This window comes from Musa acuminata, chromosome BXJ3-5 (genome assembly GCF_036884655.1).
Source record: "Musa acuminata AAA Group cultivar baxijiao chromosome BXJ3-5, Cavendish_Baxijiao_AAA, whole genome shotgun sequence".
Taxonomy (NCBI): domain Eukaryota; kingdom Viridiplantae; phylum Streptophyta; class Magnoliopsida; order Zingiberales; family Musaceae; genus Musa; species Musa acuminata.
In genome coordinates this window covers 35,962,519-36,213,724 of record NC_088353.1, presented here as the reverse complement: position 1 = coordinate 36,213,724, position 251,206 = coordinate 35,962,519, and the positions used below count along the sequence as shown (strand labels likewise).

The 251,206-nt window shown below is 38.5% G+C and overlaps 24 protein-coding genes and 1 long non-coding RNA gene across 43 annotated transcripts; 14 read left to right on the top strand and 11 right to left on the bottom strand.

Moving 5' to 3' along the window:
* Positions 1-6,385: 6,385 nt before the first annotated feature.
* Positions 6,386-13,649, bottom strand: LOC103985785 (protein S-acyltransferase 10). Its single transcript, XM_009403616.3, has 11 exons — positions 13,485-13,649; positions 13,286-13,400; positions 11,242-11,316; positions 11,061-11,132; positions 10,835-10,969; positions 9,871-9,904; positions 8,866-8,975; positions 7,995-8,081; positions 7,674-7,757; positions 6,753-6,818; positions 6,386-6,653 (listed from the first exon to the last, which is right to left on the bottom strand). Exons 1-11 carry the CDS (start codon positions 13,567-13,569, stop codon positions 6,479-6,481), a joined length of 1,038 nt encoding a protein of 345 aa, XP_009401891.2. The 5' UTR covers positions 13,570-13,649; the 3' UTR covers positions 6,386-6,478.
* Positions 13,650-14,200: 551 nt separating this feature from the next.
* On the bottom strand, positions 14,201-15,375 carry LOC103985968 (uncharacterized). The gene is made up of 3 exons (XM_009403820.3): positions 14,947-15,375; positions 14,676-14,861; positions 14,201-14,588 (listed from the first exon to the last, which is right to left on the bottom strand). Exons 1-3 carry the CDS (start codon positions 15,373-15,375, stop codon positions 14,292-14,294), a joined length of 912 nt encoding a protein of 303 aa, XP_009402095.3. The 3' UTR covers positions 14,201-14,291.
* A 1,392-nt stretch (positions 15,376-16,767) lies between these two features.
* On the top strand, positions 16,768-34,928 carry LOC135638123 (ubiquitin-like domain-containing protein CIP73). Of its 3 annotated transcripts, none has more exons than XM_065151088.1 (18): positions 16,768-16,953; positions 18,380-18,500; positions 19,641-19,758; positions 21,771-21,878; positions 23,498-23,616; positions 23,740-23,820; positions 23,907-24,056; positions 24,129-24,198; positions 24,285-24,439; positions 30,050-30,214; positions 30,299-30,370; positions 30,445-30,562; positions 30,628-31,275; positions 31,373-31,497; positions 31,577-31,822; positions 31,962-32,597; positions 33,811-33,963; positions 34,479-34,928. In XM_065151088.1, the coding sequence occupies exons 2-18, from the start codon at positions 18,381-18,383 to the stop codon at positions 34,551-34,553; spliced, it is 3,159 nt and encodes a 1,052-aa protein (XP_065007160.1). In that variant the 5' UTR covers positions 16,768-16,953; position 18,380; the 3' UTR covers positions 34,554-34,928. The 3 variants fall into 3 exon arrangements, with proteins under 3 accessions (XP_065007160.1, XP_065007161.1, XP_065007159.1); XM_065151089.1 differs by having other exon boundaries at positions 31,571-31,822; positions 33,811-33,958; XM_065151087.1 differs by having other exon boundaries at positions 16,769-16,953; positions 31,571-31,822.
* LOC135638125 (uncharacterized) lies at positions 19,769-21,191 on the top strand. Its single transcript, XR_010496513.1, has 2 exons — positions 19,769-20,201; positions 20,267-21,191. It is a non-coding gene; the product is annotated as an uncharacterized LOC135638125 (long non-coding RNA).
* A 718-nt stretch (positions 34,929-35,646) lies between the features above and the next one.
* LOC135584265 (uncharacterized) lies at positions 35,647-42,736 on the bottom strand. Of its 4 annotated transcripts, XM_065152748.1 has the most exons (12): positions 42,542-42,736; positions 42,222-42,441; positions 41,621-41,821; positions 41,474-41,544; positions 41,196-41,358; positions 40,021-40,614; positions 39,332-39,712; positions 39,127-39,202; positions 38,983-39,046; positions 36,610-36,745; positions 36,022-36,135; positions 35,647-35,951 (listed from the first exon to the last, which is right to left on the bottom strand). In XM_065152748.1, exons 1-12 carry the CDS (start codon positions 42,661-42,663, stop codon positions 35,886-35,888), a joined length of 2,208 nt encoding a protein of 735 aa, XP_065008820.1. In that variant the 5' UTR covers positions 42,664-42,736; the 3' UTR covers positions 35,647-35,885. The 4 variants fall into 4 exon arrangements, 3 of the variants coding, with proteins under 3 accessions (XP_065008820.1, XP_065008819.1, XP_065008821.1); XM_065152747.1 differs by having other exon boundaries at positions 42,222-42,721; XR_010496833.1 differs by lacking the exon at positions 36,610-36,745 and having other exon boundaries at positions 42,222-42,721.
* A 17,087-nt stretch (positions 42,737-59,823) lies between these two features.
* LOC135638395 (E3 ubiquitin-protein ligase ATL23-like) lies at positions 59,824-60,237 on the bottom strand. Its single transcript, XM_065151512.1, has one exon. The coding sequence runs from the start codon at positions 60,235-60,237 to the stop codon at positions 59,824-59,826; it is 414 nt and encodes a 137-aa protein (XP_065007584.1).
* Positions 60,238-73,316: 13,079 nt separating this feature from the next.
* Positions 73,317-75,524, top strand: LOC135638248 (uncharacterized). Its single transcript, XM_065151285.1, has 5 exons — positions 73,317-73,484; positions 73,608-73,891; positions 74,216-74,318; positions 74,916-75,077; positions 75,173-75,524. The coding sequence occupies exons 2-5, from the start codon at positions 73,623-73,625 to the stop codon at positions 75,305-75,307; spliced, it is 669 nt and encodes a 222-aa protein (XP_065007357.1). The 5' UTR covers positions 73,317-73,484; positions 73,608-73,622; the 3' UTR covers positions 75,308-75,524.
* A 2,907-nt stretch (positions 75,525-78,431) lies between these two features.
* On the top strand, positions 78,432-82,186 carry LOC135639102 (probable 26S proteasome non-ATPase regulatory subunit 3). Its single transcript, XM_065152876.1, has 9 exons — positions 78,432-78,564; positions 78,659-78,772; positions 78,872-79,062; positions 80,156-80,293; positions 80,367-80,503; positions 80,626-80,680; positions 80,758-80,868; positions 81,075-81,314; positions 81,390-82,186. The coding sequence occupies exons 2-9, from the start codon at positions 78,694-78,696 to the stop codon at positions 81,900-81,902; spliced, it is 1,464 nt and encodes a 487-aa protein (XP_065008948.1). The 5' UTR covers positions 78,432-78,564; positions 78,659-78,693; the 3' UTR covers positions 81,903-82,186.
* A 19,380-nt stretch (positions 82,187-101,566) lies between these two features.
* On the top strand, positions 101,567-110,106 carry LOC135637786 (la-related protein 1B-like). 2 transcript variants are annotated; one of them, XM_065150580.1, is made up of 6 exons: positions 101,567-102,263; positions 102,525-103,053; positions 103,145-103,292; positions 103,384-103,474; positions 108,914-108,985; positions 109,310-110,106. In XM_065150580.1, the coding sequence occupies exons 1-6, from the start codon at positions 101,805-101,807 to the stop codon at positions 109,619-109,621; spliced, it is 1,611 nt and encodes a 536-aa protein (XP_065006652.1). In that variant the 5' UTR covers positions 101,567-101,804; the 3' UTR covers positions 109,622-110,106. The 2 variants fall into 2 exon arrangements, with proteins under 2 accessions (XP_065006652.1, XP_065006651.1); XM_065150579.1 differs by having other exon boundaries at positions 101,568-102,263; positions 102,465-103,053.
* Positions 110,107-110,640: 534 nt separating this feature from the next.
* Positions 110,641-113,740, top strand: LOC135637787 (glycerate dehydrogenase). Of its 2 annotated transcripts, none has more exons than XM_065150581.1 (13): positions 110,641-110,909; positions 110,997-111,080; positions 111,179-111,319; positions 111,521-111,642; positions 111,745-111,826; positions 112,100-112,172; positions 112,267-112,358; positions 112,487-112,561; positions 112,655-112,762; positions 112,888-112,965; positions 113,065-113,109; positions 113,303-113,417; positions 113,504-113,740. In XM_065150581.1, the coding sequence occupies exons 1-13, from the start codon at positions 110,787-110,789 to the stop codon at positions 113,524-113,526; spliced, it is 1,161 nt and encodes a 386-aa protein (XP_065006653.1). In that variant the 5' UTR covers positions 110,641-110,786; the 3' UTR covers positions 113,527-113,740. The 2 variants fall into 2 exon arrangements, with proteins under 2 accessions (XP_065006653.1, XP_065006654.1); XM_065150582.1 differs by having other exon boundaries at positions 113,303-113,425.
* A 27,256-nt stretch (positions 113,741-140,996) lies between these two features.
* Positions 140,997-144,132, top strand: LOC135637785 (protein kinase STUNTED-like). Of its 4 annotated transcripts, none has more exons than XM_065150578.1 (11): positions 141,000-141,627; positions 141,692-141,777; positions 141,852-141,970; positions 142,055-142,170; positions 142,246-142,677; positions 142,749-142,997; positions 143,070-143,230; positions 143,292-143,371; positions 143,457-143,604; positions 143,674-143,746; positions 143,894-144,131. In XM_065150578.1, the coding sequence occupies exons 1-11, from the start codon at positions 141,471-141,473 to the stop codon at positions 144,019-144,021; spliced, it is 1,749 nt and encodes a 582-aa protein (XP_065006650.1). In that variant the 5' UTR covers positions 141,000-141,470; the 3' UTR covers positions 144,022-144,131. The 4 variants fall into 4 exon arrangements, with proteins under 4 accessions (XP_065006649.1, XP_065006647.1, XP_065006650.1 ...); XM_065150576.1 differs by having other exon boundaries at positions 141,001-141,627; positions 143,674-143,823; positions 143,894-144,124; XM_065150577.1 differs by having other exon boundaries at positions 140,997-141,627; positions 143,457-143,746; positions 143,894-144,132.
* Positions 144,133-144,241: 109 nt separating this feature from the next.
* LOC103985793 (uncharacterized) lies at positions 144,242-148,161 on the bottom strand. Of its 2 annotated transcripts, XM_009403629.3 has the most exons (3): positions 147,881-148,161; positions 145,709-146,030; positions 144,242-145,611 (listed from the first exon to the last, which is right to left on the bottom strand). In XM_009403629.3, exons 1-3 carry the CDS (start codon positions 147,941-147,943, stop codon positions 144,575-144,577), a joined length of 1,422 nt encoding a protein of 473 aa, XP_009401904.2. In that variant the 5' UTR covers positions 147,944-148,161; the 3' UTR covers positions 144,242-144,574. The 2 variants fall into 2 exon arrangements, with proteins under 2 accessions (XP_009401904.2, XP_009401901.2); XM_009403626.3 differs by having other exon boundaries at positions 145,709-148,161.
* A 3,607-nt stretch (positions 148,162-151,768) lies between these two features.
* Positions 151,769-154,501, top strand: LOC135637788 (probable L-ascorbate peroxidase 4, peroxisomal). Its single transcript, XM_065150583.1, has 9 exons — positions 151,769-152,054; positions 152,655-152,779; positions 152,865-152,914; positions 153,125-153,190; positions 153,270-153,318; positions 153,692-153,774; positions 153,866-153,945; positions 154,015-154,117; positions 154,201-154,501. Exons 1-9 carry the CDS (start codon positions 151,942-151,944, stop codon positions 154,393-154,395), a joined length of 864 nt encoding a protein of 287 aa, XP_065006655.1. The 5' UTR covers positions 151,769-151,941; the 3' UTR covers positions 154,396-154,501.
* LOC135637789 (actin-depolymerizing factor 5-like) lies at positions 154,431-155,552 on the bottom strand. The gene is made up of 3 exons (XM_065150584.1): positions 155,271-155,552; positions 154,925-155,184; positions 154,431-154,723 (listed from the first exon to the last, which is right to left on the bottom strand). The coding sequence occupies exons 1-3, from the start codon at positions 155,289-155,291 to the stop codon at positions 154,573-154,575; spliced, it is 432 nt and encodes a 143-aa protein (XP_065006656.1). The 5' UTR covers positions 155,292-155,552; the 3' UTR covers positions 154,431-154,572.
* A 1,877-nt stretch (positions 155,553-157,429) lies between these two features.
* Positions 157,430-160,144, bottom strand: LOC135638316 (rhodanese-like domain-containing protein 17). Of its 2 annotated transcripts, XM_065151403.1 has the most exons (6): positions 159,959-160,144; positions 159,741-159,818; positions 159,569-159,642; positions 159,414-159,484; positions 159,261-159,314; positions 157,430-157,656 (listed from the first exon to the last, which is right to left on the bottom strand). In XM_065151403.1, the coding sequence occupies exons 1-6, from the start codon at positions 159,973-159,975 to the stop codon at positions 157,567-157,569; spliced, it is 384 nt and encodes a 127-aa protein (XP_065007475.1). In that variant the 5' UTR covers positions 159,976-160,144; the 3' UTR covers positions 157,430-157,566. The 2 variants fall into 2 exon arrangements, with proteins under 2 accessions (XP_065007475.1, XP_065007473.1); XM_065151401.1 differs by lacking the exon at positions 159,959-160,144 and having other exon boundaries at positions 159,741-159,951.
* Positions 160,145-164,335: 4,191 nt separating this feature from the next.
* Positions 164,336-166,378, top strand: LOC135638896 (trans-cinnamate:CoA ligase, peroxisomal-like). Its single transcript, XM_065152446.1, has 2 exons — positions 164,336-164,610; positions 164,692-166,378. Exons 1-2 carry the CDS (start codon positions 164,413-164,415, stop codon positions 166,243-166,245), a joined length of 1,752 nt encoding a protein of 583 aa, XP_065008518.1. The 5' UTR covers positions 164,336-164,412; the 3' UTR covers positions 166,246-166,378.
* Positions 166,379-166,720: 342 nt separating this feature from the next.
* On the bottom strand, positions 166,721-168,682 carry LOC103985798 (thaumatin-like protein 1b). Of its 2 annotated transcripts, XM_065152447.1 has the most exons (4): positions 168,544-168,682; positions 168,311-168,460; positions 167,507-168,218; positions 166,721-167,063 (listed from the first exon to the last, which is right to left on the bottom strand). In XM_065152447.1, the coding sequence occupies exons 2-4, from the start codon at positions 168,369-168,371 to the stop codon at positions 166,838-166,840; spliced, it is 999 nt and encodes a 332-aa protein (XP_065008519.1). In that variant the 5' UTR covers positions 168,372-168,460; positions 168,544-168,682; the 3' UTR covers positions 166,721-166,837. The 2 variants fall into 2 exon arrangements, with proteins under 2 accessions (XP_065008519.1, XP_065008520.1); XM_065152448.1 differs by having other exon boundaries at positions 168,311-168,604.
* A 3,861-nt stretch (positions 168,683-172,543) lies between these two features.
* Positions 172,544-173,468, bottom strand: LOC103985800 (chaperone protein dnaJ 11, chloroplastic-like). Its single transcript, XM_009403638.3, has one exon. It carries the CDS (start codon positions 173,397-173,399, stop codon positions 172,884-172,886), a length of 516 nt encoding a protein of 171 aa, XP_009401913.2. The 5' UTR covers positions 173,400-173,468; the 3' UTR covers positions 172,544-172,883.
* A 13,643-nt stretch (positions 173,469-187,111) lies between these two features.
* LOC103985801 (uncharacterized) lies at positions 187,112-195,049 on the top strand. Of its 5 annotated transcripts, none has more exons than XM_018826426.2 (9): positions 187,113-188,394; positions 188,512-188,846; positions 190,624-191,149; positions 191,234-191,814; positions 191,888-192,043; positions 192,171-192,504; positions 192,589-192,659; positions 192,748-192,870; positions 194,197-195,049. In XM_018826426.2, the coding sequence occupies exons 1-9, from the start codon at positions 187,500-187,502 to the stop codon at positions 194,569-194,571; spliced, it is 3,396 nt and encodes a 1,131-aa protein (XP_018681971.2). In that variant the 5' UTR covers positions 187,113-187,499; the 3' UTR covers positions 194,572-195,049. The 5 variants fall into 5 exon arrangements, with proteins under 5 accessions (XP_065006691.1, XP_018681971.2, XP_009401916.2 ...); XM_009403641.3 differs by having other exon boundaries at positions 191,231-191,814; XM_009403642.3 differs by having other exon boundaries at positions 187,114-188,394; positions 190,624-191,458; positions 191,549-191,814.
* Positions 195,050-196,499: 1,450 nt separating this feature from the next.
* LOC103985802 (brefeldin A-inhibited guanine nucleotide-exchange protein 2) lies at positions 196,500-209,602 on the bottom strand. Of its 2 annotated transcripts, none has more exons than XM_009403643.3 (11): positions 208,183-209,602; positions 206,617-206,934; positions 206,162-206,507; positions 205,643-206,065; positions 205,270-205,556; positions 204,868-205,141; positions 202,381-202,871; positions 201,943-202,264; positions 201,426-201,807; positions 200,521-201,209; positions 196,500-197,330 (listed from the first exon to the last, which is right to left on the bottom strand). In XM_009403643.3, exons 1-11 carry the CDS (start codon positions 209,382-209,384, stop codon positions 196,719-196,721), a joined length of 5,346 nt encoding a protein of 1,781 aa, XP_009401918.2. In that variant the 5' UTR covers positions 209,385-209,602; the 3' UTR covers positions 196,500-196,718. The 2 variants fall into 2 exon arrangements, with proteins under 2 accessions (XP_009401918.2, XP_065008753.1); XM_065152681.1 differs by lacking the exon at positions 196,500-197,330 and adding an exon at positions 199,876-200,387 and having other exon boundaries at positions 208,183-209,578.
* A 562-nt stretch (positions 209,603-210,164) lies between these two features.
* LOC135638998 (ATP-dependent Clp protease ATP-binding subunit CLPT1, chloroplastic-like) lies at positions 210,165-214,448 on the bottom strand. Its single transcript, XM_065152682.1, has 6 exons — positions 214,164-214,448; positions 214,063-214,098; positions 213,831-213,940; positions 211,433-211,612; positions 210,645-210,772; positions 210,165-210,566 (listed from the first exon to the last, which is right to left on the bottom strand). Exons 1-6 carry the CDS (start codon positions 214,352-214,354, stop codon positions 210,534-210,536), a joined length of 678 nt encoding a protein of 225 aa, XP_065008754.1. The 5' UTR covers positions 214,355-214,448; the 3' UTR covers positions 210,165-210,533.
* Positions 214,449-216,123: 1,675 nt separating this feature from the next.
* LOC135638792 (enolase-like) lies at positions 216,124-221,907 on the top strand. Its single transcript, XM_065152202.1, has 17 exons — positions 216,124-216,280; positions 216,520-216,583; positions 216,926-216,990; positions 217,494-217,541; positions 217,648-217,734; positions 217,822-217,902; positions 217,991-218,092; positions 218,179-218,259; positions 218,338-218,412; positions 219,953-220,015; positions 220,116-220,196; positions 220,331-220,525; positions 220,620-220,670; positions 221,079-221,167; positions 221,240-221,291; positions 221,393-221,449; positions 221,544-221,907. Exons 1-17 carry the CDS (start codon positions 216,215-216,217, stop codon positions 221,622-221,624), a joined length of 1,338 nt encoding a protein of 445 aa, XP_065008274.1. The 5' UTR covers positions 216,124-216,214; the 3' UTR covers positions 221,625-221,907.
* A 2,527-nt stretch (positions 221,908-224,434) lies between these two features.
* Positions 224,435-227,690, top strand: LOC135638479 (very-long-chain aldehyde decarbonylase GL1-10-like). Its single transcript, XM_065151598.1, has 5 exons — positions 224,435-224,829; positions 225,221-225,543; positions 227,111-227,258; positions 227,342-227,374; positions 227,481-227,690. The coding sequence occupies exons 1-5, from the start codon at positions 224,500-224,502 to the stop codon at positions 227,529-227,531; spliced, it is 885 nt and encodes a 294-aa protein (XP_065007670.1). The 5' UTR covers positions 224,435-224,499; the 3' UTR covers positions 227,532-227,690.
* Positions 227,691-244,342: 16,652 nt separating this feature from the next.
* LOC103985806 (IRK-interacting protein-like) lies at positions 244,343-246,496 on the top strand. Its single transcript, XM_009403647.3, has 2 exons — positions 244,343-244,718; positions 244,797-246,496. The coding sequence occupies exons 1-2, from the start codon at positions 244,635-244,637 to the stop codon at positions 246,213-246,215; spliced, it is 1,503 nt and encodes a 500-aa protein (XP_009401922.2). The 5' UTR covers positions 244,343-244,634; the 3' UTR covers positions 246,216-246,496.
* A 3,190-nt stretch (positions 246,497-249,686) lies between these two features.
* LOC135637873 (uncharacterized) lies at positions 249,687-250,879 on the top strand. Its single transcript, XM_065150729.1, has 2 exons — positions 249,687-249,843; positions 249,943-250,879. The coding sequence occupies exons 1-2, from the start codon at positions 249,790-249,792 to the stop codon at positions 250,528-250,530; spliced, it is 642 nt and encodes a 213-aa protein (XP_065006801.1). The 5' UTR covers positions 249,687-249,789; the 3' UTR covers positions 250,531-250,879.
* The last annotated feature ends 327 nt before the right edge of the window (positions 250,880-251,206 follow it).

Sequence of the window (251,206 nt, the reverse complement as noted above, 5' to 3'; positions counted from 1 at the left end):
TTACCTATTAATTGATAAAATATAAAAAAATAAGTAAATAAAATAAATATTTATTTAAAAAATAATTATACATAATTTGAAAGTATTTTATACATGATCATAAATTTTTAAAACAAGCTAATAACTCCAATATGTACAATAATACTATAATAAATCTGACTATCAATGTGAGTAGTTATATGTTATCAATGTCATATTCTTTTTATGTATCATAATATTATTAGTCTTTCCTTATACAGTTTATAATGATTCTATAATTTATCTTATTAAGATAATCTTATTATTACATTCAATAATTATATATACATAAATATAAATATGATAATAAAAATAAATAACTTTAATTATGTAAGAAAAATAACAATAAGAGTATCCACTTAATATACATCACTCTATTTTTTATGACTTGCTTACGAGGCTCATTCTAAAAATATATTCTTTAAATATTTTAAGTTATAATATTTTAACAAATGGATTAACAATCATCAAAGTAATCTCAAGTTCTTAATTAACATTTATTGTTTCTAGGCTCTTTCTTTAATCACCTAGTTTTATCTTAAAGCCACTAAGGCACTTATCAAAAAAAAAAAAAAAACTACGGTATTATCATAAAATATCTTTAGTGACATGATAATTTAGTCAACCATATCAAGTTGATAAAATTTCATAATCATAAAGTTTGGATTTATGATCTTAAAGCATGTCATAAATTAAACTTTTATTATTGATGATATAATAAGTAATTATTTTATATTTTTTTTTAAATTATCCCTCCAATTGAATATGAATTCTAAAATAGACTTTCTACTATTGAGGTAATTTATAAAATCAGTATCTAAATATCTCGTCACTTTGATTTAATCTTTAATATATGAGTATATAATATTTCACTTCCTTTATATATCTCATCACTTTCTTCACAGCTCTAGTTATGTCTTGATATGTCATCTATAAATATAATGAAATACCTCTGAATATAAAGTGGTTTACATATATCAATATAAACAATCTCAAATAAGTTTTTACTTCTTGTGTTATTTTACTTTATATACTTAGTTTGCTTTTCGCAATATATGCAAATATCAAATCTAAATCTTTCAAAATATGACTTTACTAATCTTTTAATTCTTTTTTTTAAATATATACCTCAAACATTTGTGCCATAAAAGATTTCTCATCATTGAAACTATGTTTTGATCCAATATTTGTTTGTAAGGTCACTAATATCTTTATGAACTCAAAATTCAAATTAATTCTATATAAATCATCATACAGCATTTCATAATTAATTTTTATTAAATCATAAAATATACTAAGTTTATTATTACTAAAATAAAGATAATATACTCTTTTTAATTCTAAATAGAGAAACTAAATTTTAAAAAAATAATAGAAACATAGCATATGTTTGCAAGATCTATTAGATGACTTGTCTCTAGATGTATGTGATAAATTATTACTTTTATCACTTTTACTCTGAGATGATTCTTTATAACAATGAATCTTTTATATTTTTTTGGTTTACAAATTATAAGAAATCCCTATACAATATTAGAAACATGAGTTGAAATACCAAAATGAATCTACTAAATGTTAGAAAGAACTTCTATAATATTTGATTCTAAAAATACAAAGGTTGGGTTTATACATTTTTACTACGAAGGCTTTCTTCTAATTAGTCTACTTAGTATTTCCAAACTCAATAAATTTATTTGGTGGATGATACTTAAACTTTCTCTTCGTACTACCAACTTCTCAAATAGTAGTCAAAATATTATAAAATCTTTTATGTCTTATCCTTAATTCTTCATAAATACATATACTAGTTAGTTCATTCAAATCTCATTTATCTTTCTTTGTATTATAATGAATCTTGAATAAGCTAAATTGAGGAGGAAGAGAATTAAAAATAAATTGTACGAGAAAAGACTTATCCACAAATATCCTTAATACTTTGATTTTCATAATCTTATTAGTTATATTGAGGATGTGATCTTGAATCCCTCGAGTATTATTGTACTGAGTCATAACAGCTTCTTTATTAATGTGCTAACCCATGACTTATCGGTAGATAAATATATCTTTTGTAGCTCTAAAAAATTCCTATGCACTAGTTATAGGTGGTAATAAAGTTTTTCTGTTATTCACAATTGTCATTCTTATAAACATTAGACTAAGTCTATTAAATATTTTTCCAAATATTCATTTTATTAACTTGTTCTATAACATTTTCATTAATTAAGTTTACAGGCTTTTCAACAAACAATATTAAGTCAAGATCTAATAAACTCAATGTAAACTACATATGCTTTGACCATTTTGAATAATTTAAACCGGAGAGTATAGAGACATTAGAAGCATTGGAGTGTGTGGAAATAGGGATCATCATAAAATATAAAACAACATTAATATTTTAAGTTTTTGAAATATGATAAACTATTGATATCATTAATATTTCATCTAAGGGTAAAATATTGACATAGTTAGTGTTCACTCAAAATTATTTATGAAGAATGAATATCATCCTTATGGAATAGTATTATTATTTTTAAGTATACATTCTTAAATTATAATGATATTTAAAATAGTATTATCCTACCCCATTGCATACTTATTCAAAGTAAATTCTCTGATTATCTAAATCTCATAATTACATGTATTATTATGAATGTTTTTAATATTATTTAAGGCTAATTCTTTAATATAATTTTATGAGTCATTAGTCTAGGTCATCTTGGTGGTTACAAGACTAATACAATAATACAAAATATAGTTTAAAATATTATATAAATTATAAAATATTTATTATAATTTATACCTCATAAGTCTACCATCCTAGGCCATTTTAACAACTACTAATCCAATTAAACTTATGGATATAAGTTATAAATAATATATTTTTTAATATTTTATTATCTAATTTATATAAAAATAGTTTAATAATAATTAAATATTAATCATAATAATTATTAAATATTAATCAATATAAAAAACTTACATAACAATTTTTGTCATGATAAAACATAAATCATATCTTTGTATAAAAAATAAATATTATTTCATAATTTTAAATATATGTATATGAATAAATACACAAATATCCAAGAATAATAATTAAAATTTAATTATCACAAACAAATTTTTTTTTAATATGTTATATGAAAAATTATAAAAAATTATAATTTATATTTTTTTATTTCGTATGGAACCCTATTAGACCAATCAACCTTATTTAATCGATCAAGTCTAGAATTAAGCTACCCAAACATAGGCTAACAGATTTAGACTAAACATCAGCCCAATTATGCCGATCAAAATTAAATTAACTAAAGTCAAATTTTAACTTTTTCTAAATTTGGTCATGAGATTCATCAAATCTAAATCTAATCAAATAGTCAAAATATAGTTAAAATAAAGTTTGATAAAAATATTTAATTAAAGAAAATAAATTTAGTTAATTTTATAATTAAGGATATAAGTCAAAAATATTTGATTTTTGAACGATAAAATTATAGTTTTGATAAGATATATAGTAAAAATATTTGATTCTGAAAGGCAAAATTGATAAGGAGGCATCAACTAGAATTAAAAGGGTAAAATAGTCTTCTAATGATTGAAAAACACTTTTTCTCCTCAACCGTTGTTGTGGGAGGCATACGGTCACCGTGGTGCATGGTTGCTTGTCGCTTATGCACTATTTATGGTCGTCATGGTGTGCAACAGTCCATTGCCTCCAAACTGCCTATGGTCATCATGATACACGGTTGTTCTCCGCTTGTGCGCCGCCTACTGCCATTGTGATGCATGGCCAAGTGGTGACCCCTATGGTCGCCACATTATGCTATTGGCTCGAACTCTCTTCACAATCGATCGGCAACCCCTACAGCTATCGTAGCATGCCATCGCGCTCACACACATCATTGTAATGTGCGACCAATCCGAACTATCTCTGTGGTCGACTGACAACCCCTTATATTCATCGTAGCATGCCATCGCGCCCACGCATTACTATTCTCACTACGCACAGTATCCATAATCGACCAATAACCTTTATAGTTATTGTATAGTCATTAGGAACTAAAACCTCCGATGTCTCATTGATGCACATCGCTACTAGCAACACCGCCACAACCTTTGTGAACTACGGCCTACTTGCTTTGTAACCAGCGATCAAAGGTAGTAGTGTTGTTGCTTTGTTGTACACATAGTGACATTGTTGCGTGTGCAACGTTGGTGACCAAGGCAGGTCGCCATAGCATCGCCTAGGTTGTTGTACACAAGCAATCGTTGTTGCATACAATGATGCTACCATATGTGTAATCATTACCCACGACTAGATCGATGACTAATGGAGGTCGTAATCGCATCGCTCAGCCTTCTATGACCTTTGGCCTAGACGTTCGACAACAACCTACCAATGGCAGTGTTGCACATCCTTTCATCCAACACCCGTATCCTTCTATCGTTCATAGATCACCCATGGGAGGAAACGTGCATCGCCCACAAGCAGCCAATTAGGGCAAACATGACAAATGACTAGATCGATGACATCCTTTCACAAGTGAAGAGTGCTTATAAACATATATAAATACAGATATGATACTTTTCTATGATCAAAGTATTTGATTTCAAAATTCTAGCTTTGATACCAATTATAAGAATAAAAACTGTAATTATAATATTGTTATGTGAAAACTTTAATACCAAAATTAAAATTAAATAATCATAGATGAAGATCAAAATTAAATACCTTTTGATATCATTTAGAAAAACTTTATGTGATATGCAAATGCATTATCATTGAATCCGAAAACTATGGTGATGTTGATCTATTAAGAGAACTAGACTTATTTTTTCTTCTCTTTTTATTATTTATGGTATTACTATAAATAATAGAATAAAGACTAATAGAGGTTAAAAATAGATTTATAATTATAATTTTTAATGATTCATTCTTAAAATATTTTATCTTTTTATAAACAAAAGTTGATGGTCTATTATGATAATTAAAAATATTCTTTTCATCAAGATCATATCTTAAAAAAATTGACTATATATATATTTTTATTAATCGATAGTTTTAATTAAAGGTTAAATAAATTTATAATATATTTTATCTAATTAAATTAGATTACAGAGCTAATTATTAGACTGGTAAAAAAAAAACGTCCTGAAAACTTGTAGAGATTATCTTATTGCTGTTGTGGAGGCTCCTTGGCACCGGTAGTACATGAGAATAATGGAGAAGAAGACCATAAAGGCTACAAAGGTTAATGGCAATGACACCACTCTCCTGCACAGAACCCAACATCTGGTACGTCCCAAATAATGTAATGCAACGTGATGGAAGACGTGGGTGGGTAGGGGCTGAGAAGCTTCTGCATCAATAAAACCCAGTCACTCCAAATGAATGGAGAGAGAGAGAGAGAGAGAGAGAGTAGAATGTGGTGATCGAGTTTGAGTTGGCAAAGTAAAAATGCTGGCTGGATGGGTTCTGCGAGATTACAGTCGCGGCAATTACGGCGTTTCGTCTGTTGTTATAGTTTCTTGTTTGTCGCGTTCATGCTCGATGAAATGTCGATGAGAATCCAACGTTTCTATTGGGAGTTCGTTTAGCAGCCAGGCAGGCTGGCTGGGCTCGGTGTCGGCACGCGATGTCGGCGTCGTCGTCGTCCTCGTCACGCACGCTCAGCGGCAGCGGATCTCATCTCTACTACTCTAATAAAGCCAGATCTATAGTTAGGCCTTCTTGAGTATTTGTCGGATGCCACATCATCATTAACGAGTAGACCTGTCGATTAAAATCTAGTAAAAAGTTAGTATTTAATTGGTTTCGATCACCGGATTAATATATCTAAGATGGCCCACTACAGTGATCAATGATAGCTCTTTAACGATCGACAAATAATTACATTGACCCTCCTTTATCAAAATTATATCATTAACATGTATAGGTTAAAATCTACCAAAACTCGAATAAAATAAAGTTCAACCTTTATTGGATCTTTTTACAACTGCAACAAAGTTAAAAATCTCAATTATTTAGGATCAACTTCATGAATCTTTTATTAGATATTTCTATTATATATGAATATATATATATATATATATATATATTTATTTATTTATAAATGATCATACATACATACATACATATAAACATCAATGACCAGGCCAAACATAGAAATGATCAGAAGCAAAATCACTGGTAAATGACTCTTTTTGTTGTGCTTTTACTTCGTCATTCAATCTATGCAGTCTTTTTTACTAATAAAAGTATAATGGGGGAAGAGACAGTTATTTGGCTAACTAATCCTCTCACCCATTTTGATAAATATCTAATGTGGTACACATTCTAACATTGCAAGCAGATGTTTACTAAGTGTTTCAAAAACACAAGGAGAAGAAATAATAAATGAGAGAATTACAGCATTTGATACAGCAAGTGCAGGCCAAAGAAACATCAAACAAGAATTCATCAACAACACTTGCAAGAAATGATGTCCACACAAGTGTAAGGTCTGGCTCTTGCTTCCAATTCCTCCATTGGTGGGACAGCTTCCAGAGTGTACATGCTGTCCCTGGAGCAACAAGATGTATACAGGTTCTTGCAAATGCCTCTGCTAAATGGATGAACCTTCTTTGGGATTCCCCTACAAATCATAAACATTCAGTATCTGCTTATAAGTACAATTAGCAATGAGATGTCATCATAATAAGCTGAGGTATGGAAACCAGAATAGTGCTCATACCTTAGGTACAAAATGCGCCGCCTTCTCGCCATTTCATAAGTAGTTTGATTTGTTATCATTAGGTAGCTGGACCAAAGATCATCAAAAAAGAAAAATTAGTGAAACATTTGGGTTTATGATGCCATATCATAATTCTTCCACAAAGTATTATATGCAGATGGTAAGTGTGAATATCAAGTGAAATCCTGATTTCAACCAATCTTCAACCTGGAGAGAAAATCTCATCCAAATTCACAATGAGGTGCCGTCACAATCACAACAGACCAAGACAAAGCAAATAATTAGGTCCTAGTAAACGATTTTGAAACAAAAAAATGAAAAAAAAAAAAAATGCTAACTTCTATGGTAATGTGCCATTTGGTCCAAGTTAACTGTAAGGAAAAAATCTAAGACTTGTCACAGGACCAGATTGATAAACATGGATATTGATCAAATTCCATGGGTAACACAAGGTCCATAAGAATCTAACTTCATGCCTCTCATGAAAGTAAATATTGTTATAATCAATGGGCTGCAGTGATCAGAGATATGTGGAACTAAGTTGAAATTGAAAGGGAACTTTAATGAGCAGAAGAAGAAATATGAGCAAAGTTGTCGATCATTTTATTGAGAGCATACACAAAGAAGTGGAAGGAACACGACATGGCTGAAAACCTATCTCCCAAATAGAAGTATCCATAGCTGAGAACTTCGATTCCTTTACATGGCAAAGGGAACATATTTCAGGGAGCATTTTCCTTTTGCAGACCCAATCTCATTCACCTAATTCTCCAAAATACTAGCTACATAAATCACTAAGAACGTTTAGTATAATATCGGATTTTGCTTACATGGAGAAAAATAGGTTAAATGCATACTGTAATGAACTAAAAACACTACAATTAAATGTAAAATTCCAACAATCATGAAATCTGATCTTACCTGTGGAATAGGAGCAGTACAAGAAGAAAGATGAGAGAAAACACCAATGCAGTTAACAGTACTATGGCGATTAAATCCTTCCACCTGAAAAGGCCATTTTAAGCAGATGTTGTGCTAATTTTCCAAAGAACGAGAACAAGGGCTTAGAACACAAAATTAATTGTCAGAACCCTCATATTCACATTTCTCCTGTTAAGGGACGTAAACTAATTGTTAAGGTCCACAATTGTTAAGACTTTTAAGGACATGCAGTTTGAACAAGGGCTTGAATCAACTACTCAATTTTAGATACTACAAGTTATTCGATGGGAGAAACCATACCATGTCTTCATGAGTTTTGAGCGCAAGAATGTGATATATAATACAACAGTCCAGATGCAAAGGATTGTTTCTACAAAAATGTACCACCTACCAATAGATTCCCAAAACAATTCATTAGTTTTTCACCTACAAAATCTCCATAAAAGAAAATAATACAACAACCAGACAAAATTACATATATACATCACTATGTGTTTCTTTAGAGAGTAAAGACGCAAGCAAAACAACCAAGTCCAGCAAGGAAAAAAGTTATGTATGAAGTAGAAGAATAGGAAAATGCTTGATGCGCTTAGATGATATGAAGCATAATCCCAGTAAGCTTTGCATGCCATGAGGCATTTAAGATTAGAAAAATTAACATGGAGACTAAGAAAGACAAGAACAATATTAAAAATAACAATTTATAAATATGAAAGATGATCTACTCACAACCTAAGGAAACAGAGTCCAAGATACAAGTCAAATGATGCTAGTATCAGAGGTCAGCATTTGGCAATGTGGTGTTAAATAGCCAAGTTGTTCACAGGAATCAGGTCACAGGACTCGATTGTGGATGCATGATGGCAGCAGTTGCAATTCCGATATTCAGTTTGGCAAAGGATTAATCAATCTCAAAAAGTGGCTTCAAATATGCACAAGAAGCATGCAATTTTATGCTTTGTTATCATGTAACTAACTTACAGCAATACATGAATAAAAATATAATTGATCAGCAAAAAAACATTAAATTAACTGGACCAGAAACTACCACAAGTAACATTCTTTTTTTCAAGTAATAAAATGTTCTTTTTAACATAGAATTCCAGATACAATGGCAATCAATGAGTTTACATGATAGCACCATAAAAATCCACTTTTGGAGTGAACTCACCAAAACCGGCAGTGATTCCTTTGCCCAATGCAAGTTCCTAGCCAGACACAGTGATGATCAAATTGAAGGACACATTTATCACAATCATGACAGTGTTTTGAGCGTGGAGGCTGCACATATGTAGCAAAGCGTTTAGTATATATTGCAAACTTAAATAGAAAGTACAATTGGATGAAAACAGAGATGCTAGCTTGGAACATGTAGGTTAAATGAAAATATTTCCATGGATATTAGCTTAAACACAGATCAGTGCTACCTTTGTTCAAAAAATACTATAGCAATGTAACCAAATTCAGAAGTCTCGGGCATAACCAGGCATTTAACTAATACAAATCAAGTACAAAGCGAATCTGTTTACAATTGCCTGAATTTCATCATTTGAATCCAGAAGCAAGCTTAAGTTTAATATCTAAATAACTAAATAAATATAAACACAACATAGAATAAAGAGAGAGAAACAGAGAGGAGAGAGAGCTGAGCTAGTATTTTTCTAGAAGAATTGATGCTTCAATTCTTCGGTTTGAAAATCAAACATGGAGTTCAATATAGATGATCAATTTAGGTGAACATGATTTATTATATAATAGATGGAAAGGTATTTTAAGAGCACAGAAAACATTTGATATTGTAAACAATTTATAAATATCAAAATACTTTAAATTTTAGCATGCATGCATTTAGTATCAATTGAAACAATTTCAAAATAGAGTCTAGTTTAGAATGGACTAGAATATGATGACTTTCATCATACAGTTGATCAACAATATCGATTGACTAACAGACAAAATTGACATTAAGCACCGGATAAGTTTGCATATTTATTACATGTGCAAGTGAAGTGTAAAATAGTGACAACAAGTTTGGAACAACTAAAGGACAAGAAAGCACTGAGAAGCAAGTACCAGTATTTTATACAGATATATTAAATAAAAAAGCAATCTAGAGATTGATTTTCCAAAGCAGACTTCTTGTTGAGTGAGGTACTATAAAAAAATCAGATATTACCTGAATGATATTACAGTAAGTGCAAGTCCAGTTCCTGTAAAACCAAAATGATAATGCATAATGAAATTGAAATTGGTCAATTATTAAATCTTAAATAAGAATACAAATTATGTAGACACTTCACTTTACATAGCATGGGCTACAGTATTACAAGATGCCACTCACACCATCTATGTAATGTTGTTGACCAATTTGGACCAATACCAGTCAACTCTCTAGTGAAACAACTCAAAAGTCATTAAATCAAGATAAAAAAACTAGGGCTAGAAAAGGACTCTGGTTAGTCTATTTGTCTTTGGAGCCTTCCCTCTTTTTTTGTCCCTAAGTGGTACAATTCAGAGCAGCATATCATACAAGTTCAAGAAGGGAGTAATATGAGACTAATATGTGAAATTTCAATCAAGGTTCGTCGTACCGTAACATACTGCTCAATATGAGTGGTGCATACCGATCTGACAAGGGACTGGTATGGACGGGACATCAATATGCTCCCATTTACTATGTGTCGATATGCTCGATATGGCTCGGTACAACTCGGTATGTACCATACCAATAACTGATCAGTACACCGGTATGGACTAGTAAAGTGAACCATGATTTCAATATTTTGTAATAATTATAAATCCTCAAAAATATTAAAAAATTAAAGATATTCTAGCTAAATTTAAGCAGAGAAAAGATTACTTACAAGTTATATCAATTAATCTAACATTCAATCTAACCATATTTGGTCATGGTTTGTCTTTACACATTCCACTCTTCTCCATTGTTGTTTTCAGTGACATTCCCTCGGCGAATAGAGGGTAGTGACATCAGATCCAGTTACATGTATTGTACTTTTGCTAGTGGGCCTTTTCTTTTTTCCTTTTTACAATTAGTGATCTAAGAATATAATATAAAGATGAGCTTGAAATAGTTATTATTATAACATTATATGCTTCTCATTGCAATAATAATAATATACCTGATGGCTGATCCAGGAGGGTAGAGTTCCATAACTAGCTTTTCCCATGATAATGAAGGCAAGCGGGAATTTTGCCTTTCTAACTGATTATTCCTTGTGGAAGAAACTAAGTTCCCATTTCTTGCATTAGACTGTCTTTGCTTGAACATTAGAAAGATAGAAAAATAAGATGCCAACAAAACTTCAAGTCCATATTAATACAATCATGAAATGACTATGATCTTACTCTACAATTGCTGGTGAGTTTATAAATGTAGTGTTGCTGCCATTTTTCACCCTCATTGCATCAATGATGTATCTAACAAGCAGGAATGTAAAAAAGAGGCACCCATAAGGCACTTTTGCTCTGATGGAAAACAGTATGTGATTTTTCAAAGGACAATCATGATAAGCTTAGATGTCATTACCCTGGGAATGAGCCAGATGTAAAGAAATATTGAACTAGAGTAACCAGAAAAACCATCAGATAAACTGTGATATACCTACAAATGGACCACATTCAAGGTAAAAAATGGTAAGTAACATAAATTAACTAAAGCAGCAAGCAAGAAGTGTAGAGAATAAAAGGTAATACAACTAGAATGTGACAGCTATAAGTATTTTTGACCCAAAGAATATTACGATAATAATGCAGATGGCCTCATCATTAAAGATTGAGAGACAAGAAATAGCAAAATTGACAAAGTTCAGATAATAATGCAGAAATTTTCATCAAACAAAATAAAATAAACTAATTAGTAAGAACACATCAAGCTTATTTATAGCATCAAATAAAAATCACTACCAAAACTTATGTACAAATTATAGTTGGAAGGAATCAAAGATAAATGCATGAGATTCAACACAGTAAACTTGCAATTTGCATTCCAGATGAAATGTCATCAGTGAGAGACACATGAATAAATAATAGGAGAATCAATTATTTGTCAAGCAGGAAAGATTCACTACATTCTCATGCTGAAAACAAGGAAAAGAGAACTCATACAGACAAGTGGCGACGAGGACCTAACAAGGAGCAGGATAGAAAAAGACCATGGTTGAACATAGATAATATCAATGTATTTATGTAGTGCACAAGGCAGATAACAAGTGTCAAAATTCTAATTCATCAGAAAAGAATCGAGTTAATTTCTCAGTGGAAAATATTAGAATTCCAATCTCAGAGAGAAAACAGCTTTTAATGAAAATATTAACAGCCTTCTGAGAAGATAACATCAAAATGCCCACCATGACATCCATAAAGTGTTACATAACAGAACATTACAAGTGCAAGCAGGAGAGAGGCTTTATTGGATGTTTTTTAAATTTTATTAGATGTTGAATCATGAATGCATGTTCACTCATCAAAATTATACTACAGTAGGATTCTTATGCTTTCGACTTGATTATAGGGTTTTGACCTGTTATAAAGTTTGCTCTCATTACATTGCTTTAAAAGGAGAAGAAAGAGTTCTCTAGATAGGTTGTTAGGAAATTTTGAAAGAAAAGCCTAAATCTTGAAGAACAATATAATATTTGAGCCAACTCTCTTCAGTTATCAACGCAGAGGTGGCCAGCTGGTACAGCATCGCCAACCCCAGATGATATGAAAATATTAACAACCCCGTCATTGTTGCCTCCTACAGTGCATGTGCCTCTCTGTGAATAAAAGAATGACCATTATGACAAATTAACAATCATATGAATACCATATTTGCTCACAAATTTACTGTCACTCATCATGGTCCACATGGAACATTTAAAACACCAGTTAACATCATTGATGCATGCAAAAAGACAGGGAATATGGTGCAGTACGAGCGGAAGTAAAGAGAAAAAAGATTTCCATAAAACTCAGATATCTAGGATACTATAATTGTCTGACTTGCTAATCCAATAATTTCCACAGAATGGTCCTAGCCATATACGGTGGCTGTTATTAGTCAATCAAGTTATAAATAAGCTTATTCTTTCTGTACTTTCCCAAGTGAGACAATGTGATGCTACAATCTCCACTCAAATGCCTCACAGTCTCAATGGGACATCACATTCAGAGATACACCAATTTGGCATTCATTATTTATACCATCTTGATACATGCTACCCAAGTAAAATGCCTAAAAGGTCAATCAAAATAACCATTCACAGAGCCCAAAACTACTTGACAACAGTTGAATGGTCAAAACACAGAGAGTCTTGACAACACCCATCTTCGGTGCAACCTAAAGCTAAAAACTAGCGTAGAAACGGTTTCGAGCTGACAATAGTTGACAAAGACACACGAGCTCCTAAAATTTGAGCTTCATTTATCACAAAACGAAATCTACAAGTCCGCCAACTCAAAACCTTTCTTCTTCTCTTCCACATAATATCCACAAAAATTACATCTTTGCTACACCTAAACTGACAATCTAAACAGCAAAAGAAATAATGATGATAGCAACAAAGAGGGAACGGGATTTCATAGACTACCAGGGCTCCTCCCTTGACTTGCGTATCAAATTGGCATCGAAGAGGAAGATAACGCCTACGAACGTTATATGTAGCAGCACTATCACCGCCTTCAATCCACAGGAAGATCTACTCGCTGCAAAATACCCCAAAACATTGCCAACCAAACCAACAAAGAAACCCACAAAGATGGGGTCTTTTTGGGAGAAGCAGGTCGTACCGCGATCGAAGAGGCCAGGACAGAGCAGAGAACAGTTCTCGGAGAGCTTCTCGCGGGCGTAGGAGAAGACGCCGACGGCGGCCATCGGACTCAAAGCAATCCAAGATTCGCCAGAAGAGGCGACAAATCAAGATCGGGGCGGCACGGTCCCTCCGTTGGTTCACGTGCTGGAAACCCAAAACAAAAGGGTGCAACGTGAGCCTCGTGAATCGAGGGCCCGCGCAAAACAACTCCTCGTGGGGACGTGTTCGTTAGACTTGTGGTACCAAATGGTGTTTGGTGTTCGTATAAAAATAGAATACTCTAAAAAGGGGTCCGCCCTCGCGTCGGGCCGGATGACGGTGCGATCCGGATCATGTCTTGAAAGACCACCAAGCGTTAAGTACTAAAGCCAATGGAATCAATCCACGTTTAGGAAGAGAGGAAACATAAATTTCATCAGCTGAAGTGTACGACGAAGATGAATGCTTCGAGCTAATTTTGCAAGTGATCGTTGCACGGGATCCTAATAGGATTCTAAAGTAACGCAAGAAATAAATAAAAAAGATAATTTTCTTTGTTTATCTCATCTTGATTACTATTTTACCATGTTGTGTAATAGTGAAAGTTTATTAGGCGTGTCTGCGTTGAGGTTGAAGAAGCATACAAGCGACGCTGAACTAGACGACAAGAGAAACGTCACGGGTTTGGAATGGCCGACGTGCCAATTGCCCGACGACCTTCGATCGAGGAAACTCACGTCCCACGCCACCCGTTCGATTCGGATCTCTCCTTCCCGCCCTCTCCAGAGTGTTCGAGCTTGGGAACTCATCCGTCACGGTACTCGCAGGCCTTGGCGAGCGTGAGGGGCTTGCCTAGCCGTTCCTCGCGGAGGGTTACGGAGCACCGGACGCGGTGGTAGAACTTGACCTTGACCAGGTGACCGAGGACGTGGGCCCGCGCCCGGACCGTGAAGGACAGCTCCAGCGGCACCACCGCTGGGGCGCCGCCGTCGTCGGCACGGCTTCTCAGGCTCGATCCGCCGCCGTAGAGTGGCACATGCACGCCGGCCACTGCCACCACCACCACGCGTCGGCTCTCCCGTGACAGATAGAACTCCTCCATCTGCATGCGCATCGGAGAACGCCTCGAGCTCGGTGCAACTTTGGCCTTGATTCAAACAATGTACGCGAGAGGAGGAGGAAAGCTTACGTGTCCGGAGGCGACCTTGAACTCGGAGTAGTGTATCTCCAAAGGCGTGGACGAGGCTTGAACGCCGAAGAACGTGGCCGGGTTGCGAAACGCGATCCGGACCGTCGAGTTGATGGAGATCATATTGGTGGGCACGCCCGTGATGTCCGTCCCCGCGTGGAGATCGTAGTTCCGGAACACCACGTCCTGCACATCAACAGTGTGGAAGACGTTGTTAGTGACGGGGAGCGAGTTCCGGTTCCAATCGGGATCGGCTCGGGCGGGCAGGGACCTTGACGATGACTTGGGGCTTGTAGGACAAGCTCGCGCCCCAGAGGATGAGGGAGAAGAGGGTGAAGAGCAGGACGAACGCCAGAACGAACCAAGTCACGTAGCAGCCCATTGAGCCGCGACCGTTGTCGTCGTCAGATTCGGAGGGGCCGTGGTGGTGGGTGGGGAGCTTACGCCAGGAGGAGGAGAGGCGGGCGTTGGACTCGCGGTAATGGTGGATGGGGGAGCTGCTGTACCGCTGGTGGTGATAAGGGTCGTAGTAGGGGTGGACCGGGGAGGCGCCGGGCGACGAGTGGGAGAAGGAGATACGGATAGCGTCGTGGTGGGAGTGGACGGGACTCGTCACGTAGTAAACGGGCCGATGCAGCGGCGACTGTGTCGCCGACCACGACGTCAGGCTCGTCGCGTCCGACTCCCTCTTCGGCATCATCGCTTCGTCTCCTCCGCTCGCTATCTGCTCATCTCTCCCTCTCCGTTCCCCTTCTTTGTTGTAGTTGTAGGAGATAGCGAGGAAGAGGAAGGGAGAGAGAGGTTTAAATGCTTAATGGCTCCAGATTTAGAGGGGTTTGACTTTGACAGCAGGGACAGTAAATATCTGGTCAACCGTTTCTTCTTCAGTGCAAAGGTGCGTGCGATTCGCGGGTTTCAGTGCGGCGCAGAGAGTCGTACGCAGTTCGGCGCGCCACATGTAACCCCTTTTATGGTTGAGGAAATGCGGGGTCCATCGGTGACTGCGTAGGTAACGGATTTTGCGTCACGGTAGAAGAGAACGACGCAACCCTTTATCAACGCTGGTCCACCACTGGCAGAGTTGGTCAATCATAGTGGGTGTTTTAACATCATTAAGACTTTCTCTTTTTTACCACCATATGCATGGGCTACTATTCTATTTCCTCTTTTTTTTTCTTAACTTTATAGAAATAAAATATATTTTTTCTATTTTTATTTATAAAAATTGACCACTATATTCTACTTATAACGACATTTTTTAAGTTTGTAAATGGCTCAATTCCCCCTCTTCTCCTTTAAACATTGACATAATATATATATATATATCTTCAAATATTTAAAAGTTATCAATATATAATTATAATTTTAAATATTAAAATTCTCCATAAATATCACTCTCCATAATATTCGTCCAGCTATTATGTTAATCTTTACTAACTACGGTTACCAATGTGTTTATAAAATATTTTTGATTCGACATATTTCACTAATCTTAGAAATAGTAACAATTTGAATATTTTTGAATTAAAATAATACCATTTGAAAAAAAAAATATTTTAAATTTTTTTTTTAAAGATCTCTAAACTATTCATTTGTTAATATATGAATATTTTTTTCTTCAACCTCCCCTCATCATCATTACCTTATTCTCCTCCTCAACGATAACTAATAAGAGGTTATAGAAAAGAAAAAAAATGATATTATAAATAGTAAACTAAGATTTTTATTTTTTAAAAAGGATTATAAATAAGAAAAGGATTGTGAATAATAAAAATATATGAATAATAAGCTTGAGAAAAATTAAAAATAATAATTACCCTATATATAATATATTTGAAAGAATATGAATGTAAAATCCCATTGGGATGACATTAAAATAATAATTATATATAAAAGTTTCATAGCAAACCATAAAGGGATATATTTATACACAATTGCGATTGGCGGATCCAATATGTACCGGAGCGGATACGATCCGCTTTACTGGACCCACGATCCGACCCGGTCCAGGACACATGCTTGAGATGCTCCGCATTTCCCGTATGATATAAGTATGCGGTGATAATGGTGTGGGGTGAGAGGCCCGCAGAGTGCGTATCGTACGAGCGGAAACGCCTTTTAGACCCTTCCAGAGACACCGGTGGCGGTGAGAGGCGGGCGAAGCAAGGCATCAAGAAGAGAGGCGGAAGGAGGAGCCGATCCATATTGTTCTGCGGCGATCCAAGCAAGAACGAAGCGGGGAAGGAGGTTCTCAGTCCGTCTGCAACTGCGAAACAGGGTTCGATCCGCTTCTCATTTTCGATCCGGTCTACCCCTTTTTCTTTGGTAGATACCGATACGATTTTCTTGGTTCTTATTGTTTATCCTCCTATGAAAAGACCAACTATTCCAAGAACGTGGAGCATGTTCCTCCCTGCGTGTTTTATTCGACATCTTAGATTGAGTATCTTTCGTCGTTCGATCCAAATGTGATACAGCGTGTTGGTCGCGTTTTCTTGGGAAGGAATCGGGATGACGGCGCGTTTTGGTGTATCGAAGAATCTTTTGGGTGGGTTTGTTAAAGAAAAGGGTTGCATGTTCTGGAATCGTGTTTCACGGTTATGGAGATGTTTGTTCTGCACGACATAACAAAAAGGCTGGGTCTTCAAAGGCTGGATAAATATGCGAAGCGGGAGGGTAGAAGATTATGGAGCTACGTTTGCGGGTTATCCCACCATGCAAGAACGCTTAGCTGGAAATATTTCTCGAGTTTTTTCGGTGATGGTAATGTTTTTTCGCAAAGGACGTTTAGGTAGGGTTGTTGAGCAAAGGGTTGGATGGTTTCGAGTTGTGTTTATTTGAGAGGTTTAATTTGCAGAACATAAAAAAATGTTTGGTCTCGGAAAACTTTCTTTGGGTTACATATGCAAAGCTGTCGGGCATGGTATGACTGGAACATGGTTCTCCATTTTCAGTTGCTCCCACTGCACCTGAACCACAAGTTTTTTTTCTTCTTATTATTTTCCCACGAGGAGCTCTTTTTCTTGTCTTGGTTACCTAATTTAAAATATGTGCTTATTATTTCTTGAAGTTTTTATAAAAATGTGATGTCATGTATTGTTCTGACTCTAGAAAATAGCATCTTGAATTGGGATATTTGGATTTTAGAATTCATATAGTGATAATTTTGGGGCCCCAATATGTTAAAAGTGTTTTGAAAGACAATATAAGCATTGTCATCTCTTGGAGTTTACGGATGTCCATCTACTGGAGTCTACAAATCTTGACACTTGTAAAGAAAAATGGTTAGTCATAAATATTCATACACTTATTTCCATTTTCTGTCTTAGCTTGCTAATTGTGACATGTTATTGCCTTTAGATATAAATTCAATTTCTTATTTAGTTGGCTCCAAAGTTTGTGGCAGTGCATATATTTTTGCAGCAGTAGAAGATGTTTTTGTTTTATTTTTTTATTTTATGTATCTCCATCTGTAAACATATGCCCTCGTCCGGAATATCATCCTTGAACTTGGGACCATAGTTTACTTGATTGGAATGCGAAATGCACAAAATAAGATATGCATCATATTTGTCATGCGTAACGGATTATGTGACATTTGTTTATGCGCATTGTATGATATGATTTATTTTTGCACAATTGTCTGTTCTTCTAGTTGTGAGATTTTTTAAACATGTTTTTTTCCCCCCTTTCACTCTGAACAGGATGGCTGGTGACCAGGGCAACTGTTCAGTCCAAGGAATTGGTGAAAGTTCGGATTCAACTATAGAACTTAATGTCAAGATGCTAGATTCACGGGTCTACACGTTTCGTGTAAACAAAGATGTAAGGCTATTGTAGGTGTCTTAAGTAGTTCCTCTTGAGGTTGAAACTTCTGTGCTGAATAACTCCAAACATAATATATCTGTGAAACTGGTACCTGTTGTTAAACTGGTTTTGTATCGAAGATGATGGTAGTGCATGCTCTGAAAATCTTGTTATTTTATTTTTTTGTTGTGAGAATGATTTAATTTATGCGTAATAAAATAATCTTCTATCACTTGATGGTTTTGTTTCCGCTAAGTTTTTTTGGCCTTTCATCACCTCAAACATGCTTAATTCTACATGTGCTGGATCAACTCATTTGGTTGAATGTGGTTGAATTTTCTTTATGTTTAGGTTTAAGATTAGGAACGGCAGTCTAGTTTGTAATGCATATGATGTAGTTGAATGTTTCCTGTTTATGGTTATTTGTTGGTTATCTTTGCATATTCTATGAGTTAAATAGTGTAAATGAAGGTCATATGATCTCTTTTCCGTCTTTGTGACACACATTTCATACATGCTCACAAGTGCCAGTGCAAATTACTTTCACACATCCACCCTTGTGTTTTGTGTTGGAATACTCGATGTTGTAAAATCTGATAGTTATCAAATTTTCTTATTGCTTACAATGAACACAAGTATGTGACGGAAGCAGCCTTGTTTTCTTTTAGGTTGTGAGGCTTCTTAAAGATTCAGCTTGATATTTCTTTTTGCATTCTTAAGCAATGAAAGATAAGTGTCGCAAACAATAAATCATAATCTTTAAAGTATCTGTATTACCTTTTGTCATCTTGATGGTTGCTGCATCAACGAATGCAAGTTGATTTTGAATCTTGTGCCCATGTGTGTTCAATTCTTCTTGAAATTCTTATGAAACTAAGCTGAGTTTATTAAGGACTAGAAAAGAGCTAGTTGTTATTTGTTTTATTCACTTGAGGACATATTTGTCTTAGTTTAATGTAAGATATTAATTAGTATCAAATGAATATTTATATTTAAGGGGTTAGTTTCTGTATCAAACATTTTTATGCTTATTCCAAGTTCTTGTTTTTTTTTTTTTTCATATTGACATGTACATGGAGTGTCTAGTTACTTTCTTGAGGGAACATGTTTTCTTATGTTGGTATAGCTGTCTTGACGTTATTTCTGCTATCCTTTTAGACACCAGTTCCTTCACTGAAGGCAAAAGTAGCAAGTGCAACAGGTGTTCCTGTGGAGCTGCAACGGCTAATTTTTAGGGGGAAAGTCTTAAAGGATGACCACCATCTTTCAGATTATCGTATCCACTATCTTAATTTTTCTTTAGTTTCAGTCTTTGCCTCTTTCACATAATTTTACACAAGCTAAGTGCTATACATTTGGACATTGTAAAAGCCTTTCCTTTGATCATCCTGGAATTACAAATAGGTTGATGCTTATTGCCATATGTGCTCCATTGGAGTATGATCACAAGAAGGTTTGAACTCTACATGGAAGTCATTTTTTTACTAGTTTGGTATGAAAGTATTTTCAAGTACATGGTTTGTTGTAATTTAGGCACAATGGATTTGGTAATGCCATTATGGATGAATTTTTTCCAAGTGTGATTTTTTTTCTTATTTGAAAATCAGCTTATCTACTTTAATGCAAGGTTTTTAATTTCCACTGGTTTGGTATGGTTCAGCGAGTATTACCTGTCTAAACAGTGACTGAGGCATGAACCACTTGAAATCGGGCAGTCTGGTATGCTTCACTTAATTTTTTTTCTTTTAAGAGCGTACTACTCATGAGGAGTTGCACTGTGCTAGGGCTCATGGAGTCATGTGATTCATCTTCACCATCACTGCCCATGCACTGTGGCCTCAGCTTCCACACGCTGTTCCCTTCACCCATTCTGGTACATCTCTTTCTTCACCATCTCCTCATCTTTCTACCTTCTTTTTTTCTTCTCTTCCTCTTTCTTCTTCCTTTTGCACATTCTTTCTCCTTTTTTTTTTTCTCTTTCTTCTTCCTCCTCCTCTCCCTTCTCAGCGGTATCACTGTACATTCTTCGTACTATGTGTCAGTATGCTAGAACGGACCAGATCCATGCTGGTCGGTTCCAAAATTGAAATCCTTGCTTTATGATAATATCAATTTGAAATTTTGGATTTTAGAGCTGTTTGGAAGATTACTCGAGTCCTTGAGCTTTAATCGATACACAGATTTGGATTTCAGAGCTGGTCTGGAATATGCGTATACAGAGCTTCATTTTTCTTCCTGAAAACCATGATAATAATAAGACTAAGGTAATCCATGTGATGACTGTCATCTGGTGTAAGTCATTGACATTAATTGGTTTTCTTGATCCATTTAGATTAACCTTTGCTAACAAGTGTGCAAGACATCTTGTATATCTCTTTTCCTATGCACAGGCTGTAGGCCTATCAAGCCCATCTTTGCCTTAGTTTGAAAGGGTCAATTGGTGGTAAGTTGCACAGTTGTTGACTCACTCCCACTACATAGATGACAATCTAAACACTGTGCTCAGCTGTTAGGTGCCACCTGCAGAGATTAGAGTTGCACAAAAATTATTTGTAAGATAATTTTCATTATTTTGATGATTCTAAATTTGGGTCAACTTCTTTTTTTGGGCTTGATCTTCAATCCAGCACATTACTTGTATTCTTCTTTTGGCTAATTTTCTTATCTATTTTTTCTGATAGATCACCTGAGGTAAATCACATTCCAAAATTATTCCAAAGACAAACAAAATGCTAAATGAAATTGAGATGTCGTGATTCTTTGTAGTAATTAAAAATTCTTAAATGTTAAAGATCAACATGCCAAATAGGTTTAAGTGACAATTTGTCCTAATTTATAAGGTTACTACATGTTTGAATTAAAATTTAGATAGCATCAAAATCTCATGCTTAAATATGCTTTATATTATTCACGTAAAGAATCTTGTATTGGATGCAGAGATCAAGCAGGGAACAGTTCTTTCACTTGAAATATCATGTAGCTTTTGACTGTGAAGTTTGGATATTTCATGGACAAGATTACTATTCCTGTTCAATATCTAGGGGTGCAATATCTGGTTGATGTCTGGATATTCTAATGTATAAAGATCAATTGAACTGCATATGCTCAAGTACTTTAGATTCTTCTTTGACTTCATAAACAACTCAAGTGGATGGAGGATAATGATGCTGTAGCTGATTCATAAACAAACGGTCTTAGTATAAGATAGTGATCCTGTAGCTCTTCATATATAAGCTACAATTTTGTGTATACTGGACCTGCAAATGTTGTACCTTCACCATTATATAGATTTGGATGATGGTCATACACTGCATTTGGTTGCTAGACAGCCAGTTCAGGCACAAACTCAACCTGGGACAGTCGCAGGGGATTCCTCTCGTGTTAACGACAACCAAGGTATGAAGTAATTTGTATCTCTTCATATTGTTGGCCTTTCTATCTTCTGCTGATACGGCTTAGGATTAACAAATATTTTTTGTAATGCCTTTTCTTAGCCAAAATGTTGAGTAATTCATTTTTTTATTGATGTTTTATGGAGTAAATGTGTAACTTTAATTGTTACAATTCCTGCCTGACAAAAACTTCATACTAGTTTTATATTTTTCAATCTTTACTTTTGATAACACCTGACTAACCTTTATTTTTGTGTGAGATGGTAAATGCAAATACCCCTTGAGGTCTAATGCTAAATTTATTAAATGCTAACCTAATAAGGAATACAAAGCCATGGAATGATTATTGACAAAATCGCTTGTTATGAAAGTGCATCATGCCTATAAGATGTTAAGTGTTGCATGCATTATGCTGGATAGTTTACTGTATACATATCAGATTTGCAATTGGAGTTGCCCAAATACATACGGAGATGTTCTTTGAAGAATCCTTGTGGTTTTTAAAATTATACTGAAGATGCTTGTCTGACTTTGCAGAAATTTTTTGAAGATGCTTCTTGACTTCTTGAGAAGTTCTTTGTTTTCATGTTTTCTATCTTTTAGTGATATTGTCATCTCGATTTTTTTTATTTCTTTTCTAAGCTTTGGTAGTGAAAGTGAAAACAGCCCTTTTTTTTGGGTTAAATAAAGCAATGATTATTGTTACACATTTTTGTTTGTCGAAGTTGGAGCAAGAGTTCTGAAAAAGTCACAGATAACATGATGTAAACATTATATATCTTTGCAGTGTTTCTTCTGTGTTCTTTGGAGATTATTTGTGTTTTGATGAACTCAATTAACACATATTGGGTCTGGCCAGGATCAATCTTGATATGCCTAAATGTTTGGGTTGTTCCACTAGCTTCCACCAGTTAGATAGTTATATAATGGCTGAATTTGGCATACTTTTGCCAATCTAGATTATTAAGATTGGTTTCAGGCTCCTCCCAGCCCATCTTCTGTCATTACAAAAGAAAATCCTTGATCCCACAATTCAGTTGATTTGGATTATCCTGATGATAAAACCCATGGCCAACACTGAACCTGATATCGATCCTGTTAATTTTGCTTCATGTTACCTGCACTTCTGAGGTACAAATATCTACATATTTGTGTCCTGTGCCAGTTGTTTTTTTTTTCTGCTTATTATTAGTCAACAGGAGAACTTGTTAACATTTGCACTGTTGTTTATCGATGTTTCCTCAACTTCTGCTATAGATTTTTTTTAGTTTTTTGCACTAATGTCAATATCTGCTTCCAGTTTACTCTTCAAAGTTTTCTTTTCCAGATCCATTATGTTCTTTTGTCTACAGATATAGGCTACCTCATTACTTGGTTAATAAGCATGCCCTTTTTATTGAATATGTGTCTACCGAGGGAATTTTTATGTTATAGCTTATTTTACTTTAAGGCACTTCGGTTTATATATGATGGTCCATGCTTTCCATTTCTCACCTAATTTTAAGTCTGTTACCTGTGGATGGAATGGTAAAAGGCTGTTTGGCCTTTTGTTTTTGCAGTATATGTAACCATTTTTTTTGCATTTACAACTTACAACATGCAACTAAAGTTTCTGTTTTGCAGGAAGTGACTCTACCAGCAATGCTCCTCATAATAGGATTGGACAAGTTTCTCACAGTGTTGTTCTTGGAACTGTTAACATTGGTGATCAAGGGGAAGGGGTGATATCTGATATTGGTCGGGTATTTTCTATGCTCTGGAATTTGTATAATTTTGTCTCATAATAGTTAATTTTTGGAAGGAAGTTCATTTCTTGCGATGGGTTATATTGGAGGTTTACTTGTAATATGCTTTATGTTCTGAAGGTTGTAGGGGCGGTTCTGCAATCTTTAGGAGGAGGGATTCTGACTCCTGGTGTCGGAGCTAGTAACACTCCCTCTGCTGCTGTAATGGACCTTTTTTTTATATCTAACATATTTCGAATTTTGGGTTATCTCAAAGGTTTAACAGGGATGGATTTTCCTATTAACAGAATCAGGTGTCCCCAGGTGGTGAAACAGAAGGCTCCCGTAATGTGAATGGCAGAAACCAGTTAGGTAACCAAGCACAACCAGCAGTTACTGTTGTCAATCAGCCTTTTCAGGTGCAACTTGCTTCGCCAGGGAGTGTGCCGCGGAATATGGTAGAATTGTTATTTATTTTCTTTGGTGCCAATTGTGCCTTATGTCATCTCATATTTTGGTTTGTGCTTCAGGTCATTCCTGATTCTATGACGACTCTATTGGATTTCATTAACCGCATGGAGCTAATTCTGCAAAATAGTGGTGATTTTTTGCTATCAAGTTTCTTGATTTTGTGAAAATTTACGACAATGATTAACGGTTCTATTCACTAATATTGAAATATGAAGGTTCTCAGTCATCTTCACCTAGCAATCTGCGGGACCCTCCAAGATCAGATAATGCATCCTTGAACGTTAACAGATTACCAACTCCTGATGTGTTGGCTTCAATAATCGAGCATGCTAGACTACTTCTCAGTGGCAATGCAGCAGCTGCCTTTTCTGTATGTCCTGATTTTTGTTCTCAAATGATCTAAGTACAATCATCATTTCTTTTAATCCATATAACATGTTTGAACAGTTACTTTCTGAAAGAGTTTATAAATGGACAATCAAATGTTGTCCACCATCTTATTTGGTGAGTTTAAGATTCTTGTTTGCTGGAGTTTTTAACTTCGAGGCAACATCCATAAGATTTACATTAGTTGGCTCTGTCAATTGGGCTGCTCTTGATTTTGGACTACAATTAGAAAGTTCCTCCAATTTGTAGTCATCTTTTTCTGTTTCAAATCAATAATTTTTTTTGAAAATATACTTAGAGAGAGCAAAAGAGTCATTAACTTGAGGCCTTTGGATAGTCTGGGTCAAGTCCTGGAAGCCCCTGCTAAGTGGACTGAATCTGAATTATTGTTCAGTCTTTTGGGTCCACTTGTATTTTAGATTGGTTCATGAGAGCCCAGTTAAATCAGTTTTAGTAGTGAGTATGTGGGCCTAATTTGTTTATTCTGTCATTTTTTGCATTTTATTTGAGTCAAAATATAAAAATTTGGAAGGTAATGATTTGATTATCTGATATCTAGTTGTGGCCACCCAATAGATCATTTTTTGCATCACATTTAAGATTATTTAACAGTTGAATTTATGTAGAAGGAGGTGAAGTGGGGCTATGCTGGTTCTGTTTACAATTTTTTTGGGGGAAAAGATTTAGCGTTTTCTTAGGCTGTTGACCTGCTTCCCCTTGTTGTCTATATGTTCCTGATGTTTTTGATTTGCTTACTTACATTCTCTCACTTAATCTGCTGTAGAGTGATCAAAAACATCTTTTACTTCTTTAAATGATCTTGAAATTATTATATATATATATTTTTATTCCAAGGGACACATCATGATCACACAAAATTCTTATCGACTTGTTTTAAGCCTTCATTAATCACTTCTTTGTTGACTGTTACTTATAGTATCATTTTGTTCATCCTTTTTAATTATATTATCAATTCTTCACTTAATATTGTAAAATTGCACTTCCCCTTCTCTGTCTTGGTCTTACCTAGTATAAATCCTATAGTTTCTAGCATTTTGTCTCTATAATTTGAGTTTAGAGTTGATCCTAATTAAACTCTCATTAACAATATCAATACCATGAACAAACAATATCCACCAACGTGGTCCATCTTGTATATAGACTAGTAGTATGTATTATTATGCCAAACGTATGGTCTTAGGAACACTAATGGCTATGTTATATTAATATAACTATTATATACTCTTCTTTTCTAAAACATGCCAGAATGAATCTCTAGGAATGCTACTTATGGCTTTTTTTCACTCAGTAACCAAATTTATGAAAGTCATCCTTTTTTACCCTGTATTTTTTATCAATTGTTTCAATAAATAAATTACATTGGTTAATCATAATGGATAAATCCAAACGGATTCATGAAAATATTATTTTTGCATCTTATTTTTTCTTCAATCATTCTTTCATGAAGTTTTATAGCAGTTTAAATTCTTTATAACTAGAGCAATTTTGAGTATTATACTTCCTGTGTGGATACCAAAATACTTATCCTTCATCCAACAGAGTCTAATTCTTAAAATTTTATAGTTTATTAAATTACATTTTGATCTTTAAAATTCTTCTAAACTTATATAGGTATACCATCACTTTTTATGATTTGAAAATTGATCCCTTTTTGTGCATGACTTTGACTAGTCATTGATTCTTAAGTTCTATTTGTTGATTCATGAAACAGAAGGGAATATTAGAAGAATTTCTTTTAGGAATATATTTTGTTGATTCTTTTGCCAAATATTTCTTTTTGACCTTTTTTGTTATTTTTAAAATTCTAATGTTCTAAATCATAAGCCAAATTCAATTGAAGTCAATCCAAATCCTAATAGGTTGGTTGCAAGCAGAAATTTTTTTTACCCAATTATAAAAGACATGTTTGTGTGAGTACCTTTGGTCTTTGGGTCAACCAAAATTAACCTGACAAAGCCAGGTCAACCCAACCCACCTTAATGGCCACCAGTATGTCTCGTGGGATGTAACTTCTTGTTTATTTTTCTATTTTCCATAGCTACTACTCTTGATGCTTCCCCCTGTAAATTACCCAATTGCAGTATCTTGATGGTGTGCCTCCAAGGTCACCAGATCATTGATGGGGAAAAAGAAGTACTAGGGAAAATGTTATATCAAATTTTATTAAGAATAAAAGTATACTGTTATTATTATTATTAACATTATAGGGAAAATGTTATATCAAAAGATCATAGATAACAGACATTTCTTTATATCTTGTATATGCACATCTAAAGTTCAGATCAACGGTTATTGTGCTACTCTGTGTGCACATGTTGGGTAGTACAAGTTCGGTTGCCACTCAAACATCAATTCTATTGCTTTCTGTCGCTCAACTGAAAGAATCAATGCCATAACATTGGTTTAAGTGAAATTGGATCTATCCATCCTTCTGCTATTTAATGATTTCTGTTTGGCTATAAACCAGAATGGAATAAGTCGGCTTATCCACTTTCCACTTTTCAGTTAAGAACTGTGTTGTGGGTTAAGGTAATGCACTGCTACAAAATATTTTGCTTGACCTAGATGATGCTTTCGAAGATGCAAAAACTTGACCAACCATTCCGCATATCACACCCTTGCTCAATTGTAACTTAACCTCCCATTTATGTAGATCTGACACCTAAAACCAATGTGGTCCATCACCATTATTTAAATTTTAGCCTATTATTCTTGTCCCTTCTTGAGGCTTCTTTGGTTCTCTGCCTGTTTAACTGTTCTTTCTAATATTGTCATGTTGGCAGAGTAGGCTAAATTCTGTGGTTATGATGATAAAAAAAGGTGGTTCATATTATACACCATTAGTCCCACATTAGCATTGGGATGAGGTTGTATTCTTTATAGGGCTACAGGACTTAGGTTTAAGTATTTTGAGTTATCTATCGTTTTGCTACCGATGAATGATAGGACTAGATATATAGGACTAGATGCAAGCACTATCGTTAACTTAGAAGTTTAAGCATTTTGGATCATTTTGTTCTAAGTAGATCAAGTTATTAGGTTAGTTGTCTCAGTGGATTGAGTCATGATAACAAGTACTGACGTAGACCTAGTACTAGGTATATCTGGTGACAATGATTTGAAAAGCGCTAGGTGCTAAAAGGCTCTAAGGTTCCAAAACGTCGAAGGCGCTAGGCGTTCGTCCGACCAAAGTAAGATGCTAAAATATAAAAAATATTATATAATTAATCAATATAATTATTTAAATAAAAATATGATATTAAATTAAGAAAATCTTAAGTATAAAGTCATAATATCACATTAATAAAAGTCTCAAAATTCAAAACAATAAATAAAGTTAGCAGTATTAAAATCAAAGTAATATATTATTAATCTAATAAATAAAAAATACTGTTAACAGTATGCTGATAGTGTTGCCAGTATGCTGAGTCAAGTGCGAGAAGAGAGGAGACCAAAATAATGCAATTGTAATGCCTGATGGGGGTGATGGATAGTCCATGTAGGAACCATCGAGCAATTGGCAGGTAGTGTACAGAGCAAGAAAAAATAAAAGTAGAAACAGTTGAGAGAAGGATAGTTATGCAGTGATGGTGCAAGGAAGATGTTAGGTGAATACTATTCTAGCAGGTGTGAAGAGAAAAGAGTACTGCAAGCTAGCAACAGCTTTGGCATGGGTAACAGATTTAAGAAAATACGATCTTATTTTCAATGCAATTGTAATGCCTGATGGAGGTGATGTATGGTCCATGCAGGAACCATCGAGCAATTGGCAGGTAGTGTACAGGGCAAGAGAAAATCAAGGTAGGAACAGCCGAGAGGGATAATTATGCGGTGATGGTTCAAGGAAGAGGTTAGGTGAATATTATGCTAGAAGGTCTACGATGGGTGTTTTGTGAACAGAAAAGAGTGCTGCAAGCTAGCAACAGCTTTGGCATGGGTAACAGATTTAAGAATATAAGATCTGAATTCTGGGAGCATACAACAATGTTGCTAGATTTTTTTTTTGTTTTGGTGTCTTGAAGACAATGACATGCAAAGCTGCAAAGAGTGTATATTAAATGAATGTCTACACAAAAATACATAGTGTATGTTCATACATACACATCTTTTTGAATGCTTGTGTTTGAAGTTCTCCACATGGCAATCTTGTTCATCTAAGCTTTTGAAATATCATCAGAAGCAAAATGAAAATATCAAATTGGTTGATCAAGTGCTGCGAAGGATTAATGGCGACACATTAATTGGGTTATTTGCTTGGCATTGTTGTCCCCAAACTTATGCTTAGATGTATCTGTTTATTATGTCTGTTATTAGTTGTCCAGTTTGGCTTTTGTTAAGGAAATAATGTGGATCAAAAGTTGTTTCACTCAGATCGTACATGCCTGGTGGTGCATACGAGTCTGGGCTTGATCTGCAATGTGGACTGCCAATTTTTGGGCGATCCAGATACATAATAGGACTTGCCACTCGGTAAGCCCTATAAATTGAGTGCCAAATGTGGCCTATTTTGTTAGATTAACCTGTCATGCCACTCAGTAAGCCCTATAAATTGAGTGCCAAATGCGGCCTATTTTGTTAGATTAACCAGTCATCCCTCCATCTCTCTCTCTCTTTTGACTTCTCTAGGCTTGCCTGCCTCAGGTCACCTGCTGACATTGATCTGACTGGTACTCCTCTCCTCTCCTCCCCTTCCCCTCTTCTTCCTCACAGCTGCCGCCTACTTTTCTTTTTCTCTTTTCTCTCCTCTCCTCCTCTCTCCCTTGGTCCACCACCCTCCCACAGTATGTGCCAATGTACCATGTAGTGGACTGAGATTGGCATGGATCCAGTTGCCAAAATGTAGAATCTCGATGTTGTTTGGTGTATTTTGTATTAAGATCCTTGAAAAAGGGAAACAATACTGGATAATGTGTAGAAATTTTAATTTAGTTCTTATTACTGCCCTCACCTCTGGGAAGGGTGTTTCTGTGGTATTTTCTGTAATAACTGGATTTACCAATATTGTCAAGTACCTAACTGAAATCCTATTTTCAATGTTAAACAAGTGGTTGGATGAAAACCTATCAATTTGCCAGGAGCCAGTAGTAAAGTTGGTAGGCTCATTAACCTTTCTGTGGGGAAAAATGGAGATTTCGTTTCTTATAATTTATAATACCTTGTTTGGGAAAGCTGTGAATTTGTTTTGAATATGTTCATTTGTCTTGTGGGAGGGTTTGAATGAGAACCTTATGTGTTTTCTCTGCTTAGTGCCAAAAGGACTCCTGGAGCTCTTTGTAGTACATAAGAAATTTGGTTGTAAAAATACATGTTTTGTCATTGATGCATGGATCTATTGATCTCACAAGCATCAAGTTCTTTGTTTTGCGTTAAATGATGGGTTTGAGATTTTGTTGATACTAATTGTTGTCCTAATGTAACAGAATATGTATAAATAGATTGAGTGCTTTCGACAATCTTTGAACAATGTGCCATGAGTACCAGAATATTTAGTAGAATATTTCTTGTAATGTTCATTTCTTTCATATTCTTTTCAGTGTCAGATGAAATAAATTTGTCGTTTGCTGCTTTGTAGCGTATGGTTGAACGCCTGAGAAGAGAAACCACTTCTGCTGATCCAATGATACGGAGTCAGATACAGTCTGATGCAATGCATATGGGTTTAGTAATGCAACATTTAGGTGCTATGCTTTTGGAGCTTGGTCGTACAACTATGATGCTACGGATGGGACCATCTCCTGTATGTTGTTTTTAGCTTGTTATGGACATTGGTGATTAGGCTACAAGTTCAACTAAAAATAACACAATGCTACATGTGATGCAGGATGGTTCTTTTGTGAATTCTGGACCAGCTGTTTATATATCTTCCACAGGACCAAACCCCATAATGGTTCAGGTTACTTCAAGTTCTTTGTTGTGAATAAAGTTTTTGTTTGACCTTTTGTGTATAAGCAGGCTTTTTTGTTGCAGCCTTTTCCTCCTCAAATGAGCCCTCTTTTTACTGCTTCCTCCCCTTTGGTTAATGGACCTTCTATGCCACTTGCTGGTGGGGACCCATTGAGAAATATCAACATCCATATACTTTCTGGTAAGAGAGCATAATTTCACCCATTTTCATTTCTTTGCAATGGCTAAACTTTTATCTGAAATCAGGGACTTCGTTGGCACCTGGTGTATTATCTTCTGGTGGAAGGGCTAATACAGGGGATGCAAATCGTAGTGAACGCCAGAATGTGGAACAACCAAGGCAGAATGGCAGTGGTTCAGGCAATGCAGATCCAATGCGAGGAATACCAGCAAGAACAGTTGTTGCAGCTATTCCAGCACGTCCCTCTGGTGAAACTGCAAGTCAGGTCCTTAGTGTTGTTTACCCTGTTCATGTAAGGTCTCAGCAGTCAGGTCCTCCACATTCAGGTTCATTTCAAGGGTCCCATCCTCCTGTGGGTAGCGGAATGGAACCTAACACATCAGTCATTGTTCCACATCCTTTAGAATCAGGTAGCATCCCTGCGATAGTAGCACAAGTAAATGCGCACATTGATGGTCCATTTGCTGGCAATGCGCTGGGTCAAAGTTCTTCATTTACAAGTCAGCAGGCTGCTGCAGCTCAAGGTTCTCATCCAGCTATGAATAGTGAGTCACAATCAGATATGAATGTTCAACTTCCACAAGGCTCTTCAGGAATGGATTCTATTTCTGCAATTGTTAGGCAAATAAATGAACAAATTGCTAATGTGATCTCTGGAAATTCCCCAAACCAAAGCTCGTCAAGCACAGCAGGGCAGCAGCAAGTTGCTGCAGGTAAAATATATACATAGGCTTAGTGTGTTTTCTACATGTGCATGAATACTGTGCTTATAATTCATTGTTCTCCTTTGTGTCTATTTTCAATTTGGAGGTTCGTTATCAACCGATACTGATGACAATTTTGCGAGTACCCATGATGATAATGATCCTGATTCTAACAACAAATTGTTTGAGTCACAAATTTCTGATACCACCACGCGAGGTGATGGGAAACAGGTAGTGTTCCATGGGCATTTATTGTATAATATTCGTCAGAAGGAGATATTCACTGTACTTGTTTTGTTTCTAGCCTCAGCTAGAAGGAAATGGTTTTTCTACTACTGGGGGCCATCAAAGAAGTCCTAATTTGGAGGAATCTTCGACTGCTGGTTTGATAGGACTCACAAGCTGTGGAAGTGACACTAATTCAGCTACACTGGGGAAATTCGCAGAGAAAACACTGATGTCTGGTGTAGCTTCACATGATTCATCATCAAGCCAGGCTAGTGGGAGTGGTAGGTCCACACCTTTGGGGCTTGGACTTGGAGGTCTGCAACCTAAGGTGATATATAACTTGCTTTATTACACATAGGAGATGTACTGATTTCTTGCTTATTGCAGCTGAATCTCTGTTTCCGTTGATATATATATATATATATGTACATATTAACTAAGTTGATTATTTTTCAAATTTTACTTAGAGGCGGAGTAAGTCAACAAAGCCTGTGGGGAAAGACAGAGTATCCTGTGATGCGACTTCAGTAAATCAGAATCAGGAATCTATTTCTAGGGGCCAAGAAATTCTCAGATCTATCGTCTCTCGGAGCTCTGATGTTAACAGAGTAAATGTAAATAGTCCATCTACTTCATTGCCCTCTGTTCTTGGTCAGTTTGTGGATGGCATGTCTTTGGGAGGGCAAGGTTCCCAGGAACAAGTAGATGCTGGCGGCATGATCTCTCATGTCCTCCAGAGCCCTGTGTTTAATAATTTATTGGCCAATGTGGCTGGGCAGACTGGGCTAGGTTCCCCTGCTGATCTTAGAAGCATGATGGAGCAATGCACCCAGAGTCCAGCAATGAGGAGTGCCCTGAATAACATTGTACAGCAAGTGGAAGGGGAAGGTCAAGATCATGGGAGCATGTTACTGGGGTCTGGAAGTAGTGAAGGTGGAATTGACTTTTCAAGAATGATTCAACAAATGATGCCCATGGTATCACAAGCTCTTGGCAGGGTGTCATCTCGCTCTCCGCCTGTTACTGTCATGGGATCTGAACATCAGCCTCAAAGTAATAACGTGACCCACAACGTTGAGAGAATGCAAGATCGAAATGTTCAGGTGCATGCTTGTTATCTTAATGTCAAGCTATTTTTCTAAGTCCTTTTAATGTTTTTTAGATGTACTCGATGCATGATATGCCTTATATCTTGTAGTGACTGAAAAAAATGTGTGATGGTGGTTTTATTTGTTCTGGAGTTTCAAAAAATCTGTTTGACGTATTGTTTCTACTAAACGGGATGTGGACTAGAAATTGCTACTGCTGTGTTGAAACATGGTAAAGACTTAGAAGAGAAGTAGGTATAAAAATAATAGTCAATCTTCTTTTTCTTGTAGCAGGAAATTTTTAAATGCTAAAATTTGCTGACATTAATTAGATAGTTAGTGTAAAAAATTAGCCAGATTTCTGAAACAAAGCCAAGGGATTGGTGATACGTCTAGTTCAAGTGGCATGTTTTATTATACTTAACCCCTGATATGTATGATTGAGGAACCAAGTTGTGGATATAGAAATTCCTGCTCTGCTTATCATAATGATTCGAAGCCCTTGCTTTCATTTGTTTACAACTTTTGCCATCTTACATTTTCATATCTAAAATGAAATACCACCTCACCTCAGAATGTAAACAAACTGAACATGAATGTATTGACCCTTGTTGGTGATTGGCATAAGCATGGGAAGGTTTTTCATTATCTAGTAGTTGAGCACAAATTGGATATGAATTTAAGCTGAAGCTGTTAATTATCACCAAATAATTTCGATAATTCTAACCAGAGCAGAGAGGGGAAGAGATTGGGGACGCTGTTCAGCAAAGATGGTGGACAAGAATGGAGGACGGGGGTGAGTATTTATTTTTGAACAATAGGGAAGAGCGAAGGATAAAGAATGGATGGCAGAAATGGAAGGGGGTTTAGGATAGGAACTTAAGCTACATATATATATATATACACGATTTTTGATGAATTTCATTCAGTTGATCATGAATGATTATCTTTAGTTGGTGCTTCAGTAAATGAAAGTGTTAAGATATACTTATCTGATGTACTGTATACATTATGTTCCTGTTTTTGATTAATGATTTTGCTAGTATGATGTTTTCTGGATTATATTTCATTCTGGAGCTTATAAGGGATGACCGTGCTGACTCGAGTAAACAGTCATACAAATCCATATTATGGATCTCAGTATTAAGGAACTCTACGAGCAGCTTAAATTGTTTCCAAGGATGGAACTGATATATATTTATTTTCTTTTGCTTATTGGATTCTTCAGATTGATCTTCGTGAAGCGCGGGAAAGAATTGAACAATGTGATTCTTCTGGAAATATTTTTCGTGCCATGCTTGAAGGTTCAGGCAATCTGTATGGTGAAGAGATGAGTTACGAAGACCTTCAAGAACTTGGAGATGATGCGGAGCTTGGTAATGTATGTATTCTGTTTTTTATTAGACTTAATGCTAATCAAACCAAGTTTGACTACTCGAATCTTAATAGATCAATGAATCATTCTGTAGATATTATAATTACTGTGGATGATAAAGTATTTTGATTTGATTGCGACTATTGTAAACAAATTATTCTGATAACCTTTATCCACTTAACTGATTTTATTAAGTGGTCAGTGAAGAATTGGGATTCAAGGAAGAGATACTGTATATGCCATGGAGATGGGTAAAATTGTAACATGCTGTTTAAATTTTGAGTCTTAAGACTTCAAAGTTCTGTTTACTCATTGATATAGTTGTCAATATGGAAAAGTTTCATTTAAATGTGAGATTAACCTTGTAGTTGTTACAACTAGCCTTTGGGAATTTAAGATGAGAGATTGCATTGGAATAATATATGCTGAATCCACAAAATGAGGTCTAGTTGGTCCAGCTATCAATGATCATTGATGGTTTGAATTTTATTTACAACCCTGTCGACAATCATGTTTTGCAGGAATATTTGGAGATGTTGCAACGTCATATTCGTGAGAGACTGCATAAACAATCCAATTCGTCGGAGAAGTCCTGAATCGACCTGGTGGAGCCTCCAATGATCTGGGTTGATAAATGTAGAAAGGCATGCGGCTCCATTTTGGGTATTAATGGCAGTGCAGTCCACTATATTGTTCATGGAAATTTTATAGACTGATTGATCGTGTACTGAAAAGTCTCAGCTGGTGGCGTCCATGATTTTGAAGTCATCTTGAAACCACCAAGGTGACTTGACTGTTGTCACTTCTCACGACACATTGCCATTATTGTCGTCACTTTTGACACAACATTATGTTGTCATATATCCTATACCCCGTGCTTGGGAAATGCTTCCCTGTTTCATGCATTTTGTGTTAACTCTTTTAATGTTTGTATTCTATGACTTTTGTTGATTGTATTACCTTTCTCCTTCTTTGTTTGCTTTGACACGGTGATAAGATTGTTCTTTTATTATTATCATCTAGCATGCTCCCTTGTCATTGCTGCTGCGATGGTGGTTGATGTGGTCAGTCACCGTTGGTGAGGGAGTCGGCCTCCCTCGACGTCTCCTTGTCTCTTTTCTCGATCAGCACGGGGAGCAAACGAAGGAGGTTTTGGATTCGTTGGTGCCTCTCGCCTCCTGGGTGTACACCTGTCAACTCTCGTGGACGAGGAATCCCAACTATTTGGTGAGATGATTGAGTTTAGATTATCAAGCTCGTGAGAGAGTAACGCGGTTGGGTCTGGTCTCGTGACTCGTTGCCTGAAATCGGATGATGTAAGAATTCGTGGTTTGAATGGACCTATTAGAATGGTTAATACTATTAAGAACAGTAGCCCTGTTGTGAATTATTTTTTTTTAACCTGATAGCTGCATTTTGGTTCTCCACATGTATTTCAATCGCACATCATAGTGACGACGTATTGAATGATCTAATTTTTGATAGGTCTGATTTGATTGAAAAACACCAAAACAGATCCATTCTATTAATTCTTTTACCAGTAAGCGGAAGACATCAATTTTAGAGTGTCCCGAGCATACAAACAATAAATAAAAGAAGAGAATAGACTCTACAAGGGGTCTCATCACTCCGAAATAATTATCTCTAAATTATTGTCACAAATCAAAATGTCAACAACAACAACAAATGTAATAAGAAAAATGCATGCAAACATTGCATTTATTCATAAATAGCACCATTCAATCGATTCTCAGGGAACCCTCGAGTATTTATTTTCCATATCACCACAAATACAAGAAGCTGATTGGATTACACAATTGAAGCTAATTGAATAATTATTCTAGAGAAGAGATGACAATATGGTAAAAATAAAAATACAAATAGCATTTCCAATTGCACGAGGAGTTCATCGATGCCGAGCAATATGCTTAATCGATCCAAGAGACCCCTAACACCTTAGCCATGAAGCTATAGCGATCAGCAGCTTCATCGATCTGAGCAAATAGAAACTTGTTAGATTACGATACACAAGTGGAAGAACTGTGGTAGAGTACAATGACGAACCAATTTCTGAGTAGGTCGCCCAGCTCCATGTCCTGCCTTTCGGTCAATTCGGGCAATTATTGGGTTTGTCTGTGGACTGTTCTCGACACCGTTGCACAGTATATACTGCATAGTCTGTCCATGACAAGACATACTTCAATCATCAGAAAATAACATAATTTATTAAAACACACTGAAGAACATTGTTATCGCTGCTGCCACAATGCAAGAGCTAAGGAGCATTTACTTGTAGTTTCTTTTGCTTTGTCAACACAGTCATGCTTTGGCAATTCGTATTGGCAGGTGATATTGTCACATATTGTTCACTAAAAGCTATATTATATGCACTATTGCGGTTATAGTAGAAGCTATCTGGTTCACATGATATTTGACATGTATACCAAAGAAGCTGATAATAGTTCTAATGACAAACTTCAAAGTTCAAAGCACAATATAGTTGTTTTAACTGCTCTCCTACATATTTAGAGTGTACAACTGGACAAGTATATAAGATAGGGCACATTTAATGAAAAAAAAGAAAAACACTGAAACATAATAAGGATCAACAAGATGCAGAACTACCAACTACTACTAAATAGAGTAACTTACTGCTAGTAATTTCAACGAGTGCAAAGGCACAACACGATCATCATGATCAGCTGTCAGAAGCATGGTTGGTGGGTACTGACAAGATTGGCCAGAGCCTTTTTCCCATGGTCTTTTTATGTTATGCAGTGGAGAGTATCTGAAGACAAACATGTACATGTGTTGGAATGCAATGAATGAACCTGTATATATATATATATATATATATATATATATATATATATATATATATATATATATATATATATATATATATGTATCTTTCGGTGATTGACTGAATCAAAACGTTAATTGGACAGATGCCATTAACAACATCCAACAAAAAAATAAATAGAACATCCCAAGAAAATGCTAGTTGTGAATCCTTTTCCTCTTTCAAACATCAAAAAGTCACAAAAGTCGTGACAACAGCGTCTGAAAAGGCATCCAGCACAAGACTCGGTTGTTAATCCTACAGTAGAATGGCAAAACTAGTCTGTACATGTTATTGAAGAAATTGTTCCAATCAGTATGTAATGATAAGGAAAATAAATAATTTCTAGTAAAGAAAGTAACAGAAAACATCAGAGACCAAGTTTAAAAGAAAATAGAAAGCTCAAGCATAAGTTTAGGCAATACGTCAAAGTCCAATAACAATATGGCCTCAATTCTTTGCTTGTAACCTCATAACAAACCTATACAATCAATTCTTTCTTACTGGTATACTAGGACAGAATGAGCCATCTACCTATGCTGGCAGGCATGTACCACACTAACAAAGCATCAGCATCGAGCATGGTGGAATCCAACACACCAATGGCTGATGCATTTTAAAAACGTTCAGAGCATGTAAGTATAACAACACATCAATGCATGATACCCTTTTGGAAAAGAGGCACACTCGATCCCTCATAGACCCTTGCTCCAACCTAATTTTATATTACAAGAAAGATATTGATGCCTTCCTTAAGTAAAGTAACAGTGGCGCTTCTACTGCAGCAAATATTCTCTCTCGTTGGGTCAATAAATGATAACATCTACAGAAAAGATAATGAGTTTTACTGATTAATTTGAAACAAATATAACAGTGACAATATAGCTAGGTGAAAAAGCTTTTAGAAGGAATATAGGCCACAGTTTGTGATGGCAAAAAATTTCAACTATAAGAACAGTATCAGAATAAGGCATTTTGGACAATTTACAAATGTTGAAGAGGGTCAGGGATGAGAATGGCTTGCAATAGACAACTCTCATGCTATTTCACTTTGTTTTCCTTTTATAAAACTGAAGTTCAAAGTTCAAACAACAAAATCATCGGAAAAAGAATGATGGCAGAACAGCATTAATTTAATTAACGAACAAGATATAGGGTTAGCCATGACATGATACACTGTATAATATGAGCAAAGCACTATCCAGAATGGCAATCCTTGGTTTATAGGGCTATTGATATCCAACTGATTTCAGGGGATATCTACATTTTAAGAAAATTGTAGTGAAAAGCGTAACAGTATAAAGCGGTAACAGTATAAAGCATGCACTACATTTTAAGAAAATTGTAGTGAAAAGATCTCTCTTCAACTGCTGAGCATTTTAAACAAAATGAAGAAGACATGGTGCAAAGAACACAACATTCAGGATCTTGTTTACTTTTGACTCATATCAGGTATCACAGAGAAAAAGACAATATAGCATGGTGAGCAGCAATCAGAAAGTAGGTCTTATAAACAAATGGATACTCAACTTTAATAAAAGAAAATGGCACCAATTTCTAATCTTATACATATAGCATTATGATATTTTATTAACACTAACCTGAGAATGGAAAACCAAATACACCGAGTTAAATAATATAAAGCCATTTTCACTATTTCATTGACCAAGGTTTCATCCACATACAAAAGGATCAACACTGGCAATCACTGAAGTGGTTATCAAGTGCTTGTTAAGAGGTCAAAGCATGCAGGAGATGGCCTTATTGAGCTTTAAGTACAAGCCATCATTAAGGTGATGCATGCAGTAACAACTATAGGTATGCCGTATGCACTAAACAATTTATGGCAGGCATTAATAGAAATATTAAATAAATACAAAGAAAAGAGATAACTGCATATACTATTATTTATAGTTGTATAGCATGTCACGAACTATACATGTTCATAGGTGATTAAATTCTATGAACTTTGATAATTGTGATGTAGGAACTAGGAAGTAATTGTCAGATAATAACACGTGTTATACATTAAAGCTGTTAAAACCTCATAAGCAACTAGAGACTCTGGCTCAACCAACGTACCATAAATATTTAACTAAAACCAATAATCAACAAAATTATGATGTGGCACAAGTCAAATGTCAAAATTCAAATTCTATCAATGAAGGAATGTTGTTTCATACTTAATAAGCCAATGAAACTCTTCCTCATTGTCTGAGCAACCGTAATCGGAGGTCCAAGCATGACCTGAATAACAAGTATATATGAATCAGCAGAGAGACAAGGGAAATGCATAACCACCAAGAAGTTGAAAAAATTGGATTAACCAATGGTGAACTTGTGGAATCGAAGCATGTCCATAACGCCAACATGAGCAAGCACACACCCAAAAAGATCTGGACGCTGCCATTACAATTTTATGGTTAATACTTATAAAAGATAATAAACAAATACAGAAAGCCCCAAGAGTGCTCGAATAGTTTTGACATGAAGCTCACAGATACAAGCACGAAGGTCTTTAACTACTTTTACCTGATTCATGCAAGCTGCAACGAGAAGTCCACCATTGCTACCTCCCTCGATACATAGATGTTTAGGGTTGGTATAATTATTTGAAATGAGAAATTCAGCAGCAGCAATAAAGTCATGAAAACAATTTTGTTTCTTAGAAAGTGATCCTGCTTTATGCCATTCTTCCCCATATTCTCCACCACCACGAATATTGGCTAAACAGAACACAAAACCTAAGTTCCTTGCCAAGACAACACGACTCACATGAAATGAAGGTTTAAGGCTAATGTTGAAGCCCCCATATCCATAAAGTAAAGTTGGATTTGATCCATCAAGTTTAAGATTCTTCTTTGACACAATGAACATGGGTAACCTGGTAGCATCCTTGCTGGAAACAAAAACCTGAGAAACAAAATAAATTAAGGGAAAGAAAAATCATAACTTGATGATCCAACTATTTAAATTGATCTCTTCATATGCATGGATCATCAATAACAGAAAGGATTATAATAGCTAAAATGTAACTTTTTTATACAAGTCATTTGGAGAACATATTTCTTTAAAGTATCATATAACAAAACCTATCCACAAAATTTTTAAAAAACATTGCCTTAACAAAACTTAACATGAAACAATTAACAAGTCTTAATTTTTGCCTCTAAAAATAACTCTAAATTAGGTAGACTGGAAGAATTTTAGTGTAAATTTACCTGTTTAACATCAAATTCTGTTCGATCATAACCAGGGATAGAAATTTCTCGAAATATTTTCATCTCTTGGACTTCAGTTGCTAAGTTGCACCTGTAGATGATTCCTGGAGAAAGGAAGCTAGTGAAGCTTATAAAGATCTCGCTATTTTCACGTCTAGCAGAAATCCCAGAGACACTACCAACATCTAATGGTAAACAATGTAGCAAATCTCCTGTACTCATGTCCCTTATCTGCAAAATATGCTTGACATCACGAAGATAGCACACTAAGATCTGGTTGCCATTGACAGCATAAGCTGATTCCAGTACATCCCTTTCATGCTCTGGCAGAATGTCAGTCCACAAGTCTGGCTCCTTGAGGTCTACCCTTACTAACTTACATCTTGGAGCTCCTTTGTTCGTCAAAAAGGTAAACTCACTATCATCATTTGCCACAGCACTATAGCGTGCTTCAAAGTTATCCACAAGCTTGACAAAAGGAAGCATTTCATTGCTTCCTCTAAAACCTTCAAGCCCGTTAGGCAAAGAGCACAGATCACAGTAGTACAACTTGTTGACAGGATCACAACCTTCCGTAATGTGTAAAAGAGCAAACTGCAGATAATAACAAGCATTGACAGCTCAAAGAAACTGATTTGACAAAATAAAATTTCATAAATTATTCATGCTAAAGCAATCAAATTCTTGACCTCACAGCATGAAGACATGTCAAAATTAGCCATCACTATACATGCTGATCAGGGTGAAATCAACAGTTTACATGAGCTTGATGCCAAATTAGGGTTATGGCACTACACCCTCGGTGCACGCAACCCCTCATGTTACTATGTTACCAACATGAACTTGAACTTAAATACATGAAAACAATAACAATAACATATGATGGACATTCCGATGGGCAGTTCATATATGTGTTTTGAGTTAACACATCACACATTTATAATCATATTATACATACAAATGGCGTAGATCACATAGGTGTTAGTCAATAACATTGTGAAGTAGGAATCAGAAATGTGGTGATGAATGGATATAAAACTAGAGCAAGGACTATAATATTGTATGCAACAAATTGTACAACAGCTGAGAGTTGCATAGTAGTTAATTGAAGAGAATCAAGAGTATTTTCTACATTGCTAAACAATATAGAACATGACAATGAGGCAGCATCTTACCTTTCCATCATTAGTGACGGAGACTCCAAAGATATACTTTGGATACTCCGGGTCTCTCCAACATAATATGTCCTCTGACTGATGCGTGCCTAAAAAATGATAGTAAAGCTCATGATTCAGATTGATTTTTGTCTCTGTCCCCGCATCCAATTCAACCCCTTCTCTATGCATTAACAGCAATAAACACAAAATACAATTGACAGAGCAATTACAACTAAAGATTTTTTTTCTTCAATAAATGAAAGTAACAATTAGAATAAGGAATCTGCTTCACTTACTCAGGAGGTGGATACCGGCCATAAAAGAATCCTTTTCCATCAAGGGTCCAGCTAACTGATGAGAACTTCACCTATAGTTGGAAAAGAAAACATCGGGAAAATTGGAGAACTAACCACAAAATGCATGGAGTATAAAAGGACTCTCACCCATGATATTGTGTCAGATTCTGGTGTCTTATCATCAATCCTCATCACCTTGATTGTAACCCAATCACTTCCACTCTTGCTAAGCCCATAAGCCAAATACCGGCCATCCTTGCTGACAGAAGCCATCGAAAGTGCAACAGTTCCATCCTCGCTAAGTATGTTAGGATCCAACAGAACCTCTGCCTCTCCATCCAAATCTTTCTGCAGCAAAGCAAAGGGTTCATAATGAAATCAGTGTCAGAAACGGAACCATTGAAATCTAAACGATTCTACAATAAATTAGGACATTCAGATTTAATTTGGTAATCTTATTCCAAATTAAAAAGAAAAAAATTCCAAAACAAAGTAGCAAGCATTTCTAGGGAAAGAAAGATCTAAAATGGCAAATTTCTACAAGAAATTCATATCATTTTACATGTGCCTTAAGGGATAATTGATGCATAAACAAATCAAAACAACCTATCAATCACACATAAGTCAACAAACAAAGATCATGAACTTATTTAGCCTAGTTTTACGAATCCTTACCCAACCAAAGAAACAAAATGGAAAATCCATTAGCACCACCATCATGATCTAGACATAAGATAAAGGAAACAACCTGAACGTAGATAACACTTTGCGCCTGCAGACCGGTGTTATGATAGTAGAAGTACTTCCCGCCTCGCTTGAACGGCGTGCTATACCGGGGGTGATCAAACAACGCCGTGATCTGGCGCCGCAGCCTCTCCCTCTCCTCGCACCTCGCCAGCACCGAGTCGGTCAACGCAGCCTGCCTCTCCACGAACTCCTTCACCTCCTCCGCATCCGGATCCTCCAACCTGGGTACCCCAAAAGAAACACAATCTTCCTCACAACGCACCGAACTCGAAAAGATTCGATCTGATTGGGTTTTTGAGCAAGACGGGGCCCGCGAATCACCATCTGTAGGGGTCGGCCACGCGGACGCCATGGTAATCGTCGACGACCGACTCGTCCCGCCGCGCGGGTGGGTAGGGGAGGGGCGGGAGGGACTCCGACGCCGCGGCTGAGAGGGAGCCCATCGTGTCGATGTCGGCAGCAGCTCTTGAATTGGCTTCGACGACAAAGAGATCAGCGCACGTGAGGAACGCGGGACGAGCCCAGCGAAAGCCCCTATATATATATATATATATATATATATATATATATATATATCTCGAAGTCTTTTTTTAATTTTAAAGATTTTTTATAAAAGTAAGTGATGAAGATAATATTAGTATTTTGTTATTTCTATTTTTGGGTATAAGTCTTACGACGGTCTCGAATCAATATGGATCCCATATCATTTCAACATATGAATATATGTTTCTTTGCAATATATCCAATGATAAAAAAAGAAGACGATAATAAAAAGAAAAAAAAAAAAATATAGAGAACGAGGGAACTCCTCGACTCATCATGAGCCCTCGTGAATCATAACAATTAAAAGAGAGAAAAACAAAATTAAAGAACCAAATTGTATCATCCACTTTTAAGCGTGATCGATAAATATTGATTGAACCTTATCAAATTAATATTTTTAAAAAAATAAATAAGATTTAAAACCATCAACCGATGGTTCAAATTAGTGTAATGTTTGTCAATATTCTAAGGTTATAACAACTACGGTTGAACCGAAGTGACAACTTCAGTCAAAAGCTGATCTAAACTGATTTATTTTCGACTATAAGAAGATCTCTTCCTTGACAAAGAGTTCAGTTCATGGCTCCCTTTTAATAATGCTACCACGGTTGGATGGATGCGGCACAAGTCAGCCTTTAAGAATACTAATGCGGTGTTGCTTTCTCTTGAAGTTTTCTTGGTCTTATATTATATCTATTTTGGATTTAAACTAGTATGGTCGAACCATCTAGAAGATATGAAAGGCATAACTTAGTCAAAAGAACGATCTAAACTTCATGGATTCGGTAATTAATTGTTCTATTCCTTGACTACAAGTCATTACCATTACATCACCTCCACAGATACTATTTATTAATATCTGAGTTGGATTGGCTTTGACCTTTACCGAGTCAGATACCATACAAGCTGAGGTTGCACTAGTCAATCTTGATAGCTAAGTTTTGGGTTTTTGCGTTCACTGGTTTGCATTTATCTTCATGTTGGCACTAACATTTAGAATATAGCTTGTCTTTGTTAATTTGATCCAAATGCTTTATTGTGTTTAATTGTTCCATGAAATTAAAATTTCGATTCAGTTCTTATGATTATGTTTATGCTATGAACGATCTAATCTGGAAGCTCTCACAAGAAGTAAATGTTAACATTTTTGGCACTTGTTTCATATTCTTATGACTCGGCTGATTCATGACCTCGAAATAATTCCATTTAAAAGCTTAAGCTTACACTAATGATTCATATTCTTATAATTAACCTTATACTATGAACCATAAGATCTTGTCCGGAAGCTCTCACAAGCAGCAAACAATTATACATTTGTTTCTCCTTTGTCATTCTTGTGTTTGTATTGATGCTTGGAAAATATGGAGTGTTTTTGTCCCTCCACCAACTCGTACAGTATCACTTCTTCAATGCTATGTATATGATACATTCCATATCGATACAGGATGCATTATAATGCTTCCCAATGGTCACATACATCAGATGACAGGTAGCTGTCATTGCTTTTACATCTGACGGTAAAAAAAGGGAAGGAGGAAAGCTGTAGAATTAATGGAAAGCTCGCAGTAAATGGCGTCAGCAGAATCAAACGGGTGGGGAAGACATTAATATGGGAATCTCCGTATGACTGTCGCGACGTGAAGACGAGCATTTACGTGCTTAAATGCAGCTTTACTGTTCAAATGCTTTGATGTTTGCTTTTCTCTCTCATTTACGTACGTTCAGTTAATCCTCTTGAACCACTTGTTCTCCTTCCTTGGTCATCTGTTCCTCGTGCAGGAGATTAAACCCAATGAAGAGATCCATTCCCATGCATGCAGTGTGATTAGCAACAGTGCTTTTCTCGTGCACAGATTAATTGGCTGGCATGAAATCCCACCTTGTTATGTTTCGTGATGGTAGTGCTATAGTGATCATTGTATCAAGCCACAAAGCTAAGAGAAATAGTTAGGGTTATACCTCTTCTCCTAGACCTGCAGCTTTCACGTTGCCTTAACTTGTGACCTGTAAATATTCGTACAATAACAGAGAGAAGTTGTGATCAAGCTTGGAGAAGAAGAAGACGAGAATGAGCAGTTTACTGTTAAAAGTAGGCAGCCTTGACTGGGTGGGATGAAAGAGTACTAAGATATTGGCACGGCTCAATCAGATAACAAGGTCTTAGGGCTTTGCATTGCCCAAAAATGGTGCACTCTGAGTGAGCCGGGCCAACATCATAGTAACTATTTCATGGTGATCTCGTCCTCCTCCATTTGCAACTGCAGACACTGCTTTCTTCTCCTGGCGAGAGGTGCGGAAGAAAGAAAAGAAGGAAGACGACTGCAAAATTGAGCAGCTTCTCTCTTCTGACGAGAAGATGGGAAGCTTGAGAGATGAGAGAGAGGTGGTGGAGGAATGGAATGTCTTGGAATTTAAGGAGGTCGAAGGGTGGGGATGGCATTTAAGGCTCCCGACAACCAAAGGAGATAGACAGGCTGCAGCATTAATAGTAAACCTCCCTCTCGATATTATTCTCACCCTCCAGTCTCTCTCTCTCTCTCTCTCTCTCTCTCTCTCTCTTCTCAGAAACATTGTTTACATCTATGTGACTTTTCTTAATTAATAAGATGACATTTTTCTCGTGACGAGAAACGAGCTTTGGTTCCCTTCTCTTACTTTTCATTTATATACGTGCATCCAAATGGTACACGAAGGTATCACTCCAGCAACAGCTTTTGAGATTTAGCTTCTTCAGACATTAACTGATGTCGTCTGACCATTGAAGGCTACATCATGTGAAGAGAGAGAGAGAGAGAGAGAGACAGAGAAGGGGGGGGGGGGGGGGGTAAAACTTGTTGCGTGCATGCAAAGACAATGGAGCATAAATGTTACAGATGAGACGGTGAGTCGACTAATTAAATCGCTCTTTCCATTGAAGCTTTATATTATGGAGAAAATGAACAGACACCATATAATGTATACTCGAGATAAACACATATACAAGTGGAATCAGCAACAACAGCAGCAGCAGCAGCAGCAGCAGCTGCTACTGGCTTCTGACCCCCTCTCCCTGTATCACATGATGCTGCATGTTGTATGCAGATCAATTAAATGAAGGAGTGGCTCTTGGGAGAAGAGAGATGCTTCATCGCCTGAGGTGTGGAGTAACTAATGGTTGTAGATTTCAAGAGGGAGAAGGAAGGAAAGGCGAAGGTGTGGGGTGGCGATGGGAGGAGTAAATGCGATAGGGGGAATGGGGGGGTTCGGAAGAGGAGTAAATGAGGGGGAATCTTTGTCTGACGCACCAGCATCGATGTGTATAAATGCCTCCCCTCTCTTGTCAAACCTGTTTTAGCACGCTGCAGCGACCTCCACCTTCTCTCTCTCTCTCTCTCTCTCTCTCTCTCGCGGGATCATTTAATCCTTGCCAACAACCTCTCTACGGGCCAGGAAGTGCACTGCTGCATGTCTTGGCTTGAGTCACGGCTTACGAACTGGAGTGGTGACATGCATGCAACGCACATTTCCTCATGTCTCGACTTGAGGCACCACAGGCTGATATAACATGTCTGTGTGAGAGATCTCAAGTATGAGATACGTATGCCAAGCAAGATACAGGGATCCAACACATATATGGATATGAATGTAAAGAAATATATACCTAAAACATTAATTTATACTTAAAGTTTATTTAAATTAAGAGTTCAAAATTTAATCGTGTAAATAAATATTTATATATAAAACGTCTTAAAATTTGATTTGATGATGATATACTAGACTTACATACCGAAGATTGTGATATTAGCTAGTATACATGGTAAAAATTAGTTTGATGGTAATATATCGAATCTCACCTTCGTCATATACAAATATTTATATACTAACTCATCTTAGAAGTGTAAGATCTTATTTTATAAATTTTATATACCTAAAATTTTAGTATGATGAATAAAGTTTGAGACCTCATCATAAAATTTATCACTTATGTTGGTTTTGAATAATGTATATATATTTTTTTATATAAAAATATTAGAGTTGATAATGCACTTGATTCACTTTCCTAATATTATATATGAGATACTCTCTTAGCTTTTAGGTCTAAAATCTCTTTCTCATAACTTTTTTTTATAGGTCCTATCTATTAGAGTTAGCCCCAAGAAATTTACCAAAGGGTAATTTTAGTAACTCAACAAAGACAATAAAGCGAAAAGATAAAAGCGACAAGAACACCATATTTATGTGGTTTGATCAATTAATCTTGACCTATATTCACGGACGAAGGAGGAGCAAATCATTACTATAAAAGAGACTATTACAAATGCCTTAAGAAGATATTCTTGGGCCATAAAACACCCGAAAATACTAAATAAGAAAAAACCCAAACTATAAGCCCAAACTATTTAACTGAGTGTGTACTTAAACCCAAAGCAAACACTTAGGTTTTTCTTGTGGTGACTTCAAAGCCCAGGCCTTTATTTATAGTTCCAATAGGAGATAACAAGCCTGATTTTTCTGATGTGGGATTATAGAAATTTCCAAACTAACAAATCTCCACATTGACATGTCCAAACAAAACTTGCTCCACCTTCTTCGTAAAAGCCCCAACGGGCAATCACCAATAATGAACACCAACTAAGTTCAAGCACTGCTTGAACTTGTAAACCGAAAGAGGCTTCATAAGCATATTGCTAGTCATAAGTGCCCAGCAAGCCAATCACGTGAGTGATGGCACGTGTGACTTGATACAGAATCTTTTTGCTTATTATATTTTGGCGTATATCACTTTATAACTATTGCATAAATGCATATATATTGTGATGTCCTTGGATTTGTGCAATGGGAATCAGATCGTGATGAGATCACGATAATGAGATCGATTCACCTTTAAACACATATCCTAAATAATCCCGGTCATAGGTTACTCGAGAGGGACATCGTGATAACCGGATAGACTGGTGTGCTGTATACCCGTCCATATGATGGATGCAGCTGGTCTCATAGCTGCTCGTGTAGGGACACTAGGGATACAGTACAGGTGCTCATTGGAGAATGAGTTCACTGATTGATCCGCTTACGGAATGCTGGATGGTTAATGATGCCTTATTGTCAAACAACGATTCCGTAGTCCTAGTGGTGTATCTGGTTCTTAGACTTGAGACACCAAGGATGTCCTGTATGAGTGCTCCACTCTTTGATACCAGACTTATAGGTTTGGCTGTTCCCAGATCTAGTACAGCTGGTCATTGGGAGTGGTAGTCGACCTTACGAGGGCTATTGAGTGTCGATAGAGGATCATCCACTCTCGGTATCATGAGAGGAATATCCCATGTGTTCTTGCTCAGACAAATCCCTGGCCAGGGTCATTCGGGTTGAGAGAGAAAGAGTTCTCCGGGAGAATCCGATTAGAGCGAGACTCGAGTAGAAACCGTATGGGTCTGACAGCACCATGCTCGATATACGGTCTCTGGGATATTAGATGGATGAGGGACTATAGGTACATGGTAACTGAGGACAGACAGGTCCAATGGATTGGATTCCCCTGTATCGTCTGGGGACTACGGCGTAGTGGCCTAGTACTTCCGTAGTCGACGAGTCGAGTGAATTATTACAGAGATAATAATTCACTGAGTTAGAAGGAGTTCTGACAGGTATGACTCACGGCCAGCTCGATATTGGGCCTAGAGGGTCACACACATATGGTAGGCATTGCGATGAGTAGAGGTTCGGATATGAGATATCCGACGGAGCCCTTGTCTTATTGGATGCAGATCCAATACCCACTAGGGAAAGGACCCATTAGGGTTTTGACACGGGATCTCTATAAATAGGAGGGATTCACAGCCTCATAGGCTAGAGTCTTTGCTTGCCCTTCCTATTCTCCTCTCCCTCTCCACCTCAGAGTAGGCCTGGAGTTTTGAGGAGCGTCGTCGCAACCCTGCTGTGTGGATCACCGCTAGAGAGGAGGACGCTTGACCTCCTTCACCCTCTCCTAAGGATCTGCAAGGAAACAGGGATATACGATCTCCCTAGGTAACACAATCTCTATACGCAGTTTTGTGTTTTTGCGGATTTTGCGCACCAATCTTCGCACGACGATGAACATCTTTTTGGGAATCGGGGATTTTTGTTTTCTTGTTCTTCCGCTGCGCATATGATGTCGCCCCCTATGATTTCCCAACAGTGGTATCAGAGCCAGGTTGTTCGTGCGAATGATTGGTTTTTGAACTGCGTGTGTTGTGTTTAGGAAGAATATTGACGTCAAAATCGTTGACGCAAAAGCAAGGAAGGGCAGCAACAGTTGCTGCCCTCGATCTGCATGCCTGCAGCCAGCCGCAGCCGCAGACAGGCAGCACAGCGCCGGCGCATGTGCAAGCGCTGTGCCTGCAGCAGCCGGCCGGCGGTCTGCTTGCAGCAGGCTTGCGGCCGGCGGGGCTGGCAGCCCGCTCGGTAGAAGCGCCTGCGGCCACTGAGCCCGCGGGCAGAGGCGCCGCGGGGCAGCAGCGCGGGCTGAGGTACCGCAGGGCAGCGGCGCCTGTGGCTGCTGCTCCCACGGGCAAAAACCCCGCAGGGGCGGCCGCCAGCGAGACAGCACCACCTGCGGGCGCTGACTCGCGGGCAGAACCGCCCGCGGAGGCGGCGGCGCCCGCGGGGGCGCCCACCTGCAACGGCAGCGACCCCAGCGGGCGTGCCACCTGCAGGCGAGGGCAGTGCCCTCGCCCTCGCCGCACAGGCCGCCGCCAGCAGGGTGGCGGCGGCGGCGGCGCAGCAGCAAGGGGGAGAAGGGCATTAGGGTTTTCTGGGCAAAAAAAGACAGTTTTGCCCCCTCGGAATTTGAGAAATTCCAGTTTCTGTCTTTTGTCCAAATTACGAAAATACCCTTAGGAATTGAGAAATTCCCTATATATCCCTGATTTCAGAAAATATTAATTAATTAAAAGGTTTAGTTGATTATTATTTTTATTATTATCTAGTAGTCCTACATGATGATGATTATTTATACATGTGATGTATGATGAGTGGACGGATGATCATAGACCGTGTGATGTGTGTACTTGTGATTATTATTATTGAGGTCTGCGAACCTCCATTATATTTCTCGTTTATTGTCGGGCCTGCGTGCCTATGATTAAGTTGTAATCACATGAGGAGGCGCAACGGGAGCGTGGATGCCATAGCGGGACCCACGAGACAGACGATCGTGATGCATGGAGATGCATCAAGATGTCGACGGAACCGACGAGGACGAGATGGACGATCACAAGGCATGGAGATGCACCGTTGCACACATAGATCTTGATGTGAGTGATTAGGCCTACTGGCTCGGGCCTAATCATATTAGGTTGTGGTCCATGATCATCTGGTGTGATTGCTTATACACATACTAGATATGTATATATATTTGCATGCGATGTAGATATATATTAAATATGTATATGTGTGACATGTCATATTAGGAGACCAAATCATAGAAACATCTCTCGATAAAATTAAGTCGGTAAACGTGAGGCAATTAGATTGACCCACGTGGCCTTCCATCGTTATGAGTAGGAACCGAATCCCGGTGTAGGTTGAGTTGGTCGAGTCCCTCGAGACTCACCTATATCGCGATTCGCTATCTTACTTACGACATAGAGATGTCACCGGTGACCTGAGGGCATGATATGCTTGGTCGAGTCCCTCGAGGGTATATCATCAAATCAGACTCATCTTGTAACGAAGGTGTTGACTTAACCGAGCATCATGGTTGGTCGAGTCCCTCGAGGCCATGGTGATTCGGAGGCTGAACAGGACGGGAATCACAAGGAGTTGTGATCGGCAAGAGTTGTCTACCTTTTAGGCTTAGTGTGATTGGTCGAGTCCCTCGAGGTTACACTAAGACGCTGATTGGATCCTGATCCCCACTAGAAGTCTGCCGGAGACTTCCGTTTCACGTGCTGAGGGTGTCGCGTGACTCGTTAGTAAAATAGTGGGAGCATATTAAGATAGAAGTCCATATCTTGATAGTTTATTTCTTGCAAAATCTGCATGTTATTCATTTTTGCTACATCTTTATTTTCAGAAAATGTCGCTTTCAAATCCCTTACGTGGCATACTTGATGTCAACCGCCTCACTGGTCCAAATTATACGGATTGGCTCCGTAACTTGAGAATTGTTCTCACAGCGGAAAAAATCATGTACGTCCTTGATACAGTGATGCTTACGCCCGAAGAAGGGGCAAGCGAGGATGAGATCGCTCGCTACGTGAAGTACATTGATGACTCCACTCTTGCTCAGTGCTATATGTTGGGCTCTTTGACTCCAGAGTTACAGAGACAACATGAAAAGATGGATGCCAGATCCATTCTCCTACATGTCCGTAAATTGTTTGAGGAACAGGGAAGGACTCAACGATATGAGATATCCAAGAGCCTTTTCCGCGCTAGGATGACTGAGGGGACACCGGTTCAGAACCATGTCCTAAAGATGATTGAGTGGATAGAGAAACTCACAGGTCTAGGAATGGTCCTAGAGGATAACTTGTGTGTGGACATTGTACTTCAGTCCCTACCAGATTCCTTTTCACAGTTCATAATGAACTTTAATATGAACAAGCTTGAGGTGACTCTCCCAGAGCTCCTCAATATGTTGAGGGAGGCAGAGAGTACTATTAAGAAAGAGAAGCCAGTTCTCTACACTGGTGAGACCAGAAAGAAAAGGAAAGCAGAAAGGTCCCTTAAGAAGGGAAAGGGCAAGGGCAAACAAGGTAAAGCAAAGGTTGCTAAGAAAGACCCAACAAAGGACAAAGGCCAGTGCTTCCACTGTGGTAAAGATGGGCACTGGAAGAGAAACTGCAAAGAGTACCTTGCAGAAAGGGCGAAACAAAAGCTTGATGAAGCTTCAGGTACATTCATGATCAGTCTCCATTTGTCAGACTCTTATGATAACACATGGGTATTAGATACCGGTAGTGCTTATCATATATGTAATTCGTTGCAGGTTCTGGCAAGGCCTAGGAGACTAGAGAGAGGCGAGATGGACCTCAAGATGGGTAATGGAGCAAAAGTTACTGTATTAGCTGTTGGCGAGGTCACCCTACATCTGCCTAGTGGAGCTTTTATTGCATTAGATGCATGTTATTTTGTTCCTTCTATTATCAAAAACATTATCTCCATTTCATGTTTAACAGTTAGTGGATATAAATTTGTTTTTGAGAACAATGGTTGTTCGATATTATTAGATGATAAGAACATCACGAGAGGAACATTGCATAATGGTTTATTTATGTTAGACACCACTCCACATATCATGAATATAAATGTGTCCAAAAGGAAACGAGATGAGTTGAACAGTGCATACCTGTGGCATTGTAGGCTAGGTCACATCCATGAAAGAAGGATTCAAAAGTTGCTAAATGATGGATATCTAGATCCATTCGACTATGTGTCATATGCAACTTGTGAGCCTTGCATTTGTGGAAAACTGACCAACTCTCCATTTAGTGGAATTGGAGAGAGAGCCACTGAGTTGTTGGAACTCATACATAGTGATGTATGTGGACCCATGTCAACTCATGTCATTGGAGGTTACTCCTACTTCATTACATTTACTGATGATTTCTCAAGGTATGGATATGTGTACTTAATGAAGTACAAGTCCGAGGCCTTTGAGAAATTCAGAGAGTATAAGAATGAGGTGGAGAACCAGACTGGAAAGAGTATCAAAACTCTTCGATCAGATCGAGGAGGTGAGTACTTAAGTACAAAGTTTACTCACTTCCTCAAGGACCATGGGATATTATCCCAATGGACACCTCCTTATACACCTCAGCTCAATGGTGTCTCTGAAAGGAGAAATCGTACATTATTAGATATGGTACGGTCCATGATGAGTTTCGCTGACCTACCCATCTCATTCTGGGGATATGCCCTAGAAACCGCAGCTTACCTTCTGAACAGAGTTCCAACTAAGTCGGTGGTGTCTACACCATATGAGATATGGAAAGGGAAGAAGCCTGATCTTAAAGTAGTTAAGATTTGGGGCTGCTCTGCCCATGTTAAAAGACACAACCCCGATAAGTTAGAATCAAGGACAGGGCGATGTAAATTTGTGGGATACCCCAAGGAAACTTGTGGGTATTACTTCTATCATCTCGAGGACCAAAAGGTCTTTGTAGCTAAGAGAGCAGTGTTCCTTGAGAAGGAACACATTCTTGACGGAGACAGTGGGAGAATGATAGAATTGAGCGAGGTTGGAGAACCAAGCTCAAGCACCACTCTACAGCCCGAGTCTGTTCAGGTATCTAATACACAAGTTTCAACTTTACGCAGGTCTGATAGAGTATCCCATCCTCTTGAGAGATATGTGGGACATATTAGAGCAGAGGATGTAGAGGATATTGATCCTCAGACCTACGAGGAGGCTATTATGAGTATAGACTCCGGGAAGTGGAAAGAAGCCATGAATTCTGAGATGGATTCTATGTACTCCAATAAGGTTTGGAACCTAGTTGATGCACCCGAAGGTATTGTACCCATCGGTTGCAAGTGGATCTTTAAGAAAAAGATCGGAGTAGATGGAAAGGTAGAGACCTATAAAGCAAGGCTAGTGGCTAAGGGGTATCGTCAAAGGCAAGGTGTTGACTACGACGAAACTTTCTCACCCGTAGCAATGCTAAAATCCATCAGAATTCTATTGGCTATTGCAGCACACTATGATTATGAGATCTGGTAGATGGATGTGAAAACCGCATTCCTCAACGGGAACCTGGAGGAGGAGGTGTATATGATGCAACCTGAGGGATTTGTGTCCAAGAACTGCCCAGATAAGGTGTGTAGGTTGCTTAGATCCATTTATGGACTAAAGCAAGCTTCCCGAAGTTGGAACATAAGATTTGATGAGGCAATCAGATCTTATGACTTCGTTAAGAACGAAGATGAGCCTTGTGTATACAGAAAGGTAAGTGGGAGCGCTATCACCTTTTTTGGTGTTATATGTGGATGACATCCTCATCATTGGGAATGACGTAGGAATGCTATCCACAGTAAAGACTTGGTTATCTAGACACTTCTCCATAAAGGACTTAGGGGAAGCATCCTATATCTTGGGGATTAGAATCTATAGAGATAGATCTAAGAGGATGCTTGGCTTGTCCCAGTCCAAGTACATAGAAACCATTGTCAAAAGTTTTGGCATGAAAAATTCCAAGAAAGGGCGAACATGGATATGATACCTTATGCCTTAACAATAGGGTCTATCATGTATGTCATGCTATGTACTAGGCCTGATATAGCGCATGCTCTGAGTGTCACGAGCAGGTATCAGGCGGATCCAGGCTTGGAGCACTGGAAAGCAGTAAAGTGTATCCTTAAGTACTTGAGAAGGACTAAGGATCTTTTACTAGTAAATGGAGGTAATAGCCTTAAGGTTGAAGGCTTCACTGACTCATGTTTTCAGTCTGATGTCGATGATAGCAAGTCGAATTCAGGGTATGTGTACACCTTGAATGGAGGAGCAGTGTGCTGGAAGAGTTCCAAGCAAGATACTACTGCTGACTCGACCATAGAGGCGGAGTACATTGCTGTATTAGATGCAGCAAAGGAGGGAGTCTGGGTGAAGAAGTTCATCACAGATTTGGGAGTCGATACAGATAGCGACAAGTCGACTTCCTTATATTGCGACAACTATGGGGTGATTACTCAAATAAGGGAACCCGGGTCTCATCAGAAGTGTTCTGAGGAGGTTCCAGCTTATCAGAGAGATCGTAACCCGAGGAGATGTAGCAGTGGAAAGAGTTCCATCCGAAGATAACATTGCAGATCCACTGACAAAGCCGTTGTCTCATATTGTCTTTGAGCGTCACAGGGGTCTGATGGGGATCAGACACATAGGTGATTGGCTTTAGGTCAAGTGGGAGATTGCTAGTCATAAGTGCCCAACAAGCCAATCACGTGAGTGATGGCACGTGTGACTTGATACAGAATCTTTTTGCTTATTATATTTTGGCGTATATCACTTTATAACTATTGCATAAATGCATATATATTGTGATGTCCTTGGATTTGTGCAATGGGAATCGGATCGTGATGAGATCACGATAATGAGATCGATTCACCTTTAAACACATATCCTAAATAATCCCGGTCATAGGTTACTCGAGAGGGACATCGTGATAACCGGATAGACTGGTGTGCTGTATACCCGTCCATATGATGGATGCAGCTGGTCTCATAGCTGCTCGTGTAGGGACACTAGGGATACAGTACAGGTGCTCATTGGAGAATGAGTTCACTGATTGATCCGCTTACGGAATGCTGGATGGTTGATGATGCCTTATTGTCAAACAACGATTCCGTAGTCCTAGTGGTGTATCTGGTTCTTAGACTTGAGACACCAAGGATGTCCTGTATGAGTGCTCCACTCTTTGATACCAGACTTATAGGTTTGGCTGTTCCCAGATCTAGTACAGCTGGTCATTGGGAGTGGTAGTCGACCTTACGAGGGCTATTGAGTGTCGATAGAGGATCATCCACTCTCGGTATCATGAGAGGAATATCCCATGTGTTCTTGCTCAGACAAATCCCTGGCCAGGGTCATTCGGGTTGAGAGAGAAAGAGTTCTCCGGGAGAATCCGATTAGAGCGAGACTCGGGTAGAAACCGTATGGGTCTGACAGCACCATGCTCGATATACGGTCTCTGGGATATTAGATGGATGAGGGACTATAGGTACATGGTAACTGAGGACAGACAGGTCCAATGGATTGGATTCCCCTGTATCGTCTGGGGACTACGGTGTAGTGGCCTAGTACTTCCGTAGTCGATGAGTCGAGTGAATTATTACAGAGATAATAATTCACTGAGTTAGAAGGAGTTCTGACAGGTATGACTCACGGCCAGCTCGATGTTGGGCCTAGAGGGTCACACACATATGGTAGGCATTGCGATGAGTAGAGGTTCGGATATGAGATATCCGACGGAGCCCTTGTCTTATTGGATGCAGATCCAATACCCACTAGGGAAAGGACCCATTAGGGTTTTGACACGGGATCTCTATAAATAGGAGGGATTCACAGCCTCATAGGCTAGAGTCTTTGCTTGCCCTTCCTATTCTCCTCTCCCTCTCCACCTCAGAGTAGGCCTGGAGTTTTGAGGAGCGTCGTCGCAACCCTGCTGTGTGGATCACCGCTAGAGAGGAGGACGCTTGACCTCCTTCACCCTCTCCTAAGGATCTGCAAGGAAACAGGGATATACGATCTCCCTAGGTAACACAATCTCTATACGCAGTTTTGTGTTTTTGCGGATTTTGCGCACCAATCTTCGCACGACGATGAACATCTTTTTGGGAATCGGGGATTTTTGTTTTCTTGTTCTTCCGCTGCGCATATGATGTCGCCCCCTATGATTTCCCAACACATATCAGTTGGATTGTCCTTCGTATGAATTTTCTGAACAAGGACATTTCCCTCAACAATAGTATCTCATTTGTATCCAATAATTTTCTTATCCGAAGGCGGCTTCATAAGATCTCAAGTTCTATTCCGATGGAGAGATTCAATTTCTTCATTCATCGCGATCAACCACTTAGCGGAATTATCACATGAAACTACATTTGAGTAGGAAGTAGGCTCACCAACTTCACTTGTTTCTTTTGCAACAAATAAAGCATATGCAACCAAATTTGTATATCTTTGTGGTAGTCAAATATTTCTCCGTGATCTATCCTTGGCTATGGAATATTGCTCTTCCTTTAGATCAACTTTGTCAGTAGACTCCGGACTATCTACTGCCATTCTTTGAGTAGAAGAGTTTAACTTAAAAGAATTTGAACTACCAATCTCAAGCTCCATCTGCTTCTGCGTACTATCATTTATACAACTAGTAGATTCTTCTTTAGAAGATAACATAGACAATTCATCAAAAGTAACATCTCTAGTGATTACAAATTTCGGGGATTTGGGATCAGAACACCATAATTTGTATCCTTTCACCCCAGAAGCATACCCAAGGAAAATATATTTTTTAGTTCGAGACTCTAATTTTCCTTCATTTATATGCATGTATGCTGGACACATAAAAATTTTTAAATCAGAGTAATCAGCAGGAGTACCTGACCAAACTTCCTCCGGAGTTTTAAAGTTAAGTGTTGCAGAAGGAGTGCGGTTGACAACGTAACAGGCCATATTAATTACCTCTACCCAAAAGTCCTTTGTCAACCTTACATTTGAGATCATACACCTTGCTCTCTCCAAGAGTGTTATGTTCATACGTTCGGTCACACCATTTTGCTGAGGCGTCATCCTAACAGTGCGATGGCGAACGATTCCTTCATTTTTGTAAAATTCATTAAAGTCACCTTCACAAAATTCCATGCCATTATCTATTCGAAGTCACTTAATCTGTTTACCTGTTTGCTTCTCAATCAAAGCCTTCCATTGTTTAAAGGTTAGAAAAACATCTTCAGAAAATAAATCCAAATTTTCCTGGAATAATCGTCAATGAAAGTCAACATATACCTAGCACCACCCTTAGACTAAACATGAGCTGGACCCCAAAGGTCTGAATGAATATAGTCAAGAGTACCTTTCATTTTGTGAACTGCCGGAGAATTGAAGCTGACTCTTTTCTACTTTCCAAAAATACAGTGTTCACAAAAATCTAGTGGCCCAGTACTCTGTCCACAAAGTATACCCCTTTTGCTCAATATACTCAAACATTTTTCGCTCATATGACCCAAACGCATATGCCATAATTTGGTGACGTCAAAATCAGACAATAATGATGACGAAACTACAACCGAACCTATGACAGTAGTTCCCTGCAGAATATATAAGCTACCAGACCTACAAACTTTCAAAACAACAAAAGCACTTCTAGAAACTTTCATAACTCCACCTTCAGTTGTGTATTTATACCCAAGAGCATCTAGGGTGCCTAAAGAGATGAGATTCTTTTTTAAATCAGAAACATGTCTAACATTAGTGAGCGTCCTCACAATACCATCATGCATTTTAATTCGAATTATTCCTCTATCAACAACATCACATGCTGCATTATTGCCCATCAAAACAATTCCACAATTACAAGATTCATATGTGGAAAACAAATCTCTATTAGGACACATGTGATAAGAACAACCTGAATCTAAAATCCATTCATTTTTAGACCTCGTCTTGTCATCAATAGCAGAGAAAATATTTCCAACATTCTCATCAGTTGCTACACTAGCTTCAGCAGACTCAGTAGTTTTCTCAATAATTTTTTTCTTTTGCTTTAATTTATTTTTCAATTTAAAGAAATCGGCCTTAATGTGCCCCATTTTATGACAATATCTACACTCCAAATTTCTATGTCTGGATTTAGATCTAGATTTAGATCTACTATTGTCAAATTCCCTTTTATCTGTTCTCCCCTTAATAATCAGACATTCAGCCTGATTTTCTCTACTTTCTCCAGTAATATCCCTGTCTATCTGCTCTTTAGATTTTAGTGCATATTTAATTTCCTGATATGAAATTATTTCTTTTCCATAAATCATAGTATCACGGAAATGCTTAAAAGATTGGGGAAGAGAACACAAAAGTAATAGGGTTTTATCCTCATCATCATTTTTTGCATCTATATTCTCCAAATCCATAACCAAGGAATCAAATTTATCAAGATGTGAGAGTATAGATATACCTTTAGTCATCCGAAGCATATACAAACTCTGCTTTAAGTAAAGACGATTCTCTACTGTCTTATTCATATACAAGGCTTTAAGCTTGTCCCACATGCTCTTAGCTGTAGTCTCTGTAGCTACCTCCCGTAAAACCTCGTCAGAGAGATTTAGAATAATGTTGGATCGGGCCTTCTTATCCATACCCATAAAATCTTTCTTTGACGTACTATCTGGAATGTTTTCAGCCTCCTATAGTGTCAAATCAACTCCGTCTTGAACCAGAATGTCCTTCATCGATCCCAAACCAGGCTCTGATACCAATTTGTTAGAGCTAGCCCCAAGAAATTTACCAAAGGGTAATTTTAGCAACCCAACAAAGATAATAAAACGAAAAGATAAAAGCAACAAGAACACCATATTTACGTGATTCGGTCAATTAACCTTGACATACATCCACGGACGAAGGATGAGCAAATCACTACTATAAAATAGACTATTACAAATGCCTTAGGAAGATGTTCGTAGAGCAAACACTTAGGTTTATCTTGTGATGCCTCTGACTTCAAAGCCCAAGCCCTTATTTATAATTCTAATAGGAGATAATAAGCTTGATTTTTTCGATGTGAGACTATTGGACTTGTCAAACTGACAAGATTTCATCATGTCAATGTACATATCATCATAGGATAAAATGTCATCGTCACCACTATATATATAAGTATAAGAGACATTGTAAGGTAAATACCGAGGATATTCCAGAATACCATCAAAGGATGAGCCTTTGGTTCTGTTGTGAATTAGGAGGCTAAGTGGGGTTTGAGTCTTTGGTTCTGTTGTGAATTAGGAGGCTAAGTGGGGTTTGAGGTGGTACGTAAACGACCTCTCTATAATATAATAATACACTGACTCTTCTAGACTCATATTACAGATATGCTAGCAATATATTATCTTTATTTTTTTGCAAAACACATCCATTTGAGGTTTGTAAGTAGGCAATGCATGTCCAGGTATCATGGACAAGTAGAAGATGAAGAGCAGTATATATCATGTTCTGATTGGTTTACGTGTTCTTTGCACAGATTCATTCGAGGGCAGAAGCTGCTAAAGAGGCTATCAATAAAGCTAACACAGTTGACGCCCCGAAACAAGAAAGCTTGGATTCAGTATCATTCATCTTAAAGAAAATTAGAGCTGATATCTCAACATTTACTTCCTAGCAAAACCTCATTGAAAAGATTAGCCAAACATTTGTACACAAAAAAAAGGAAAAAATCGATAAGAAAATCTAATAATTGTGTTTGCTTATGTATAGCTTAATAGCTAAACCTACTGAATCAAAAATTTCAAATAGAAAAAGGCCATTAATCTAACCTAAATATAAAAGAAATAATGTATTCCTAACGAAGATTAATGCAAGAGAAGACGCGAGCAAAGCTGGAGCGCTCTCATGCAGCCACGACCACGTGCACGGGGACCGAAGGCGGAGCCAAGGGAGGCGGAGGGGGAGGGGGAGGAGGAGGGTGGAGTTGGGCGCGGCAGAGGGGGCAGTCCGGGTGCGCCGAGAGCCACCGGTCGGCGCAGAGGCGGTGGAAGGCGTGCCGGCATTCGGGCAGCACCCGCGCCGCCTGTCCCGCCTCGATGTCCTCCAGGCACATCGCGCACTCCTGGCCGGCCACCGCCCCCCCGTCCGCCTCCCCGCCCAGCCGCTCCAGCTCCGCTGTGGACAGCCCCTTCCCGCTCTTGTTCCCCTCCCCGTTCCGCAGCATCGACGACCACAGCATGCACATGTACACCATGAACACCACGCCCATCCCGAAGCACACCAAGAACAGGGCGACGAACAGAAACAGCAGTAACATCATTCCCTCCCCCTTCCTCTCCCTCTCCTCTCTTTCTTCTTCACTCCTTTATCCGTTACGGACACCCTAATTAAAGTGGGAGGAGGAGAGACGAGACACTATGAATAGGGAGGAAACAAAGGAAGGAACGTCTCGAGCTCCTCCTCTGTTTCTCGCCTCCTGGGGAACGGGGTTCAATGGAGTAAGCGGGTGCTACTTTTGGCCAGGGGAGGAGTGGGCGGGCTAATGGAGGATGGGAGAGGGAGGAGCGATCGGACGGCCAGGTTCTGTGGATGGACGGGTTGCGCGACACCTGTGCGGCACTGGCTCAGGGGGTGAGGAGGAGGAGGAACGGCAGGCGGAGCCGATTCGTCGTCGGAAGGCTCGGGGAGGGGCGAAACCTGTGAGGTCGGCGTGCGCCTCCCTCCCCCCGTCCGATACGTGTGTGCTTGGCTCCGCCACGGGCTCACGTTCGTAGTGCGGAGGAATGACGCGCGGCTTGGGCTCGTGGCGAGGCCACTCCATGTGTGGGCTATGCGGCTATGCAGCTATATGAGGTCAACCACGACGCAGCGTTGGTATATGATGTGGCAGCATCATACTAGAGGATTGAAGTGGGTCCCGCTCGAATTATGTAACAAGCATGTTGGTCGATTATGTAATAACTGTCATCTTTAATTACAGTCAAAGGTATGAACAGTTTGACCTCGGGCTCTTTGAAGGCTGAAAGTAGAGCAACAACAGATTGCAGTGCTCTTCTGATAATGTGATCAATCTTAAACATTAAGTTGCATGAGAATTTGGATGATGGTTTTTCAGGAATATAATTTTTCCGATCAACAGAAATGAAGCTCATTCTGCACATATCAAGAGAAGTAAAAAAAAGTCAGAGATTGTGATTGCCTTGTGAATAGTGACAACAAAACCAAGCTCTTAGGAAATAACGTCGGCATCAAGTTCCTACGGGCAATCCTTTCATTTACGATGCTTTCTAGGGTGTTTCTGATAGTCAATCAAGTAAAGAGTTCTATCTTGTTGATTAACTCATATTGGTGGAAGATGATCAAAGTTAACCATATTCTCTGTATTATAAATTCTGATTATGATTATTAATAAATAAAAATAAATTAAATTATGATAGAATTTCTTGGAGGAACTCACATAATTACCAACTTAGACTTTTTACACTTGCTTATAAACAAATAAACAAATAAGATATCCTAAAAATAAATAATTAGTTATTGAGATAATATATTTATTCTCAATCTCCCTTAATCCCTAAACCATTGCTCATATTGATCCTATAAAGAATATAAAGAGAGGAGAAATCAACTATAGTTATTCATGCAGATCGACGTTACTACAATTTTTGAATCCAATAATGATATAGTTGTAGATCAGATAAAAACTTTCTTAGTAGCATTGAAAGTTACATGTTAAATATGAGATATCATTATTCAATTTTGGTTTCTGATATTAAATATTTTTATATAATAGTAGTATAATCATAATTTTTATGCTTATAATTAGTATCAGAGTCATATTTTCAAACATTTTAAATCGTAAAAATATTTTAAATCGTAAAAATATTTTAAATCTATTTTATATTTAAATATATTTATTAGTACTCTTCGCTTACAAAAATATGTTATTTAATTTTGATTTATGATGCTTATATGATTAGTTTATATTATCAATTTGCTATTTAATCTAGTTTGCCCTATCACTTGCTTGCGGGCAATCCAAAGTTTCTCATGCTTGATCTTTAAGCCACTATTGACAATTTGTTATCAATGATAGTTTTATCGAGGGTGATGGCTTATAGTGGTCGTGGGCCCAATTATAGGCCGTGACTACATACACAATGGAAGTGTCGTGCGATAGTTGATGATGATCACAAGCACGATTGCTTGTGTGCAATACCCTTATGATGACCAACCTACCTTAATCATAAGCAACTATAGTAGTGCCATTATGTATGGTGACTTTAGTAGTATCGTTACTTGCGATAGTTACGACGACTACAGGACATCACTGTCTTTGATCAACAGTTGTAGTACCGCCACTACAACATTTGCTTGCTAAGGTTGGTGTTGATTAGACGTTGAAGTCCATGTTTCCCAATGGCTACACGACGGACTTGTCAGCACAGCCGCACACCACAATGATTGTGGTGGTCACCGGTCAGTGTACAACCATATGTAGGTGTGGCAACACGACATGATGATGGTGTGGCTGCCAATCGGTGCACAACCATGCATGGGCGCAATAGCAATGTGGTGACAATGAGGCATTGTCGGTGAGCCATGTGAGAACAATCGTGCCACCATGAGTAGTGTAAAGGTTGCGGATGGTTGGTATGTAATTAGCGACACCTATGCGCGTGGGTGAGGTGGAACACAATGGTGGCGACGATTACGAAAGTAGTTTTAGAGTTTTCTTTATTATTAACTAAAAAGATATTTTTACCCATTAAGAATTAGATCTCGGTCTTTAATTCATTTTTTGAGTTATGCTATTTAGAAATCATATATTTCTATTATATATCTTATAAAAATTATAATTTTACCTTTCTAAAATTAAATATTTTTTATTTATATCCTCAATTATAAAATTAACTAATTTATTTTATTTTAAATTAAATATTTTTATGAACCTTAATTGTGACTATATCTTGACTACTTAATTGGATTTAGATTAATTAAGTTTTAATCAGAATAAAAAATTTAAATTTTGATTATTTTTTATTTTGATCTAACTTTAATATTTTGACAAACTTAATTGATATGATATTTAGTTTGATTTTGAGCTTGCCCAATTAAATAAGGTTGACTGGTGTAAGGGTTTCATGTGAAATTTAAAAAATATATAAATTATAATTTTCTTTTATAGTTTTCTCATATGACATATTAATAAAATTTTACATGTGATAATTAAAAATCTTGAATATTTATTTAATTATTCCCATAAATATTTAAAATTTTAAAATAATATTTATTTTTCACATAAAGATATAATTTATGTTTCATCATCGTTGTAATTATATAAATATATGTATATATATATTATATTTAATATATTATTTTGATTATTATTTTATTATTATAAACTATTTTAGTATATATTAGAATGAAGAAATTTGATGATTATTACTTGTAACAAATATATTTAATTTTTATTTGATCAATAGCTACCAAAATGGCTTCGGAAAGAAGACTTCTATGATGTAAATTAAATAAATATTTTATTATTTATAAGATATTTTAAATTATATTTTAAATTATTATATTGGTCTTGTAGTCGTCAAGTGGTCTCGACCAATAATTTATAAAATATATTTAAAAATTTAATTTTAAATGATATTAAAAAATAATATTCACAATAGTATACATAGTTTCGAGACTTAAATAATCATAAGAGAGAATCTACTCCAAATAATTTGATAATGAGATAGGATGATATTATTTTGGATATCATTATCGTTTAAGGTTTGTATACTTAGTATTAGTAATACTATTCTACAAAGATGGTATTAGTCCTCTATAAATAGTTTTATGTTAATATTTTATCCAAAAGTGAAATAAAGATAATATCAATAGTTTAATATTTATTAAAAAAACTTAAAATATTAATATTATTTTATTTTATTATATTGATACTTCCTTCATTATAATCTTATAACTATCCATAAATTTTTTTAGATTAAATTATTATAAATAACTTAAGCATATGTAATTTATACTAGTTTTATTAGTCCTTTATCATACTAGTTTAAAAGATCATAAACATAACTACTTAAAATTCTATGGAATAAATAATTAATATAAATTATTAAAAAAGTCTAAAAGACTCAATTTTATGATAATTACTAATACTATTTAAATTTCATTATAGTATACAACTATCACACAAAAATATTTAAAATTAATTTAAATTTATTGATAAGTCATTGGTTGATATATTAATAAAAGAATTAATTGAAATTCAGTTTGATAAAGAAATTCAAGATTATATTTTCAATATGGCTAATAACGTTGTAAGATCAAAAGCATTAGGCATGAATATAGTTGAATCTTTTCTTGTATATTTTTTTTTTAATTTTATTTCTTCTTAATTTAACTTATTTAAAATTCACTATAATAAAATAAAAAATAAGTGAAATTTAAATGAGGTGACTAGTACTACCAAGGGAGTAGATAATAATAAAAGGTTAAAGCATAGTTTATTAAATAAATTTACTGAGTTTATAAATACTATATAAACTCATAAAAAAAATTTCATAGAAGAATACTACTTCTATGATAAGAAATATCATATTAAAAAGGATTATAAGATTTTGATTCAAAAGGCAAAGATATAAGCTTGATTTTTGTATATTTTGAATCCAATGTTATAGAAGTCCTTTTATAATACTTATTAGATTAATACTAATATTTCAACTTATGTTACTAATAATAGAGATCCATTTTAATATGATAACAAAAAAAAAGTATGAAATATTTATTATTATAAAGAATCATCTTAAAGCAAAAGTGACGGTAATTGATATTTGACTATGCCTAGAGATAATTTATTTAATGAATCTTGAGGATGCATGCTATTCCTATAATTCTAGAAATTTAGGTTCTTTATCTAGAATTATCAAGATATTAAGTTTTTTTGTGGTTGTAAGCTCAATATATTTATGATTCAATAAAAGTTAAATATTAAATTATATATAATAGTTTATACAAAATGAATATGAATCTTGATATTCTAATGATTCTGTAATCAAATATTGGAATGAAATATAATTTCATAAACTCTTTGAGATTATATATGTTTATATTTATGGGTCACTATATATTTTCTATTTTAGTGTAGAGAGATATTTTATCATATTTATAAATAATCGATTAAGATATAACTATATATATCTAACTCATGTAAGATCTCATACTATTGACACCTTTGGTGTATATAAATACAGTTAAAAGATAATTAGATATACAAGTTAAAATTATAATATTTGATAGGTGATAAATTTTACGGTAGTAATGATAAACTCGATTGAAATTCTAGTTCTTTTGTTAGACTCCTAGAAAAGTGAGGTATTCAATATATCTTTTAGGTCTATCATACTATAATGAGATTTCAAAAAGGTAAAATCATGTTATTAAGAGTATGATGATTTATTTTTCTATATTTGAATCAATATAAGGAAAATATCTAAGGACGGTTATGTAAATCTTGAACAGGATTCGTAGTAAGTAAATTTCATCGACTTCTTTTAAGTTATAGATGGGTAAGAAACTTGAGACATTTACATATTTATGATTGTCTTAAAAAAATAAAGGTCTTCAACTCACATGAAAAAAAATTAGATTTAAGGATTATTTTTAGATATTTTTATTATTTATTTAGAAAAGTTCAAAAGGGTATTGATTTTATTGTCATGATCATAGTACGAGGATAGTAAAAATATGATAATGCAAGATTCTTAGAAAATAATAAATCAATGAGAGTAAAAATCTCGAAAGTTAATCTTGATATTGAGAAAATATAGTTTGATACTCCTTTATGATTTAAATTTGAGAGATTATCATTCCAAGTTACTAAAAGAACTGATGAAAGTAAATAATGAAATAGTATTAATAAACTCTCAAATGATGTTGATGTCATCGCTAATGATCTTATAGAATAATAATATTTGACAGTTTTAAAAAGATCTAAAAAAGAAAGGAGATATATCATTTCTAATTATTATGTGGTATATTTACAAGAATTAGATTATGACAGAAGTATCAAAAGATCCCTCATTATTTTCATAAGTTATGAAAAATAATGATTCTAAAAAATGATATAATGTGATGAAAGTAGAGTTAAAATCAATGGACTAAAATGATATTTGAAAACTCATCGGATTTATCAATAATTATAAAATAGTCAATTATAAATGAGTCTTTAAGATAAAATATGACTCAAATGATCAAAGTGGGTTTCGCTCAAATTATGGAGCTGGGCAATATTGCTTCCTCTTGACATGCATGGCATGCTGAGTATGGAAAAACCTATTCCCAATCTCAATCATAAGAGGGGAGCATCACTTAATTAAAATAAGCGGGTTGGTCAGACTTTATAATGACTAATATCTTCAACTATAGTTAAAAGTATGAACAGTTTGACCTTAGAGCTCTTTGAATACTGAAAAGAGAGCAACATTAGATTGTAGTGCCTTGCTAATACTATGATCAAGCTTAAACATTACATAGATGAGTTACATGATAATTTGGATGATAGTTTTCCAAACACAATCTTTCCAATCAACTGAAATGAAGCTCATTTCTGCACATATTATGAGAAGTCAAAAAGCCAAAGACTATGATTGCCTTATGAATAGTGACAACAAAACCAAGCTCTTGGGAAACAACGCAGGCATCTTTTCATTTACGATACTTTTGAGGGCGTTTCTGACCACTAATCAAGTAAATAGTACCATCAAGTTTATTAACTTATATTGGTGGAAGATGATCAAAGTTAACCGTATCCTCGATATTATAAATTTTGATTATAATTATTAATAAATAAAAAATTAAATTAAATTATGATAGATTTTTTTGGAAGGGCTCTCATAATTATCATCCTATATATATGTTGCTTTTGCTAATAAAAGGATATGACCTATTAAAGACGAACAATTAGTTATTGAGATTAAGATATATTCTCAATTATAGTTAATCCCTAAGTCATTGCTCGTAGCGGTAATGCGAAAGATAAGAAAAGAGGAAAAGATGAGTCTAGTTATCTTTGTAGATTCACGTCCTTACAGTTTTTGAATCCAACAACAATGCACTTGTAGATCAAATAAAGACTTTATGAATAGCATCAAAAGGTACACATCTGATCTATCATTATTTGATTTTAGTTTCTAATATTAAATATTTTTGCATAATAGTAACATAAACATAGTTTTATGTTTATAATTAATATCAGAGCCATATTTTTAAATAATTTAGATCGTAAAAGCATTTTAAATATACTTCGTATTTAGATATATTTATCAACACTCTTTTGCTTATAAAAATATATTATTTAGTTTTGATTTATGATGCTTAAACGATTCGTTTGTATTATCAATTTACTATTTAATCTACTTCGTTTTATCGCTTGCTTCTGAGCAACGTGAAGTTCCTCGTGCTTGATCGATGAACCACTATTAAAAGCACGAGCTCAATTGTTGAGGGTGGCAAATTTCAACTGTCACGAGCTCAATTGTGGGTGGCAACTACTCATGCAATAAAAGCACCATGGGGTGCGATAGTCGACAATGATCATATGCAACATCTTTATGGCAACCAACCTACCTTGGTCACAAGCTATTATAGTAGTACCATTGCCTACGATACCTACACTAGTATCGCTGTATGTGGCGACTATTGTACTGTCGTTACTTGTGAGAGTTGTGGCTGCTTGAGCAACATCATTGCTTGTGACGGTTGCAGCGTTGCGTTTGACCAATAGCAATGATAACATCACTGTAGCATTTGTTGGCTAAGGGCGATGTTGATTGGACATCGAAGGCCGTGGTACCCATCGATTGCATGATTGAGTCATTAGCATAGCCGCACACCATAGCGATTGTGGTGGTCACTAATTAGTGCACAACCATGGATGACCTTGATGACACGACACAATGACAATGTGGTCGCCTATTGACATAGATACACGTGAGCATGATAGCACAATGTGATGACGGTGAGGCATTGTTGGTCAACCACATGAGAACAATTGTGTCACCATGGGTGGTGCGCAAGCGATAGATGATCGGTGTGCCATTGGTGAGACTCGTGCGCATAGGCAAGGTGGAACACAATGATGGTGACAACTGCGATGACGTTCTAGAGTTTTTTTTTTTATTAACTAAAAGAATATTTTTACCCCTTAGAAATAAGATAATTTCAATCTGTGTCCTTTAATTATATTTTTTAATTATGCTCTTTAGAAATCGAATTTTTGTATTATATATCTCATAAAAAAAATTATAGTTTTACAATTCAAAAATTAAAGATTTATGACTTATGTTCTCATTTATAAAATTAATTAATTTAATTGATTTTCATCAAATATTTTTATCGGACTAAATCGTGACTATATCTTGACAGCTTGATTAGATTTAGATTAAGTTTTAATATGATTAAAAAAAATTAAATTTTGATCAATCTTAATTTTTTGACTAACTTAATTGATATGATGTTTAGTTTAATTTGAGTATACCCAATTAAATAGGTTTGGCTGTCTAAGGGTTTCATGCGAAATTTTAAAAATATAAATTATAATATTCTTTTATAGATTTTTTATATGACATATTGATAAAATCTTGCATGTGATAATTAAAAATATAATAATTATTTTTAATATTTATTTGATTATTCACATAAATATGTTTAAAATTATTAAATAATATTTATTTTTTCATATAAGGGTACAATTTATGTTTCATAATGATTGCAATTATCATATGAGTTTTTCCTTATGTTTATTAATATTTAATAATTATTATAATTATTATTTTATTATTTAATTATTTTAGTATATGTTAGATTGAAGAATTTTAGTGAATATTATTTATAACTCATATCTTTAAGTTTTATTCTGAGGATGATAGGCTTATGAGATATGAATTATAATAAATAATTTATCATTTATAAGATATTTTAAATTATATTTTAAATTATTACATTAATCTTATAGTCCACAAGTGGTCTAGACTAATAAATTATAAAATTATATTAAAGAATTAATCTTAAATAATATTAAAAATAATATTTTTAATGATATATAATTAAGAGATTTAAATAATTAAAAAATATAATCTAAATTATTAGGCAATGAGGCAGGATGATATTGTTTTAGATATTGTTGTAGTTTCAAATTAAATACTCTAAGTTAGCAATATTATTCCATAAGGATGACATCAATGTTCCACAAATAATTTTGTGTGAACATTAGATATATTAATATTTCACCCAAAAATAAAATAGAGATGATATCAATAGTTTAATATTTATTTAAAATCTCAAAATATTAATATTATATTATTTTATTATAGTGATACTTCTTCCATGACGTTCTTATAAATATCCATATATTTTCTAGATTAAATTATTATAAATGGCTTAATCATATATAATTGACAATGTTTGTTAGACCTTAATCAATCTAGTTGAAAAGATCATGAACATAACTACTAAAATTTCTATGGAATAAATAATTGAGATAAATGAAAAAATCTAAAAGAACTTAATTTTATGATAATTGCTAATATTATTTAGACTTCATTATAACTTACAACTAGAACACTATAATATTTAATAATTAATTTAAATTTATTAATAAATCATTAGCTGACATATTAATGAAAGAACCGATTGAAATTCAAGATTATATCATCAATATGACTAATAAAGTTATAAAGTTAAGTGCATTGGGCATGAATGTAATTGAGTTCTTTTTTATATATTTTTTAATTTTATTTATTCTAATTTGATTTATTTAAAGTTTATTATAATAAAATTAAGAATAAGTAAAACTTAAATGATGTGACTAGTACTACCTAGGGAATAGGTAACAATAAAAGACTAAAGCATAATTTATCAAATAAATTTATTAAATTTATAAATATTATATAAACTCATAAAAAAAATTTCATATAAAAATATTACTTCTATGACAAGAAATGCTATAAGAAGAACAATTATAAGATTTGATTTAAAAGGGAAAAATATAAGTCTGACTTTTATATATTACAAATCAAACATTTTAGAAGTCTTTTTCTAACGTATGTTAGATTAATACTAACATTTCAATTTATGTTACTAATAATAAAGATTTATTCTAATATGAGAATCAAAAGAGTATGAAATATTTATCATTACAAGAATCATCTTAAAGTAAAAGTAATAGTAGTTGATACTTAATGTCTAAAGATAATTCATTTGATGGATCTTATGGATGCATGTTATGTTTTTATAATTCTAAAAAATTGGGTTCTTTATCTAGAATTATCAAAATATTATTATTTTTTAGTTATGTACTCAATATATTTAGGATTCAATAAAAATTAACTTTTGAATTATGTATAATGGTTTGTATAGAATTAATATGAATATTAAGTTTATAATGATCCTATAATCAAATATTAGAATAAAGCATAATTTCATAAACTCTTTGAGATTATACATGTTTCTATATATAGGTCACTCAATATTTTCTGTTTTAGTGAAGAGAGATATTTTATTATATTTATAGATAATCGATTGAGATATGACTATATATCTAATTCATGTATGATTTCATACTATTGACACATTTTGGTATATATAAATAAAATTAAAATATAATTAAATATAAAAGTTCAAATTATCATATCTAATATGTGATAAATTTAATGGTAATAATAATGAACCTAATTAAAATTTTATTTCTTTTGCTAGATTCCTAAAAATTAGATATTCAATTTATATTGTCATATGCTCCATAACAAAATAAGATTGTTGAAATATAAAATCATATTCTTATAGATATTGTTACGAGTATGATGAATTATTATTTTGTATACCTGAATCAATGTAATGAGAAGTTCTAAGGATGGTTATATATATCTTGAACATGATTTTTAGTAAGTCAATTCTATCAAACTTTTTTTGAGTTATGGATGGGTAGGAAACTCAACTTAAGATATTTACATATTTATGATTATCCTAAAGAGGTAAAGGTTTTCAATTCATATAAAATTAATTTGGATTCAAGGACTATTTTTGAATATTCTATAATCTATCTAGAAAATTTTAAAGAGGTATATATTTGATTGTCATAATCATAAGGATAATTGAATATGGTAATAGAAGATTCTTAGAAAATAATAAATCAGTGAAATTTAAAATCTCGAAAGTTAATCTTGATATTGAGAAAATATAAGTTGATACTCCTTTATCATTTATATTCGAGAGATTATTGTTCCTTAAGTCACCACAAGAATTGATGAGGGTGAATAATAAAATAATTTTGATGAACTCATATATTATATTGTTGTCATCGCTAATAATCTTATAGAATAAACATAATTGATAGTTTTGATAATATCTCAAAACGAAAAGAGATATGTCATTTTTTATTATTATGTGGTATATTTATAAGAATTAGATTGTAATATATGAATTAAAAGATCTCTTATTATTTTCATAATTAATGAAAAATAATGATTCTGAAAATTAATATGATGCAATAAAAATAGAGCTGAAATTAATGAATCAAAATATTTGAGAACTCATTGAATTACGTAATAATTATATAAGAGTCAATTTTTAATGGATCTTTAGGACAAAATGTGACCCAAAGGATAAAATCGAATGATATAAAAGTAAAATTTGTATTCAAATATTTTACTCATAAAGAATATATTGATCATTATAAGATATTTTCTCTATTTTTTTAAAAATAAACTCATTAAGAATTGTTATAACATTAGTATTTTATTATGATTGTAAGTTACATCATATGAATGTAAAAATAAATTTTTTGAATGGGGATCTAGATTTATATGGATTAACCTAAATGATTTATAGAGAAAATAAAAAATATAAAATTTAATATATATTTTTAGGAAATCAATTTATGACTATAAATAATATTTTAGGCAATGATATATAAAATCTTGATATTATTACTTTTTTTAAAATTTAAAAAAAATATTATTAATCAATATTTATATATGATGATAAATAAGAGAAAGCTTGTTATATTAGTTTTGTATGTGGATAATATTTTTAGTTGTTAACATTGATCTTGATTTATTATACAAAATTAAGAAATTTTTCACTAAAAATTTTAAGATGATTGATATGAATGAGGTATATGTTATTAGCATTGAAATATTAAGGGATAAATCTTTAGGACTATCTCAAAAAAGATATAATAATTAAAATTTTGAGAGATTTAGTATATAGCTTTTCTAAGCTAATAATAAAAGTAAAAATTTTAGTAAAAAATAATTTTAAAATGACTTGAAAGAGAATAAAAAACTTGAGTTTTATTGTATTGTTTGTTAATTTATTTACTTAAGACTTATAACCTAAAGTGTTTGAAAAAAATATGTTCTTATTATTGGTTTTGTGAATAACCCATAAAAGATATAATGATATATGTTTGAGAGGATATTATAATTGATATTCTTGTTTACATAATTAAAGTCATTTATTTTTATTATTTTATTCATATTTATGTATGTATATATTATGGTTGGATGTGTATAATATGATTGTTCTGATAAGATAAAGTACAGTAGTTATTTTAAATTATACTAGGAATGGCTAATAATATTATGATAGATAAAAAAAATATGATATTTATGATATTTAACTGCTATGACTCATATTGCTAGTAAGACTTATTATGATATTATGTTTATTAGACTTAATTGACTTGCTTTATAAAATTTGTGTGCACATATAAATTTTTTGCAAAGCTTTTGAATCTAATTAAATAAATTTATTTTTAAATAATTTTTTTATTTTATTTATTTTGATTTTATTTTTTATATTTTATCAATTAATAAGGTAAGTGAGGGAATGTTAGATTATATAACTCTATTTAATTAAATAAGATATATTATAGATTTGATTAGATTCTAATTATAGTTATCGATAAATAGAATAAAAATTTAATTACGATAGATTCCTTATAAGATGATTTTAATAGGAGAGGCTCTTATAATTATAATATTATATTTTTTTATTTTTGCCTTAAAAGGACATACCATAAATTTAATCAATCATTATTGTATTGTGAAAGATAAAAAGAGATAAAATAAAAAAATTAATTTTCTTTATAGATTGACATCATTATAATTTTCAAATCCAACTACAATATATCTATATATTAGATAAAAACTTTATGCATAGCATCAAAAGTAGATGTCACAAATTTAATCAATTATTATTTAATTTTAAATTTTAATATTATTTTTTAAAAATAATAATAATATAATCAAGATTATTTGATATTACTTTTTAGAACGTCACACTCCACTACTTATCACCATCGTGGTTTCGGTCGTCTGCCGGCATCAGTTTGTGATGTTTTGCGTCAGATAACAGATTCCATCCAAAAGGATAGATATCTGATCTATTCTTCTCTCCCTTTTGTTCTTGGTTGTTCATAGACACAAACAGCGCTACTTTTCACCATCTTGGCATCGGTGGTCTGCTGGCAACCATTCCCATCAGTTTCAGGTGATGTTTTACGTCAGATAACTGATTCCATCCAAAAGGATAGATATCTGATCTTTTCTTCTCTCCCTTTTGTTCTTGGTCGTTCATAGACACATACAACGCTACTGATTCTTTCCTCCGCAGAGACCGAGGAGAGACATGGAGATTAAGGCTACTGCATCGGCCATGGTGCTGCTCCTCCTCCTTGCTTGGTGCTGCAACGTTCATGTTGAAGCACAGGTGCCGATCCCAGCTAAGATTGATGGGTTTGTGTACAGAGGAGCTCCTGTTTGGGGGCACTCAGTGGTGGTGGAAGCCTTCTTTGATCCTTTATGCCCTGACAGCAGAGACTCATGGCCGCCACTGAAGAAAGCCCTGCGCCACTACTCTGATCGCCTCTCGGTCGTGGTCCACCCCTTCGCACTGCCGTAACTGTTCCCTGCTTCTTCTATCTTCTGCTCTTGTTGGGGTTTCGTTCTTGTTCTGCCTTCTTTGTAGCCATGGTGAAATCAAAGACGAGCAAATTTAGCCAAATGGTTTAGCTTTTCTTGGGTTGATTCTGTAAACCAGCTAACTAAATCATGATTTAATGACCATTAATTGATTTAGCTGTCATGAGTGTGACAACAGTGTCATCTCCAAGACATGGAATGGGATCTTGGAATCATCAATCTTTTGCTTCCTTTTTCTTCTTCCCCCTTTATTCCTTGCATAAAAGACCTTTGTATTCTGACTTGTTTTGGGTGTTGCAGTTACCACAGCAATGCTTTTATTGCTTGTCGCGCACTTCACATTGCCAATAAGCTCAACGCATCCTCAACATACCCACTGCTGGAGCTCTTCTTCAAGTTTCAGGTAAAAGTCTTCGATACACAATCTTATATAAGAAAACATTTCTTCTCTGTTCATCATCAAAGTAAATGAGGGATTTGGATTCTCTTCTCGAATTTAATGGTTAATCAATGTATGTTGCTGTGATCAAAACCTGCAATTAAGCAGCATATTCATGGAAGTCCAGTACTTCACTATTTGGAGAATTTTCATTAGTGGTGAATGATCTTAATAAATATTTAATTCTCAATATATTCGTTGAAGGTGGAATATGATGGTTCAGAGTTGGCTGTTCTTTGCTGCTCTCTTAGGTTGAGCCTCCGTGACTTCTTTCACATAACAAAAATTAACTCATCTACAAAGCCTCCCCTTTTCGGTTTTGGATTCGAATCAAAATTGAATCTCAAGAACATTAAAGTCAATGTTGTTTGTATTAGCTTAACTTGTATTATGAACAACTCATTCTTAGATACTTGAAATTTGTTATTTCAGTAGCCTTACCATCTTAGCAAAGTTGGAATTTTTTGTCTTGTCAGGCTTAATGCATGTTTCAGATGACAAATCAGCATTTGTGCTGCTCAGCTTATTGAATTCCTATGCTAATCAAGTGTATGAAAACAGGAAAAGTACTATAACCAGCCAACTTATAATCTGCCAAGAGCTTCCATAATCAAAGACATGGCTCGGCTAGCGGTTGCAGCTATCGGCAAGAACTCATTGTCGACATTCCTATCTGGTTTTAATGACACAAGAACTGACTCTGCAACAAGGATTTCCTTCAGGGTGAGTATACATAAGGTTGTGTGAGTGTGCGTATGTGTTTCATTATTTCCAGGCATCTGATGTCCATTGTCCTTTCTTTTTCTTTGTCCTTCCAGTATGGATGCTCAAGGGGAGTGACGGGCACACCTTTCTTCTTTGTCAATGGAATGCCTCTATCTCAGTCTGGCTCAGAACTGGCTTACAAGGAATGGAGAAGCATTATTGATCCACTTCTAGAGAGGCAAATTTAGATGGTGAAGGAAATTCAACTTGTTTCAAGATTCAATAAGATGTTGGCAAGGAAAGGTGGAATAATCTTTCTAATTTTTGCAATAAGAGCTTGATGATGAACTACTTGTAGAACATACCAATATGTGATTTTGTGGGTTATTGTTTTAGTGGAGTAGTGTGATTTATCAGATTTGTATTACAAATTGAGATTAATTAACTCATTATGACATCGTGACATATCCCATCTTATAGTCGAAAATTTATTGTTTATTGTGTCAATATAAAAGAATTGAGATGTTCATGTTTTAATATTTGACTAGTGCTGCATATTCTTCCCCTATTATCTTTATCAGTGTTATTAGTATTATCATGAACAATTTTATAATTTTCAATATTTATATTATCATTTTCATGGTCATAACAAACATCATTTGCATGATTATTATTATTATTGTAACGTTATGAGACCTTAACTTTTTACTAAGAGTAAAATCTCGATTTCAAGATCCATTATCACAAACATAAATTAATATTCATTGTAATTACAATAATAATTTTTATAAAAAAAAAACTAGAAACAATTTCTAGTACTTATAGGAAAAGTTTTTCCCATCCAAGTCTCATGTCTTATGACAAGTCAAGAGGTTATTCTAAAATTAGATTATATATATATATATATATATATATATATATATATATATATATATATATATATATATATATAAACAGTATGCTGTGTATAAACCTTCAAAAAATTATAAAAATGAAATACTAATGCTTTCATATGAAATGAAAATAAATCAATTCTTCATGTAACTCATTATCTAACAAGAACTTATAAGTCATTATAAACAACAATAAAAACTCATTAAGCAATATATCTTAATCATATACATTAAGTGTCAAAAGACATCTTCATATAACATACGCATATATCAAACAAATGAATGAAGAAATATACTCCAAATGATATATTTTATATTAGCGAAGAAGAAAGAAAACTCATATTATACTCTTAACAAGGAATATAGTAGTATTTATTCATCAGTCGACATTCTTTTGAATAATATATATATAAACTTCTTTTAGATACATATACAGACTGTCTAGTCGTCACGTCTAGTAACCCATTAACTCTGAAAGGAAATTGCCTTATTAGTACTAACCTATATATCATTTGTAGGAAAACAAAATCTTCATACTTTATCTATCATAAATGTATTATACGAAAATAAACAAAATTATTCATTTTTATTTATTTATGTATGTATTCAAAATTATTTTATACTGGCTTAATCCAGTAGTGACTTCACATTCCTAATTAATTAATTTCATTCCTAATCTTTTCGAACAAACAAAGAAACAAGAATTAATTATTAATTTTTTTTTCTTAATTACCTTGCATAATTAAAGAAATATATTATGTTAATTAAAGTAAACTCTATTTATGATCATTTAAACTTTTGAATGGGATGAAAAGAAATAAATTATGTCATCAATTTTGTCACCAACAGATCTTGATTCCTTATTATTACTGTTATTGTTCCTATGGACGATTATTATCACAACTTCTATCACCATTATCATAAAAATTGATGCTATTTCGTCATCAATTAAGCATGATTGCTTCCATTATCTATTTTTTATCGGCCATCACCACATAACTTCACCGTAATAATCACATTATAACTATTGTTATTACAGTAATTTCATTGGAATAAATACTAATAATATTCTTCAACAAAATTACTAAATATTTAATTGATCAACTCCCATCCTCGTTAGCATATCCAACCCAACCCAACCCAACCCAACCCGAATCTTATTTCTGCTCATCTCAATTCGGGCCAAACCAAACCAAACCAAACCAAACCAAACCACACAAAAACAGAGTCCAAATCTGGCTCGATCCAAGGTTTGGCTTGTTTCACCTTAACCCGACCCACTATCGACCCAGTCTAATAATGCGAACACCGAAGCCATAAATAAATAAATAAATGAAGATTTGCTGATAGTGAAAGTTATAATTAATTGAAATTGAATTCAGTGTTTTGATTAAAAAAATATAAACTCCTTAAAAATATCACGACTAAGAATGTTTTTTATTATCATTTTTAAATGAATAATAAAAAAAATATTATAATATTTTACGTAAAAAATACCAGGATTTGTCAGCCTTTATTTTGATATATACCAAAGTATTTTGAACTTTAATTCAAAATGACTTAACTTATAATAAGGTTAATAATTAAGGTTCATAAGAATTTAAATTTATTAAGACCCAGTTACAATATTCTTAAATATGATTATAATATTTTTAATTTAGTTGAAAATAAGAATTTTCCGTTATTTTTCAATCGGTAATCTCTTTTATTTTTTCTAAATAGTATATCCTAATTTAAAAAATACTCAAAATATCCCTTTAAAATTTTTTGCTATATTTTTCACCCCCTTTTTTTTTATCAGGTTTAGATTGCTACAATATTTTTATTTAGCTTATTTATAGTATTTTTCAATAGTGCTTACGGTATTTTCAGTACTTGTAAGTGAAATCATATTATGTTTTTCTTATCATGATTACTCATATATTATTATGATATCATATTTTTAAAATTTTATTTAATTAATTTAATTAATGTTAGGAGTTTATTTGAATCATTTACGAATAGGTTTTATAATATTTTTATTATGATGCTCAAAATATTATAATAAACTAATTTTTAATTTTATTCGGATGATGTTATTCCTAAGTCATTATAAATATTTATTTGAATCGATATATCAAATAATTTTTAGTGTGTTTTGATTTTATTTGACTTATTCATATTATTTTTATTATGGTGATCAAAACAATGTAACAAGCAAAAAATTTCTAGGAATAATTTAGATATATATTTTTTAATTAAATGTATTATTTGAAAATAAAAATAAAAATGAGAGATATCGATTGAAAAAAGAAATCTAAAATATAAATATTTTCTAAAAAAAATCTAAAAATATTATAACTAATTTGAATAAGGTGATCTAACTACATTTATCTAGGAAACTCATATTTTTATCATTTTAGGATGTAGAGGCTCTCAGGTATATTTTGGAAAATAAGAGACGCTGTACATTAGAAACGGGTCTTTTCCGAAATATCGTCTTCAATTATATATATATATATATATATAAACGTAAAAAAGAAAGGCGACAAATCAGGACGAGTTTTCCTTGGACGAGAGCGAAGACGCCGGTGACCAAACCCTAAGCCTAGCCTCGCCCTCTCCGCCTCATCGTGAGCTGATCTCTCTTTCCCAGATTCCACCTTCGTACCGTTTCCTTTCTGTGATTCCTGATCTGTTGCGCATTTTTTTCTTGATATTTTCTAGCATTTTTAAAGTTTTTTCGAGAAGAAGAAGGAAAGATGACGGCCGATGTAGAGATGGAGGTCCAGGCGCCGTCCAGTTCTGTACCCTCCGCCACTGTTCCTTCCACTCTTCAACGTGCGAATCCGAGCCAAAAAGAGAAAAGAGATAACTCTGTTCGAATTCCCTACGGTTTATTCGTCTATTTCTGTTATTATTGATGTGGATTTGGTGCAGATTTGAAGGAGATCGCGTCCTTGATCGAGACTGGCGCGCAGGGCAAGGAGGTGCGACGGATCGTGCGGGCTGTGCGCCTGACGATGATGCTTCGCCGAAAGCTCAGGGCGTCTGTGTTGTCCGCGTTCCTCGGCCACGTCCTCCCCTCGGGCTCCGAGGCGTTTGCTAAGCTTTCTTCATTTCTTCCCAAGGTACTATTTCTTCTTCGTCATAGCTTCTTGTGTAAACTTTTCCTTTCTTTCTTCCTGTGGTTAGGCTACAGTGTTTCTGTTGATTTATTCTCTATGAATCCTTGGTCGTCCAATTGTTCGATTAAATTGAACGTGTTATCCCAGCAAAGATTTGGTTGTGCAAATCTGTCTTGCTGTTGATTTATTATCTCTTAGGTTATAATATCTCGACAGTGCCCCAAAAAAGGTGCTCTTGTGTTGTTTGTGTTCCAAGTTTATTCGCATATTCTACATGGGTATAGTCTTAGCCAGAGAAGGGTCGCTGTTGCCCGTCCTAGATAAACCCAGAGTAGAAGATTTTCCATGAGTTTTGGGAGGCACAATTTCGAAGAACCATATTTAAGTTGTAAGGAGGGCTTCGGTCTTCAACTGTTTATTTGTCTGTATAACTATGCACAGGTCTTCTTTCTTTTGTCTTCTGTTTCTTCTTCTGAATTTAAAGGGTATTGGGATTCGTCACTCTTTGTTGGTATTATTTCTTGTTCCTTATTAAATAAATTCGTAAATGAATATAACACTATCCTATAAATTTTTGTGTTGGTCTTGGTATGCATATACCTATTAATTATTTAAAATTTACTGTACAAGTCTTCATTTCTACTCGCTTAATATTTAATTTGAATATTTTAACTGAACTGTATATGTGATCGCGTATGCTTCTGGGTTTTACATATGTTCTATGTAGTACCTTGACCGCTTGCATACGGATGCTTTTATATGACTTGCCCTTCTGGTAATGCTTAATTTCAATTTGGAGATATGATCTCTTATGACCTTTTTTCTGTTTCAAATGACACTTGGTTTGCAAAATGCTAACTGCATTGGAGTAGAAAACACCTATCTGCTTTTCAATTAGTAGGAAAATGATGAAAAAGTGTCGATAACTACTCATTTGCTTGTACAAGAGATTTTGTTCTTATATTCTTATTTTGTATAGATCTCATTAGATAAATATGCTCTGTGATGCATGAAATCCATTCATGATGCATTGAGCGTGACATCTCTATCTCATCAAGAAAGTTTGACCAATTTAGTTGTTTTTTCCTCTTCAAAGGATGATGAGCATGACATGGATGTGGATACAGCAGCATCAGCTGTACAAGGTCCTGCTAAGCATTGTATACCGGAGCTGGAAATTTTTTGCTACTTGATTGTTCTCATATATCTGATTGACCAAAAGAGATACAATGAGGTGACTCTTCATTTCCTTGTTGAAATTGAAGTTATGTCCTTTCTTAAATCTTTCTACACCTGTTGTGTACCAGGCTAAAGCATGTTCTTCTGCTAGCATTGCTCGCTTAAGGAACATAAACCGAAGAACCGTGGATGTTATAGCTTCCCGTTTGTACTTCTATTATTCATTCAGTTATGAACTCACAAATAGTCTTGCCGAGATTCGTGGGTATGTACAATCACCTTATATGTCTTCGTTGCACAATATTTTAGTTGATTTTTATAGGACAGTTGTGAGTTGGATCTTTTTACTGATGTCTTTTAGCTTTGATAACATTATTTTTCCATTAGGACTCTTCTTGCATTGCATAGGATGGCGACCTTACGACATGATGAGTTGGGTCAGGTTTGTTGGTTGTCAAGCAGGAGGGTTGTATACTCTTATGAAAGTTCATACTGGCTAATCATAATGGTTGGTTGCAGGAAACCCTTCTGAACCTTCTACTTCGCAATTATCTCCATTACAACTTGTATGACCAGGCAGAGAAGCTAAGGTCGAAAGCACCACGTTTTGAGGCACACTCGAATCAACAGGTAAAATCTCTAAGAACTTTCTGTTTCAACGTTAAATCTGAACAATTTGCCATAAATTTCATTGTCTTTTCTCTAAGGTTTATATTTTTTTTCTTCTTTTAAATAATTCTTGTGAGTTATGACATTTATTTATGTAGCTGTATCACAATGTTTATCATTCTAGGAGCATAATGGTTTCCTGGATTCTTTCTGTGGTTTTCCTGTAGTTCTGTCGGTATCTCTTTTACCTTGGAAAAATAAGAACCATTCAGTTGGAATATACTGATGCTAAAGAGAGCCTTCTGCAAGCTGCTCGGAAAGCTCCAGTTGTGGCCCGTGGATTTCAAATCCAGTGCAACAAGTGGGCAGTCATTGTCCGTTTACTTCTTGGCGAGATCCCTGAAAGAACTGTTTTCATGCAGAAAGGCATGAAGAAGGCTTTGACACCATACTTTGAGCTAACTAATGTGAGTTGTCAGTGACAGATAAACATTACTGGATTGCAATCTTAGTTATTGAGATGCTTATTTTTGTGGTTTTAGGCTGTGCGGATTGGAGACTTGGAGCTATTTAAAATTGTTGCAGACAAGTTTTCAGGGACTTTCAGTTCAGACAGGACCCATAATCTGATTGTCAGGCTACGCCACAATGTGATAAGGACTGGACTCCGCAATATTAGCATTGCATACTCTCGGATTTCCCTTGCTGATGTAGCTAGAAAACTGAGATTGGACTCACCGAATCCTGTGGCTGATGCAGAGAGCATAGTAGCCAAAGCCATTAGAGATGGGGCAATAGATGCAACTATAGATCATTCTAACGGATGGGTGGTCTCCAAGGAGACCGGGGATGTCTACTCCACCAATGAACCACAGATTGCATTCAATTCGAGGATTGCCTTCTGCCTCAACATGCATAATGAAGCTGTGAGAGCACTGAGGTTCCCACCAAACTCCAACAAGGAGAAAGAAAGTGAAGAGACGAGACGGGAGAGGCAACAGCAAGAGCAGGAGCTTGCTAAGCATATTGCAGAGGAAGATGACGATGATTTTTAGTTGTCTTTAAAAAACGTAAATCAGGTTATTATGTGCAGCTCCTACTTTGGAGCTGTTGCAAAAGATTGTGATGATACTCAGCAAAAGATTGTGGGATATAAAACTAGTGATGCTGTTGTCTTTGCTTCTTATCAGACCTCGAGGTTTTGGCATCTGTGGTGGTTCGAACTGAACCCTATCGGTAAACTGCTGAATTAATTATTGCATTTTCTTTATCCATGTTGTATTTAGTGATGTATGAACCCTATCAGAAAACTGCTGAATTAATGATTGCATTTTCTTTATCCAACTTGTATTTATGATGCTTTCTGTCGCTGATACGGCGAAGCCATTATGTTATTTTAGGTTGCTTGAAGCAACAGTGGTGGTTTGAACCGAATCCTATTAGGTTGTTTGTTATCGGAGTTGTGTTCGATGATGCATGTTAATTTAGGTTGCCCTATGCAATGCCTATTTCACTTATATAAGGGGTGGCTGTACCTATGTTGTCTCATTTTGAATTGAAATCGTAGAAAATCTTATGATTAAGGGATTTGAATCCTATAATCAAGGGATTTTATAATCTTATAATTAAAGAAATTTATTTTTTGTTTTAGATCACTCAGTTAATATCAAATCAGTCCAAAAAATAAATTAAAATTAAATTATATAGAATCAATTTTTTTAGTTAAACAGGTTGTAATCACTCTCTCTCTATATATATATTTTTATATATAAAAGATTAATGAATAAAAATATATATTTTATTATGTTCATGGTATCCTGGTTCTTATACAAAGAGTTTTTCTTCTTTCTTTCGGCCATAAATGCTGAAAGTCTCTTTCTCTATTCTTCTATTTTATCATTCTTCAGATTAGTCCCAATTACTTCTTTCTTCTCAGAACTACTTCTTCTTTTCTTGTCCCAATTACTTCTTCTTTCTTGTTTACTTATGTGAAACCTATTCTATTAGTGTGGAGGAGAGAAGATGAAACCAATGATTTTATCTCTACCAAATAGTTTACATGATTATTCATTCTTGATTATAATGCATAAACTCAACTGATAAAACTTTTTTCATTTGTCTCAATCTATAAAATTGTATATTTGAGAAAGAGAAAATATTAATTATTTGATTGTATATTTGAGAAAGAGAAAAGATTAATTATTGGATTGGATTAACAATAACACCTGTAGTGGATTATCCCAAGTTCAAAGTATAAGATTCTTAAAATTATATGATCAAAGCATTGATCCATAAACTCTATGGAACTAGAAATTGACCAAATATATATATTTTTATTAACAATAAAGGAGTTTTGAAATGATGTGGTTGAGACATATGAAAAATTCACTCCAAGGATTTGAGATTACAAACAAGATTAGAGAGCTTAAACAAGATAATATTAGTATTATAAAATATATAGACATAAATAGAAAAATAGATTGACTATATAGATTAATCGTTTATGCATCGTAAATAAAAATCGATTAACACAGCAAAAGATGCAAACAAATATAAAGTATTTGATTTCACAATCATCGCTTTGATACTAATTATAAGCATAAAAATTATAATATGTTTATTATTTTATAAAAAAAATTAATGTTAAAATTTGAAATCAAATAATAAGATATCTAACTTTATGATGCGTACCTTCGGTGCCAGTCAGAAAGTTTTTATTTGATCTACGAACGCACTGTTGTTGGATCTGAAAGCTATAGTTATGTCGATCTACAATGAGAACTAGATTTGTTTTCTCCTTTTTTTTTTTTTTTCACAGGATTACTGGTTGATTTTAGGACAACAGGGATACGAGAGAAGATATGTAATATTTTATTGATTGGTTCATATGATAAAGAAAAATAAGAGAAGATCTGTAATCTTTTAATTATGTCACGTATTCACGACTCCGCATATCCAATTATTACGTGTATACTTCCTATAAGGTCATGTCTATTATAAATAAGAGTAGAGGGTTTAAAATAAGTATTTATGAGATTCTCTATGGTCAAAAACATACCGTAAGAAATCTTAAATTTTTTTTATTAATCAATAACTATAATCAAAATTTAACCATATTCATAATATATTTTACTTAATTAAATAAGATCATATAATCTAATTATTGTTGGGAAATCATAGGGGGCGACATCATATGCGCAGCGGAAGAACAAGAAAACAAAAAAATCCCCGATTCCCAAAAGGATGTTCATCGTCGTGCGAAGATTGGTGCGCAAAATCCGCAAAAACACAAAACTGCGTATAGAGATTGTGTTACCTAGGGAGATCGTATATCCCTGTTTCCTTGCAGATCCTTAGGAGAGGGTGAAGGAGGTCAAGCGTCCTCCTCTCTAGCGGTGATCCACACAGCAGGGTTGCGACGACGCTCCTCAAAACTCCAGGCCTACTCTGAGGTGGAGAGGGAGAGGAGAATAGGAAGGGCAAGCAAAGACTCTAGCCTATGAGGCTGTGAATCCCTCTTATTTATAGAGATCCCGTGTCAAAACCCTAATGGGTCCTTTCCCTAGTGGGTATTGGATCTGCATCCAATAAGACAAGGGCTCCGTCGGATATCTCATATCCGAACCTCTACTCATCGCAATGCCTACCATATGTGTGTGACCCTCTAGGCCCAATATCGAGCTGGCCGTGAGTCATACCTGTCAGAACTCCTTCTAACTCAGTGAATTATTATCTCTGTAATAATTCACTCGACTCATCGACTACGGAAGTACTAGGCCACTACGCCGTAGTCCCCAGACGATACAGGGGAATCCAATCCATTGGACCTGTCTGTCCTCAGTTACCATGTACCTATAGTCCCTCATCCATCTAATATCCCAGAGACCGTATATCGAGCATGGTGCTGTCAGACCCATACGGTTTCTACTCGAGTCTCGCTCTAATCGGATTCTCCCGGAGAACTCTTTCTCTCTCAACCCGAATGACCCTGGCCAGGGATTTGTCTGAGCAAGAACACATGGGATATTCCTCTCATGATACCGAGAGTGGATGATCCTCTATCGACACTCAATAGCCCTCGTAAGGTCGACTACCACTCCCAATGACCAGCTGTACTAGATCTGGGAACAGCCAAACCTATAAGTCTGGTATCAAAGAGTGGAGCACTCATACAGGACATCCTTGGTGTCTCAAGTCTAAGAACCAGATACACCATTAGGACTACGGAATCGTTGTCTGACAATAAGGCATCATCAACCATCCAGCATTCCGTAAGCGGATCAATCAGTGAACTCATTCTCCAATGAGCACCTGTACTGTATCCCTAGTGTCCCTACACGAGCAGCTATGAGACCAGCTGCATCCATCATATGGACGGGTATACAGCACACCAGTCTATCCGGTTATCACGATGTCCCTCTCGAGTAACCTATGACCGGGATTATTTAGGATATGTGTTTAAAGGTGAATCGATCTCATTATCGTGATCTCATCACGATCCGATTCCCATTGCACAAATCCAAGGACATCACAATATATATGCATTTATGCAATAGTTATAAAGTGATATACGCCAAAATATAATAAGCAAAAAGATTCTGTATCAAGTCACACGTGCCATCACTCACGTGATTGGCTTGCTGGGCACTTATGACTAGCAATCTCCCACTTGACCTAAAGCTAATCACCTATGTGTCTGATCCCCATCAAACCCCTGTGACGCTCAAAGACAAAATGAGACAACGGCTTTGTCAGTGGATCTGCAATGTTATCTTCGGATGGAACTCTTTCCACTGCTACATCTCCTCGGGTTACGATCTCTCTTATAAGCTAGAACCTCCTCAGAACACTTCTGATAAGACCCGGGTTCCCTTATTTGAGTAATCACCCCATAGTGGTCGCAATATAAGGAAGTCGACTTGTCGCTATCTGTATCGACTCCCAAACTCCCTCCTTTGCTGCATCTAATGCGGCAATGTACTCCGCCTCTGTGGTCGAGTCAGCAGTGGTATCTTGCTTGGAACTCTTCCAGCACACTGCTCCTCCATTCAAGGTGTACACATACCCTGAATTCGACTTGCTATCATCGACATCAGACTGAAAACTTGAGTCAGTGTAGCCTTCAACCTTAAGGCTATTACCTCCATATACTAGTAAAAGATCCTTAGTCCTTCTCAAGTACTTAAGGATACACTTTACTGCTTTCCAGTGCTCCAAGCCTGGATCCGCCTGATACCTGCTCGTGACACTCAGAGCATGCGCTATATCAGGCCTAGTACATAGCATGACATACATGATAGACCCTATTGCTGAGGCATAAGGTATCATATTCATGTTTGCCCTTTGGAATTTTCCATGCCAAACCTTTTGACAATGGTTTCTATGTACCTGGACTGGGACAAGCCAAGCATCCTTATGGATCTATCTCTATAGATTCTAATCCCCAAGATATAGGATGCTTCTCCTAAGTCCTTCATGGAGAAGTGTCTAGATAACCAAGCCTTTATTGTGGATAGCATTCCTATGTCATTCCCAATGATGAGGATGTCATCCACATATAACACCAAAAAGCTAATAGCGCTCCCACTTACCTTTCTGTATACACAAGGCTCATCTTCGTTCTTAACGAAGTCATAAGATCTGATTGCCTCATCAAATCTTATGTTCCAACTTCGGGAAGCTTGCTTTAGTCCATAAATGGATCTAAGCAACCTACACACCTTATCTGGGCAGTTCTTGGACACGAATCCCTCAGGTTGCATCATATACACCTCCTCCTCCAGGTTCCCGTTGAGGAATGCGGTTTTCACATCCATCTGCCAGATCTCATAATCATAGTGTGCTGCAATAGCCAATAGAATTCTGATGGATTTTAGCATTGCTACGGGTGAGAAAGTTTCGTCGTAGTCAACACCTTGCCTTTGACGATACCCCTTAGCCACTAGCCTTGCTTTATAGGTCTTTACCTTTCCATCTACTCCGATCTTTTTCTTAAAGATCCACTTGCAACCGATGGGTACAATACCTTCGGGTGCATCAACTAGGTTCCAAACCTTATTGGAGTACATAGAATCCATCTCAGAATTCATGGCTTCTTTCCACTTCCCGGAGTCTATACTCATAATAGCCTCCTCGTAGGTCTGAGGATCAATATCCTCTACATCCTCTGCTCTAATATGTCCCACATATCTCTCAGGAGGATGGGATACTCTATCAGACCTGCGTAAAGTTGAAACTTGTGTATTAGATACCTGAACAGACTCGGGCTGTAGAGTGGTGCTTGAGCTTGGTTCTCTAACTTCGCTCAACTCTATCATTCTCCCACTGTCTCCGCCAAGAATGTGTTCCTTCTCAAGGAACACTGCTCTCTTAGCTACAAAGACCTTTTTGTCCTCGAGATGATAGAAGTAATACCCACAAGTTTCCTTGGGGTATCCCACAAATTTACATCGCCCTGTCCTTGATTCTAACTTATCGGGGTTGTGTCTTTTAACATGGGCAGAGCAGCCCCAAATCTTAACAACCTTAAGATCAGGCTTCTTCCCTTTCCATATCTCATATGGTGTAGACACCACCGACTTAGTTGGAACTCTGTTCAGAAGGTAAGCTGCGGTTTCTAGGGCATATCCCCAGAATGAGATGGGTAGGTCAGCGAAACTCATCATGGACCGTACCATATCTAATAATGTACGATTTCTCCTTTCAGAGACACCATTGAGCTGAGGTGTATAAGGAGGTGTCCATTGGGATAATATCCCATGGTCCTTGAGGAAGTGAGTAAACTCTGTACTTAAGTACTCACCTCCTCGATCTGATCGAAGAGTTTTGATACTCTTTCCAGTCTGGTTCTCCACCTCATTCTTATACTCTCTGAATTTCTCAAAGGCCTCGGACTTGTACTTCATTAAGTACACATATCCATACCTTGAGAAATCATTAGTAAATGTAATGAAGTAGGAGTAACCTCCAATGGCATGAGTTGACATGGGTCCACATACATCATTATGTATCAGTTCCAACAACTCAGTGGCTCTCTCTCCAGTTCCACTAAATGGAGAGTTGGTCAGTTTTCCACGAATGCAAGGCTCACAAGTTGCATATGACACATAGTCGAATGGATCTAGATATCCATCATTTAGCAACTTTTGAATCCTTCTTTCATGGATGTGACCTAGCCTACAATGCCACAGGTATGCATTGTTCACCTTATCTCGTTTCCTCTTAGACACTTACATTCATGATATGTGGAGTAGTGTCTTGCATAAACAAACCTTTATGCAATATTCCTCTCGTCAATCTCCCCTCGGCTTTGCTAGAATTTATAATAAATTGTAGATGTAATAAGCAATACTGGTATCCAATACCAATGCACTATCACAAAATTCTGCCAATTGGAGATTGATCATGAATGTACCTGAAGCTTCATCAAGCTTTTGTTTCGCCCTTTCTGCAAGGTACTCTTTGCAGTTTCTCTTCCAGTGCCCATCTTTACCACAGTGGAAGCACTGGCCTTTGTCCTTTGTTGGGTCTTTCTTAGCAACCTTTGCTTTACCTTGTTTGCTCTTGCCCTTTCCCTTCTTAAGGGACCTTTCTGCTTTCCTTTTCTTTCTGGTCTCACCAGTGTAGAGAACTAGCTTCTCTTTCTTAATAGTACTCTCTGCCTCCCTCAACGTATTGAGGAGCTCTGGGAGAGTCACCTCAAGCTTGTTCATATTAAAATTCATTATGAACTGTGAAAAGGAATCTGGTAGGGACTGAAGCACAATGTCCACACACAAGTTATCCTCTAGGACCATTCCTAGACCTGTGAGTTTCTCTATCCACTCAATCATCTTTAGGACATGGTTCTGAACCGGTGTCCCCTCAGTCATCCTAGCGCGGAAAAGGCTCTTGGATATCTCATATCGTTGAGTCCTTCCCTGTTCCTCAAACAATTTACGGACATGTAGGAGAATGGATCTAGCATCCATCTTTTCATGTTGTCTCTGTAACTCTGGAGTCATAGAGCCCAACATATAGCACTGAGCAAGAGTGGAGTCATCAATGTACTTCACGTAGCGAGCGATCTCATCCTCGCTTGCCCCTTCTTCGGGCGTAGGCATCACTGTATCAAGGACGTACACGATTTTCTCCGCTGTGAGAACAATTCTCTGTTAGGATCGAGAGCACTAAGAGGGGGGGGGGTGAATTAGTGCAGCGGAAATCTTATAATAATTTAAAACCAAAAGCTGCGTTCGTTCAAAAACTATTGTGATGCAAAAGCAAATTCTCAGTTTGTATCTAAGTGCAGTTTGCGTCTAAGTGCAGATTGCGTTTAAGCGCAGTTTTGCGTCTAAGCGCAGTTTTGCGTTTAAACTCAGATTTACGTCTAAATGCAGATTTACGTCTAAACGCAGATTTACGTCTAAACGCAGTTTTACGTCTAAACGCAGTTTTACGTCTAAACGTAGTTTTACGTCTAAACGCAGTTTTACGTCTAGACGCAGATTTACGTCTAAACTTTGAAACTCGTTTGTATATTCGCAGAAGGCAGTATGCAGTTGAAATCAAGACGTAAACGTAAACTGAAATCTGATGATTGAGCGAAGAAAGCCGATTTACGTCCGAATGCAGTTTTACGTCTAAATGTTGAAACTCGTTTGTAAAATCGTAGAGGACAGATTGCAGTTATTAATAGGATTAAAATGTAAGCGTAAACTGCAAGGAAGCTCGTTCGTAAAAGCACGGAAAACAGATTTGCAGAATCAAACGTAAACGTAAACTGTAATGTATGAAAATACGAGTTTACGTCTGAATCCAGATTTGGAAGAACAGCACTTAGAACTTGTTCGTGAAAGCGCAGAGAGCAGTAGTGATGAGGGAGGTTTGCAGTAATGATAAAGTGCTCGAAATTAAACGCAAACCAGAGATTTAGAGTGGTTCGGTCAGCCTTGACCTACTCCACTTTTGGCTTCCTCCACCGATGAGGTTGCCGACGTCAACTAGCTGCCTTCCTTCAATGGGCGAAGGCCAAACTTCCCTCTTACAGTTTCTCTCCTTTTGACAGGGTTAGGAGACAACCTTTACAGACCTTTCTCTCCTCACTTTACAGTTGAAAACTTGAAGAACAGAAGGAGGAGACTCAAGGCTTTACAACACTTTTGAGCTCTTTAGAATCACAGAAAAGATCACAATTTCGGTATAGGTCTGTGTCTTTCCAGTGCTGAATGGGTGGGGTATTTATAGGCCCCAACCCAATTCAAAATTCGAGCTCAAAACGATCAAATCGATCAAATCCCAGAATTCTGGGATCAGGCGGTTGCACCTCTCGACTGGAGAGGTGGCACCGCCTGGCAGAGCTCGAAGACTGAGCTCTGCCGATTGCTTCTTCTCTGCCAGAGCTCGAAGACTGAGCTCGATGGTTGCATCACCTGGCAGAGCTCGAAGACTGAGCTTGGTGGTTGCATCACCTGGCAGAGCTCGAAATCTGAGCTCGGTGGTTGCATCACTTGGCAGAGCTCCAAACTGAGCTCAAGCTGATGCACCATTCTGCCATAGCTCGAAGACTGAGCTTGGTGAATTCATTACCTGGCAAAGCTCGAGACTGAGCTCAGGCTGATGCACCACTCTGCCAAAGCTCGAAGACTGAGCTTGGTGGTTGCATCGCCTGGCAGAGCTCGGAACTTGAGCTCTGGCGGTGCAACCTCTTGGCTGGAGCGGTTGCACCTCCCAACCCCACAGCCCAGGCGGTTGCACCTCCTGGCTGGGGCGGTTGCACCTCCCAACCTCGCAGCCCTGGCGGTGGCACCTCCAGGCTGGAGAGGTTGCACCTCTCAACCCTGGCGGTGGCACCTCCAGGCTGGAGAGGTGGCACCTCTTCACTATTCCAGCTCACTTGGTTTGGCTCCAAACTTGGTCCAAACCAGTCCGAACTTGGGCCTAATTGGCCCCTACTTGGGTTATAGGATTAACACCTATTCCTAACCCTAATTAACGTGCTAACTATGAATTTAAAGACATTTTCTAAGCTATTACAAAGTCCGCAAGTCAAGACTTCTTCTAGCGAGCTTCCGGCAAACTTCCGGCGGTCTTCCGATGAAATCTCGGAAACCATTCTGCGGACTCTCGGCAAGCTCCTAGACTTCACGATTTGTTCTTAGCGAGTTCCAACGAGCTTCTTCGGCAAGCTCCGATCTTTCTCGGCGAGCTCCGCGAACTCCCAACGAATCTTCGGACTTCCGTCGAACTCTCGAACTCGCAACAAATCCTTCGCGCTTGACTCCGACACTTTGTTTCGCTTTATGTCTTCATCGTTATCATAGTTAATCCTGCACGACAAAACAAAACTTCAATCGAGACAATTAATCCTAAGCAATTAACCAAGTTGTCCGACATGTCATTGGTCCCTCGACGCTTCGTCCGATTCTTCGGCGCATCGTCCTCTCGTGCAGCCTATTGCCCAATCGGCCAGTTGACTCCGCAACTCCGATATCCTTGGCACAATACCCGCTCTTCTTGGCCCGATGCCCGAGTCCACGGCCCGAAGCCTTCTGTCGATACGTCGACCGATCCACCGGCCCGACGTCCAATCTTCTGACATGTTCCTTCGGCACAACATGATTATCCTGCTTTAATTGTCTCATCCTGATCGAAGCATCCTGCGTCACTCAAAACGCAGATTAAATCATAAACATATATCAAGTAGTTTCATCATCAAAATACGAGATTCAACAATCTCCCCCTTTTTGATGATGACAACCACTTGATGACGGAGTTAAACTTAACTCCCGGAGTTTAAACAAACTCCCCCTATCAATATGTCATATTGATAGAACCTTGAATTCAAACTGAATTCAAGTCATTGCAATATTCATCATGAATACTTGCAACACGTCAACATGAACTTATGCATAAACTTATGCATCACATGTCATGTCATCAACATACTTCTCCCCCTTTGTCATCAACAAAAAGGAGAAGTACTACAATCAAGTGTGTGTGATATTGGTTCAACTCATTGCATGAAGAACATAGTATCAAGTTTTATCATCATACAATCTTGGAGCTAGAAGATTTAGCAGGTGTTACATCATGCTTAGAATATTCATGCTATCAAGTTTTAGATATGCAAGTTTTATAACATATAAGATAGCACTTTTGGTAATGTTCAAGATAGCAAGTTCTATATCATGCAAGCTAGCAAACTAGAGAAGTTCAAGAAAGCAACTCTTGCTTCTTGAAAATTTTGCTCACTTTGCTAGATGCGCAAGTTAGCATTTTTGCCTCTTGAGATAGGCAAGATAGCACATTTGCTTCTTTTGAGATAGCAACTTTTTGCTTCTCTTTAGACCAACAAGCTAGCAATTTTTACGATATACAAGTTTCACAATATATAAGCTAGCAAAAATTTCGAAAGCAAATGCAAGATAAATTTCTTGTGTAAGCTCATGATTATTGCTTCCTATTGTAATGTGCAAGTTGCAAGTCTTGCTTCTTGAGATATTCAAGATGGTGATGTTCAAGAAGACAACTTTTGCTTCTTGAAATAAGCAAGTTAGCAAACAAGTTTTTGCATCTTCTTGACTTGTGCAAACTAGCTATCTCCCCCTTTGTCATTGTCAACAAGGGAAAAACCCTTTACATCAATTTCTAAATCATGACAAAGGTAAGTAATCATTCTTATTTGTGCATCATTACATTTCAAAAATTTATGCATGATACTGAAAAATCAATCTTCATCATGAGCATTTCAAACATGATATTCAAGCATTCATGATATATCATATTGGCAGCATGATCATAGATATTCAAACGATGGTATCTAGAATTCATTACATCCTATTATGCATGATCATTAACTCCTCATTTGCATTATTTCATTTCATCTCATAAGGAATATCAAGAAGAGTTATTGGATGATGAGATAAGTATTTTATGAATACACAGAATATCATAAGTGTTTCATGTATTCATATTATCACATGAAGCATATTATCATTTTTAGGATTCATAATATGAATAATGTTATTACTATTTCATCAAAATCAGTTTCGAGATTCACATAATATCATGAAATCATTAATCTCGATAAAATGGGAAAAACATTTTCTTTTTAAGTGATTCTTTTAACACATCATAAAAAAGAAAAACTCATTCATAATTCAAGTGATTTACAAGATATCATAAATGAAATTATCACTTGTATTTCACCAAAATCGAGAACTCTAGAGTTAGAAAATGATTGAAGCATTTAATCTGATTGAAGAATGATTCATATTTAAAGTGTAGCATTTGTCAAATCTGAAATCATTAAGTATAACTTTAATATTTTCATTGCAACATTAAGCAAGGTTTCATTGAACATAATTTTGAATGATTCTTATAAATGCCTAAAACTTCTTTAGTTTATGATTGACTTTATAATAGCATGCTCAAATCTTTATTCTTATGTCAAAACCATACATTATAAACAAAGACAATGAAAAATATCAAGCCTTCCAGACAAAAGCCATGTATCGTCATTGAAAAGCAATATGAAAATCATCAAAATATACATTCTTGCTTCTCAAACACATAAATAAGATTAATCTCACTAGGTGTAAAATCATTAGATTTCTATCTTGCATTAACATAAGACATGCAATTTTCATTATCATTTTCAAGATTACAAGCATGATCATATTTTTGCATTTTCATTGTTAAATTATTAAAAATATAATTTTCAAGAAAATTTAAAGAAAAAGAAAAATGCATCATGAAAAGCATCATGTAATTTCGAAGTAAATTAGGGGGATTTCGATTACCTCATCATTGTAGGCTGTTAAGGCGTAGTTTGCCGCCTTGCTTTTGTTGACTTTCTCTTCTTCGGAGGAGCTCGATTCATCCCAATTTTTGTTCTTCTTCTTGCGTTTAAAGCAAGTAGTTCCATTCTTTTTGCTTTTTAATTTTCGTTTCATTTTAAGTTCACCATCACTTAAGCTTATGCTCGAGTGGTCTTCAAATGTTCTATGTCCCAAATCCTTCCTGTTCTTTGGAAGGTTGGTTTGTTCATCATTGTCCTCATCACTTGAGTCATCGCTCAAGTGGCATTCATTTGTCCAGAGTTCCAAATCCTTCTTGTTCTTTGGAAGGTGGTTCTCAAGTTCTTCACGTGCATTGCACGTCATTTCATATGTGATCAATGAACCAATTAGTTCTTCAAGTGGAAAATGGTTCAAGTTTTTCGATTCTTGAATAGCAGTTACTTTTGAATCCCAAGTTTTAGAAAGTGAGCGCAAAACTTTGTTAACGAGTTCAAAATCCGAAAAGCTTTTACCAAGTGATTTTAAACCATTGACGACATCCGTAAAACGGGTGTACATGTCAACAACGGTTTCGCTTGGTTTCATATGAAAAAGCTCGAAATCAAGCAGTAGAATATTAACTTTCGAGTCTTTGACTCTACTAGTTCCCTCGTGCGTGATTTCAAGAGTGCGCCAAATATCGAAAGCCGTTTCACACGTAGAAATCCGATTGAACTCATTTTTGTCCAATGCGCAAAATAAGGCATTCATAGCCTTTGCGTTTAAAGAAAAATTCTTCTTCTCCAAAACCGACCATTCGTTCATCGGTTTGGAGGGAAGTTGAAAACCGTTTTCAATGATATTCCATAAATCCAGATTTAGAGAAATTAAGAAAACTCTCATTCGAGTTTTCCAATAAGTGTAGTCCAATCCGTTAAAGAACGGTGGACGAAAGACCGAACAGCCCTCTTGAAAAGTCATTTCTCTCGGGTGTAAATCCGAAATGAGAAAAACCCCGCTCTGATACCAATTGTTAGGATCGAGAGCACTAAGAGGGGGGGGGGGTGAATTAGTGCAGCGGAAATCTTATAATAATTTAAAACCAAAAGCTGCGTTCGTTCAAAAACTATTGTGATGCAAAAGCAAATTCTCAGTTTGTATCTAAGTGCAGTTTGCGTCTAAGTGCAGATTGCGTTTAAACGCAGTTTTGCGTCTAAGCGCAGTTTTGCGTTTAAACTCAGATTTACGTCTAAATGCAGATTTACGTCTAAACGCAGATTTACGTCTAAACGCAGTTTTACGTCTAAACGCAGTTTTACGTCTAAACGCAGTTTTACGTCTAAACGTAGTTTTACGTCTAAACGCAGTTTTACGTCTAGACGCAGATTTACGTCTAAACTTTGAAACTCGTTTGTATATTCGCAGAAGGCAGTATGCAGTTGAAATCAAGACGTAAACGTAAACTGAAATCTGATGATTGAGCGAAGAAAGCCGATTTACGTCCGAATGCAGTTTTACGTCTAAATGTTGAAACTCGTTTGTAAAATCGTAGAGGACAGATTGCAGTTATTAATAGGATTAAAATGTAAGCGTAAACTGCAAGGAAGCTCGTTCGTAAAAGCACGGAAAACAGATTTGCAGAATCAAACGTAAACGTAAACTGTAATGTATGAAAATACGAGTTTACGTCTGAATCCAGATTTGGAAGAACAGCACTTAGAACTTGTTCGTGAAAGCGCAGAGAGCAGTAGTGATGAGGGAGGTTTGCAGTAATGATAAAGTGCTCGAAATTAAACGCAAACCAGAGATTTAGAGTGGTTCGGTCAGCCTTGACCTACTCCACTTTTGGCTTCCTCCACCGATGAGGTTGCCGACGTCAACTAGCTGCCTTCCTTCAATGGGCGAAGGCCAAACTTCCCTCTTACAGTTTCTCTCCTTTTGACAGGGTTAGGAGACAACCTTTACAGACCTTTCTCTCCTCACTTTACAGTTGAAAACTTGAAGAACAGAAGGAGGAGACTCAAGGCTTTACAACACTTTTGAGCTCTTTAGAATCACAGAAAAGATCACAATTTCGGTATAGGTCTGTGTCTTTCCAGTGCTGAATGGGTGGGGTATTTATAGGCCCCAACCCAATTCAAAATTCGAGCTCAAAACGATCAAATCGATCAAATCCCAGAATTCTGGGATCAGGCGGTTGCACCTCTCGACTGGAGAGGTGGCACCGCCTGGCAGAGCTCGAAGACTGAGCTCTGCCGATTGCTTCTTCTCTGCCAGAGCTCGAAGACTGAGCTCGATGGTTGCATCACCTGGCAGAGCTCGAAGACTGAGCTTGGTGGTTGCATCACCTGGCAGAGCTCGAAATCTGAGCTCGGTGGTTGCATCACTTGGCAGAGCTCCAAACTGAGCTCAAGCTGATGCACCATTCTGCCATAGCTCGAAGACTGAGCTTGGTGAATTCATTACCTGGCAAAGCTCGAGACTGAGCTCAGGCTGATGCACCACTCTGCCAAAGCTCGAAGACTGAGCTTGGTGGTTGCATCGCCTGGCAGAGCTCGGAACTTGAGCTCTGGCGGTGCAACCTCTTGGCTGGAGCGGTTGCACCTCCCAACCCCACAGCCCAGGCGGTTGCACCTCCTGGCTGGGGCGGTTGCACCTCCCAACCTCGCAGCCCTGGCGGTGGCACCTCCAGGCTGGAGAGGTTGCACCTCTCAACCCTGGCGGTGGCACCTCCAGGCTGGAGAGGTGGCACCTCTTCACTATTCCAGCTCACTTGGTTTGGCTCCAAACTTGGTCCAAACCAGTCCGAACTTGGGCCTAATTGGCCCCTACTTGGGTTATAGGATTAACACCTATTCCTAACCCTAATTAACGTGCTAACTATGAATTTAAAGACATTTTCTAAGCTATTACAAAGTCCGCAAGTCAAGACTTCTTCTAGCGAGCTTCCGGCAAACTTCCGGCGGTCTTCCGATGAAATCTCGGAAACCATTCTGCGGACTCCCGGCAAGCTCCTAGACTTCACGATTTGTTCTTAGCGAGTTCCAACGAGCTTCTTCGGCAAGCTCCGATCTTTCTCGGCGAGCTCCGCGAACTCCCAACGAATCTTCGGACTTCCGTCGAACTCTCGAACTCGCAACAAATCCTTCGCGCTTGACTCCGACACTTTGTTTCGCTTTATGTCTTCATCGTTATCATAGTTAATCCTGCACGACAAAACAAAACTTCAATCGAGACAATTAATCCTAAGCAATTAACCAAGTTGTCCGACATGTCATTGGTCCCTCGACGCTTCGTCCGATTCTTCGGCGCATCGTCCTCTCGTGCAGCCTATTGCCCAATCGACCAGTTGACTCCGCAACTCCGATATCCTTGGCACAATACCCGCTCTTCTTGGCCCGATGCCCGAGTCCACGGCCCGAAGCCTTCTGTCGATACGTCGACCGATCCACCGGCCCGACGTCCAATCTTCTGACATGTTCCTTCGGCACAACATGATTATCCTGCTTTAATTGTCTCATCCTGATCGAAGCATCCTGCGTCACTCAAAACGCAGATTAAATCATAAACATATATCAAGTAGTTTCATCATCAAAATACGAGATTCAACATTCTCAAGTTACGGAGCCAATCCGTATAATTTGGACCAGTGAGGCGGTTGACATCAAGTATGCCACGTAAGGGATTTGAAAGCGACATTTTCTGAAAATAATGATGTAGCAAAAATGAATAACATGCAGATTTTGCAAGAAATAAACTATCAAGATATGGACTTTTATCTTAATATGCTCCCACTATTTTACTAACGAGTCACGCGACACCCTCAGCACGTGAAACGGAAGTCTCCGGCAGACTTCTAGTGGGGATCAGGATCCAATCAGCGTCTTAGTGTAACCTCGAGGGACTCGACCAATCACACTAAGCCTAAAAGGTAGACAACTCTTGCCGATCACAACTCCTTGTGATTCCCGTCCTGTTCGGCCTCCGAATCACCATGGCCTCGAGGGACTCGACCAACCATGATGCTCGGTTAAGTCAACACCTTCGTTACAAGATGAGTCTGATTTGATGATATACCCTCGAGGGACTCGACCAAGCATATCATGCCCTCAGGTCACCGGTGACATCTCTATGTCGTAAGCAAGATAGCGAATCGCGATATAGGTGAGTCTCGAGGGACTCGACCAACTCAACCTACACCGGGATTCGGTTCCTACTCATAACGATGGAAGGCCACGTGGGTCAATCTAATTGCCTCACGTTTACCGACTTAATATTATCGAGAGATGTTTCTATGATTTGGTCTCCTAATATGACATGTCACACATATGCATATTTAATATATATCTACATCGCATGCAAATATATATACATATCTAGTATGTGTATAAGCAATCACACCAGATGATCATGGACCACAACCTAATATGATTAGGCCCGAGCCAGTAGGCCTAATCACTCACATCAAGATCTATGTGTTCAACGATGCATCTCCATGCCTTGTGATCGTCCATCTCGTCCTCGTCGGTTCCGTCGACATCTTGATGCATCTCCATGCATCACGATCGTCCGTCTCGTGGGTCCCGCTATGGCATCCACGCTCCCGCTGCGCCTCCTCATGTGATTACAACTTAATCATAAGCACGCAGGCCCGACAATAAACGAGAAATATAATGGAGGTTCGCAGACCTCAATAATAATAATCACAAGTACACACATCACACGGTCCATGATCATCCGTCCACTCATCATACATCACATGTATAAATAATCATCATCATGTAGGACTACTAGATAATAATAAAAATAATAATCAACTAAACCTTTTAATTAATTAATATTTTCTGAAATCAGGGATATATAGGGAATTTCTCAATTCCTAAGGGTATTTTCGTAATTTGGACAAAAGACAAAAACTGGAATTTCTCAAATTCACAGGGGTAAAACTGTCTTTTGCCCAGAAAACCCTAATTTCCTACTGCCCTTTGCTGCTGCCGTTGCCGCCGCCACCCTGCTGGCGGCGGCCTGTGCGGCGAGGGGCGGGGCGCTGCCCTCGCCTGCGGGTGGCACGCCCGCTGGCAGCGCTGCCGCTGCAGGTGGGCGCCCCCGCGGGCGTCGCCGCCTCCGCGGGCAGTTCTGCCGGCGAGGCAACGCCCGCAGGCGGTGCTGCCTCGCTGGCGGCCGCCCCTGCGGGGTTTTTGCCCGTGGGAGCAGCGGCCACAGGCGCCGCTGCCCTGCGGTGCCTCAGCCCGCGCTGCTGCCCCGCGGCGCCTCTACCCGCGGGCTCAGCGGCCGCAGGCGCCTCTACCCGCGGGCTGCCAGCCCCGCCGGCAGCAAGCCTGCTGCAAGCAGGCCGCCGGCCGGCTGCTGCAGACACAGCGCTTGCGCATGCGCCGGCGCTGTGCTGCCTGGCTGCGACTGCGGCTGCCGCTGCAGGTGGCTGCAGGCATGCAGATCGAGGGCAGCAACTGTTGCTGCCCTTCCTCGCTTTTGCGTCAACGATTTTGACGTCAATATTCTTCCTAAACACAACACACGCAGTTCAAAACCAATCATTCGCACGAACAACCTGGCTCTGATACCACTGTTGGGAAATCATAGGGGGCGACATCATATGCGCAGCGGAAGAACAAGAAAACAAAAAAATCCCCGATTCCCAAAAGGATGTTCATCGTCGTGCGAAGATTGGTGCGCAAAATCCGCAAAAACACAAAACTGCGTATAGAGATTGTGTTACCTAGGGAGATCGTATATCCCTGTTTCCTTGCAGATCCTTAGGAGAGGGTGAAGGAGGTCAAGCGTCCTCCTCTCTAGCGGTGATCCACACAGCAGGGTTGCGACGACGCTCCTCAAAACTCCAGGCCTACTCTGAGGTGGAGAGGGAGAGGAGAATAGGAAGGGCAAGCAAAGACTCTAGCCTATGAGGCTGTGAATCCCTCCTATTTATAGAGATCCCGTGTCAAAACCCTAATGGGTCCTTTCCCTAGTGGGTATTGGATCTGCATCCAATAAGACAAGGGCTCCGTCGGATATCTCATATCCGAACCTCTACTCATCGCAATGCCTACCATATGTGTGTGACCCTCTAGGCCCAATATCGAGCTGGCCGTGAGTCATACCTGTCAGAACTCCTTCTAACTCAGTGAATTATTATCTCTGTAATAATTCACTCGACTCATCGACTACGGAAGTACTAGGCCACTACGCCGTAGTCCCCAGACGATACAGGGGAATCCAATCCATTGGACCTGTCTGTCCTCAGTTACCATGTACCTATAGTCCCTCATCCATCTAATATCCCAGAGACCGTATATCGAGCATGGTGCTGTCAGACCCATACGGTTTCTACTCGAGTCTCGCTCTAATCGGATTCTCCCGGAGAACTCTTTCTCTCTCAACCCGAATGACCCTGGCCAGGGATTTGTCTGAGCAAGAACACATGGGATATTCCTCTCATGATACCGAGAGTGGATGATCCTCTATCGACACTCAATAGCCCTCGTAAGGTCGACTACCACTCCCAATGACCAGCTGTACTAGATCTGGGAACAGCCAAACCTATAAGTCTGGTATCAAAGAGTGGAGCACTCATACAGGACATCCTTGGTGTCTCAAGTCTAAGAACCAGATACACCATTAGGACTACGGAATCGTTGTCTGACAATAAGGCATCATCAACCATCCAGCATTCCGTAAGCGGATCAATCAGTGAACTCATTCTCCAATGAGCACCTGTACTGTATCCCTAGTGTCCCTACACGAGCAGCTATGAGACCAGCTGCATCCATCATATGGACGGGTATACAGCACACCAGTCTATCCGGTTATCACGATGTCCCTCTCGAGTAACCTATGACCGGGATTATTTAGGATATGTGTTTAAAGGTGAATCGATCTCATTATCGTGATCTCATCACGATCCGATTCCCATTGTACAAATCCAAGGACATCACAATATATATGCATTTATGCAATAGTTATAAAGTGATATACGCCAAAATATAATAAGCAAAAAGATTCTGTATCAAGTCACACGTGCCATCACTCACGTGATTGGCTTGCTGGGCACTTATGACTAGCAATTATATCATTACATCTTCTCAAAGTTAGATCAAAGTAAGAGAGCCAACTTAAAATTAACATTTGAGTTCTCAGATATATGCATACAAGTAATTTTTTTATTTTTATAACAACGATAGGAAGAATTAATATTTAGTCTCATCATCAGTGACTTCCCAACTTTGTTTCAGCTAATCAAGTTCAAGTGCCATTTCTGTTTTGTGTAGGTGTTTAGCGAGTACACATTCAGCATTCCTACATGTTTAATGGTGTCAAATTATCCACTAATCCAATGAATATACCACTTATAACTCCCCATACGCAGGCTTAGCATCTCCAAATGATATTTCTTTTGTAAAACTAATGTTTAGCCATTTTCTAGAAAAAACAAAAAAAAATAATTGTCAATTGGTGAAAAAAAGATTTCATGTGGGATTAGGGAATTTAATCCATTTATGATAAGCAATTACAAAAACAGAAAAATATCAAAAAGAATACATTATATTTATTTCTTTTCATAAGTTTATGATGATAAGTAAGCTCAAGACTTACGTTAATCTTTGTAACAGTTGAGATAAATACAATGATATTATGTATTAATGCACTTAAAAAGTTTCTTTTTATGATAATAAGGTTATTCAAGATAATAATATATATTTAATTCAAACTTGTTATTGGTAATTATGTGGTTAACCTAAGTTTCTCAGACGATGTTAATGAAACTATTATTTAGGGAGACTATATTCTACACCATAATTAATAGCGATAAATAAGCTATTTCAAAAAGCATGAAGGCTTTGTAAGGGTTAATGTGTAAAATAGCCGAAAAAAGTAAAAATAAAAATGATTTTGGTTCTGTTATGTCTCTGTCATTATTATATAGTTTTGAAGGTGAGAGAGAAAATTGAGTGAGAGAGAGAGAGAGAGCGCAACAAGGACGGCGTGAAGGAGGTCCTTGTTGCTCTCCCACGCTCCTTCGTGCTGCTGCTGGGATCTTGCGATCCCTCGTTCGAGAAGGAAACTATGAGTCATTGAGTGTCCACTTCTACGTCTTCGCCTTCCCCGCCCCTTCGATCGCCGAAAGCTCCCCTGATCGCAACCCTAGCCCTAACATCTCACCTCTCCACCTGTCCTTCCATGGCCACCGCCGCCGCCGCCGCATCGTCCTCATCCTCCGTTGACGCTGATCCCTCGTCAACCTCCGCCTCCCCACGCGCCGCACGGACCGTTCGCCAACCCTGGTCCCACGTCGTCCGCGGCGAGTCTGAAACTTCTGCGGCCGCCGCCCTACCTCCCCCCTCCTCTCCTCCGCCTCAGCCGCAGGCTGCCACAATCCCCTCTCCGGATCCCTCCGATCGGTCACCTCGGAAGTCGCCGCCGGAGGACGTGGCTCCGTCGTCATCGGAAGCTGCCCGCGGGAAGAAGCCGGCGTGGAAGCGGCCAATAAATGGGGAGATCGAGGCGGGCGCCGCCGTGATGGGGGGCGCCGCCTCCTGGCCTGCCCTCTCTGAATCCGCCAAGTCCGCTTCCGGTACCAGATCATCGTCGTCCGATGCTTCGAAACCCCTTTCCGATGGACCCCTCGCTGTGCCCCCGGTGAGAATTTCGAAATCTTGATCAAGAACCCTTATGTTTTAGATGGAAGTGGTCTGAATCTATGCATGCTGTTCTGGTTATTTATTATTATGGTTCTATCAACTTCGTTACCAAAATTTGCATGAACTTTTAGATTGAAGTGATCTAAATCTATGCATGCTGTTCTGATTATCTATTATTATGGTTCTATATTGTACTTAGGAGCCTGCAATTTCAACTGCTTCACCAAAGCCTAACTCGAATCCATCTTTGACCCCGAAGCCTAACTTGAATCCATCTTCAACCCCAAACCATGTGGCATCTGAACGCCATCAATCAATGAATCAAGGTGGCGGTAGTGGAAATGGTGCCCTTGCCGTTCGTGAAGCGGCATTGCCCTCACCACCACCGACTTCAGCACCACTGCCTCAGGTTAACCTGGCCATCCAGACACCCCAAGCACCCCCAGAACTCTCGACTCAAGATCAAGCTGCTTCCAGTTTGGACCATGGTTCCTGGGGACTTGGATTGGGATCACAGACATACAATGGTGGTGACCACCATAGAAGCTATGGTGGCAACAGGCGGTGGAACAATGGTGGTGGTTCTGGGTCTCATAACAGCAATTATGGCAATCGCCGTGATCAGGAGCGTGGTGGCTATGATGGATATCGTAGGAATACTGGTGGGAGGGACTTCAACATGCAGCAGCGAGGTGCCCGGCCTTTCTTTAGGCCACCACATGTTGTGAACCCATACCTCAGACCTCTCCCACAGGTTCGACCTTTTGGGAATCCCATGATGTACCCTGGTAAGCTCTATTTTCTCAACAGTTGGTCCTTCTTTATATTGCTGATATGGTTCTTCCATTTGTCATGATGGTGTTCTTGATTTGCCTGCAGATATGTCTTCTCCTGTCATTTATGTTGCCACTCAGCCACCTCCTGGGGTTCCTTTTGTTCCTCATCCAGTGGTGCCCCCTGCAATGTATATCCCTGCCATTGATCCGCAGCGTGCTGCTTTATTGAAGCAGATAGATTATTATTTCAGGTGACTATCTGGTTCACCACGAAATTGTTATATTGACATAATTGAAGGCTTGTTTAGGTTACTGTATTCTTTATTTTTAAACAATTTTCAGCTCGGACAATTTGTGCAAAGATATTTATTTGCGGCAGAATATGGATGATCAGGGATGGGTCCCAGTATCCGTGATTGCTCAATTTAATAGAGTGAGTCAACTTGACAAATATTAATACCATGTTTTTATTTTTCCTATCTTCATCCAAAATGTCCTTCTGACATCTGCTGATATATTAACTTGGTTGCATTATTTTTTTGGTGTGGATAAACAATGTGTACTTTCTTATTTGATCTAGAGAGTGGATGTTTTGTCTGCATGTCAAAATTCCAAATTCTCTGCATTTGACTTTTAATCCATAATGTATGTATGTATGTATATCCAGGCATTTACTGTTCATGCTCATATTTGACAAAACAGTTATTGTTTTAACAAAATTGTATTTTCACTATATAATGTAGTTCCTTTAGTTGTTTTATAAAACATTTTTTGGACAGATTGCTTCTTATAGAGGAACACAACTAAGCTACTGAAATGTTGACACTTATGCAAATTGTTTTTTTCTGAAATATGGAATGGAAGATTGTTGCTAACGTGACAATTACGTTAGGGATCCATATGGGTTCATGTTAGTTCTTTCAAGGCTATTTGTTTTCATCATCATTGGACTTGTGCAATATGGACTTTCTGGTTTAGATTTTCTGCTGGAGCTGTGATCATGAGGTTCTAGTATGTTTTTTGCAAGGAACATTATCCTTGATGGTGTTATCTCTATAAGTTTGGATAGCATGAAGCATATATTAACCTGCTATTGGCCACAGGGTTTGAAGGCTATTGTGAAATGTTGATAATATGGAATGTAAAGTTTATTCCATTACTTGTTTGGAGTCTCGACAGTTTTGATGTCATTGCCTAGAGTACTTTTACAAACACAAGTAATAAAAAAAATGAACAATCATAATAATATTTATGACTCAAAATCTTCTTCCAGTATACTTGAATACAATTTATAAGCAGGCCTCAATGGAACTTTCATAGTAAAGATAAGTTCAATTACATGTTCAAATATATATTCAAGTCATGGCACATTTTTATATTATAATTCTACTACAATCATACACACTTGTTAATAGTTGACCTAGCTAAATTTGTCCTAAAAGAACCTAAAACGTGAAAAGAGAAACCTTCACTAGAGCAACACCACTCTTGGATCATCAAGTGATCAATATATCAGAGAAATATTCAAGTAAAATGATTTACATGGCCTATCAACTTGTCATTCTTGGCTTATCCCTTTGTTTAATCTCTCCTTCAATTTCTTTAATAATTTAATATCTTCCTATAGCCTAAGTAAGTTTATCATAATCTTTGGTTTCCTTTATATGGTATTTATATTCTTTTTATTTTTCCAATGCAATGTAAGTACACTTATTCTATGAAATCATTAGATAAAGTACATGTTTAACTTTAAGACTTATTTCTTGTTTAAGTGATTGTACCATTGGCCAATAAGTCATTTTACAACATCTTTGGCATTGCGTTAACCTTTGATTATAGTTTGGCTCTATATTCTCAGAGCAGTTCATTGTCAAGCTTTAAGCTCCTTATTGCAACATTAGAGTTTTTATGAACATGGATAGAGTATCTCTGACCCTGTTTGGATGTAAATGTGGATATTTCTAAATCTTTTAGGCATGGATGAGACCTGTGAACATTCAATAATGCATGGAATATTTTTTTGATTTCCTTTGTTGCGATCTTGTTATATATTTTTATACTTTGTCTTGTACTTATCAGAACCTTGCCCCATAGTTATTAGTACTGGCCTGGCCAGGCCAGCAAAATCAGGAAACAGACCTCTAATCGGATCAGCTTCGCTTAAAACCAGTTTCAAGCTGACCTGGTTGGTTTTTTGTTGCTTCATAGGAATTGATTGAGTTGAACAAAACCATCCTGGTTTTCGTAATTTGATTAGCAATGACTAGATACCCTCTACACTAGGTATCACTTTATTTTATATTGAGGATGTTTTAGTTAAGGATCACTGTCTCATTCTGACTAGCAGTGTTCGTCCTAGCTTGGACGGGTATGTACCAGTTTTCAGGAAATTGGGAAAAAATGGCCGAAAATGGCTGAAAAATTATTAAAAAAACATATATAATCCTAATTTAATGCAATTGCAATTCAATTTCAATAAAAATAAATTGCAAATGAGTCATAAATGGTCAGTAATTATAGGTTTTTAGAATGAGATAGCAAATTTAATGTTTTTGGATTGTTGAGGAGTAATTTGAATGAGTGAGGAAGAGAGGGAATGATGTAGGATGAGAAGCAACAATTTTTTTTTTATGATAGAATCATAAAAAGAGAGAAAAAAGAGATAATAAATGGAAGATACTAAAAAAAAGATAACTACCAGATTTGCTCTGGCTCAATATGCGAACTTCTAAGATGAAGGTCTCGCACCTCTACACGTCTCATATGTGGACGATGGAATCATTCCATCGGAAAACAAATGTGGTCTTACACCACATACACACAAGGTGGGAAAGAACTCAATTCACTGATTCATGTTTGATTGATTTGCATTGCAATGGTCTTGCCCTTTTTTATAGGCTCTAGTACAAGAATAAAAAGGAAAATAAAAGAATAAAAAAATTACAATTGCATCAAATTAAATATTTGATATCCTCTTTCATTTGAGGAAGGTATGAGAAATAATTTTTCTCTCTTGATGTTCTTGATTGATAGATTTTCATCTTTACAAAGATGAATCTTCAATTAACATTCATAATCTTTAATCAAAAACAAGTTTGATTTCTTTCATCTTTTCTGCATTTGCTTTCTTTTTCTTTGCCTTAAGTAGATGTTTCCATCTGACAACTTATGACATGCAAAATGTCTCTAACTAATAAAATTTATTCAAATAATATATAAACTAAATTGCTCCTGCATCAGGGAGAAATAGTATGTGGAGTGAAAGAGGGGAGGGAGAGGGTTTTAAAAGAGGGGAAAGAGGCTAAACCAGGGGTCCAACGGTCAAATTGACTATTCAACCCGCATGATTTGACAAAACATATTCATACGAATTTGACCGTTATGACCTATATCTCTTGGTAAAGGTTGAGTTTCTATTGTTTCACCTTATACACTCCCACTTGATGCATGCCCATCGTTGGGTGGACCGGTACTTATTGCCCATATTGTATTGGGGATACGACGAACCTTGATTTTGATTTCTTAATTATTTTGAGGATAAAGAAAAAGTATCTTCAGTTACTGACTCTCCAACCACCCTCTTTCTTTCCGATCATTCATTCCCTTTCTCTAAGGGACAACATTGTTTCTCCCTCTATCCAGAGCCCTTCTCCCCCACTCATTTTATATCGTCAACTACCCTCTCTCCCTCTCTCTTTACCTTTGCTCCTGGTGTCTCTCTTCAATGATCCTCTCTCTCTCCCTCTCTGACTGGCCTTTGTTCCTTTCTTTTCTCTAGTCACTCTTTCTCCCTTTTCATTCGTCCTCTCTTTAGGTGGAGCCTGCCCTAATTTTCCATGAATTTTAGTAGTATGATCGGTCGATCGGATTGAATTTGGAGCAGATCATTGTCCAATCCAGGTCTGATAAATATGTTTTTTTGCCACTCTAAATATTTTTTGTTTATTTCTGTTGGAATTTGAATGAGATTTGATGTTTGAAGTTATTATATTCCAAAAAATATGGTGCAATGGATCGATACTTGCATGGTCCAGGATATTCAAGTGCAGGTTATTAGTAAGCCCATCTTGCCTTGTATACATACCATGATAACTGTATTGCAATTCTGAAATGGAACTACTTGAGGCATTTCAATATCTCATCAGTCTCATCAATGTGTAACACATAGACCATAATTATTTTCTAGATCCACCCATTGTTCCATGTGTACATCTCTTGCACCATGTACATGTAGTCATATATTTTACTGGAGTGATTGGCCTTACATACATAGTACTAGGTTTGCACTATTACCACTTGACAAAGTCTGAAAATTATGTGGGTGAAGCCTTGACAAAGAAAGATTACCCACTGATATACAAACCTGAGTCATAGCCTACCTCCAGTGTGGGTCTTTTTTGGGTGACACAACTGGTTTTGATAATACTGTTCTGCTGTTGAAAACATAATTGCTGATGCAAATATTTAATTCTGGCATCACGGCTATTTTAATATTGGTACCCTTTTTGTTTCTGAGTAAACCACAATTCATGCAACAACTGGATCTGGTCTTTGTATTTTAAGTGAATGGCTCAAGTTATCACTCAAAACAACTACTGATTAATACTCATATGAACTTAAGATCAAGCATACTTCTACCAAGGTTTCCCTGGGGAGTTACTTTGAAAATTATTCAAGCAGTCCTTGTCTATGATGCTCTTATTAGATCAGATAACAAGCCATTATATATATTGGTTTCTGTCACGGAAGTGCTTATGAAGTTGGGTTATTGTTCAGAGTTGTAACTTTATTTGGAAGATGTACCTGATTCTTACAATGTGAAAGGCATACACCATGGTTATTTTTTCTCCCTGACATACATTAGATGGTGTTTATTATGATTTCTTCTTTTATATAAATTGACCCTCTTTATATCCTGGATTGCTGGAAGCCTTGTGCACTAGACTGAATCAATTATTTGTGCCATTTTTTTTGTTTTTCCTTTGTTGATAATTTAGTCATTTTTGTGATCCAGTTGGTCAATGTGATCTACAAATCATGTACTAGGCACAACTTTTATGGTTAATCATCACTAAGTCATTTTTGTAATCCAGTTGGTCAATGTGATCGGTGTATCATCTGCTAGGCACAACTTTTATGGTCCACAGTGGCTCTAATTTGATAAATAGTCATTCTCCTATGTATGGTTTGAAATGCTCTCATGTTGGTTCCCTTGATCCTAATGAAATTATCTTGGTAGTCTTTTGTCATTTTAATAAATTTTGATTTAATAGTCTGTCATGAATTGTTTTGTTTGCTAGTTTTTGCATGAAACTACTGTTGTATGATCTGTGAATCATAGACCATATGTTTTTTCTGACTTAAGCTTTATTATGAAGAATTATGTCTGAAACCTCTACTTTATATATCTAAATATTGTCAACTTCCTCTTGTAGCTAAAAATTGCTAATATGTTATTTGGTGGGTCCTTAAAACAATCATAGAAGGGACATAATATGTTACGAATGCCTAAATAACTGATATGCTTATGGTATTAGTTTTTATATCTTAATTATATATATATATTTTTTCTGGATGTTTTGGTTCTTTCGAGGGTGGGCCTTAGTACAATGGTAAAGTTACTCCTTTGTGACCCAGGGAGATCAAGGTTCGAGTCACAGAAATATGGCCTCTTTAAATATTTAAAAGTAAGGTTGCAAATATTAACCCTCCCCAGATCCAGCATTGGGGGGAGCCTCATGCATTGTGTATGTCCTTTATGTTTTGGTTCTTTTGATCTTTCGGGTTTTGGCTTCTCGAATCTTTTAATCTCATTAAACTTTTAGGATATTCTTTTCTTAGCATGGGAAATTGCTTTTCCAATTGTTTACAGGTCAGGCAATTAACAAACAGCACAGAGTATATATTGGATACAGTGCGGTTGTCAACTGAAGTGGAAGTGCAGGTACCTCACATAAATTTCATTTTTCTTGCCATCAGCTTTTGTAATGCTTTTTGAAAGACAAATAAATGATGGGCTTGCTCACTGTGACCATCTTTAAATCACCTTTCCGATTTTGTCCTTTCAAGCCACTTCTTCAGAAAAGTAGAACCTGCTAGAATGAGAGTTATGAACTTGGTAAACATGACATCATCCTGTGCCTGCATTCTGTACATTTCTTGCTTTTTACAAGCCTAATGAAGATTTACACTCTCTTTGACACACACCATGGACTTATGCAGATGCAACTATTATATCTCATCCTTTTTTGGCACATGGTTATTGCAGGGTGAGAAAATAAGAAAGCGTAATGACTGGATGAATTGGATTCTGCCTTCCGGTCAGTCTACAGGAACATTGAACTCTGATAATTTGTCAGCGCGCCTGCGAACTGTTGACCTAGAGGGGAACTCTCTTCGGGGTAACACGGGAGTACCAAATTATAGTGAGGTAGTTCTTAGTAGATCGGCATCTGGGAACTTGAGGAATCAGTTACAAATGGCAGTAAATCGAAATGATGCCAATAGACGAGCCACTGGACTAGCAGATTCACATCCGACCAATTCTGGAAGAAGTTTAGGCAGGAGTGACACGTTTTGAAGTTTACTCTTCACAAATGGATAAGCATTATTGGTTGTCTGATGAGGGTTATGTTTCTGCAACAGAACTTGGACTTTTTTTTTGTTGTGTCAGTTTGAAGAGGAAATCAAAACAACAAAAAACAACAGAAAAATCTAAAAGAAAGAAAAGAAAAGAAAAGAAGCAAAAATGGGAAGTACAGATTGAATTTAGAATTATGAGGTTCTATAGTGCATTTCTGAGCTGTTGGTCAGTTATTTTTTGGCTACCAACCTTTTCTTTCTTCTTGAAGAGGGGTCTAAACTATTCTCTTTTTTGGGTTCTGAGGATGGAATTGGTCATGGTCACTCTAAACTTCTTCAACTAGATATTTATTTCTTGATTTGTTTATTCTCTTTCATTAAACAAGAAACATAGTATTCTTAACAGTACTCGTTCTTTGTTACCATTTGAAGATTTTGTTTAAACTCCGATCTTTTGAGGATTAAAAGTTGTTTCACTTGTTAGTATATAAAATAGTTGCCTGGTTGGTACATACTATCGGTTCATGGAATCTGCTATTGCTGGTGAAGACCGACTGGTATGTGCCTTCCCTTTAATTTTCTTGGCAAATCATCGTTGTTGCCCCACTCAGTGAATCAAATTATCAGGTCATGTGGTATTCAGATAAGCTTTTAAGATTGACTGTATGCAGTTTAATGTTCGATCCCCCCACATGAGAAGAAGGTGAGGGCATTCACCAAAGCTTGCACCTTTTTTCCGACGGACTGGCTACGAACAGAATCGTGACATCACCATCGTGCAAGGGTCTTTGCTACCGTCAGATCGTTGATCGACATACCTGGTTCCATCTGATTCCGTTTGGCCAGAGTTTGCATGGGCACTTTGGGTACATCGCTCCCTTATCTCGCCTTGCTTCGTGGAACGAGCGGTGCAAATAACAGTGGAACGAAGCTTCTTCCATCGAGGGACCCGCAGTTTGCCCTTTCTCTCCCTCCTCTTATCAGTTCATCCGGCCATGAATCGATATGAACCAAGCAACATTACTCGATGAGCTTGTAAAATAAGAAGATAAGAGATCGATCGCAAATTCTCAAGACCTCCCCTTACCGAGCTATATAATTAAGAAGCCAAACAAAATACAGTAGCAGTTCCACTCTCCCCACTTCTCAAGTCTCAACCGAAGATGGCGAAGCCGATATCGATCGAAGTCTGGAATCCCAGTGGCAAGTACAGAGTTGTCAGCACCAAATCCATGCCCGGAACTCGTTGGATTCGCCTCTTGACAGACCAAGACTGCCGCGTCGAGGTAAACCCTCCTCCTCCTCCTCCTCCCAGGTCTCGATTCTTGTTCTGATCTTGATACAGAGCTCGCTGTTGTCCTCTGTGCTTGTAGATATGCACTGAGAAGAAAACTATACTGTCCGTGGAGGACATTCTCGCACTCATCGGCAACCGATGCGACGGAGTAATTGGACAGGCAAGTAGATAGTTGCTTGTAGTATGTATGTGTGCGTGTGGAGAAATATTTGTGCTGCTTTCTGTGGTTTGGTTAGCTCTGCTGTCTCTGTGCCGCAGTTAACAGAGGACTGGGGAGAGGTGCTGTTCTCGGCGCTGAAGAGAGCTGGAGGATCTGCGTTCAGCAACATGGCAGTCGGGTACAATAATGTCGATATCAATGCTGCTAACAAGTACGGTATTGCCGTCGGGAACACCCCAGTAAGTTTCATATGGACAGACTTCACAGTCTTTGTCTTCTTGGCCATGTTGTTTCTGATCTGGTTAGTAGAAAAGGTTATACTGGAGGCACGATTGGAGTAACAAAGAACTTGGTCGTTTAAATATTAATCACCATAATATCCTTTAGATTTTCTTTTGCTTTGTGTTCACTGTCATGTGGGATTGATATGGTGTACGCAGGGTGTTCTTACAGAAACAACGGCTGAATTAGCTGCTTCACTTTCACTGGCAGCTGCCAGAAGAATAGTGGAAGCAGATCAGTTCATGAGGGCGGGCTTGTACGACGGATGGCTTCCCCACTTGTATGATCTTGGTCATTCTTCTTAATTTTTCAGCAGTTATAATGAACTCTGTTATCCACAGATGAAAAATATATCTTCTTTTGATCAAATGGCTCCCAACAGGTTCGTCGGAAACTTGCTGAAGGGGCAGACAGTGGGAGTAATCGGAGCTGGCCGTATTGGTTCTGCATATGCCAGGATGATGGTATTATTTCCATTTTGCTTCTCTGTAAATTTCACTTGATTCTGTGCTATTAAGTAATGAAACAAATGATATCCTACACACACACACACACAGGCAAGGACAAGATTTGTTTAGAAAGCAAAAATAAAGGTTATTCGATAAAAAGCCACAGTACCAGAAGGAAAAGATCAATTATAAAGTGCAGTATTACATTATGAAGTTTTGAATTGCATCAACAATGAAAATATGCATAAAGTGTTTTGATTTGAAAAGCATATAACATGGCAATGACAGATTGAGGGCTTCAAGATGAACCTGATATACTACGATCTGTATCAAGCCACACGGCTAGAGAAGTTCGTCACAGGCATGTTATCATCGTCACCTCTTTTTTTCGGTAACATCCCCATGAGTTGAACTTGTAGTTAAGCATTCATCATTCTTTGGTATCTCCTGTTCAGCATATGGACAGTTCTTGAAGGCAAATGGTGAACAACCTGTTACATGGAAAAGAGCTGCTTCCATGGAGGATGTCCTCAGAGAAGCTGACGTGGTTAGATATTCTACCTTATTTCTGTATTAGAAACATGTTCAAGCTGTAGTTTGTATTGTTCACAATTTTAAGAAAATTAGCTCTACTACTGGAATAAGCTGAATTAATTAATTATATGCAATTTACAGATAAGTCTTCATCCAGTTTTGGATAAGACTACATATCATCTTGTAAACAAAGAGAGTCTGGCCATTATGAAGAAGGTGAATCTTCCTGCTCTTTCTTCTATCAATATAATGAACAGAAACATCACAGTTCAGGTCTTTAATTTTCTTAAAATTAATGGTCTATGACAGGAAGCAATCCTTGTGAATGCAAGCAGAGGACCAGTGATTGATGAAGCTGCTTTGGTTGAACATCTGAAGGCAAATCCAATGTTCCGAGTTGGGCTCGATGTTTTCGAGGTAATGATATTCCTAATTTTTTGATGGAAAAAAGAGAGGAGAAAACAGATCCTAACTGCTTTCATGTTTAAAATTCACTGGAGAACAATGACACAATGTACTGATCAGTAATGTGTTCTCAACAGGATGAACCTTTCATGAAACCTGGACTTGCTGAACAGAAGAATGCTGTTGTTGTGCCACATATTGCCTCTGCCTCCAAGGTGAGAACACAAAGAGACAGAATTAACATATACATTGCAGTTTTCTTTGTTCTCAACTTGGTCTTAGCTACTAATCCAACCTTTTCATCATCGGTTCAGTGGACGCGTGAAGGAATGGCAACACTTGCTGCTTTAAATGTTCTTGTAAGTTCAATACACCTAAAATATATATATTCTTTCTTCTTATTTGATCAAATAAATGTTGTTGCAAGTTCAGTACACCTAAAATGTATTTTCTTCCTTCATAATTGATCAAATAACTTATCGATCCACATGCTTATAATAAAAAATGTAACTGAAGAGACTGTTTTTTTTCCTCTTGCTTGCATGTGAGTAGGGAAAGATAAAAGGATACCCAATTTGGGGTGATCCGAACCGGGTTGAACCATTCTTGGATGAGAACTCTCCAGCTCCTACCGCATGTCCAAGCATTGTCAACGCGAAACAACTTGGTATTTGAGTGAGTTTTAGTTGGATTTGTTATCTGCTGCCCTCTGATTCGTAGGCTTCTTCCTAAACTGCTAGTTTATCTTTGTAGGCCTGCCCAGTTCCAAACTTTGATGGCAGAAGAACATGCGAATTGAGATGAAGACTGTGTGTCACATAGAGCAATGCATAAATATGAAATCTTGTGGATCCTTACAATCCTATGATGTATAATTTGCATTCGCTGACTAAGTCTTGCTTACTTGCATATACGCTTAAAAATCCTTCTTGGCCATGAAATGCTTGTTAAACATTATAATAACAATGACAAAGTCACAAGTCTCTTTTAGATCTTTCTCTATTTCTTCTCATACCATTAATATTAATCATTTTACCTCTTCTAACTATCGCATCCGGAGATCTCTAAAGCACATGCCCATAGTTGTTTATGAATAAAAGTATTTTTTTTTCTTTCTCGATTGGGAATATATAATCAACCAACAATGCACGCGTCATGTAAGGCCCATGGGGAAAAAGATCTAGATGACTTGACACTCGATTGCCTATGTGGATAGAAATCTAAGGAGCAGCTGGGGTCGATTATTAACTATCTCCCTTATGAAATATTCATAAGAATATACTTGAGAGTCCAAGGGGCAGCTCGGGTCGGTTACAAACTGCTTCCCTTACAAAATATTCACAGTAATATTCTCGGGAGTCTAGAGACAACTTGGGTTGGTTACGAACTGCCTCTCTTGCAGAATATTCATAGGAATATTTCCGAGAGTCTAGGGGGCAACTCGAGTCGGTTATGAACTACCTCCCCTACGAAATATTTCTAGAATATTTCATCTCTTCAAGGTCATATATAAAAACATAACCTCAACTTTAGGTAAAAGGAGAGAAAATCGAGAACTTAGACCTAGAGAAATTAACCTCGGGTCTAACTTCAAATGTTAGAGAGACCAGCTCGGGAAGCCTCTCCTGACTTAGATCTTTATGCAGGTGATAACTCGGGAGAAGGCACTTTTCATCTAGGATGACTCCACATATACGAACTAGGGCCATGTTGTGTTGATAAGGATGTCAACAACATTTTCCTCCAATACCCAATAACTTCGCACATCCATTTCAATATTCTCATCTTGGCAACATAAACTTTTTTGTATATATTGTTTCTTAATTGCTCAACACTCAGATCCATAAAATATTATTGGTTTCATAATTATTTTATAAAATATTTTTTTAGTCTCAAATGTATCCGATGATCATACAAGACTTTTGATGTCACAGAGCTAGAATTGCCCAAGTCATAAGATACTCTTGCGTTACGCATCCATTAAGGGTTAGCCTAATTGCAACCTCACTCAGGTCTTGGAGAACTTGTAAAAGAATTAGCTTCGAAAATGGGTGATGAATAAGTCTTGATGTCTCATAAAGAGGGTAATTTTGTGACCAATTCAACAAACACTTGGTATACAAGAAAGAAAAAAGAGGAAGGAGAAAATAAGGATTTTAGCGAACAAGTTCCTATAGGCTTTACGTGCAAACTTATAAATCTAATCAATGCTTAACACTATCCTAAATACTCATTAAGTCCTATGCCACCTGAATAGTTTTAGGGTGCTGAGATAGCTGACGTTTCGCATCACATTATTGCCTGTAAAAAATAAGTCATGACATGTGAAAACTAAACCATTCTAAGATAGTTTTGCTCGTTCTGGTGAGTAGTTGCTTTGCAACCATGTAAACTACTCTTATTCATAATTTTTTTAAGTAAAAACATATAAAAACAAGGTAAAACATATTCACAAACATATGTACAAACAAATAAAAACGATGAACAGTCCATAGACAAAGGTGATGCAAGTGCGCAATGACCATTCATGACATTCTCTCTCGTTTAAACTGTCAACACCATCAACGACTCTTGTTGGTAGGCTTTGATGATTACTTCTTCGTGTCGCAAGGCATCTTAAGGCTCCCAACCGGCTTTTATTCAGAGAAATTTTCATCACTTCACTAGGTACTCAATTTGCTCTTTTCCATTGGATAGCTTTGTCTTGTAATATGGTAAAATGACTTCAACTTATTTTTCATAGGAGGCTCTAGAGGGAGATATCCGAACTTGAGTACTTTATAAAGCATATTGTGGATTTGAGTGTTATGCTTTCAAATTGCTCACGTGAAGGACATTATGAATTTTAAGCTACACCGGTAGTTGTAATTTGTACTAGGCAATGCCTACTCTGCTGATAATTGAGAATGACCTTCATACTTGCGTATCAATCCCTTGTGCACTTTATGCCTAAAGAACTAGAGTGATGCTAATTGGAGCCTCACTAGCACTAAGTCACCGACTTTAAACTCCTATGATCGCCTTCCTAGATCTGCCAACTTCTTTATATTTTTGGTAGCCTTCTCCAAGCATACCTGGGCAATATCTACGTTTCAGTGTCATTCTTTTACAAAGTGATACGATGATGGGCTACTCCAAGTATAACTAATCACCAAGTTTTGAGGAGCTAACGGTTGTTATCTAGTAATGATCTCAAAGGGGCTCTTGTTTAATACAGAGCTCCACTGTAAATTATAGGAGAATTAGTCTATATCCAACAATTTCACCCAATTCCGTTGGTTGGCACTAACATAGTGCCAAAGATATTACTCAAGGAGCAATTTTATTCTTTCAGTATGACCATCTATTTGAGGGTGGACGCTTCTGGAGAAATATAACTTAGATCCCTATAATTTAAATAGCTCGATCCATAATTGTCTTAAGAATCACATGTCTCGATCATTGATAATATTGTGTGGGGCTCCTTAATGCTTCGTCACCTTCTTTATCATTAACTTAGTTATCTCATTTGCTAAGCAGAGTAGGGGTGCGACAATAAATGTTATATACTTTAAAAACCGATCGACCACCATGAATATCAATCCAAGTCTCCCTATCATCGGCAAGATAGATATAAAGTCCAAGGAGATGCTCTCCCATGACTTTTTTTTTGTATGAACAATAGCTTTAAAAGTCTCATCGGCTTCTGTTGCTCTATCTTATCTTGTTGGTAAGTAAGGAACGTCCAAACTTATTTCTCTATATCACTCTCCATCTTTGGCTAAAAGAAGACCCTCTGTATGAGAGCTAACATTTGGTGAATACCTAGTTGTCCTACTCATAAGGAAACGTGATACTTTCTCAAGAGTTTACGCTTTAAATTGTTTACTCGGAAATATAAACTCTATTCTCTTTGGTTTAGACGAGTCCTTCTTGGACCCAAAATCATCGTGACTTGCCTTTTTTGATTAGTTGCATCAAGGTTATTGTCTGAGGATCATTTTACAGTCCATTCCTAATCTTGGAAAGGAAACTAGAGTGCAGCTAACTTACTTGACCTCCGCCTTCTAATTGTATAGCATTCACCAACTCCACTTTCTTACTTAATGCATCAATCATGACATGTACTCTTACCGGCTTATACTTTACTACTATATCAAATTCAGCTAGGAAGTCCTACTATTGTGCTTGTTTTGAGCAGAATTTCTTTTGAGTTTGGAAGTAACTTAACATGATATTATCCATTCTTAGCACAAATTGCATTCTGAGAAGGCAGTGTTGATATACTCATAAGCAGTGAACCACCGCTGTCATCTCCTTCTCGTGTATCGAAAATCACTACTCGATCTCATTGAGCTTGTAGCTCTTGTAAGCCACCATGTAACCCGCCCGCATAAGTACTCCTTCAATAGCGAAGTCTGAAGCATCTGTATAAACTTCGGAAGACTACCCATAGTCAAATCATTTGAGTATTGGTTCTTTTAACACAGTAGCCTTTAGGTCTTGGAATGTTGCTTTATATTTATTTGACCATCACTAAGGATGCTCCTTCTTTAGCAACTTTGTCAATGGAGTTACACGCTTCGAGTATCCAACTATAAAGTGTCGATAATAGTTGACGAAACCAAGGAAGAATCTTAGCTCTAGGGCCTTCTTTGGTGTTCGCCACTCTGTGCAGCCTGTACCTTTAATTTGTCTATCTAAATGGATCATTCACTTATTCAATGCCCTAAGAAGAAAATCTTCGTTTGGGCAAAGTAGCACTTCTTCATTTTCATGAACAAAGTGTTCTCCCTTATAATATTAAAAACTATTCGAAAGTACCATTTCTTCCTTTTCATGAATATGTTCCTCGATCGTTTGGTTGTAGACAATGATATCATTTAAGTAGACGATCATAAACTTGTCCAAATACTTTTTGAATAGTTAGTTCATGAGAGTGTAGAAAATGATCGGAGCATTAGTTAAGCCGAAAGGCATCACCAATATCTCAAATGATCCATACTTGGTTATATATGTAGTCTTCACTTCATCGCCTTCAAATCCTCCCATATTCACTCAACACTAGTCTTGTTGGATCTCTTCCCAATGTGTTCACTATCAAAGTTTTATATTCCCATTCAGATATATGGTTGCTATCAAAACTTTAGTTTCTTCAAAATCAGAACTTCTATTTTATGTTGAAAAAAATTCTTGAACTCTTTCGCATCCCTGACACCCTCGTAACAATGCAACTTGGGTGCCATTAAGTTTTGTGATGAAGCAATGTAGTTGTTGCTCCCTCCCGCATTAAGAGCCCCCTTGAATAATGAAATTCTGGATGTGAGTTCTACCACAACTTTGTGTAAGTGCTGCACAGAGTCTTTGGTGTCTTCCGTCAATCGATCTACTTCGGGTTCAGCCTTGTCAACAAGCGAGTCTACCTCCTCTTGCAAGTTCTTTATCTAAAAAAACCTTTGGCCTTAGTAGAGTACTTTTAGACTCACTTATAAAATATCAAGGTGGGTTTCCATAGTTGTAAGCCTCTCCTTATGACTTCTCTTTTCAGTTGGCTTTCTGGATTGTATTTCCTCTACTCGCGAAGAGTATCTAACCTCACACTCGTTATTTTTATTGTTGTGCTCCTCTTGAGTTGCTCTAACAACTTGAGAGCGAATTTGTACTTGCAACCCACCGGTGGTTGCTTGGGATAATGATTCGACTTACCTCGTCTTGCTGAATTCACCATTGTGTTCATTTTGCCATGATGAGAATATAAATTTTAACCATTTGCTTAAATTGCTTGCCCGCTTTGATACACCAATTTCATGGACTTACCTAAAATTGTCTAAGTTATAAGGTACCTTTACATTATAGGTCCACAAAGGGTCAGCTTAGTTGTAACCTCGCTCAAGTCCTGAAAAACCTGTAAAAGAGCAAATTGATTAGTTCCAAAAACGAGCGATGAACATGTCCCAATGTCTTGCAAAGAGAGCAGCTTTACAAGCAATTTAGTAAACACTAGGTGTCCAAAAGAGATAAGAGATGAAGAAAAAAAAAGGACTTTAAAAGATAAATCAATAATTGTAAGTCCACAAATGATTGCTCATCGGGTATCGGGCGTGTTGGCAAGTTCTCGTAGGCTTTACGTGTAAACTTATGAATACAATCAATGCCCAAACTACCCCATACCCTTGTCAATCCTGTGCCACCTAGGTAGTTCAAGGGTGTTGAGATAGCTGACATTTTTCACCATGTTATAACTTGTAGAAAATAAACTATGTCACATGAAAAATAGATCATTTTAAAGTAGTTTTGCCTAACGAGCGATCACTATGTGGTGCAAATTATTCTTGCTTATAGTTTTCAGATAAAAACACATAAAATATTTCAGATTAAAAACACATAAAAATAAGAAAAACTATACTGCTAAAAATATATATAAGCAAATAAAAATGACGAACGATCCATAGATGAATGTATTGTGGGTGTGAAATGATCATATATGATACCTTACCATTTTAACCATCTTATTTTTACTTTATGAATAATATATTCATTGTTCTCTCTATTCAACTTGTCTATTCAACTTAATTATATTCTTTTATCTATTTATAAAATTATTAAAATTATATCTCACGACAGATATTCAATTTTAGTTCTACTTAATCTAAAATCTTTAGTTTCTAAAGATCATCTCCATAACTTAAGTTTATAATTAATTATACTTATGCTTTTCATCAAACAAGATAAAATCAACAAATAACATACACCAAAGAGGTTTATCATATAAATAATTAATAAATTTATCTATTATTAATGTGAAAAGATAAAGATTTAATATAGAACTTCGATGAAATCTTATACCAACAGAAAACTCACTTAACATACTCCTCATTAAAAACTACATTATCATATATATCTTATATACCATCAATATAATTAATGGATATATTTTTTAAAAAAATCTATTATAATAAATCTCTAGCGACGCTTCCAAATAAATAATCTAAGAAGCATACATGCAATGTGCAAATATCGTGTTCAAGTATGAAGTCTGATTGTAAAATCCCATTTATATTTAAACACATACATACTTTTCGATCATAAAAAGAAGTGGCTTGGCTTGTTTACATGCTCAAGAACTGGGCAGAGAGTTCTTAAATAGGCAGTGGACAACTCTGTGCATGTTCTTATGCACCTATAAAAAAGCTTTCAAGAAATAGATTTTTTTTTCATAATATTTAGACATGTAACCGTGTTACAAATTGACTCTCTGTGTAGGTATTTCATCAGTTATTATATATATATATTCATATACATAGATAGTGCTTGTAATATTTTGTGCAAGTAAAATAAATATTATTAATCAGACAATAGAAAAGAGAGATGGATACAAGATTTGGGTTTATGATATGCTTTTATACCACGAAAAATATTTTGATTGGCAAATCTCGAATGTTTTAAGTTGTCACGAAAGGGTATTGATGAGCTAACAACATAATATGCAAACTGGTAGCAGCAATGCGTACAGGCACCTGTCCAAACACTACACCCCCCTATGAACATTGGCAGAGCTATCATCTTAAAGATTGTCTTCAAAATATATTTTTTTTTTATGAAAACTTTCCTGGAATCTTTCTACCCACATCAAGTTTCATCTCCAATATCATCCATCATCAGTGGGATGCATATTTTGTTTGCCACTTACGCTTGGACTCTTCTCCTCACATTCTATTTGACTGCAACTTCGCCCAATCCTAATGGGTGGGGGTAGCCTTCCTTAGGATAACACTAAATACTTTTGTTTTCAGCATTTCACTTTTTGTTTCAAGGAGCTTTGGATTGATGAGGGATCCTCTATAGAAAATATACCTTCCCGTGAGAGACTCCTTGGCATCATTGCCATCTCTCTTTGGTTTTTTAGAACAATCGATACTATGTTATACAATCGTTTCAGCCAAAGTTTGCTCCCTTTCAAGGAAAGCTCTATTTATACAATTGATACGATCTTGTATGAGGATCCTAAGGGCTTCATTGAGATCTTGGGGCATATTTTGGTATCACCCCCGCGGTAACAATTAGCAGCCACAACAGTGCCAACGTGGAGCCTCAAGGGCGATATAATGCACTACGTTAATGCGACATCTCGGACTCGGATAGGATGGTCGCCTGCTCTCCTACCATACAAGACGTCGTCGCATGGTACAGAGCCACCTCGAAAAGCTCAGAACGATGTCGTTTAGTGCACGGACATCTATTGTCATCCTGTCACGAACAAAGTTCTAAACAGGATGTTTGATATAATACTTATGTATGTCCGTATCTTTCTATTTGTTTATGCTTTGCATAACATGTAGAGGAACAATCAAAGGTTTAACAGCCTCATTTTAGTTGGATTTGGTGGCCTTTTTAAGCTTGTAAATAAAAATTGTGTCATGTGGACACTTGTAAGAGATACTCGATCTGTAGTAGACCATTTTGACCCTTTGTTGTGCAACCGTTCAAAGCTTGTAAAGTTTGTTTGTAATTTGCATTGTCTATGAAGTGTTTTCGAAAATGTTTGCTTGTGGATCCCGAGTGAGACATTTTCTCTAACCTGTTTTCTCTTTTATACGTCTTAAGGGACCATGGGAGGTTGACCTTTGCGGACGAACACGCAAGGGTGCCGCACGACTTAGGCAAAACTAACTAAGTCCGTGACGGCCCGCACGAAAGATACAAGCCGACTGCCCAAGGAGCCAACGGCCATTAACAAGCCATGTACGACCGACCTTCGTCCACAAGTATAAAAGCCAACCTTCTGACTAGCATCTAGAGGGAACAAAAAACCCTCAAGCTCTCCCTAATATCACCCAACACTGACTTGAGCTTCAGAAGGATCGAATCGAAAATCTCCCTTCCGACTTCGACCTATTTTGTAAGAACCCAACGCGAAAGGACGAAGTGACTCCCGGCTCTGCCTCCACCTTCCGACATACATTGTAAGACCAGCAGTTTTTTTATTAATCACAAAAGGAAAGATTTATTAATTAAAGAAGGCAATTATAAGATCACTCCCCCCCCCTCCCCAAAAACATATAAACATAGTTTGGCCAACCAATTCACCACTCTATTGATTCCCTCCCCTCTCTTTATTAACAGTGTAAGCCTCAAAATTATCCAACAAACACCAAATGTCTATTCCCCTCTCTTTAACAGTATAAGCCTCAAAATTATCCATCAAAAACCAAATGTCATGCAAAACATTGTATTTAAGAGTGAATAAAATTACGAAATTAGCCATACCAAGAAGAAACTTTGAAAAATAGATTGGAACATATCTTTTCAACCTTTGAAAGGGAATGATTCCTGTAATTTCATATAAAAAAATCTCTTGCTATGTTGTAAATATTAAATAAAATGCACAGCAACAAGATAATACTGCTGACCTTTTTTTTTTCTCACTCGTTTGAGGAGCTGTGTCCTCGTTAGGATCCCTCCAGCCAACAATTCGACTCCAGTGTCTGAGCATTTGACTACATGAGTTTTCCCACAAATCAGAGCTGCAATGAGTCCTCCTTCTAAACTTGTTTTCTTTTACTTCTTGTTCCCAAGCAGAATTCAGCAAACAAATAAGAGAATGGAAGCCAATGGATATAACCAAATGACATACTCCTGTGTATCCACACCTAAAATTTATGATCAGAGTTGGGCAACAACAGCAGTGGCTTGATCGATGCTTATAGTGGATTATAGTGCTTTTGATGAGATTCTCAATTCCATAATATTTAGCAACATTCTGCTCCTCTCTATTGGACTTCAAGCTATATAAGCTTCCTCAGACTGCCTATGCAGAGATTTCACCAGTAACATAAACAGCATAAACATCTGTGTGGTTAGAGCATCAAACGTGTTATCATATCTCAAAGAGAAAAACAGCACAAGGGAGATATATCGATAAGCTTTTTACTGCTTAAAATTCTACAACATTTGAGACGGGTAGCCTCCAATACCTGTATAAACCAAATCTACTTCTCTTCTGTAAATCAATGGTTGGCAAGTTTATTGGTACAGCCTTCGTATCTACGTAGCAGGCTTAGCTGACCAAGCATGATAGGATTACGGAACCATCAAGCCTGTCGCATCTGAAAGTTAGCAGAAAAAGTAAACACTAAATGTGTAGCAAGGTAAGCATTCATGTGGAAGTCCATACCATCATCTGAGGCCACAGACCAATTGATGGGATTTGCATCAGTCTCCATGTATGCCACGGATCTCTGCTTACTCCCAGAAACTCTACTGGCATGACCACAGAAAAGAAAGAAAATGACAACACAAATACATTCAGCTGTGGGCCAAACCTCGTCTGACGCTCCATCTTTGCCTCCATCATCTGCAGCAGCCTCAAGCTGCTGTGGGCCAAACCAGCCATGCCACCTGCGGCGCCACCGATGCACCAGTAACATAAACAGCATAAACATCTGTGTGGTTAGAGCATCAAACGTGTTATCATATCTCAAAGAGAAAAACAGCACAAGGGAGATATATCGATAAGCTTTTTACTGCTTAAAATTCTACAACATTTGAGACGGGTAGCCTCCAATACCTGTATAAACCAAATCTACTTCTCTTCTGTAAATCAATGGTTGGCAAGTTTATTGGTACAGCCTTCGTATCTACGTAGCAGGCTTAGCTGACCAAGCATGATAGGATTACGGAACCATCAAGCCTGTCGCATCTGAAAGTTAGCAGAAAAAGTAAACACTAAATGTGTAGCAAGGTAAGCATTCATGTGGAAGTCCATACCATCATCTGAGGCCACAGACCAATTGATGGGATTTGCATCAGTCTCCATGTATGCCACGGATCTCTGCTTACTCCCAGAAACTCTACTGGCATGACCACAGAAAAGAAAGAAAATGACAACACAAATACATTCAGCTGTGGGCCAAACCTCGTCTGACGCTCCATCTTTGCCTCCATCATCTGCAGCAGCCTCAAGCTGCTGTGGGCCAAACCAGCCATGCCACCTGCAGCGCCACCGATGCACTTGGACCAAGTGAAATGATCGAGGGCAAAGAGTGCAAGAAACTTCTACATTCTTAATTCTTTTGTTCTCGTACTGTTAATGGTGAAGCATCTCAAATTATACGGATCAGATGACCAGTTTAATGTTTTATCTGCAACATGTAATCTATCAATTGGTTAGTCTTATTCCTCCAAGTGAATGTAGGAACTTATAATATTTGGATGGTGTTTTTCCTTTGTGATTCCTGTAATTAAAACTTCTTGATATGTATTGTTTTAATAAGTAGGCATACACTTCGTACAATACCTATCAGCAAGTTGATGCTGGCCTTATATAACACAGTGAGAAGCATATACAGATGGCCTGCAGTAGTCCCTTTATGAACATATCCAAACATTCGGAAGCATAACCTCCAGTCCAGTACCTTGCTATTTGTAATTCATGGCCACAAAAGTGAAATTTGTAAGCACGATGGTTCAATTTGACACATACAAATAAATACTTGGCCAAGAAATTACACAGGTACATACCTCTAAATTTAAACTGCAACGTGTTTGACCATGAGATCATAAAAGCTACCTGCAATATTATGGGTGATGATCCATAAGATAACATTAACAAGCCATCATGACCAATTCCCTAAATACAAGAAGCTACATCCTACAGGCTCAAGTGGATGCTTCTCTTGAAATATAGCAGAGTTAGTTTCTTAGAACATAACATAATTTTCAGGTCAAGGAGAAGCTAAAAAGAGATTTTGGCATCATGTTCGATGCTTGTTATCATTATGATATGGACAAACAAACATGGTGAACTTCTACATGCCAATCAGTCAATTGTCAGTTCATGTAGTGTTTCGGAATAGGACATACTTCAGCCATCGGAAGTGACTTTGGAACCAGGATAAGAGAATAAAAGCATGTAGCATTCTGAAAAATCAACTCAGCCAGTTCCTTCTCAGGTACTAAAAGCAATGTTGTGACAGTTCAAACCTGAAAAAGAGATCAATGTTCTTATGGTACTTCAGAAATTGGTTTAGTGGTACTCAGCATTGTGCAAGAGAACATGATAATTTTGTTCTCTTTGTAACATGTGCAACAATTTGTGAACTGTAGCCTTAACTTGAAAATGATCGACACAGAAAATATAGTCTTCAGAATAACAATTTCAAATGCATGAATTATTAAGATTGGGAGTTAGTCATGAAACAACAATAGAGTGCGACATATAATCACCAAATCCTCGCCCAAATAAAAAAGGTTTAGGATGTCCCCGATGTAGTTTAGCAAAAAAAACCAATAAGCAATAAAATGTGAATGATTTAAATAAATTTATAATTCTTGTCATCATGATACAGTATTCAACTAAAAGTCGGCTATCAGCCGGTGTGGGCTCAGAGGTATACTGCTCTAGAAAAGATGATCTATTGTGCAGACTCCACTAGAAGCTAGACACAGGGTTGTCTTCACATGGGAACAATCTTAGTCTCTCAAAGACCTGCAGAGTTGGCACTCAGATAAGAAAAGCTCATCTCTTTAAGCTTCAAGGTTAACTACGTAACTGTCAATCCTCAATCCTCTGACCATCTGAGATGTCAAAGTAGTCTTACCATAATGGCAAACACAAGCTATAGAATCCTTTTATGAAAACTAACTCTTCTTGCAACACAATGCAATTCAAGGGGTAAAATTCAACTATTGTACTGGGAACAGTGGTCCAGTTTGCACAAGGGTAATTAGATTAATAACACAGTAGTAGTAAAGCAGATAGGTAAAGGGCCATATAGTACATACTTTTCAGTGAATTAATGTACATCCCTCTATAACAGCATATTTATATACGACAAAAGGAGTTGTTTACTATCTAAAGTGTAAGGCATCCATGTTCCAAACCAAACACATATTGCCATCAACGAAGGTAATCAAATTCATCAAAAATTATCCTCTCAAAAACTAAGCAAATTGTACACAAAGAATATCTTGAAATTAAGGTCACTCTGAAGTTGATCTCAAACTGAACCTGTCAGGTCAACAGACAATATCTGTTCCTGAAATATTTAGAATGACCAACTGGTTTCACTGGTTTTGTTCAAGTCAAATTTATATGACCTTACTGAGTCAGGTTGGGTTCAGGTCATGCTACCTTAACCCATCACGTCATGATGGCCCTTAACCTGTCCAAGCACCATGGGTCGGTTCAAAAGCAGTTCATTCAGAACACAGGCCCACAGCTTATATGGTTGAGCCCAAAACTCTAAACCACAGGATAATTTAAATAGCCAGGTTGTTGTTACTTGTCATTCACTTGCTTCAAACACTAGAAGTATTGAACACCTATGCTGCCTCTCCCTTCTCCACGATCTATTTCTTCCTCTCCATTGACTCCCGTAGCTAGCCTCTAGGTCTCTACCTTATTCTCTCTTCCTATATCCTCTCACCGTGGCTACCGCCTTCGAATGTTCAGGACTTTTAAGTTTGAAAATCATCATAATAACTCCATTTATGGTAGCATGCAGCTCCAAAAGGCCAACGATGTCAAATCTCATGTCATGTGCTGCAACCAGCAGTGACATGTGCTACATCCAGAGAGGGATGGGTTGGCATTTTAAGAGTAGCAGTTGAGAATAGTGTGTACTTGGGGAAGCTATCCAGTGTCCGCTTTCATGTCTGTTGGTGGAGACTGGAGAGAGAGGAGCTTCTGCCTTTTGCACTCCTCTGTACGTCAATGTGTGGGCCAACTGACTAAGAAGGTTAAGTTGGGTCGACCAATCACCTTGATCCATCAGGTACATGATAGCATAAAAATCTGTAATTACGCTATGTCAATAATGCGGAAATAACCTATATGCCAGGATTGAAATCAATACATAGATCTATAATAATTTGATGCGTACCTTTTGATGCCATATGTTCAGAGATCCCGTAGATCTGCTAAGCACCGTCTTTAATCCAAGATTGCTGCAGGCTCCGTCTTTAATCCGATCGCGCTGCGGGATCTGCAGGGAGTGCGGAGAGTAGACCCTTTCTCCTCTCTTCCTATCCTTTCACAGAACCCACACAAATTGATGGATTTGGGGAGAGGGTTTTTGGGGAGAGAGTCGAAGAGAATAGCTGAATCCTCAACGTCTATACGTGACGCTCTAACACACATAACCACCCTCAACCCCTAGAGATCATGTCCTTTTATAGGCGAGAGCAGAGGGTCTACGATAAGATCTCAGAAGATTTCCTCCCATCAAGGATATCTCCGAGGAATCGTTCCGTAGTGGACTTAGTCTTGGCTAAAATATCTGAACGGAACCCAATTAGTTATTCTATTATATATCTTATTCAATTATAAAAGGGTCACATATTTCAACATTCTCCCACTTGGCCCATTAATTGATAAGATATAAAAGAGATACAAAATCAAAACAAACAAAACAAAAATTTGTTTGAAAACAATTTTACCTAATTGGATTCCAAGAAATTTTGAAAAATATTTTATACATGGCCATGTTTTAAAAATAAGCCAATAAGTCCAATAAACACAATAATACTATATTAAGTCCAACTATCAATACGAGTCATAGCGGTTGTATTTCATCAATGTCATACTCCCTTCTATATACCACAATATTATTAGTCTTTCCTAACATAGTCCATAATGACCCATGTAATTTGTCTTGTCAAGACAATCCTGTTATTACATTCAACCATAATATGCATAAACATAAATGTAAACAGGATAGCAGAAACATATAACTTTAATTAAGTAAAATGTCAATAATAGCATCCACATAAACATGCATCACCATATCCTTTATGACTTGCTCACAAGCCCCATTCTAAGAACATGTTCTTTGAATATTTTGCACTGTAAGGCTTTTGTCAATGGATCAGCAATCATCATAGTGGTGCTCAAGTTCTCAATTGACACTTGCTATTTCTGGACTTTTTCTCTAACCACCAAGTACTTTATCTCAATGTGCTTGGAACCACTAGAGTACTTGCCATTCTTAGAGAAGAAAACTGCTGCGGTGTTATCACAAAATATCTTCAGCGGCTTGGCAATTGAGTCGACCACACCAAGTCCTGAGATAAAATTTCGCAGCCATAAAGCTTGATTTGTGGCCTCAAAGCATGCTACAAATTCAGCTTCCATTGTTGATGATGCAATAAGCGATTGCTTTGCACTTTTCCAAGAAATTGCCCCACCAGCTAACATAAATACAAACCCTGAAGTAGATTTCCTACTGTCAAGGCAATTTGCAAAATCAGCATCTGAATATCCAGTTACTTTAAGCTGATCATATCTCCTGTATGTGAGCATATAATCTTTTGTCCCTTGTAAATATCTCATTACTTTCTTAGCAGCTTTCCAATGTTCCATTCCTGGGTTGCTTTGATATCTTCCCAGCATTGCAACTGCAAAACTGATATCTGGTCTTGTACAGGTTTGAGCATATAATAGACTTCCAACTGCGCATCCATAAGGAATATTCTTCATTTGATTCTTTTCTAAGTCATTTCTTGGGCACTGGTTTTGACTGAATTTTTCACCTTTAGTAATAGGTACATCATTGGTTGAGCAAAGCTGCATATTAAATCTCTCCAAGATACGGTCAATATATCCTTTCTGAGACAATCCTAATAATCCTTGATATCTATCTCTAAATATCTCAATGCCAATAACATAAGATGCCTCATTCATATCAACCATCTTAAAGTTCTTATTGAGAAATATCTTTGTTTCGTGCAATAAACCAAGATCACTACTGGCAAGTAAAATATCATCCACATATAAGACCAATATAATAAACTTGCTCCCACTTACCTTCAGGTATATACACTGATCAACAGTATTTTCCTTAAATCCGAAGGAAGTAATGGTATTATGAAACTTTATATACCATTGTCTGGAAGCTTGTTTAAGGTCATAAATGGATTTCTTAAGTTTACAAGCCCAACTTTCTTTTCCCTTTTCTATGAATCCTTCAGGTTGTTCCATATAGATTTCCTCATCCAGATCCCCGTTCAGAAATGTCGTTTTCACATCCATCTGATGCAACTCAAGATCATAATGAGCTACTAATGCCATAACGATTCTCAATGAGTCCTTTTTAGAAACAGGAGAAAAAGTCTCATTATAGTCGATGCCTTCCTTCTGAGAAAAACCTTTGGCCACAAGTCTGGCTTTATATCGTTCGATATTGCCCGTTGAGTCGCATTTTGTCTTAAAGACCCACTTACAACCGACTCTTTTACAATCATTGGGCAATTCAACGAGATCCCAGACATCATTCTGTACCATTGATTTTAACTCTTCTTTCATTGCATCATACCATTTTTCAGAATCGTTACTTTCTATGGCTTGTGAAAACGATAAGGGGTCTCTTTTTATTCCTATATCATAATCTGATTCTTGTAGATATACAACATAATCATCAGAAATGGCATGTTTCCTTTTCCTTTGAGATCTTCTCAAATCTGTCAATTGTGATTGTTCTATAAGATCATCAGCGGTGACATCAACATCATGTGAGAGTTCTTGGATATTATTTTGTTATTCACCCTCATCAATACTCTCATTGATTTGAGGAACAACAATCTGTCGGACAGGAGATGATATGGGAGAATTAACCTGAATCTCCTCAATATCAAAATTAACCCTTCGAGATTTTTCACTCCCACTGATTTCGTCATTTTCTAGGAATTTTGCATTACCAGATTCTACTATTCTCATACTATGATTAGGGCAATAAAATCTGTATCCCTTGGATTTTTCTGGATAACCAATAAAATATCCTGAAATAGTTCTTGGATCCAATATCTTTTCATGTGGATTGAATACTCTTATCTCTGCAGGACATCCCCAAATATGTAAATGTCTCAGATTGGGCTTCCTACCAGTCCATAACTCAAATGGAGTCGATGAAACTGACTTACTAGGAACCCTGTTCAAGATGTACATAGCTGTCCTAAGAGCTTTACCCCACATCGACTCAGGTACAGAGGAATAACTCATCATGCTCCTAACCATATCCATCAGAGTACGATTTCGCCTTTCAGCAACACCGTTCTGCTGTGGCACACCTGGTAATGCATATTGAGCACAAATACCCCGTTGTTCTAGGAATCTAGCAAAAGGACCAATATTCTGACCAGATCCATCATATCTGCCATAAAATTCACCACCTCTGTCATATCTGACAATTTTAACTTTTCTATCTAATTGTCTCTCAACCTCATTTATGTATACTTCAAGAGTATCAATGGCTTGAGACTTTTCATGTATTAGATAAACTTTGCCATATCTGGACAGATCATCTATAAATGTGATGAAATATTTTTCTCCATTAAAACAAGGAATATGGAGTGGTCCGCAGATATCAGTATGAATAATCTCAATGAGTTCTTTACTTCTTATGGCATTTTTCTTTATTTGTTTAGTTTGCTTTCCCTTTATGCAATCTATACAGATATCAAAATCAGTGAAGTCTAAATGTTCCAAAATATCATCCTTCACTAATCTTTCAATTCTTTCCTGGGAGATATGTCTTAATCGTCTATGCTACAATATAGAAGATCTTTCATTATTGAAACTACGTTTCAATCCAACATTTGATTGCAGGGTCATTAGTGTCTTTGCAAACTCAAGATCCAAATTAATTCTGTACAAACCATCACACAGAATTCCATAACCAACTTTTATTGAATCGTAAAATATGCTGAGTTTGCCACTACCAAAAGAAATACAATATCCTAACTCATCAATTCTAGAAAGAGAAATCAAATTTCTAGAAATTGTAGGAACATAACATGTGTCAACAAGATCCATCAAGTGACCCGTCTCTAAGCGTAGACGATAAGTTCCCATTGATATCACTTTCGCTTTAAGACGATTTCCCATAATGATGAATCTTTCATGTTCTTTTGGTTTCCGAATTGAAAGAAATCCCTGCATATTATTTGTAACATGAGTTGAAGCACCGGAATCAATCCACCAAGTGTTAGAAGGAACTTCTGTAATGTTTGATTCGAAACATACAAAGGTCGAGTTAATACCTTTATTTTCGAACCAAGTCTTGCGTTTAATGCAATCCTTCTTCACATGTCCTTTCTTGCCACAAAAGAAGCACTTTACAGTAAAGGCTTTCTTTTCATTAGTCTATTTAACATTTCCAGACTTAGCAAATCTCTTTGATGGATGATGCTTCAACTTTCTTTTCTTATTACCACCTCCTTGAGTAGTCGTCATGACATTATATGAATTTTCCTGCCTTAATCTCAATTCTTCCTGAACACACATGCTAGTCAACTCATTCAAGTCCCACTTATCTTTATTTGTATTGTAATGAATCTTGAATGGGTCAAACTGAGAAGGAAGAGAATTGAGAATAAATTGCACAAGGAAGGATTCATCAACATTCATGCCTAATGTTTTAAGTTTTGCAGCTTTGTCAGCCATATTGAGGATATGATCCTGAATTCCTCGAGTACCATCATACTGAGCTGTAGTCAGTTCTTTCATCAATGTGCCAGCCAATGACTTATCAGCAGATTTAAATCTGTCTTCAATAACCTTTAAATATTCCTTTGCGCTAGTTGCAATCGGTAATGAAGTCTTTATGTTATTTGCAATTGTCATTCTTATGAACATTAAACTAAGCCTATCAGATTTTTCCCAAGTCTTCATTTCATTAACTTGTTCTGCAGTACTTTCATCAGTCAAGTCTACAGGCTTTTCAACAAGTAATGCTAGATCAAGATCTAATACACCCAGTGTAAATTGCACATGCTCTAACCATTCTGAATAATTTGATCCAGATAGTACAGGGACACTTGAAGCATATGAATGTATATGCGGAAGTACCACTGCAAAAGATACATAACAACATTAATGCTTTGAGTTTATCAAAAATGATGAACTATTGATATCATCTATATTACACCTTTGGGTGAAATATTGACATATCTAGTGTTCACTCAAGAATATTTTGGAGGACCAATACCATCCTTGAGGAATAGGTATTGTTACCTTTGGGTATACAACCCTAAACTGCAAGGATATCTAAAATAGTATCATCCTACCCCATCACATAATTATTTGAATTAGATTCTCCTTTGGGATTATCTAAATCTCCTAATTATATGTGTCATTATGAATATTATTTCCTTAATGTCATTTAGGACTAATTCCTTAATATTATTTTATAAATCATTAATCTAGGTCACTTTGGTGGCTACAAGACTAATGCAATAACATAAAATAAAAATGTCCTATAAAATGACAAAACTTTTATTGTAATTTATATCACAAAAGTTTATCATCCCAGGCCACTTTGGTAGTTACTGGTCAGATAAAACTTAGGAAAATAAATTACAAATAATATTCATCAATTTCTTCAATTTTTGCTAAGCAATTCAATAATAAAACAAATGACCATAATAATTATTGAATATAAATGCAAAGCAATTCAATAATAAAACAATAATAATTATTGAATATTAATTCAAAACAGTTCAATAATAAATAACCATAATAATTATTAAACAAAAAATAATTCAATAATAAAATAACCATAATAATTATTGAACATTTATATAAAGCAGTTCAATAATAAATAACCATAACAATTATTGAACTTTAATAAAACTCATATAATAATTTCAAGCATATACATGTGAATAAATAAATGAAAATTCCAAAAAACAATAATTGGATTTTTTATTTATTTACCACATATATAATGAATAATTCATATGAGAAAACCATAAAATAAACTATAATTTATAGTTTTTTTTTTTAATCAAAATTAAATCCAATCAAATAATCAAAAATATAATCATGATTAAAATTAATCATAATTATAATAAATGATTTTTATCAATTTTTATAATTGAGAATATAACCTAAATTTCTCAATTTCATAATGATAAAAACCGAAAATATTTGATAGGATATAAATCGAAAAATATGCAAATGGCAGAACTGTAATTTGGCAAAAATTAAATCCGAGGGCAAAACCGTAAATATGTTGACAGGACATTAACTGTAATTACGATATTTGAAAAGGGTAAAATTGTAATTTTTCAAAAACCCTAGCCTCGAGGGCAAAAACGTAAATATGCCAAAAACCATAATCTGCCATCGCCGCCGCCGCTTGCGCGGGCGGCACTGCCGCTGCTGCCTGCGACTCAACCGCTTGTACGCGGCTGCGGGTTGCCGCCTGTACGCGACTGCCGCTTGTACGCGGCTGCGGGCTGCCGCCTGTACGCGGCTGCGGGCTGCCGCCTGTACGCGGCTGCGGGCTGCCGCCTGCGGGTGGCTGCTGCCTGCACGCGGCCGCCGCCTGTGCACGGCCAACTCACGCATGGCCACCACCTGGGCTGCCTGCCTGCGTGCGGCCGACCGTCACATGGACGGATTCTGGCCGTGTGCGACCGGGGTTCTGTGATGCCGTCGCATGGACGGAGTTCTGTGATGCCGTCGCACGGACGGAGTTCTGTGATGCCGTCGCACGGATGGAGTTCTGTAATGCCATCGCGTGGACGAGGGGGGTTCTGTAATGTCGTCGCACGGACGGATTCTGTAATGTCCGCATATGGGACGGGTTCTGTGATGTCCGCATATGGGACGAGTTCTGTGATGTCCGCATATGGGACGAGTTCTGTGATGCGTACGCTACTCGGCATAATCGCAGATTCGTAGCGAGGTCGACGGTGACCATTACTGCTTAGCAGTCCTTGGAAGATAAAGGTAATTAAGCATCGTAAATTAATTTACAAATCTAATGCATGATTTCAAAACCGGGCTCTGATACCAATTGATAGCATAAAAATCTGTAATTACGCTATGTCAATAATGCGGAAATAACCTATATGCCAGGATTGAAATCAATGCATAGATCTATAATAATTTGATGCGTACCTTTGATGCCATATGTTCAGAGATCCTGTAGATCTGCTAAGCACCGTCTTTAATCCAAGATTGTTGCAGGCTCCGTCTTTAATCCGATCGCACTGCGGGATCTGCAGGGAGTGCGGAGAGTAGACCCTTTCTCCTCTCTTCCTATCCTTTCACAGAACCCACACAAATTGGGAGAGAGTCGAGGAGAATAACTGAATCCTCAACGTCTATACGTGACGCTCTAACACACATAACCACCCTCAACTCCTAGAGATCCTGTCCTTTTATAGGCGAGAGCAGAGGGTCTACGATGAGATCTCAAAAGATTTCCTCCCATCAAGGATATCTCCGAGGAATCGTTCCGTAGTGGACTTAGTCTTAGCTAAAATATCTGAACGGAACCCAATTAGTTATTCTATTATATATCTTATTCAATTATAAAAGGGTCACATATTCCAACCCCACTGGACCCAGAACTACTCGTACCCAGGCCAGCTAATCAGTTGGGCTTTTTGAATCAAATCAACTCAGTAATTACCTTGCCTAATCATCGTCTTATGTCTACCACTTACAGTGGTTGCTAGTTCGTTCTAGTGTTCGCTTGGCCCTGCAGAAGGAACCAAGATCAGGAGGTAAAAAGATGCTTGTTTGGCGATGCAAAAGCCCTATAGCAACCAGCAGTTGCATCTCTTAATGTTAGTCTAATAATATTAACTGGCTTAAGTGTTTTCTATGCTTTCTGTGGCTTCATGGATGTAAGAAACCCAGAAAATGATAAATAAGAGCCCAATTTGGCAAAACCAGAGATCAACTCAGCAGATGCCATATATGATGCAAAATACCAACTGCTGGGAAAGGTCCTGTGCATCTGGTGACAAAAAATTAAATGCTATTACCAGATATATCAAGATTACTGAAGGATGTAGATGATCAAAGAATCATATTACTTGAATTTTGTTACAGGCTTACAGCTATCTGCTATCATCAAAGAGACGAGCGTTGTATTACATTTAACAGCAAAATACTGAATGCTTCTTCAAATCAATTCTATTGAAGACCATTAAAGTAAAGAAAGATCTGTGGTGTTCCAAGATTATTAGTTTGCATCTTGGTTTATCATCAACTCATCACGCTATAAACCTAACCAACAACAGATATATAAGTTACATGCTCAGGTAGAGGTACCGATAGATGGATTCCAATCAAATAGGGACTCCGAACCAAGATCCCGTCCAAATAAAACCTTCCCATGAATCTCACCAAAACCAACAGAACTCAAGCAACCAATATCCAGTAAAAGAGAAATAGAAGAGCTAACCTGAGCTGAAACGTTATTGGGGGCAGATTGGAACCCTGAAAGAACGCGACCGCCTCGGCGCCGCTAATCTTTCCATTCCGAACAAAATCCGCAACACGTCCATCGCCGCCGCAGACGACGCTACCCCACCGAGAATACCCGGATAAGAGGTCCGTCCCGAAGCAACCCAAGAACGTCGATTTAAGCGAGGGACCGATCGAGAGCAGGGGTTGGGAGGGCACCAGAGAGGGCGCACGGATGAGGGATCGGAGATCAGAGCTATTAGATTCAAGAGGGGTTTAATCCTCGGGAGGGGTGGAGAATCCGTTTGGCTGTTGATCAATGTGTGTTCTTTGTTTTGTTTCTTTCTTTTTCTTCTTTGGTGACGCTTTATAGAAATGTCTTTTCGTCTTCCTTTTTCGTTTTCACTTTTTTTTTTTCCTTCGTTTTCGAAGTCCATTCAATTGCAAGTCCAAAATAATAATAATCAGGGGAATTAAACAATATATATAGAAATATAAAATTAAGGGTGATTTTCTTGAAAAATCTCTTTTTTTCAAAAAAATATATCCTAACTTTTATTATCCAACGGTCTCAGCTTGTGATATCGTACTCATCGCTTCTGCTCCTGAGGTCCCCTCTCTTATTCTTGTTATCCCACTATCTTCACCCCGACTCTCTGTGTGTGTCTTCCCCATCCATCTCCTCGAGATTTGGCCCCTCCATTAACAAGCTCAATATCATCCTCCTCTCATATAACTCTGTCTATTTTCTCATTGTCTCTCTTGTTTTTATGTCTCTTAGTATCAACCTAATGGTTAAAGAGTGCATAACGAGATATATTAACAGTGACGAGCTACTTCTACTATGATGATGAAGAGTAGTTATTAGTTTGATGGGGAGTCAGTGATGATGAGATCCAATGGGAAGTGGAGGGGGAGGATGAGAGTGGAAATAGAGATGGAGGTAGTGGGGCGAGGAGGACGCTCTAGGGGATCCCAAGGGCAACGTCAATGGTGGTGGCACGAAGGTGGTAGGGTAGAGGCGACAAACGATATATAATGATGAGATTTATTTACGAGATTATAAAAATATGCTATCATTTGGAAAAATTAAAAACATCGGGCGAGAAGAGTTAAAAAAATACCTTTTTTTGAAAATCACTCTAAAATTTATATAAATATAAATATTATAAAAAGAACAAGATAATGATAAAATAATCAATAAAATAATATTATTGGATATACAATAAAACATAGCATAACAGTATCTTTTAAATATATTAAATAAATAAATGAGAAATTAAAAAAAAAACCACTAATAGAAAAATATTAAATATTAATTAGGCCTAATATAATTATAGCGACACATAAAATAATAAAATATGACTTTTATAACTAATATTTTAAATGTCTAACTAAAAATAATACGTACGATAAATTAAAACTTAAGAATAAAAGAAATATTATTTAAGGTGAATTTATGATAAAAACTTATCTTTTTCTGTTTTTCTTGATAGGTGTCTTGTTTCCATATTTTCCAAAGGGCACTCCTTATTTATTTGTCATAATTTATGAAAATATTAGAGTAGTAGGTGATTATACCATAAGGATTGGTCCACAAGATGAATCGATGTACTGATTTAGATTGGTTGTCACTATGATACAAACTGATCCCAATTCCCCTATCTATAAGATTATAATATTAAATACAGTATTTTTAAACAGACTTATAATATTAATTATTTTATTTTTATTAGTTATAAATAAAATAAATAAATATATTCCTTTGGATTCAGTTGAAAAATGGAAGAGAAGAAGGAGAAAAAGACAATCTTTCATCGTATTGAAAAGTAAGGACGGTGGGCAAAAAATAACCAAAAAAAAATACTTTTATAAAGAATCAGTCAATTATTTTTTGAAGGAAGGAATTGCGTTGAGATTCGGGCTACCGCTTCGTGTTGCGATGGACTGAGCGTCCAAAACAGCGCGAGTCAAAAGCCTGCATCATTACCATTGCAAGGCAGGAATTGCGTCGAGATTCGGGCGACCGTTTCGTGTTGCGATGGAGTGAGCCTCCAAAACAACGCGAGTCAAAAGGTTGCGTCATCTCCATTACTTTCGACTGCATTATGCTAATCTCAACTCCGAATTTGGTATATTTCGACGAAAGAATCAAACTTTATATCATAACTCGGATAATAATATGAATTAAATCATCATTCTTATGTGAATCCATTAATTGCACTGTGAATGCAATTGGCCAGGTGACGTCTCCTGCACGTCACGATTCGTGCTCCTCCACCATTGACATCAAACAAGACAAGAATCCAAACGTGGGTTGACCTCGTAAAGTGGTCGGCGCTCACCCGCTCTTTCTCCGCTTGTTTCTCTTAACACATGTTTCGGATGGCACACTGATACTTTCCGCGTGTCCCAATCAGAAGCTTGAGAACCGTCACTTCATGATCGGACGGTCCACACCAAAAGGTCGGCTGCCGCCCCTGACCTACGTGAGTGCCGGCCTGAAGTAAGAGAGAGATACATATCTATATATAGATATATATCCCTCTCATCATTCCTCGTCCTATTTAAACTTGTTGTTTGGGAGGAGATGGTATGAGCATATAATTCCATGTCCCTGTTGTAGTAGGGGGCTCGGAGGAGAGTTGAGGAGGTCACGAGAGGAAGAAGCCTTCTTTGCATCTTATTTGTCGTAGGAAGAGATCATACTGTTCTGTGTTGATTTGGAGGAACTCCATGGACAGCTTCCTCGTAGATCGATCACAGTTGAGTCCAAGAAAGGTTGGTCTCGCTGATACCGGAGGAGGATTTGTGATGAGATCCAGACACAGTTCTGTGAACCCTTATTCTTCCTTGCCATTCTTTATCCAGCTTTCACCAAACCATGATGGTTTTAGGTCACAGCTTTGCTCCTTTCTTCCTTCTTCATTTTGCACTGATCGGGCGTTAATTCCTCCTCCTCCTCCTCCTCCTCCTCGGCCTCTTCCACTCCGTCAACCTCCTCTTCTCCCCCTTCCACCACCAATTCCGGGACTGAAGCTAAGCAAAACGAACAGCGATACTGGCATGTATAGGTCGAGAGATCACAGGATGAAGCCGAAGCCTTCCGTGAAGATAACAAGAAAGGAGCCACCGCCGAAGGCTGCTCACAAATTCCGCGATCCCAAAGGAGAGCGTAAGATGACAGTAGAGAAGGTAACTGCGGTTAACAACGAGGAAGGAGAAGAGGTGGCTGAGTCGATTTACTCCCTCTCACCACCTCCCAGCAACCTACCTTTGCCAAGTTTCCTCCTTAGCAGTCACAGAGACACAGCCACCCGTTGCTGATGCATAACAATTACTCCCTCTCTAAAGATCATGTACTCATGCACTTTCTTTTACCTTTTCTTTCGGATTCTACTCTCTTGCTTCTTCGCCGGAGGGAAGATGAAGAAGTATAATGTATAGTTATGGATGCTTTGTTTGCTGAAAAGTATCACTTCACTACTAAGGAGGAGAGGGAAATTTTTTGTGAGGGCTTTTCTTTTGTGTGAAAGTGTGAGCTGAGATTATACTTCTAAATATCAGCTTCGAGTCAGTCCGCACTTATCTTTTAGATCGAGAAAGGAAAGAGAAAAACTATGACTCTTATTGTTGGGATCACTAACACCTTCCAGCTTCGTAATCTTGTAGAACATCAAGAGGGCATCAGTTTTTCTTATGCCATGCACTTCATAATCTTTCTTGGACTTAACATAAAATATATGAAATGAAATTTTTTTATGCTAAGATTAAAATTAAATAATATTATATTAATTTTTACGATACATACATTTCGATGTCATCGAAAGAAAATCTCAATCATCGTTTTTAGATCCAAAAATCATTATCAATATGTAATGAGAATTAGACTCTTCTCTCACATAATCTAACACATGTAATCTACTCATGTTTCTTAAAACTGCATTTGGTTTAGTGCTATATTCATGTTTCGTGTGTAAAAACTATAATCCCATGATCTTTTGATTTAATGATTTTTTATAAAATAAATTTTAATTTAAAAAAAACCTTATACATCAATAAATAACTCTGCCAAACAAAATTCTGATTTATCTTTCTTACCCTTTTACTAAGATCCAAATATTATAGTACACCGTGAGTGAGGTGCATAAACATTAATTCAGAATTAATATCTATCCATTACAAAGATACATCTTTATCATTAATAGATATGAAGATTAAAATCAAATTTATTTTTCTTATTGACATTTAATTAATTATCATTAAATTTCTACTTCATGCACACGGGATTGTAGCTTGACTTCTAATGATCTCTCAGCTTAGCTCCAATCTACAAGTTCAAGTCATCCCAAGATATCCCGTGATCCTCACAAGAAAGCATGATGTATACATAGATCCATCCATACTTCAAGCTTTCACTTTGTTTCTACTTCCTTCACGCTGTAAACTTTCAGCCGTATGACAAATATAAGCATATAAATACATCACATACAAAATACATACGTACACCATTGTTAAGCTTTAGGCGTCTGCTTCGATCTCACTGCAGTACGTTTCCTGTCGTGTAGTTCAATTCTGCATTGATGTGATGAAGCTAATTAAAAGTTTACGCTAAAATGCCTCTTCCATCCAACATCATTACCCCACCATAAACTTTCTCACCAATTTTCTATAGTGAGTTACTTTCAGCATTCTAATTCTTATAGTTTCAAAGATTATATTATGATTCATATACTTATAAAAATAGAATATTTAGTTTTATTTCTCCTCATGTCGTCGACTCTATTGATAAAAATACTACACGTGTTCAATGATAAATCGAAGTATGACAGAATCAATATGTACTCAGTGATAATTCCTACGATATTTTCATCAACAAAAACGATGACGTAAGAAGAAACATATTTAAATATTTTACTTTCATAAGTATAAGAATCTCAATGTAACTTTTGAAAGTATAAAGATTGAAATACTAATGATAGTTAATTACATGGGATGACCTATAATTAACCCAAAAAAAAGTGTACATGATATCTTACCAATTTAATTTTTTGAGGCCAACAAATATAATATTCAATGAGGATAATAATTCATATGATGAATATTCTACACTAACTCGCTATCAAGTTCTAATGAAATATTCTTAGAATCAAACCCGATAACCTTCTAATTATATATAATAGGACTATTATATTATAAAATAAACCTCACTAAATATGATATAATTATTCTCTCATGTAGATATTTTTTTCATAGAAAATTAGTGATAACTTAAGTATCATAGGGATGTTGATGAACATACACCATTGAAGCTATTTTTTTGTAAAAGGTATACATATTAAAATCGAATATACTAACAAGCTCATCAAGATCTTTCGTTTGGTGAGGAGAACCTACGATGTTGTCTCTTCCAAAAAGTGAGTCAGATCATATCAAACTGTCAAATAATTATAATTGACATTTATTCCTATTAAATGAAGAATCATATATCCGTATATTATTTGTATTCAATTCATATAAATATATTTTTAAGGAAGAAAAATGAATATCTTATTAAAAAACATTCCTTCGATTATTATATATTATTATTATATTATTATAAAATATTCTTTCAAAAAAGAGAATATTTTTTTCTAAAAAAATGAGTTTAGCCTCAGCATATAAATAAGATCTACTAATGCACGAGATTCCGACGAATATGGAGTTTAAGAAGGATGTATAATTTTATCTTTAAATATTTTTTTAAAATATTTCTATATCTCATACTATTGTCTCAAATATATATATATATATATATATATATATATATATATATATATATATATATATATATATATATATATATATATATATATATATATATATATATATATATATATATATATATATATATATATATATATATAATTTTTTGTTTTTGTCAATTTTAGTTCTTCTGTTACCCACCTAATAATATAAAGCAACAGATATCAGCATCAAGTAATCGGACAGTTGATATCCAATAGGCGTTTAGCAGCAGTTAAGCAGCTCCCATCACCGTAATACCTCTCCTGCACGTTATTGCCGCATCTATCCGTTGCATTGGTCGCTATGGGTGGCCGGTCATCTCGTGTTTCCCGCGACAAAGGTGGCGGGTACTCTCAACCGAAGCGCGCGCGTTCTCTCTCTCTCTCTCTTACGTTGGAGTCTGGTGATCGTCCTCAAGTCGCGGGGGCACTCTGTTTCTTCTTCTTCTCCTCCTCCTCCTGTCCTTTTTTGGTTGTTGTCCAATGGCTGCTTCTGTACTCGCTTCCTAATTCTTTCTTGATCTCTCCTAAATCTCCTTTTCCTTTCCGGTACTAGAAAACTGCGGCTCAACTAAGCTCCGTCGTCATCATCGTGTGGCGGTAGATCCATATGTCGAAGGGAATGCTCATCCTGGGATGCGACAAATAGGTTGAGGGAGAGACTGGTGGCCTCTGCTCTTTCTTCCACATTTTTGCGGCATACATTGAACCATCTGAAAGAGTGCTTTCTGGGAATCCAATTGGAAGGCAGCGCATGGCCGTGCTCGAGGGAGAGAAGCAGGGGGAATCCCGGTGTATAATGGTGGGTCTTCAAATGAACGCCAAGGGCAAGGAATTGCTCGATTGGGCAATCCACAAAGTCGCCGAGCAAGGAGACCGTGTCATGGCCGTCCATGTCTGCCGTGATTCAGGTACTTCGATCTGACGAGCACACCTTGTCTTTGATTGCTTGCCGATGACGAGCTTCTCTTTCAGATCTGAAGAAAACGACCACACTGTCTTTGGCAAGCACGTTAGATGACCATCTGGCATCCTATCAAGGCATTTGCAGTCTCAAGCAGGTGAGTTTGTGGGCTTTCTCATCATGAATTCGACGAAGAAATAGCGTGATCTTTTACCGATGCGTGGCCTCCAGGTTGTTCTTGTGGGACGGATCGCTCGGGGAAGTTCTATTAGGAGAGCGCTGGTGAAGGAGGCCAAGCAATGTGCAGCCATCAAAGTGGTGGTTGGAATGAAGAAGAAGAGCTCATTTTTGTAGGTGATAGAAAGCCTCTGTTGTGGAACTCATTGTTGTGTTTGCTCTCCTTCTCTGTGGAAATCTGATACAGTTTCCTTCAGTCGCTCAGCTCCACTCGCCAAGTATTGTGCTAAGAATCTCCCTCCGACCACTGCCTTGATCGCCGTTCGAAAAGGAAATGTCGTCTTCGAAAGAGGAGCTGCCAAGCCATCTCCAGGTGAGTTCCTCCAGATTCTCTGTCCTAACGAAATCTCTCGCTGGATTCGGAACTCATGGAGTGTTGTCTCTCAAGAATCACAACGCCGTCAAAGTCTACGGAATCTTCTGTATCCATCTGAAGCACTCGCGATACGGAAGCATGAGGAGAAGACTGTTGTAGAGGCCTCGAGATCATCTGACAGCAACCATGTCAAAGGGGAAAAGGTGGAAGCGGTTCTGAGCTCTGTTACGGTGCTGATGAGACAGCTGCCGGAGCCGGTGTTCGGGTGTCCTCTGCTGAAGAAGAAAGCAGCACTAAGAAGCATCGAGGTGAAGCGGGCCAACCGTGCTTGGAGACTGTCGCTTGTCCGGCGGGTGATGAACTTACCGGCTCGAACTCTGTCGTCGGCTCAACCATTGTTGCTGCTAATCGAGGAGTTGAACACGGTTCTCAGTGGCAGCAACTCGAGCTGCAGATGGTTTCAGTATGAGGAGCTCCAGAATTCAACGAATCGGTTCTCTTCAGGTTCTCCTTCTAAAGCACAGACATCCTTATCTAAGATGTGCGATCGGTGAGTAAACATCAAATTGTTGCAGAGAATTTGATTGGGAATGGAGGATGCAGCCGAGTGTACAGAGGCCGGCTTGGGAATGGACAGCAGGTTGCTATAAAGTTGTCAAAGCTATCCGCAGAAGCATCAAAAGATTTCCTTTCGGAGGTCGATATCATCACCAAGCTGAGGCACCTGCGCGTGGTTCCATTACTGGGCATCTGCGTTGGGGAGCACGCTCTCATTTCTGTGTACAGATACTTCCCCAATGGAAGCTTGGAGCAAAATCTACACGGTTAAGTTACCACAGTTCTCGTGTTACGGCTTCATGGCTTTCTTCTGCTGATGTGCATTAGACGAAACACAGGTGACAAGGTGAAGCATCTGCTCCCGTGGGACAGGAGATTTAGAGTGGCGACGGAGATTGCTGAGGCTCTCAGCTACCTTCACCATGGCTGTCGTCGACCAGTGATCCACAGAGACGTCAAGTCTTCCAACATTCTTCTCAATGACGAATTTGAGCCTCAGGTAATGTTGGTCATCGTGTTTGCAGCTCCAAATTCTTGTACTGACAAAGCCTGCTCAACAGTTATCGGATTTTGGGTTAGCTATGTGGGCGCCGACAACCGCGACCAACCTGACACAAAGTGATGTTGTTGGGACCTTTGGGTGAGTTCCTTTCGATCTCAGCCGTGTGCCAAAATTACAACGACAAATGCATGCTTGAGTTGTAAATGAGATGATTGCTTTGCAGATACCTTGCACCCGAGTACCTCATGTATGGGAAGGTCAGCAACAAGAATGACGTCTATGCCTTCGGCGTGGTTCTATTGGAGCTGTTAACAGGAAGAAAGCCGATAGATGATGGGAATCCTAAAGGCGAAGAAAGTTTGGTGATGTGGGTAAGGACCTTCTCCCCCTCGATACCATTGCATGTCTCGATTGCTAACCAAGCACGCAAATGTTTCCAGGCGACGCGAATTCTGGAGAGAGGGGAGCTCATAGATCTGCTGGATCCCAATCTCGGTACGAATCATGATAAAGGTGAGGTGAGCAGAATGATATTAGCTGCATCTCTTTGTATCACGAGGGTACCTCGTATCCGACCTCAAATCGACAAGGCAAGTGAACCATAATACTTTTTTTGGTTAGGAACTGGATCTGCTGATGACCATTTGTTGTGGGTTATAGATTTGCAGCCTGTTGAAAGGGGAAGAGGACATGGAGACATGGATAAGCAGCCAAGCGGATGGGATGTCGGAGGTGGTAGATTGTCCAGACGACGAAGCCTATCCGACTCCGAGCCTCGCATTGCTTGACGTGGACGACGATGCATCCGTCGCCAGCGTCGAGCAGAGTCACTGTGGTTCCTGGGAGGCGTACCTGCGAAGTCGATGGAGCCGTTCTTCGAGCTTTAATTAGTTGCTATATACACACATAAATCTATTATATATGTATATATATTGTGGATTTGTGCGTGCGCATCAGCATGCCGGTAAAAGCATAAAGCGAGAGATTTTTATTAGTACGAGAAAAAGAGGTCAAAAGAAATAATAACTATTGAAATGTCAACCACAAAAGTGTTGATCACTCGACGCCATCATCCGTACTCGTTGCCTAAGAGGATAAGAATACATACACGAATTCGACTTCGTCCTCAATCAAAACCCGTTTGCGGTTAGGCAGGGGTCCAAACATTTTGGATCAGGACAAGAACTCTGAAGGGAACTGCAAGCATACAGCCAATCCCAAAGAAAATAGATGACACCTTTTTTGCTCGGCCTTACAATGCAGCATATTCTCCCGATCTTTTAAAATGTTGGCTAGGCTACAGAACATGTTTCTGACTGCATCGATTCATGTCCCTTGAATTTAAAACGGGACTGTATAAGGCAGCTGATACATGTCGAATTCAGGCAAGTAGCGGGCTCGGGACTGCGGAGAAGAAATGGCATTACTTCCACTTCCATTGCTGGATTTGCTCTCAGCAGCAAACGAACTGGCGCCCCGCTGCTTTGGAGCCCCAAACAACCAGTCGTCGCTGCCTGCGTCTGAAGACTCCAACTCCAACTGCAATGGCGATGGATTCCAATTCACTATTAATTCATCAAACTTTTCCTGTTGCCGTGTTCTGCTGCCAATCCTTTTCGAACTAGTAGTTCTATGCGAAGGTGCAGCTGCTTCTCGATCAAGACCCGTTTCCACAGCCGTGCCTGAAAAACATGGCTGTTCATCAACTGCAGGACGTTCATCAGCTATCTGCTTTGATTTGTTGTTGACTACCACATTCACTTGCGCAGCTGTTTGAGTGTCCCGTGGCTCTGGACCTCTTTGCTTCAGCGATGGAAATGGCACCTGTGCATCTGCTTGCCTCACGGACGGTAATGGTGGCTTTGGCTCTCTTTGCTTCAAAGATGGCACTGGTAGTCGTGCATCTGCTTGCCTCAACGATGGTAATGGTGGTTTCGACTCTCTTTTTGTCAATGATGGCAATGGTAGCTTTGTGTCTGCTTGCCTCACCAATGGTAATAGTGGCTTTGGCTCTCTTTGCTCCAACGATGGCAATGGTAGCTTTGTGTCTGCTTGCCTCAACGATGGTAATGGTGGCTTCAACTCTCTTTGCTTCAACAATGGCAATGGTAGCTTTGTGTCTGCTTGCCTCAACGATGGTAATGGTGGCTTTGGCTCTCTTTGCTTCAACGATGGTAATGGTGGCTTCAACTCTCTTTGCTTCAACGATGGCAATGGTAGCTGTGCATCTGCTTGCCTCACCGATGGTAATAGTGGCTTAGGCTCACTTTTCTTCAAGGATGCCAATGGTAGCTGTGCATCTTCTTGACTCACCGATAGTAATGGTGGCTTTGAGTCTCTTTGCTTCAATGTTGGCAACTTAATGCGAATGATAATTCCTTCATGAAGAAGAGAAGAAAACATAAGTGTCATTGTTTAAAATTATGCAAAGCTCAAAAAGAGGGAACACTACTTGAAGAAAAAGCTAAAATGTACCATGCTTGTTATGACCGGAATCAGAGGGCAGAAGTTTTCTCCTCTTATTGCTGTCCTGAGAGCTCTCCGGGGAGTCGTGGGAATACTGAATGGAACATGGAAGCTCATGTTCTTCTGTAATGCCACTTCTCTCCAGCTGCTGGATAACATCATTGCTGGTCTTTTGGCTGAACAAATTCTGATCCAACTTCTTCTCTTCACGCTTTCTCTTGATATGGTTCTCCTCGTGCTGAGAGTTCACAAGCTTTTCATTGGTCTTCTCCCTCTCCTTTCTCTCCCTCTTTTTTTCTTTCTTCTTTGCCTTTTGGCTTTCTTTTTGGAGCTTCAGTGCACCAGAAGAATAGTCAACCCCAGCAAAGAATATACAGTGGGGAAGCAAAGTAGAGAGGCACACCGGAGAATGTATTACACAGGTACGAGTCAATATAATAGGACACTCTTTAGGCTTCAATAGCATGATATTTCACATTGAGCAGAAAAGTCCAAATAGAATAACATTCTTCCAAAACCAGTTCTTACAACTCAATCTCCTAGTAAGATATATTAGAGATTCTTCCTGAAATCCCAAACCAATTACCAGCAGTAAAATCTATTATAAGTTTGCATACAACAATTGTATCCCCCAATTATAGGATCGAGATGCCTATCTCAGAATGTTTCATATTTTATATTTTGACACATCTATCTTACACAAAACACCCAATCGCACAGCTGCTAAAAAAATCATTTTTGAGAAAAAAAACACTCCAGGTAGAAAGGGCAGAACGGTAATGTAATGAGGAGAGGAAAACAGGAAACACAATCACTATAGCAATATATAGCCAATCATTTAACTAATATTTAGTTTACCAATAAGAACTTAGGAACCTTTGCATCTTTGATACGTTCACCCTGATTACTAAAGAAAATAGTAAACCAAAACTTTTCTACGCACTATCATTCATTCCCCTAAGACTCAATTTGCATTAGCAGTCAAACTATGAAGAAGTCCTGTCAAGAGAGTGACCAAGAATATTATAATTACAAGGATCTTTTTTTTTTCTTTTTGGTCATAAATCCGTTGCCGGGATTTGAACCCGGATATCTGTTCAAGCTCAGATATTCCAAAAAAAAGTAACAACGGATATGAACTTCAACCAAACAAGAATTTTCAACAATACAGATTGTTAACATTAATGTTTAGAACTAGAGAAAAAGCTTTACTGTTAATAAATTGCCAATCCTCTTAGATCTGACTGCATTTCTCAATCTCTAAACAAAATTCTAACATAATAATCTGATAGCATTCAAAACTCAGATGCTATGCTTGAGACATAAGATGGAGTTGTTTGCTAATAAACTTTATTAGGAGACTAATATAATTAGACCTCTCATGATAATTAATATAAACAACCATTTCACTTTAAGTGCAAATACATTGATGAGAATCCAATGGAATCAAGTCGTTCATCTTTGCCTTGAAATTACTATGCCACAACCGGAACATCTAAAAAGAGAATACAAAGAAAGTGCAACTACTACAAGGGTTCTTGATAGTATCCATGATTTCCATCAAATGACTTCCACCAAAATACTGGTCCGACAATTAAAAGAAAGCGCAAAAATAACAGGATCTGTTGCAAATGTGAATTGCTTTTTCATAGTATACCTACAAATCAACTCCTAAGGATTTCTTTTAATCGACCACATCAATCATATCAAGATCCAATTCGGAATTTCTTAATCTGACATCAGAGTGCTCCCCATACCTGTACCACATCTAACCTTGGCAGATCCACTTTTAATTGCTTTTTCATAGGAGATCTATAAACTCAAAGCTCAAGACTCGTGTAGAGAACCGCTTAATAGTCTTGTAATTGACCTGAGCATCTCATCTACCAACCAACAACTCATCTTCATAAGAACTCCATAGCCATCCACCAGAAGAATAACAAAAAACCAATTTCCTAAACAATACTATCTACGGAATAAAATCCAATCATATTGTGGTCGATTACAATTCCTCTATCCATTTGACATATGATTACAAACTTATGAACTCCAACTTCGCAAGAATTCGTTCGATCTAAGACTAAAGTGACCAAGAGATCGTGGCGACGAACGGATCGCGAATAAAGGAAGTCGAGCAAGAATGCAAGAAATCAATCGCAGCGGCATTGATGCTCAACAAACCTTGATTGATTCGATCAAGGACTCTTCGATGTGCGGCGGATGGTACGGAAAGCACCGCGACATCGTGCTCCCACTGTCTCTTCCTCGCTCTCGATCGAGGGGCACACGGATCAAGGCCAGAGATCGATCGAGGGGCAATCGAATCAAGCGACTCAAAGCAAGCGGGATCGAAGGCGAGTGGGCCGCAGATCAGAATCAGGACGGGGAAAGCGGCGGAGACAGAAATAAAAGAAAACTAGGGTTAGAGCTCCGCCGACGGAGGAAAGAGCAGCCTCAATTCGGGGCGCGGAGGCCATATTTATAGAGGGAGGAGAGTCGTGCCGGTTTCGGATTCGCGGTACTCTGTCCCGCGGGTCTTATAAGGATCACAGTTGCGCTCGCTTCTATTGGCCATTTCGGGTGGGTCCAACACGGGATTCGCCTTCCGAAGCTTCGCGGCACGCGGTAGCGCTGGTCCGGCGAGGCCCACGTGGAATGACCAACCGCCTCCGTGGGCGGTCTCACGTGCTTGCCACGTGAACGATAGGAGGGCCTCTCCCGTCTCGATGAGACAGGAAACACATAGCAGGCTGTGGCCTCCCCACCAGAGCGCTGTACCAGGCGGCTGAACTCGGGGGCATCGATGTACCCTGTCTTGGCCAAAAACTCCCTGAACCCCGCACCAGTCTCCGTGCGTCGCACGTAAGGAGACGATGGGGGTTCTCCCGTCTCAATGGAGACAGGAAACATACCATAACCTCTAATTGAAGCTTTGGGTCGCGCACCAGCTCTGTGTGCCAGGCGTCTGAACTCCGTGCGCGTCGTTGTACCCTGTCTTGGCTGAGACAGGTGAGTCGCACGCCATGTCAGAATTCAAATCCTCATGGCCTCGACGTCGAGTTCGTGACGACCCATCGCGGCTAATCGATCACATCACACACAACCTTCCCTATATATATATATAGAAATTTAGGCTATTATTATTCTCTCTCCACTTCCTTGAATAATAAAAGATAAGATACAAATGTCATTATTTATTAGGATTAAAAAAACGATTACAAAAATAACTCTCTACATCCAAAAAAAGGTGAATTTGAAAGTCTTAGCAAGATTACAACTGTCTTTCTATAGAAGTCAGAAATGCATATAACTTTAAACAAGTTCATCAATTAGAAAATACCTATATAAGCATTAAGTGATGAACTCTCTTGCTTTGAGGATGTCTCCTAAGTTAAGTGAATCACTTTCTACTAAAATTGATTATATGATATCATCTTAAATTTTTTTATTAACTAACTTGATCAAGAAAAAAAAATTTTAAACTTATATATAAGATAGCATCGTATCATTCCAATTATAACATTCAAGAGATGTGACCCTAACTTAAATCAATAGTAATATAATTCATCAACAATCTAATCTAGAATCCAAACTAACATTCGATGACACTGAGAAATCTTAGTCAAAATTCATATTTATAAAATATGTGTAATTTATAATCATACACCACATCACTTAAATATTTTTAAAAAATTATAAGCTAACTTAATAAAACATTAACCATACTATTAAAACCATAAGCATAAGAATTTATATAATCAAAACTCCAACTATTTATCATAAGTGTATATCGTTAAAAAACTAAACTTAACATTTACCATAAGTGTGAGAGGTTTGTTTGAAATTTTTACATGATATATCATTCCAAAATTATCGAACATTTTACTATATGCAAAATATACTTATATAACAATAACATATCAACTAATAGGATTTGTCCAAAATCTAGATAGCTTTTCACTACCTCGGCCTAATTTTAACTTTTTAGTGACAAGTTAATTTAAAAATTTTATATAGCGACAAAGTGAGCATATAAAGTTCAATAAGCGACTAACATATTTATGGTGAAAAAAAATAATTTTAAAAGAAATTTAGTATCAAAATACAAGGCATGATACAAAAATTTATAGATATCTACTCATAGAATATAGAATTACAATATTATTTCATTCAAAGCATGTTTTGTTCATAACAAGAGGGTAAAGAGTAATTAGAGCATATCAATAATATAAGAAATATTTCAAAGTATATCAATGACATATGAAACATTTCAGAGTATATCAAAAGAATAAATATAAAACAGAAGCTCAAATATCATATTAGACGTTGCATTCATTTTATTCTCATCAAAATCGCACGTAGAAACATATAACCAAAGCTTTGAATATCATATCAAATATATAGAAGGTGAAGTAGGATATCAAATATAATCTTCAACATCTGAGAGTGTCATTTATCCACGGATGGATGAAGCCAAATGGGGCCGATAAAACATTATGAGTTTGAAGTATATACCATTTATCATTTCTAGCAAAGGTCCAAATAATCCTTTTACTATTTTTAGTAAAGGTCCAAATAATCCCACAAATATCAGAGTATAAAAAGATATTATGAACAATACAATTAGCATATATCGGAAGTATATGTGAAATAACGAAACATACATGTTCATATACGAAACAATACGATGCAAACATAATTTTACATAATAGATTCATATATGCAAATAACTTAAGGATGAGTATACAAGAATTCAAAGTAATAATATAAAACTTAATTGAAAAAAAGATTTTAGCTTAAATCAATTTCCAAAAGGATGAAACAAGAATAGGCAAAATCGATAAAAACTTAATTTTGGTCGAATTTGAGAGACACATTTCATGAATTATTTAAATAATCAATTATACTTCAAATTACTCGAAATGATTGCATTTGAAATATATATTAATCTACTTTCACAAAAATTAAGTTTTATATGAATTGAAGTTTCCAACAAAGAGTTACAAATAATTTAGTGACAAAAGGTCAAAAAATATTATCTCTATTTTACCGAATCCATAATGTTAATTAAAATAAATATTTTAGTAGGCATTTATACTCCAAAATTTTCAAACCAGATATACATAGAGATATTTATGAGTCTAGTTTTTAATAAAGTATATTTTACATAAATTGAAAATTTTAATAAAAAGTTATAAGTAGTTTAGTATTAAAAGGTTAGAAATTATGACCTTTGTTTTACATAATCTATAAGGTCAATTAAAATAGAAGTTTGGATTGACACTTACATGTATGAGTTTATTTTCACATAAATTAGGTTTACCTAAATTAGAGTTTAGTACAAAAAGTTAGGTCTAAAATAATAATTATCAAAAAAATTTAGATTCATGATTTTATATTAAACGAGAGAAATATCTTGTGCTAAACTGAAATCTTTTAAATTATTTAGAATTAAAATAAAAATAAAGATTAAGATTTTTATAAAATAGGGTTAGAATACTTATCTTTGAGAATTTTTTATCTCAAATGAGAAGATTTGAGAAAAAAAACCCTATGCTCTAAATTTTCTTCTCTTATTCTTCTTTTTTCTTCTACTTCTTTCTCTCTTCCTCTAGCACACATCATTAATTAATTTTATATATATATATATATATATATATATATATATATATATATATATATATGTATATGTATATATATATATATATGTATGTATATATATGTATATGTATTTATATATATGTATATGTATTTATATGTATGTATATGTATTTTATATGTATGTATATGTATATGTATGTATGTATATGTATATACATACATATATACATATACATATACATATACATATATATATATATATATATATATATATATATATATATATATATATATATATATATATATATATATATATATATATATATATATATATATATATTTATTTATATTGGCCAAAAGGCACGTAAATGAGCCGAAAACATTGAGAAGAAAGTGAGCGACGGATATCTTCTTCGTGAAGCTGTCCCTTCTCCACTCCACGAATTCAATTCCTTCTCTCCCATCCTCGTTCTCCTCTCCTTTATTCCCGTCTTTTGCTGCTACTGCTTCTTCTTCGTGTCCTCCTCCGTGTTTATATAACAGCAGACCAAACGAGAAGCCGTCAGGCTCCCATCACCTCCTCCACTCGTTGTTTTGCTGCATCTCTCTGTTCTTTGCGAGAGCTTTCTTAGGGTAACACAATGGCTGATCCGGTGGTGAACGCAGAGTACCTCAAGGAGATCGAGAAGGCCCGCAGAGACCTCCGAGCTCTCATCTCCAGCAAGAACTGTGCTCCTATCATCCTCCGCCTCGCGTGAGTTAGTTTCGCTTGATTCTGCAGCTAAATCTGTGCCTCTCGAACTCCATTTGTTTGCCTGTGCTCCTCCATCTTTATCTCCTCCACTATACTGCGTGTTAAATGCAGGACATTTCTGTTGGGTAAAAGGCAGAGTCTTCAAGATTAAATAAAATATTAGAATGATGAAATATGAGAATGAAGTTTAGAAATAATAAAAATATATTTAAAGAATAAGAGGAATTATATTTGTCTCTAAATTTTTATTAATTTAGGGTTTGCAACTCTATTTATAGGGCCTGGAAATACCCCAATGGTCTTCATAAAATGACATATTTTGAAGGAACATGTTCATAAAGAAAAATTAATTACAGTAATTGATGCTTCCTTAGAGTAGAATTAGGGGATTAGTGTTGTTGTTACCCAGAGGAAGGGATCTACCAACTGCATCAACCATTCAACACAAGCAGGGATTTTTTGGTAACTCAATTTATGCTCTTGATAGTGTCTATGGGTATTTAATTTCTATATTTTGGAATGCAAGATCATAAAGTTCTTGAAGTTAGCTTGGTATATCTTAAGACTCTCATGGCTTCTCACATCTGCTGCTTTCTGCAGATGGCATGATGCTGGTACTTATGATGTGAAAACAAAAACTGGTGGCCCTAATGGTTCCATAAGGTTTGAGGAAGAGTACTCTCATGGTTCAAATGCAGGACTTGAAATAGCTATTGATCTTTTAGGTAGCCATTTGCATCTTAACACACCAACAATACATGTCCAGATTACAATCTAATGTCATCTGCTCTCTGTTCTTTGCGATCTCAGAGCCAGTGAAGGTCAAACATCCAAAAATCACATATGCAGACCTTTACCAGGTACTGATTCATTACAGAATAGCAAGCAAGATAGCATTTTTCTTCTAGCATTTGGATACATAAGTCATCTTTCATCCTATCTGAAACAAGATTTGGTTCTTCAAGGGAATCAATAATCTTTTACTACTAGATTTATGTTATAAGTACTGGAGAGTAAAGTGAGGAGGACGAATGAATGCATCTGTATGCTGAACATGATGTTATTAGCAGCTTGCTGGAGTAGTTGCTGTGGAGATTACTGGCGGACCGACTGTTCCATTTGCTCCAGGTAGAAAGGTAAGGTTTAGGTATTTGACAGTGCTCTTCTTCTTCCAGGAACTGCAAGCTCAATAACATCCACTGCTTCTTGTGCCAGGACTCATCAGTTTGTCCAGAAGAAGGCCGTCTTCCAGATGCAAACCAAGGTAATCATCTCCAGCATCTCTGCAATTGGTTCTTGTATTTTCGAGTTTTCTATCAGGTAGCATGTACGGGTCAAAAAGTATTATCGTCAATCTCATTTTACTTTGTCAAAGGTGTTTTTATTTCATATTTCTGTCATGCCAAACTCGAAAATTTTTCTGCTTGTATGGCATCGTGCAAAAACAATACCATTCTCGTGTGTCATCGGTTGATTTTTGGCTAACGCTCTTACGGTGCAAAACGGCACGGGGTGAGACATTGGTTATATGTCGGAGGGGCGATGCAATATCTTTAGTCTATCTATTTTTTTTTTATGAAAATACTAAATTAATATTAAGTTTATATCGATCTTCGATACCAATACTTTTGATGCAGGTGTTTCGCATTTGAGGGACGTCTTCTATCGCATGGGTTTGTCAGATAAGGATATTGTGGCACTCTCCGGTGGCCACACACTGGTAATTGTCTCAAGCCATTCTGCTTTGTACCCATATACTACTGTATCACCATCCTCGAATGAAAGGAAGTTTCTTGTGCTTGGTGATAAAGGGAAGAGCTCATCGAGAGAGATCAGGATTTCTAGGCGCGTGGACAAAGGATCCTCTCAAATTCGACAACTCCTACTTTGCGTAATGGTTATCTCACTGTCATCAAGTTCACATCAAGCAGCCTGATCACTGTTCTTCGTCCTGTATCAGGGAATTGGTGAAAGGGGAAAAGGAGGGGCTCCTTCAGCTTCCGACAGATAAGGCTCTGTTAGACGATCCTGTCTTGAGAGACTACGTCGTGCTATACGCCGTGGTAGCTTCGATGCTTGGTTTCGTTGTGACCTTCCCCATGCAACATTGATCTCAACATTGACGTAGTTTGATTTCTTTTGGTAGGACGAGGATAAATTCTTCGAAGATTACGCAGAATCACACAAGAAACTATCAGAGCTGGGCTTCACTCCACCTCGGACTTGCCTCACGAGGGGGAAGACAAGAAGCATACTACAGCAAGGCGCACTTGGCGTTGCAGTTGCTGCTCTGCTGCTCGTTCTAAGCTACTTTTATGAGATCAACAGGAAAACCAAATAATCTACTAAGGTTTTAAGTTGGTGGGATGGAGTTGATGCTTCACAAACGCATATTGTAATGATCTATATGTTGATGATGAATCATATCGTTTGCCTTTGTTCTCCAATCACATCATCGTCTTCTCCCCTGATCTTGATCGGAGGAACGCATCAGCTGCAGTGGAGGCCATTCCGCTGCTCATTTGGCCCTCTCTTTGATCACATCGAAGCCCATCTCGGTAGGATCAGTGGCTTGCACTTCGTAGTGGATCCCTTCGAGCAGCCTCCTCAGCCCTTGCTTTGAGGTAGCGTACAGTATCTTCGACCTGATCCTTGATGCCGTTGGAGACCTGAAAGAGTAGCAGAACTCTGTAGATACAGATCTGAGTCTCAGCATCAAAAGCAGATGATCTTTGCAGTACATTGTTAGCAGACATGAATCACATAATAGGTAGTGATGTTGCACGCAGTTCATCCATGTTTCTTGCAGCTTTCTCTCAGCAGATCCGTGAGAGAGAGAGAGAGAGAGAGAGAGAGAGAGAGGAGCAGACCATGTGATGAAGAAGATCTTGCTCTTCTGGCAGTTGTCGACGCTGAGGAAGTCGAAGTCGAAGACGGCGTAGCGGCAGTCGTCGTTGGGGAGGGAGGCTGCGAGGCCTTCGTAGCCTTCGCCGGGACGGCCCACCTTGTCCACCATCACCTCCCTCGACTTCTCGTCGATCTTGTACACCACGTACCGGCTCACCTTCTTCCACTTCATCTCCATGAAGGAGCTCAGGCACTCCTGCTTCACCCTCATCCCCTCCGTCGCCTGCCACCCACAAGCCACAGTCGTTAAGGCAACAACACCCAGGAAAGCTGGTCACCGCTCGTGACGTCGGCGTCGATCGGAATTACCATCTTGAAAGCCATGGCCATGGTCTCAGAACCTTCCGTCCCAACCTCGCCGCTGGTCGCTGCTGATCCGGGCTTCAGACGTTGATTTATAGGCTGAAGGTTGAAGATGATGGCTTTGTCGGATTGTTGTCATCAAAATACTATAGTATTTGGTGAGGAACTCGAAGAACATTAATGAACTCTTCCGATGACTCTCAAGACAAATTGGTGAGCAGGAACGGTGGGCTCTCGAGGATCATTGCGGTGCACAATTCCGGGGTCAAACATGACGCGCTTAAAGAACAGGGAAAGATGTTCTCGTCCTAATCACGAATGCACGAAAAGTGTTTTTCATGTTGTCCAAACGCTAATCAAATGGGAGAAAAAGAAAGGAAAGAGGTACAAAAGCAAGAGAATCTTACAAGAGACTTACTGTTCAAAGATCATAATATCAACTCAATTATTTTGTGGTTCTCTGATGGTCTGTCTACAGGTCTTCGAGATCCATGAATCGACTTTGTGCAAAGCCTTCAAAGGGTCTCCATCAACAGCCAAGTCTTTGAATGATTATTCTTCGATCATATTAATTATGGGAATCCAAAGATAGTTACCAGTTTGACAGAAACAGGAGTTCAGATCATCTGATGCAGTCCTCACACTAGAATTCGGAGTTCATATCAACTGAGACCTATAAAACTGGAACATAAGCGTATGATTCCACTGAAATCAACAGCAAATAGATTTAGGTTGAACAGGACCAGTGGGAGTACGGGCTCAGCATTGGATCCACCAAACGTACCACATAGGGTGCTTTCTGTTCATGCTTTGCTTGAAAGCCAAGGCAGCCGATGGGGTGGGGGGAGAAAGAGGGGCCCATGTCCCCCATCCACTGACAGTAAAATCTTGAGCATCAAAGTGGACACTCACAGTGTACCACACCCAGCACGAGACGATAACAACAGCCACTGCTCATCAAGTTGATGCTACTTGGAAGAACTGCTGTGTCATGGGGAAGGCTTTTGCACTGTGTTCCAAAAGTGCTACTGTGACATGGGTAAGGCCTTTGCTCTAGTTTTGTTAGAAATATTTGTGTCTCTCTCTATCTTTCAAATTTAAATTAGATTACGAGGTTAGGGATTATGAATTCAAGTATGAAATTTTTTTTGTGATTTAAGATTTATTTGTTTTATAAATAATCTTATGTATCTTTAGTGAGGATGAGAAAACATACTTAAAAAGTTTGAAATTTATGAGATAAGATGTTTAAAGAGAATTGTGCTGTGCTTGAATTAATTTAATTTGTTCTCATGAAGAATTCAATTTTTAAAAGATGTAACTAAGAAATATTAAATCATGTAAATTTTATATATATTTTCAAATATATTTTTAAATTATTGATCCATGTTTTCGTTATGCAAAGCTTCCTCACCTTCTTTGTTGATTGAGATGATGAGTTTTATATCACTAAAATACTTTTATATGGATATTACTAATCTTCTAAATGTAGAATGATATGGGTATGTATAATAACAACTCCTCATCACTACTTTTACTAATCCTGAGGTTGGTTTAATAGAGGATAGATAAATGAAATATGAAGCAAGTTTATAATTCTCGAATTCAACAATTCACTATCGAAGAAGTTATACATTCAATTCACTCAATCACTATTGAAAAAATCATACATATAAACTCATTATTGAAGAAATCATACATATAAACTCATTTACTAACTCTCAAGCATAGGAGAAACATATCCACAATCATATATTCGATTCACCCAATATAAGTGACACATCTGAACCTATTTACTAACTCGAGCATAGAAGGAACATATCCACAACCATACATTCGATTCACCCAATCAATATCGGAGAAGTCACACATCTGAACTCATTTACTAACTCAAGCATAGGAGATCACTCCAAAGTCACTAAAACTCATTGGATAACTCAAGCATAGCAAAAACTTTGTAACATCATCGATACAATTTTGTAGATTTCATGAGTCGATTCATGATTCCACCTAGTGAAATAGATTAAATTCATCTTTTTATAAAAACAAGGCTTCAAATTAGTGATATCATAATTCAAGAAAATTTCAGCAAATATGACGTTTTAGAAGATTTAAAATACTTTCTTATTTGTATATTGCAAGATAAGAATTCAAACAAATTGTGATTCACAAAAGAACAATCTCATCCAACTCATAGTTATTGGTTTCGTTACTACATTTTAACGTATTGTGATTTATAATACAACACCATTTTTCAGATCACATCACTTACATACAGAGAATGTTTAAATTGACAGAGCAACTACAACTCTTCTTGAAGAGCCTTCACGAGGAACCCATTCTCCAACCAGGCAACATAACCCCCTCCCATATTCTTTACATGCTTGAAACCCTGCAACACAAAAACGACCTTAATTTATCAAGATACAATGACATGCATCAACTCGATTTAGCAGCTAAACTGGCGACAAATGAGTCATTTATTAAGATTAATATATGTAAGATTGGACATCAATTCAACTTAAAAAATTTAAACTTAATTGTACCGAAGAATAAACTCAATATATATCATCCGACTTTCTTAATCATTAGCGATATGAATTTACTCATAGTCCTTTCGATCTTCACCGAACGCTAATGATTAAGAAAGTCGGATAATATATATTGAGTTTATTCTTTGATACAATTAAGTTTAAATTTTTTAAGTTGAAATGATGTACCAAAGAATAAACTCAATATAAATCATCTGACTTTCTTAATCATTAGCGATATGAATCAAGTGGTTTAACATTTCGTGTCTAATGGTACTTGGACTTCAATGGATATGGCTTTTATACATAGAATTTGGGGAATGTTTGATAAGTCTGATTTGTGATCTAAAATGTCGCATAATGCCCTCGTAAACTGCATTGCAAGTTAAAACCCAAAAGAGGAGAGGAGAAATTCAAAACCCAAAAGAGAAACCTAGAGATCAACAAATAAAGGACATACTTATAAAGTCAACACAAACATTTAATATAACTCGGTAACTCATTGTCTATCTTCACGAAAAAAATCAAAATTTTCACTATATGAAAAAAATCAATACAAGGAATCACTCTCCTTGAGTAAAAGCCTAAACCCAACCCTGAAACCCCTAGATACCCCTCTCACATAAACCCAAAATAAATCTTCTCTCAACTTTTTTTGGATCCATCGAAAAGAAACCCTAAGGAGCACCCAAAGTGTCTTTACCTCTCCCTCTCACCAAAACCTTAAAACTCGATGTATATTTAAAAGAATAAATTCTAATTCTCTAACGACTCTTTTTACTTGAATCCCTGATCTAAATTTTAATCCTAATTCACTAAGAAATTTGAATATACTTAAGATTCCAAAAATGCTTACCAACTCGAACTTTAGTCCTCTCTTTCTCCACCGTAGTCCACAAAATTGTCCCCACCTCTTTCCTCTTTAATTTTCACAGTCTTATGAATACATTGTCTTTGAGAAATAATGAATTTTTATTTATGTTTTATTGGATTATAAATAGACAAGTGCACAATATTTCAGTAATACATAGCCTGATACTTTATGCTAACAAAAAAATCTCAATCAGACAATAGTTGATGATCACTATTGATTTTTGGAATTATAACATGTTGAGGGGCATCATCTCAATCAATCAAGAGAATTCAGAATGTGGAGAGAGTTATGTTAGACCATTCATTCATTATACATGCAAATTGTCTAACTGCATTTTGCATCTACCATATGGAACATTTCAGTTTAGTCTCACATCAGACAAGAATTTGAATTGATTTACAAGCTCTGTTCCCTGCTACTATTTGACCTCTACCCCTCTCATTGATATAAAGATCACAATCCTAAGATTCTATCTGACAAAAAAAAAAGGGGATAAAACCCATCCTTAATGCTTCAATTTATGACCTCATTGAGTTCAATCCCTTTCCCAAATCACAAATTGATAGCAAAACAAATATGAGAGCTACTTACAGCTTTGATAAGTTCCTCTGTAGCTTGCAGAGATCGCACTCCACTTTGACATCCCTTCAAGATACCAAAAAGTAAGACGCACAAAGAGAGAGAGAATGAGAGAGGTGAAACATCTTGAGCTTTTGCAAATCAGAGGATGTCAAAGGGAATTACCACGACTATGTGATCATCCTTGTCGCAGATCGAGGACACTTGTCCCAAAAACTCAGGGTTCTTCTCCCTCCCTGATCCACGATGACCAAAACAATCCTTCAAAAGACTGCTACGATGCCAGAAAGAATCCTATGAACCAAGAACCAAGAGCTTGCCTTGTGGGGTGAAGAACACATAAGGAACGTTTAGGGCGTTCCATGGATGCCCCTTCTTGAATTCCTCAGCCGTCCTATAAGTTGCACCACGCAGAACAGGAACAAGATTACAACAGGAAGGAGCCCCAAATTAGCCAATGAAACGAGCAGAGGTGGGCGGGCGGGCATGCACCTGACGTCCAAGTACTTGTGGCCGGAGTCCACGAAGCCTTTCGCGGCGTGCACGTCGACGGTCACCGCTGATTCCGAGCTGAGCGCCGGCAGCACAAAGAGAAGAAGAAGAACCATCACAGTCAGATGACACACACAACACCCCATTCCTCCCCAATCTTCCCTTCCGAGGCAGATCAAATGGCACAGAACCGAAGGGGGTTGTAGGGAGCCGCTTACCTCAGAATCGGTGCCATCTATTGCCTTATATCCTGCGATGAATCAGCGGGCGGAGCAGAGAAGCTGCTGCCGGGTTTGCAGGCTATGGTTTCTGCAATAATGTGTGCGGGTGAGTACCGTACGGTGAAACAAACACGAATGCTGCGATCTAATCGAGAAAGATAGGGAGGAGTGAGCCGACGCTGTTTCTGGTTTGGTCGACACGTGACGTGGGATCGACGTCCTTGTCATCTCCGCTTGTTGTTCGGGACGTGGATGAAACGATCGTCAGCGGCCCATGTCATCCCACCCTACGTTTTGGACTACTTCGGTAATGGGCCTTTAAATGGGCCGAGTTTTGGGCTAAGCGCCTCACAGTGGGCTCGTCATGAGGCAGCATTGACTGTTGTTGGATAGCTGAGCTCTATCTCCTATTCAATCTTTTATCCTTTTCTTAAATAAATTATATATATATATATATATATATATATATATATATATATATATATATATATATATATGAAGATTAACTTTTTCACCTTATGATATAATGATGTGGGATGGACAAGTTTGGATAGATAATTAAGTAGAATAGATAGAAGGTAGATAAACAAGTTAATCACTTAAATAAAATATTCAAGGAATATGGATATTACCATCCAAGAAATCTACCTAAAGATATAGGATTTATGAACTCACCAGTCTAAGAAATCTACCAAAGAGAAATAGTATTGTAGGAGAATGATAATACCTCTAAAAAAAAAAGACTTGTATTGAATGTAGGTTATACCCTTGAAGTTTAGGTATATATAGTGATAGATTTGGAACAATCGTTTAAGCCTGGGGTGATTTTTTTTTAATTATTTTTATGATTTAAAATAAATAAAACCTAATTAAAAACCATAAAGGAAAACTCTAAAAGTGAGAACAACCTTCTTCCAATCTTGGGAGAGCTATAGATAGAACTGAGCATAACTTTTTATTAAAATGTTAAATTGAATTCTATAGAATGTCTTAGATTTCTATCTCAATAAGCTTTGTAATGATATAATTCATGTGATAAAATATTTTTAAAATAATATAGAAACTAACCAGAAATGGGAATTCCCGATTTATTAAAAAAAAATAAAAAAATAATAATGTAATTATTTTGATTTCTCGGTATTCATAGCTTGAAAATATTCATATAATTTTGCTGGGTCATGAGTTTTCAAATGGGGCTACAAGAACACTCTGGGCTTTGATTTCATTGATGCTTGAGTAAGAATAAAGTTAACACTAATTTACATCCTTAACCAATGACATATCTTTTGAAAGATGTTTAGAGAGCATGCACTATTGTATATTTGATTTCAATAATGCATGAGTATGAATGAATTTAATCATGTACTATTATATATTTAGATTATATATGGTATACATATACATATATATATACATATATATATATATACATATATATATATATATACATATATATATATATACATATATATATATATATGTATATATATGTATATATACATATATATACATATATATATATATACATATATATATATATACATATATATATACATATATACATACATATATATATATACATATATATATGTTATTTGAACTAGAATATTATGAATTCTTAATAAATTATTGAATTTATTGAATAGGTTATGAAAGTTTTATAAGTAGATTGATTATGGATCGAAATATATAATAAATATATTATGTAGGTTAATTATTTATATTTTGACATTGCATTCCTACATAAAAACTTATTAGATTGTGGTGTTGTATTATCCCTGACTTTTCATTCGAATCAAAATGTTATAATTAGATCGGATTGAAATTTTTAAATTTAAATTTAAATTTAATATTTTTTTAATAAAAATTAAACTAATCGATTTAATACTTTAACATGAAATATAGGAGAGAATACAAGATTAAATAGGAACCATTTAATCAATAATTAAAATTTGTAATTGTTTATTTAAACAATAAAAAAAATCATAGACTCAAAATATCATAAATTTGTATCTAAAACATGAATATTATGATATTTACTTAGAAAAGCCGTGTAAAGACAGTAATATAGATAATAAAAAAATAAAAAATACATGTTAAACATGAACAAACAAAGAATAAAAAATATTAAAAATAAATAAAAGAAGATAAAGGATGGTCGGATAACCTATCTCTCGTCTCTACGAAAATCATTCTCTCTTACAATATCCTGAGGATGAATAGGAAACCTACTCATCCTCAAATACAAGAGGAGAGAAGAGAGACTTTGCTAGTTATGAAAGATTTAATTAATTTTTTGGTTTTACAAATTAATTGATTTATATTATTTTATTCCTAACTTGGAATTAGGAATTAGTTTTTCTAGTTAGGCTACACATACAAGGAAAACAATTCACAGGAAACCTCTATATAATTTCAGTTTTTGCTCCCATATGGGTTTTCTCAATGTTTGATGATCCTTTCATGTAAGAAAAAGCATTGGCAAAGAGGTTGTAATGTTGTTCATGAGAGGATTCATTTTACAATGTTTTGCCCCTAATCACATGTGGTTAGCCATATCAGTCTATTGAGGAAATAGTTCTTTGTCATGATTTGACACCTAAGCAGATAGTCAACTGACCAATTTTGTTGGAATTTGACTGATTTAGTGTTCACATTGATTGCCATGGTGCAATTAAAGTAGAATATTTCACATCATAATTTGTGGATTTTTCTCTCAACTCCCATTTCACATTATGATTTTGTGAACTGTTCACATTTAGTCTTAATATTAGAGAAGAATACTTAAAAGTTATAAGTATTAAATATCTTAAATATTTAGGATCGATTGTATAAATCTTTTATCGTTATTGTCATCCAGAAATATAAAAAAATATAATTTTAATTAAATTTAAAATATTAAAATTTTTATTTATAATTTATACTAAAGTTGTTTTTTAAGTCTTCTTCAATCTCTTTGACTAGTGCATATATTTATGTATTTTCACAAACTTTTTCATCCTATAATCTAATTGCTATGGATGTCCAAAAAATAAAAAAAATAAAAAAAAGAACTTTGAGCTTTAATTGTATGTTCTAAGATACTTTGACCAATGACCTGTCTTCTTAAACATGTTGAGGAAGCATCCACAAGTTTTCCGAGGTAGTGCTATTATTCCTTGTTCTTTCCTTGAGCTTGTGTGAACCTCCATGACCGTTTACTAGAAGCCTCTCACAACACAACCCAACCAGCGTGTTGACTTCAACTCCCGGGGTTTGACTTCAAACGAGCATAAAAATTGAAGTCAACTCACCAACTAGTTATCGAAGTCTTCAAGCTTGAAAACTTGAATTCATAATGTAATCCTTCGCAGGTCAATTTCTATAGCCATGAAATGAAACTTCCTCCTCCTTCCCAGGCAAACTAAGTCTACACTCTCTTCCTTCACTTCTTCCAGGTTATCCCAAATCCAACTACTAGAACAAAGAACATATATTATAATAGGAATCCGTGTTTCCTCGTTACTTTGATTCACACTGTCACACCTAATCCTTAGAGATCATGATTCAACAAGTAATTATAATTGACAGAGAACATATATTAAGTGTAGCAAGGAAAGCATGGATAGAAACATCAATGGCTGCTGAGGTAGCAATCATTGGCATGCAAACTGTAGTATCCTTTAGTGTTTTAATTGAGGGGTGCAAATTTAATTGAGCTTCCACCGTTCAGCATATTTACTTGTAATGCAGCAAAAGATTAACCAGTGGACACTGTTCTTTTCTCTCTCAAAAGCTTGGCATTGATGCCACCAGCCCGAATGGATTGGTCGTCCTGCTACTGTGTTGGAAATAAGTGCAGCGATGCCTCAAATCATTGATTCCTCTTTAGGAACGATGGTCTTCTGCCATCCTCCGTTGATGGCCAGTGCATCAGATAAAGGTGAGCAGATCTCTCCATGGTCTAGCCGGAGGGAGTCACGCCTTATCTTTGTGGGGAGGACTGGATTCCACCAGTCTTTTCAGTCCAAAAGCCATTGCTGAAAGCTATCACGAAAGCGGATGACCAAACTAAGTGAAGAAGAAGAAGAAGAAGAAGAAGAAGACGAAGAAGATGGATGGGAGAACCTTGAAAGATTCCAGGGGTGATGTGGCCTCACGCTTGCGAGATGTCCATGATCCCTGAAAATTTTCAGTGCTGAATCAGTCAGTCAGTTGTCGTATCACATGCGGTGTACAGCATCGTTGGTCAACAGTCCACGGTCAATCCCTTACGATGCACTATGGTTTCGCATGTACTTCCCCTCCAATTTCGCTACAAGTTCCCTGCGTCGTTGCCTATATAAAGGCCTCATCGACTCCTCGTGTGCTCACTATTCCCTTTTCTTCCCCAGGAATCGGAGCCCTTTGCGTCCGTCTCTAACCTCTGCCACCTCCCCCCCTCTCTCACTCCTGAGATCTAAAACAGAGTGATGGATCGCCTGCAGAAGTGCCCGGCTAACTATGTCGCCCTCAGCCCCGTTACCTTCCTAGAAAGGGCAGCTGGCGTCTACGCCGACCGCACCTCGGTCGTCTACCAGCGCACACGCTTCACGTGGAAGCAGACCTACGAGCGTTGCCGCCGTCTCGCCTCCTCCCTCCGGTTGCTGAACATCTCCAAGAATGATGTGGTAAGTTTATGTGATCATCTCCTTACGCTTTCTTCTCGTGCTAAAGCTGCAGGAAGTTTCTGACTTGGTATACATGAACAGGTCTCGGTTTTGGCACCTAACGTTCCGGCCATGTATGAGATGCACTTCGCCGTGCCCATGGCTGGCGCCGTGCTCAACACCATAAACACTCGTCTCGACTGCAAGAACCTCGCCACCATCCTTAAGCACTCCGAGGCCAAGGTCTTCTTCGTCGACTACCAGTACGTCCCCCTTGCCGTAGACGCCCTCAAGCTTCTTATGGCCGACCCCGACACTCCCCAGATGCCGCTGGTCGTCGTCATCGACGACGTCGACACACCGACCGGCACTCGGCTCGGAGAGCTGGAGTACGAGCAGCTCGTCGCTAGCGGCAACCCGACTGAGGAACTCCCCCAGCTCGAGGACGAGTGGGATCCTATCGCCCTTAACTACACCTCCGGCACCACGTCCGCCCCCAAGGGGGTGGTCTACAGCCACCGCGGCGCGTACCTAAGCACCATCAGCCTCCTTCTCCAGTGGGGGGTCGGAAGTGAGCCTGTCTACCTCTGGTCACTCCCCATGTTCCATTGCAACGGGTGGACGTTCACGTGGGGCGTCGCCGCCCGCGGAGGCGTCAACGTGTGCATCCGCAACACGTCGGCCGGCGAGATGTATCAAGCCATCGCCGACCACCGTGTCACCCACATGTGCTGTGCTCCCATCGTCTTCACCATCCTCCTTGAGGCCGGTCTGTCCGAGCGTCGTCCCATCGCCTCCCCCGTTCAGGTGCTCACCGGCGGAGCCCCACCCCCGGCGCCGCTGCTCGAGAAGATCGAGCGCATGGGGTTCAAGGTGACGCACGCTTACGGGCTGACAGAAGCGACCGGGCCGGCGCTCGTCTGCGAGTGGCGGTCGGAGTGGGACCAGAGACCGTCCGAGGACCGGGCGCGGCTCAAGGCGCGGCAAGGGATCAGCGTGCTCACACTCGCGGACGTCGACGTCAAGAACGCCAAGACGATGGCGAGCGTCCCTCGCGACGGCCGGTCCGTCGGGGAGATCGTCCTCCGCGGCAGCAGCATCATGAAGGGCTACTTCAAGAACACCAAAGACACGGCCGAGGCGTTGAGGGACGGGTGGTTCTTCACCGGAGACGTCGCGGTGGTGCACCCGGACGGGTATCTAGAGATCAAGGACCGGTCCAAGGACGTGATCATCTCAGGAGGCGAGAACATCAGCAGCGTGGAGGTGGAGACGGTGCTGTACAAGCACCCCATGGTGGTGGAGGCAGCGGTGGTGGCGATGCCTCACCCGCGCTGGGGCGAGACCCCGTGCGCCTTCGTGACGCTGAAGAAGAAATGCGGCGGTGGAGATAACACCGCAACGGAGGAAGCCATCATAACATACTGCAGGGCGAACATGTCACGCTTCATGGTGCCAAAGAAGGTGGTGTTCGTGGAGGAGCTGCCCAAGACTTCCACTGGAAAGATCCAAAAGTTTCAGCTAAGGGAGATGGCTAAGCGCTTCAAGGTGGCGGAGAGGCCGCCGCATGGGAGCAGCAAAACCCATCTTCCCAACCACGGTACGCGCCAGGTTGAGCCGCAGCAGGAGCATGTCTTGGCCATGTCGCGCCTCTGAACACATACTTGTATGTTAATGATTGAATTGGTCTCTACATATAAATAGTCTATGTAATATTATTGACTGAAGTCTCCTATATAGGAGCATCCTATGCAAAATTAAACGAGTCACTCCACAAGCTTATTGAGTACTTGACTTTTCCTCTCATCACCATCATATTTTAGTATCATGCGTAAAACAAGGAAATGTTTTGACTCTCCTCCTCCACGACAAATGCTCAGTAGTTAGGGAAAAATTTACGTTGACTATTGACCTTTGACAAGGTCAGGTTGATCGTCCTGGTCAATGCAGCGTCGCATGGTCAACCTCGATCGATGCAGCCCGATCCGTTTAGTCCAGGCAGTGAGCTCCGCCAAAGCGCCAACCCGAATCCAGGCTTCGGGTCCCCGAGCTGTATCGGGCCCGAACCGATTGCAATCAACCCGATCCGCATCATACATCCGCCAGCAAATTTGTAGCGATGACAGAGCAGTATTTAATGCATGCCACGCACACATCAATTCATGTAAATATGTGTACAAACAAGTGGGCGATAGAGCAGCCTGACACCGACGACGAACACCAGCTGAATCATTCTTTGTCCCCGTCGCTAACGACAAGAGATGGATGGAAGGCTCAGCAAATCAGCCACAAGTAGGGAGGTGAGAGCTGCAAGCGAAACGGTGGCAAGCGCGGCCTCGCGTGCCGCCCTCGGTGAGGCTTGGCCGAACTCGTATCCGCCTAGAATCACCATGGCTCCGCCGTCGTTGGATGGCAGCCCCTCGTTCCTCGGCAAGCCGCCGGTCGCATCAGGATTGTGGTCAGTGGACTTGTGGCTGTGAAACATAATAAACAAACACCTCATCGGCATTATCAATGCATCACTCGAAAGGAATATAGTATGGGAAGCAGCTGAGGAGAAACAAACGCGTTACGTGAGGGTAATGTGGCCTGTCCATTTCGACTGACATGACGGCCTACTATCTACTGTTCTTTATGCTTGCATGTGTTCGTTGTAATGTCGCATCAACCTAACGTGTACTATCTATTGGTAAAGACCCCCCCCCCCCCCCCCCCCCATTTGCTGTTGTCTCACAGCTCAAAGGCCCATAAGACGATCGATCTCACGTCATGCTTAAAAGGCAAAGGGGTGAAGACAAATCATTGGTTGTTGATCGATCGGCCACGCCCACCGCGTTGTCTTGCGGAAAAGAGCCACGAATTCCAATTCCGAACTGCATCATTTTGCTCATCTCTTGTCTTTAATTCGACTGTTTACCTGGTGGAGGCCGTGCCGGGGCAGAAGGTGATGAGGTAGTCGGCGGAGGAGCAGGTGAAGGTGGAGGTGGCGTCGTCGAAGGCGTAGCTGTAGGCCTTGGGGCAGGCGTTCTTGAAGAACTGGGAGTAGGACGACGGCTTGCAGGTGTTGGGGTTACTGTACGCGCCGCTGCAGCAGTACTGCGCCGACCCGAAGGCGTCGCACGCGCTCTTGCACGCCACGCTCTCGCTCGCGCCTGTTCCCGACCGCAGCACCACCCGCAGGTCCGACGGGCACACCCCGTTGAGGTCCGCCACGCAGCCCGTGGAGACGCACCCGCCGCCCCCCGACCCGCCCTGCGGCGCCACCAGCATGGCCAAGTTGTAGCCGTCCACCAGGCTCACGTCGTAGTAGTCCGTCCCATTCCCTCCACCTCCCAGGGTGAACTCCGCCAGCGTGGCGGGAGGGGCCGCCCCGCGGCCGGAGCACTCCACCTTGCCCGACCCGCAGTCGCCGGTCCCGCAGCTGAACTTGCCGGTGGAGTCAGTGGCGCAAAGGGTGCGGCCCCAGAAGCGGCCCGACCACGCTGCCGGCGCTTCTATACTCCTCGACTGGCCTGCCTCGACGGCGAACCCCGTCGTCGAGAGCGCCGCGTTGCCGGCGTTCGACAACACGCCAGGCCACACAGTGTACTGGCAGTTGTTGACGAACGTGAACGAGGCCGCCAAGCAACCTGAAATCAAAATCAAACACAGGCGTGACCAATTCCAAACCACAGAAGCAAAACAGAGACAGATGACACAGCTCCAACTGATACTTCAATACCTCGAGCAGAGAAGAAGACCAACACAAGAACAGACAAAGGAGCCATGAATCCAAACATCATTAGAGAGCACAGTTCTTGAGAAGAAGTGGAAGAGAAATGGTGGGAACCCTCCTATCCTCCTGTAGATGTCGGCAGCGCCACTCCGAGCTCTGTCACGCGACAGGAGAAGGAGAAGTTAGGCAACGCAAGACGATGGAGCACACGGATTCACCAACAGTGGAAGGTGCCTTACAAGAACAAAACTGTTAGAACCTACTCATTGACCCTTGCAATTGATGTTCTAAGTGTGCTAAGAGGGAGATGGCCATATATAGTGAACGAGATGAAGGAGCAAAGAAGCACCGGTGTGTTAGTTGTACCTATCCGTGACAGCGATCGACGTTAGCTAAACAGGCAGAGAAATTTGGGGAGAGTGGTTTGAATCGAGTGAAGAGATGGATTATATTTTGTGGATAACGTGGAGTGGCAAATCATACGATTACAAGTACTGATTGGATAAGGCGGCCGAAACGATGCAACAGTGGTTTGGAGGGGATGTGAACGTCCACAATGATCAGCTCCATCCTACGAACGTGCTAACAAGTGGACTAATTACATGTTATACATTATATTTTTAATTGTATTAATATCATAATTATAATTTTTTTATTTATTATTTTTGTGCCGACCTAACACATGATATCACGTATTTTATTTTTCATCAATGCAACTGACAACATTAAAACAAATGAAGTTATTAATTTTATTTTTTTAATTATAAAAAAATTAATATAATTTTTTAAATATAAAAATTACGATACTAATAGGATCCAAATAACAAATCAGGTTAATGTACCAAATTTAATATATGTCCGATTTATTGTTGCTTTCATGTGATGGTGAGTTTGATTCACAATTGCTGTGATATAAAGTGAGAAACAAACTTTTGTATAAAAAAAAAATACAAGCAAATCATAACACATAGTAGAATTAAATGAAAATCACAATTAAACAAGACACCAAAATTTACGTGAAGAACCCCTCCAAAGGTAAAAACCATGGGACAAACCAGTGATAATCCACTATAAGAATAATGAATATACAAATCTTAAAATCCTGTTCAAAACCCAAACAACAATCTCAAGAGAATAACTAGGACACAAGGATTATGTTAATGTGCACAATATCCAAAATCTCGACATCAAGAATTTACTGTAGATCTGATCTAACTCGAGACGAGAACACTGCTTGGATGATTAAGAACAGTCTCTCTGTATCGTTCTTTTTTCTTCTCTTTCATTCTCTTATTTTTTTATTCTTTCTCCTTTTTTTTTTTTAATCAAGTTGCTACAGTAGTTTTTTTGCCTTGTTAGATCTTGGATTGAATTAAAAAAGATGTCGGCTATGGACTGTTAAAGCGCAACATGGATTGAACTCGTAGGCTGTCAGCCCAACACACAACACCCTATCTTCTAAGTAGGAGATAATTTTGTGCTTTGGGGCACCGTTAACGTACCTTCTATATTATCTCTGATTGATTTAGAAGGCCGAAATGAAATGACCAGTAAGATCTCTTTTTGTTTCCATTATTTATATGGCTTCGTCTTATTTGGAGAGTTGTAAAGTCATATTATAATCAACTGGAAACAGGTAATGATGGCTGTTTTAAGATGCAAGAGGATGACGGAGAAGCTTATATTCGTCCTTCGATCCGACGGTGGAAACTGCGAGAAAGCTAAGCTTTCAGCGATCAAAATAGAGATAGAACAGTCTATTAAACTGGGAGTATCAATTTGATGTTCGGCTGCTGGTTAATATTATAAATAAGGAGGAGAAACCTCCCTTTAGGCTTTTGAATTGTTTCGAGAATATTCTAAACCTAATTAGAATGATTTATTGATTGTAAATTGGACGATTTCCCTAAAAACATACTCATATTTTGAGGATTTTCCCAAATATACTTCATCTTTTTTTTTTTCTTCAAATAATATCTCTAATTTGAAAAGTACCTAAAATACCTCTCAAAAAATTCTGTCAAATTTTTTTACTTATTTTTTAAATCAATTTTTAACTATTATAATATTTTTTAAAAATAATATTTATAGTGTTCGATTGATATACTAAAAATAAATTATAAATATTAATTAAAAAATACTATAAAAGATATTATATGGTACCTCGATGATGTTCCTGGCGAGCTGCCACGGGCCTTCGCCGCCAAGGCATTCATGTTGGTCTCAGTGCTCGGGGCCTCCATGTTCCTGGAGCAAGTTACAGAACCTTCAGCTTATCCTACACTTCATGGCCATGATCCAGATGCACAGAAGCTCATCGCCACTTCCTTCCCGATCACCCCCAAGCAAAAGAACCCACCCCTCTCAGCTGAGAACCGAAGCAAAGCGTGGCCCCTCTTCGTCGTCCTCGTGTTCCTAACACCAAAGTCCACCATGTGCTGAGATTGAAAGGACCAAGTCTCCAAACCCTCTTTCACCCCGTCACATTCACTACTCGTCTTTGTTTCTCGTTGCTTTTAGGGAGGATATGACTTCTTCCAAGCACACGCCGGGTGCTTCCTTGTCAATCCTTCCGGCTTTAGGAAAATGGAGTCCCTCCACACTCGTTTTCCAGACCTTTAGTGGATATGCTTCCTGGCTCCAAATACCGACGTGTAGATTTTGGAAGACTCGGTCGAGGATTAAATAATGATATATAGTCACTGGAGTCAGAAGACCTGATACATCAATAATCTTGACATGTTCCAAGTAAATCTGAGTTAGATTCTTACTGCAGCTGATAAGAATGTCAGGCAGTGATGCTATCAATCGGACTACTGTTGCAATTTTTCAGTTTAGAACAATATACTTAACTGCAATTGAAGTAATGATATGTAGTTCTGAAGCAAACTAAAATCATTGAAGTGGCAATCTCAGCAAACAATTGTTAACTTTTAGCATAGAGGTTGAACCCTCCTAATAACAGGGAACTGTATGTCCAGTTAGCTTGATTTCTATGAGGCAATTCATATGATTTAGTTAAACATGATCAGAGTCAGGGAAATTTTCAGAAATTTAGAACTGAATTAGATCTTGTTGCATGCACACATGGCAGCCAAAATGAAAGCTATTATTATGCAACATTTAATATTATGGACCAAATTATTGTAGAGTTCACTCGTCCCTTTCATGTCCATTAAAAGCATACACCACATAATTCTGACCCAACATCAACAATTATCAACTGCTGTCCAGTTATTAACCATTTCCACATAAGAATTCTATTTCATTAAGAATAAGGATTTAGCTAGCATCTAAAGTCTTAACATATTGCATCAACTTTAGCACACATCATTAAATCTCCTTCTAATAAGAGAGGGGGTTCAAAGGCTGCAATACAAGATAAATTAATTCAGGAAGGCACTGCCCCAGATGCAGTTTTGTTTTGCCTTTCTTCTTGTGTAACAAATGCAGCTTGGTTGACAAATGAATTAATTATCTACAACAAAACCAAAGACTGTTTCCTAGATCATCAGAATATGATGTTGTATTTCTTTAAGCAAAAAATGCTACTTGTATGTTGGATAAAGTCCATGGCTATAATGGAAAACCTGTTGCAGAATTGGAGGTCAAAGAGATGCCACACCTAAAGAACCAATAAGGTGGGATAAACCTCAACTTGCATCCATTTATTCCAAGGAACTTGTGGCTCCTCTTCGCTCACCATTAGTAGCTTAGTCTTATCTTTGACGATCCAATACTGAAAATTGTAGAGAGAGCTGAATCTGAAATCAGAAAAAGGAACATAAGCCTATAAATCTTGTAACAAAAGAATTCAGGTGAAATGAAACTGTTTTGCCTTAGCATCCCACTGGCACTCAATCATCTATATGTAACATGTCATAGTTCCTACTCCAGAAGAAAGGCTCTCTCATGTCCTGTTCTTTTGCATGCCCACTAATAAACACACTGATCTTTTCAGTTCATTGATTTTCCCAAAAATCTATCTCCTTATCAATTGAAGCTGTCTTTGTTTCTAACTAATCAAATGATGTGTATTCAAACACTACTTGCAAAACCTTGCTTGGATAAAGAATGTTTTCTAAGGTGAAGATAGCATGTCTCTTGCAAGCTCCAAGCAGACATAGCACTCCTTTAGATGGACACTAACCATTTAAAGAGACAAGCTTTGCTAACTCTGACCAGAATTTCTTGGGTATGTCAGTCAAAGAATATAACTTTACAGAGATGGAGAACAGCTCAGCAAATCCAAGGTGCAAAGTCACAAGCTGACAATCATATGCCACCAACAACAACAGAGATCGAGATCTCTAATTTTCCTCTTCTCTTTTACTATCACTAAGTATTGATATCAAAGAGATGAGGAGGTAGCAAAATCTGAACTTTTTACAAGCAGCAGCAGATCAGGAACAAGCAAATCAGTAGGTGCAGCCATGGAAGCTTGGATGATACCTCAAGCTCCATTTACAAGCTGAAAGTGAGGATTTTAGCTTAAAGATCGGATCTGGCCTCCAGATTCTGTGGGACGATCTCCTTATTCGGGATCAAACCGATCGCCGGGAGCTTGGGGCCTTGACTTCTACCAGCACTGGTCGGTCTCCCAGGTCCGGCGGCCGTATCGGGGAAACGACGTGGACCGGGCGTAGGTCCGCGCCGCTGGCCAGCGATGGCGCACGAGCATCGCCGCCGCCGCCAGCTCGCGGTCGTAGTTGGCGCGCTTGCCGGGGTCGGACAGGGTGGCGTAGGCTGCATGGACCCGCATGAACTTTTCAGCGGACGCGCCCTTGCGTCCGGTAGCGATGACGTCCGGGTGGCACGCGAGCGCCAGCTGCCGGTACGCGGCCTTGATCTCCTGGCCACTGGCCACGGGGGAGACGCCAAGGACGTCGTAGAGAGAGGAGGGGTTGGCGACGGCAGCGGGAACAGGAGCGTGGGCGGCGCGCGGGCACTCGGCCGCGGCGGCGTAGGCGGCGGATACCCTAGGGGAGCGGAGGGAGGAGGGGGACCGGGGGGAGAGGGAGGCGGCGGTGGTGTTGGGAGGCGGGGCGATGCGGAGTCCGAGAAATTGGGAAGAGGAGAGGGAGGAAGGGGACATGATGAGGAGCGGAACTGATTAGGTTAGTCTAATACAAGCGGAGGCAACTGCGATGCGATCGGAGCGAAAGAAGGCGGAAGCCGCACATTTATAGGAAGGGGAAAGGGTGGCGGTATGCTACACCGCCGGTATACGTTATCCTGGATTTGGATAATGCGTGTGTGGGTTGGCTGAGTCAGCCGCAAAGGAGGTATCAATGTTTGATTGTTTCCAACACAGTTGGAAGATAATTAATGCTATATATATATATATTAAATTTCTCAAAACACCGTAAATTATTATTATTATTTTTTCATAGAATGCTTGTTTTTTATTTTATTCTCGGAGAATGTTTTTTCATGGCATTTTTATCGTTTTATTTTTAGTCTCCATCTCATAATTAGTGAATGAGATGAGAGGATGGCGATAGACTTCAACTTCTTCTTGGATGCCATCACCACTTGCTCGCTCTTAATCTGAATGCTTGATCATAAATACCGCAAGGGGGGAAGAGTTATTAGACACCAGTCTCATTACAAAACTTGATGACAGGTTTGAGAACAAGAGAAGCATGAAAATATCAAATAAGGGTACGAAGGTCACATGAGAAGTCATGAGGTGAGGGATTGACAATAGAGGTGTCACAAGGTAGCAAAGGAGCCTTATCGAGGTTCATGAAGAAAGGGATGGGTAGATCTTATGAGTCTTCAAGGTGACGATGGGGGTAGGATTCATCAAAGACGAGGGTCAGGTGGATTTGTGCTTATGAGGGTGACTATGAGAGAAAGATATTTCATGACAAAAGAGTGACCGTGAGAGAAAGATATTTCATGACAAAAGAGCCAGCGATGCTTATGAGGGTGAAGTAGCAGGTGGATTTATGCGAGCAACATTTGACATAATGAATCATACCGAGAGGACAAAGGAAAAGCCAATCACATCCTTCTCCTTTATCGAGGTCAACAACTTTAATGCACGGAGAAAGTCCAATAATAAATATGGCTAAAGGCAACGGAGGTCGATTGTAAAAATGTAATCTTATCTTTTAAAAAACAATGATTGCTTTACGAGAAAAAAATATAATTACTTTAAAAATATTTTGTTTATATTGTTACAAGATATTATTTATGTGTAAGGAGAGATAAAAAAAAATTAAAAAAATATTAAGAGAGTCAAATGATTTATATATGAGTTTAGCTAATAATTTTTAAACTTAAGTTTTTGGATTGCATTAGTCTAGTATGAAAAATATTTACATCAGATTGACAATAATAGTTCAATCAACATTTAATATCATCGAATATTTACATCTTATTCTCTTGCATACTAAATAGAAAACTCCCATTTGTAGCATCAAAATTTAATATACAAACAAGTTAGAAGATTCTACAAAATGATTAATTCGATCACTTTGACTCAATAGTCAAGATTTCCTATAAACTCTTTTTGGAAGATTATATATTTTTTCAACATCAAGGATACAAATTCTACGGATCCTTCCTTTTCATCGTGGAAAAGATAATAATGGTCTCTTCAAAATTAGTAATTTAAATTATTTGATTTCAAATATCTATTTATTTTTATTAAAAAAATAAATGGTTGATATTAAAAAAGTGAGATAAATAGCTTTTAGGAATATACTAGAATACTCCAGAAAAAGATTAATTTAATGACTTTGGCTCGGTAAAGAATTTCCATATACTTTTTGGAAGCTTATATCATTCCAAAAATTATAAAGGATTCGTTTAACTCGTTCATTTAGTTTCAATAGTCTATCTTATTTTATTATTTTAATTCGAAAAATAAATGGTTGAAATTAAAAGAAAATAAAAATAAATAGTTTTTTAGGAACCTTTTAACGTCTAAAGCATAGAGGACTCCAAACAAATTTAGTCGAGTCAAACTCGAATTAATGTCTATTTTGATATGTTACAAAAAAAATAAAAAAATATTTTTACACATATAATTAGAATTAGGAAATCTATGGATTAAAATTTATTATTACACATATAATTATTACATATATAATCCCCAGTGACATGTCAACCTCTCACATGCGTTGTTCAACCCCTATCATATAGAGGCTCTTACATTGCCTACCAATGGGGGACACAAAACTCCAACCCATGTGTTACAGTTTGGTCAAACTTGGATCTCCATATGACACTTGGAGGATGATGTGTCACTGTTAACCATTCATTCAATATTTATGTATATTTATTTAGACATGTACACATTCCAGTTTTGTTTATGATATCCTATCACATATATTATAAAAGGGTGAGGACTAATCAGATGGCCTTCACCTTAGTGTAGAGCCAGTTTATACTGATCAGATGTGTATGCTCATCCTGTCAGTGTATGAAATTTGATATTTGTGTTGTATGATTTAAATTTCTATGCAAAATGGAGTTTTTAATTGCATTGCAGTGATTTCTTAAATAAACCTGGGGAGGGATCTCTTCCTAAATCAAGAAAAAATATATTCTTTCTTTGAGAAGGGATTCATTGCATCATCATGCCAGCTGACCTCTTGAATTAAGTTCTTTCTTTGGGAAGGGAAGTCTCTGTTTATAAGCCAAAGGGTTTCTCTCCCAGGAAGTAATGTTAGATGATATACAAATCAGAAATGCATTCTATGTTGTTCAAACTGACTGTTTTCTTCTTCTTCTTCTTTTGTTCTTCCTCATTAGATGCATAAGTTTGAATGTCTTTCGTTTTCTGGACTTCTTATCATTTGTAGATCACATCAACAAGAATTGATTTCATAATTAATTTTGAGGTGATAGGGATGAAAACTTCAGTTTATATCAGCAAATTACAGGTGATTTAAGGAATACAAAAAAGTAGAGATACAGGGAAAAGATGTTGGCCTAACCTTCTTCTCATAGTCCTCTACCTATTAAATCGCATGAGACAAGATGTGGTGAGAAAGATCACACATGAGAATTGGGATTTGTCGACAACATATTTCCTTCTAGAAGCTGAAGGAAAAATGGATTTAGATCGAGGACAGCAGCCAAGTCAAAGATTACAACGAATCTTGTGGCTGCTGAGAAGCTTCCAAATCAGTAGGTTGGCAACTCACCATCATATTTGGTGAGCTAATCTGCACTAGTGCAGGACATTAGATCACTTCCATGCTTCTCAGTTGAGTTGCTGTGGTAACACCCAACAGGTCAACTTTATTAAGCATTCCTGAATGCAGTGGCAATGTAGACGCAGAGATCTTACATAGGAGAAGAAACGTTGGGCTGAGAGTCCACGAGTTCAGTCTAGTTTTAATGACCCATAGCTCAATCTCTTTTTTAATATAATCCTATATCTAATAAGAAAAATATGATGGTTGTGAAAATAGGCTGTGAAAATAAGAAGAAAAACTACAGTAACAAGACATATGACTACAGTAGCAATTTGATTAAAAAAATAAAGAAAAAGATAGAAAAACAAGTGAAGAAAAGAGAAAAAGATAAGGACATTGATATTACCTTGGAAGTGTTTTCAATCATCCGGACAGTATTCTCATATCATATTAGATCAGATTTACAGTAGATTCTTGCTGTGATTACTTTGGAAGAATTTGGATATTATATATAGTGATGTAATCTCTCTTGAGATCGTTGCTTGGGTTTTGGACAAAAGAATTTGAGATTTGTATATTCATTATTCTTATAGTGGATTATCTCTAGTATGCCCCATGATTTTTATCCTTCATGTTGGAAAGATTTTTCACATAAATTTTGGTGTCATATTTGATTGTGATTTTTATTTAATTTCATTATGTATTATGGCGTACTAGTATTTGTTCGTATACAAAAGTTTATTTCTCTTTTTATCCCATCAACTAGTATCAGAACGAGGTTTTGGTGATTTAATTTTTTGTGTTCGAATATGGAGGTTGGTATTGTTTCTCGTATGATTAGCTTAAATAGAAACAATTGGATGATATAAAAACCAAGAATGAAAGATTTCTTATATTGCAAAGATTTGTTTTGACCTTTGTAGGGGGATAGTGCAAAACCCACAACTATGACAGATGATGAGTGGAAGAGGTTAGACCGAAAAATAATTAAGTTTATTCGATAGTGACTCGATGACAGTGTCTTTCACCATGTTTATATTGAAAATTATACATATTCTCTTTGAAAAAAAGTTGAAATGTCTCTACGAAAGAAAAACAGTTAGCAACAAAACTTTCTTGATAAATAACTTATGAACTTAAAATATAAATATGATGTTTCTATTATTGAGCATCTGAATGAAATGCAGTGTATCACTAACCAGTTATCCTCAATGAAAATATCTCTTGATAATGAGTTATAGGCATTGTTACTTCTCAATTCTTAGCTAGAAAGTTGGGAGACACTGGTGTGGTTTCCCTCAGTAATTTTGTGCCAGATGGTGTTATCACCATGATGTCACGACCTTAGCTGGTTTTGCCTAAGGCGTGCGGCACCCTCGCGCGTCCGTCCGCAAAGGTCAGCCTTCCCGAAGCCTCCTATTGTCCCTTAGGACCAACAAAAGAGAGAACGGGTTAAAGAGAACGCCTCAATCGGGATCCACAAGCAAACATGTCCGAAAAACACTTCATAGACAATGCAAATTACAAACAGACTTTACAAGCTCTGAATAGTGGCACAACAAAGGGTAAAATGGTCCATTACAGACCGAAAAGCTCTCGCACGTGTCCACATGACACAACCTTTATTTACAAGCCTAAAGAGGCCACCAACCCAACTAACATGGGACTATTTAGCCTTCGGCCGCCCCTCTACCTGTTGTACAAGGCATGAACATGCCCAAAAGACAACGGACAGACATAAGCATTACATCCAACATCTTGTTTAGAAGTTTGTCCATTACATTCTCCCCCACTTATCCCTTCGACGTCCTCGTCGAAGCCTTTGTGAACACTGCAACTCTTCGCCTTTGCTGAGTCTTCAATCTTCCGCTCCAACTGCAATGCGCCTCCTGGCTTCCAGCTGCACTCCGCTGTTGTTTTTTTTTTTTTTGAGTAGTCGAATCTTTGATCCGTCATGCTGCTTCAACTCACCAATGACTCTGACTCTGGTGTGGGGTTGGCTGAGTTGTGTTGATCCTTGTTGATTCCTACGGATCCGCCAAATGAAGGAAAAGACCATCCTTACTGCGCCAGTCTCTTAAAAATTCCACATGCTGCTTGAACTGGGTGGATGCTTGTTGGAGCTTTAACGAGCATCGTCTCACAAACTTCTGAAGTTTTGGGTCCTTCTTCCACAAAATCTGCTCATTGACTCTTCTTTCAGTTAGTTGTCACATCCAAGTAGGTTCGCATCACTTCCGCTTTCGATTGGCATTTCGTTGGGAAATGAAGCGGACGATCTACTCTCAGTAGCACTGATCACCGTTGGTGAGGATTTGATAACTATTGTCTTCCATTATCTTCGAAGGGTCTTTGAACTTGTGCATAGCTCCTCTGCTGGATAGATAAGAGAACTGGGGTACTCGGTTTCGCCCATTCTCTTAAGAGTTGAGAAGGCAAAGGTTACTTTGACTTCGCCCGCCTCCTCGAGGTTGTACTTCATGCATCGAGCTAGTTACTGGTCTTCGCATGCTCTTTGCTCACACTTCTGAAGCACTTGAAGTGTTTGCACTCCTTGCGTTGAGTTAGCTACTGTGATTCACCTTCTCAATGCCATTGAACTTCTAGAATGCAGGAAGTTTTCACCCCAACTTGGAGTAATTCTCTGATAGATGAGGTCGCCTCTGGGATTGTACCGTCTTCTCCATCAACCCTGCCGCCTACTCCACTGAGTAGCAAAGGTACAGCACCACGTACTGCCTGCTTCGTTCCTTCGTCGTGCACTCTTGCATGACCCGAAGTCCTTCACTTACGGCTATCTTGATGAGAAACTTGTTGACACCGGTCTTACGAAGTTTCTTGGCCTCTGCCCTTCAGCCTTGTCTCGGTACTTGGAGATTGCCTCTGCATGCTCCACCTCCTCGGCCCCTTTCACGACCAAGTGCTCTCCCTCCGTGAGAGCAAGGGATCAATGACTTGCACGGAAGTCCCGCTTCTGCGATACCATGGCGCTGCCATGCCCATGGGCCTACTATCCGTCGCCTCGCCTCTGTATCCCTTTTCTTCACAATCAGTAGAGATGTCTCCGTGGCACTCCTCTGAGTCCACCTCCATTCTAACTGATGCTTGATTTTGGGTAGCTAAGTCCCTCTGGACTCGTCGTCGCTTCCTCGCCCCTTTCGACCCCCTGCTTCAACACCTCTGTGTTCTCCAAGCAGTCCGTTTGGTCGATGGAAAAACAGACTGCAACTCCCATGCATGGCCTCTGCCATCACGTTGTAGAGTTTGCACCGATTCTGTTCTCCTTAGCTTCCTTGGTAGCAACGTTCGCTTACTCGACCTTGTCCTCTGACTTGTCGGGCTCCCTTAAGCGAATATGAGCTTTGGAGCAGTCCAACTCTCAAGTTGCTTCGATCATACCTCTGCATGATCAAGTCTCTCCCATGGAACTCACTGGTACTTGCATTCGAACTTTTCCCTTGGTGGAACCCAGCCCCCATATGCTAATGACCAAGGTTTTCATCCGATGCAAAATTCGGTGCACGCCCGGAAGACCCGCCTCTGCGGTACCATGGCCTTCACTCCTTGAATCCATAGCCCTTCCTGCCGTCGTGTTGTTCACCAAAGCGGAGCTCCCAGTAGCTCCCGATCATACCTCCATATGATCTCATCACTCACGGGACAGATTGTGTGTATCGCATTGCCACGAACTGTTCCACCACGATCCGCTGCACCATGTCGCCTCCTGGTGACATCTCCATTGCATTCTGATCCTTGTGGAATAAACTCGAATTGTGAACCCTCCATGTGTGGCCTCTGCCAATACATCGCAGGGTCCCTTCCACCTTCGATTTTGTTCGTTCCTTTGGCAATCGACCTTCATCCACCCACTCCTGGGTCACACCTAGATGAAGCACCGCTCTAGGACAGTCCGTCGCCTAGTAGCTCTCGAAGTCCACCGACTTCACTGTAATCTGTGCACCATTGTCTGGATCCTGGGCCTCTGCCCCTACCAGCACAATCTCCGCTGCGCACTGCTTCCTTCATAGCAACTCAAATGGCAACACTGTGGCATATTCTTCAAGAGTACCCGCCTCTGCGTCCTCTTGCCCCGTGCTAAGGCCCTTCTGAACCCAACTTCGCCTCCGCAAATTAAGTCGCCTTAGTTCCTCCATCAAATGCTTCTCCGAGTTAAGATGAGTCCGCTCCGTCAGAAAGAAGGACCCATGGAACAACATGATCCTACTTTTGCCTCTGCAAGAGTTCATGTCCTTGACCTCTGTCTAAGGAAAGCACTGTGCCTCTGCTCCATGTTCCAACTTCTATGCTGGCTCCCTTCATGCGGCTTGGGTACTTCGCCAAGTTACACCCAAGTTGCTCCGCTCCTCGTTTTTGCATTGAGTCGAAGGTGGCCCTCGCGCCCACCATTCCACGAGTCAACCCTCCCTTGAGTTCGATCTCCACATCGACTCCAAGTGTGCCTTCATTTAAGTTGTTTTAGGCCGCTCCCCCACTTGATCTCGCAATGCATCCACCAATGCATTCTCTCGACGAGATCATGCGACAACTCCTCGCCGCCTGCTCAGTCCACCGAGGTTCGTGGAGTTGTTGTTTGTTGAGGTACTCCTCCTCAACATGTGAGGTCCGTCTCACATGATTCTCCCTCTGGAGAGCCGGGACTTATCCCTCCTAGATAACTACCCCGTTGGAGCAACATCTCTCTTCATTTCGGAGACCACCATCCCCTTGGACTACTCCGATCTACTGAACAAACTGTGCAATGTCTTGCCTCCTGCAAACGCACTTGCTAGATTGCGCCTCCACGTCAATACAGCCACCGCTGCACCCCTCAAGGCCTAGCAACATGCTGAACTCGTTGCACACTTCAGCCTCTTCCGGACGTATCCTTTGCATGCTGAAGAGAAAGTTTCAATGCTCCATGGCGCTGAGTCTCGGCCGCCTTGGGATGGCCACGAACATTCCATCGTCCGCATACAAGCCCATGCATGAGTACCAAATTCTTCGAGTTAGCAATTCCCCTCACCTCTGTGAGCTTTGCACAACTCTTTCGGTCACTGAGCAACTCATTCCACTTTGCATGGTCTCATCCTTTGCCAAGCGCCTTGCTTGCCTCGAGCACCATCAAGTCAAGTTGCCAACGTTGAGCCGTAGCTCAAACTCAGCCATCCCAACCTTTGTGCGCTCCAAATTCTTCAAAGCTTGCCTGTTCTCGTGGTGCCTCTTGCGCGAAGGGTTGGCCATTCCTCTGAATGCCAATCTCAGATGCTCGCTCCTCTGAACGACTCTTTTCCCTACAACTCCATGCCCGTTTTCCCTCAAACGGTCGCGCGTGTGTTGATTGCCCTCAACGCAGCCCCGCTAGGTCCCCCACGTTTGCATGTCAAGTGTTTCTATGAGTACTTGTCCCTCTCTGATACCATAATGTCACGACCTTAGCTGGTTTTGCCTAAGGCGTGCGGCACCCTCGCGCGTCCGTCCGCAAAGGTCAGCCTCCCCGAAGCCTCCCATTGTCCCTTAGGACCAACAAAAGAGAGAACGGGTTAAAGAGAACGCCTCAATCGGGATCCACAAGCAAACATGTCCGAAAAACACTTCATAGACAATGCAGATTACAAACAGACTTTACAAGCTCTGAATAGTGGCATAACAAAGGGTAAAATGGTCTATTATAGACTGAAAAGCTCTCGCATGTGTCCACATGACACAACATTTATTTACAAGCCTAAAGAGGCCACCAACCCAACTAACATGGGACTATTTAGCCTTCGGGCGCCCCTCTACCTGCTGTACAAGGCATGAACATGCCAAAAGACAACGGACAGACATAAGCATTACATCCAACATCTTGTTTAGAAGTTTGTTCGTTACAATGAGTCAAGTAACAAGCAAATTGTTGAATGAGGAGTTGAGAAGAAAGAATTCAGTAATGTCTCACAATGATTTACAGGCACTTATCTCATAGAACAAAGGAAAGTCAAAGTCCAAGAACAAAAGTAGTTCACTCATGAGTAGAAACATGTCAAGATCAAGAAAAGATATTATTTGCTATAACAGTAGTGAGAAAGGACATTATAAGAACCAATGCGAGCAACCAAAAAAGAGCGAAAAAAAATAAAAAAAAAGTAGAGTCGTTAGTAGATAATACTACAACTATGGTGTATGATGATGATTATTTGATTGTGTCTCCTTCTAATGATATTTTTTCTTATATATTAAGATCTTGGGTGGGTGATTGATATATATGCTTCTTATTATGCTACCATAGATGGAGTTTTTTATACTTACAGGTCTAGAAATTTCGGTGTTGTCAAGATGGGCAACTATGAAAGCTCAATAAGAGTTATCTTATTATGACTAGTGAAAAAAAAAATATATCACACCTTATACAAGTTGCATGCCAAAGCTTATGGTGAGTAACTGAATGCTATAGAGAAATACTTTAGCATAAAGTTGTAGCATAGGCGATTGAGACATACGAGTGAGAAGGGGCTATAAGCTCTTTCCAAAAGAGAGATATTATCAAATCTCAGAGGTACAAATTTGAACCGTTATATTGATTGTTTGACTGGTAAACAACACAGAGTTTCATTTGCTAGTCCTGCTTTGTCTAAAAAAATACATGTCTTAGATCGTGTTTATGTAGATATATGTGATCTTTTGAGGATAAAATCTCCTGGTGGGTTTGTTAATATTCCTGGCATCAATAGTATACTTTATTTTGTCACTTTTATAGATGATTTTTCTAAGAAAATTTGGGCCTATGTTATGAAGACCACAGATCAGGTTATTAATATCTTCAAAGAGTTTCATACCAGAGTTGAAAAGAAGATAAAAAGATAATTGAAATGCATAAGATCAGATAATGGTGGTGAGTACACAAGATTGTCTAATTATTATTGCAGGTCATATGACATCCGACATGAGATGACAGTTCCAAATACACCTCAACATAATACAATTATAGTGAGGATGAACCGCACTATCATCAAAAAGATCAAATGTATGCTTTCATAGGCCAAGCTACCCAAAAGAATTTTGGAATGAGGCTTTGAGGACTATAGTTGATGTGATCAACTTGTCATCACGTATAGTCTTATATTGTGATGTTGCAAAGTATGTATGGTCAGGGAAAAGTATTTCCTTCAAGCATTTGAGAGTATTTGGTTATCGTGCATTTGCACATGTTTCAAATAATGAGAGGTCTAAGTTAGATGGTAAGAATAAAGAATGTATTTTTCTTAACTACTCATATGATCAGTTTGGTTACAAGCTTTGGAATCTAGAAAAGCAGAAGGTGTTTAGAAGCAGAGATGTGATATTCTTTGAGGATAAAACCTTTGAGGATTTGAAGAAGAAGACACTAACCAAGACTTATACATAAGGATTAGCAGATTGTGACCTAGTTACTCCTCCAGTATATTAGGGTGATGGGAGAGATGTACAGAAAGATGGCGTAGAGCTCGATGTTGATCTACCTGCAGTACATGTTGAGCAAGAAGAAGTTGGAGAGTAATTTTCCATAGAACCTCAATTGAGAAGATCTTCTAGACAACGTCAACCTTCCAGAAGATACTCTACATATGAGTATGTGATGCTTATTGATGTAGGTCAACTATAGAGTTACTATGAAGCAGTTGAAAGTGAGTAGAAAAAGAAATGGTCGATTGCTATGCAAGAAGAGATGGATGCTCTATAGAGGAACCATATATATGATTTGGTGTAACTACCAAAGGGAATGAAGGCCTTGAAGAATAAGTGAGTTTTTAGGTTGAAGATTCAAGAATATTGTTCTCAACTAAAGTACAAAGCTAGATTGGTCGTGAAATACTTTGGTAAGAAAGGTATTGATTTTGAAGAGATTTTTTCTCCTATTGTTAAAATATCTTCTATTCGTGTTGCTCTTGGTATTGTTCCTAGCCAGGACTTGAAGGTTGAGCAGTTAAATATGAAGATAGCTTTCCTTCATGATGATTTTGAGGAGAAAATTTATATGGAGCAACCAGAATACTTCAAAGTCAAAGGTAAAGAAAACTTTGTCTACAAGTTGAGGAAGAGCTTGTATGGGCTGAAGTAAGCTCCAAGATAATGATACAAAATATTTGATTTATTTATAACTGAAAATGGATACAAAAGAACGGCTTCATATCATTACGTGTACATTAAATGGTTTGATGAGAATTTTATTATTCTCTTACTTTATGTTGTTGACATGCTTATTCTTAAAAAAGATATGTCTACAATTGACAGGTTGAAGAAGGAACTGAGTGAGTTTTTGTAATGAAGGACATGTGGTTGTCACAGAAGAAATACATCGAGAAGGTATTGAAAATATTCAGTATGAGCAATGCAAAGCCAGTTGGTTCTCCTCTTACAGGTCACTTCAAGTTGTGCTCGGAACAAAGTCCGTCAAGCGATGATGAGAATGAGAAAATGCAAAATATTCCTTATGCTTCAACGGTTGAAAGTTTTATGTATGTAATGGTATGTACCAAGCCGGACATCGCATATGCAGTATGTGTTACTAGCAGATTTCTTACAAATTTATGCAAAGAGTACTTGACAGTAGTGAAGTGAATCTTTAGATATCTCAAAGGGAGCTTTAAGGTTTATTTAAGCTTTGGAGGTGGACCTTTTACGTTGACAGGTTATATAGATACAGATATAACAAGAGATATTGATACGAGGAAGTTCACATCAGGTTTTATACTTACTTTTGCAAGGGGAGTTGTGTCATGTCAATCCATATTGCATAGGTGTATTGCTCTCTCCACCACAAAAGCATAATATATTGTTGTTATAGAGGTTTACAAAGAAATGTTATAGATGAAAGAATTCTTATAAGAATTAGGACTAAAACATGAAAACTATATGATGAATTGTGATAGTCTGAGTGTCATTCATTTGTGTAAGAGCCCAATTTTTCATTCTAAGTCAAAGCATATAGATGTCAGATACCATTGGATTCGAAATATACTTGAAGAGAAGTAGTTTTAGCTTCAGAAAATTCACACAGATGATAATGAAACAGACATGTTGACAAAGATCTTTATCAAAAGAAATGCATGTTGACAGTTGGTTGGCATGACTTCACATTAATGAGTCATAAGATAACCTCCCTTATGGGCTGAAGGGGAAGGTTGTTGGACTAACAGCCCATGAGTTTAGCCCTTAGTGGGCTTTAACAGCCCATAGCGTACCCTCATTTTAATTTAACTTTAGATCTAATAAGGGGGGTATGGTGGTTACGAAAATAGGGAGAAAATTTATAGAGGCATAAAACTGTAGTAGCAACTTGATTCAAAAAAGATGAGAAAATGACAGAAAAACAAGTGAAGGAAAGGGAAGAAGATAAAGACAACGTGGAGAGCTCATCTCATGTTAGATTAGATCTATAGTAGATTATTGTTGTAATTACTTGGGAAGAATTTAGATATTGTGCACAGTGACATAATTCTTATATCTCAGTTATTCTCTTGATATTGTTGCTTGGAGTTTAGGTAAAAGACTCTGAATTTTGTATATTCATTATTCGATTATCTATAGTTTATCCCATAGATTTTACCGGAGATATTTTCCATATAAATCTAGGTATTATATTTGATTATGATTTCTATTTAATTACGTTGCTAGAATAAGGGGGATGTATATATATAAAAGGATCGGATCGGAGTTGGAAGGCGGATGGGTACATATAGAAGGATCGGATTGGAGCCGTTAATGTGATAGTCCTCTTGTGTAGGAGAGGTACGAGATGTTGATGTGAGATAGACGAGCTTTTCCGTAGCTTAGAGGGATTAGAGAGAGAAGGCGTAGATCATCTTGAAGCTGCAAATGATGGTGATTTGATTTCGGTAATCCATTTTCATGTAGAGGTTTGCAATTGTTAGCGGTGTTGATTTCAATGGTGGAAATGTGGCGTGATGATGTCTAAGTAGAGAAAATGTTCATTCCGTGAGTATTGACCCAAACTCATGAATTAATTCGGTTGATGATAAGATTATCTTTGAGGTATGTTGATGTGGTATACTTAGTTGACATCATATTGTTTTTATGCTATCTAAACTCCCCATATCAAATTTCTCGATTGGCTAATGCAGTTAATTATCATATTATTTGTCTTTATTATGTTTTTAGATAAGATTCGTCTATCCTTATCAAAAATTTAAAAATTATTATTTACATCAAAATTTGATACGAGTACTCTAGATATAAATAATATTTTTTTTCCTGATACTTATGGTGGATCAGATGATTTAATATTTATTTTGAATAAATGCATCTTGTGTATAATATGATGTTAAGATATATCTTATCCAAATATAATATGTTTGGATGATTTGAATCTTATCTTTGGTTAAATGTATAATATGTTTGGAGGTGCTTTAATGCTTATGTCTGACGTATATTATATGTGAGAGATTAAAATAGTTTTAAGGGATGCTTTACTCTCAATAAAGAGACGTTTGGACTTACGTCTCGGCACATTGTCATTTTGAGCCCAATTTAAATGGACCGGACCGGTCCGGCCCTGCTCATACTGGGCCAGACCGGCCTGGTCTGTTTCGGCCCATAAGTAACTCGGCTCCCGTGCTGCCCGTGGCCGAGGGGAAACCCCGGACTCCAAAGCCCCCTCATCAAATGGCACATAATAACACATCTCCGAATCCGCCACCCTCTTTTCTCTCCCCTCTCCCCCCCTGTGCGCGACAAGCAGCAGCAGACGACGACGACGACGACTGTTCCGTCGGTGAGGAAGGGTTCTTCTTGCGGCAGCCTTTGTCTACCCTCGGAGAAGAGCCGGGCTGCGATAGCAGGCAGGCAGGCAGGCGGGTGAGCAAGCAAGAGCGCCTCGCAGCGCTCTCCTCGATCTCACCTCTTCGCTAGATCTCTTCGTCCCCTTTTCCCCTTTCGTCTTCTCCGAATTAAGATTCGGATCCCGCTCGCTCTCGCTCTCTTTGGCTATCTGATGAAGGAGAATTGACCGGTTGAGGTCGCGTTTCCTGTCCCCCGCTGCTCCCCCCGGCTGAGGGTGAAACGCTATGAAGGGGCGGTCGCAGCGGCTGCCCCCGGCGGAGCCCCCGGACGACTGGGGCGACGGGTCGTGGACGGTGGACTGCTCCTGCGGCGTCACCTTCGACGACGGGGAGGAGATGGTGAGCTGCGACGAGTGCGGCGTGTGGGTGCACACCCGCTGCTCCCGCTACGTCCGCGGCGAGGCGTCCTTCGCTTGCCACAACTGCAAGGCCGCCGCCCGGAGGCTCCGCTCAGCCTCCGCCGCCGCCGTCGGGCACTTCCCCCTCCCCGTTGACACCGAGGAGACCGAGGTCGCCCAGCTCCTCGTGGAGCTCCCCACCAAGACCGATGTCTGCCCGCCACCTCCCCCTCCGCCGCTACAGCCGGCCGACTCCGCGGCTGGGCCCCATCGGCGCCGTCTCTGGGCGGAGATTCCGCTCGAGGACCGTGTCCACGTGCAGGGGGTCCCCGGCGGCGAGCCGAACCTCTTCGGAGGCCTCTCATCGATCTTCACGTCGCAGCTCTGGAAGTGCACCGGGTACGTGCCCAAGAAGTTCAATTTCCGATACAGGGAGTTCCCTTGTTGGGAGGAGGACGAGGAGAAGAAAGAGGGGGAGGAGGAGGCCGAGAACCCGGCCAACAGAGGGGCTGATGTGCTATTCTCCCTCTCCAAGGAGATCATTCCTTATGTTCCGATGAAGAAGTTTGATGCGGCCATCAAGGAGGGAGAAGGGAAAGTCTCAAGTGGCAGCCGCTCATCCCTGAGTTGCAGAAAGAAGGATAGGAGCAGGCTTCGGACAGTTGGGCAGGCAAATGTTGCTAAGAAGAGGAGGGAGGAGCCAGGAGAAACAAAGGACTGGACCGGTAAGAAGAAGGCTAGGAGTTCTGCTGAGAAAATTGCAAGTGATACTAAGAGGAGAGGTTGGTATCTTTGCATTCATTGCTCTCTTTTTGTTGCAGAGCAGCTTGTGTGAGTAAGATGCTAATGCTTGTGTTGATACTTCTCTTGCTGGCTGTCGTGATTGTGCAATTTGCCAGGTTCTGTACCTTTCACTGGTATGAAGAAATTCGAGTTCCAAAAGGACAAGGATCTCCAGCTTGAAGAGGCAAGCGTTCCAGGTCCAAAAAGTGAAGATCAGACAGAAGAATTACACTCAGCATCCTGTTTTGCTGGTCAGCCAAAAGGAATGGGTCACAGTGACAAGCCCAAGCACCTACTTGCTGATAGTAGTATGATAGCGAGAGAGGTGAAGGTTGAGAAAGTTGACCAGCTGGAAACTGTAAAAACCGAGAAAAGTGATAATTCTCCAAAAATGGATGTTGCATCTCGAGGTGGCACAAGTCAAATTGCAAAAGAATCTAGTACAGATGAGGTATCATGTCTGTTTATCGTAGATGCTTTTATCTATATAAATATTAAGCGTGACTTAATATTTTGCTGGTTAACTGTTCAAATAAGTTTACCTGCATCCCCTATAGTGGAGAGAAAGAATGTTGAGATAGACGCATAGGAATACTAGAAAGGATGAAAAAAGATAAATTCATGAATAATTAGGTATAGTTCTAAAAGTGAGTAAAATGAGGAAAACCTTTTTAAGATGGTAATTGCCTGGTTAAGAGGGGGTGAGTTGACTAGAATTAATGTCTTGAGGAGAAGTAAAGAGAGATCTAAGAGAACTTTATTAGAAATAAAAACAAAAGTTTCAGTTCTCTTATTGCTGACCCAAATAGTGGATGTTATCTTTATTGTACAATGTGAATTGGATCACTCAGTAGACTTATGTTGGCTGGGTAATTTCTGATATAGAGAAGAGAGAGAGAGAGAGAGAGAGAGAGACATTCAGAAGAGTGAGAACATTCATGGAAATCATTACCAAAGGGCTAAAACAATCTTGAAATAATGTGTTTTAGAACATTTAAATACAATTCGTTTGAGGATTAATGTCCAATTAGACTATCCTGTAAATGAACATTCAAGAAATGATAATTTCGTGATACTCGTTTTTAAATTTAAATGTACAATCACAGAGATTCCAAAATTTTGAGAAGATTAATCATTTAGAAAAAGCTTATTCTTATTGATATGTAGGGGAAGGGAGATATTTGATGATACCTAGAATTATCTTCTCCAAGTTAAAATCAGAAAGGAACAATAAATTTTTCAATATCTTTGCAAATCATGGCTTTAAATAAAAACTGTTTATGTGTCTCTGAACAAAGTTTGTGGGAGTGAAGGGGTCAACAGTCGATTTTTGCATGAGTGAATGAGTGAGTGAGTGAGTGAGAGAGAGAGAGAGAGAGAGAGAGAGAGAGAGGATGTAGTGCATGTTGTGCTGATGGAGTCTGTGAGGAACTTGATCAAGCAATTTCCAGAGTGATAGAACAGCGAAAAAGTTTTTTATAAAGGATATTGGGAGGAAAAACAATAGAGGTCCAAGATTGGGGTTAAAATGAAACAAGCTACATATTTCATGATGTTATACATCATATCTTAATCAAATCAGTCTGTTTGGGTTAAAATGAAATTACCTAGATATTTCATGATGTATATATTTCATAACCTATCTAGATTTGGGACATTGCAGACAGAAATAGACTCCACACTGACAAAATATTGCCTGCTACTTCGAGAAAGGGGTTCTTTCTTCTCCCTGTGTTTCTCTCCAAAGATATGCTTGTATGATGTATTCACATTCGTCTTACCTTTTATATTTGGCCTATATTTAGACATTGCATAAAAAAGTTTTAAGTTAAGATCCCATGTTTGGTACTTACTAGTCAGTCTCAAATTAATTTATGTAGGCTTAGGATTGTGCTTAGTTGCTGAATGCTTGGATGTAAGATCATGTTTTAGACTTTAAGGCAACCTACTAAGGCATTGCAGAATGCTTTCATGGTTTACTCAACTATTAACTGGTAGATAGGCACAGTTTGTCTGTGACCTTTCAATCTTCTGTTTTCTTCAATGTTCTCTGTGATGTTGCTTTTCTCAGTAACTTAAATGTTTAATTATTCTTGGTTATGCTTTCTGCTGAGTTGCACAATTTTTTGTTAGACTTGCTACTGGACATTCCTTTTTCATTAAATTTTGCTGCTAAATATGTGATGCTTTGGACGATAAATCATGCTTCCACTGAAATATTTACTTAGGTTAGTAGCAGAGCCATGTACTGCATGAAAGAACCCAAGGATGAGAGCAATTTTGAAGGGCGTCTAGCTAAGGTTTCTTCAAGTGTTGTGATGGACTCAGGAACCTCAAAGCCTGCCAGTGCTGATCTTGCAAATGGTTGTAAAGAATTGCTAGACAAGCCAGTACTTTCAGGCTCAAAAGATGCAGTGATATTAAGCACAAAAATGGATGCAAATGAAGTGAAAATTGAAGGTGCTGATGACCTGTCAACAGGGAATTTAAATTTCACTGCTCCTTGTACAGTTGCAAAGTTGCCTGCTATAGACAGCCAACAACATGGGCAATTATTGAATCAGTTATCTGAGGGTATTCAGGACCAAGAAAACAAATCTAGTTTTCCATCTCATGGACATTGGTCTCAGGATGTTAGCAGAGAGTGTAATGAATTTAAAGATAGTATAACTTCAAGAACTGGTGAGCTTCTGAAACATTGCAATCAAGTGGAGAATTCAGCAGAACAAAAAGGCACACTGGAGATAGGACATGGTACAAAAAATTTTAATGAATCTACAAACTCAAGATTGCAAGATTTGAATAGTTTAATTCCTGATGCAGTTAATTTGGCAGTAGGTGTCATAAAGGATTCTTCAACTTCATTTTCACCAGTTGTCACCAAGCTATCTGTTCCATGTACAAACATGTCTTCCAGTACGTCTACATCCTCAGCTGGTAAGGCAAGCCATTTAACCAAACAAGCACGAGCAAAGGTGAGCACAAATACTGCTGCCAAGAAAGAAGGTGCACCAACTCCAGCTGGAGAAAATATGGGAGAGATTTTAGAAAATCCGGCAAAAGGTCAGTCAAAAGTTTCCCTATTTTCTGGATCTAGGCCATCAAAAACTAGTAGAACATCTTATGATTCTGCCTCTGAGCATCTGGTATCAGATTCAAAAGAAGAATTGCCTTTTCAATCTTCAAAAGCTTCCGGCAAAGAGGACAGAACAGCAGTTTTACGCACTCATGATGTTGCTGGTTCATTGCAGTCCCAAGTAGCTTCTGTTCAAATAAAGCAGACTTCCACAAACCTGTCTCATAGAACTGAAAGAAGTCATCAGTCAGCTCCATACACTTCCTCAAAAGTTCTAAGCACCTCTATTTTTATGCATCCATCTGCATCAAGCAATGCTACCACGACTTTAAGTGATGAAGAGGTAAGATGACAACTTGCACGTAGCTACCAGTCTATTTATCCAGGGTTCTTAATTTCTTTTCATCTTTTGTCAGCTCGCACTATTGCTGCATCAAGAATTAAACAGCTCTCCTAGAGTTCCCAGGGTGCCACGTGTGCGGCAAGCTGCTGGCATACAGTCAACCCCCACCACCGGCATGAGTGTGCTTTCCAAACGCCCTTCTGTTTCTGGGGGAAAGGATCAAGTCTCGGTGAGACTGCTTCTTCTATTAAACTTCTATTTTAACTGTATATTCAATGCCTATTCCTATGTGAACTGTCAAAATATTATCTTCAAACTGAGTTTAGGGTTACTAACATTGATTTAGTTAATTTTAGGTATTCAGAAGGAAAAACAAAGAAGATGCATCGAAATATGTTACCCGCAATTCTCAAGAGTTAAATGATGAGAGCAGGAAAAAGGGTAGGTTGTCATCTTTTCCAGACCAGAGACATCAGCAATCATCCATCTCATCAGAGAAGAAAAAGGAATCACAGATTAGACCTCCTGACTTGGCGTTAATAAAGAATATTTCTCTTGCCTCTGGTGAAGGTGAAAAAAGTGATCCTTTTTCCTCATCTGAGGTTAGTGAACATATTACTTCTATAGCATGCAGCTCACCTAGGGATATTCCGAGAGATGAAGGTGGTGTTATTGTGCGCACTTTGCCTGGTAGGTTCCCAATTTCATTTCTTTCATAAACAACTTGTGTCATTTGTCTAGTGATGCAAATTCACTTAAAGCATCAACCTGCAGGATTGATAGATGAGATTATGAGTAAAGATAAGCACATAAGGTATGAAGAGCTGTGCAATGCTGTTCGCCCGGTATGGTTTAATATCTCTATCACCTTAGTGGAACTTCATGGTGGCCATTTTACCGTCCTGTTTCATGTGCCTCTTCTCTTTTTTGCAGCATTGGCATGATTTAAGAAAACCCAATGGCGAGCGGTATGCTTATCCGAGTTATTTACATGCGGTCCATGATTGTCTGAGGAACAGGAGTGAATGGGCTCATCTAATAGATCAAGGTCCTAAGGTATTGAACCATCAAATAGAGGAATGGTGCATGCTATTTTGCTTCAGCTCCTATCTTTTTAAATGGCTAGATGTTGCTTTCTTTTCACTGAAAATTAGACCATTCTATGGTCATCGCTCTTTGATTGCTTTGATTTATTCCTATCTTATAGGAAATCCAGATTTAGCTTTAATTACTGTGCTCTTTGAATACAGAAATTGTTCTCTAAGATTTTTCTCCCATCTAATAATATGCAAAAGACTTTTTGTGTCCTCCTTAGGCCAGTAGGGAAATTGCTAGATTAATGCTTTTGATACATGTTATTAAACACAGTATCAAATGCCATCCCAAGTATGAGTTTCTGCTGTCCAAATTTATCAAAGGGCTTTTTGTTTGTCGGAATATAGACAGGATAATTAATGGGAGAATGTACTTTGGAGGCCTGTATTCTTTTGATCGCCAATTTTTTCAGTACCAGACACTACATAGAAAGGGGATTGCCACTGTCGACAAGGTTTTGGATTTGAGGGATTGTGACTTGTCTCTTTTGTCTTCATTTTATTTCGTTCCCCGTCTTACTGCCTAGGGAAGCCCCCAGAAGTGTTCTTGGTTCACAGATCAAGATTGGAATGCCATCATAGCCACAGCTTGTGATCTATCATGCTGTGGTGTTTGATAAAGGATCTTTCTGCCCCTGCCATCATAGTCACAGCTTGAGCTCTCTCACTTGGATCCCATCTGAGAAGGGACAAGACAGGTAAAAAAGATAAGTGACGTTAAGGGGAAAGAAAATCTCTGTGTATAGGGAGGTATGGAAACAGTAGATATTATAACCCGGAATCTTGAGTAATTCCTGTAGGGGTAATGAATGCAATTAACAGGGAATCATATTTCTTATGGTAATGTAATCATAATAATATTGTGACTTTACAAACATTAGGAATGCAAGACATCTGTTCCAATTCCAGTTCGAAGCCTCTTTTCATATTACCAAAAACACCCTGATATTTAACCGCTTTTTCCGGATCATCAAACTATGCAACACATCTCATAATGCCTCAGGCATCATGCATTTGCAATCTGCGGGTATAATACACCATGCGAGTGTAATTTTCATCAATATTTTTTAATTATTGATTTACAGTATCTGGTTTATAAAAAAAAAAGTCTCTCTTGTTAAACATGGATAATTTTGCTGCATGGACACCATCTTGTGCTTTTTTTTTTCCCTCCATATGAATTTCCATGACGAGCTAAATCATGTTTTCCAGATGTGTGTGTGTGTTTTTTCCTGTGTGCTTGCAAAAAAATTGTTGAAGATTGAACGGAATGGATCGTTTGTTCCAGACAAATTCAAGCAAGAAGAGGAGGAAGGCCGAGGTTGACCCTGACGTGGCAACAATTGAATCTGAAAATGAAAAAGCAAGGACCAGAGCTTCAAAGGAAGAAGACAACGCGGTGGACTCACATAGAGAAGATTTTCCAAAGCGCAAACGCAATGCGCGGAAGCGTAGGCGACTTGAGCTACGAGGAACCGGTGTGATGGAGGAGGGTAGGAAGAGGCGGAGCCGAGCTGCCGTTTCAGATTATTACTCTGCCGCATTGTCTCATTCGAGCAATGAGGGCAATGAATCCCTCTTCAGCGAGGACGAAAGCCAAGTGGCCGGACCACATGCTGGTGGGACCGAAACCTCTAGTTCTAGCTCAGACGACTCCACTTGATGCTCTCAGCTGAGCTCAACCGCGAAGCCAACTATGGGGGATGTAGCTTGTCCTTTCAGGTCCTGATCGATCCAGACTATGACGAAGGTTTCTTTTTGTGACACAACCGTGCATTTTCTATCACCCGTTACTCTCGATCGTCTTCAACCATGAACTAGGGACCAAAACTATGTGTTGAAGGCAAAGACTGTCACCAACTTTGTTGCAGCAGGGTTTAGGATCGTCTTCAACCCGTTACCTCTGATGTCGTTGGATGTCATTAACCCAAAGAAGTTGGCTGGCAAGTGTAACATTAGTGTACATGTAAAAATTGTGCCTGCTTGTAGTCTGAAACTTGTGTTAGCATGCCAAGACAAAAAGAGCATATGATTGCATAGCAAACTCGCAGGTCGTAGTAACTTTTTCTGGGCAGTTGGTTTATTATCCCTTTTTCTTTTCTTCAAGGAAACTTTTTCTCAATCAAATGAACTGTTCTTCATACATCATCTCACTGCTCTCTACTGTCCCCTATTGTGGCATGGATACTGACGAGCTTTAGAGAGCTGATGCAATTTGTGCTTGATGGCTGAAAGAGAATTAATGGTCGAGTGCAGCTTTATCTGAGAATAATGTGTGAGTTCATTGTGCGTGTTGATGGATTGGCCGAGCTGTTGGTACAAGTAATATTCCATGTTATGTTATAAACAGAATTTAATTATATAAATAACATTAAATGCATTTCTTATAATTTATTCACAATGGAGACTAGACATGAGAATATATATATATATATATATATATATATATATATATATATATATATATTTATTTATTTATTTATTTATTTATTTATTTATGCCCATCACATCCAGCAGCTCCGTGTTGATCCAAGAGGTTGCGGTGCGCATTTGAAAAGAAAGGGACATGTGATTATTCTTGATATCGGGATTGTGATTTTCGATAAAATCAAAGTTATATAATTATGATTTTTGATATCGAATTGTCACGTTTAAGTCATATAGTTAGATCAACCTCTTCGTAACCTCACAAGCAAATTGTTGTCGTTGTTCCGTCAATGTGTAAACTCAAGATTTTATGTGCAAATATTAAAACAAATACTTAAAAAGATATTACAATATGTAAAGATAAACTTTACAAGTTCTAAACGATCTTATAACAAAACGATCGAAGATAAACCATCACGCACAAATATCTACATGACATTATTGCATAATCAAACAACAAAGATCCAAAGTATACCATCAACAAAGATCCAAAATATACCATCGTGCACAAATACCTACGTGATATTATTGTAAAATCGAGCAACAACCTATCCTTAGATACCTACGTGATATTATCGTAAAATCGAGCAACAACCTATCCTTGGACACTATCCAAACTCCCTCTGGCCACATGCAACGGAAGCGTCTCAAGAGTTTTTAGATGATTGATATTTTTTTTTATCACTTTCTCATTAAATATCCTTCAATTTACATACAATCAAAGACTCTTGAAACCCAATCGTTTCAAGAGTTTGAGAATATTTTGAGACAATCACGCACAAGCAACAAGCTATGCTTATAAGGCAAAATACCATAAAACTCAATCAATATATCATCTAAGACATGAACGAAACCAAATAAACATAAATATTACATCAAACATCTTTGTTATTATCAAACCTATTACAAACCTTGATGGCTAAAACATAAACAAAATCAAAAAGCATAAAATATTCATCACACAGATGATATTATTATATCATAGTATTATTATTATTATTATTATTATTATTATTATTATTATTAGATTTCTTAAATCAGGGCATCAGAATTTAAGTGGTGGAATGAAAACCCATGGAGCCAATTTTGACTCACAAATGATTTATCTTAGCAGAAATGCCAGAAATAATCATCATTCATGATTGCAAGTAAGGGATCAACAAGTGGAAAACATCACAACAATGAAATACATTCCACCAGCAACATATTTACAGAATGAAAAACTAGATTACAACATCAAATCTTCCCCCCATCTCTGCTTTCTGGTACACTGTTCATACGAGGTTCCGAAGGCAAAAAGAAAAATGAACAGCCAAAACAGCATCCAGTAAACTGACATAAATCCACCTCAAAGCCCTAAAAATTGAGATCATCATACCGTGTTCAACATGCCCGAAGCAAGATTGGACCTACCCATGTATTGAGCATGTCACTTAGTGCGACCTGTACCTCAGTAGACCCATGCTCGCAGCTTATCAGACATGAAAGAAGGGGGAAGAACAAGGCCAGGTTCTTTCTGAAGGGGGTATCACCCAGTCCAGATATGGCGTGCAGAGCTGACACAACGACGGGTGCCCGAGCTGCGAGTTCTCTTCGCTTGCCAGAACCAACTGGGATGAGCCAGTGAGTTCGAGGTTGAGTGCCAGTTGAAGCTACAACGGGCTGCCCTTTAGCTGCTTTAAGATACACCTCCAGGACCTCTCTGCAGAGTTGAACAAGGTGTGCTTCCACTTCTACATCACCATTCAGAGGTCGGTCCACAACGCTGTTCTGAAGCAGAACAAGGCATAAGTGGTATGACTCGTTCTCAAGGCGTAGCAATGGAGGATCCTGCATCTGGGTCAAGGAACCAATCTCCTGTAGCTTGGATCTTAGGTCGGCATCGCTGTTCACCTTGTGTGCATGACATGCCACAGCGTGCAATGCTTCAAAAAGTAAAAGTTCATTCTTAGCTGATATTTGTGCTCTGTACATGTTATATATCTCCATCACAGCCTGCAAATGTTAAACCCTCAAGTAAAAATTCACGCATGAATCATATTCGACTCTCCATTCTAAATAAGTCATAGAAAAAAAAGTATGCATTTTATACGTCTAGATGCAAGCTGCCAAGAGAAACCACAGCTATATATATTAATATGCACAACATATACAGGAAAAAGCAACCAGGTCATATAACTGCAAACAAGATCAATTATCACCCAGCACATTCCATTTACATCAGAATCATATATATGAACGATAATGAGAAAATGGAGAACTCGAGTTTGGCATCTTCTTAAAAGAAGAGGTGCTTTTAAGTAGGGAGCTTGGGTAATAAAGACTGAGTCTGAACCAACCTGCCAGCAGGTCTTGATACGTCAACCTGGTTCTGACCCAGCAGGTTGGCATGTTGACCCAAACTGACTCAGTTTATTAATTAGCATCTTGGCACCTCCATTTATCCCAATCTTTTCCCACTAAAAAAAGGAGAGGCCTCCTTGTGTTTGAATATTTTCCCCCTCTTCTAGAGGTGTCCAGATCAGGCCCAATCCAAACTAATTAGCGTCTTGGCACCTCCATTTATCCCAATCTTTTCCGACTAAAAAAAGGAGAGGCCTCCTTGTGTTTGAATATTTTCCCCCTCTTCTAGAGGTGTCCAGATCAGGCTCAATCCAAACCCCATTCAGTGTCCAGGTCCTACCTGGATCAGGTCAGGTCCTATCCAGGTCACCAGATTAGGACCTCACCCTCCTGACCCTCTGCAAGATTTTCCAGGGTGAACCTCCAGCCTAAACTGATGGCAGAACTGACCAACACAGGTACCTTCAGTAGCTACATTTGATTGAGCAGATGTGAGGACGTAAGCATCCAAGTTTTACCCAGAAAGAAAAAGAAAGATGATAGGCTGGGCCACACTTATCATGTTTAACTCACCTACAAACACCAAAATGGGTCAAGAAGGCCTCACCAGAAGCCAAACCTGACTGAGAGGGTCATTAGGCCGTGACTTGGACCAGACAATGTCTCAATTTGAACAAGTCGGGTCCATGTCCAATCGGGTTGACCCAACAGGCTTGGTTTGGAATTAACAACCCTACTCAAAAGTAATTGAATTTGATTTAGAAGATGACTTTGCATAAGTCAGAGTCCATTCAACAGTCCTGGGATCTTATCAACGACAACAAAGAAAACTAAAGGAAAACACCTAACCCTTATTAAGTTGAAGACAAGTGATCATTCTGTGACATAAATGAGAAAAACAACCCTTATTGCAATTTTTAATTGATTTAGTTATAGAGAACAGCATCTTCCTAATTGGTAGGTCCACTGCTCAGTTCTAATGTTTATAATCATGTCCAAGGAGAGACACATACATATGCAATTGTGGTGATAGGCCCACTCCACATCAATACCAGTTTGTAACAACCTGCACTACCTGATCAAATTGTTTAAGTTGAACAATACACATAATCATGAACAGAAATAGACAAGAGAATCAGTTAATCCAACCTTTGTGAATTGGATTTTGATAAAGATTAAAGCTGTAGTTTGCATATATTTACAAGGTATGCCAAATTCTATTAGAATAAGTAGCTTCCTAATGCACATGGTTAGGATGCTGCTTCACGATCTACAATTGTCCCTCCATTTGTCTGCATCCTTAAGCAACCAAAAGGGTTGAAATTTTTTTCCCAAATGATAATAGAAAAGACTAGATGAATTTAATATTAAAATTCTCTCTCCACCTCACCTGCTTTAGCTGGCTTTGACTCCACCTTTTCAAAAATGCCAACCATATATCAGCTTGGCAACTTGGCCTACATGACCTTTTCCAGCAACCCATCATTTATCCATCCTCAAAGGCAACCTTGACAAACCCTCGTCCTCGATCAACATCCTACTTCTTTGAGAGACACCCCATTAAATTAGGCTACTAGACGCCTGCTATTCTCAATATATCCTCATCCTCCAACTACCTATTTTCCCTTGTACTCCACCTTGTTTGTTCTCAGCGAAAAAAAAGGTGGCAGATTCCAGAACAGGATAACCCTGTTGGAACCAGCTGAAAATCAACTAAGCATGAACCAATCTTGGACAATTTCTAGGCTAGACTGTCAAAGCACTGACTGAACTAGCTGAAAATTGACCAAATTCAGCCAAAATGGATTGCTATTAGCAGATCCGACCAATTTCCACAGTATCATTCAAGAAATGGAAGTTAAAGGTGAGGTCAAGGAGTACAAAGGAACCTGAGAAGTTTCACCCTGACACTATCACTGTAATGACAGGCATGAAAAGAAGGTGAAAGAGGACGAGGTACGAGAGGAGAAGATGTAAGAAAATTTGAGACCCCTTTAACAGGGTTGTACAGACCAATCCAGCCTAGGTCAAGCTTGAGCTATTAGCAAATACTAAGCCAGACTGCACATTTAGCTACCATCTCTCTGGTTGCCCATCTGATTTAACTGGCCAACATTCTTGTTACAAATAAAACTCTCCAACTGGCAAGCACCGAAAAATGCTGATAACATGAACATGGGGCCTCATCATGAATTGTGCTGTAGTATCATATCAAATAGTTTAAACATAAGCAATAAACTAAAGTACCATAAAAATCCATAGTATGTATGCAGTTGTTTGTATCTTAACTTAAAGTGCAGAAAACATTATCCAATTGTGCCTTCGAATTTGTGAATATACATGAATAAATAAAGTCAACAAATGTATATGAGCTACTTAATATTGCTTTGTGAATATCTAGGAAACAAACCCATCAAATAGTCAAAAACCTCTCATATATTAAGCATATATGAATAACATGATAAATGAATATTATTTTGAGGCCTAAATCAAAAGAAAATGATTGGAGATGAAATTGTAGTTGAACTGTTGCACAAAACTAATATAGCATTTAGTTTCTCATAATATCTAGTCATATTACCTAATATCCTTGCTTATTTCCCATTAGAGCGTCAGCCTTTCTTTTGTTTTTTGCTTTATTATTTGCCCTTCTTGTCTTTATTCCCTCCTCATATCATTTCTCTATCTTCTCCAAGTTACTAAGTACATCTAGTAGAAGGGTAGGTGATCAGTTCTCCCACCTTGTAAAGCTTATTAACCTCAGAGATTAAGATGCTTTCCCATTTTCTAACAAGATCCATAATCAAGTAGCAAATGCCATCATAGGGAGAGAGTCACTGACCTGGATTAAAAGTAATTGAATGGCAGCACGACACTTGGCATCACCAATTGCAGAATATAAATTTCTCGTTCTCAGGCCTTCTGAATCATCATCTATTGATCCCCTAGATTCACCATTCTCTTGCATCAGAGGAGAATTCCCATTGTCTGATGCTGCATTATCAAGATGAGCTCCAGATGAAATATATGAAAAATCAGGGAGAGTGGCTTTAGCAGCTTCTTTCAAAGACAAAACAACAATCTCCCACTTGGTCTCAACAAATAAAGGCCCTGCACTGCTCATTAAGCGAACAAATGCTGTAATGCCAATGCCAGCAAGGCTTTGATGAGGACGCTTAATCAAACTTGTCAGCAATGTCAAAACCTTTTTCAGAAGTGGATTTACTGTGTCATAAAATTTCACAAACAAGTCCACAACTAACTGAAGAGCCAGCTTGCATGTTTCATAAAGCCAAGCATCTTGATCGAGCTCTTCCGTATCATTTTCTGACCCTTGTCCTTGTGGAATTCCCCTAGGGGTATCAACGTCATGTCTTACAGAGTCAAATATAGGGAATAGGACTGAATCAAACACTTTCTCCCATAAGGGCAATGAAAAATGATGACCACAATTTCGTAATGTATCAAATAGCACTTGCAAGGCACTTTGTCTAATATCAGGTCTTAGGTCAAAAGTGAGTTCCGATAAACCTGCAAAAGCAAGAAAAGAGAATCCTTGAGAAAATATTGCTTAATAAAAGGTTCCGATAAAACTGCAAAAGAAAGAAAGGATGATCCTTGAGACAATATTATTTGCTAACTTGTAAACAGCTTCCCTAAATGTAGCACTAGCAATTAAAACCAAACACATAAGTATCATAGATGTGTTTTTAATCATATAGAATAAGCAAAAAAAATGTATGCCACCTGCTAAAAGTGGAAACCATAAGTGTAGGTGGTCATCCTTGTCAATGATCAATGGAGTATCTTGTTTTTCATCCTTTATAATGTGTGGTGAAGGGGGACCATTATTCGCAAAAGCCTCCTTGTTCTTGTATCTTGCAGAAGCACCAATATCTCCTTCTGCAAGCTTAGCCGCACAGAACCGAAGAAAAGCAATTGCATTGAGACTAATGTCTTTGTTAAACCTACTATTAGTAAATGCAATTAAACAATTAACACAATCAGTAAAGGTGGTTGTTTCCGTTTCAGTTATGTAGGGGAAGTAATCCCGTAAAATCTTCTCAATGATCTCAAAGGCCAGAAGGACTATATTTTTGTGATCATCATATGATGCAGTTGCAAATACCTGCAATATATACCATTCAGTTTGTTAACTCGATCAACTTCAATAAGACAAATACAACATCTAAGTCATACAACAAGTGAATGCCATGATAACTTTCCAGCAATCTAAAATTAGCAGAAAGAGGAAAATAAGTACCATGAACATGCTTTTCCACCCAGACTTGACATTACTAACACGAGCCAACACCATCTGAGAGAAACATCTGATGATCAGCTCTCTGATCTCGACAGCTCTGCTTTTCCTCATAACAATAACAAATGGTTTCATGAACTCATTTTGGAAGTTATAGTTGGCCAATTCTTTTCGCTCCAAGAATTTCATAGCCAATTGACGCAAGGAATCCATTGCAAAGATTGCAATTGAAAGGTTCTCAGAGCAGCCAATGGTAACAAAAAATTCAGACAACACACTCCAAATGCTTGACCACACAAGCCTGATACGGTTCATATTGTAATGTCTGTACAAAAGAAATCAATCAAACAGGTGCTAAATTGATATATGCAACATCAATAATAAAATAAGGGTAATTCTTATGCATTCTACATAAAGAATAAAATGAGGGTAACTTCTTACGCGATCTCGACTATTTTTGTCAGACTGAAAACACGAGGATCAGATGCAGAGCGTAGTTCCTCCATTGAAACCTTACAGAGGGCTTTAACAAAATTAATTATTGCCTCGCTGTTTAACTTTTCACTTCGTACAAATATGCGATTCACTTCAGCAATTCCAACTTGTTCCAACAAGTTCAAATTGGAAATTAAATTATTCATCTGTTCAGATGTAACAACTCCAGAAGCCTGACCACTGACCCCAGCACTATCATAGGTACCTCTTCTGGCAACAACAGATGAAGGTCCTTTTTTCTTCGTTGTAGTTAGGATTGATGATTTGGTTTGATTAGATGTGTCAAGTTCAGTCTGTTGTATTGTGAAAAATGTGGCATCCGGAGGAGCTCCCTCTCCCAAAAGATGCAAATGTTCAAATCGAGAAACACATGTCAAAACATGTTCCCAAGCTTCTTGAAGGTAGTTACCATCTTCATCTGCGATGTATAAAACAGCCTGGAAACATTTTACAAAAAGGATAAGTCATCTTAATTTCTGAAAATTAGCTTCAGAAAGCCATTGAAATTGCAGTTAACTGAATGCAATAGATTTTAGAAACTGTGAGAAGATAGAACCCATACATTCCAATTATTTCACATACAAGCATACAAAAAGATAACTCAAATGTCAAAGAACTAATCTTGATGGTTTCTTTATCCCAAATTGCAGTGATTAATGCAGCAAAAGAAAAAAAATGAAGGTGCAACTCAACATGTGTATTAGCATGGCGGTACCAGCGGCAGACAGGACCCAGTGAGTTAACAAAACTTTTGATGGACAGTCACCTTTTAGCTAGCTATTAACTGTACCCTTCAGACCAAACCAGTCTTGAATCTTCCTTGATGTTGGCTTAGATTTATTTTTTGTTTACATATCTATTGAACCTAATGCTTTCTCCTTGTTCTGTTAGAATGGTTTATATATGGAAAGAACTTTAAGAGGCACCAAAATAAGGATCAACCTTGGGGTCAAAATGTGGAGTTGTCGATTAAGAATTGCTGAATCTCTTGTACTTGCTAAGACCAGGGTTTGAAAAACCACCAGGACTGGTATGAACCAAGCAGTAAGCATCGGTCCAACAAAGCCCCAGACAGCAGACCAGCCCATTTCATGCAGTTCAATTCCGGTTCAAGGTTATTGCATAAAACCCTCTCTCTCTCTCTCTCTCTCTCTCTCTCTCTACTTTTATGAAAAGTAGACTTGTATGCCAGCCCATGTCATGTTGCTTTGTCATCTAAAATAGAAATGGGAGATGAGTTCATTTGAAAAATCTCTGGATGTTCAATGCTAGATTCATTGCAGGCACCCATAATTAGAGTATATACTGAACAATGATTCTATAAGTAAATAGATGATGTTCTTAGTTAACTATATACTGTGTTAACAACTTGCTAAAATTGCTCTAAGCAAGGCATAACTTATCTGAACAGTGATGTAGATTATCAATGTATAACAAGCCATAGTTCCTCTACTGGACTTTAAAATAAATATCTTTAATATCTTAAAAATGAGAAGACCAAGATTGTACCCAGGATCTCATGCTCAGGCCACAAGCTATATTAAGATGAAACAGATTATACTCTAAAGGTACATGACTTGAGGCTTTAATTAGTTTGCTTAAACAATACTTCCAATATATGCATGTTGTGAACTTGGGAAAACATAATGCTGCTCATAATGCTGCTCAAACATCGAGATTGTAATTCACCAGATCCAACCAACAAATAGTCATCTTAAAACTTATTTGTTACCATGGCCTTCTATCTAAAGATAGCATCATAATGGAAGATTTTTTATTTTTCTTGAGGGCCAGCATCATCTTCTGGTATTATGTTACTCATCAATCTCTGGATTTTAAGCCACTCATGGCTGTGACTAATAATATTATACATTTTTAGAAGTTTAGGACATTAACAAGGAAAAAAGAACATACGAAAAGAAGCTTAAAATGTTATGCTCATCATATTTTTCCCAGCGTAATAATAAAAAAGAATTCATATTACAGGACAAAAAATTGAGTATGTCTATGATTGATCCACTTGACCTGTCTACATCAGGTGAAAAGTGCTTATGTGCTCTCCTTCCAAGTTAGTGTCTACAATCTAAAATATGCACCATATAGACATCAAGGTTTTCTCATATTTGGTAAATGCAATTTGAAGAAATCAATGTCTTGTAGGATACAACCAGAAGCATTAATAAGAGCACCATTGATAAAGTTTAACATCATCTAAAGCTATTTTGAAAAAGAAACTATGAGAAGGAAAAAAAAAGGTCAACATCAAGGAGCAAACCATAATAAGTAAATGTCATCAAAGATTGAGTTCAATCTCAGGAACACATGCAACTATATATACATATACTCTGAAAGTACATAAGCTTAAGAGAAAAGTTTCTTAAAAAAGCATTTTTTTCGACTAAAAATAAAAACCTATGGAACTTAAAAACAAACCTTAATAGCATCAATGTTTTTCTGCTTGATATCTGCTGCTGAATGAAGGGATGTAAACTTTGCGAGTGAAGTAACAAAAGCATCTCTTTGAGTCTCCATAGACATTACTGCTGTAACATGGACCGCACTACGAAATCCTTCGAGGCATAACGATATGACTGTTTCATCGTCACTCTGGTCAAGAGGAACACTAAAGGCAGCAAGCATTGGGGCCCAGCATACCTCGATCATAAACCTTAAAATTACCACATCCGTTGCAGAGTAATATGCTGACCTATATTCACAAATAAAGCAACTTGAACTATATATTTTATACAAATTTTAACATTAACCTGCTAATATATTGGCAAAACCAAGGATCAAACTATTATAGGAAAATTTGAATTTTGTTTGAACACTTACTCAGATTTGCGAGCTTTTTCTTTAAACTGCTCTTGCATGTGCCTGATCATATCATCACTAGTCTCTGTTGATGAATGTCGCTTGCGTATCACAATGTTTAAAATGCCATCCAAGCCAAGAATCTTGTTTGAATTTGAAGATTGTATTTGTTGAGGAGCCAAATTATCCTCTTTCATCTTGATTTCATTCTTGGAAATTCTGTCATACAGGGATCTCAAATATTCTTCTGGCAGATCCTTTCCATCATCGATACCTCGGTTGTTTCTTATAAAGTCATCTGGTGACATCTGCATAAACAACAATATTTGCATTATTGCTCCATAACCTACAGAAATTCAAGCATATAATGAGTTTTTGCAAACAAAGGATAGACCTTGTTTTTCACCGTCGGATTATGAGCATCGGTGTTGAGCATTATTACAGAGTAAGCAAGCACATAAGCTGTATCTGCACTTGTAAAAGCCTTAGGGTTGCACTTACAGTAGCGCTCAGCAAATTTTTCCATGATGCGATCAATCTTTTGTGCCTCACCAGGCAATCTAAAACCTTGTAGGAAACACCTGATTGCTTCATCAAACTTCATCCCTTCAAAATCGAATGAATCCACATATGCATGCATGACTTTCAGGGATAAATCTTCTCTCTCTCCTAAATAGTCACCAATTAAAGTCTTGTTTAAGCCCGATGCACTTTTCAGGAAAGCAGCTATTTCCTCAGGTGAGTCACCCACCTTCTTTGCATTAATAAGAAATTCAATGCCTTTCTTAGGTTTTTGATTAAAAAGTGAAATACCTTCCTGCAATTTATAATTGCATTAAAAGAACTTAACAAACTCATGTTAGATAGTTGCATTAAAATTACCACAAAAATCAAACCCATGTTAGATGAGCACCTGAAGTTCTAGTTTGTAAGCCCTACGCAGCTCAATAGATGCAACTTCTGAGGTTCCATTTGCTGTTTCAGAGTGAGAATCACTTACTTCAGCAGGCTCCTCACTGTTGCCATTTCCCAGAGGAAGTTCATTACTACCACCAGTATTGCCATCTGCGGTTTCTGTATTTTGGGAGTAAGGATCAGGAATTCTCAATTGTTTGTTCATCCAATCTCCCATTGACCTCAAAATTGCCACTAGACACTTCATAGCTTCAAACTTCATTGTAACATCTTGTGGTGGTACCAATGTTGTGGGAGCCCCTGGGGGAGGCCCTTGAGCAGTTTTAAGCAGACCGTTTACCATCCTAACAAAACAAGGAAAATGGGAAACAAATGCAGATGGTCATTTGCTTATGATTATATTCTGCCAATGTTAGCTTGTGTGCCAAACACATCAAAATGAAGAACACATACCTCTCAAAAATATTTGAAGAGTGAACATCACAGTCATAATTAATGAATATGTCCACCAAAATTTGAGAATCTACACAAAGCTTTTCCAAGAAACGAAGCACAATCATCTTCTGCTGGAAAATCGGTTGAGCAACGTTTTCCAAAACTCTAAGTACAATCATCGGAAAGAAAACTCCAATCTCTGCCTTCAATCCTGGTCTAAATCTTGATACCAAGCTCATAAAAATGGAACACGACAGCTGAAAAACAATCAAATGAGCTGAAGCACTGTTCTTCAAAAGGGATAAACATAGATACTGCTTAATAGCACCTAAAAACCTGCTTGATTGAAGGAAATTTCATCAGGTTGGGGCATGTCAATCCAGTTTAATATGATATTGAAAACAAGCTATGTAAAATTTGACAGACAAGAAATAATAACAGTGAATATTGACATTCAATTTTAAAGTACTCAATCAATGTATGCTAATCAAGGGTTGAAGTTGAATACAAGCATACAATCATCTCAGCAGAATGTAACATCAGTTGCCAAAAAAATGCACAGTGTTTATGTGGAAATTAGAATCTGAAAGTTGAGTGTATCTTTCACCCATGTAAACTACTTCGAAATTCTCATGCTATATACTTATGCAAGTTCTATTTTCCTCAAACAAGTTGCAACTTGCAAAGCAGGTGACACTGGAGACTACCTAAGATGCAGCATGATTTTTAATAGCAAATTAACGATCAGTTGAAAAGCCACCGAAATCGACGACACATGGAAAAAACCTATTCCAAACTTCTTGTCCTTGGGCAGGTCATCAAGTTAATCACAATCCCATTGAAGATTTATTTTTATGGATTATGTTACATTCTATGCAGAATTTAGCTTTAGAAAATTAGAAAATAAGTGATAGGTTAGAAATCATACTTTTGTTTGTAAAAGTAAAGTGAATTAGGTGAAGGAAGATCCCAAAAGAACAAAAAGTCAGAGATGACAGTCCCATTAAAGTTTAAAAGAGATTCAAAGATCAATGGGATAGCTTGTAACTTTGATTGATTAGCTTATTCAACAGTATTTTGAGAACTAATAGATGTTTGATAAATGTGGGAGAAGACTTTCGTTAATAAGGAAGACATTCAAAATTGCTCCAGTTATCAAAGAAACTAACTAATAACATAAAAATTATGAAATGGTGCTATGAAAAGAAAAATAAAAGACAGATTTCCTATAATTGGTTTCATACCTGAAATATCAATCCAGAAACTATTTATTTATTGAGACAACTAGTAGAAGCATGTAGAGAGAAGAATAAAGATTTACATAATGGTACTTGTTCACCTATTAAAAGACTGTAACAAGATTTCTAGAAATTTATTTTGGTGGGTTTTAAATATAATGATTATCTAGTAGTTGCATTGACATAATATCTGATATGCATGATAGAGTAATTACTTCTATTAGGATCATAGGTGTACCTAGCAAATTACACATGTTAAACAGAAACTTACTAGAAAAGGTAGAAACTAGGAAAGAAGCACATAAAAGGAGAACATGAAGTGGAACAGTAGTGACCAAGCAAGTACCTCTCACTAGTCCTAAACACAGCTCCTGCATTCTCTAGCAAAATCTTGAGCAGCTCCAAAGCCACAATCTTTCCCTTCATGAGTGCAGGATCAGCCACTGCCTCCTTCGGAGGAGTCTTCATGGAGAGTTTACAGAGGGCCCGGAACACCAGGAAGGCATCACGCCTCAGCTTGTTCCCAATCTGAACCTCTGCTTCATCATCTCTGTCCACCACTCCCTCCGGCCCCAGCTCATCCTTCCTGTCCTCCAGGGCTGTCTTGTACATGCTGATCTCCCAATACTTGGCATCCAGCATGTCCTTGTCCGTCGAGTCCAGAAGGTCAGCAGGGTTGGTGTTCTCGACCGCCGTGGTCTCGAACGCCCCGTCGTGTTTCCTGGCAGACTCAGTACGGGCCAGCGGAGTGGAAGGGTTCAGCACCACATCGATGTCACTGATGATCCTGGTGATGAACCCCTGCACGAAGCTGACGTCCGCGGCAGCAGCGTTGGACGAGCGATCGGCGGGCTCCATCAGCTCGGCGACGACAATCGGCTGGACGGGGACGGTGGAGGAATCGGCCTCCATTCGGCGGAAGACAATGACGAGCATCTGGATGAGCGACGCCTTGGCGGTTGTCTGATTGACGGGGTTCTTGCTACCGAGATAGAGGTCGTAGCAGGTGCGGACGATCTGGAGGAGGGCGTCACCGTGGATACGGAGCGCGGTGGATGTGACGGCAGAGAGGAGGGTCTTGAGAACGAGCAGCTCGAGGGCGTCATCGCCGCCACCGCTGAGGGCGAGGGAGCCGCAGACGGCATCGATGAGCTGGGCGAGAAGGCGAGCGTCGGGGCCGCCGGCGGGGTCGGCCTCGCCGTGGAGGTAGGAGTGGGCGACGAGCCTCTGGACGCAGTCGAGGGCGGGCTCAGCGACGCGGGGGGAGCCAGACGAGCATGCGGCGATGAGGGGGGCGAGGAAAATCTCCGAGTCGGCGAGGGAGTAAACGGCGGAGCCGCCGTCGCGGAGGGGGCCGGGGAGGGAGGAGGAGGAGTTAGGGGAGGAAGGGGAGGGGGGAGGCGGAGGGTGGGAGAGGCGATCGATGAGGGACTTGCACTGGTGGGCGAGCTTGGAGTGGCCTTTGCGCCAGGATGCGTTCTTGACGATCTTCTCGAGGGCGGGTGCGAGGACGAGGGGGAGGCGGGAATCGGCTTCCGGAGAAGCCATTCCCCCAGAATATGATCGAAACGAGGGCGGTAGGAGGCGGCGGCGGGGAGGGGAGATGGGTGTAGACGGCGGCGGGTCGGAGAGGAAACGATGCCGGATCTGGAGAGGGCTTTAGATCTGGTGCACAAGGCTTTCCATGTGCGTAACCGTGTCACACTCGTACAAAATTGCGCCCAAGAATATGATTGATCTCGCGTGGCGTTGGGCTGCTGCGTAGATGCTTTTCTTTTCTTTTTTTCTTAATATTCGAAATGGACATCATGTGATGCAGCTACTTTTCTTTATACTAGAGAATAATTAGTGCTGCTGCTGTCTAAAAGATCGATTTAACTTGTAACACATGTAGATGCGAGTTGATGATGCCACGCACATATTATTGCGTCGATTGGGAACCAAGGAGTATTCAGTGTAAGGGACAACGGCCCATGGGCTGGAGGAGGTCTTCACCATTGTGGCCCAATCGAATAGTTCATCCTTCTCCCTGTAGAGGGCAGAATTCGTCAAAGCTTCTACCCGACTCACGGAGGAACGGTTCGACTCGACAACGATGTTGGTGGCTCGATGGCACCTTTTGTTTGTTGGCCAACACCTTCGCTTCCACTCGATGCAATAATACAGTCTGTCTTGATATGTTGCATGCGTTAGTGAGAGATAGAGAGGGAAACATGTTACACGTTAGTTAGGTGGGCACCATATCCAACGGATGAGCCCACATCAAAGAAGCTAACTCTGTCATCATCATCATCATCCAACGGTGCCTACACGACAGTTGCTGCTATCTTGACCACCAACGATGAAGTCAATTGCAAGAATAACACGGATGGTTGGTGTAGAATTACAATGGGGAAATAATTACAGTTTGTCTTCTGCAACAAAGCCAGATACCAAGTCAAAAGTGTCTCCTCACCCATAGTAGTGGGTTACCAGATTGAGAGAAGCATTCATATCAAGCATTATAAATGTGTGTTGAATCCAGGGGAAACTAAAACAGGCACTGCCCACCACCATGATGAGGAAAGGCCATGTTCTAACCTTGTTTGCAGTTGCTGAAACTGAATTGCTAGGAATCAATCAGCTCCTTGAAAAGGCGGAAATTCTAGTTGGCATACATGTCAAAGCTCTGAACCAGTTCTTAGTGTTATACAACATCTATCGGGAGTTCATGACCACATCATTGTTGGCCTGAAAGCAAAGGCCAAATCTTGTTAAGAACAAACTGCCATGTGAATTTACTCAAAAGAGGACAGGTTAGATACTCACAGACTTAGCCAGCTCACTAGCTTTCTGATCATCAAAGCCTAGGGAAGCCAATATCTTGTAACCAGCTGACTCTTTCTCAGACCATATGCCCAGAAGCATATGTGCAGTCGTTATCTCTCCATCCTCACCTGCTACCATTATAACAAAACTTAATCCAAGCCTGGCTGGATTTGAGTTGGCAGAGAAAGAATTGATCACTTTAAAAGAATCAACAATTTTCAAATCCACAATTACACGTTCCACTAAACTACTTTTACCACACGCCGTAAATTTACCCGTTCACCAACTATAGTGTAACATAATTGTAACTGGCTCAGAGCCTGGACGCTAAATTCCAATTGATTAACTTTATGAACAGATAAAGTCTCATAAAGAACAGTGGCAAAAATGGATTAAGAAAAAGGTATGAAATGATACATACAAGTTGTTGATCACTATTGAATGCAAATTCAAGGCAACCTAACCCAATCAGCCATGCAGGAACTTCCATACCAAAATGATTTAAGAACATTGCAAGAAAATAATGAAAAAAACAAAAAACTGTATGTGATCTTATAGGCTAGTCACAAGGATCATACTAGGTCCTTAAGCTGTCAGCATAAAGTTAACCATAGTCGAGTCAGGCCAAGTGATGCCTAAGAAACTCAGCATCAGTTTCCTGCTTGATGCTCTGGGCAGGTTCAGGCAAACACAGTCAAAGGAAGCTCACTTTATGGTGACATATATAAATTAATTATAAAACAGGATCAAGTAATACAAGAAATCAAAGTTCAAACTAACCAACTAACCAGATTTCAATTTCTCATCAACAGCCCAATCTAGTGCCCTTTGTGCTGATTCAGTCAAGGGAGGATGCTCAGGGCTAAAAGAGAACAGGTCCGACTTGCCCAGTAACTTTACAGCCTCTTCACGCACTTTAAAAAGAGTAATTCCAATTGCACGTAAGAATTTTGATGCTTCATTTGTTCCTGAGAGAAAGACCAAGCATACATTAATTACTTAACGAACATCCATTAGTTAAGGATTCTTAAATGAGCTACAAACTAACCAAATCAGGAGATAGTATTACATTATCAGACAGCACACAGGAACAATTCTATCATGCAAATGGAGCTCAGAATAGAGAATGTAAGCCCCATCTTTGAAGCTTAATTGGCAAGCTATCACTCATGAAGTGAGCATACAAAGTTATTTCCCTAAAAAGACAGGGCTGAAGAGCTAGCTAGATCTAACAGCGATAATAACATTATCCTACATTTTCATTGCTTCTCCTCTTTGACAAATAATCTATCCCGTCGAATAATAGGATCAAGGTGCAAGATATCAACATTTGTTTCTCTAGCCTACGGTTGGAGTTGCACAAACCACAGGATTGCTTTCTCAGTTCCATTTAAGAAGTTTTTGTTGCAGAAGCCAAGTGACATGCATACAAACAAACCAAACATATTAATACAGATATAGTTTGCCATTAAGCAAGACCATAGTTAAGTTATATGGGATAAAACACACATTGTGTTGTTTTACTACACTTTATAAACTTATTTTTGGCAGAGGCAAGAATTTGTACAGGTTGAGACAGAAAAAGTGACAACTAATGCATTATCAAAAAAATTTAAGTGCATTCTTAAAACAAATCAACCTTTCATATTTATAACTAATTGGTTGACATCTCCTAAATTCTACTCATGTAAGAAGCTATTGGTAAAAAAATCTGTATATTCTTTGATTTGATATTGATTCAGGTTATTTGACTAGTTTTTAATAGGTTTTTAAATTCAATGCATCCCTTATTTCCATATTTCTTCAGACTCAGACTAACCAAGATCATCTAACAAGTTTAACCAAAGATAGATATTCCTAAGGAGATCTATACCTTTGCTACTTAACAAAGTGTTTAAGCTTCTTTCAATCACAAACGAAAAGCACCAATTAGCTAAACTCGTCTCGAAAGAAGACAAATAATCTCACATGATATGCTTTGCAAGTACTGAAAAATGGAAAACCTAAATTAAACAAAAAGACAAAAAGAAATAAGCATGAGTAAGAAACAAACGACTAACAACCCTTAATTTTTAGATGTTTTAACCTCTACATTTAGATCTTTTATGGAAGTCAACCACAAGCTAGAGTCTGAAAGTATTTGTTTGACCTTTGACACTAGACAAAGATGTTGATTAAGGCATTGAAATCTTGATTTCCAATAAAACAATATATGACATCCTAGATGGCTGAGGCTTCACAAAATCATGATCTAGGGATTATTTGATACTAAACTTAGTTATTAAATGGATTATCTCTTTCACTCTTTCTTCTGATCAAGTAAATTCATAAGTATTAAATGGATTATTTGATACTAAACTTAGTTATTCCAAAATATTAATGCAGTAATTTTTTTAAATATCTTACAATTGAAATAGTAAAACATAACATAATCGCCTGAAACTACTACTTATCTAGTTTCACGACTGCTTTAAATTCACCAAACCTGAGTTTCTATCCGTGATCAAAATCAACTCAGCAAACTCAATAATGAAAACTATGAACAAGATTCTTTAAACATTTTTTGTCTGTTTCAGCCAATGGCCAGATTGACCCAAAAGAATTTGAGTTCATACTCAGAATTCAAACATTGGTGAATGTAGTGCATATACTTGTGCCACTAGACGAACTTCAGGCTGGCACCTGAGTAGAAATTGCATTGTCAAAACAACCAAGACTTGAAGCTAAATCATGGATTTGAAGTAACAACATTGAGTATCAATATATTTTGTGCTGAGTCTTTGCCACCCATGGGCTGGCACAGTACATAACCATCCCCATTCATGTGCTAGTTGACATACTTGGACACTTAGTATATGACAACATAGTATTATACCATGCGGTAATATACATGCTTTGCAATGCAGTGTTTGACCAACATAAATATCCTAAAAGATAATCAGTCTAACATTTGAACAAACATGTGAGATGCATGTTTGGTAATGAGAGAAAAAATGCATTCTGATAGCAACGAAATATTTCCACAACAATTGTCAACGTACATGACTTGCAGGAAGAGTTGCAAGATGATTATGTCTTCTTTTTTTCTCAAAGAATATGTAGCAAGTAATTCTTGCAGAAATAAAGGCAACTACTAGATTGCATTTGATAACACAAGTATGAAGGGAAGTCAGAGATCCAACTGACCTTCAACCAAGATGCCCATGAGGAGGGCCTCCGTCCCTGTTTTGGGGTACTTGAGCTTCCGCGCCTCCAATTCCGCCATGCCAAAGGCCCTTATGGCCATCGACGACCATCTGTCCCATTCATTACTAATTCCATTACTACTACCCAAAACAACCCTTATCGAAGCACTAGGCAACCAATCATCAAAAGAAAGCCACAACAAGAACAAAGACCAGGGACCTCTATAGCTTACTTGGGCATCTTCTCCGCCGACGCTCTCTCCGGTTTCCTGATCCAAAGATGAGCTAATAAGAATCGAAATGAACCAATGGAAGGAATGAAGTGGGGGCTTACGCTGTGGGGAGCAAGGAGACGACGGCAGCGAAGCGGAGACTCGGCCTCCGGAACAGCGAGGGCGGCGCGAGGGAGATGGAGCCGGCGAGGAGAGAGCTCGAGAGGCGGACGGCGCGGGGGTTGGACGGCGGCAGCAGGGACGAGGCGATCTTGGTGGGAATTGGGAGGAGGGAGAGGGTTGAGGCGGCCATCTCTACCTTCGTTTTCTTCTCCGGCCGGCGTCGATCGATCTCTCTCTTGAAGTCGCTGGAGATGATGGGATTTGAGCGCGTGCAGAGGCTGTTTCGAGCGATTTGCATCTTTCTTGGATGAGGTTGACTCGGGCGAACCGGTTCGAACCGAACCGTTTAAGGCTCCGAACTGAATCGGTTTTTTATTTAATTTGATTAAAGCAAAATACTCTGAACATTCAGATTTAATTGATTCACGACTATTAATTCGGTTCGATTAATTAATTCATAATTTAATATATATATATATATATATATTAAATAAATCGGTTCAATTCAATTAAATCAGATATCTTAATCTAATTGGACGACATGAAAAGATTTATAAAATTAAGCTCACATCATTTCTAATATTAAGTTTTGAGATGATTTAATTAATCAGTTTGAACGATTAAGGAGTTGGAATAATCAATTTAGATTAATATCTCTTTAATTAAAATTTATTCGGCTCAGTTTAAACTGATAAACTAAATTAAATAATGATATCCCGAATCAAAACTAAACCATTGATGAAATTAGTTCAAAATATCTCTTTTGAGGGGGTAATGTTAAATAGTAATAACATACAAGTGTTGTGGTTATGATCAACAAGAACGATACGATAATAAATAACAAAAAAATGATAAGAAAAAAATATAATTTTAATTTGATCTATATCTTTCGTCAGTAAAATTAACAGGGTAAACGAGATTAAATGTTTTATTTTTATAATTATAAGAATTTCAATATAATTTTTTTAAATATAAAGATCGAAAGATTTAATTATAGAAATTTTAATATAAATTTTTTAAATCTAATGATCATAATTAAAATGAATAATTTATTCGTTATCAAAACATATGACATCGTGGATAAAAAAGTACTGATCAAGAGACCATGGAAATCTATTCTGGCCCATGAAAACACATGTGGGAAATCAAATCGCTTCCAGCTTCGAGATGCAGCAAAACCCGTGGAACTTTCAGCGTCGGCCACTGGTTTCTTTCTGCGACCGCCCATGTTTTTTGTTTTTGTTTTCTTGTTTCTGTTTTCTGTTGACTCGCCTAACTATGTTGACCGCATCTGTGCATGAGCGCCACAAATTATACGACTCAATTTTGACTTTTTCCAAAGCAGCAAAGGAGAAGTATTGACATTAAGCACCGTTATGGTCTCCGTAACGGTTTCGGGTGCTTCTCGTACCGTTACACGTAACGACAAGAAAATATACAGTCATTCGATTTTTTTCTCTGAATAGATCATACCGGTTCGGAATGTATCGGTAAGCCATCGATATCTCGTTGGTTACTTTGAAGGAATATGCTCAGGGCTGCGTCAAAGATGCGATGCGGATTCGCCGCATCCGCATCCCACGTGCCACAATAATTAGTCTTAATAGGACCCACTTTTCTTTTTTTGCCAATAAACCCAATTTTCTTCTTATTTGATGAAATGCCTAGTGGTTCTTTAAAGGATCGATCACATACGCTCGCTAATCTCAAAGCACTCATAATTACCGTGGAGATTCTTAATTAGTGATTTCCGTGTATTAAAATTGTTATGAGGGTAAACATATAATTTAAATGCTTTGCAAAAATAAACACTTAAAGAAGCCCGAAAATTACAAAAGCCGGGAAAAAGGACATAAAAATCATCGATAACTGTGGTCAAATACGTGGATCGCGTTCCTCGAATCCAACGGCTCTTCCTGGCTCGGCTTATCATCCGTCCGTCTATAAATGCTTCGCCGGCCTCACATCTTTTCACCTACGCACAGTCTCTGCCTCATCGCTTCTTTTCCTTCTCCGTCCCGATCGAGCGAGAAAAAGGGAAAGGGAAAAAATGGTGACGATCAAGTCCGTGAAGGCCCGTCAGATCTTCGACAGCCGTGGAAACCCCACCGTCGAGGTTAGATCCGTATCCTTCTCGCTTCGATCCGCCATCTCCTCCTCCTCCTACTCATCATAGGGATTTAGGGTTTTTAGATCTCTGACTGTGACTCCTTATGCAGTGAAGGATGCCTCAATAATTATATTTTCTTGTGTCAGATCTGATTTATCTGCTTGGGAATTGATGAAAAAGCACTCATACCCTTTTTTTCTGCTTCCCCCTTCTCTCTCTGAAAGCGGTTGTCGTGTTTGTTTCAGGTGGATCTTCATTGTGATGATGGGACCTTTGCCAGGGCTGCTGTCCCCAGTGGTGCATCCACGGGTAAATGATCGCACATCATTTCTTTGATCTTTCGTTATTTCTGTTTGTTTCAAAGATTATGTCGTTTTGGTATACAAAAGTGGTGTCTTTCATGAAAAGATCTGTTCGAGGGCTTCGATCTTCGATAAACACGATAACTTTACCGTATTTGGCTATTGCTTGCGTAAGCTGGTTTATTGTGCACATCTCAAGTGGTGAAAATAATATAATCATTATGTGATCGTGCTAGTCTATTCTGGTTATGGATTATCGATTTTTGAGTGCTATAGTTGAATAGCTGTTTTCCTCTGCTTGTTTTATGTCTTTAAGAACACACTAATTGGAAATTTTTTGATATTTAAGGTGTATACGAAGCATTGGAGTTGAGAGATGGTGGATCGGATTACCTTGGGAAGGGTGTCCTCAAGGTTATGTTTCGACTTCTCTGCTTGAAAGAGTTCTATCTCTCCTTCAAGTGATTTCTCAAGTTATAAATGTTATGGCATGACTTTTAATAGACTCTTGTTAGATCAATCAAATTAATCTACAACCTATATGATTTTACAGTATTAACTCACTGGTTCGAAAATTATCTCAAGAGTAGTAACCCTAAGAGTGCATGAAACTATTTTAACATTTGTTCATTGATATTTTTTTTGTTTTTCGGTCTTAGTATCCTCTCGCCAGCATTTGAACTATTTCTACCATCTTTTGAGTGACACCCTAACAATTGCATAAGCTAGTTGTGATAGGATCTAATAATCTCTTTTGTAGAACTAATTTTGTATTCATCTTTTTGGTTTAGATGTCTGAAGCTTATAGCCTATTTTAAAAATAAAACTAGCATATTTGTTAATGTTTTTGGGATTTTGATTCCTATTGTGTATGAAGTTGGAGAAGACAATAGTGTTAAACGTTATTTTTGGCTCAGGCTGTTGAGAATGTGAATACTATAATTGCTCCAGCACTGATTGGCAAGGTATGCAAGAGACTATACGTTTGGTGCACTTATTTGGATTATTTTTTACTTTAGATTAAACTGCACTTTGGTAGTATAACCAACATTCATGTGCATAACGTTGCAGGATCCTACTGAGCAAGCTCAGATTGATAACTTCATGGTCCAGCAGCTTGATGGCACACAAAATGAGTGGGGCTGGTGCAAACAGAAGGTAATATTCTGCTATTGAAACATTATTTTATACATGCTGTATTCTTTTTCCATGATTCACCATCCTGGTTGGATGTTTTTGCTTCAGCTTGGTGCCAATGCTATTTTGGCAGTATCACTTGCTTTATGCAAAGCAGGTGCAAGTGTGAAGAAGATTCCTCTCTATCAGGTTTGTAAAGTGATTATGTTGTGTGAAATTGGTAGTAATTGGTTAAACTTCTTATTGTCTGATATGTATTTCTCTCCCTGAAATGTAGCACATTGCAAATCTTGCTGGAAACAAGAACTTAGTTTTGCCTGTGCCTGCATTCAATGTTATAAATGGAGGATCACATGCAGGGAATAAGCTGGCCATGCAGGTTATTATTCCCATGAGCTATGTGCTGAGCAGTTGCATATAATATTAGTTATTATGCTTATCTTTTTTCTTTGGTTATTATAATAGGAATTCATGATTCTTCCGGTGGGGGCCTCCTCTTTCAAGGAAGCCATGAAGATGGGCGTGGAAGTTTATCATAATCTGAAGGTTTGTAACATAGTATTTTTTCCAATTTCTAAACTCTGATTCAGAGAGCATCGTTTGACACTCATTCTCTTTTTTTAGGCTGTCATTAAGAAGAAGTACGGACAGGATGCCACTAATGTTGGAGATGAGGGTGGTTTTGCTCCCAACATTCAGGTCTGCTGTGCATTTTGATTCTTATATGATTGCCTCCTGCCTTTTCCGTTAAATTTGTGATGTGGCATAATTCGTGCAACAATGTTTAAATAGAGTCTACATAGATGCAGTTATCTAGAGTGTCCTATGTTTCTGTAATATATATTATCAGTCAGGTATATTCTGGTTAGAGCAGTAGCAGCCAAGCAAGCAAATATGTCGGGTATCAGGAGTGAGCCTGCAAGTTGCAACCTTACCCCATGAGCTTAACAGCCTTTCTTCTACTTGCTCTGTGTTGATATTTTCCATTATTTTAGGTGATGAAGACACTAGGACATTCTGTTTTCAGTCTGCAGCATTTTTTTGTGTTTCTGGTTTCAACTGCAATGCATCAGCTTTGGTGCAAATGCAATTTTCTCTTCTAATCTTAGGGTTAGTTTGACAACAAGTATGGCCGATTTGTTGCTGCTGTATGGTCGTGGGCAAGGATGTCACTGAAGCCTTGTGACTGATTATTTGTATCTTGTAAAAGTTAGCAGATAAAGTTTATTGAAGTCTAGGTATGTTGATCAAAGTATTTTTTTGGCAAGATAAAAGGTAAAAAATACACTTTTCCTTTTATTTTATATTTATGCAAGTCATTAATGATCATATTTATTAGTAACATCTCAACTCATATTACCCCATATTGTATTTTTTAATGCTTGCAATATTATACACTTTTGCTTCTTTACAGGGTAATAACTGAAAAAGTTCTTATTGGCGACTTGTTTGATTTTCTGATAATAAAGTTAGTGCAACATTTGTTTCTCTTTTTGAAGTGCATTAATAAGTGAGGGCAACAGTTTACCAAGTGTTTACTTGATAAACTCTTTGTGAACTATATTTTTGTATATATAGTTTGTCTTCTGGTTTTAAAGGTAATGTTGCATTTGGTACTTAACTACTTATCTGTTAAAGTTGTTCCGGAACCATCTAGGATTGTTGTAATGGAAGCAATATTTTAGGCACGACAGTTGTTTGCCATGTCTAGGTTTTTCACAAATTGCTGCCATAGCTTTCATTGCTCCTCTGAAGTCGGTTTTGTGGCTTATTAGATAGAAATCTCCTCTAACGTTGTGTCGATGTCTAACCATACACGTACGAGTCTCTTACAGCATACATGCTTTTAATTCTAAAGCTTGGATACTCCTGGGCAAATCATTTGCTGTTGATTTCTAAACTTTATGAATATGTTCGGAAGTGGAAATTCAGGCTGCCAAATTTTAGGATCAAGCTGGATTCAAGTTCTCATTGGCTAAGATTTTATTTTTTTACTTTTTGTTGGTTAGTAATTTTAGTGTTAATTTTTGCACTGTTAATGATATTTGAGACCTCATGCCTACTTTAGTTGGCAAACAACATCAGGCAATGAATGCTTAATTATACCTTGCCCTGCAACACATTGCATTCATGCTGTCAGAATTTTTTTAGTTGAAGTCAGAATTTTTTTTGGTTAAAAATATCTGTCTGTCATCTATGGGGGTGATCTCACACATATGTATCCATTTTTCAATTCCAGGAGAACAAGGAAGGTCTTGAACTTTTGAAGACAGCCATAGCTAAAGCTGGTTATACCGGCAAAGTATGTACTATAATTTGTGTTTATTTCCATGTACATGTGTTCCCTTGCAAGTTTTGAGTTCTAAATTTCAGCTTTTGATTGTTCTTGTCTATTTCTGTAGGTTGTGATTGGCATGGATGTTGCTGCTTCTGAATTCTATAGCGAAAAGGATAAGACTTATGATCTCAACTTCAAGGAGGAGGTAAGAATGCTTTTGTTGGTTAACTAAAGTACTTTTTTTCTCTAAGTCTTAGGATTATCTTAAGTTTCCCTCGTGTTTGTTTCATTTCTTGCCTATTTTTACATTTGGTGATGTTAAAATCTCTGTTACTGCAGAACAATGATGGTTCTCAAAAAATATCTGGAGACAGTCTGAAAAATGTCTACAAATCTTTTGTCAGTGAGTACCCCATCGTATCAATTGAAGACCCATTTGATCAGGATGATTGGACCCACTATGCAAAGATGACAGAAGAGATTGGAGATAAGGTGCAAATTGTTGGAGATGATCTTCTCGTTACCAACCCAACAGTAAGTTTCTATTAGGAAAAGATTAAAAATCTTATGTATCTTTAGAATATTCCTATTTGAGATCTGAAATCTTTTGTTCAATTTACTTCTGCAGCGTGTTGCCAAGGCGATAAAGGAGAAGTCATGCAATGCGCTTCTTTTGAAGGTATTGTCTAATGATTTTATCGTTGTTCCTTTGTTTAGGGACTAGGAGGTTAATTATCTGGTAGGATTGTGGATGAGGGAAAAAAAATCAAGTTAGATGAACATAGAGGTTGTATCTGATTAAATATACCAGTTGGGCTGGCTGCTTAGAACCTGCAATCAGGACAGTCCAAGATGTGCTGAGAGAAAGGATGCAGTAAATTATACCCATTCTTAGAGTTGGTATGAACGATTGTAAGAGGATTTCAAGAACCGTAATTATTCATGCATTGGTATGAACCATGGTACCAGACTTGAATCCTTACTAAAACCTGGCTTTAATAGTTTTCTTGATGGCATGTAAGATTCTTAGCATTGGGAGGTATCCCCTCTTGCAACATAATGTTATTCTATTTGCATGGCTGTTTAGGTGAATCAAATCGGGTCTGTTACTGAGAGTATTGAAGCAGTCAAAATGTCTAAACATGCTGGCTGGGGAGTGATGGCTAGCCACCGGAGGTACGCTTTTAGCTTGTGTATAATTTTTATTAGCGTCTGTAGGTGATTCTCACTCGTATTCTCTTGTTATAGTGGTGAGACGGAAGATACTTTTATTGCTGACCTCTCGGTTGGTTTAGCTACGGTATGTTACATTCATCGTCACTGAACCATATGATTTTTGTAGAAACAGCGTTTGTTCTCCAACAAGTCTCTGTTGTTTGAGAGATGATGATTCTTAAACAGGGCCAAATCAAGACTGGAGCTCCGTGCCGCTCTGAGCGCCTTGCTAAGTACAACCAGGTAAAGTCATCACGCCATATTATAATATGAATACCTCTCTACATAGCGATTGATGTGCCATGTTACAACATTTCTTTTTGTGCCGTGAACACAGTTGCTGAGGATCGAGGAGGAGCTTGGTGCTGCAGCCGTCTATGCGGGAGCTAAGTTCCGAGCACCTGTGGAGCCCTACTAAAACGGAAGAGCCTGATGTTAAACTGCCTAGTTTTGATTTCGGCTTTCCTTTTTTACCGGACTAAAGTTGATTTGCTTGAGGAATAATTTCTAGTTCTACACACTGCAGTCTTTCATTGGGAGATGAGTTTGTAACGTAAAGATGCGGACCAACGCATGCAAATAAGTGTTTTGCTTTGTACTGGAAATATGCACCAGGAAATATTTTTCTTGCCATCCTTTATTTGCCAGTTATCTGCAGGCTTTTCTGGTAAGGGGATATAAAATTCATCCATTTTTAGCTACTTTCTATTTTTGTTGTGAACTTACTTGGTATGATGTCTCGTGCGTCGCATGTGGCCTATTTAATTCGTAACGTTGGACAGCATGCCCTTTTTAATTCATGAACTGTGTAGTCTTTCCATGCGATCTATTGGTTGGGTTGAGTCGGTGGGTCTGTCGGTCAAACCACATAATTTATGATAAAAAAATTAAATGTATATATATTTCTCTTTGTTTGTTATAAATAAAAAGGCATAACTATTTTAACAAAATTTAAATGATCTAATCAATTTAGCGTCTGTATCTCTAATTATGTTACAAATTGGTTTTTAATAATTACTTTTTTATTTTATAAGTGATCCGATCGGTTGATCGAACCGAACCGATTGGAGGGGTTTGGTTCACCGTTTTTCCCCGTCCGGCCAACCGGTTTGATCCGTGTCCGATGACAATGGTTCCATGTGAGACAGCTTGGAACCAACCAAATCATAGGGAGAAATATTGTTGATTGATGGATGCAGAATCCATGACAGAGTATCACGTGTCTTGATGAGCGACATGCCGCTTCACCATCGAAGGGACTGGTTTCAGTGTTCTTCTTTACGGTGATGGAGTAGTTTGAACCACATTGTTTTGTCCGCCGAAGATGTGGAATTTGGGAATCACCAGAAAATAGAAAACCCAACGTCTGCATGCCGCATTAAACTTGTGCCTGCAGGACGTCCTTTTCGAATTAATTTGACTCAGCCCGAGATATGGAGTGACTGTCTCTTTGGTTATGTTTCCCGAGGCTAACACTTCATTTTTACCTGCTTACATCTGTCCAAGAAAAAATTATTAATTATTCTATGATAATTATATGATATTTATTAATTATTATATTCTATTACTTGTTATATGATATTTATTAATTATTAATACATTACATCTACAAGATCATGATAGAAATATACATAAAATAATATTTTTTTATTTTTTTTATTCTCAATCAATCTATCATCTAGATTAGTTGATTTGTTTACGTAATTTAAGTAATTGATTGTCTCCCTTGTATAAATACTCATATGAATAAAATTTATCTATTTTTCTCTTCCTTGTTGTTCGAACGATAGCAATCCTTTTATCATTGCTGGTTGCTCAGCAATCCTTTCGTTGATTTCTGTTGCTTCTTCGATCATACCAAGGATATTATGCCCTTGGGAACGTTTGATCGAGCACTCCCACTTCATCCAGGATATGATCCTCTCTTCTGATGGCCAACTTGCCCTCTACGACTCTTGGGATGACGCATCTTTGTCTTTGGGATCTCTCCATTAGTGTCACCACTTGTCATCTTTGATATCTCTCCATTGGTGTCACTACTCCCTTTGCCCTCAAGTGGCTGCCTCTTCTCCCTTGATCTATCTTGTCACAATCGTCTTCCCCTCTTCCTCCCTACATCGACGATTTTCTTTACGACATCCATTCACCCTCCCACGATGATCTACTACAATCACCCACCAACTTCAAGACAACCTTTGCCCTTCTTACACTCTCCTATGACCGCTACACCGTCCTATGGCCACGGTCACTCCACCCTCCACATCTTTGTCGATGAAGTGCTCTCTGCCCTGAGCCACCACCCCTTCTTCATCATCGACTGTTGCACCTTGCTCGATGGCCTATTCTTTTCATCGCCAACCAAATCACGTAATTAGATTAGCTATTCAAACATGTGATTGATCCTCAAATCATTAATTGATTAAGGATATAAAGAAACAAGGATATTATTCTATGTATGCCTCTATCATAATATTCTATCACATTATTTGAACCGTTTAATAAATATTTAATAAAATATTTAATCTCATATTAATTGAAGAATAGGAAAATCAAGGACTCGTCGAATCACCCTACTTTTAAATGTCTTTTGGGGCTTATGATCTTCCAAAGGATAAAATTATAACCGTGAACAAGCCAAAAGCAAATAATTCCCTTAAAGGACCAATCACATGTTGATTTATCAAAATTACATTAGAAGGATGGTCACGAAACCAATCTAATATGTGGAAATGCCAACATAGGGGGTAGGTTTGAATAATATTTTATCACTTTTGTATAATAATAATAATAATAATTATTATTATTATTATTATTATTATTATTATTATTATTGTTGTTGTTGTTATTTTTGTCACTTTGCTAATGCTCGTCTTCTTAGCCTAATCACAGAAGGAGTTAGTCAATCACATGTTAGATTTATCAAAATTACCTTGGAAGAAGGGAACCAATCTTACTTTAGATATGTTCAGGTGCTACCATAGGGGGTGGGGGTACGTATAAATAATTTTTTGTCACATATATATATATATATATATATATATATATATATATATATATATATATATATATATATATATATATATATATAATAATAATAATAATAATAATAATAATAATTATTATTATTATTATTATTGTTTGTCTTTTTGTCACCCAACTAATGCCCCTCTTCTTAGCCTCTGCCTATATAAATCACAGAAGAGTTGCCCACCACCATAACAGCAGCTGCTCTAGAACAAGCCTCCACTGCCTCTCCTCCTCCTCCGACCTTGTATAGCTTGGCTTCTGTTGCTATGCTGCCGTTTACGAGCATCGGCGAGGCGGAGGCGGCCCTGGGGAGGAACCTGACGGCGGCGGAGGGGGTCTGGTTCCAGTACTCCGCCGGCATGCATGACTTCTGGCTCTACGCCCACAACATCGTCTTCCTCCTCCTGGTCTACAGTGTCGCCCCGCTCCCCGTCGCCTTGGCGGAGCTGAAGCGCCCCAAGGCCATCCACAAGTACAAGCTCCAGCCCAAGGTCCACGTCCCCGTCGCCGACGTCCTCAAGTGCTACAAGAACGTCGTCAAGACGTTCCTCTTTGCCGTCGGCCCTCTCCAGCTCGTCTCCTTCCCCACCATCAAGGTACCCCTAACGACAACATTCTCGCTGCAACAACACATGCGTTCATACATCTCTTCATTTCACATATAGCATTGTCTGTACCTTATATACTGAAGAATGATTAGTATTTGGTGGTGTTACATATCCCTTCCAAGAACTCCGGCCTCTAGCACACGTCGATGATTGACGTGACATGATGCAACAGGAGATACAAGTACAGATCAAGTTTCCCAAGAAAAATGGAATCTTTGGGGTTGTGTAGTCCTAACTTTGACTCCATAAAGGATTTATCTTTCGTGTCCAAAACTGTTCTAATTCATTGTGTTGTCTAAATCGGTAATACTACAGATTTGCACAGCGCACGGGCGATGTGGAGATGGAAGGTATGACTCGTTTCTTCTTCTGTTCGCAGTTGGTGGGGATTCGGACGGGGCTGCCGCTGCCGTCGGTGTGGGAGGCGGCGGCGCAGCTGGCCGTATACTTCGTGGTGGAGGACTACTTCAACTACTGGCTCCACCGGGCGCTGCACAGCCGGTGGGGCTACGATCACATCCACCGGGTGCACCACGAGTTCTCGGCGCCGGTGGGGTTCGCCGCCCCCTACGCCCACTGGGCGGAGGTGCTCATCCTCGGCTTCCCTGCCTTCCTCGGCCCCGCCATCGCTCCCTGTCACATCCTCGTCTTCTGGCTCTGGTTCGTCCTCCGCCACGTCGAGGCCATCGAGACGCACTGCGGGTACGTCTCCCTGTCCTTCATCCATCGTCGTCTTCTCATTGAGATGCATAACGCTGCAAATTAGATATGGTCCCGTTATTACATGATCGAGCGACACACTCTGCCGATGGCAGCAAACGAGAAGGCTGGGCCTGAGACCACTAGTTTTGGGATCTTTTGCTCCTCGTGATCTGCCATGCATGCCTGTTCACGTGGTGTCTTAATCAACCACCTTGCCTTACCTACCCAGCTTGCCTTACCTACCCACCTTAGTGTGATTATTTAAATCGTGTCCTCAACTCAATCGTGTAATCATTCAAACCATTGCATCGAAAACATCAAAGATTAAATTACTTTGACATGGGAATGTAAATGCAAGTATATAATGGAACCACGGAGTTAAATAAAACAAAAAAGTATTAATAAGCTCAAACTTCTTTGAATTAGATTTGATAAGTGAGATTAGATACCTTTAGTATCTCAATCCCTATACTTTAAAAGTAAAAAGGTAATTTTAATGTCTGTCTCAACTAGTGGTAACGAACGATGTCGTTGGGGGGCTACGGATGGTTATTATAGATGAGGAGAATGACAACAAGAGATGAGGATTGTTCTGTATCTACGTCAACGCCGACGTAGTTGTTGAGCGACGTTGCTCGACAACTGTAACGATGCCGATGCAGATGTCATGTGATGAAAGGGTCGCTCGATAACTACATCGACGTCGATGCATATGTAGAGGGTCCCTCATCTCTCGCCACCACTTTTTTCATTCACAACAACCACTCGTAATCCTAGTGGCATTATCTTCCGCCACCTCCAACGCTGTTTGTCACCATTGACGTCATTCGCTATCACAAATTAGAATATTAAAATTATTTTTTACTCTTTATTTTCATGTTTCTGTTGGTAATACTGACGATGTAAAGATAAATAGATCTAGATATTTTACTTTCATAACTATACGGGTGCTAATATATAACTAGCCCACTAAACATAGAGCAAAATTAAGGGATGTTTCAACATAAAACTTGGTTGTGTTATAAGTCAAAAGCTTAAGTGCGCCATTAAGCAGTTCTAAGTGACAACTTGGTAGTGTTCATTAAACAATTAGAGCGTGGAGAGCGAAAACCAAATAATTATTCACGCATAGTGTTGAGGTAGATGAGATTATTCTATCGTTTTAGGAAGGTGGTCAGATCTGGTCGCTTCTTCTTTGTCCTCAGCTGCGGATCCCACCTACTCCTCCTTCCTATTGAAATGCACTTTAGATTGAATGAGTACCCGAAGCTGGATTTGCGTTGCATCACTTCCAAAGATTCTCCACGTTTTATGCGCGCATCTGCCGAGAACAACTTGTGTCTGCATGCGACGGAAGAGAGAGAATCACAGAGGAAGAGCACTCGGTTACAGGAAGCATATAGCAAAGATGACACCCGGCTTTCTCGAGCAAACACTCGCTGTAGGAGCTTAAGATTACAGTTCAAGAGAGTAATCAGATGTTATTGCATGGGTCGGAATTATCTGATCGAAGCTTTCATTCTCGCTCTTCGTTTCCCCTCTCACATGGTGGTTGGTGTCTGTGCAGCTATGACTTCCCTCAGACTCCCACCAAATACATCCCATTCTATGGAGGTGCGGAGTACCATGACTACCATCACTATGTTGGAGGGAGAAGTCACAGTAATTTCGCATCGGTGTTCACCTACTGTGACTACATATATGGAACCGATAAGGTCTGGTAGTCTCATGTAGTCACGTAAACCTCCCATTTCACACATGAATCAGTGTTCTAAAACCCTTTTCTTATTCACTGCAGGGCTACAGATATCAGAAAGGACAACTTGCAAAGGTATTATTCTGCATCTTCTTCTTTTAGCTCTACACTTCATTTGTCATGAATGTTGACATATATATAATTCCCTGCTTTTGACTCATTCTCATGTCATCTTGAGCAGCTGAAGGAGCAGGAGAAGGCAAAGAATCAAAATGGGGAGAAGTATGATTGAGTGTTTAAGCTGTTGGCAGCCTTAATCATGTGGGTTATGAGTAAGGTTTAAGCTGTAGTCATGCTGATAGCATGTTATCCAGGGAAGCCTTTGCATCTGCAGTTGTAAGCTTTCAGTACTCCATATTGCCGTATACAATGGGCACTCTAATTACATTAATAGTGATGTCTGTGGCTGTGGTCGAAACACATCTTGCCAACAGTGCACCTTCGCACAAAGATCAAGGCACCTCATCTAATTATAGCTTCAAAGATCCGGTCTTGCAGTATAGGCACATGCCTCGCTGTGTGATTATTTCATTTGCAGATGTTTGATCTAAAACTGGGATAGATTTTAGATTGTGCATTGCAAATCATAGCGAAGGAAAAGAAGAGATGCATCAGCCAATTGAACTTGCAGAAAAACCAGCACTCATCATGATCATTTCTGTGCTCTCTACCCAGCAGGCCAATGGAGGAGAAATATGGCACCATGAGCTCTTGCAAAAGAATTTTCCACCTGATTTCAACCTCCAAAAGACTTTTTTGTCTTTCTGAAAAGAAAAACTATTTAATTACTCAAAGCCTTAATTTTCTTGAAGAGGTCATCCAATTCGGGAGATGAAATTGATGCACCAAGTATCAATACATCATAATATATACCCAACTGGCTTGAGATTTATGGAGAGGAATCATATCTACATCACGTATAGTTAGTTCTTTGTGCTCTAATTAGTTGGCATCGATGGAGCACCGACACGTTGGTTTGGTGGCGGATCTAATCATGTTTTAGTTATTTATTTATTTATTTATTTATTTTGGTTTGGTGACGTGGAGGCGTGAAATCTTAGGACTCTGCTTCGTCGACGAAATCTTGGAGGATTTCTTGGAACATTAAATCTCTGTAATCGTCGGCGTGTAACTCTGCCGCAAGCTCACCGACGCGGGCTGTGGAAGAGGCTTAGCCCCGGCCCCAAGTGGCCGAGCCCACCTGAGTCCATCGTCCACAACACTACCACGACCCGTCGCGCACCCTCGGGCCCTTGACGACCTCATCGGCTAAGCCTTCTTCGTCACCGGTGTGGAGCCTATGGACGAGGCTCCATGCCGAGCCCACGAGCCTTCTTCCTCACCGGCGTGGAAGAGGCTCTGCCCCAGCCCACCTGCGTCCGCTAGACCATCGCGACCCCCTCGGCGACCTCATCAGCGAGGCTTTCTTCCTCACCGGCGTGGATCAAGGTACATTCGAAATCTCTCGATATTATCGAGGAAAATCCTCCCTCCTAATATATATAAATAAGAGAGAAATATGTTAATACATTACAGCTTTTTTAATAAAGCTTCTTATCTTCAATAAAGCTTCTTCAACGAAGCTTCTTCAATAATTCGACCATCGAAGCTTGTCATTCATCACATTTCTTGCCTCTGCAGAGCAAAGAAGGGGAAAACTCTTTCTCGCCGGACTCACTTCCTCGCCGAACTCCCCTCCCCTCTCTGTCCGCTGTACGGTCGTCCGCCGCTGCCTTACTATCAACTGTCGATCCTCAACTCCTACTAAGAGCAAATCATTACAGGTTTCTCCACCAAATCGCTGCAACTTCCTTCTTGATGGGGATATAAACAGGAATAACCTTTGTATAGGAACAAATACTAGAAGACCAAAATACGCAGCGGAATAAAATGGAAACACAATCAAACAGAACACCAAGATATACGTGGAAAACCCTTTCAATGTGAAGGGTAAAAACCACGGGGCAAACTAGAGATAATCCACTACGAGAATAATGAATGTACAAATCTCAATCTCTTGCCCAAAACCCTAGCAACAACCACAAGAGAATAACTGGGATATAAGGATCACGTCACTGCCTACAATATCTGAAACTTTCCAAGTAATCACAGTAAGAGTCTACTGTAGACTTGAGTCTTCAACCTAAAAACCCACTTATTCTTCAAAGCCTTAATTCCATTTGGTAGCAGCACCAAATCATAAGTGTGGTTCTTCTGAAGAGCATCCATCTCTTCTTGCATAGCAATTAACCACTTCTCTTTCTGCTCACTCTCAACTGCTTCCTAGTAACTCTTTGGTTCACCTGCATCAGTAAGCATCACATACTCATCTGTAGAGTATCTTCTGGAAGGTTGACGTTGTCTAGAAGATCTTCTCAACTGAGGTTCTGCGGGAACTTGCTCTCCTACTTCTTCTTGCTCAACATGTCTTGCAGGTAAATCAACATCAGGCTCTACACTATTTTCCTGCACATCTCCCCCATCACCCTGATATACTGGAGGAATAATTGGGTCACAATCTGCTAATCCTTCTGCAGAAGTCTTGGCTGGTGCCTTCTTCTTCAAATCCTCAAAGGTTTGATCCTCAAAGAAGACCACATCTCTGCTCCTGAACACCTTCTGCTTTTCTGGATCTCAAAGCCTATAACCAAATTGATCATGTGAGTAACCAAGAAAAATACATTCTTTAGACTTACCATCCAGCTTGGACCTCTCATTGTCTGGAATATGTGCAAATGCGCGACAACCAAACACTCTCAAATGCCTGTAGGAAACATCTTTCCCTGACCATACATGCTCTACAACATCACCATCTAGGGTTGTACATGGTGATAAGTTGATCACATCAACTGCAGTCCTCAAAGCCTCATCCCAAAATCTTTTGGGTAGCTTGGCCTGTGAAATCATACATCTGATCTTTTCCATGATGGTGCGGTTCATCCTCTCTATAATTGCATTATACTGAGGTGTACCAGGAACTGTCATCTCATGTTGGATTTCATGTGACCTGCAATAGTCATTAAACAATCACATATACTCACCAAAATTATCTGATCTTATGCATTTCAATTTCCTTTTTGTCTCCCTTTCAACCCTGGCATGAAACTCTTTGAAGATATTAATAACATGATCTTTGGTCTTCAAAGCATAAGCCCAAACTTTCCTAGAAAAATCATCTATAAAAGTGACAAAATAAAGTGCACAACTTAAACCAAGAACATCAACAGATCCACCAGGAGTTTTTGTCCTCAAAGGACCACATACATCTGTATAAACACGGTCTAAGGCATGCATTTTTCTAGACAAAGCAGTACTAGCAAATGAAACTCTATGTTGTTTACCAGCCAAACAATCAATACAAGGGTTCAGATGCATACCTCTGAGATCTGGTAATACCTCTCTCTTGGAAAGAGCTTGCAGCCCCTTCTCGCTCATGTGTCCCAATCGCCTATGCCACAACTCCATACTGAAGTCTTTCTCTGTAGTATTTAACTGCTCACCATAAGCTTTAGCCTGCAACCTGTACAAAGTATGACATTTCTTTCCACTAGCTATAACAAGAGAACCCTTACTGAGCTTCCATTGCCCTCTATGAAATCTGCTTTCATACTCTTCATTATCTAGTCTTCCAACTGAAATTAAATTCAGCCTCAAGTCAACCACATGCCTCACATCCTTAAGTACCAACTTGCAGCCAAGGTTTGTCTTTAAATGGATATCACCCATGCCAATGATGTCTGTTGTGCCATAGTTGCCCATCTTGACAACACTAAAGTTTCCAGACCTGTATGTAGCAAAAAACTCTCTCCGAGGTGTAGCATGATAAGAAGCACCTGTGTCAATCACCCACTCAAGATCCTGACACACACAAGAAAAAATATTATCAGAATGAGACAAAATCAAATAATCACCACCCTGCATTGTAGTTGTAGTATTATCCTTTGACTCTGTAGACTCCACTTCTTTTCCCTTTTTCTTGTTCTTCTTAGGTTGCTTACATTGGTTATTGTAATGTCCTTTCTCACCACAGTTATAGCAGACAATATCTTTTCTTGATCTTGACTTGCTCCTACCCATACGTGAAATGCTTCTAGACTTTGACCTTCCTCTATTCTCTGAGATAAGTGCCTGTGAATCATTCTGAGATGTTGCTGAACTCTTTCTTCTCAACTCCTCATTCAACAAACTGCTTGTTACCTGACTCATAGTGACAATACCATCTGGTGCAGAATTACTGAGGGAAACCACCAGTGTCTCCCAACTTTCTGGTAATGAACTGAGAAGTAACAATGCCTGCAACTCATTATCAAGAAACATTTTCATAGAGGATAACTGGTTAGTAATACTCTGCATTTTATTCAAATACTCAGCAATAGAAGCACCCTCTCTATATTTTAGGTTCACAAGTTTTCTGATCAAAAAAGCTTTGTTGCCGGCTGTTTTTCTTTCATAGAGACTTTCCAATTTTTTCTAAAGAGAATATGCAGAAATTTCAATAGAAACATGGTGAAAGACACTATCATCAAGCCACTGTCTAATAAACTCAATTGTTTTTCGATCTAACCTCTTCCACTCATCATCTGTCATAGTTGTAGGTTTTGCACTATCCCCTTGCAAAGGTCCATACAAATCTTTGCAATACAAGAGATCTTCCATTCTTGGTTTTTATATCATCCAATTATTTCCATTCAAACTAATCATGCGAGAAATATTACTGGCCTCCATGTGTTAGGATCGAGAGCACTAAGAGGGGGGGGGGTGAATTAGTGCAGCGGAAATCTTATATTAATTTGGAAACCAAAAGCTGCGTTCGTTCAAAAACTATTATGATGCAAAAGCAAATTCGCAGTTTGTATCTAGGTGCAGTTTGCGTCTAAGCGCAGATTGCGTTTAAGCGCAGTTTTGCGTCTAAGCGCAGTTTTGCGTCTAAACTCAGATTTACGTCTAAATGCAGATTTACGTCTAAACGCAGATTTACGTCTAAACGTAGATTTACGTCTAAACACAGTTTTACGTCTAAACGCAGTTTTACGTCTAAACGCAGATTTACGTCTAAACGCAGATTTACGTCTAAACGCAGATTTACGTCTAAACTTTGAAACTCGTTTGTATACTCGCAGAAGGCAGTATGCAGTTGAAATCAAGATGTAAACGTGAACTGAAATCTGACGATTGAGCGAGGAAAGCCGATTTACGTCTGAATGCAGTTTTGCGTCTAAATGTTGAAACTCGTTCGTAAAATCACAGAGGACAGATTGCAGTTATTAATAGGATTAAAATGTAAGCGTAAACTGCAAAAAAGGCTCGTTCGTAAAAGCACGAAAAACAGTTCTGCAGAATCAAACGTAAACGTAAACTGTACTGTATGAAAATACGAGTTTACGTCTGAGTGCAGATTTGGAAGAACAGCACTTAGAATTTGTTCGTGAAAGCGCAGAGAGCAGTAGTGATGAGGGAGGTTTGCAGTAATGATAAAGTGCTCGAAAATAAACGCAAACCAGAGATTTAGAGTGGTTCGGTCAGCCTTGACCTACTCCACTTTTGGCTTCCTCCACCGATGAGGTTGCCGACGTCAACTAGGTGCCTTCCTTCAATGGGCGAAGGCCAAACTTCCCTCTTACAATTTCTCTCCTTTTGACAGGCTTAGGAGACAACCTTTACAGACCTTTCTCTCCTCACTTTACAATTGAAAACTTGAAGAACAGAAGGAGGAGACTTAAAGGCTTTACAACACTTTTGAGCTCTTAGAATCACAGAAAAGATCAAGATTTCGGTATTGGTCTGTATCTTTTCAGTGCTGAATGGGTGGGGTATTTATAGGCCCCAACCCAATTCAAAATTCGAGCTCAAAACGATCAAATCGATCAAATCCCAGAATTCTGGGATCAGGCGGTTGCACCTCTCAGCTGGAGAGGTGGCACCGCCTGGCAGAGCTCGAAGACTGAGCTCAGCCGATTGCTCTTCTCTGCCAGAGCTCGAAGACTGAGCTCGATGGTTGCATCACCTGGCAGAGCTCGAAGACTGAGCTTGGTGGTTGCATCACCTGGCAGAGCTCGAAATCTGAGCTCGGTGGTTGCATCACTTGGGAGAGCTCCAAACTGAGCTCAGGCTGATGCACATCTCTGCCAGAGCTCGAAGACTGAGCTTGGTGAATGCATCACCTGGCAGAGCTCGAGACTTAGCTCAGGCTGATGCACCTCTCTGCCAGAGCTCGAAGACTGAGCTCGGTGGTTGCATCGCCTGGCAGAGCTCGAAACTTGAGCTCTGGCGGTGCAACCTCTTGGCTGGGGCGGTTGCACCTCCCAACCCCACAGCCCAGGCGGTTGCACCTCCTGGCTGGGGCGGTTGCACCTCTCAACCCCACAGCCCAGGCGGTTGCACCTCCTGGCTGGGGCGGTTGCACCTCCTGGTGCAATCTGGGTCCGAATGGTTCACTCCATTCGGCCCACTTTGAATCTTTTCAGGGGCCCAATTGCCCCAAGATTAAGCTAATGGGATCACCTCCCATTTTCATGCTTAATCATCGTGCTAACTACGATTAACTCTAAGACAACTTCTGCAGCTTTGCTCCAATGCGTCAATCGCTTCTTCCGGCGAGTTTCCGGCCAACTTCCGTCGATCAACCGATAACCCTCGGTGATCCTTCTGCGGACATCCGGCATACTCCTGGACTTGCGACGATCCACTTGGCGAGTTCCGACGAGCTTCGCTTGGCAAGCTTCTGGACTTCTCGGATCTGTTCACGCTGAACCTCCGACGACCGTCCGAACTTCCGTCGAACTCTCGAACTCCCAACGTGATCCTGATCTTGACTCCGGGGCAACACCTGCTGCTTGTCTTACTCTTTATCGTAGTTAATCCTGCACACTTATCTCAACACATAGATTAGATAACAAATGACAATTGACTTCATCATCAAAACCCGAGATTCAACACCATGTTCAAATACAAAAATTAAATCACCAAAATCCCGCTCTGATACCAGTTGATGGGGATATAAACAGGAATAACCTTTGTATAGGAACAAATACTAGAAGACCAAAATACGCAGCGAAATAAAATAGAAACACAATCAAACAGAACACCAAGATATACGTGGAAAACCCCTTCAATGTGAAGGGTAAAAACCACGAGGCAAACTAGAGATAATCCACTACGAGAATAATGAATGTACAAATCTCAATCTCTTGCCCAAAACCCTAGCAACAACCACAAGAGAATAACTGGGATACAAGGATCACGTCACTGCCTACAATATCTGAAACTTTCCAAGTAATCACAGCAAGAGTCTACTGTAGATTTGATCTAACCTAAGATGAGAACACTACTAGATGATTAAGAACAGTCTCTCTGCGTTGTCCTTGTCTTCTTTCCTTTCTTTCTCTTCATTTTCTGCCTTGTTCTCCTTCTTCTCTTTGGAATCTCGTGGCTCCAAAGATCTGCCTCGTTGCTGCCTTTTTATAGCCTTAATCTGCCTCTAAAACGCAGCCACCACACCCCCCTAATCTTAATTAGGATTAGGTTAAGAGGGGGTGTGGGCTGTGGGCTGATAAAGCCCATATGGGCTGAATATGGGCCATCAGCCCAACAACCTCCCCCTTCAGCCCATAAGGGAGGCTGTCCCATGACTCCTCAATGTGAAGCCATGCCGACCAACTATCGGCATATCTCCTGTCTTTCTTTTGGTAAGGTCTTCGTCAATATATCTGCTCCGTTTACATCTGTATAAATTTTATGAAGCTGCAACTGCTTCTCTTCAAATACATTTCGAATCCAGTGGTATCTGACATCTATATGCTTTGACTTGGAATGAAACATTGGGTTCTTACACAAATGGATGACATTTTGGCTGTCACAATACACCACATAATTTTCCTGTTTCAGCCCCAATTCTTGTAAGAATTCTTTCATCCATAACATTTCTTTGCATACCTCTGTAGCAGCCAAGGTTCGTCGTACCGTACCGTACCGGCGTTTCGACCCGGGCTCGGTACCGGTACGGTACGGTATACCGCTCGGTACACCCAGGTGTACCGAGCGGTACACTCACGCGTACCGAGCACTGTACACTGCTACAATGTTACTGTACATTGCTACAGTGTTACTGTACACTGCTACAGTGTCGGTACGGTACGGAGCGGTCCGCGTACCGCTGGCCTGTCGGACCGGTACGTACCGCCCGTACCGGGCGGTACAGTCCGGTACGGCAAACCTTGGTAGCAGCAATATATTCTGCTTCTGCGGTGGAGAGAGCAATACACCTTTGTAACCTGGATTGCCATGGCACAGCTCCCCCTACAAAAGTAAGTACATAACCTGAAGTAGACTTCCTCGTATCTATATGTCTTGCCATATCTGCATATGTGTAACCTGTTAACACAGGTGGTCCACCTCCAAAGCTTAAACAAACCTTAGAGCTCCCTTTGAGATATCTAAAAATCCACTTCACTGTTGCCCAGTGCTCTTTGCTTGGATTTGCAAGAAATCTGCTAATAACACCCACTGCATATGCGATGTCTGGCCTCGTACATACCATTGCATACATTAAACTTCCAACTGCTGAAGCATAAGGAACCTTTTGCATTTTCTCCTTCTCCTCATCACTTGACGGACTCTGTTCTGAGCACAACTTGAAATGACCTACAAGAGGAGAACCAACTGGCTTAGCATTGCTCATACTAAATCTTTCCAATACCTTCTCGATGTATTTCTCCTGTGACAACCAAATCTTCTTGTTTTTCCTGTCACGGGAAATCTGTATGCCTAGTATTTGCTTTGCTGGCCCCATGTCCTTCATTGCAAAAGACTCACTCAATTCCTTCTTCAACCTGTCAATTTTAGACATATCTTTCCCAAGAATAAGCATGTCATCAACATAAAGTAAGAGAATAATAAAATCCTCACCAAACCATTTGATGTACACACAATGATCTGAAGCCGTTCTTTTGTATCCATTTTCTGTCATAAATGAATCAAACTTTCTGTACCACTGTCTTGGAGCTTGCTTTAGCCCATACAAGCTCTTCTTCAACTTGCAGACAAAATTATCTTTACCTTTGACTTTGAAGCCTTCTGGTTGCTCCATATAAATTTCCTCCTCCAAATCATCATGAAGGAAAGCTGTCTTCACATCTAACTGCTCAACCTCCAAGTCCTAGCTAGCAGCAATACCAAGAGCAATACGAATAGAAGACATTTTAACAACATGAGAAAATATCTCTTCAAAGTCAATACCTTTCTTTTGACCAAAGCCTTTCACAACCAATCTAGCTTTGTACTTTGGTTGAGAACAATATTCTTGAGTCTTCAACCTAAAAACCCACTTATTCTTCAAAGCCTTCATTCCATTTGGTAGCAGCACCAAATCATAAGTGTGGTTCTTCTGAAGAGCATCCATCTCTTCTTGCATAGCAATTAACCACTTCTCTTTCTGCTCACTCTCAACTGCTTCCTAGTAACTCTTTGGTTCACCTGCATCAGTAAGCATCACATACTCATCTGTAGAGTATCTTCTGGAAGGTTGACGTTGTCTAGAAGATCTTCTCAACTGAGGTTCTGCGGGAACTTGCTCTCCTACTTCTTCTTGCTCAACATGTCTTGCAGGTAAATCAACATCAGGCTCTACACTATTTTCCTGCACATCTCCCCTATCACCCTGATATACTGGAGGAATAATTGGGTCACAATCTGCTAATCCTTCTGCAGAAGTCTTGGCTGGTGCCTTCTTCTTCAAATCCTCAAAGGTTTGATCCTCAAAGAAGACCACATCTCTGCTCCTGAACACCTTCTGCTTTTCTGGATCTCAAAGCCTATAACCAAATTGATCATTTGAGTAACCAAGAAAAATACATTCTTTAGACTTACCATCCAGCTTGGACCTCTCATTGTCTGGAATATGTGCAAATGCGCGACAACCAAACACTCTCAAATGCCTGTAGGAAACATCTTTCCCTGACCATACATGCTCTACAACATCACCATCTAGGGTTGTACATGGTGATAAGTTGATCACATCAACTGCAGTCCTCAAAGCCTCATCCCAAAATCTTTTGGGTAGCTTGGCCTGTGAAATCATACATCTGATCTTTTCCATGATGGTGCGGTTCATCCTCTCTATAATTGCATTATGCTGAGGTGTACTAGGAACTGTCATCTCATGTTGGATTCCATGTGACCTGCAATAGTCATTAAACAATCACATATACTCACCAAAATTATCTGATCTTATGCATTACAATTTCCTTTTTGTCTCCTTTTCAACCCTGGCATGAAACTCTTTGAAGACATTAATAACATGATCTTTGGTCTTCAAAGCATAAGCCCAAACTTTCCTGGAAAAATCATCTATAAAAGTGACAAAATAAAGTGCACAACTTAAACCAAGAACATCAACAGATTCACCAGGAGTTTTTGTCCTCAAAGGACCACATACATCTGTATAAACACGGTCTAAGGCATGCATTTTTCTAGACAAAGCAGCACTAGCAAATGAAACTCTATGTTGTTTACCAGCCAAACAATCAATACAAGGGTTCAGATGCATACCTCTGAGATCTGGTAATACCTCTCTCTTGGAAAGAGCTTGCAGCCCCTTCTCGCTCATGTGTCCCAATCGCCTATGCCACAACTCCATACTGAAGTCTTTCTCTGTAGCATTTAACTGCTCACCATAAGCTTTAGCCTGCAACCTGTACAAAGTATGACATTTCTTTCCACTAGCTATAACAAGAGAACCCTTACTGAGCTTCCATTGCCCTCTGTGAAATCTGCTTTCATACTCTTCATTATCTAGTCTTCCAACTGAAATTAAATTCAGCCTCAAGTCAACCACATGCCTCACATCCTTAAGTACCAACTTGCAGCCAAGGTTTGTCTTTAAATGGATATCACCCATGCTAATGATGTCTGCTGTGCCATAGTTGCCCATCTTGACAACACCAAAGTTTCCAGACCTGTATGTAGCAAAAAACTCTCTCCGAGGTGTAGCATGATAAGAAGCACCTGTGTCAATCACCCACTCAAGATCCTGACACACACAAGAAAAAATATTATCAGAATGAGACAAAATCAAATAATCACCACCCTGCATTGTAGTTGTAGTATTATCCTTTGACTCTGTAGACTCCACTTCTTTTCCCTTTTTCTTGTTCTTCTTAGGTTGCTTACATTGGTTATTGTAATGTCCTTTCTCACCACAGTTATAGCAGACAATATCTTTTCTTGATCTTGACTTGCTCCTACCCATACGTGAAATGCTTCTAGACTTTGACCTTCCTCTATTCTCTGAGATAAGTGCCTGTGAATCATTCTGAGATGTTGCTGAACTCTTTCTTCTCAACTCCTCATTCAACAAACTGCTTATTACCTGACTCATAGTGACAATACCATCTGGTGCAGAATTACTGAGGGAAACCACCAGTGTCTCCCAACTTTCTGGTAATGAACTGAGAAGTAACAATGCCTGCAACTCATTATCAAGAAACATTTTCATAGAGGATAACTAGTTAGTAATACTCTGCATTTTATTCAAATGCTCAGCAATAGAAGCACCCTCTCTATATTTTATGTTCACAAGTTTTCTGATCAAAAAAGCTTTGTTGCCGGCTGTTTTTCTTTCATAGAGACTTTCCAATTTTTTCCAAAGAGAATATGCAGAAATTTCAATAGAAACATGGTGAAAGACACTATCATCAAGCCACTGTCTAATAAACTCAATTGTTTTTCGATCTAACCTCTTCCACTCATCATCTGTCATAGTTGTAGGTTTTGCACTATCCCCTTGCAAAGGTCCATACAAATCTTTGCAATACAAGAGATCTTCCATTCTTGGTTTTTATGTCATCCAATTATTTCCATTCAAACTAATCATGCGAGAAATATTACTGGCCTCCATGTTCAAATACAAAAATTAAATCACCAAAATCCCGCTCTGATACCAATTGATGGGGATATAAACAGGAATAACATTTGTATAGGAACAAATACTAGAAGACCAAAATACGCAGCGGAATAAAATGGAAACATAATCAAATAGAACACCAAGATATACGTGGAAAACCCCTTCAATGTGAAGGGTAAAAACCACGAGGCAAACTAGAGATAATCCACTACGAGAATAATGAATGTACAAATCTCAATCTCTTGCCCAAAACCCTAGCAACAACCATAAGAGAATAACTGGGATACAAGGATCACGTCACTGCCTACAATATCTGAAACTTTCCAAGTAATCACAGCAAGAGTCTACTGTAGATTTGATCTAACCTAAGATGAGAACACTACTAGATGATTGAGAACAGTCTCTCTGCGTTGTCCTTGTCTTCTTCCCTTTCTTTCTCTTCATTTTCTGCCTTGTTCTCCTTCTTCTCTTTGGAATCTCGTGGCTCCAAAGATCTGCCTCGTTGCTGCCTTTTTATAGCCTTAATCTGCCTCTAAAACGTAGCCACCACACCCCCCTAATCTTAATTAGGATTAGGTTAAGAGGGGGTGTGGGCTGTGGGCTGATAAAGCCCATATGGGCTGAATATGGGCCATCAGCCCAACAACCTCCCCCTTCAGCCATAAGGGAGGCTGTCCCATGACTCCTCAATGTGAAGCCATGCCGATCAACTATCGGCATATCTCCTGTCTTTCTTTTGGTAAGGTCTTCGTCAATATATCTGCTCCGTTTACATCTGTATAAATTTTATGAAGCTGCAACTGCTTCTCTTCAAATACATTTCGAATCCAGTGGTATCTGACATCTATATGCTTTGACTTGGAATGAAACATTGGGTTCTTACACAAATGGATGACATTTTGGCTGTCACAATACACCACATAATTTTTCTGTTTCAGCCCCAATTCTTGTAAGAATTCTTTCATCCATAACATTTCTTTGCATACCTCTGTAGCAGCAATATATTCTGCTTCTGCGGTGGAGAGAGCAATACACCTTTGCAAACTAGAGATAATCCACTACGAGAATAATGAATGTACAAATCTCAATCTCTTGCCCAAGTAATCACAGCAAGAGCCTACTGTAGATTTGATCTAACCTGAGATGAGAACACTGCTAGATGATTGAGAACAGTCTCTCTACGTTGTCCTTGTCTTCTTCCCTTTCTTTCTCTTCCTTTTCTGCCTTGTTCTCCTTCTTCTCTTTGGAATCTCGTGGCTCTAAAGATCTGCCTTGTTGCTGCCTTTTTATAGCCTTAATCTGCCTCTAAAACATAGCCACCACACCCCCTTAATCTTAATTAGGGTTAGGTTAAGAGGGGGTGTGGGCTGTGGGCTGTGGGCTGATAAAGCCCACATGGGTTGAATGTGGGCCATCAGCCCAACACTTCTCTACTGTAGCTTTCTCTTCTATTGTAGCATCGCTACAGCTACCTCCTCTATTGTGGCATTACTGCTCTTTTGCTGCAGCTTTCTCCTCTACTGTAGCATCGCTGCAGCTTTCTTCTTTGTTGCACCTCTACTACAACTTCCTCTTCTACTGCAGCTTCCTCCTTTGTTGTAGCATCACTGCAACATCGCTGCAGCTTCCTCCTTTGTTGCGATTTCTTCCTCTACTATAGTATTGTTATAGCTTTCTACATTACTGCAGCTTTCTTCTCTGCTGTAGCCGTCGTCATGTAGCAGCAACAACAACAACAACGATATACTCTTGCCCTACTCATGAAGCCTCTCGCTCGTAAACCGTTTGTTTTGCATCGATCCAAGATTGGTATCGTTGACAATGAGTACCATCTTGCGGGGGCATGATAGCAAATAAGATTTTTTCAACTATATGAGGAAATCTTTTTACTCTATTGAGGGAAATTCTCTATTCTGTTGAGGGAAATCCTTCCTTCTAATCTGTATAAATAAGAGAGGGACATGTTAATTCATTAAAGCTTCTTCAATAAAGCTTCTTCAATAATTCTTTTTATCTTCTATTCTTTCTAATAAGTTTATCTCATAAATAAGGAGACACAAATACACAACTCATGTGGGCGACATGATTTATCTAAGTTTCCTGTTTGTGTTGGTGTTTCTTAGGTTAAAGAAGAAGTTTGAGAGGAAGACATGCATGAGTACTTTTGCGTGGACGAAGTCACTGTATACACACAAAGATATCTCAGTCTACAATTAACAATGTATTCATCTTGTCTTCGTCTTCGATTGGGGTGGGTAAAAGTTACGGACGTACCAATTCACGTCCATCTTTAGGTGGAAAGCGAGAGTGATGGTCATGATCTCATTGAATTGGATAGCTCAGAACGAGAGCGTATAGCAGCCCTTGTCCTTACTGGTTTACTCTGTAGTCGAGGAGTTAATATGGCTTAGCTTATCCCAATGCACAAGGTCATCAACATACTGACTTGGAGTCAGGTTGAAGGGTCGCAACATAGGTTCACCAGTTTGATCACTCCTTTCGTCGTTTATCAGGTTCTTACATACAGGTCGATGTCAGGAGAGGGATTCCTGACTCAACCTCTTTGATACTTAAGTTAGCAAGAGTTAGAGATGAGAGAGTCGAAGTGTGTGTGTGAAGTCTGACCTCAGTGCTATTCTTGAGGGTGGCTTTTATACCTATTTTTATATGCGATCGTATATAGCAACTTTATTGATTCTCAATCATCATCATATGCGGGTGTTTAATGTCCGCTGACACCACAGGCGATCGACCCGTACGTTGGGTGCAAGCGTCATCTGGTTTGCTTGCTTTAGTCTTGTTCGGCATTGCTTTGTGCCTCCTATGTGGCCCGATACATGATTGTGCCACCTCGTATAACCTTTAACGGAGTGGGTGCAGAGAGATGACGTCAGGTGGTTGGCTGGCCTCAGGCTCATTATGCTAAGTTGACTCCACGTAACACGTTAGCTTAGGAACACCATCGAGTCTATTATAACAACTAATGTGTTAAATGCGATGAGATGGATGCTAAAGTATGCTATATCACTTACCGTAAGACTTATCATCTTGACATTGGCGCTAAGAGAGATTACCCTTTTGAGTGTTGATGTTTACTGCTTCGTATTTAGATAACACAAATTGTAGAATGATATATCCCCACACTGTATAGGGATCTTTTTGACCATGCATTACGATTTCCCATGTATGCTTGCCATGATGACCTACTCATAGGAAGTCCATCTTCATCCAAAGACTCTTTTACACAAAAGAATAACAAGAGAATTTCTCGAATTAGAGAAAATGAGTAGAATGTGTAGTCAAACATTATAGAAGGCGTTTAAATCCGTTTGGATCAAATCTTAATGGGTCAAATCAAATTAAATTATAATTTTGATTTGATTCGATTAAAGTAAAATAGTTCGAATAGAAATTGATTTGGATCTACCAAACCAAAATAATTCAAAATCGATTAATCCAATTTAGTTAATCGATTAAATAATTTATAAATTTAAATAATATATATATTTTAAATAAATTGATTTAATTCAATTAAACTGAATCAAAATCTGAGTTCAATTAGGCTACACAATAATATTTATAAAACAAACATATTTTATTTATAAAATTAAATATTTGTATTGATTTGATTAATCGACTTGAAAGGTTAGAGTGATGAATTTATTTGAATTAATATTTTTTTAAATTAAAATCAATTTAATTCGAACAAATCAATTAATAATATACTCGATTCATCGATTTTAAATCTATTTAATTTTCAGATTCGATTATGATCTAAACCTCTCCTATGCAGCTATATTACATACGCTCTCTCTCTCTCTCTCTCTCTCTCTTCCTTCGATCGTACGTAGCTTTCTCTCTCTTAGACTTGACCGTCCCAAAGAGTGTTAATAGTTAAAAATTATCATCTTCTTTTATTCATTTGACTTGTATCTTTCGAGATGAATCCTTTGATTGGACTAGCGAGCTATATCTACAACTACGTGGATGGATGACCTACACCTAATTAGGTGCATCTACCGACCTAAAGGAGCCGTCAAGATCATTAATGACAAAGTAAGAAGGAAAAGAAGGATCTTAAGGAGGTGTCAAGATCTTTAAACACAAGTCTTTAAGGCTCATCTGACTTCTACCTAATCCAAACATACGAATAGATCATCTGAACAGTCGTAGCCACCGCTGTGTCCACCGGTCACAGTCACACTGTCGAGAGGTGGAGCTGTCTCTGTCTCCTGCACAAGCCTACACGTGACATGCCTCTTCACAAGAACGCATCGGAGGCGAGTGAGATGAGGTCGAGAAGCACCCGTCGCTCGCAAAGATGGTGATGCCTGATGCCGTTCGATTACAGCATCGCTTTTCTACTCTCTCCTCTCGTCACAGTAGCAGTGTAACGAAAGGATAGCCTTCTGCACTCGGTTGACTGGGAAAAGTAGATCGGCGTACGCGTCTGACTTCCTTAAATAGGAGACTGTACAAAGCTGCCGATGCCTGTATAAAGCTTTTTGCTGACAGCTCACTTGTTTTTGTCTGCACCACTCTCCTCGGTGTCCTGATCCACTGTCAGCTCATCCATGGCCGAGAGACCCCCGTTCCTCCTTCTCGTTGATATAACAGAAGACCTGCAGAGACACAGAAGGAAGAGAGAAGGGAAGAAGAACAGTTCTCCTTGTAGAAGAGATCATTGTCGAAGAGCATGGATCCATAACACAGAGTGGTTTCTCATCAGATGTTCATAAATGTGGCTCACATGCTCATCCGTGACCGGGACCAGAGAATTGAATCTTACAGGTTTAGCTGAGAGAGAGAGAGAGAGCAGTCAGTGCCCTCCCACTATGTAATCTTGATCTAAGGTGTGAGAAGCAAGATCGTATCGTGCTACCCATTCCCAACGTTCTTCCTTGGAGGAAGAAGAGTGGCTGCATTGAGAATGACCTTCACATGACTCAGTGCTACCGAGTGTGCTTGACGAGGCGTCGTGAGAGAAGATACTGAGTTCCCGTGAACAGCATTTAATTCGTAGTGACAGGGGAAGGCCATCCCAAGCGACCGCCACTAATCAATGCTCACCCAACGCAACGACAGAATGGTCGCTCATTGAAGACTTCAAATGTATCCAGTTCATCTGTGTTCTAAGTCTCCTGCAGCAATCGGTAGTTCGTGATGGTCTTACATGCATGCTGAGTTCTCCAATGCCTTGCTTTTTTGTCCTTGTAAGGAGAATATATGCAAAACTACTTGTCATTTCTTCTCCACAACGTGCTGATGATGAATCTCCAGCAATGGCAGTTTCTGTAGCGGTAACAGTGAAAGAGGAGACTCGAGGAAACGAAGTCTGCGGCTAATTTATTGTGGGAGGGGGAAGTCTTAGACGCAGCATTTAACTCGCTACTGTCCCGTAAAGAGAAGAGGAAGGAAGAGAATAGTTCGTCTTCGATGGCCTCTCCCTTCTCCTGTCCTTCGTCCTTTTCCCTCCCCTCTCCTCCTCCCCTTCCTCCTCGCTCTCCTGTATTCGATCCGGTGAGTAATCGATCTCTTCTTCTCGTTTGTGTCAGTCTTTTAGAGGCTCTCACGCATGCATGAAACCTTTATTGGCAGATTCCCGAGCATGAGAAAGAAGAAGAAGAGGAGGAATCGCAGCAACTGGAAGTCGTGCCTAAAGAACAGCCATCGAGCGCATCCGTAAGCGGAAGTCCATACGTGCATAACCCCACGCCGCTCCACTCCTCCGTCACCGCTTCCTCAGCGGCGACAAGCGCACCGACGGCCACTCCGCGGCGACCCTCCCGGTGCAGAGGCCAGGAGGAGAGCGAGGTCGTGTCCGTCTCCTGCAACAAGTGCCGCCCCACCTCTCGTGACAAGCTCATAACAGTCGTCCCCCTCGATAACGCCGCTGGCCAGCATCAACACCCCATGGTGTCTTCTTCTCCCAGCCTCCGCGGCCTCCGATCTCTCTTCCTCTCCCTCACCGGCCGGAGCCCTGCCGCCGCTTCAGCCACACCAGTTTCCGACGTTCACGAGGACCAATGGCGCCTCGCAGCGGCGGAGCTGTCGCGGAAACTCGTCCACGCTACCCGAAAACGCGATGAAGCCCTCGTTGAGGCCTCCCGCCTCAAGTACTCCCTCGCCGAGCTGGAGCGAAAGGTCGAACGCCTCGAGTCGCACTGCCGCGACCTCGGAGCCGCCCTCCAACCGGGCCCGGCTACCGGCTTACCCCCGTTCTCTGCTCCTTTCACCGCCGAGGTCTTCCACCTCGCCGTCGCCGACGCCCACACGGCCGTGCGCCACCTCGCCCGCTCGCTGATCTCGCAGGTCCGGCTTGCCGGGCCAGGCTCACGGTCCTCCGACCGGGTCGCGACGCTGATCCAGCCGTACGATCCCCGGGCCGCGGTCCAGTGGCGGAGGAACCCAAGCGGGCTGCTGTTCTACATGGAGGCGCTACTGAACCGGGTCCTGTACGCCGGATTCGAGGAGGAGGACGAGGAGGAGTCCGACCTGATCGACCCGGCGGCACGGTGCGAGGCCAGCCGGACGGGCTACGAGGCCGTCCGAGGGCTAGGCTGGGACGAGGTTCTCAGCAAAGGCACGAGGCACTACAGCGTGGGGCTGAGCCGGTTCTGTGACCGAAAGATGAGCGAGGTGGTGGCGATGGTGGGACGCACGCGGCCGTGGCCTGAGGGGCTGCTGCAGGCCTTCTTCGGGTCGGCGAAGGGGGCGTGGGTGGTCCGGCTCATGGCCCGGTCAGTGCACCCGGCGATCCCGACGCTGAGGGCGAACAGAGGGGCGAGGTTCGATGGCCGGTTCATGGAGGACGTAGCGGCCGACAGGGTCAAGCGGCTGACTCCGGTGGGCGTGCGGATGATGGTGGCGCCGGGGTTCCACGTGTACACCGGCGGGGTGGTGAAGTGCAAGGTGCTCTGCGTGTACAACAGCGGCAACACGGAGTGCAGCATCGACAGTTGCAGCGGAAGGAACACTTCCGAGAGACCGCAGCAGCAGAAGAGGCAGTCGATGTGAGTGGGAGAAGCAGTGGCCAACAGTCGTGCAGGGGATGTGAATACTAAGAATCTAATGATTCCAAGAAGCATGCTGTGTAATGATCCCAAGATTTCGGAAATGCTTCTGTTTTCAGCTTGCTTTGTTTTTTTTTTTCTTTTGTTTTCTTTTTAATACTTGTTTTTAGTAAAAGGCTGTGTATATGAATTTGGATACTGCTTTTTTGTTTGAAGAAAATGCACAATAATATTGATTGTGAAGTAAGAAGGTTTACGATTAAATATGAATTGAACTCCTTGAAATGATTGTAATATGTTTTTTTATTTATATAAACATCATTCCAAAGATCTTGGTGTTAATGAAATTTAACGTCATCGCTTGACTTGGTAGATTTTCATCATATCCTTCCAATATTTAAATTAGTTTTAGAAGTTTACTATTTATAATTTTTTGTTATTGATATTTCTTTTTTTTTAAATATTATTTTTATTATTTATAAATTTTTTATTATCGATTTTTTTCTCATAACCCTATGCTTCTTGTTTACATATAGTATTCTCCGAAAGGGTTAGTTGTATTGATAAAAGTGTAAGGGGAATCCTTTTATAATGAACTCTTAGGTTATACCTATTGTACATTTCTCTGTGCTTAATCATATTTATGTTGTATCGAATTTAAGATATAATAAAGTTCAATCGAGTCGACCTTATGTCAAGGTGTCACCCCCATTAGATCATATGACTCTGAAGTATCTATCGGTTGACCTTATGTCAAGGTGTCAATCGTTAGATCATATGGTTTTGAAGTATCGACTATGTTATTCATAGAATACTGAGGTGTTGATCGTATATCATATTATAATATCGATTATGTTTTTGTCTCTATATCATAGAATCATTCGATGATAAGCTTAGGTTTTAATTTATATATTTTTAATTGAGAAATATTAATCATAATAAATAGTAACCATTTTGGTATTTGGAGGAAGTATTAAAGAGAAGAATATTTTGTTAGATAAATAAATTGGAGAGAGAATAAATTTACACCTTGACTAATGTTTAAGTTACTATACGATTTTTGGCTTAAGATTAGATTTCTTATCAGTAACTTAAAGAGTTCATGTCTTAGTTAAAATCATTTTGTTTGGGTAACCTAATGCATTGGAGCATTTAGAAAGGAAAAAGAAAATAAAAACAATTTTTAATTACCTTTCTCTCTACCCTTCGCTTCTCTTTTCTTATCCAACTCAAATCGAATCCAAATCTAATCCTATTTGGGATTCCAACCCAAGAAAGAAGTCTTGGGTTGGGCTCGTGCTCTCGACATGAGTTAGATTGCATCCAAACCTACAACTTGTCTAACTCATCCTTTGATGTCGAAATACCTCATGAAAGGATTAAAGAAAGATGGCAGAGTCAATTAATAATATAAAAGAAAGAAAAATAATAATAATATTTTCATTCATCAATAATCATATAATTTCAATAAGATAATTATTGTATTTGGAAGAAGTGAAATGCTTACTATTAACAATTCCCAAAAAGATTTTACTAGAAAGTATAAATAAAAATTTAAATAATTTAATTTAAACATGCAAAAACAATTGAGATATTACAGCTTTGTTGTGCAACAAATCTTAGTTAGACCTACTAATCTTATTTGTTAGGTTATAGACTTAAGTTTTGGTTTGAACCTTCTCTTGTTGCCCAAAACCACAATCAAATTGCTTCATTGATCCAAGACATCAACCTCTGCAGAAGAAGATGTGCCAATATATTTGTTCTTGTAAGGACATGAAGGGGACACACTGTTCCACTTGATTCAAAGCATAGTGCATGAAATCATCCACTGAAGACACATAGTGTTCCCCTCTTGGGGGCATGCAATGCAATCAGAATCATTCGTGCCCATACTTTGCTACTACTCTCCTAGATTCAGTTCTTCCTTCGAACATCCTTTAAACCGATAAACTGAGACATCAAATCTATACTCAATCCAAATCTTCATCTTCTGCTGGTGACATTGACTCATTAGATTCTTGAAGCCCATTCCTTGTCCTTGAGAGACCAGCCAAGTCTCATAGAACACAGACCAGTGTCTGATCTCAGAGTGCTCACATGAGCCCAATGAATATATTGGCTGCGATGCGATCGAACGACAAGGCAACACAGCATCAACAGTATCCAATATAATAGTAGGCTTTGGTGGCATGTAAGCTTGTATGTGGAATGATGATATAAATACTAACCGATAAGTAGTTTAGTATCAAAAGACAAGAAAATTCAATAAAGGATTTTACGAAAACTATATTAGGGATATGCTCGATAGAGATTTCTCCGATGCTTAAGTTGATAGTGTAATCGGAGGATTTAGGAGTGTCCTCGAAGGACCTTTTTATAAGAAGCTTGAGTAATTGTTAAAGCAATGAGTTGTTCTACGAGATAGTTATGTCGATCGCAAGACATCCATTGGGTTTGCTAAGATGATTAGGTTTGACACTGACCGACGTGTCAAACTGATGAGACGTGACATAAGCAATATTAGATCTTCTTATCTATCTTCATTTTCATTAGTCTCGGTTTTTCTCTATTCTGTTCAATAATAATTATCACGATAGTCGACAAGCGTTACGATTGCTCCTCTGTATCGGAGGAAGTGTGAAGCAATGGATAATCTATTCTCTTCTTAGTACGACTGCAATATTAGTCTGTAATTGTCGGTGCGTTTTGCCGCCCGATGCTTCCAAACCATGAGACAAAGCCTCGGATATCTCAACATTTTAGTTTGGTCCGCGACAGGTTAGGTCGGATCAGATCGGATCAGGCAGACATCACAGCTCATGCATCAATATTTTGGGAGAGGAAGCCTTACTCCATGCATGTGTGCTCCGTGCAGATCAAACTATAGAGAATAGGAGATACAGAAGCAGCGTCTTCCATGAAACAACCTGCTGAGAACGGGCAACATCGAGGAAGATGACAGAGGAACTACAATAAGGTCTCATCCACGTGCTGCTCCGTGGAGTTCCCATCCCTCTTCCTGCAGACGTAAATTTCACATGCTGCTTGTTTCAGATGCACGAGGAAGATGTCGACAAGGAAGATGTTGGCTGGCTTAAGAACACTACACCAAGATTTAGATGGATGAACACTTTTAAGTCAATGTGTTAACGATCTATTACACAAGGTTCTCTTGCCGACTTCCTTGTTTCTAGTTCTGTGTCACATGCATTGTTGTGTTTATGGAGATCCATCTGACTCTATAAAGACATCTGTTAACATAGATCTCCTTTGTCTCTTCTATAAATATACATATATAGAGAGAGAGAGTGTGTGTGTGTGTGAGAGAGAGTCATGTCAACGTGATTCAACAGGTGAAGTGAAGTGGATCTGATGCATACCAGCAGGCAAAGGAAGCAGTGATGGAGCATGCCAACTAGGCCGTACAGAAAGATGCATATTATATGGTGGTATGTAGCCTATATATATATCCACGTTTGTGAGCTTGTGGATACCCAGAAAACCTAATCGACATCACTAAACAAAGAAGAAGAGGAAGCAGCAGCAGAAGAAGAAGAGAATTAAGCTACAGAGGCATGGCTTGGTCTGCTGAGAATGCCACCAAAGCTTTCCTCCGGACACTGAAACTGGTAAGCAAAGCCACCACCACTTGAGCTTTTCCCGTCCGATGCAAGCTGTAGGAGTTTGAATGGCTGACTGCATGAGCTTCCTGCGTTGGTTTTTTGCAGGGAAACAAGGCCAAGGAGCCCGACCTCACCGAGTTCGTGTCGGCATTGGCCGCCGGGAGCGGCGCACGCCTCATGGTGGAGGTGTGCGCCGACTCCGCTGGGCCGACCACCCTGGCGCTGATCGCCGCCGCGGATCAGACCGGCGGCCGGATCGCCTGCATCGTTCGCGGGCCCGACGAGCTGCACTCCTCGCTGGAAGCACTCGGGCCCGACGCGGGCCGCGTGGACCTCGTCGTCGGTGACGCACAACACCTGCTGATGGGGGAGTACAGAGGCGCCGACTTCGTCCTCGTCGACTGCGCGTCGGAGGAGCACGAGCGGGTGTTCCGGGCGGCGCAGCTCGGTGCCATGGAGGCCTGCGGCGGAGTCGTGGTCGGCCACAACGCCTTCTGCGAGAGCTCGAGTCCGAGCGGCGACGCCCTGGGGGGGCTGAGGGTGGATCTGCTGCCCATCGGTGGCGGGCTGAGGGTGAGCCGGGTGCCGCCGGCCGGCAAGAGGAGCCAGTGGGTGGTTCGCGTCGACGAGTGCACCGGCGAGGAGCACGTCTTCAGGATCACATCTCCTCGCAAGAAATGGATCGAAGCTTAGTGAGGGAAGGAAGGGATTGAAGCCTCCCTCCCATTTGCATCTTAATAGGCTTCTACTGCAATACATGTAGTGAGTGCGATCGATTGCAAGGCAAAAGACTTCTCATTAATAATGGCTCAAGAGAAGTCATCCTCCAATATATATATATATATATATGTACATAATTTTCAGCACTAATCTATGTATAATGTACCAAAGTGTAAATTTGGAGACTCATTTAAATGTGATATTGTGGCTAATTATCTTATAATAGGATTAATAATCGTTATCTTTCCTATATGAATTAATCATAGAGATTCGATTTTATTGGAACATCCAATTGGTTAATGCATTATTGTACGAGTGGCTAAGTATAAGCCCTACGGCCCAACCCAATGCAACGACTGTGATCTTAAGTAAGTTTGATTTAGATGTTACATTGTGATTAGAATGGTAACTTCAAATTATACATATAATTCAGATCATATATTATAATCAATTCACATTGTAGTATTAGATTATGTGATCCTATTAACTTTCGATGAGGTATAGAAAATTCATGTTCACTTATATTATATTAGTAAATCTTACGGAGAGACTCTATTAATTATTTATTGATAGGACTCCTTATAAATATTAAAAAATATATAGAATAGATTTTTTTTTTTATCTATATGATAGATTCTGTAAAGGATAG

Excerpts from the sequence above, each read along its gene's own strand:
- LOC135638792 (XM_065152202.1), top strand. The coding sequence starts at position 216,215 with ATGGTGACGATCAAGTCCGTGAAGGCCCGTCAGATCTTCGACAGCCGT. Across the intron at positions 216,991-217,493 it reads TTGGGAAGGGTGTCCTCAAG|GCTGTTGAGAATGTGAATAC; the intron begins GTTATGTTTCGA and ends TTTTTGGCTCAG. Across the intron at positions 218,093-218,178 it reads GGAATAAGCTGGCCATGCAG|GAATTCATGATTCTTCCGGT; the intron begins GTTATTATTCCC and ends TTATTATAATAG.
- LOC103985800 (XM_009403638.3), bottom strand. The coding sequence starts at position 173,399 with ATGTCCCCTTCCTCCCTCTCCTCTTCCCAATTTCTCGGACTCCGCATC.
- LOC103985968 (XM_009403820.3), bottom strand. The coding sequence starts at position 15,375 with ATGATGCCGAAGAGGGAGTCGGACGCGACGAGCCTGACGTCGTGGTCG. Across the intron at positions 14,862-14,946 it reads AGCCCCAAGTCATCGTCAAG|GACGTGGTGTTCCGGAACTA; the intron begins GTCCCTGCCCGC and ends GTTGATGTGCAG. Across the intron at positions 14,589-14,675 it reads TCAAGGTCGCCTCCGGACAC|ATGGAGGAGTTCTATCTGTC; the intron begins GTAAGCTTTCCT and ends ATGCGCATGCAG.
- LOC135637786 (XM_065150579.1), top strand. The coding sequence starts at position 101,805 with ATGGCCACCGCCGCCGCCGCCGCATCGTCCTCATCCTCCGTTGACGCT. Across the intron at positions 103,054-103,144 it reads GAATCCCATGATGTACCCTG|ATATGTCTTCTCCTGTCATT; the intron begins GTAAGCTCTATT and ends ATTTGCCTGCAG. Across the intron at positions 103,293-103,383 it reads CAGATAGATTATTATTTCAG|CTCGGACAATTTGTGCAAAG; the intron begins GTGACTATCTGG and ends AACAATTTTCAG.
- LOC103985802 (XM_009403643.3), bottom strand. The coding sequence starts at position 209,384 with ATGGCTTCTCCGGAAGCCGATTCCCGCCTCCCCCTCGTCCTCGCACCC. Across the intron at positions 206,508-206,616 it reads TCTTCAAATATTTTTGAGAG|GATGGTAAACGGTCTGCTTA; the intron begins GTATGTGTTCTT and ends TTGTTTTGTTAG. Across the intron at positions 201,808-201,942 it reads GGTGGAAAAGCATGTTCATG|GTATTTGCAACTGCATCATA; the intron begins GTACTTATTTTC and ends TATATATTGCAG.
- LOC135637873 (XM_065150729.1), top strand. The coding sequence starts at position 249,790 with ATGGCTTGGTCTGCTGAGAATGCCACCAAAGCTTTCCTCCGGACACTG. Across the intron at positions 249,844-249,942 it reads TCCTCCGGACACTGAAACTG|GGAAACAAGGCCAAGGAGCC; the intron begins GTAAGCAAAGCC and ends GGTTTTTTGCAG.
- LOC135637785 (XM_065150575.1), top strand. The coding sequence starts at position 141,471 with ATGGCCGTGCTCGAGGGAGAGAAGCAGGGGGAATCCCGGTGTATAATG. Across the intron at positions 142,678-142,748 it reads AACGAATCGGTTCTCTTCAG|AGAATTTGATTGGGAATGGA; the intron begins GTTCTCCTTCTA and ends AAATTGTTGCAG. Across the intron at positions 143,824-143,893 it reads TCCGACCTCAAATCGACAAG|ATTTGCAGCCTGTTGAAAGG; the intron begins GCAAGTGAACCA and ends TGTGGGTTATAG.
- LOC135639102 (XM_065152876.1), top strand. The coding sequence starts at position 78,694 with ATGACGGCCGATGTAGAGATGGAGGTCCAGGCGCCGTCCAGTTCTGTA. Across the intron at positions 80,504-80,625 it reads AGTCTTGCCGAGATTCGTGG|GACTCTTCTTGCATTGCATA; the intron begins GTATGTACAATC and ends TTTTTCCATTAG. Across the intron at positions 81,315-81,389 it reads CATACTTTGAGCTAACTAAT|GCTGTGCGGATTGGAGACTT; the intron begins GTGAGTTGTCAG and ends TTGTGGTTTTAG.
- LOC135638395 (XM_065151512.1), bottom strand. The coding sequence starts at position 60,237 with ATGTTACTGCTGTTTCTGTTCGTCGCCCTGTTCTTGGTGTGCTTCGGG.
- LOC103985801 (XM_009403640.3), top strand. The coding sequence starts at position 187,500 with ATGAAGGGGCGGTCGCAGCGGCTGCCCCCGGCGGAGCCCCCGGACGAC. Across the intron at positions 188,847-190,623 it reads AAGAATCTAGTACAGATGAG|GTTAGTAGCAGAGCCATGTA; the intron begins GTATCATGTCTG and ends ATATTTACTTAG. Across the intron at positions 192,660-192,747 it reads TGTGCAATGCTGTTCGCCCG|CATTGGCATGATTTAAGAAA; the intron begins GTATGGTTTAAT and ends TCTTTTTTGCAG.
- LOC135638316 (XM_065151401.1), bottom strand. The coding sequence starts at position 159,886 with ATGGGGTGTTGTGTGTGTCATCTGACTGTGATGGTTCTTCTTCTTCTC. Across the intron at positions 159,643-159,740 it reads CACAAGTACTTGGACGTCAG|GACGGCTGAGGAATTCAAGA; the intron begins GTGCATGCCCGC and ends TGCAACTTATAG. Across the intron at positions 157,657-159,260 it reads CAGAGGAACTTATCAAAGCT|GGTTTCAAGCATGTAAAGAA; the intron begins GTAAGTAGCTCT and ends TTTGTGTTGCAG.
- LOC103985798 (XM_065152447.1), bottom strand. The coding sequence starts at position 168,371 with ATGATGTTTGGATTCATGGCTCCTTTGTCTGTTCTTGTGTTGGTCTTC. Across the intron at positions 168,219-168,310 it reads GGTCTTCTTCTCTGCTCGAG|GTTGCTTGGCGGCCTCGTTC; the intron begins GTATTGAAGTAT and ends TTTTGATTTCAG. Across the intron at positions 167,064-167,506 it reads CCCGGCACGGCCTCCACCAG|CCACAAGTCCACTGACCACA; the intron begins GTAAACAGTCGA and ends TATGTTTCACAG.
- LOC103985806 (XM_009403647.3), top strand. The coding sequence starts at position 244,635 with ATGGCCTCTCCCTTCTCCTGTCCTTCGTCCTTTTCCCTCCCCTCTCCT. Across the intron at positions 244,719-244,796 it reads GCTCTCCTGTATTCGATCCG|ATTCCCGAGCATGAGAAAGA; the intron begins GTGAGTAATCGA and ends CTTTATTGGCAG.
- LOC135638248 (XM_065151285.1), top strand. The coding sequence starts at position 73,623 with ATGGAGATTAAGGCTACTGCATCGGCCATGGTGCTGCTCCTCCTCCTT. Across the intron at positions 73,892-74,215 it reads GTCCACCCCTTCGCACTGCC|TTACCACAGCAATGCTTTTA; the intron begins GTAACTGTTCCC and ends TGGGTGTTGCAG. Across the intron at positions 75,078-75,172 it reads CAACAAGGATTTCCTTCAGG|TATGGATGCTCAAGGGGAGT; the intron begins GTGAGTATACAT and ends TTGTCCTTCCAG.
- LOC103985793 (XM_009403626.3), bottom strand. The coding sequence starts at position 146,165 with ATGCTATTGAAGCCTAAAGAGTGTCCTATTATATTGACTCGTACCTGT. Across the intron at positions 145,612-145,708 it reads TTCCGGTCATAACAAGCATG|GAATTATCATTCGCATTAAG; the intron begins GTACATTTTAGC and ends TTCTTCATGAAG.
- LOC135637788 (XM_065150583.1), top strand. The coding sequence starts at position 151,942 with ATGGCTGATCCGGTGGTGAACGCAGAGTACCTCAAGGAGATCGAGAAG. Across the intron at positions 152,055-152,654 it reads CCTATCATCCTCCGCCTCGC|ATGGCATGATGCTGGTACTT; the intron begins GTGAGTTAGTTT and ends TGCTTTCTGCAG. Across the intron at positions 153,775-153,865 it reads TCTCCGGTGGCCACACACTG|GGAAGAGCTCATCGAGAGAG; the intron begins GTAATTGTCTCA and ends TTGGTGATAAAG.
- LOC135637789 (XM_065150584.1), bottom strand. The coding sequence starts at position 155,291 with ATGGCCATGGCTTTCAAGATG. Across the intron at positions 155,185-155,270 it reads TGGCCATGGCTTTCAAGATG|GCGACGGAGGGGATGAGGGT; the intron begins GTAATTCCGATC and ends TGTGGGTGGCAG. Across the intron at positions 154,724-154,924 it reads AAGATCTTCTTCATCACATG|GTCTCCAACGGCATCAAGGA; the intron begins GTCTGCTCCTCT and ends CTACTCTTTCAG.
- LOC135638998 (XM_065152682.1), bottom strand. The coding sequence starts at position 214,354 with ATGGCCGCCTCAACCCTCTCCCTCCTCCCAATTCCCACCAAGATCGCC. Across the intron at positions 214,099-214,163 it reads GTCTCCTTGCTCCCCACAGC|GAAACCGGAGAGAGCGTCGG; the intron begins GTAAGCCCCCAC and ends TCTTTGGATCAG. Across the intron at positions 213,941-214,062 it reads TCGGCGGAGAAGATGCCCAA|ATGGTCGTCGATGGCCATAA; the intron begins GTAAGCTATAGA and ends TGAATGGGACAG.
- LOC103985785 (XM_009403616.3), bottom strand. The coding sequence starts at position 13,569 with ATGGCCGCCGTCGGCGTCTTCTCCTACGCCCGCGAGAAGCTCTCCGAG. Across the intron at positions 13,401-13,484 it reads TCCTGGCCTCTTCGATCGCG|CGAGTAGATCTTCCTGTGGA; the intron begins GTACGACCTGCT and ends GGTATTTTGCAG. Across the intron at positions 6,654-6,752 it reads CGGCGCATTTTGTACCTAAG|GGGAATCCCAAAGAAGGTTC; the intron begins GTATGAGCACTA and ends TATGATTTGTAG.
- LOC135637787 (XM_065150581.1), top strand. The coding sequence starts at position 110,787 with ATGGCGAAGCCGATATCGATCGAAGTCTGGAATCCCAGTGGCAAGTAC. Across the intron at positions 111,643-111,744 it reads GACGGATGGCTTCCCCACTT|GTTCGTCGGAAACTTGCTGA; the intron begins GTATGATCTTGG and ends GGCTCCCAACAG. Across the intron at positions 112,173-112,266 it reads GCTAGAGAAGTTCGTCACAG|CATATGGACAGTTCTTGAAG; the intron begins GCATGTTATCAT and ends TCTCCTGTTCAG.
- LOC135584265 (XM_065152747.1), bottom strand. The coding sequence starts at position 42,572 with ATGGCGTCCGCGTGGCCGACCCCTACAGATGGTGATTCGCGGGCCCCG. Across the intron at positions 39,713-40,020 it reads CAGAATTTGATGTTAAACAG|GTTTTTGTTTCCAGCAAGGA; the intron begins GTAAATTTACAC and ends TTTGTTTCTCAG. Across the intron at positions 36,136-36,609 it reads ACTCGTTGAAATTACTAGCA|ACTATGCAGTATATACTGTG; the intron begins GTAAGTTACTCT and ends TGTCATGGACAG.
- LOC135638123 (XM_065151087.1), top strand. The coding sequence starts at position 18,381 with ATGGCTGGTGACCAGGGCAACTGTTCAGTCCAAGGAATTGGTGAAAGT. Across the intron at positions 24,199-24,284 it reads GCTAATTCTGCAAAATAGTG|GTTCTCAGTCATCTTCACCT; the intron begins GTGATTTTTTGC and ends TGAAATATGAAG. Across the intron at positions 30,215-30,298 it reads TACGGATGGGACCATCTCCT|GATGGTTCTTTTGTGAATTC; the intron begins GTATGTTGTTTT and ends CATGTGATGCAG.
- LOC135638896 (XM_065152446.1), top strand. The coding sequence starts at position 164,413 with ATGGATCGCCTGCAGAAGTGCCCGGCTAACTATGTCGCCCTCAGCCCC. Across the intron at positions 164,611-164,691 it reads ACATCTCCAAGAATGATGTG|GTCTCGGTTTTGGCACCTAA; the intron begins GTAAGTTTATGT and ends ATACATGAACAG.
- LOC135638479 (XM_065151598.1), top strand. The coding sequence starts at position 224,500 with ATGCTGCCGTTTACGAGCATCGGCGAGGCGGAGGCGGCCCTGGGGAGG. Across the intron at positions 227,259-227,341 it reads ACATATATGGAACCGATAAG|GGCTACAGATATCAGAAAGG; the intron begins GTCTGGTAGTCT and ends TATTCACTGCAG. Across the intron at positions 227,375-227,480 it reads AGAAAGGACAACTTGCAAAG|CTGAAGGAGCAGGAGAAGGC; the intron begins GTATTATTCTGC and ends CATCTTGAGCAG.